Source organism: Triturus cristatus, chromosome 12 (assembly GCF_964204655.1).
Source record: "Triturus cristatus chromosome 12, aTriCri1.1, whole genome shotgun sequence".
Taxonomy (NCBI): Eukaryota; Metazoa; Chordata; class Amphibia; order Caudata; family Salamandridae; genus Triturus; species Triturus cristatus.
This window is the reverse complement of record NC_140595.1, coordinates 192533649-192822006: the sequence shown is the minus strand read 5'-3', so window position 1 is coordinate 192822006 and position 288358 is coordinate 192533649. Positions and strand designations below refer to the sequence as shown.

The window sequence follows — 288358 nt, the reverse complement described above, 5'->3', positions numbered from 1 at the left end:
ACTTATTTGGAGTTCATACATATACATGTTCCCACAGTGTGGTAGCATTTGGGTTAGTCCTTGGTTGTTGCTGATACCAATTTACGAGTGTCAAGTCATCCAGACCACCGTGGTGCCATGTATATGTACTTACTGATACGCCATTTCTGCCTAACAGTGGCTGATTTGAATGAGTCTGGCAGCTCAGACAATGACTGTGTACATGTAGTTTGGTGTTCACCTCCTTGTGTGACTTCTGCTATACAGACACATGTGTGTTGTGATCACAGAGTGCCACATTCACACATTCTAGACATGTCCATTGTGTAACGGGTTGTGATTCTCCAGGAGTCACAATGTATTTCTTTGGGGTTTCAAAAGTACTCACAGGTCTCTGAGTGTGGGGACACCTTCTGCATTGCATGTGGTATTTGGCCTTGGGTGCGACAATACTGTTTGGTTCACAGTGAACAAGAGGTGGCATGCCTTCATAGTCTTGCTGTGCTCAACTGATCCCAGACACTAGCTTCTCATGATCTTGTGATTTCAAGTTATTTGCTGTTGTGTCCTAATTTTCATTGTTTCCAAGTGGCATGGTGGGTCAACCAACTGGGGAGTGCAGGGCTTACATATGTGGGGAGTATTCTAGATGTTACTCATGATGCCTTTCCTGATATGCACTGTTGCCTATTTTGTTTGGACTCATGTGTCAGATGTATACAGGTGACTGATTTTTTCCTGTCTCTTCACCTTGCCCACAGCATCATCGGAGGACACCGAGGGAGACACTGGCACGGACGTGGAGGAGGGATTGAGCAGTGGTGCCACCACTGCAGAGGAGTCGGCAGACTCAAGTGGCACCGAGGGCGAGGGGAGTGAGGCGGAGGACCTGCCCAGTACCAACACTGACTACGAGGCTGACGGGTCCGAGGCTGAACTCCCTGAGGGGGCGGAGGCTCCTCCAACAGCTGGCAGCAGCACTCCATCCGTACCCGCCCCCTCCATTCACATCACCGCCCTCCCACTTGCTCAGGTCCCTTCTGTCCATGCTAGGCCACACCGTGTCTCCTTCGTGCCAGGCACCGCACCCCCTGCCCCTGTCCCCCTGCTGCCCTCACTGCCGAGTCTGTGGACATTCAGCGGCAGTTGCAAGTTGGGCAGACATCGATCCTGACTCTCCTCCATGGCCACACCAGACTGCTGACCCAGATGGTGTCGTACATGGAGGGCATGTTATCAGCGATGTCTGACCAACGGATGTTGCTGAGGTCCCTGGACTCGTCACTGACGGCAGTAGTGAGTCACCTGCAGCGCTGCGTCCCCCCCTACCCCTGCCCCATCCACAAGTCCCACACCCATGCCTGTCCCAAGCACACCAAGACATCCACACACACGCACCCCACCAGACACAAGCAGCACACCACCACGTAAGGGCAAGCGCACACCTCCTGACACGCACACTCAGGGGGAAGCAGGCACACCCACTGGGTCTGGGGCACACAGGCAGGCACGCAGCCACAGTCCTCGTCCACATGACTCACTCCCCAGTCCCTCCGATGTCACTCCCCTTGGCTCCCCTGCCCCAGATTCGGAGAAGTAGGCCTTCTTTGCTGGGCTGGGCCTCAGCCCCACTAGTTCACCTGGCCGGAAACGGTCAAGGCACTCCACGGGTAGGGGGGTTAAGTCCCCCAGCCTGTCCACCACCTCCCCCAGTAGCGCTGCAACCCATCCCCCTCCTTGGGGCCTGTTTTTTCTCCGGGTGCAGGGGAGTCGCTTGAAGAACTGGCAGAAGTGTGCAGCGCCGAGCTCACCTCCACCTTTGGCGCTGCCCCACTCCCTGTGGTGGAGTCGTCCGTCCCTGCACCCACCACACCTACCATTCCCCCTCCTGTCCCTGCGGTGCCTGGTCCTTCCCCACATGATGCCCCCCCCCAGTCGACGACACAGAGTCTTCTGATGTGCAGACAAGCTAGGGGAGACGCATGGCCATGTGTCCCCCCCAAGGACTGATGATATGGACTGGCCATTGGCCTTTGTGAATAGTCTCGTTTACACATTATTATTTTCATGCTGAATAAAGCATTTTCTATTTTCGTTAGAAAAGTCTTGCATTTCAGGTATTGATGTTGATGCTGATGCTACAGGAGCTGGGGTTGTGGGCATGTGTTATGTTTCAGGGAAATGTTGTAGTGTGCTGCTCATGGGGTGGAACCTGGTATCTGCGTGCCATCACAAGGTCTCTGCAAAGATTCTTTGTCGTGTATGCTCTTTGTGTTTGGAGACATTGTCCCAAGGAGTGTTCCTTCCTCTGTGGCACCTGAAATCTTCCCAGCAGAGAGTTGCACAATTGTTGTGTTGACCTGTGTCTACATTTCCTTTGTTGGTGATGGATCCCTTCAACTCTGGCCATGCCTTCTCAGCAATGTCTCCGGCTGCATCATCTGTGCCATCCTTGGTACTCACTGTACTTGTGTATAGAGTATTTTGCCATGCCTTCATGGAGAAATTGTCCCTTTTCCGCACAATGCATGTGTGTAATCCCAGCCTAGCACACATATGGTACTTGTTCTGCTGGGTATTTGAACACCTGACTCACAATTGTGGGCATTGTATCTGTGGGAACTCCACCCTATTCCTTCCATGACAGACAACATCTTGGTGGCTGGCCCAGCACCTGAACATTCCTACCAGTCCTGGGATGTGCGTGACAGTGTGTGTTCTCTTTGGCTCTCTTAGTTTAGTAGGCAGTGACATGACTATACAGTCTTGTGGCATGATCTCAGTGTGTGTATTGTGCTGCATCTGCCAGGGGTGGGTATGCATGTGTTATTTGTCCTCACACCCACATGTGGTGTGTCATGCAGTGGGGTAAAGACATCCATCCTCCTGGGAGTGGGACACTGCTGTCAGTGATGTGTTGTTATGGCACTATCATCATTGTCCAAAGTTAGGGATGCGTACATACACCCATGGAGTTGTGGTCATCTGATAATGATGTACACCCCCCCATGTCTCTGTCCACTGCTGGGAGTCCTCTGCACCCATCCCCATGTCTCTGTCCACTGCTGGTGTTGATATGCACCCACCCCCATGTCTCTGTCCACTGTTGGGAGTCCTCTGCACCCACCCCCATGTCTCTGTCCACTGCTTGGAGTCCTCTGCACCCACCCCCATGTCTCTGTCCACTGCTGGTGTTGATATGCTCCCACCCCCATGTCTCTGTCCACTGTTGGGAGTCCTCTGCACCCACCCCCATGTCTCTGTCCACTGCTGGGAGTCCTCTGCACCCACCCCCATGTCTCTGTCCACTGCTGGGAGTCCTCTGCACCCACCCCCATGTCTCTGTCCACTGCTGGTGTTGATATGCACCCACCCTCATGTCTCTGTCCACTGTTGGGAGTCCTCTGCACCCACCCCCATGTCTCTGTCCACTGCTGGGAGTCCTCTGCACCCACCCCCATGTCTCTGTCCACTGCTGGGAGTCCTCTGCACCCACCCCCATGTCTCTGTCCACTGCTGGTGTTGATATGCACCCACCCCCATGTCTCTGTCCACTGCTGGTGTTGATATGCACCCACCCCCATGTCTCTGTCCACTGCTGGGAGTCCTCTGCACCCACCCCCATGTCTCTGTCCACTTCTGGGAGTCCTCTGCACCCACCCCCATGTCTCTGTCCACTGCTGGGAGTCCTCTGCACCCACCCCATGTCTCCATCCACTGCTGGGAGTCCTCTGCACCCACCCCCATGTCTCTGTCCACTGCTGGGAGTCCTCAACACCCACCCCCATGTGTCTGTCCACTGCTGGGAGTGATGGGTACCCACCCCTCACATGTCCCTGTCCACTGCTGGTATTCCTCTGCACCCACCCCCATGTCTCTGTCCACTGCTGGGAGTCCTCTGCACCCACCCCCATGTCTGTGTCCACTGCTGGGAGTGATGGGCACCCACCCCTCACATGTCCCTGTCCACTGCTGGTATTCCTCTGAACCAACCCCCTTGTCTCTGTCCACTGCTGGGAGACCTCTGCACCCACCCACATGTCTCTGTCCACTGCTGGGAGTGATGGGCACCCACCCCTCACATGTCCCTGTCCACTGCTGATATTCCTCTGCATCCACCCCCATGTCTCTGTCCACTGCTGGGAGTCCTCTGCACCCACCCCCATGTCTATGTCCACTGCTGGGAGTCCTCCGCACCCACCCCCATGTCTCTGTCCACTGCTGGGAGTGATGGGCACCCACCCCTCACATGTCCCTGTCCACTGCTGGTATTCCTCTGCACCCACCCCCATGTCTCTGTCCACTGCTGGGAGTCCTCTGCACCCACCCCCATGTTTCTGTCCACTTCTGGGAGTCCTCTGCACTCACCCCCATGTCTCTGTCCACTGCTGGAGTTGATATGCACCCACCCCCATGTCTCTGTCCACTGCTGGGAGTCCTCTGCACCCACCCCCATGTCTGTGTCCACTGTTGGTATTCCTCTGCACCCACCCCCATGTCTCTGTCCACTGCTGAGAGTGATGGGCACCCACCCCTCACATGTCCCTATCCACTGCTGGTATTCCTATGCACCCACCCCCATGTGTGTGTCCACTGCTGGTATTCCTCTGCACCCACCCCATGTCTCTGTCCACTGCTGGGAGTGATGGGCACCCACCCCTCACATGTCCCTGTCCACTGCTGGTATTCCTCTGCACCCACCCCCATGTCTGTGTCCACTGCTGGTATTCCTCTGCACCCACCCCCATGTCCCTATCCACTGCTGGTATTCCTCTGCACCCACCCACCCACCCACTTGCGCCCTTGCTGTGGTACACTGCTGTCCTGGGCATACACCACCCCCAATTTACAGCTGATATGCTGCACCAAGCCGTACACCTACATCCATGGCGTGTGTACGCCTTGTATCCATCATATAATGGGGCTGTAGGGGTACGGGTGGTACGGCCCGTACCCATGCTCTGGGGGTGTGGGTACGGGCCGTACCACCATTGTGGTGGTGCCGTAGGGGTACGTGTGGTACGGCCCGTACCCATGCTCTGGGAGCGTGGGTACGGGCCGTACCACCATTGTGGCGGTGACGTAGGGGTACGCGTGGTACGGCCCGTACCCATGCTCTGGGGGCGTGGGTACGGGCTGTACCACCATTGTGCCGGTGACGTAGGGGTACGCGTGGTACGGCCCGTACCCACGCCCCCCAGAGCGTGGGTACGGGCCGTACCACCATTGTGGCGGTGACGTAGGGGTACGCGTGGTACGGCCCGTACCCATGCTCTGGGGGCATGGGTACGGGCCGTACCACCATTGTAGTGGTGACGGGTACAAGTCGACGTCCACTTCCGTTGTGGAGGTAGGTAGGGATTGGTGGACACGCCCTCCCCAGTGACCAGAGCCTGGAGGTCATTTCTGTGCAGGACATATGTATATTTGTAATTGGTTGGGGGTAATGTTTCCTGCCCCAGCACCCCCCCCCCCCATTGCCCCTGGGTGTTGTTCTGACCTTCTGCGGCATCTGCGTCGGTTTCTGAACACGAGGTCGTAGGCTATGAGGGCCGGGATGATGCGTAGGTTGGGGTCCATCGCTGTCCGTCGCGTACCGGTGCTCCTTCTTTGCGTCATCCTCAATTTCCCGGGAGTTTTTGGCTGCCGTAAAAAATAGCGGTGCGGAGTGCCGTAGGCACGGATCGTACTTGCTGGTCCGTAAAACGCTGCCTGACTCCGTCCGGACGTCGCGTACGCGCTGTCCAGATTCAGATTTGTAAGTATTTTTTTGCCGGTCGGTCTTATGTATGACTCGTACGGAAATGGTATTTCTGTGCGAATGGTACTTGCGAGTTTGTAAGGTGTTTTTCCCGGGTACGAGTCGGACGGAGAAAACGCTCCTTACGATCATTTGTACCCGGGTTTTACAGGATCGGAATCGGCACCTTAGTGTACGGGTTTCCAAAGTGCTGCCACAGGCTTTTGGTGGCCTAAAGCTTGCGTGCACATGAGCATGCACGCGCGCAGACGCCATCTACACTACTCCCGCTTCTCTTGATCGCGATCTCTTTCACTTTCGCGGGCCGCGTGTCCGTGTTACTTTCACGGACGCGCGGCCAATGCTTGTAATTTAGTGTTTGCAGTCTGCCTCCTCTCCTCTGTTGCGTCCTGCTCCCACCCCCGTTAATTGTCTATCCCCCTTCTGGCCATCCTCGTTGTTTGCACCCCATTCTCCCTCTTGTACCTGGGATTGCACACTGTTCACAACATGCACAAGGACACCGTGCGTGTCTGCATGAACTATTAGTGACTTCAAAAGCTTACTTTCCGCACGTGATTTTGGGCTCATCTTTAAGGTTGGAAATCGCGTGCGTGTGTCATGTAAGTGCTGCTGCCTGTGTCAGGTGAGTCACGGAAGCTTGTACAGTTGCCCACACTGCTGCTCCAGGTTGTGTCAGGAAAGGTTTCACTGCTGCCAGACATGTTCTCTGTGGAGGGATTTTTTAATTAATTTGAAGATGTATATAGCGCGGCATATCACTACGTGAGGGTCTCCAGGCGCTGTCTGGGCACGGAGAGATAAAGTGATTTGCCCAGAATCATAGGATTTTGAGCCAAAGTCGAGACGCGAACCCAGAACTCCAGCTTCCGAGTTGGCAGCTCTGGTCCCTGCGCCACATCCTCTCGGGATAGCAACGTTTCCTCCTCTGCCTTTATTTGTTTTGTGAGGTCAGCTTGCTCTGTGTAGAGAAGCGTGTACTGCTGCTGCTGCCCTTGAAGTACCTGTTCTGTACAATGGATTGAAGCTTCTCAAACATTTTCTCTACCCATAAGCCAGGCCTCTCCTGCTGTCAGTGTGTTTCTACGGTGTCCTGGACAGATGTCAGTGAGCGGGCCGACACTTTGTGCTCGTTAAAGGAAAATATAATGTGCCCCCTTCATTTCCCTCAGGTCGTTTCCCTAAGGGTCTTGGGGCAGTTCTCATTCCTTTATTTCACGTTTGTTTCATAGCTCACAGGCACTACATGCTACTGCAATACTCGTGGATTTGTGGATTTACACCAGCACTTGTGACTTATTTCGTGTTGCATTTTTTGGCTCTGAGTGATTTTCTCTTTTTTGTTGCTCTTGCGATGGCTTGTCCTGGCGTCACGCCTTGCTGAAAGTGAGTCTCCATTTTCTTTAAACACGCATTTCCAATGCAGTGGGTCTTGCATTTAAGCGAGTTTAAGCTATTGGCATTGTAAATGACAATGCCTCTTCTTTATGTTTTGAAAACGGAAACAAAAATAAAAGGCATTGTTATTTGCAATGTCAACAGCTCAAACTCGCGTAAATGTGAGACCTATTGCAGTGCAAATGCTTGTTATATTATATACTCTGATTTAGTAGTATTTGTGATTTCGTTATTCTTCTGACATGGATTCTATATTAGTGTATATATTCCCCTATATTTTTTATTTATTTATTGATCACTTTGTCCTGATGTATTGCATTTTATCATAATTGTATGAAGTCTTCCTTTTTAAAATAATAAAGATATCGAACACAAAAAGCAGTATTTATGTGATGTCATAGAATGTTAGTGGTAGATAAGCTTGCTGTCTGAGGGAGAGAATATCGTCCTGCTGTCACCTGTGTGTGGGCCTTGTGTGTGTGTGTGTGCGTGTGTGTATAGAATCACCTCCGTATTTCTTTCACTGCCTCTTATAGCTTACAAACAGGAGACGGCACCAGTCAGATTGTTCCACGAACATTTTTTATTTTATTTGCTTTATATTCCAAAGTGCTCCATGCTCATATTGTTCTGCCTATATATGTGTATATATCTATAAATATATATATTCACTGAAAAAAACTTAGGTTTCAGGGGCGTTATAGTTTGTTGGACATTTCACTTGAACAAAACCATAGAAATTCTCCCGTTATACTTAGTTCAGCTAACTATAACTCGTGCGCCCGCAATGCACTGCTGATGATGTCACATATTACATCACTCATGACATGGTCAGTGACATCACTCATGACATGTCATTTGAGATGTCATCAGTGATGTCAAGAGTGATGTCACTGACCATGTCATGAGTGATGTAATATGTGACGTCATCAGCAGTGCATTGCGGGCGCGCGAGTTATAGATAGCTGAACTAACTATAACGGGGGAATTTCTATGATTTGTACGAGTGAAATGTCCAACTAACTATAATGCCCCTGAAACCTATGTTTTTTTCAGTGAATATCTAAGGTTTTTAAATGCTCATTTCTAACTATAACGTGCCTGAAACCTATGTTTTTTTCAGTGAATATATATATATATTTATTATACTATGTATACATGTGAAAATGTCTCGGTCCGCCTGTTTGCCTCGGTGGCACAGAAAAAATGGGTGGAACTGACGTCAGCACGCCAACGAGGTCCTCTTATGGCTCCGATGACGTCATACAGTGTCGCGAGCGGAGCCGTGCTATTATGACGTCCTCGTCGACGTGGGAGAGCTAGGAAAGAATTTCCGTGGAATGCTGGTGCAGGGGATATTCACCTAAGTGTTCAGGCTTGTCCTTTGGGAGCAACTGTTTATGTTGCCACTCCAGAAACCGAAACCAGTGATCCGAGGGCAGAGGCCCTGCAGATAGCACAAGAGGTGGGGTGCCCAGTCGTGTGCACCGGCAGGGCAGCGAGGTGACAAGTACCACAACCCACAAAAAAGGTAACGAGGGCACTGAATAACACAGGATCTTCTTTTTGTATCTGGCAGGAACAACATAGTTAAAATGCCCTAGTAGCAAAATGTAGAATTAGGTCTACAACGGTCTTCAAGAGGACCTGCGATCCCGCTTCTGCCTCCCGTACCCTGGAGGCGGCACATGGGTCACGCGGTACGGTCATACTGCGGTGGGACGCACACTCGTTGACCTCTCATGGCACTGCTCCACACTTCAGGGAGGACGCTTTCCATTAGCTATGTTTTCTGATGACATGTCGTGCCGGCCCCGTCCAACAACAGAACTCTTTTAGATCCAAACAGACTCTTCCACTTTTTCATCGGAAGTGAAACCAGGCCACGCGGACACTTTCACAATACAACAGCTGGGAATGCACTTTTCGGTAAAAAAAACACATTCCTTCCTCCTAATTAATCAAATAAACGTCTCACTGAAGAACAGGGGCCAGCTTCAATCGGTAAACAGCCGTTACAACGACTTTTTTACTTTGCTATACCATTACAACGCATGCATTACCACGCATGCGTTGTACATCGCAAAGTCATTACTACACATTTTTTTAGAACGCATGGTCATTTACCACGCATGCCTTTACAACAAATTTTGTTGTAAAGGTATGTATGGTAAATGACCATGCGTTCTAAAAAACATGTAGACGATCCACGTTGTTGTAAGGAAACAGAGGCTGTTCTGTATCCTCACAGCGACGTGCACCGTCCCTCAGAGGCGACGTGAAGCAGAAACCACGAGGAGAGAGGAACCACGAGGAGTGAGAGGTAAAGGGGATTGGGCATGGGGTGTTTTTTTTCCTAGGGTTTAGGGTAGTGCAGTGGTGTTTGGGTAGTGTAGGGGGTCGTGCTGGGTGTAGTGTTTTAGGGCTTAGGGTAGTGCAGTGGTGTTTGGGTAGTGTAGGGGGTCATGCTGGGGTAGTGTTTTAGGGCTTAGGGTAGTGTAGTAGTGTAGGGGGTCGTGCTGGGGGTAGTGTTTTAGGGTTTAGGGTAGTGCAGTGGTGTTTTTGTAGTGTAGGGGGTCATGCTGGGTGTTGTGTTTTATGGTTTAGGGTAGTGCAGTGGTGTTTGGGTAGTGTAGGGGGTCATGCTGGGGTAGTGTTTTAGGGCTTAGGGTAGTGTAGTAGTGTAGGGGGTCGTGCTGGGTGTAGATTTAGGGTTTTGGGTAGTGCAGTGGTGTTTGGGTAGTGTAGGGAGTCGTGCTGGTGGTAGTATTTTAGGGTTTAGGGTGTTGCAGTGGTGTTTGTGTAGTGTAGGGGGTTGTGCTGGGGTAGTGTTTTAGGGTTTATGGTAGTGCAGTGGTGTTTGGGTAGTGTTTTAGGGTTTAGGTTAGTGCAGTGGTGTTTGTGTAGTGTAGGGGGTAGTGTTTTAGAGTTTAGGGTAGTGCAGTGGTGTTTGTGTAGTGTAGGGGGTCGTGCTGGGGTAGTGTTTTAGGGTTTAAGGCAGTGCAGTGGTGTTTGTGTAGTGAAGGGGGTCGTGCTGGGGGTAGTGTTTTAGGGTTTAGGGTAGTACAGTGGTGTTTGTGTTGTGTAGGGGGTTGTGCTGGGGGTAGATTTAGGGTTTAGGGTAGTGCAGTGGTTTTTGGGTAGTGTAGGGAGTCATGCTGGTGGTAGTGTTTTAGGGTTTAGGGTAGTGCAGTTATGTTTGGGTAGTGTAGGGTGTCGTGCTGGGGGTAGTGTTTTAGGGTTTAGGGTAGTGCAGTGGTGTTTGGGTAGTGGAGGTGGTAGTGTTTTAGGGTTTAGGGTAGTGCGCCCAACCAGCCACAATATCCGTGGACAAATGGGGTCCTGACTCATTTGAACGCTCCGCCAATTGAATAATTTGGGTCAAGGGCCCTACCACGTCCAAGACCTATCAATTCCTTTCTTGGGATCCCTCATATACTTGGAGAGAAAGGTACATAGCTTCTCATCAATTTCAGGCGTGTGTGCCATCTTCCCCTTAAGTGAGGGCCTGGGGCATTCTTCCCTCATCCTATACCTGACCTCCCTTTCAAGGGGTTGATGGATTTTCCCCACCACATACTCTGCCACTTTGGTGTCACTTGGTCCACTCTGCCGACCTAGGCTGGTAAATTTGGGTAGGCTTGAACATGTCCGAGTGGACCCCGTCCCCAACCCGGGACTGAGAGGAGTGGGACTCTGGATGCCAGGGACGCCCGAGTCCTTATCCTCATCGGAGGAGAAATCGTCCTCCGATGCACCCTCTCCCTGTAAGGGAAACCCGCTGTCGGGGTCTATAATAGTGGTGACAGCGTCGCAATTTTTTCCGGACTCCTCCTCCTCCCGGCAGAGTGCATGTTTTAGCGTTCGCGCATTCTTGAGGAAGGTCTCCGTAAGTTTATCAAATCCTTCCAAGTGCCCCGTGTTATGCTTAACGGCCCTTTTATTCCCCATCTGGGAGCTACTGGGACCCATGGAAGTACATTACCAATAAGGAAATTTCTGCTGTTCCTCAATATATGAAAAAAGAGGAAGAAGAGGAAGAGTCAAGGGGAAGGCTGGAACCAACTACATACAATGTGTGTTTAGAGTTGGTAATCCATTTGTTGGATAATAATGCCCTCACACACCCTTTCAGGTTTAATACTTCATCATATGGGCTGCTCCTCGTCGGGCCGGCGGTGCAATGCCTAACGGGCTCCCTTTGTAAGGGGCACTTTATCGGAGATCTTCAATCCAACTGCCGTATGGTGAAGTGCGGGTGTGGGGGCCTAAGTGGTGTAGACGTGACTAAGTGAAATAAAACAGGGTTAAGAGTGCCAGCTAGGAATTAATTTTATTCTGGGGGCCTCCTTCCCTGGTTAAAAACGTGAAGGTGTGGCACTCATCAGAGTGTAATGTCTCATGTGTGAGTGGCCTATGTAAAGATGGTCAACATGTTTCTCGCTAAGAGTTGTTACACTCGCGATTCTTCAGGACCTATGAAAAAAACTATCTACAACTAAAGAGAATGTAATGATAACAATGTTCTCAATTAGGTGGTATCAAGTGAGTCAGTAACTCCTATTTAAAATACCTGTCGGTGTCTGGTGTTACCTGTAGGGGGAAAAAGGCAGGTGATGCCAGTTAAAACAAAATACAGTCAACACATTGATACAGAAAAACAGCCAAAAACGTGACTCTTCAGTCGTTCTCACAGACAAATGGTGGTGGCTACTAATGCATCAAAGCGCATCAGAAACTGTTCATTAGTGGTGATTCCCCACGGTGAACTAAGGTGGCTATTCACCTGTGTGGAATGCGTAAAAATGCAGCAGGAAATAATGCCAGAAGACTCACTCTATTCAGTATTAATCCGAACTGCGACAGTACCCGGTGGGTGCACCATGAGCTACAATTCCTCATAAAGTAGGACTGTACACAGAACCAAGTAATGGTATGGGTAAAGCAAAAATAAGAAATGATATGGTAGAGAAAAGAGCGACAAAGTGTTGGCACAAAATCATAAAGGGTATCTGGCTGTGAACATAAAACTCATCTGAACATCCGTAGCCAAATTGAATAAAAGGGTTATACAATCGTTACAGAGATATGTCAAAAGGGCACTGATGGTGTGTGCAAAGGTCGATTTCCTATCAATTCAGGAGTGCGCCTTGTGTGTAACGGTGCGCTCTGAAAGAGGGATTTACTGTATTCGAGGGGGAGTTAGATAATGGATCCCTCGTGTACATGTGAAGCACAAAGTAATGACCGTGCAGCTATATCGAATATGAAGTGAGTCCCTGAATGAGAGGACCGAGGCAGGAGTGGACATGAAGGAACGTGGGAACGGAGGCCAGCGTGTCAAGCCCAATGTCGGGTAAAGGTGGCCTCTACGTCGTAGGAAACAGGCGGAATTGCCAAAGGGGCTCAGCGTATATACGCTACACATCCTCTCTAAAAATCGGGTAAAGGCAGGGTTCACAGTTTTAAAACTGAATTCGAGCGCTAGCAGGGCAATATTCCGGGGTGAGCACAGGATTACTCACGTTTACAGTAGCTCATGTCGTCCGGTTAGACCTACCCTCACCACCGAGTCTGGAAGGTGCCTTGTTCGACAGCGAGGGAGGACTTAAGTGCAAGAACTTAGTCATGTGACTACGGACGGAGGCGGTACATGCGCTTGTGTGGGTTGAGGATAGAAATGGCGGCCATCATGGGTTGGGAAAGAGAGTTGATAGATTGAACAGTGGTGTTAGTTACTGAGGCGGCCATTTTAAAAGGGGGACTGCAGCGTGACTGTTAAGGTCTAGGCATATGAAACTTAATGTAAGGATTATAACCCGGTATAAGGTTGTTCATTATGGAACCAGTTCTCATGATTATCAGAATCCCTCAGAAGGAGGGCAATTGAGATAGTGCATATAAGGTGTAGGACAGTATGCCAAACCGATGTGAGTGTGGTAGTAGGACTGTTAAGTCATCTAACATCGGGGGCAAACAATTGATGGAATATGAAATAATTCAGATTTTGATTGATCCCCAAGGGATATCGTCGTTCAGACCCCCAGTGTCAGAAGATAGGCGATGTATCCATCTCTGTTCTCTCGCGAACAGGTTTGGTTTAGTAAGGTGGGGGTTGGCTTCTAGAATAAGCCATTTGACTGAATCTGGTGAATGTCCCTTCTCAAGAAAATGTACACATAGTTTGATGTTATTTTTGTGGCAGCGAAAGCTGCTGCGGTGCTCAGAGATACGCAATTTAATAGGGCGAGTCGTCATCCCCACGTAGTAGAGATCACAGGGGCAAATCAGGAGATAAATGCAATTGGATGTGTTGCAATTTGTGTGGGACCTCAATTCCCAACCGAAGGTGGTATTAAGTGTGACAGTTTTATGTATAGATGTAAAAGTGCACGCACTACATGTCCCACAAGGATAGTGTCCTTTCACCGTGGGTAGTTGCCAGAGTGTATTCTGTACGGACTTAGTCTTGGGTTTCGGTCTAGTTTGTATAAGCATATCCTTGATGTTCTTGGATCGCTTATATGCAAAGCGTGGCACTTCAAGGTTCATGGTCCCTGTATTGAGAATGTCCCAGTGTTTTCTCAATACCCGGGTCAATTGTGTAGAGGCCGGTGTAAAGGTAGTGACACAGGTCAGTGCTTCGGGACCAATTTTATCAGTTCTATGCTCCAGGAGTCCTTCTCTATTGTTATTACGGGCACGTTTATTAGACAGAGTGATGCCCCTCTGTGGATAGTGTCTCTCTTTCAGGTTCCGGGCGAGGATTGCTGATTCACTTTTGTATGTGTCTAATGTGCTGCAATTTCTTCTGACTCTCAGGAATTGCCTGAAGGGTAAGTTTTCTTTGAGTGATCTAGGATGATGACTGTGGAAGTGTAACAGACTGTTCCGATCAGTCGCCTTCCTGTACATAGTGGTTGAGAAGTGGCCCTGTGTGAGCTTGATGGTTAGGTCTAAAAAGGCAATCTGTGAGGGGGATGCTGTTATGGTAAAGTTTAAGTAGAGATTGAGATTGTTAATCCATGTGAAGAACTCAGTGTAACTCACACAATCTCCTGTCCAAAAGATGAGAATGTCATCAATAAAGCGTTTCCATAGGCGAATATTGTGACAATATGGGTTAGTGTCATAGAAGATGTGTTCTCCCTCAAAAGATGCCATGTACAGACAGGCCACACTAGGAGCAAAGGTACTCCCCATGGAAGTACCTTGTGTCTGGTGATAGAGTTGGCCCCTGAATTCAAAAAAGTTTTCAGTTAGTGCCAATGTGGCACAGTCTGTAATGAAGGATGGAGGGGTAAGTGACTCCCAGGGGATTGTATTCAAAACTTCCTCAATAACTTCCAGAGTAGCCCTTTGAGGGATGTTTGTATAAAGGGCTTCAACATCTAGAGTAATGAGGAAGTTGACGTTGTCAGTGTCCTGAAACTGATCAAGCAGGCGTAATACATCAGTGGTGTCCTGTATGTATGATGGTGTACATTTCACCAAGGGTTGTAAGAAATGGTCGCAAAATTGCGAAAGAGGTTCGAGAATGGAGTCAATACCTGACACTATAGGGCGGCCTGGTACTGGTGTGACCCCCTTGTGGATTTTAGGTAAGATATAGAAGTAGGGGGTCTTGGGTTCCTTCTTAATGAGAAAAGAAGCCTCCTTCTCGCTGAGCCACCCTTGGCTTTCAGCTGAATCAACCAGACTGGTAATGGTTATTCTCAGGCGTTCTGTGGGATTCTTAGAAATGGAGGTGTAGTATTTCTTATCTCCCAGATGTCGTAAACATTCAATGTCATAGTCTGTTGTTCTCATTATGACAGTGGCCCCACCTTTATCGGCTTGTTTAATAGTAATGGTTGGATCATTGGCCAGTGTTTCAATAGCCAATCTCTCTTTATTACTGATGTTGTTGAAAAGTTTGTGTCCTGGAATTGTTTTCACTTCCTTGAGTACTGCCTGTTCATAGGTCAGGACTTCATTTGGTACCATCCCAACATGTGGGGTGAAAGTAGAAGGATTACGAAGACCCGAGTCGATATCGGGTATCTTCACTTTTCCTTCAAAGAAAAATCTGAGACGGATCTTTCGAAAAAATTGATGCAATTCACAAGTTTGCGTGAAAAGATCCTCTCTCGGGGTCGGGACAAAGCCTAGACCTTTTTGGAGGACATCATCTTCTATCTGTGTCAATTGTCTGGATGACAGATTAACAACTAAGTTTGTTTTCTGCTGCTGTGGCTCCTGGTCTCCATTCCCCGTTGGGGAGGTTCCTCCCAATGTACTCTTTTTCCTTCCTGTGAGGCCCCTCTTCTTCGCCCTCGCCCTCTGCCCCAACCTCTGCCTAAAAAAGGCTGGCTCATGCCTTGGGGTATAAATTGAGGTGGGCAGTGTGGACCAAATTGTGGGGGGCCTTGTTGGTACATAGGGTATTGCCAGTAGGCAGGTCCTTGATAGAGTGGTGGAGGATAGGTATTGTATCCTTGTCTACCCTTCTTCCCTCTGTATTGATTGGGTCTTGAGTATTCAATACTGGAGTCACTGTTGGTGGAAGACCCTCTTCTGGAAGAATTAGTATCAGTATCAGATGAATAGTTAGTGTTAGGTGGGACATAATCAGCTTTGAGATAAGGGTACACTTTCTCTTTCTCGAAGCGTTTAATGTCCTTTTGTAACTTCACAACTTTTTGTTTCATCAGGTACTCTTTGTGTTCGGCGATCTCATTGTTGAGTTCGGTTAATTTGGACTTGAAGCTGGAACCAGGAATATTTTGTTTCAAAGCGCTTTCTGCGGTTTGAATCCGTATGAGTAACTCATCTGCCAGTCTTTTGGTCGTGTTGACAATGAGGATGAGGAGATCCCTGGTACACTTCCAGGAGATCTGTGACCATTCAACTGGGACCCGCCACCACCAGATCTGGGTCACTGAACGCCCCAGGAATGCTTTTCACCAGCTTATTAACCTGATCCCTAGGAGAAGCCAGCGCCCTAGAAATAGTCAAAGAGAGGGCTAGGTCCACTGCTGGAGGGATTAGTTGGGGGGCCATTCCTCCTCCACTTCCTGGTAGGAGGAGTAAAAATGGTCTTCTGGAGAAGATATGATAGCAGAGGGTGTGAGCACAGAACAAATGCCCTTAAAATCCTTAAGGCAGCCCCCTCGCCGGTGCTCCAACAGCTGGGCTTTCCCCGAAACTGTTATAAGAATAGACTGAGGCGCAATTCCAATTACCACCACCAGGTGGCGCTGGTCACTAACGTGGCCGTGTGGGGAAATCACCGCGTAGCGGTGTCAAAATTAGGCGAGGGTTGGTCGGGAATCAAGCGGACACTAAAGGAGTGACCGGATTCCCAAACGAGCGTAAAGACCAGCGGGAGCGCTCGACGGAGCTGTCTCGCTCGGACCAGACACGCCTGACAGGATCTCACCACGCGCAGAGAGCACAGCGGGAGAAACCGCGAGGGGGAGAACGCCCTCGGGCAAGAACCTGCTGCGCAGGGAATATGAAACAATACCAAGGCAATCATGCTAATAACGTGCACAAGAAACCGCTATACAAACAGCAACAACGTCAGATTAAGCCAAGAATGTAAGGAATGCACTTAACTGACAAGCAGCGAAGCGGAAGGGACGTCACGATATTATATACAATGGACTGTGATATGATTGAACTATAGTTGCCTTGGAGACTACCCCCCTAATGGTTCATGGGTTGTGTAGTCTTTGTTTAATGATTGTTGTGTTACTTTTTCTTTGAAGTGCAATGCAAATAAAGTGAGGAAAGATATGCATAATCCTCGCCTCCGTCCTGTCATAGAATTCATTAAACTTTATTCGATCTGATTCAGAAACATAGATCATAAAAGTGTACATAAAAACAGTAAATCCTCTTTCCTAATACAATACAGTGAGAATTAATTAAAACCAGTAGGTAAAAACGGGTGTTACAAAGCCCGGTTCAGAGCAACTTCAGGTTAACAGAATCGTAAAGTTCAAAGTTTCGCAAGATCAATCTCATGTACGTCATGCAAAATATGCAATAAGGGGTCCAAGTAAGATGCAACGCTCCAACACCTGACCAGTCTGCACTATATCAAACTGCAGAGAAACTAAAAATAAAAAGTGTTTTGCACACTTCTGTCATTGGGCTATATGTGGGCTACATCTGGGTGATATTTGTGCTACATTTGGGATCTTTCTTCTCTGGTGGTCATCTTGGGAGACTTATTTGTTATGAAGTTTCCTAATTTCCTCATTTACTGCAGTCTCCTCAGTTGGAAATGGTTTCAGTTTTTTACTTTGATTCCATCAAGAAGGCATTCAGATGTGTCACACATTTGCCATAAATTCAGAATGCTAGCACTCTAGTTGTTCATAAGCTCACTGTAGTAAAGCTACTGCTCACCAGGGAGTTAACTGGAAGTATACTGCTGGTATTGAAAGTGATTGTTTCAGTCTGCATGTCAGAATTTGCTAATGAAATAGAAGAGGATTTGAGATCTCACTTAAAACATGCCCTAAATGTTCTTTCTGCAGCACTAACCATAATTTCTATGGCAAAATGAACCCCCTCAATTTTGTTCCTTTTTAAATTAAATGTTTTCAGTGTTAACAGTCTATTCCAATCAAGATGGCTTCAGGTGTGCCATAATTTTGTCATAAGTAAGGCTGTTAGGTCTCTAGTTGTTCTTTAGAACACTCTGGGAAGCTGCAGTAGAACACAAAGGCATCAACTGACAGGCTGCTCCTGTTGAACTATAACAGGAAGATATTGGAGATCTCACTTATAACATGTCCTAATTTTTCTTTCTACAGCACTAACCATACTTTCTCTGGCAAAATGGACCCCCTCATTGTGTTCCTTTTTAAATTAAATGTTTTAAGAGTTACCAGTTTATTCCAATCAAGATGGCTTCAGGTGTGCCATAATTTTGTCATAATTAAGACTGTTAGCGCTCTAGTTGTTCTTTAGAACACTCTGGGAAGCTGCAGTAGAACACAAAGGCATCAACTGACAGGCTGCTCCTGTTGAAATATAACAGGAAGATATTTGAGATCACACTTGAAACATGTCCTAATTTTTCTTTCTACAGCACTAACCATAATTTCCATGACAAAATGAACCCCCTCATTTTGTTCCTTTTTAAATTAAATGTTTTAAGTCTTACCAGTTTACTCCAATCAAGATGGCTTCAGGTGTGCCATACGTTTGTCATAAGTAAGGCTGTTAGCGCTCTAGTTGTTCTTTAGAACACTCTGGGAAGCTGCAGTAGAACACAAAGGCATCAACTCACAGGCTGCTCCTGTTGAAATATAACAGGAAGATATTTGAGATCTCACTTAAAACATGTCCTAATTTTTCTTTCTACAGCACTAACCATAATTTCTATGACAAAATGAACCCCCTCATTTTGTTCCTTTTTAAATTAGATGTTTTAAGAGTTACCAGTTTATTCCAATCAAAATGGCTTCAGGTGTGCCATAATTTTGTCATAAGTAAGACTGTTAGCGCTCTAGTTGTTCTTTAGAACACTCTGGGAAGCTGCAGCAGAACACAAAGGCATCAACTGACAGGCTGCTCCTGTTGAAATATAACAGGAAGATATTTGAGATCACACTTGAAACATGTCCTAATTTTCCTTTCTACAGCACTAACCATAATTTCTATGACAAAATGAACCCCATCATTTTGTTCCTTTTTAAATTAAATGTTTTAAGTGTTACCAGTTTATTCCAATCAAGATGGCTTCAGGTGTGCCATACTTTTGTCATAAGTAAGTCTGTTAGCGCTCTAGTTGTTCTTTAGAACACTCTGGGAAGCTGCAGTAGAACACAAAGGAATCAACTGACAATCTCTGCCCTTGTAGGATGTACATGATTTACTGAGAATGACAGACTTCCTTCTCACATGACTGAGAAAGATAATGTGAATTTACAGAAAATATGCTGTCATTTTAGCTTCAGTTTTCTCTCAAACATGATTCATGAGATCCCAGCAGAAGGTTTTTCACAGGGTAAAATCACCTTAGAACACACCACAATTCCTGAAATTAGTACAGTACCATCAACAAATGAATTCTAATGTAACCAAAGTCTGTTATCACCCTTTATAGTTCTCCTTTTGGTAACCCTCAAAATCTTCGATTCACTACAATGCATTTCAATGGGGTACTATCATGTATATTGTTCCCAAGATGGCTGCCAGCAATTCCAGGATGAAGTGATGACAGCCAATCAGATCTCACGATGAGATGTGTCGTTAGGCTCCGCCCAGATATTGAAACTTGTTCTTTTTCTAATTTCTCATGAACTACTGAACGGATGTACACCATTTAACAAAGAGGGATCTTTCTGAACCAAGGGCTACCTTTTCGCCACATTTCGTCCAATACTGTTCAGCAGTTCGGGCTGTAGCTGTGTCTAAAGTTTCCTATGGGAATTAACATAGAGAAAACGCGTTTTGGGACCCCCCTTTTTTCTCGGCCCCTGCTTGCCGAATCACCCCGAAACTTTTAAGATAGGAGCTGACCGGAGTGCCCCACAAGTTTTGAAAATTTCGCGAAGATTCGTCAACCGACGCCAAAGTTATTGGGAAAAGAATGTTACGATTTTCCTATGGATAATAGGTCTTAACTACAACTACCTACTGGCGACCGCCAGTAGGTAATATATATATATATATATATATATATATATTCATTGAAAAAACCATAGGTTTCAGGGGCGTTATAGTTAGCTGGACTTTTCACTCGTACAAAACCATTGAAATTCTCCCGTTATAGTTAGTTCAGCTAACTATAACTCCCGCGCCCGCAATGCACTGCTGATGACGTCACATATTACATCACTCATGACATGGTCAGTGACATCACTGATGACATCTCAAATGACATCACTGATGACATCATCCTTGTGATAGAGTGGCAGACCTCCTCTCCCCCTAATATAACCTTTGATACACACATTCAAAAATGTGCATTATGCATATTCAAAAACTCTGCTTATGCATGGGCACCCTCTCACATAAAACTCAGCACCCTGCCTTCAGGAATGATAAGGCCTGCCATAGGGGTGACTGATAGGTTTAAATGTGCAGTGATATGGATAGATATAGTGAACCTATATCTAAGTAAGGGGTGCATGCACCACGTTACACAGGCTGCTGTAGCTGACCTGTGGTGTCATTTTGAATGGTCTCCCAGGGGTGGCATAATACATTCTGCAGCCCCTGAAAGGCCTCTGGGGTACCTATGTCCTAGGTACATAGTATACCATATACTAGGGACTTATAAGGGTACCCCAGAATTCAATCTGGAGTAATCAATTTAGAGAGAAAGCACATAGACTGGGGTCCTGATTAGCAGGATCCCAATCAGACTAAGTCAAGAACAGTGAAACATCAGCACAAAGTGGGGGTAACTATAAGCAGCAGATCCTACTCTCCTACAGGAGGATCACTGTATCTCAGGGTTTCTTCAATCACTCTTAGTGTGGCTTCTTGTGGAATGTTAGTATATAATGCCTCCACATCGAGTGTTACCAGTAAAGCGATTTCCTCAGGTCCTCCGATGTTTTCAATGAGGTTGATGGTCTCCTTGGTGTGCTTGAACTAGTGGCCGTAGAAAATTATCACAATATTGACTCAGTGGCTTGAGGATGGAGTTCATCCCTGACACTATTGGTCTGCCGGGTTGGGGCATGATGTTTTTGTGGATCTTTGGTAAGATGTAGAAATATGGCGTCGTTGGTTTTATGTTCACTAGATAATCCGCTTCTTTCTTGGTGATCCAACCATTCGATAGTGCTTCCATCACTGAGATGTTGATTCTTCTTGTGAGAGAATCCGTGGGGCCTGTGTCTAATTTGTGGTAGTATTTTGTGTCAGCTAGTTGTCTAAGGCATTCATCGTTATAATCGTCGGTGTAAAGGATGACAATAGCTCTGCCTTTGTCTGCAGGTTTTATGGTGATTGCCGGATCATCGTTGAGGTCTTGAAGGGCTTTCCTTTCTTTTTTAGGTAAATTGTCATATGTTCTCTTGGGTTGTTGTTTGTTAATGTCATGTAAGACTGCTTTTTCATAGGTCAGTATCTCACTGGCAGTCATTGCTGTGGTGGGCGTGAATCTGGAGGGATTACGTAGGCCTGTGTCTGTAGTATCCGTATCCCTCCTGCTGGTATCCTGTGTTTGAGAAAATGATTTCAGACATAGCTTTCGAAAGAACGCGTTTAGTTCACCAGTGAGTCTTAACGAGTCTTCGTCCGGTGTTGCCAGTGATTAAACAATTAACGCCCCACCCGGAAGCAGGCTACTCCTATAAAAGGAGACAGGGCTTTCACTTCTTCACCGGCGGAGACAGCGAGAGGCACGCTGGTGACACAGCCCAGATGCACAGAGAGAACCATGAGTAATTAAGATGTAAGATCGGTCCTGGACAGATCCTGCACATGGCTGCATCCCCTCCTTTCATTTGAAAAACCAGCTGTGGGTTATACCTTAGAGCCTTAGGAAGCCCTCCAAAATGTCACATGTGGTTTTCTGTTTTCTTTTTCATTACAGCTCTCAAGTGACCCTCACTGATCTCATGGGATCTTACCCTACCTCCTAAGGGGTGAGATATATTATCTATGTATTTGTGCATATAAACACAGCGTCTCAAGGTTTGCCATCAATGGTGGGGCCCGACGGTATTAATTACCTAGATTTAAAAGGTTGACAAACTTACTGGATGATAGAACCTTTTCACTTTTGAATTTTGATTTTATTTATACGATTCACGTCTACTTGATAAGACCAAGGCATGTTTACAAATCAAAATACTGATACAGAGAACAACCCTGGCACCATTCTCTCAGCACTAATCATTGATCTTATATGTCTGTCTGTCTGTCACTTAGCTATACCTTCCCTTTTAACAATTTCTAGAATGACCACAACACCTTTAGCTCACGTATATATAACGCAACCGTTAGCAGTAATGATCACGCTACAAACTACAAGCACCTGGCCCTCCAATGGAGAACCCAGACCTTAGCAAAACTTCCATTGGTATAGATACCCTAATGGCAAACTGTATCTTTGTTTCTTGACTCTTGTCGTTTCAGAAGTTCTATTGCCTTCATTTATACGGGGGCACCAAAATTTTCGGGCCACTGTAGATACATCTTTCTTACTTGGTCCTGACGAAGTGCCCTGGATCTCCCCCTGAGACCACTAAAGCGTGAAACATGTTAACCAGAACATATGCTCACTAGGGACATATTGTTACTCAGCTACTAAGGGACATAATACCCCTTAAAGCAGCACCATACACTTTGGTGCCGATTCCGATCATGGAAAAACCGGGTACGAACCGTCGGTCGGAGGGTTTTCTCCGTCCGACTCGTACCCGGTTGTAAAACTTTACAAACATGGAAGTACGATTCGCACGGAAACACTATTTCCGTACGATTCGTACAAAACACCAACCGAGGAAAATAAACATCCAAATGACATCCGGAAAAGCGCCGAGGTGACGTCGGGACGCATGCAGCCTGCTTTCCACGAACCAGGAAGTACGATTCGCACCGACGTCATCCCGCACGGAGAATATTTTCCGGCAGCCAAAAACTGCCAGGAAATCAGGACGACGCGCACAAGGAGCACCTGTACGCGACGGACAGCCATGGACCCGAACCTACGTGTCATCCCGGCCCTCATAGCAGTCGACCTCCTCTACAGGTACCGACGCAGACGCCGCAGAAGGTCAGAACAACACCCAGGGGCAAAGGGGGGGGGGGGCAGGAAACAAAACCCCCACCCAAGTCACACAGCACACATGCCCTGGACATACCTGACCTCCAGGCCCTGGTCACTTCGAGGGGGTGGGGGCGTGTCCAGCAACGCCAGCGTCCGCCACAACGGAAGTGGGCGACGACACGAACCGGCAACACAACAATACAGGTACGTACCGTACCCACGCCTTAAGAGCGGTGGTACGAGTCGTACCACGCCCACACCCACGTCACCCCAACAATGGCGGTACGGTCGTACCCATGTGCCAAAGGCCTGGGTACGGGCCGCACAAGCATTCCACAGCGTGTGCACGGGTACGTACGGACCGTACCCCCACCCGTGTATGTATAGAGCGTACCCCCACCCCTACAGTGGATGTACGGACCGTACCTTCACCTGCGTATGTATGGAGCGTACCCCCACCCCAACAGTGTATGTACGGACCGTACCCCCACCCGCGTATGTATGGAGCGTACCCCCACCCCAACAGTGTATGTACGGACCGTACCCCCACCCGCGTATGTATGGAGCATACCCCCACCCCAACAGTGTATGTACGGACCGTACCCTCACCCGCGTATGTATGGAGCGTACCCCCACCCCAACAGTGGATGTACGGACCGTACCCTCACCCGCGTATGTATGGAGCGTACCCCCACCCCAACAGTGTATGTACGGACCGTACCCCCACCCGCGTATGTATGGAGCGTACCCCCACCCCAACAGTGGATGTACGGACCGTACCCTCACCCGTGTCTGTATGGAGCGTACCCCCACCCCAACAGTGTATGTACGGACCGTACCCCCACCCGCGTATGTATGGAGCGTACCCCCACCCCAACAGTGTATGTACGGACCGTACCCCCACCCGCGTATGTATGGAGCATACCCCCACCCCAACAGTGGATGTACGGACCATACCCTCACCCGCGTATGTATGGAGCGTACCCCCACCCCAACAGTGTATGTACGGACCGTACCCCCACCCGTGTATGTATGGAGCGTACATGGCCAGACGCAGGAGGGGTGGGTGCAGAGTCCTCCCAGCAGTGCCCAGACGCAGGAGGGGTGGGTGCCTATCACTCCCAGCAGTGCCCAGACACAGGAGGGGTGTGTGCAGAGTCCTCCCAGCAGTGCCCAGACGCAGGAGGGGTGGGTGCCTATCACTCCCAGCAGTGCCCAGACACAGGAGGGGTGTGTGCAGAGTCCTCCCAGCAGTGCCCAGAGGCAGGAGGGGTGGGTGCCTTTCACTCCCAGCAGTGCCCAGACACAGGAGGGGTGTGTGCAGAGTCCTCCCAGCAGTGCCCAGACACAGGAGGGGTGGGTGCAAAGTCCTCCCAGCAGTGCCCAGACACAGGAGGGGTGGGTGTAGAGTCCTCCCAGCAGTGCCCAGACACAGGAGGGGTGGGTGCAGAGTCCTCCCAGCAGTGCCCAGACACAGGAGGGGTGGGTGCTGTGTCCTCCCAGCAGTGCCTAGACGCAGGAGGGGTGGGTGCCTATCACTCCCAGCAGTGCCCAGACACAGGAGGGGTGTGTGCAGAGTCCTCCCAGCAGTGCCTAGAGGCAGGAGGGGTGGGTGCCTATCACTCCCAGCAGTGCCCAGACACAAGAGGGGTGGGTGTAGAGTCCTCCCAGCAGTGCCCAGACACAGGAGGGGTGGGTGCAGAGTCCTCCCAGCAGTGCCCAGACATAGGAGGGGTGGGTGTAGAGTCCTCCCAGCAGTGCCCAGACACAGGACGGGTGGGTGCAGAGTCCTCCCAGCAGTGCCCAGACACAGGAGGGGTGGGTGCAGAGTCCTCCCAGCAGTGCCCAGACGCAGGAGGGGTGGGTGCCTATCACTCCCAGCAGTGCCCAGACACAGGAGGGGTGGGTGCAGAGTCCTCCCAGCAGTGCCCAGACACAGGAGGGGTGGGTGTAGAGTCCTCCCAGCAGTGCCCAGACACAGGAGGGGTGTGTGCAGAGTCCTCCCAGCAGTGCCCAGACACAGGAGGGGTGTGTGCAGAGTCCTCCCAGCAGTGCCCAGACGCAGGAGGGGTGGGTGCCTATCACTCCCAGCAGTGCCCAGACACAGGTGGGGTGGGTGTAGAGTCCTCCCAGCAGTGCCCAGACACAGGAGGGGTGGGTGCAGAGCCCTCCCAGCAGTGCCCAGACACAGGAGGGGTGGGTGTAGAGTCCTCCCAGCAGTGCCCAGACACAGGAGCGGTGGGTGCAGAGTCCTCCCAGCAGTGCCCAGACACAGGAGGGGTGGGTGCAGAGTCCTCCCAGCAGTGCCCAGACGCAGGAGGGGTGGGTGCCTATCACTCCCAGCAGTGCCCAGACACAGGAGGGGTGGGTGCAGAGTCCTCCCAGCAGTGCCCAGACACAGGAGGGGTGGGTGTAGAATCCTCCCAGCAGTGCCCATGGAACGCAAAGGGTGGAGTACCCACAGATACAATGCCCACAAATGTCAGTCAGGTGCACAAAGACCCTGCAGTACATGTACCACATGTGTGCGAGGCTGGGAGTACACACATGCATAGCGCCTAAAAGAGAACATGTCCACATGAAGTCATGTCAACAGTCTACATACATACACAAGTACAGTGACCACCAAGGATGCCACGAATGATGCAGGTGGAGACATCGCTCAGCATGCATGTGCAAAGTTGAAGGAGTCCGTCACACACCCAGCTGATGTAGACACAGCTCAGCACCACATATTGGAAACACCCTGCAGGGAAGATGTCAGGTTACACAAAGGAAGGAACACACCTTGGGACGATGTCACCATGCAGTAACTGCTTACATGAACAAAGTAAATTAGCCAACGGCTTGTGATGGCACAGAGATACCAGGGTCCACCCTATGACCAGCACAAGACTACATTTCCCACACACCCAACACATTATCACCACCCAAAATCATGGAGCAGGTCCACCAACAGCAATACTAGATAAACAGTAGTGTTCCATGGAAAAAACAAATTGCTTTATTCAGCAGGATGTAAGTAATAATCATCATAAATGTCAATATATACAAGGCCCATAGGGCAGTCCATGACTCAAATCCGGATGGGGGACACAGTGGTACGTGTGTCCCCTAGCTTGCCTGCACAGTCAGACTCCTTTGTCTTCCACAGGGGGGGGCATCATGTTGGGGGGAAGGACCAGGCACCGCAGGGACAGGAGGGGCAAGGGTAGGTGTTGTGGGTGCAGGGACGGACGACTCCAACACAGGGGGTGGGGCAGCGCCAAAGGTGGATTGGAGCACGGCGCTGCACACTACTGCCAGGTCGCCCAGCGTCTCCCCTGCACCCGAAGGAACCACAGGCCCCAAGGAGGGGGGGGGGTCACAGGGATGGGTCGCAGCGCTACCCGGGGAGGGTGTGGACAGGGGGGGGGGACTCAACCACCCTGACCGGGGACTCCTTTGACCGCTTGCGGGGTGGTGTCACTGTGGGGCTCAGGGACAGAGCGGCCATGAAGGAGTCCTTGCTGGATTTGTGGCCAGGAGAGCTGAGGGGAGTGGATTTGGAGGGAGTGGATTTTGCAGAATGCGGACTCCCACTCTGGCTGCGTGTCTTACGTTTGCCCCCCGACCCAGTGGGTGTGCCTACTTCACCCTGTGTGTGCGTGCCAGGAGGTGTGCGCTTGTCTTTCCCTGCTGGTGTGGTGCCTGTGTCTGGTGGGGTGTGTGCATGCTGACGTCTGGGTGTACGTGGGACAGGCATGGGAGTGGGAAGTGTGGATGGGGCATGGGTAGGGGGTGGGACGAAGTGCTGCAGGAGATCCACTGCTGCAGTCAGTGTCGAGTCAATAGACCGCAGCAAGTTGCGTTGGTCAGCCTGCGATGCTGAAATGCCCTCCAAGTATGCCTCCATGTTGTTGAGCACTCGGCTGTGGCCATGGAGGACATTAAGCATCGCAGCCTGACCAACCTGCAACTGCCGCAGGATGTCCACAGACTCGGTATAGGCGGCAGCAGTGGAGACAGGGGCAGGGGGGGGCGGTGCCTGGCAGGAAGGAGACACGTGGTGACCTAGCACGCCGGGAAGTGACACGAGCATGTGGGAGGCCGGTGATGGCAATGGAGGGGGCGGGGAGAGATGTTGTGCTGCTGTCAGCTGTTGGAGCAGCCTCCGCCCCCTCGGAGAGCTCAGCCTCGGACCCGTCAGCTTCATATTCTGTGGTGGCAGTGGACAGATCCTCCGGCTCACTCCCCTCGGCCTCAGTTCCACTCGATGTGCCAGCTAAGATGTCACTGCTGGCACTGGTGCTCGGTCCCTCCGCATGGTCCGTGCCGGTGTCTCCATCCGTGTCCCCCGACGATGCTGTGGGCAAGGTGAATAAACAGGAATTAATCAGACACCTGTATACATATGTCACATGAGTCAAATCTACATAGGTTACAGTGCATAGCCTGAAAAGAAAGATGAGTAACATCTACAATACAAGGTACATATATAGGCCCTGCAACACACAGTTGGTTCACCCACCATGCCACTGAGAAACTATGGAGAGCATGACACATTTGCAAATGACATGATATGGATTTGGACAGAGGAGCCAGGCTCTGGGGACAATCCAGCACTGCATATGCACCACACAGCGTTGCCGTAACTAGGGATGAGCAGGGACCATCTCCATGAACTTGAGGCACATGCTGCAAAGGTAATACTTAAAGACATGCCCAACATGAATGGGTCACTGCACCTTGAGTGTATGTCCAGACAAACATCACACACTGGCCAGACCGAGCAATGAGATTTCAGGTGTCGACATGTAGGCCTTGCCCACACCAACCACCCCCTACATGATACAATTTGATGAGACACAGGAAGCACTTGCATCTCTTAGTCTGGGAGAAATACACATGGGCTGCCAGAAACCCATATTGGACCCAAAATACCCCATGTGCGCCTGTACAACGATCTCATGTACAAATGGCCATCATCAGATAATTGTAACAAGACACACAGGCACTGGCCACCGTAAGTATGAACGAGGAAAATTAGGTCAGGCTGTACAGTGGACACTTGTAGAACACGTTACGTAAATATACATGGTGCCAGGGGACAATGGCACATAGCACATCCTATGCTGTAGACACTGAGAGTGTCCACATACTGTGATGACACACATGATACCTAGCAAAATATGCCCCAGGGGACAGTAGTGGCCACAATATTCCATGGTCCTGAATGGTAATGACTGCAACACAGGCCACCATCCCTGCACTCTGCGTATCGCACACTCATGCACATCATGTCACAGGCCACAACATAGGACATGCTTGCTGTAAGGCATTACACTTCAGAAACATACTCCTATGTCTGGACTCAGCATCAGTGCCAATTGACATGGACCCCACAGGTACTGAACTGGACAGGGCACAGGCAAGGTCCCAAAACCTGTTACACACCACCCCCACACATGATGCTGCAAGCATTGGTCACGTGGATAAACTGCCAGCCCATATGACCTTGTGAAAGAGTGACTACACACAGACCAGGGAACACATGGCAAGGAGGGGAAGGGAGGAAGGACAGCACCGCTATACTGTGGGTGACAGGACCTGCACCGCACATTTAAACACTGGCAGTGTATCCATGCAACTGCGCACTTACAAATGCTGGTGACACACAACAAACACACATGTACCTACCCCCTTCCTGCTGCTGCTTCTCCCGTAAGCACCTGTCCATGTCAGGAAAGACCACCGCCAGCACACGCTTGTGGATGTGGGTCAGACGGCGACGCCCATGGTTCTTAGGGCCCACAGGTGAGTCCCCCAGCAGGACCCGTGCGATCCTCCGCGTCCAGCACCGGATATCCTGCCAGCGTTTTCTCACTTGGGCCAGGCGCCGCTTGCGACCATTCGTCCTCCTCACGGCACTGACGGCGTCCCTCCAGATCTGCTCCTTGGCAGAGGCGCCTACCTGTGGGGTTGAAAAAGTGAGACTACATCAATACACCTGCCACATGTCACAGAGACACACATTAGAACAATTTTGCTGGTTTCAACAAGGCATAGTATGCAGCCAAAGCATTGCACCTTTGTCATAGGGACATTTTTCTCTGTGTAAGGGCAAATGCACCACGTGCCATTGAAAGTACACAGGTGGCATGAGGGGTACGACACAATAAATGATCCAGACTCACACTGTGCATCAGAAGGTACACCAGGATTATGTGCAGCACCTCAAAGCAGTCACATGCCACAGGCCACTGACGCTACCTCAGCAGAGTACACAGACACACACAGGCACAGGACATTCACCTGCCATTGCCAAATGCAGCTACAAACCTCACTCTGCACATGTGCCACTAGACTGGGGGGGTTCACAGGTGTGGGGCTGGCTCTGCACGTCAGACACACAGCACTGCTCCCTGCTCACATCAGATGGGCAGGGTATATCCATCCCTCATGCAGCTGGGGTGCTACACTCCACATATGCACCCACCCACATGACAGGGGACTTACACACACACCGATGTCCAGGGTACGAACACATCATGTGGACACTCTCAGCACAGGTACACTGAACAAACACACATCTGTGGGTACAGTCACCTGTCACACTGGGGTGACCACAGAATCACATGAGGACTATAGAAGCAACATTCCCAGGAGGATTAGACAGGCAGAATGTGGCATGCACCATGCAGTGATTGTCACAGTAAACACAATGCAAGTGAGGACGGCAGACATGCACCACAGCATGCTCTGGCTGGGAGACATTAGGCATTCCCCCCCTGGGACCCACCCTACAGTACAATGCATGTGTGTCACACCTGGACACAATGCCAGAAGTCACAGTCACAAAAAAGGGACACAGTCTGTGCTAGTGGACTCAGCACTCACCTGAAACCCTGGTCGGCCATACAGCATGGGGTACTGTGGGAGGATGACATCCAGCAATACCACATTCTCCTCCAGGGTGAAAGGCTGGGCCCTCTCCACAGACCTTGACATGGTGGCAGGGAATCACGAGCAGCAGCAGTGTTGTGGAATCAAAAGATGTGCAGGCAAGTGCTCTCTCATGGGACATGGCTGCCTTATATCTGCCTTGCTGGCCTGTTTCATGCACAGGAGTACAGAGTGATTGGTCACTCACATTTGCATCCTATGTTTCCTCCAATCCATTTAAACCTACCCCTGGGAGGGGGTTAGATTTTTTTTGAATTCAGCATGATGTAATTTCAACAACAACTTTGCAACAAAGTAGATTATTTCAAACCGACTTTTGCAGGCCACCTCATTCAACAAATTCAAAGTTAAAACTCGGTCTCCATGGCAACCAGCATGCATCTCTGGCTTCATACTTGTCCCTCATGTGTCCCCTATGTAATTTGGAGATTCACACACAGGTACGGTGCGTTCCGGGGCCCTAGGGCACCCCAAATGCATAGCAACGGGCCGTACAGGCGTGTGTACGGTCCGTATCACTATGGGTATGCATACGCGAGCAAACCCATAGTGATAGTGAGCGTACACACGCGTGTACGCTCACTATCACTATGGTTTTGCTCGCGTATGCATACCCATAGTGATACGGACCGTACACACGCGTGTAAGCTCACTATCACTATGGGTTTGCTCGTGTATGCGTACCCATAGTGATACGGACCGTACACACGCTTGTACGCTCACTATCACTATGGGTTTGCTCGCGTATGCGTACCCATAGTGATACGGACCGTACACACGCCTGTACGCTCACTATCACTATGGGTTTGCTCGCGTATGCGTACCCATAGTGATACGGACCGTACACACGCGTGTACGCTCACTATCACTATGGGTTTGCTCGCGTATGCGTACCCACAGTGATACGGACCGTACACACGAGTGTACGCTCACTATCACTATGGGTTTGCTTGCGTATGCGTACCCACAGTGATACGGACCATACACACGCCTGTACGCTCACTATCACTATGGGTTTGCTCGCGTATGCGTACCCATAGCGATACAGACAGTACACACGCGTGTACGCTCACTATCACTATGGGTTTGCTCGCGTATGCGTACCCATAGTGATACGGACCGTACACACGCCTGTACGCTCACTATCACTATGGGTTTGCTCGCGTATGCGTACCCATAGTGGTACGGACCGTACACACGCCTGTACGCTCACTATCACTATGGGTTTGCTCGCGTATGCGTACCCATAGTGATACGGACCGTACACACGCGTGTACGCTCACTATCACTATGGGTAGGCCTACGGCAGCACTCCCATAGTGATAGGGAACGTACACACGCCCTCAGAGCGAATGTACGGTGCGTTTCACACATAACAGTGGTGATAGGCAGCACACAGAAAGGAATAGAGCTGACATACTTGTCCATGGATGGACATCAAGGCATTGTCTGTGCAGTACTACATGTGTGGGGCACAGGTGTGAAAGGCTGTGATGTGGCACATTACTCCTGAGTTGTGAAGGCAATAGATGTATGATGAGATGTGTACAGATGTTATGTGTGATGGTGCACTATGTGCCAGACATGCCCTTCACTCCTTTGACATGTGTGCATGTCGTACAGAACACTTGAGATAAGCGTCACTGGCATGGCACAGTCAACAACACACGCAAGTGTCCCCTGATGCCCGCTACAGGGGTTACCACACCTGACATGTGACTACCCACGTTGCACGATGTGACTATGTCATGTATGTGTGGTGTGTTCCCATTAGCTTGATGTTGGTGTTCCCTCAAATGCATCTGCAGTTGCTGCAACCAACATGTGTCTGTGTGTAGATAGCCATGGCACACTGTTACGCACACCAGGCCACATGTGGTATCGGATGTAAGGTGTGTATGTATGCATGGGACACGGAGTAGCGTAACAAGGACCTCTCTGCATACTCTCAATGTATGTGTGATCAGTCATGACATGTACACCTTCATGGCAAGGTGTGTGGGCTGTCCTAGTGTTATGTCATGTGACCTGTGGCTCTAGTGTTCCGCTACCTGTCTCTGCAATCAACATCCTACATCTGCTGATATGTTGATGTATGTCACTCCTGTATTGCGTCTGGCTGTTCACTTACACTGGGACACAGCTAGTCCCATGCCATGGGATGTTGAGGTTCACAATCCCCGTGTGTAGCTGGGTCTTGGTAGGACTGTCACCTGGCAGCCATACGTGTCCAGGGCATGTAGCACATACCTGACTCCGTATGTAGCATATGTGTATTGACAGATTAACATGTGCTCAGTACATATAAAAAAATTTTGTGGTGCACTCACTCTTCCTTGTCACTTCCAAATTACTGCAGAGCGTCGCCTCTTCCCCGACCAATTCCGGACTTGGCTGACATGCGGGAGAATTACTGTATACGCTGCTACCGCTTCCCCCAACCGTTGATTGAGGAGTTGACGGCAAGGCTGGCACCACACCTGCAACCGCTGCACAGGTATCCTACGGCACTGACACCCAAGCTGAAGGTAATGGCACCCCTACATTTTTTTGCCACGGGTACCTTTCAATATACCATAGCTCATGTTGGTGGCATGTCCCAGACCATGTTCAGCCGGTGAACAACCTTTACAACGCAACTTTTACACCGCACTACCATTACAACGAAACTATTACAACGCAAAATCTGTTACAACGCATGCCATTACAACGCATGCTATTACAACGAAATGCACTAGATGGCGTGCTAACATTAGAAATAGTGTAGTTTTACTATCCAAACACCTTCCCTACTGCAACGTGGACTGGAGTTAGAATAGTAAATTATACATTTCTAATGTCAGCACTCCATCTAGTGTACGTCGTTGTAAAAGCATGCGTTGTAAAGGCTGGCGTTGTAACAGATCTTGCGGTGTAAAAAATGCGTTGTAACGGCATGCGGTGTAAAAGCATGCGTTGTAACGTCATACATCCTGTTCAGCCGTGTGCTGCATGATTTTTTAGAGGCCATGTTGCTTCACCTGGATGAGTTTATCCATTTCCCAACTCCTGAACAGTTGACAGGTGTCAAGCGTGGATTCTATGCCCTGGGAGGGATGCCCCATGTCATTGGGTCCATAGATGGGACACATGTGGCTTTGGTACCACCACAGGCACAGGAGGTAGCGTACAGGAATCGCAAGCACTACCACTCCATCAATGCCCTTGTGGTGTGTCTGTCCAACATGGTGATTTCACATGTCTGTGCTCGTTTTCCAGGATCAGCACACGATGCCTACATCATGAGGCGTAGCAGGGTGCCTGAAATGATGACGCAGCTGCGCAACGAACGAGCATGTGTTGTTGGTGGGTACACTCTGTCTGTCCTGTATTTTGCGTAGACTTCCTGCCCGACTGCTTCTCCTGTCCTACTTTTGTCTATGTGGTTTCCATGTAGGGGACGCTGGCTATCCCAACATGCCATGGCTGATCACACCTCTCCGCAACCCCAGCACGCCGGCCCAGCTCCGCTACAACACCGCCCATGGCCGGACAAGGCGAGTGATAGAGAGGACATTTGGCCTCCTGAAGAGCCGATTCAGGTGCCTACACAAGACCGGCGGCGCCCTCCCATATGCCCCGTTGAAGGTCTGCAAAATCTTCATGGTCTGCTGCATGCTGCACAACATGGCAGTTGAGAAAGCTGTGCCACTCATCCTGGATCAAGATGATCAGGACCATCCACCCGTGGAGGACGAAGGACTTGGCAATGGGGCTAGTGATGTGGAGGATGTGGAGCCGCAAGAGGACATCCGGAGTCGGCTCATACGCGACTTCTTTGCTTAGTGGTGAGTACCAGTGTCTGAGTGTGCACGCATTGGTCCTTGTGTGGCATGTGTTGCAATGTGTGTGTCCATCTGCATGTATGCCACGTGAGTCAGAGGTGTGTGTGGATGTGTCACTCGAGTGATGGTGCCAGTGATGAGTGTATTTCCGCAGTCATACGTGTGACCTAGCATGTTGTCATCCTTATATGTGTCGAGTACATGCACATGCAAGTGGATGAGCTTTTTGTGGCTGACTTCTTGTGTCTCTCTCATCCCCAGGTACTTGCGCATGCCGTCTGCTGGTTGCATTGTTGTGGCACTGCTATTCCTCATGGACACGTCATCGTGTGCTGACTCAGCGTTACACGCACGGACAAGTTTGGAAGTCTCCTTAGGGTAAGGGATGCATCAGGGGTGTATTGGGTGTGGCAGTTGTTTACGATGTGTGCACACTGCCCCTGTCGATGTTTGGTTCCTCTGCAGACATGTCGCATCACCATGGGACACATGACATGTAGCTGGATTCACCTGAATAGATGGTCAGACTTGTTGACAGTCATCTGTAATGGGATAGTGGATTGTGATGAAGGCATCAATGTGTGTAACACTGCCCTCGGACACATACGGTTTGCATTGGCTTGACATGGTGTGGGACTTCCACATCACAGGATCAATGGTGTATGGCAGCCTCTCCGTGAGCAGCAGGGGGTGTTTAGCTGTTACCCGACACTTGTGTGCCAGTTCCATGGATATCAAGCATTTGTGGTGCAGAAGGGGGGTGCCAGTGTTGGACCCACATGTTACTCCACATGACCTGTGTATGTGTACTCCGAGTTGCCTCTGCATTCCGGAATACATGACTGATAAAGGTGTCCCTATGCCTCCAAGGTGCCTCTTCTCAGTCAATGCTGGTGTGTTGCCACGGTGCATACGGCATGTCTGGCATGGTTCTCAGTGATAGTGGCTATGTGTCTATGTGTAGAGTAGCAAGATGCAAGCTGTTTGTCTGGGATTAGACTCTGTATTGTGCATGATGTCCATGACTGTGTGGGTATTGTGACATGTGCCATCCCCATGCATCCAACGTTGGCCAGGCCACCATTCTCTGCATCCACCTGACTAAAGCTTGCAGGACATGGTTCTGCCACCTGTCTACACATACCTGGGTGCCCCCCAGGACACTCCACATGATTCCTCACCTCTGCGCATGACTGTTGCTGTACTCAATATGTCTGTCGGCACGGTTGTGCGGCCACCCCCTCAGCTGGTTGGGCCCATCACGGGTGTGTATGGTGCTCCATGTCTGTCTTGCCTAATACATTGTGACCCATGTGTGTCCTGTGCCAGACTCAGGCCCCAGGGTATGGATGGTTGAAGTCATATGAGAACTCAGGCATGGTTAGACTTTACAAGACACATGTAATGTAATAATGCAAAATGTAGGCATCATCTCTTGATCGTGTAAGTTTTTATTTGTGTTGGGGTACGTGTTGGGGGGGGTATGACAAGAGGGGCTTTCCGGGTGTGTGGAATCCAAAGTTCACTGGGGGAGTTGGTATCCTTGCCATTGGAAATCATCAGAGTCCATGCCACAGTGTTCGTCAACATTGGTCAGACAGTGACCAGCAAGTCCATGTGGCAGAGAATGTCATTTGCTGATGTGCTGCTGTTGGTCCAGTGGGCCAGGTGCCAGGCCAGGTGTCCTGGGAGATGGTGCTGTTGCGCCGACCCTCACGGTCTTTTCAGTGGACGACCCGCCCTCCTGCGGGAACCCTCAGAAGCAGGCCGTGACGATGCTTGGGATGCTCCGTCGGATGTATCCTCCTCCTCTTGATCCCTCCCTGTGGGTGGTGATGTTCTTCGCCTGGTGGCACAGGGAGGGTTGCCCATGTTGTCGGCTATCCGACGGAGTGAACGGTTAATTCCCATGAGCACCGTCACGAGCTCAGCCTGTCTGTCCTCCATCCGTCCTTGGTGTCGCTGTTGACAGGCATGTTGCTCCGCATGTTGCTGGGCCTGCTGGGTCTTGATCTCCTCGAGGGTCCCCTTCATCTCGTTGAGGGTGGACACAACCTGGCTCATGCCCGTGGTGTCCTGCCGGTATGTGTTCAGGATGTTTCTTACATGGGAATATACGGGTTCCGCAGCCAACTGGTCAGGCTTTCGCCTCCGCCATCCTCCACTCCCACCACCCCTGCCCACTTGCGCCTGGCCTGCCCTTGTTGGCACATCGGGTCTCCGGGACCCCTGAGGGGTGGCATTTGCGTTGTCGCCTGTCTCCTCCTGGGTGCCCGGTACACCGTGTCCCTCCTGGTCAGCCTGGCTGCGTTGTGGTGGTGGGGCAGGGATCCTGGGTGTCTCCTGGGATGTGGCAGGAGTGGGGGTGGTGGTTGGCCCAGTTGTACCTGACGCAGGTGCTGCAGGTGGTTGGACACCAGAGGGGCCAGGTTGGTCGGGGTCGTCCACAGAGTGGTGAGAGTCGTCGCTGCCGGTGGGATCGTCATCCCGCAGAGACAGGTCCTGTGAGTCTTCCCCCCCAGTGTTGGGGGGTGATCCACGACGTTGACCTGTGTGTGAGAGAGACAATGTTATTTTTGTTCCATGCAACATCCATGTTTCATTCGTTTCACAGTTGGCACATTTCCTCTGGGTATTTGGATATGTCTTGCATTCCACTCACAGTGCACTTGTGCATGGGTATGTCCCTTGGCCACAGCTTTTGAGACTTTACCTATGTGTGACACAGTGGAGTGACAGGTGTGGCGAGCCATGCATTGGCACCTTCCGTGTTGCCCTGTACGTGGGCAAATGGAGTTGTTCCACACACTTATATAATGCAGGTAGCTGGCGTTGTGCTCGTGCACAGGTTGACACATGGCCCAGTGTTTTGCCATGGAGAAGAGAGGGGGATTCAGGCACTGGCCACCCTTGTCTACATGCACGCAGTCCACCTGCGGACGAGCAGACATTCCCACACCACCCAAGGCTGAATTGGTTTCCCTGTGTCTCCCTTTCTCACTCCCTCTCTGTCCCCCTCTCCCTCCCTCCCTGTGTCAGCCTCCTCCCTCTGTCCGTCTCCCTGTGTCTCCCTCCCTCTCTCTCCCCCTCTCCCTCCCTCTGTGTGTCACCCTCTGTCACCTCAGCCCAGCTTCCTAGGCACACACTGTTTGCAGATCTTTGAATGGCCCTTGGCTTGTTCATGTGAGTTTGTTTCTGATCTCCAGGCACCCATTGGGTGTAGTGTCTGTGTCTGCGCTGCTGCTGTGGTGGTGTGTGCTGCCACTCTTTCACAGTGTGGGCTGTTCATTAGCTGCTGTCATGTGCAAAAAGTGCCTTCACCCCCATGTCTTCATGCAAGGCGTCCGCCATTTGCAGGCAAGTCTTTCCTGTGTGGGGACACACTGTTTGTCTGGCTGTGACCTAGGCCATATGGGCTGAGGGCATTGTTGTCTGCTTCTGAGTTGCACTATGTGATTTTTGAGGCCCACACTCCGGCATCCGGGTTACCGTGTCTTGTGTTGGTGTTTTCTGTGGCCTGTGACTTGGCATTGTCTAGCTGGGTGCATGGGGCATGGTGGAGCTAGTGGCATGTGCGTGTTTATGGAGTGTGGTTGAGTCATGCGATAGCTTTGGGGTGGTTGTGTGCATGATTGTGAGTTTGGTTGTGGATGACGTTACCCCCATGTGAGGTGAGTTGTTTGTGTACTCACCAGGCTCTCGGAGTCCTACTACTCCATCCACTGCCACCACCGGCAGCATGGCCATCACCTTCTCCTCCCAGGGATGGTATTGTACGCGTCTGCGTCTGTCTGACCAATGATCCAAAGAGGTGTGGCTCGACTCTGATGATTTCGTCGACAAGGACCTCCAACTCTCGGCTAGTGAACTTTGGATTCTTGGTAGTGGGCATGGTGAGGGGAGTGGGTGTGGATGGTTGTGGGGGGTGTGGGTGTGGATGGTTGTGGGTGTGTGGGTGTGGTTGTGCAGGTGTGTGTGTGAATGTGATGAGGGGGTGTTTGTGAAGGTGGTTGTGTGAAGGTGTGCAGGTGTAAGGTGTAGTGGAGGTTGTAGTATGGTGCAGTTGTTTCTCTGTGTGGTCTGGCAGCAGTGGGTCTGTTGCAAAGGATCATGGTTTGTGTGTGTTGGGCCTTTTTATTGGTCCATTGGTGGGTGTGGCTGTGTTTGAACTTTGGGTCGGTGTGTTATAAGGAGTGGTTGTGTTTTGGGCCTCTGTTTGGGAGTTTGGCAGTTGCAGGTCAGTGAATAGGCTGTATTTGTGCTTGTTGGACATGTTTTGTGGCTTTGTGTGATTCGAATGGAGTCTTCTTGTGTTGTTTTGCTTTGTCCTGGTTGTGTACGTGTGTTTTTAGCGTCTGTACGGTGCGTACATCGGCCATTTTGTTGTACAGTGCTGTCCTTGTCTCTGGCTTGGTACGACTCGTACATGCACGATGTTGGGTGAGGGTGCTGGTGTTGGGGCCTGGGGTGCGCTCCGTACTTAGACTGGTGGGGTGTGTGTTCGCTCCGTACATACACGGGTGGGGGTACGGTCCGTACATACACTGTTGGGGTGGGGGTGCGCTCCATACATATGCGGGTGGGGGTACGGTCCGTACATACACTGTTGGGGTGGGGGTACGCTCCATACATACGCGGGTGGGGGTACGGTCCGTACATACACTGTTGGGGTGGGGGTACGCTCCATACATACGCGGGTGGGGGTATGGTTCGTACATACACTGGTGTACATACACGGGTGGGGGTACGGTCCGTACATACACTGTTGGGGTGGGGGTACGCTCCATACATACGCGGGTGGGGGTACGGTCCATACATACACTGTTGGGGTGGGGGTACGCTCCATACATACGCGGGTGGGGGTACGGTTCGTACATACAATGGTGTACATACACGGGTGGGGGTACGGTCCGTACATACACTGTTGGGGTGGGGGACGCTCCATACATACGCGGGTGGGGGTACGGTCCATACATCCACTGTTGGGGTGGGGGTACGCTCCATACATACGCGGCTGGGGGTACGGTCCGTACATACACTGTTGGGGTGGGGGTACGCTCCATACATACGCGGCTGGGGGTACGGTCCGTACATCCACTGTTGGGGTGGGGGTACGCTCCATACATACGAGGCTGGGGGTACGGTCCGTACATCCACTGTTGGGGTGGGGGTACGCTCCATACATACACGGGTGGGGGTACGGGCCGTACGTACACGGGTGTATATACACGGGTGGGTGTACGGTCCGTACGTACGGGGGTGTACATGCACGGGTGGGGGTTCGGCGCGTACATACGAGGGCTGGGGGGTGGTTCGGCGCGTACATACGGGGGCTGGGGGGGGTGTTCAGCGCGTATTTGGGCACATGTCTCCATGGTTGCTATGGGAGTTCGGTGCGGACGGTGTTTTTTCCATACGGTTGTAACATCGGATGCACGGGATGGATCGTACTTGCGCGGTCGGACTTCACTTTTCACATTTGTACGGTAAATCGTCCGGGGACGTGTCGGACACATTTTCCGTCCCGAGGACGTGTGGGGAATTATTCCCAATGCGATTCGTATGGACTTTTTCCCATGCGAATCGTACTTGGCAGTTTGTACGGCACTTGTACGATTCGTACGGTAAAAAGACCGGATACGAGTCGTACGGGGAAATTTTTTCCAGGATCCGAATCGGCACCTTTGTGTTAATAATGAAAGAGGGATCACCTTAATAAAAATGAATCACTCTCCCTCCAGCCATTTTTTAATACACTGTCTAGGACATCGCTGCCACTAACACCCACGCACCCATACGGCTTCATCAAAAGATCTCTGAAAAAGAGACCCTTCGGGGGACCCGTAGGGCATTGCAGCGCCGGCCCGACGAGGAGCAAAAGCCCAATAATGAAGCATGACATCCTTCGGGGTGTGTGAGGGCATCAAGATGAGGACACACTGCCCCCCACATTTAGAGTAGCACACGACGAGAGTACCTCTTACTTCTTTCTCTCTCTACTTAGGAACGGTGACTCCCTTTTGGTATAAGTTTAACTTCGGGAGCACGGGTCACCGGACCTTTTGAATAGCTCCTAGAGACCCCCTCTTTTGATAAATAGGACTACATGTATGTATATACATATGTCTGTTAATAAAGTCTTATTAACATTATCATGTGGTGATTACTGACATAACACATGTGGTAGTTCAAAAGGGGGGGACACTTTGGGTGTGTGGTAAGTTGTAAAATGTATGCTTCCTCTTATTAATGAAGTTGCTTTGCTTTGTATTGTGATGTAATTAGAATTCCTAGTTTCTCTGTCTCCAGAGATCCAAATTCCTGTACTTCCCTATGTCAGACTTTGCCAGTTCTTTCGCTGGAGGAGTCGTGGGTGTCTCTACTCCTGAATAAATCTACTTTTAATCTTTTAATTGGTATTTCGCAAGTTTACTCCATTTGGACCTTCTTACATTTATTGGCGACGATTCTTTTGGTCCTTAGAAACCCATCGACCTATTATTTTCTACATTTTTACTTGTTGGATTCCTGCTCATCTGAAATACAAGAATTTCTAGAGTTTATGCATTGTTTTGGCATCGCTTCATGCTTCCTGTTTTGCATCCCCGCAAAGGATTCTATGCCTAGTTGATACCGAACATTTGGATTTTATTCAAACATCTAAACGCTCCTTTCAAGGTACTGTGCCATCATCTTTACTTCTCTACTAAAAAAAGAAATTAGTCGCACTTAAGGAATTGGCTATTTGCACTGTGGAAATACACCGATCAGATTACGTTATCTGCAACTTTAACTTGGCGTAATTTAAATTGGCACCTTCGCTTCAACTGTAAGCTACCTCTACGTCAGTTGTCACTTCTGCTGTTGCCTTTCTGTATTCTGCTGAACATAGCCTTGGATTCCTATGCGTGCTACATCGCATCTTTCAAGTGACATTCGGCAGCGCACGGCATCGTTCGTGCTTCTTTCTCTGAACTTTGCTGCTACTCCTTTGATGTACCCCTGCGACTCTAGAAACAACACGCAAACAGCGCACAGCGTTTACGTATTTTGTCACCACGTTACTCACGTTTCGACGGCCATCTTGAATTGATCGCCATGGCAACCCTGCACTCGTAACCTTGTGATTTTCTCCGGAGCGAAGATTGGATTTTTTCTTAAAAGCGCAACTCTCATACAAAGGTATTCTACAGCGATACGCACGCCAACTGTTCATCCTGTTCATCGCAGACTAAGTAAATAGAATTCTAACTAAAATACCTCGTGACTACTCGACGATACACGTGTCTATGGTGTATCCATGATCTTTCCGCCTCAAGCAATGCTATAATTTTTTTAATTTTGCACATATACGACATTTATAGCACTTATTTATTGTTTACTTTTATTGCTAGTTTATCTATTTATTTTAAGATGTCTTCTTCATCAAACAATGTAATGCAACCGCCCCCATTTTTGGAAAATGCTGGTAAATCCATCACTCCCTGGCACAAATGGTACTGAAATGTTGACAATTACTTGGAAGCTATTGATGCTTCCAAGTATTCTGCTTCGAAAAAACGAGCCCTCTTATTCAATCATCTAGGTAATGCTGGCCAGGAAGTGTTTGATAATTTACCTGTGGTTCCTGCTCCCTCTGGTGATGAAACTTGGAATGTATTTACTGAGGCACTTGCTAGAATGGGTAAACAATATGTTGATGAACCATCTGTTATGGTTGAGCGACATATGTTTTTTAAACGCAAGCAGGACCAAGATAAATCAATTGAGGACTATTTGGCGGTCTTGCGTGCTCTTGCTTCTAAATGCCAGTTTGGTAGCTATCTAGATACTGCATTACGTGACCAGCTTGTATTTAGTTGTTTTAACAAAAAGGTTCAAGAAAGAATCTTAACCTGTAAAAATCCATCACTTGATGAAGTAATGGATTTAGCACGAAGCATTGAGAGATCTGTTGTCTCTTCTAAGATTATCACACAAGATACTCACAAACATTCGGAAAATTCTAAAGTTACAGCATACACAACTGACAATGATGACATAAATGCCATTACCAGCAAACCGAAGGTAAACCGACCAATTGAAAAAAAAGGTACATGTTGCCGTTGTGGATCTAAATTTCATTTAGGAAATTACGCGACCTGTCCAGCACAGGGTAAAAGATGCAATACTTGTAAGAAAATAGGACATTTGTATACTGTATGCAAATCTTTTAAACCAAAAAACAAGGTTAATTTCCTCAATGTAGATGAAGATACGCTGAGTCAGGACATGAGTAATCTTCTATCTTCAATTGAAATTAATGTTTTACATAGTGATAACAAAAGGTGTAAAGGGCCTATTTGCAATGTTTCAATTGGTTCTATCGAAATTAATGTTATGGCAGATTCTGGATCTCCAATAACTATTTTAGACAAAAAAACTTTTGATAAATTTTGGTGTAAATCTATCCTTAAACCTACTGATGTGAATCCAAAAGCGTTTGGCGAGTATGACATTGTGATGTTTGGTTATTTTAGTGATTCCATCAAATGTAAAGACCGACTCATTTACACTAAGATTTATGTAGCACTCAACGGACGTGACATTCTTGGCTGGCAAGATCAAGCAAAGTTTGGCATGATTCTTAGACATGGTCATGCCGAACCTGTTATCTTAGGAGATCTTCCTGTTGTTACTACTCTACAAGAACCTACAAATTCATTACAACCTGAGTCTCAGGCGGACTCTGCTTTAATGAATCTTTGTTCTAAATACTCAAATGTATTTTCTGATAAGGTAGGGCTGTGCAAAGGTTTCAAACACACTATTAAACTTAAACAAAACGTTATTCAAGTTATTCAAAAGTGTAGGCCTATTCCTCTTTCTGCTCGAGATGATTTACAGAAACTCCTTCAAGAAATGTGTTCTCAAGATATTATCACACCTATAGAGTCTTCGGAATGGGTTTCTGCGGCTGTAGTTGCACGCAAGAGTTCAGGTGACATTCGTCTGTGTGCTGATCTTAATGTTCTGACCCATAACATTATCGTTGATTGCCATTCCTTGCCGAGAATCTAAGAGATGCTTGCCAAGTTGGGTGGCAGTAAGTTTTTCACCACGATTGATTTGCGTTCAGCTTATCATCAAATTTCCTTATCGGAAGAGTCACAGCATCTTACTACTTTTGTTACCCCATTTGGGGTTTACATGTACAAACGCTTGCAATTTGGATTAGCGTCCGCAGCAAGTGTGTACCAACGATTAATGGATCAGATGTTTGCCGGTTGCAGTGGAATCCAGGCATTCCAAGATGACATCTTAATTAATACTAAAACTCTAGCAGACCATTATATTCTTCTATAAGAGGTGTTACAGAAACTAGAAAAGTATGGTATAAATAAAAATAAATGTAAGTTCATAACACAGCAGGTAGACTACTTAGGTCACAACATATCTAACGAAGGCATAAAACCTAAATGATCTTATCTCAATGCAATAAAGAATGTGCCTAAGCCTCTTGACAAAGATTCCTTGAGGGCATTTTTAGGTTTAAGTGAGTATTATGCACGTTTTGTGCAAGGCTATGCTATTAATGTGCAACCTTTGAGGGACCTATTAATAAAGAATGCAAAGTATGTTTGGTCTGATGAGACCCAATGCTCATTTGACTCTGTCAAGAAATTAATTTGTGAGGCCCCGGTTATCAGACCCTTCACACATGGATCTACGTGCATTATAACCGTGGACGCCAGTTCTAAGGGTTTAGGAGCCGTTCTCAGTCAAATGATAGATGGGAAAGAATTTACTATGGCGTTTGCTTCCAGAACTTTAAGTGGTTCTGAGCTAAATTATAGTACCATCAAGCGTGAAGCCCTGGCATGCTCATGGGCGGTGGAAAAATTTAGGCTGTATATTTGGGGATCAAAATTTCAACTATATACCGATCACAAACCACTCATGTACATGTTAGGCGACAGTATTTCAAATAAAGCTTCCTCCAGGCTGATTAGACTACTTGCAAGGTTGCAGGAATTTAATTGCGAAATTAAGTACATTCCTGGTGGTAAAAATATAAGAGCGGACTGTCTTTCACCTTTACCTGTTGAGGATGATGATCTTGCTAAGGATCAGTCTAACAATGATGATTATGATTGCGTCTTTTCCATAACTGATGTAATGCAAGAGGTGAAACTTTCTGAAGAGGAATGGATCAAATGCTACAATGAGGACTTATGCTTAAAAAGAGTCAAAAGATTTTCGGTTCATTGATGGCCTTGTGATCGCAGTCTGTCCTTGCAAGAAAGGTCATTCTCTCAAGTGGCTCATGAATTATCTATTGTCAACAATATACTTGTTAGACAAGATAAATTTGTCCCACCAGAGGGTATTAGGGACAAAATAATTTCTCTTGCTCACCAAGGCCACTTAGGTATCTCTTGTACTGTTCATAAGATCAAAGAAACTTACTGGTGGCCTGGTATTGACAATCAAGTAAAATCTTATATTGACAAGTGTCCAGAGTATTTATGTTCTGACAAACATTGGCATTCTTCTACTTCTCCTTTATGTCCTGTTGATTGGCCAAAAGGTCCTTGGCAAAAGTTGGGCTTGGATTTCTCAGGTCCGTTCAATTTATTAGGGAGTGATACAAAAAAAATTGTTGTTGTAATTGATTATTTCTCTAAATAGCTTTATTTTGCGTTTGTGAAGAATTCTGATTCTTGTTCTGTTATTGCCTTTTTGCAACATGTATTTTTGATTGAAGGTTTGCCGAAAGAAATTGTCACTGACAATGGTACCCATTTTGTTTCCAATGAGTTTGAGAATTTTCTTGGTGAAAATATGATCAATCACACGCTTGCACCTTTATACAGCCCAGCGTCAAATGGTTTAGTTGAGTGTGCAAACAAAATGTTAAAGGAGGGTGTTCAAACTGCTATTGCTAACAAGTTAGATGTTTCAAGATATATCAGTCAAAAGGTGTAGAGTTATAATACTACTCCCCACTCGACTACAGATGTTTCACCCTATGTACTACTTAGAGGTAGAAAATCTATTTCTACTCTCAATCCTTCCTGGTTGACTGGTAACATTGATTATGCATCCAGTTTAGATTTACATAAAGTCAGAAAACATGTGGAACATAAGCAAGCCTGTTATAAAAAAAACTATGAGGGAAGAAAACATGTAAAAGAAGTTACTTTGTCTCCTGGTTATTTGACTGCTATTTGTAACAATCGTGAAAACAATGTTGCTTCTTCCTCATCTTTTTCACGGGATAGAGGGGACAATGTCACAAGCAGTTCTGATAGCTCTGTTTGTATTGATTGCAATGTCTCTTCCAATAATTTTAACTTTTCAAATGCTTCTGGTGACTGTAAGCAACTGAGAACTAGTTCTCGCAATAGAACTTTGCCTTTTCGTTCTGAAGAGTTTCTTTATTACTCCATGGTGGTAAACACCCAAAATATCGATTCCAAAATATAGACTGCCCAGAATATCGAAGTTAAAATACAGAGTGGACAGAATATCGACTTATCAAAATATAGATAGGTCAGAATATCGAAATTGCGGTACAAAATATCGATTTCCAAAATATAACTTTAAAAATATAGAATATCATAATATCCAATTTTAAAATATAGATTACCATAATATCGAAAAAATTGTGTTATGTATGGTAGCATATGTGTTAAAATGATGTATTATTTTTGTAATGTATGTTTAATTTATTTCAACAAATGAATGTTATGTAATTTAATTATTGCGTAATTTAATTCCGTAGCGGGTTGTGGGTTTATAGGGGAATAGGGTGGGAAGTAATTTAATTATGGTTAATTAAATGTTAATTATATTTATATGTTTTGATAATTAATTAATTGATAATTAATTATTAATTGGTAATTAATTTTTATTAATTGGTGATTAATTTATATTAATTGATTAATTGATAATTATGTTAATTGTATTTGTTATTATTAGGAGCGGGTTGTGGGTTTGTAGGGGAATTGGGTGGGAAGTAAATTAATTGTAATAAAGTAAATAATTATTTTTTTATTTATGTGTATTGATAATTAATTGATAATTAATTAATAATTGGTAATTAATTTGTATTAATGGGTAAATAATTTGTATGAATTGCTAAATAATTTTTATTATTTGCAAAATTATTTTTATTAATTGATTAATTGATAATAATGTTAATGGTATTTTTTATAATTGGGAGTGGGTTGTGAGTTTATAGGGGAATTGGGTGGGAAGTAAATTAATTGTAATAAAGTAAATATTTTTTTTTATTTATGTGTATTGATAATTGATAATTAATTTTTAATTGGCAATTAATTATTATTAATTGGTAATAAAGGTTTATCAATTGATAATTAATATTTTTAAATGGTAATTAATTGTTATTAATTGGTAATTATTTTTAATTAACTTTTTATCGGTATTGATAATTAATGTAATCTTATTTTAAATTTTAATCATTACTTTCCCTACTTTTGCACTCTCAGGAGTGGGAATAGTATTTTTTACCCTCCGCTATCCAACGCTTTCCCTACTGTTGCACTCACTGGAGTGGGAATAGTCATTTTTACCCCTACGCTATCCAACGCTTTCCCTACTGTTGCACTCACTGGAGTGGGAATAGTAATTTTTCCATTTGCGCTATCCAACGCTTTCCCTACTGTTGAACTCTCTGGAGTGGGAATAGTTAATTTTATCCTCCCGCTATCCAACGCTTTCCATACTGTTGCACTCTTTGGAGTGGGAATAGTAATTTGTACCCCTACGCTATCCAACGCTTTCCCTACTGTTGCACTCACTGGAGTGGGAATAGTATTTTTTACCCCTACGCTATCCAATGCTTTCCCTACTGTTGAACTCTCTGGAGTGGGAATAGTAATTGTTACCCTCCCGCTATCCAACAGTTTCCCTACTGGTGCACTCTCTGGAGTGGGAATAGTAATTTTTACCCCTACGCTATCCAACCCTTTCCCTGCTGTTGCACTCTCTGCAGTGGGAATAGTAATTGTTACCCTCCCGCTATCCAACACTTTCCCTACTGTTGCACTCTCTGGAGTGGGAATAGTAATTGTTACCCTCCCGCTCTCCAACGCTTTCCCTACTGTTGCACTCACTGGAGTGGGAATAGTAATTTTTACCCCTGCGCTATCCAACGCTTTCCCTAGTGTTGCACTCTCTGGAGTGGGAATAGTAATTGTTACCCTCCCGCTATCCAACGCTTTCCCTACTGTTGCACTCTCTGGAGTGGGAATAGTAATTTTTACCCCTACGCTATCCAACGCTTTCCCTACTGTTGCACTCACTGGAGTGGGAATAGTAATTTTTACCCCTACGCTATCCAACGTTTTCCCTACTGTTGCACTCACTGGAGTGGGAATAGTAATTTTTACCTCTACGCTATCCAACGCTTTCCCTACTGTTGCACTCACTGGAGTGGGAATAGTTATTTTTACGCTCTCACTTTCCAACAAAATCTCGACTTTTTTAAATTACTTATATTATGTTTACATTTTAAGTTTTTTTATATTATATTATGTATGTTTTATTTAATTGTTTTTAATATTTAATTAATTTTATATTATTTTTAATACATTTAAAAAATTCGATATTTTGGCTAACTATATTTTGACAGTCTATATTTTGGAATCGATATTTTAGTACTTACCTGTTTGTAGATAGGGAGTCGATATTCTGTCCCTCTATATTTTGGTGCCGATTTTTTGTGTAGTCGATATTTTGTCCCTCGATATTTAGTCACTGAACCCCAAACGGTCTTTCTTTAGCTTTTCTCTGTTATAAGATGGGGGGGGGAGGTAAGTTGTAAAATGTATGCTTCCTCTTATTAATGAAGTTGCTTTGCTTTGTGATGTAATTAGAATTCCTAGTTTCTTTGTCTCCAGAGATCCAAATTCCTGTACTTCCCTATGTCATACTTTGCCAGTTATTTCGCTGGAGCAGTGTGGGTATCTCTACTCCTGAATAAATCTACTTTTAATCTTTTACTTGGTATTACGCAAGTTTACTCCATCTGGACCTTCTTACAGGGTCCCAGAAGCCTGGATCTCAAAGGTGCTTTCTGCTGACATCAGCACCAAGATGTAGCATCCTTTTTCGTGCAGAACAAAAATCTGACCCTTACTGAATTCGTGTATTACTCCATCACACGGGTGAATTAATTCATGCCTCTGACCCGTGGCATCCCTAACTGTCTCTACCGACCTACTCTCTTTTTGAACTCATCCTCTCCTTACCTGCCGCTCTCTTTCTCGTTACTCTTTCTCTCATGGATATATTTCTCCCTCGTTCTCCCTCTCTCTTTGCCCCTCTCTTTTCATTCAAGTTGTGCTGAATGCAATCCTCTTAGAACTGACGAGAGGCGGCGTGCGGGCGCGCACACACACAACACCATCCTCTTCAGCGTAGTGTGAGGATCGGCAGAGCAGAGAAGCGGAGACAGGGCTGCCCCCTGCGCCCCAGGACCGCCGACCCCAGCCCCCGGGTAGGACGCAGTGACCGGCTGAGCGGACCAGTTCCCGCTCTGTGCTGCAGCAATGGCGTGTGCTGGAGAGAGCAGGTAGGGTTCACCTCGCAGAAGAGGGAGGCAGATGGAAAACACCAAGGCAGGAGGGAGGCGGGCTCGGCCATCTTTGCCATGGAAACTATAAGCAGCTTCCCCGGCGCTGCCCTCTGTGTATGTGCAGAATGGGGCGATTCCGCCCGCGCGAGGTATCACCACCACAGTCAAGTTATAAATAACTAACTCCCACTCATACGTCTCAATGCAGGTATTTGTTTTTTGGGGTGTGACCCCTCAGCATGATTCACCCTTTACACTCCGGTTATTGCCGCTCTACAGTAAGCATTGGCCCACCCTCAGGGGCTACAGTTGATGGCATTATGCTGCAGTGAGATGGTTTTTTTCGTTTCCTGCCTCTGGGGGTGGACACAGCGGAGTACATATGCCCTTGAAATGTCTGTAGCCTTGGCCAAGGGCCCAGAGTCTCTGCGCTGTACAGATATGAGGACGGCTACAAACTTCCCAAGCCGTGTGAGGTGGCATCAGCAAGCAGAGCACGCGCGCCGGGGACGGGCTCGCGGTTATCTCTCCGGTGATGAATGCCCTGCTTGTTCCTTGCGCTCTCGTTAAGCCTGGTGACACACGATCCCGTTTCCTGAGGCCGGCGGTTCGCTTTCTTTCTTTCAGCTTTTTTTCAAGTGTGTAAACTCCGAATAGTCGGGGGCGCTCTTTAGGTTGGCTGGCTGCTTTAATCCACGATAGATGGATGCCCGGCACAGCAGGAAGTGCTGAGTCTGCTGTGCCAACTCTCTTTTTCTACTGATGCGCTGGCGCTGTGCGCTCATGCATCACCGGCTCGTTTCAGCACCGTGGACAGCAGCGCCTGGCCCAGAGAAGATGGCAAAGGGGGCACAGGGGGCCTGGGCTCCTAGCACCGCAGCATCTAAGAGTGCCAGGGCAGGATTGGATTCTGTCGCCGGTGTCTGACAGGGCATGTCCCGTAGCGTCCAGGCAGTGCTCGCGCGCAGTGTTAGACACCGGGGCTGACGGTGGCTGATTTTAATTCGGTTCATTGTCCCAGCACTGATGTGCAGAAATAATGTTCTCAAAACAAGCACGATGAACTCCTGATCAAACATGATGTGCCCCGGAATGCGCCTTAAGTGGAAACCACATATCTTCTAGTAGGGGTGCCCAAGTAAGTATACACAGTTCTTGCACGTGTATACATATGTGACCCCTTGCACGTATAAGGTATGTATGCTTATGTGTCTCTGGCCATCTACACGCTTGATGTTCTGTGCCTATAGGTACTCATACAATATGTTCAGGGGTCTCTGGCAGTAAGCGGTCCGAAGTTATCGTAAGATGACAACCAACGCTTTACCAAAATTCCCCTGAATAAATTCACACGTGATTGTGCGTGTTCACCTATCCGCAGTTGTAGTACGTGTACGCATGTGAGTGTCTGTGTGCGTGCAGCCGCCCGCTTCACAGACATCAAATCGTTGACAACTTCCCACATTAGGCTCCCAGGTGGCGTCCTTCCTTGAGGAGCACACAAGAAGCAGAGGGAGGAGGGCGAACATTTTTTATTATACCTATTGCGTCACGTGGGGGGGCACGTTTCCCCCGCCCCATTTAAAACCTACATACAATATTAATTAGCTCTGGCCCACTCCTACTACTTCCATTTACACTGCTACGCAGATGACTCGCTGAGTTACGTTTGGGCCGCAGGGTGTCCGAACCAATAGGAAGCCTGCTGCCCATCGGCTTCAGAAGCATTGAGACTTGGAGGAAGGATAACAGCCTCACATTAAACGGTTCTAATCCAGAAATACTGGTGCTTGGCCGAGTAGGCCTGCTCAAGGACCTTGATACTATGTGCTCTGCTCCTGCATTTTTTTGCTAACTAGTGCTAAAAAAAGCACGAAACCTGGGAGTGTTTTGGAATGCGGACCTCAGCCTGAACTCACAAGATGGAGCAAAGCAGTACCTAAAACTTACTTCCACCAAATAAAACTCGCAAGAAAAACCCTTCCATTCACACGCACCCCTAACATCACTCCATGGGGTAGTGGGAGCATTGATCAACTCGAGACAGGACTGTGGAAACACGCACATCCACTGCCTGCCCACCCAATCAGAATACTTCAGAAGGTGCAAAGCTTGGCAGAGAAACGGGTGCACAGCCTGTAAAAAGTCTCAAAGGGGGAGTTTGTTTTCTCTGAACAAAAAACTATTCACCATGACACACAGGACGCATTTGCCCTGGACATGGGGGATATTTTGCATTTTCCCTGCCTGCGTCCACCCAGCATAGGCAGTGTCCATGGGCAGAGAAAATGGATGGCAGTTGTCCTGCCCTTAGTAGGGTGAGATGACCATCGCTGTGAGCTGGCAGCCCCTTAGCAGATGGGCAGCCAGGTCAAAGGTTCACACTGGTGAAGCCAGCGAAGGCTCAGCCAGTGTACAGCTGGCCTTTCTTCAACTCTAAATGATGTTGGAGAATTGTGAGTTTACGGGGTTCTGACAAACTCTAAGTGAGGCCCAAAATCAAGATTCTTTTTGTCATGTACAGATGCACTAAAGAAATGCCACAAAATAACATTTCAGCGTGCACTCCACAATGCATCCTATTCTCAGCAGAGAAGTGTCTCCTGGTCATCCCCATAACCAGATGCAAACACTGAGGTGACTGTGAAGGACACGAGATAGAAAATAGGAACTTACCTGGTGGAAGCGCTGCAGGCCTGTGCACACGTCAACGTAACAAAGCAGAGTAAGTGCTCCTTCTTTCAAAGTTCTGTAGAAGCCATCTTTCTTATATGATACCAAATGCTTGAAGCTTAAGACCCTGTTAAGTTGACATAAAAATCTCTGCACAAAATGGTTGTACGTTTCCATTTTGTCTTAAGTAAAACTGCTATTGTAACGCAAGGCTTGCACAAGAAGGATCCGAAAATAGAAAAGCTTAGCTACACAGATTTCAGCATATTGTATTGCGAAATGCTTCTGATACGTGTTATGGAAAAGTACCAACATAATACATTGCATTACAGTGGAAAGTCCCCAATGCTGCCTACTAAGACACGTGGTCAGCAACAGTGGATTTCGGACCATAGATGGTATGGCGTAGCTTAGGCAGTTGCCAATTGGTCAAAAGACCCATGCTTATCCATGATTAATTTGTGTTACGTATATTATGATGCTGCATCCTTTGTGGTTTGGGCCTATAAAAGTTGTCAGGAACGTCACATCATTGGACATTCAGTGACTTTGCTGTCTGTCTCCGTGCCGCACGTATTTGCATTGTTTGTTGGTCTCCAATAAATTGTGCCGTCTTTTGTGCTGACAGAGAATTGTATTTGTGGTATTATTTCGTATTTCAGCTCCTACAGTTCCATAATACCACAATCAATATATGTTTGAATAAAGACAAAGTGAACAATCTTGTGTGTTGTGTTCTTCTTTTACTGCTGGTCGATTGCCCAGCCAACACGTGTTTCATCTGGGGAGGTACCCAAAGGCTTCTACAGGGCTATGAGGCAAAGGCAGGAGGTGTCTAGATTCTCTGAGCCGGTAGCAAGTCCGTCCCGGCAATCTAACAGGAGTTTGATGAAATCCACCAGAGTAGAGGGTCCTGGATGCGGGACCCTTTAGTGGAGCCAAGAGTAAGCTTCACTCCAAACCGGTTATACTTTCGTCCCGGATGGGAGCTACTGAATACGAAGTGGGGAGAAGTCCGGAGTGGGGGACCCTCTGTGAATGCCCCTGGGGGCAATTCTGAAACAAGCGAGTATGCTGTCAAAGTCGACGACCGCAACAATTGGGACCGGACGAAACATGTGTTGGCTGGGCAATCGATCAACAGTAAAAGAAGAACACAACACACAAGATTGTTCACTTTGTCTTTATTCAAACAATTATTGATTGTGGTATTATGGAACTTTGAAAGAAGGAGCACTTACTCTGCTTTGTTACGTTGACGTGTGCACAGGCCTGCAGCAATCCGGTTAGACCTTGGTCCAAATTGGCGGGTTCAGGGTGTTTCCCCCTCCTGTTAGCACCGTCTCACACACCTTAACTCCTATTAATACACATATACCCTTTGCAGGCACCCTCTACAGACCACATTTGACCAAAACCCTGCCCTCTGCTTACCTGGTGGAAGCGTTGGCAGTCCCATGGTGTCTCCCATCACATTTGAAGGGGCCTTGAAAGAGAAAAATGAGTTGTAAACAACAAGGTGGGAGAACTGAACAGGAATAGAGAGGTAGGGATTACAGACCTCTCGAACTATCAAAATTAGACAAGCATTGGCAAAGCCAATGGGTCTCGCCTATGCAAGAGCTAATGGATTTGCCAATGTGTTTTAGCCAGGTTGTACACTAGCATGGCTGCTCTTCAGCATGGCTAAAAGTCAGTGGGTTAGCGGAGAGTGGCATGGAGTGTCGGTGATGAGTAGAGTGTTGTAGAGTGGAGTGGCAGAGAGTGTCGTGTATTGGAGTGACATAGTATGGCGCTGTGTACAGTGAGTGGGGTAGAGTGGACTGGTGTAGAGGGTTGCAGAGTATAGTGGTGTAGAGTGCAGTGTCATTGAATGCTGTGGTATTGCATACGTGTATCATAAAGGAGAGTGATCCAATTTAGGGCATGGGGGGCTGGGATCAATACATACTTTATCTCAAAGAGGTACCCCCTACACCATTAATCTGATGACATCTCACCTAGAAAAACCTTGCTATTGTTTCTCTAGCCGTCAATTATATGACACCTGACGATTTAAACAATCTCAACCAACGTACACTGAAATGATCATATCCACAACATTAACCATAATGCCAACAAAATAGATAAGGAATTGTGTTTGTCAGTAGATATTATTTTCAATGAAATACCTTACACTTGAAAAATGCAAAAAGTATACATATAACATTGTTGCCCACACATATTTTTGTGTGCAATATAAACAAACCAATTGAAAACAAACATGCATAAACTGAAATGTTACTTGACGATAATATGTAAACATGTGGTTAAAACAATCAAGGCAACATATGTAGTGTCCTGCAATTTAGAGTCTATTGGGTTGTAACCTATTTTAACCCTCTCCCGTACTGTCCAAAGCATACTGTTAGTCCCTTTCTGGTGGTATTGCATACAGCGGCGTACAATGCAACATCGTAGAATGCAGTGGCATAAATTAGAGTGGTGCATAGTAGAGTGCAGTGGCTCAGAGTGGAGTGGCAGAGGGTGGAGCGGCAGAGGGTGGAGTGGCGTAGAGTGGTGCAAAATGCAGTGGCATAGAGTGCAGAGGTGCAAAGTCGAGTGGCAAAGAGTTGTGTGATTTATAGGGCAGTGGCTCAGAGTCGAGTGAGTGGCATGTGGTGCAGAGTAGAGTATAGTGCCGCAGAGTGAAGTCGTGCAGAGTACAGTGGCGTAGAGTATAGTGGCAGAGAGTGCAGTGCTGCAGAGCAGAGTGTAGTAGTGTAGAACGGCGTAGAGATCATTGGTGTAGGGTACAGTGATGCAGAGTATAGTGCAGTAGCGCAGAGTACAGGGACATAGAGTGCAGTTGTGTGAAACGCAGTGGTTAAGAGTAGAGTGGCACAAAGTGGAGTAAAGTGCAGTGGTGTACAGTAGATTGTTTCAGAGTAAAGTGAAGTGGCGTAGAGTGGAGTGGTGTAGGGTAGACTGCAGTTGCGTAGAGTGGCATAGAGTGTAATGACGTAAAGTGGTGTAGAGTGCAGTGGTGCAGAGTAGATTGGAGTGGCGATCAGTGGATTGACGTAGAGTGCAGGGGCATAGAGTTGAGTGTCACAGAGTAAAATGCATTGGCGTAGAGTGTATTGGCATATAGTGCAGTGGCGTAGAGTGCAGTGTTGCAGTGTCTCCTAGAGTAGAGTGGCATAGAGTAAGGGAAATTGAGCAGAGTAGATTGGTGTGGCCTAGACTGTAGTTGTGTAGAGTAGAGCGGCAAAGAGTGCATTGGCATAGAGTCAAGTGGTACAGGGAATAGTAGAGAGGTGTAGTGTGAAGTGGCGTAGAGTGCTTGGTGTAGAGTGGGGTGGTGCAGAGTGCAGTGGCGTGAAGTGCTGCAGAGTAGAGTGCAGTGGTGTGGAATGCAGTGGTGCAGAGTGCCGTAGAGTGCAATGGTGCAGAGTGCAGTGGCAAGGTGTGAAGTTGAGAGGTGCAGTGTAGAGTGGATGGTGCATGGTGTACTAGCACACTGCCATTACAGACAACAGATTTCAATTGAAATGACCATTACACTTGCACAGACATACACTTTTACTAATAAAACTGTACAGTGCACAGACGAAAATGTGTGGACATTGCATCATCTCAGTGTAATGATTTGTTTTGATCATATTAAAGTATTTGTTTCCAACACATTTTAGAAATAACCAAAATGTGCTTCATTTGTGTTCCTAATTCTGATAGATTCTGAAATACTTACATGGTTCATTTAAATGTAGTTGTGTGTTAGAAAAAACTCTTTGCTACCTCCACAATCCAGCAAGACTGTCACATAAATCCTCTTACTTTGAGATCAGAGAAAGAAACGTAAACGAGTGCCCTCAGAAGACAGCGCCTGACATTTGACCTTGGTCTTTGAATGCAGAGCAAATGTGACGAGATAAGAACAAGATTTACAGGTCTGTTTACAGAAAGGGAGCACTCAGAACGATAAGAATGAGCCTGACATTTGGCCTTGGGCTTTGAATTTCCAGCAAACGTGCTGAGATAAGAACAAGATTTAAAGGCCTGTTTACAGAAGCCTAGGAAATGTGACGAGATAAGAACAAGATTTAAAGGCCTGTTTACAGAAGCCTAGCAAACGTGACAAGATAAGAACAAGATTTAAAAGCCTGTTTACAGAAAACAAGTCTGTGCAAGAATACTGTAAATACAGTTTTAGCAAAGGGAGAGACCAGCTGAACCTGGACAGCCTAAAGCAAATAAATCCAGCAAATGAAATGCAAGGAAATACAAGTTACAAACCACAAAGCCAATAGCAATCAACGGGTGGGGTGCATTTCTGGGTCAACTTTCCGAAAATTCCCAAGAAGTCTTTAGCAAATCAGACAGCTGTGCTGTGCGGTAGGCTGCGACTTAAAAAGGACTCATCTCCGGAGGAAAAGAAGGTGGAGCCTGGAGGAGAAAAGGGACATAGAACAACGGGGAGTGGAGGAGGATGGGAGAAGACGAGGGAGTCAAAGGAGACAGAGTGTAACAGGGCAGTGAAGTCACAGACAGAACAGAGAGGAACCAGAATTTAGTCCAAACAGAAGGGAGGCCTGAAGACAGTCTTCCCATGTTACTGCACCCCAAAAGAAGAGAGCTGATGGAAGGAGAAATAGCCGACCCAGAGGACAATGCTTGTTCCGAAGAGTGGTGAACTGCACCAACGGGCGCCTTCCATCCCACCACAGTCCAGTGGCCAACATGGGTGAATTTATGGCGCTGAGTTTCCCTTTCTCTTGCACTAGTACTAGGGTATTCTTTTTTTATACGGCATGTTTTGACTTCCTGCCATTAAGAGAAAGTTCACACAAACACCATCAATCTTTCACATGATGAACTGGCGGACGGGATAATAATATAGGGCAGGAGTCTCCGTTTGCCTTGTTTCTTCGCTACCCCCACAGCAATGCCCAGTAAGACCTATCCAACACTGGGAAAGGAGCCCTTTCAATGCATAGAATAATATCGGGGGTATTTGCCTTCCTCTACTTACACCAGAAAGGGTCACAACCATGTCTCTAAAAACGGATTGTTGCAAGCGGCTTTAGGATAAAAGGTGACGGGTTAAGAGTAAGAAATACCGCAGATACAGAATACTTACCGGGCTACTTATTTGTTTTCCCCGAGGTGCGTCGGAGGCAAGTCCACAAGGATCTAGAAGGAAGGAAAAGAGAAGATACCATTAATACTATTCCCATCAACTTAAGAGACCTAAAGTTAGTCCACCAGCCCTCCCATGGACAATATAAAAAAAATGTGCTTGTAATATCCAAATTAAAATCGCCATATGCAGAAACACTGCATCAAAGTCTCCGAAGCATTATTTCCGCCCATCCCTCCACAGTTACCGACATTTTTCACTGTCAATTTCCCTCCTCTGGAACAACCTGGCCAGTCCTAATGGCTGCTCCCTGTCACTGATGGTGTTCATGAAAACTCTGTTCTAACCACATGATTTCTGTTCCCCTCTTCTGACTTGATTCTGGTCCATTATGCCTCATTTATATGACTTAGTAATAATTTTCATATTTATCTTGCCTTTCGGGTCTGATGTACCTCACAAATGCTCTCTGACGTGGTCATTGTAACCTCAGCTGTCATCCAGGGCTTCTCTTTCCCTGTACTTGTTAAGTACTTTGTACCATGTAATATGCATTCTATATGACCTGTGTTGAACTGTCTAACTTGGCCTGAACTCTGTATACTCTGTCAGTCCTTACCAGGGCATAGCAAAAGCCATATCTTGCATCAGTATCTGTTTGTAGCTGCCCAAAGAGGTTTGTGTGCAATGTATGCCTTAAAACAAAATAAATCTAAACATATAGCTGTGTGTATACAAGTGCTTCTGCCTGTCTCTGTGGCCGTGCAGTACGTGTATATCTCCAAGCACCAGTTTATGTATGTGTACATGTGCTCTGGATAGTTTGTTCTGTTCGTGCACATGTATGTTACTACCACACTGGCAACTGATTCAACAAGGGTTTTGTCAAAATATATCAGACTCCCTCTTCATAATGGGATATCAGATGTACTCTCTGCTTACTTTCTTACTTCTAACAGGGTATCCAAAGATATTGGAGTAGATGCCTCACTCACTTATCAGAATCCAAAAAGAGTTTTTTAGACCGGGGTTATTCCATTGACATAGTGGAGACATCTGCCAGACAGGCAGAAGAGATTCCAAGAGAGTCATTATTTGAGAAAAAAGAGAAACAACAACATCAGAGAGAAGTGTTTGTATCCACATTCTCGACTAAATCGCAAGCTATAAAAAAGATCATCCTACGCCGATGGGATTTGTTACAATCAGAGCCTGATTTTAGAAATCTCTTTCAGAATCCTCCAATTTTTGCGTACAAGAGATCTAACAATCTTCGAGAATTACTTACAAAAAGATATTTGACAGGCTCAGAACAACACAAAGGCATGCAAAAGTGCCACAATTGTTCACACTGCAATAATGTTCTTACCGGCACATCCATATCACATCCATGGTCAGGGAAACCTATAGATTTGAGGTTTACTGCTAATTGTAACACTCAGAATGTTATTTATGTTATCCGTTGTCCGTATGCTTTATACTATGTAGGAAAAACAGAAAGAATGCTGAGGACACGTATAACAGAACATAAAAGCAGAATCAGAACAAGAGCATTGAACTCACCTTTACCCAGTCACTGAATAGCCGCACATCATTCCATAGCACAACTTAGATTTTCAGTATTAGAAGTTGTAGCACATCGGAACGATAGGGACATGTCTAAATACATCACACAAAGGGAAACCTTTTTGGATCAGGCACTTGGACACCATGACCCCCAAAGGGTTAAATGACAAATTGGAATTATATTGTTTCCTTTAGGGTTAGCCTTGTGAATTGACCCAGTGTTTTCAGTTGTTAATGAGTGTTTCAACTTCTCACGTTTTATGAGGTATTATCAGATAACAAAATCATTTTTTGTTCACCATTATCAGCACTTTAATCACTCTTCATTATTTCTTGTTGAAGCAGACGGGACACCTGTAGATTCTCAGTATGATGTAGATTAACATGTGGAATGATGTAAAAATGATGGACAGTTTGCTCTACAAACCGTTTTACACATATGACTGCTATATCTCCACTAGAGCTTTACTTACATTAGAATTTTGTTATATACTGTAATTGGATGAACGGTTGTATTCTTTCTGTTTGATTCTATTGGAAAATCGATCTAGCACATCTTTCATTAGCCACTACTGGCGGCACATAACTTCATCATGTTATGTAATTTATTTTCATCAATGGGGATATGTATATGGAGACGAATTATCAACCTCTAATTTTATTCAACTTGACAACAGACCATGCTTTAAAATATTCCATTCAAACAAGGATATTTTTGGAATATGTGCCCATCCTATCAGCTAATACATGATGTTGCAAGTACGATTGTCATCTCCTTCCATAACATGTCAGCATGATTATCACATAACATATAACCCAGTTAGCTGTGATTCTAATGTGTCTTAAGCCATTTATGTACCGAGATTTAGACAGTTTTGTAATTGCTTAGTAATTTTGAAGAATGACATTTTTTGAATTAATGTATTTAAGTATACTAGACGATTACGTCTTCTTCTTTTTCTTTTTTCTTTTCTTCCTTTGTATCACTCTGGTTGACTATGTTACTGGTAATCTTCATTTCACTTTACTAACCAGCAGACTTACATGGCAGCCATGTTACACTGCTCTAACGCTAGATGCGCAGGTCCTCTTTCTATGCTTATTGTTGCAGACGCCTGCCGAGAATTCCTCGACGTTCGCGGGAAATCTATGTCACACACCGATAACATTTCAGGCATCTTTCGGTTCGGCTGAACGTCATTTTGAAAGGCTTTACTCTTACTTCGACGGTTTGACAATGAGCAAGTCGAGAGCACATTAAGCATTATTCACTTTAAACTCCTCATGAACGAGCAACTGACAGATTGCCTTCTTTATCATACACGCAGATTCATTTTCAGTAATTGCTACTTGCTCACAGCTCGTTTTACCAACTGAGCAGCCAGAGCTCATACCATCATCATCATTATTTTATTATGTTTTGGCACTCCAAAGAGGTCCACATAAAACAAAATACACAAATACAGATACACATTCTCAAAGTAAAATTGACAACTACAACATTTTCCACTGGACAAGATAATCAGCGACACATACCTCCATATTTCATCAATAAATAGCTAAAAAACCTTTAAAAAAGTTAAAAATATTGAAGCAAACATTTCATTTGGAGGAAAATATAAGGCCTGCAAGAAGGAATTCACATTAAGAATACCCAATTGCAAGCATATTGATCTTAACCACTTCAAACGAAGTGGACGCAATGCGGGACATATAAACAATACATGGGAACGATCCTGAACAGACATATTACAAAAGTTACATGTGGGAGAGGACCCATACCATTTTTCCAAAAGAGTATTTAGGGGCAGCAAGTCCTGCCTTAGGAGGAACCAAAATCTTCGAACACCATGTGGTAGGTTCCAGGTGACATAGGGTTGGGCAAGCTTCATTGAGTATGTGTTAGCAAGGAGATCACCTCCCCTCTTTACTAGCATGGACTTCTTGTCCAACGTGAAGCAAAAAGCCCAAGAAGCCTGTTTCAAAAGCGATTTTAGCTGGGAAGAAGAAATAGTAAAAAGGGTACTCTCTTCCAATTCAAGAAGTGCCACAGCCTTTCTAAAATTCTTAACAATTTGGGAGTACTCTCTTAAGCTACCCAACAATTCCCCCTTGAGAAGGGATCTCAAAGTCCCCGTTTCTCCTCTAGCCAGGCTGGCAACCCATCGTACTAGAGCGGACAGGCCCTGCACCCAACTACTACAGAGGCCAAATTCAAGTCTACAGGCAGCCACAGAACAGGCGGGGTTGAGAGAAGTTATAGACCTTAATAATTTTCCTTCTACCGTCTGTAGAAAACCCCAGTGCTTTAAGTCAACCAGTTCCATTCCGTACAGGAGGGTTGAAGGAATTTTTGCCCTATAGACTTCCAGTAAACAGGCAAAATGTCTTCTCCCTGTGGCGGAATAAAGGGCGCTCAGACTTTTGCCTTGGGACAGGGCTTTACGGGAAATATTATCGATATGAGGCTTCTCACTCAGGTTGGCAGAAATTATTTTTCCTAAGAAGGTGTATGTCTTAACCACCTCCAATTTCTGACCACCGACTGACCAACCAAAATTCTCTGATTTAGATTTTTTCTTCCCTGTAATGCACATAATTTTTCTTTTTGTGGCATTTATCCTCATGTAGTGGTTCTCTGCAAAAAGATGTAAAGCCTGCAGACGGTTAGCTAATCCCCTAGGTGTTAAATCTAGGATAAGGATGTCGTCTGCATATAGGAGGCAGGAAATAGTAGATCCCCCCACTACCGGGGCTATGCCAACACAAGATGAAAGCGAAGCTGGAAGATCATCAATATACAGGCAGAAAAGCAATGGGGCCAATAGACATCCCTGTTTTAATCCATTAATGGAGGGAATAACCCGCGATAAACCCCTTTCTCCACCTTGTAACACTTGGCACCAAGTGTCCGTGTGTAAAGACCGCACCAGATCTAATAGAAGAGGGGGCATGCCCAAGTCAGATAGCTTTCTCCACAGCAAGGGACGATCAACTTTGTCGAATGCTGTGGAGAAATCAATGAAAGCCGCATACACTCCACCTCCCCGAACTCTTATATATTTGTCCGAAATAACCTGAAGGGCTGTGAGGTTATCCAATGTACCATGCCCCTTACGGAAGCCGGTTTGTTCAAGGGGTAATATCTGATTCGCATCAACCCAATCAATAATTAGCGATAGGAGACATTTGGAAAAGACTTTTCCAATGGCATCAAGAAGGGCTATCTGACGATAATTCATTGGCTTATCCCTATCGCCCTTTTTAAATAATGGAACCAATATGCTCCCCTTCCAAGAAGAGGGCACAGTTTTACTAATGAAGCAAGATCTAAATAATGGAAAAAGAATCTTGCTCCATAAAACAGGGTCCTGCTTCAATACCGATATGGGAAGTTCATCAGGCCCCATTGCTCCAGAGGAACGCATGTCCTTAATGGCCATTTCAATGATGTCCTCCGAAGGGGCATCAATAGACAACTCATCTTCTTTAGTAGTCCCCTTACATTCTACCCTTACGCCGTTCCCAGCATACAGGTTGGAAATGAAAGTGACCCATGACAATTCAGCAATGGGAATAGGGAGGGGACTAACTCTTACTCCACAACCCTCCCCAATGAGTGACCAGAATTGTCTAACTTTGCCATGAACTGCGGCCTCCCGTAGACTTATCCAGAGAGAATCTTCTTTTTCTTTTTTAAGTTTCTTCCTAATTCTGCTTCTCCTTTTTAACAAGTAAATTTTATTATTTATTTCAATAGATCTACACAAAAATTGCTCCCGCACTAATTTATTTATTTCCTTATTTAGGAGGGTAATCGGTCTAAAAACATAAATCTTTTTTACAGAAGAGCTAGACCTTTTGGCAACACGGATGACCTCCTTCATAAAATTCTCAAAGTGAATTATTTCAGAACCCTGCCAATCATTCAGTTCTAGAATTGTTTTACCTAGAATACACTCCAGGCCCTTCTTGGCTTTAAAATTCCAAAAACATCTTCCAGAGTCCTTATGAAAGTTAACTACATCACTGTTAAGGGACCATGAATCGGAATTAGGAGGTTGTAATGAGAGGCTTATAGTAATCACATTGTGGTCACTAAATGATGTCGGAGAGACCACCAGATCCTTCACTAAGGAGAAAATACAAAAGTCGGTGATTACATAGTCCAGAATTGACTCACTTTGGGAGGATCTATGAGTATATTTTGCAGGGACATCAGAGGGAAGCCTACCATTCACTATTAGCCCCTCCGCCGCTGAAAGTTCTTCTAGCAACAGCTTCCCTCTCTTATTAGTTTTAATTTTATTAGGGAAGAGAGATTGAGGAATAAGATAGGCTTCTTCTTTAGATTTGTTTCTAAATAGCTCTAAGCTAGAGTTAGAAACTTTACAATTAAAATCACCTACTAACAACACATAGGAGGGAGGTTCTAACTCTTTAATCTGTTTAATGTACGAAAAGACTTGCTTCAATAGAATATTAAAACATTCATCCGGGGGGATGTATGCGTTTATTATTACCAGAGGATTATTGATTCCCCGACTGGTTAAATTACAAAGGGTCACCGCCTGAAAGAGGTTGATTGGGTCAGCATAATGGGAAAAGTTCCACTTTAATCTATTGGACAGAAGGCACGCGATTCCCCCTTTTGCATGCCCTTTCTTCGAAGGAGAGGCCATTGCCTCAAGGGCAAAATAATCTCTCCCTGCACACAATCTACTAGCACACCAGGTCTCTTGGATGCAAATCACACTAGCGTTCAGAGAGAACAAATACTGTAATTTCTCGGGACTATTATTTATCCCGGCAGCGTTCCAAGAGAGAACTTTTAAATTACTGCTAAAGATGTTGATGGATTTACTAGACAAAGCACCGGGCAGCCAATTCCACAGCTGGATATCTTCTATTGGGTGAGTGTTCTGAATTAACGGGGCAGGCATTACATGCGTCACCAAACGTGTGCTTTTCGAAACCCAAATCTTTAAATCATCAAATGAGGGAGGGGGACCATCTTGGCCAGTGCCCTGCTGAGAGAGTCTATTATGAGGGAAATTATCTCTTCCAGAAGACAAAACAGGTAATACATCAATTCCCCTACACTGGAAGTGCTCAGCCTGTTGCAATATAAGATTTACTATTAAGTTTGGAATAGAACTTTACCCTGACGTAGGGTGCGGCAACTGTTCCTGATATGGAGACTAGATCAATATCGTTGGATTGGATTAACTTTAGACTCTCTATGTCTTTAAAATATTTAAGTAACCAAGCTCTATTTAAAGGCAGATTAGAGTCAAATAACGATAGAAAATCCACAGTCAATGTATCTACAAAAACTTCTGGTACTTTTATAGGCAGATGATGAGGCCATACAACACCATCACCTGAGGCATGAAAAGTAGGAGCAGAAGGATTAAGAGCCACAGATAGAATAGGGACTGACCTGGTCATCTCTGCTACGGGGGGAGGGATCATCAATCCTCCTACATCTAATAGGGGGCCTCCCACGGGAGAGATTGAACAATTGGAAGAAATTTTAATGCCTAATGCAGAGGGATTCAAATTATCGGAAGGATGAGTGGCCGCTTCCTGATTCAAGGACTCAATCACAGATTCTCCAGTGATAGGTTCATTGATATCAGGGACTTGGGAATCCTCAAAAATTATTTGTCTCTGCCTTTTCTTCCTGTATCTGCGGATTGGTTTCCTCTTTTTTCCTTTGTTCTTGCTTTGTTTTCCAGTTTTTTCTTTTTCTTCCCCCCCATCCCCTTCATTTCAGGCACAAAAATTGGAAATAGCTCTTTTTCAGATTTTGGAGCGGAGACATCAACACTTTCTTCTTCAATTTCGAGGTCAGAATTCCTTACACAGTTAGATACGGGAAGTGTGGGTACTAAAGATGGCTCATTTTTAAGAATAGCCACAGGTTTATTTTGAGCTGAATTAATATTTCCAGCTAGATGGTCACTACCCGACTCAGGCCCCTGCAATCCAACCTTAGGAACTAAGTCAGGAACCTTTTCCGGGAGCTTTAACAGTAAGACATTTAATATCTGAGTGACTGATTCCAAAATACAATCAGAGCTTCCCACAAATTTACCCAATAACTGTAAAATAGATGCCAGCAGATGTTCCAATGCAATCAGGGATTCAGAGATCGTTTTTTCCGATTTATCAAAACCTGAAGGACCCATGGGACCAATGCCAGATATATTAAGCAGTGGACTCTTTGAGATGTTATACTGTGAGGAAATATCTAGCGATTTTAAGGAGGGGGTACTGCTATAAAGCAGAAGACCAGATGGAGTAGCGCCGATCGGGGACTTAATAGCTTCAGATGATTTCAGAATACCATCATCTAGGTATCGCCCACAAAGCTCCATGTCAATACTCGACAACTGAGAGTCTCCCTTACCGTCCACCTTTGGCTGTAAACCTCCCATGGGATCATTGGATAAAAACACTTTATGGTTTGCAGACACATTATTTTGTTGCCCACCCTCAGAGTTAGAAGCAGAACACATAATGTCACCAGTCATTTCCGGGGGCGCTGGGCAAGATTCCTCAGTAATCAGGGAGCCCGAATATTCTTCATTCATCAAAGGAGGGACCTTCTTGAGCACCATAAGGGCTGTGCCAGATGGAGAAGCTATGTCAAAGGCTTTATTTGCAACATTTAACAATTCCTTATCCTTGGGTTTCTCCCACAGTTGCAGCAGCTGGCATTGACCCTTTAAATACAAATTACTGACAGCCTTGTTTCTAAGGGGGTTGGATCTTGTCTTCATGCAAGACCTTCCCCCCAATAGTCTCCCCGAACGTAACTTTTTAGCCGTCATCCTTATACGTGGAGAGCAGGGGGGACCGTAACCCCGATGAATACGATTAATAACAGTTAGAAAGATTGAATATTTGGAGGTAAGTTACGGTGAGTTCCTGGTCAGAGAGTCAATGTTTACACCGTCATAATATAACGCAAAATATGTAACACTAAGCAAATGCAGAAGTTCAATACAAATAAAATAAAAATATAAATGGGACACTGATTAGTAAAAGTGCTATGTGAATGCAAATCCGGTATTAACCAGTATTACTGGGACCATAAAGTGCAACGGCCCAACTACACGCCACGAAAGCGCAGTGTGTAGTATGCAACTAGCGCGGACCTAGTCAACGCTGTACAGCAAGATCGGATCTACAACGTGCAACAGGAAGCCGAATGTCCCAACAATAGCAAGTATAACAGTACCTTACAACAGTGTCCGTATCGCAGCGATTTCAGGGAGTGGGCCCTGCCCTGCCTCCTCCTGCCCCTGACGGCCCGCCCTTTGCCCGGGCTTAGCCCGGCGCCGCCCGCGCGCGTCCCGCGACGCGGGGCCTCTGCTCGCTCTTTATGCCTCCTGGCGCAATTGGCTATCGGCGTCTTCCGGCCACTAAGGATTCTGGGACACGTAGTCCCCCCACACTGCGGCCACAATGATTGTTACTGCTGCGGCGGCGGGAGGGACGATGGTTTAAGGTAGCCGGGTATCAGGGTCAAGCAGCTCAGCCCAGGGCGGGAACACAGGCGGAACACAAGCGGAGAGTTCGTTTCCGATTTGAAAACACCCCGGAGCTCATACCGAGAGGTGAGAGGCATTAACTAGAAACCACAGCGTTGTTTTGGGATATAGAAATTAACACCATCCATGACACTAAGTTTCATTCTGGTTAACCCTTGGGCAGGTCACACGTACAAGTTTTCCACTGGAGCGTAGCGCCACAGCTTGAAGTACAATCCACCTCACAGACTCGCCATTATAGTGGCAGGTGAGATCTTTATCAACACCTAGATATTAATTAACATATCCCAATAAGCACTTTATAATATAATCGGACTCTGTGTATTTCAGAGTAGACAAGGAACTCTGTTCTGAATATTACCATTTTTGTTAATTCCAACAAACGGAGGAATCAGTGTGCTACCAGACTTCTGGAGGTAAAGAACTCCGCATCCCAGCTAGTGAATGCTAATAGAAGTGATTATCACAACAACTAACTCCACCCAGACTAAAACCATACAATTCACCGGAGCGGTGGCGTAGTTATCTTGTCTATCCGCTTCTTCCTTTCCCCCATTTTTCTTTTGACTTCACTAACTCACCTGGACTCTGGAAATTTATTTCTGATAATACCACATTGGCTTTCCTTGGTTCTATCATTACAATTTTTACTCGATGTTTCATTCATTCGCTCTTCTCCCGGACACTGAGAGGCCAGCACAGTTATTACTTGTAAATGAGAATTCATACATGTGTGTATTTATTATGTATATGCTTATTTTAGATTTCCCCTGAAGAAGGGTGCTTAGATCACCCGAAATGCATTGGGAATGGTTTTCTCCATGATTGTCAAGCCATCTCATTATAATTTTTGAAGTTTCTCATCAAATATGAATTTCGCTTCAGAATAAAGAAGCACTGGATAACATTGAACTTCAGTTTCTCTTCGGATTTTTGGACTTACAGAATCAAATTTATGTTTATGATGACCAACAATTTAAGACTGATTAATTGTATTTAATATTGGCACCTCAATATGTGATAGACTCTTAGTTGAGTGTTTCAGGTAGTGCTTTACTTTGTCTAGGACATTTTGGCCCTAGTTTCTTTTCTCTTTCAGAACCGGTGGTAGGGTGGAACCACCTCAAAGAGAGCACACCAACAGTGATTATTTTTTGAGTACTGTGTTTATTTGATTAACATTGAATTCGAGTGCACCACAGCTGTTATCTTCCACGTTTTATTATCACTTACTTATCATGACATGCTTCATCATTGGGGCTTATCCACACCCTAGTAAGATGATACTACCAGGTCGGACTCAACCATAGATGGAAATGAGAGTTCTTGGATAAAGCAAAAGCGAAACAGCGTTTACAACATCACATCTGGGTGCTAACACAACACGGTCGTTACAACGACCTTGTTGTTAGTACGTGATACCTTTACATCGCAAGTCATTAGAACGACTTGCTGTAGGGGGCGCCAAGGTACTGGAAATTAATTCCAACACCTTCCCTACTGTTGCGCAAACTGGAGTAGGAATAGTAAATAATACTATTCCTAAGTCCAACGCGCCCCTTACAGCAAGTCGTTCTAATGACTTGAGATGTAAAGGTATTGCGTACAAACAACGATGTCCTTGTAACAACCGCGTTGTAAAAGCACAGATGTAATAGCATGCATTGTGACATGCTATATGCAAAGCAAAACTGGATATGCAGGGACCCAGAAAAGTGATATATTAAAAATACCTCGAGGTATACCCGTTTTATTTTATTGAACGGGTACCTGGGGTATGGATAAAACCGTGAATATTGAGGGTTCTATTGAAAGAAAATTATTCAATGATACCCTCCTTTTTACTGCCAACATGTTTTGGCCCTCGCTATTAGCCCAACCGGGTCTGGGGCCTACGTCAGGGCTGTCATGTCAATGTTCCTGCCTGTCTTGGTGCACGCACCTCATGCAAAAGCGTAGGCCTAATGCTCTCACCTGTCTCTTATCTAGATTTCTTTTGTCAAAGGATTTTCTGCAATATAAAACAAGAGAAACAAGCATTTACAATGCAATGGTCTCGGCCTTGGTAAAGTTAGAGCTATTGGCATTGCTCATGACATTATTTTTGTTTGTTTTTGTTTTTAAACATTTAAAGAAACGGCATTGTTATTTACAATGTCAATAGCTTAATCACTCTCAAATGCGAGACCTATTGCATTTGCACCCACACACAGAGCCACCTACACACACACTGATTAAGCTATTGACATTGTAAATAACACTGCCGTTTCTTTACATGATTTAAAAACAAAAACATAAACAAAAATGTCATGAGCAATGGCAATAGCTCTAACTTTAACAAGGCCGAGACTGTTGCATTGTAAATGCTTGTATACTTTGCTCACAGAAAAGCAAGATGGACTCAGCCCACAGACTATGGGGCTTAAGAACTGGCTACTGCCGAGTGGGTTCTAAGCTGGTTAGGTCATCATATTACAGTTGTTGCCTGGTGGATAAAGCATCTATGACTGGCTTTGCACTACAGAGCAATCTCTTCGAGGTTGTAGGCACCTTGATACCAGTCTCCAATCTGAAGCACAGAAGTAAACACCATGCAAGTATATGAAACGCGTCAGATCACCAGTCCAATGGGCTGTGGCTCTGTCTTGTGGAAAATATTTCCTCTGATCTAAAACCCTTGAGTCAGTAGCCAGGAGAGTTCAACTCTGACCCTTTGGCCAATTTAGCGGTGATCAACAATCACTTAGGTCACCAAATGAGATTACAGGAACTGGATCTCCCTTTAGGTACCAGAGATTTCAGCAGCCTGGGAAACGGAACTATATCCCTTGGCAGGTTACACCTCCCACACACCACCCCCCTCCCCACCTAGCCTAGCATGTTACACATGGCCCACTCAGACATCTGCAGAATACATTCAATACACGTTGCTTCTACAACTGTAGATTCTGGCCTCACATCTATCACCAGTCACGGGTATGCGCCACAGCTTGAGGTCCAATAACCACCATTATACTCACTCCAACCATAGCAGTAAGACTCTGCCCATATCCAGCTAATGTTTTCCGTACTGCACCCTAGCAGTCACTGCTCATCGTCCATAGCAAAAGGTGCTGCGCCACCCGCCCAGCAATTGCAACTCATTGGCCTAGGCCTCTCCAGTCATTGTTTTATCAATCTAAAACCAGCAATCTCAGTCCGTTAGCCAGTTACGCTCCCACTATTCCATCACTACTCAACAGTCAATCACCATGTCCCTCACAACAGCATAAAGTGTTCGTCCTCCATGCCCAGCAACCACGGTTCTCACAGTGGTCAGCCACCGCAGCCGACTCTTCCTGAACCGCCATTGTTTGTATCCATGTCTGTCACTCGCCTCAGCAGTCAGCATTAACCCTTGCAGTGGCCAAGCTTTCCTCACTAGTCACCGTCACCAGCTCAAGCCACCACAACTATCACACACCCAGCATAACACCAACCACTGTTATGTGCAGAGAGGCCGGATAGCCACCACCATTCTCCTCCGCCCCACCACTCAAACCTTAGGATTTCTCCCCCCCCCCCGCAGAAGCACCCCCTTACCGCACAGCCCCCTGCCAGCCGTGTTCCTAGCTTCAACTGTTACCGATCTGCCTGCCCTCGCTCGACCCTGTCACTGCTCTGTCCTCACCAATCAAGCCTTTTATTGTGCAATCACTAACAAACACACAAAAAAAGCAAAGGTCTATTTACAGAGCAGACTTGGACGTCTGATCTGGCAACCTCGGGACAGCGACAGGAATAACAAAAAAACATTAAAAAGAAGAAATAAATAGAATTGGAGCCATTTAGCTGCTGAAATAGAGGAACGAGGTGGAACACAAACTCGAGTACTTTCACCCATCGTCGCCCACAGTCGGTACTCATTTTTCTTGCAAACATCACAGAAGTGTTTACTCACAAACTTTCTCTGCTGCGCCATGCCTGGCACACCTCCGCCAATCCGGAACAGTTTCTTCTGCAACTGAGCGGTCTTAAGCGTTCTTGCCGAGTCTCTCGCCGGCACTTCACCACGACAGCAAACGCTGAAACATGCACTCAAAAAGCAAAACTAAAAGTTTCAGGAGCCCGAACTTACGGCGAAAGTCTCCAAGGAAAGGCGCTTCCAACTCCTGTTGCTCTCCCACTCGGCGGATTTCATTAGACAAGCAGAGGGCACCGGAAGACACCACCGCCTTTCTCCGAGGCAGAGCAGAAATGCCTCGGAGAAAGGCAGCGTCCTTTTCGGATTCGGGGGCGTGTTTTGCTGTTATCTCCTCCTTGAGACTTCTTGCAAAAAACACGCCCCCCCGATCCGAAAAGGACGGGGCCTGATCTGAATGACTGACCTCTTCTCCAATGGCTGGCCAGCATTCAAGAGGACAGCCAATGGAGAACAGGGGAGAAGAGGGGCGGGTTCAAGCCCCTCTTCTCCAAGTCATTAAATCTCTCGACTTCCGGTTCTGCCTTCGGCAGACCGGATGGTCCCGAGACCTAAAAAGGAGAGGAGACTTAGTTTCAATCATCTAACCTGACTTTGTTAATCATGTTCCCATTCTTGAATATGGTGGACCATGTTTGTGAAATACACAGATAGCATTAGGTATTACTTCTTGCGCTTATGCCATAATAATTTCCCTGAATAAATCGGTGCTATATTATTATTATGATTTCATATTCATCCTGGTGCACCCGAATGTTACTAGACATAATTACATAGCCAGTGAATTTTCAGGTTGAGGTGCTTATTCTAAATAGTGATCTAATGTCTAGATCCAGACCTTTCAGTGATGACATTGTGAGAGTGAATGTATGTGGGGTATATGTAACTGGAGAAAACCTCCCTTGTACAAACATACTGAGGCCTTCCTGATTATCGAGAATGAAGCGGATAACTAAAAGCTGTGCTTCTGGTCTTGCCATATGCTTCACACTGTGGTATTTTTTGTGCCTCATATGATTAGGAAAAACCTCCTGATAGGGATTGTTATAAGAATAGCACCCCCTTGAGTCTTCCGGTATTTCTGGAAGGAAGTGGAACATAAACTTAAGCCGTGCGGCTGTTCTTGCGGTATGCTTTAAAAAAATGTGGAGTTTTCTGTGCCTCCTGTGGTCAGGAAACAAATCTTGATGGGAAATGTGATAAGACTAGATCAGCCCCCGTGGGGATATGACCAACCATCACGTCAGGCTGCATGCTTTTGGGGGTGTGCCTCAGCACCCCAATATCATACACACGCACCGAGACTTACCTCCTCAAAGAGCAGGCTCCTCGGGAATACCTCAGTCCTGCCGCAACGTCCACCCCCGGTAACTTGATCTGCCGGTGGTGTGGCGTTTTTTAATGCGACTGCTCTCGCTTCCTGGTCGCGTCATCAACCTGAGACTACACGACGTTAGAGGCATGCCGGGAAATGTAGTCTTCACTGTTAGGCTGCATTTATCGATAATCTGTCATTGTTGCTTGTGTTATTGGTGAAAATTGGTTAGTGTTTATTTTTTTTGATCCCGTATACAAAACAAAGGGCATCGTTCAAACACAGGTTCCTGGTCTGTGCCATTTTTGGGGGTAATTTTGTTTTTTTTTATGTCGTGAGGTGTCTTTGCAGTAAAGTTTGTTGAAAACCGTCGGGACATAGCTAGTTCACTGCGTTCATGACTTTCACATCGGTTGTTTGGGTTACTCGTTTTTAACAAGCTGTATATGTGGCTAGGTGATTTTCCCATAGTTGTAGAAGTTTCTTATCGGGCATTGAATTTTAATTAAAATTTCTACGAGGTTATGATCTTAGAATTAAATTGTGGTGAATCACTAGTTTGGGATGAAAAACCTATGTTTAGGTCTATCTCTGTATGGCCAATGCTGTTTTCCATTTTTGCAATTCTCATTTAGATAGGTAAAAGGCCATTCTCATAGTGCTGTCTGAAACGGACTAGAAGACCGTAGAAATCAAAACTAAGAGAGTGAGGTCCACTGGTTTTCCTCATTTAACCCATTTGTGGTGCTGGATAAACGGTAAATACACCGTTGTTCCAGTTTCAGTAGCTGTTTTTCATTTGAGGTCGGAGGTAGTTTTTCTATCACTGTCCATGTAAAGTAGTTTTCTGTATGTTCTGAGGTGTGAAAGTGACACATCAGTTTAGTAATTGTCTTATTGCATCTGAATGTGCCTCTGTGTTTATGAATACAAATTTTTATTTTTCGTGTAGTCATGCCCACATGTCTTAATTGGTATTTGATTGTGATCACATAAAAAACATTGCTATTTTTGCAATTTGTGTGTGTTTTTTAGGACCCATGGTATGCTAAATCCCAAGTCTATTTCCTTCTTTAATCCTGGTTAGTGGGCAGATGTTGCAATTGCCACAGGGATAATGACCATTTATCTCCGATAGGTTCCACATGGTTCGTACTGTGCATTCTCCAGAAGTAGTTTGTTTGGGTCGGGTGTGTACCAGCATATCCCTGAGTGACTTTCCTCTCTTGAAGGCGAACATCAGGTGTTCTAGTCTTAGTGAAGCTGAATTCAACACCTTCCAATGTTTAAAATATTTGTTTTCATTGTGTTAGTTTCTGTGCTGTAGGTGGTGACACATACTAATCTGTTGTTTTCAGGTTCAGGTGAGTTTCTAAAAGTGATTCTCCAGGGTTGTTCATTGCCCTTCTCGTTACACTTCCTACTAGCCGCTTGGGATAGAACTTATTGTCCAATTTTTTGGCTAGGTTTTTTGCATGTTTCTCGTATGTCTATTTTTCCGTGCAATTGCTCCATAGTCTGAGGAACCGACCCGCTGGTAAATTATCTCCGAGGGCTTTTGGACGGAAGCTATCATACCGGAGTAGATTGTTAACATCCGTCGGTTTGTAGAACAATTCTGTTTTTAATCCATCTTTTTCAGGCCATATTTTTAGGTCCAGAAATGTCACGGATTCTTTGTTCATGGTCACGGTGAATTTTAGGAACTCATCTCTTGAATTCAATCATTCCACAAAGCCCATAGCTTCTATTTCAGAGCCTCTCCATATTCCGAAAATGTCGTTGATATATCTCTTTAGGTTTCTGGAGGGGGAACCATTGTTTACAATGCGCGCGTTACAATGAGTGTCGTTACAACTAATTTTTTACAATGCGAAATCCATTACAACGCATTTCATTACAACGCATTCCCCAAAGTAACGCCCCAGCAGAGTTAGAATAGTAATTTGCATTGTAATGGATTATGCGTTGAAATGGATTTCGCGTTGTAAAAGATTTGTTGTAATGGCACGCATTGTAATTGTGTGCGTTGTAGCGTGTCATATTCCCCTGGGTGCTTTTACAGGTGACAGAAACAAAAGCATGCAAATTATTAGAATTATTATTATTACTGCTAATAATAATACTATGTATTATTACATATACACTTAAAACACAAAAAAGCGCTTTCACAAAATTGTGCATGGCTTTGTGTGCCTATGTGTATGGGTTGCGTGGGTTTTCATACGAGGTAATCCTCCTCCTCTAAGGACGTGAGGTTTATTTTCGAGGGACTAATGCAGGAAATTCTCTGGTAGCTGGGCCAGGCTTCTGATAAGAAGGTAAAGGTTCCTCCTTGAGGCCTTTCCCCTGGTTTCTGGGCAGCGTGTGCTTAATGATCAGCACCAGTGGGGGTACTGTTGCTTATGGCTTGTGTCCAGAGCCTTGCATGATATTTCACTTCATTTGGATAACCAAATAACCACCTATGAACACTTGGCCCTCCAGCGGCCCACGCATTACTTACTCCAGGAAGCAGTTGTAGCTCTGGATCTTAAGATACCGTTTGACGTCAGTGATTAACATTAAAAACAATATCCAGTCAAAGCTACATCCTTAAAAAAATTCTTAAAGTGATATACATGAGTAGGCAGTTACATAAAAAATTCAGCAGAAACTGAGAGAGCGTGGCACTTTTTGAGCCAAGGTTTCACATTAAATAGACTAATGCACCTTCGTACAGGTCACTTTATTATTAACTATTCATAAACATTTTTTCTAGTTTTTTTCTTGGTCCAACCATTGAGCTTTTGTTGCTAGAAAGCCCTCGTCTCGATGGCTATAGACCTGATGTAATGTTTTGACTTCAGACGTTTTTGAGACAGAGCTGCATCGACACATCATATGAAGGTTGCTATGATACATTCTATTCTCTCTCCAGGTTTCACAGTAGTCCCAGGTGTAAGAGAGACAACTGAATGGGTTTGAGACCATGTAGCTGGAAAACTGCCAATATTCCACCACCCAGATAGAACCAGGGATCCCACTCAAGTTCCAATGGGTGGTTAGAGTTCTCTGAAGCCTTACTATCTGGTTAACAGGGCACTGGTGCTCTGGTGGTTGATGTTTGGGGCACTGGGCACAAAGCTAGGGATACCTGTGTCCCAGGTGGTCTGGTGGTCTCAGGAAGTAATGCTCAAGGGGAGGTCTGATACTGGAGTTGGGCTACCATCCAAAATGATTATTGCCCATGGATACCAGCCTTCACAGGCTTGTGCCTTAAAACTGTCTGTTTGCAGTCAGAGGTTTTAGTTGACTGGTGTTCTACTGGGCCAGAGGCGCCCGCTGGTTTGCCAGTTTGAAATGGTGTGATTGCCATTAAGGGTTAGGTGTCAACCACAATATCTTTGTAACCGTAAGGATACAGTGGTGGTTCTTGATTTTATGGAGTTAGTGCAACCGGTACCTAAGAAACGGTACTGTCTTATGACCCAGGGTGAAGAGGAAAATCTGTGTGTCCTTCTCAAGCGAGAAAATAAGGGATACAAGCTCCAACAAAGGAAGGTTTAGTACACAATAGGCCGATAAAGATGAAGGCACACCCCATTGGTAGTCCTGAGATGTTTCCCACAGTGTCTCTCGATCTTCAAGAAACTCAGATGGGTTTAGGTTGCTACTGGCCAGCAGAGGTTCAAAATGCTTTCAGCTCCTGGTGGCTCTCATCTTCACAACAACCTCCAGATAAGTGGGTCATTCTCTCCTCTTCTTTCACAGCATGTCATAGCAGCAATGTTTCTTTAAATTTTAGGGTTGGTCCTAGCTTTGAGGACAAACGGCCTCGTTCCCTACTAACACTTCTTGGGAGCTGGCTGATCCAATGAGGCTTTCTCTTGATGCAGTATACGTTTACTTGCTCAATGCGTCCAATGATTATCCTACTTTTTTAAACTGGAGAGACAATCAAGTTCAACCTAACTTTCAATATTTAACTCAGTGCCAACTCCAGTCAAATGTATCTTTGTTGGCACTCCTCTTATAATTTTTCAGGGCACAGAAGAGGGAAAGTGCCAAGTGGTCGGATTGAGATGTCCAGGAAGAGGCTAAGGTATTTCATGCTATATCTCTTCATTGCGAGAAGTCACCTCCCACGAAACAGGGGAAAGGGGAGATAGCTACTGTCACTGGCAGAGGTCTTGACCGGGCATGAAATGGTTATATCTTTCTCAAAGTACCCAGACCTCACATCCAAGGGCCCTCCGAGCAAGGGCGTAGAGTAGCAGCATGGAGGCTGTCGCATACATAGTGAACAATATTCACCTGAACCATTATGTGCCCTAGTAAACCACTGACCTTGCATATGGTCTTCCAGCCAAACAACATCCTGGGCAGAAAGCAAGGACCCCTGTTATGGTTAGTGGGATTAACAGAAATTTACCAAAAGAGAGCCGCTATGTGTCCTAACCACTAAATACAGGTAATGGGGCCGGGGTACAATTTCGTACACCCTTCAAAAGTACAGCATGGTGTTCTGCTGGTGGAGTGTCATCGGAAGTTGGAGTCCCACCAGTGGATTCTGGAAAGCCAGAAATAGTCAAACAAGCTAAGTGTGGCACAACTTTCCTAGTCAGGTGGGGTGTTTCAGTGCCTTCTATATTCTCCTCCCAGTTTATCTGTAAAGGGATAACTACTGCCCAGGATATTTCTTGTCATTTGAATGTGAAATCTTCCAGAAAAGTCTTTCTCCAATCTCGTGTGACTTTCCTGTCTGGTGCTTCACAGTGAAGTCCAGCCTTTGCAGGTAAATATACCAACGAAGAAGTTTGTGATCTTCACCCTACATTTTCATCCTTCAAGTAGAAACATAAAAATTAATTGAATAAGTTCTAGGGACATCAGAGAAAGATAAGGGGTACGTGGGCCAAAGTGGAAGGTATCTCTTATCACATTTCAGGATTCCAGCCTTTAAAACATCACTCAACTATAAACATATAAAATGGAAAATAAAATAAGACATACAAGAAGTAAATCAACAGGGTAACAAAACAACATTAATATGAATAGATAAAAGTATTATTTGGACCAACCTAGGGTTAAATTAAGTGAAACTCAGCAGCCAAACCCATATGCACCTCTTCATGTTAGATCTGCCACGATCTCGAGGGATGACAAAGTATGAGGAATTCACAATAGTCAGAGACTTAGACAATTAGCTGAAAATGTCCTTCAACTCACCAAGTGCCACAGGTGAAGTCTTGTGAACAGTGAAAGTGTACAGAAGATCACCAGGACTATCCTCCGCATCCTTGCGCTGTACATATGGCAGAGTGTCGGGTCCGGGGCCCAAGCAGCCCCTGAGTGCGGAGCTCTCGAAAGCCAACATGCACCCTAGATGGGGCATCCTCCGACATCCCTTGCTCGACTTCAAACAGTTTAACTCGATTAACACCTCACCGCTTCTCCTCTCAAGGGCTCATTCTCAGGACAGACATTGCTGCTGGCAAGATGGAGTTGGGAGCTGGGCATTGGGCAAACTTGCAAACAGCCCAGTTCTGGAGCGCTGGACCTAAGAACTGAGGCCCCTCGAACGTTTTATGTCGGAGAACGCTGTAAGGGCGCTTCGCGCTGGGCCTCCGAACTGAGGCCCCTCGAACGTTTTATGTCGGAGAACGCTGCAAGGGCGCCTCGCGCTGGGCCTCCGAACTGAGGCCCCTCGAACGTTTTATGTCGGAGAACGCTGCAAGAGCGCCTCGCGCAGGGGCACTGAACTGAGGCCCCTCGAACGTTCTCTGCTGGAGAATGCTGCAAGGGCGCCTCGCGCTGGGCCTCCGAACTGAGGCCCCTCGAACGTTCTCTGTCAGAGAACGCTGAAAGGGCGCCTCGCGCAGGGGCACTGAACTGAGGCCCCTCGAACGTTCTCTGCTGGAAAACGCTGCAAGGGCGCCTCGCGCAGGGGCACTGAACTGACGCCCCTCGAACGTTCTCTGTCAGAGAACGCTGCAAGGGCGCCTCGCGCTGGGACTCCGAACCGAGGCCCCTCGGACGTTCTCTGTTGAACGCTGCAAGGGCGCCTCGCGCTGGGGCGCCTAACTGAGGCACCTCGAAAGGGCGCCTCGCGCTGGGTCTCTGAAACGAGGCCCCTCGGACGTTCTCTGTTGGAGACCGCTGCAAGGGCGCCTCGCGCAGGGGCACTGAACTGACGCCCCTCGAACGTTCTCTGTCAGAGAACGCTGCAAGGGCGCCTCGCGCTGGGGCCTCGTGCTGGGGCTCTGAACTGAGGCCCCTCGGACGTTCTCTGTTGAACGCTGCAAGGGCGCCTCGCGCTGGGGCTCCTAACTGAGGCCCCTCGAAAGGGCGCCTCGCGCTGGGTCTCTGAAACGAGGCCCCTCGGACGTTCTCTGTTGGAGAACGCTGCAAGGACGCCTCGCGCTGGGGCTCTGGACTGAGGCCCGTCAAGGACACAGCTGCTCTCCAAGGGCCATCGTGCTCATTCTTTGGCATCAGCCTCAGGAAGGAAGGACTGACCTTCTTCCTGCCAGGCCGTCTGCAGCGGTTGACAGGGTGCTGAGCTAGGATCCCAATTCTGTCCACTAAAGTTTATAAAGGTAAAACACACGGTGGTACTTTTTCCAATTCAGTATTTATTTTTACACGTTTCAGACTCAACCTGTTGTGCTTTTTTGAAGGGATGTGTGAAATTCATGTTATTTGCTTTTGTATCGTTATGCAAAAATTCTGTTAAAAATGGCACAGAATTCCGTAAAATGAAAAACTGACATTTAGCGCTATATTTTAGCATAAAATGTGTATGCGAGCATACATTTCGCTCTAAAGAAAAAAACTGCAAAAACACTAGTGGCCTTGTACAACATCCACACGCACTCTAGTCCTTCACGTTGTTAGTTGTAACTGTGCAGGCATTTTGCCACTTCTGTCTTGCCACCAGCATGATGTTCCAAGAAAGGGTTAAGTGTTGCGCATTTGACTGCAGGGTATTTGCATTAAGGAGCCAGGGTATATAGAATGGAAATGCACAGGCAGCAGTGCCCCAGCTGTCTTATTGGGTCTCCCAGGCTGACGCTGTGCACAAAGGGCCTCTGCTTTGCGAAAGCACAGCTGAGTGGAGACACAAACACACCTGCCCTCTGGAGCACCACACATAAATATCAGTGTTTACACTGGCAAAGGCGAAGCACAGTTACACAGTAATCTTGCTGAACACAAGAAGAAGAATGCAACTTAAAGGTAAATGGCAGCAAATGTCTAGAAAACAAATGTGGGCCATATGTACAAAGTTTAGAGAATTGCGATTTCCTAATTGCAATTCTTTGTGAATCGCAGTTAGGAAATTGCAATTCCTGATGTCCAAAAATGTGCAAGCTAGAATTAATGATTCCTAATGGAGTTGCAATAGACCTTCCTCATTAATATAAATGAGGTGGGTCGCAATTTGCCGCCTATTAGGAATTGCAGCCATCACATGGAAGGTGGCCTGCTGGGGTCAGCAGACCACCATGTCTGTGATTGATTTATAATAAAGCTAACTTTAAAAAATAAATGCAGCCTGTTTTCCTTAAAGTAAAACAGGATGCCTTTCAAAAAACAAAAAAAATGAAACCTTTAAGTTTTATTTATTAAGAGCTGGAAGTGGTACCTTGGACCACTGCATGCTCTTAAAAAATATTTTTTCAACATTCACAAAGGGGAGGCCCCTTTCCATTTATGGCTGGTTACCACGACCCTTGAGGTGGCGGTAAAAGAATAAATGTTTTGCAACCGTAATTCAATCGCAACACATTCATACATAGTACTGCAATTATGTATTTGGAAGGGACGCCTTAAGGATGCCCCTTCCAAATACCGAATCACTAAACACAAAATGTGATTCGGTAACATGTTGCAGAATCTTAGTTTGTGTTTCGCGATTCGGTATTTGAATCTGGGCATTTCCAACCGCAAAAATGCTTTTGTACATATACCCCTTGAATCCCACAATTTGCCCTTTCTCTGAAGTTCACACATACTCAACACAAGAGTTAATCTGTGCCAAAAGCTACTATGAAATGCTTTTCCAGGGCTCCGTATATGTTAGCGCGCTGTAATGGTAAGAAACTGCTCATTTAATCAGCTCCTGTCCTTTTTAGGTCTGGCATTAGCAGAGACCTTTTGAGGTTACTAAAATGATATGTATAATACATGTACTAATATGTGCTTTCAACCAGCCTGCTTCATTCATTAACTTACATGTATAATATTTAATTCTATTGGCTTTCAGACAGTCCTCTTCAGCCATTGGTCTGTTGTTCTGTCATTCACATTTTTCTTCTACACACTATACAGCATGCAGTATCGGGCATTGGCCGACTTCAGCCACTGGCTAACTTGATTGTGAGTGACAACATTCTGTCCTTTCACAAGGATCACATCCACACACAAAGTAGCTCTTTTCAGTGCCAGGGACCAGTATGGCAATGTGTTCTTTTTGACACCAAAAATATTTTTGCTTTAAGCCATTGTTCGTTTGCATTGACGAGGGTCCATTAGCTTTCCAGTCAGCAGTTTTTGCAAAAACCATGACTACAAAACAAGCTTTGAGAAAGCCATAAAGCTGGCAGACCACGCAGACCTATCTACTTTTCAAATGCTTGTTGTTTAAAAGAGTGCTCATACCTTGAGCCACCAAACGTCAGCTGGCTGAATCTGCGATATTCCAGTGGTGAATGTTGGGCAGTGCTACGTTTGTAGAAATAAATAAAATAAGTACAGAGGTTCAAAGGGTTTGTTAAGAGCCCATTGCTGCTGAATGCAAGTACTTATCAAATACTATGGCCTCTTAGTCTTGATTTCACCTCATACCTCTTTCTTCCCCACCATACATTTCTGGTCTCTTTATCTCACTGAATGAGGGTTCTCGTCCTCAGAGAAGCTTTTTCTGACAACTATATAGCATACTATATGCATATACACACACATATATAGGACCATATTGGTGTGTACTGTGCTTTCTCCTCTTACTGACCATATGTATTTTTTGTGAGTTTGATAGTTAAATGCATCCTCATTCCTCAGAGGAGACTATTCGTTCCCTTCTGAGATACTAACATACTGCTTCTCTTTTCCTGTGGTTCGCGCCACTGACGCAGGACTTAATTCCTGCGGAGAAGGAGCTCTTTCAAACAACTTTCAGGGTTCACACTTTCACATGTTTCACCAGTTCACCTGCAGCGCGTCATGGAAGTTAAATTCATCTTATTCACATTTCAGCTATTTCTGCAGTCAAATACTTATTGACACACGCTTTAAATCAGCAGTTGTGTTTCATGCTTTTATTTCTTCAGATGAAATTTTTTTCTCTCAGCTGAGGATGTTTGCATGCTGTATATGCATTACTGCAGTGAAATGCCAAGTGAAGGATGGTGCATGCACTGGCTCAGACAACTGATATAGAATTCCCTTTCTGCTTATTGTATGCAAATATTGTTAAATATGGACTTCGAACCACCTTATAGCAATTCTGGTTAAGAAGCTATTGTGTCACCAGCCCATTAGAAACTGTTTTCCCCCATCACCATTGTTGCTGAAAAAAGAGAATAGTAGAAACATAACTCAAAAGAACAGATACGAGAACATGAACTCAAAGTTTAACATTGTGTAAATGAACCTAAAGAGTCACTTTTTATGAAAAAAGAGTAAAGCTTCCAATATTAAAAAATCGTACAAAACATAGTGTTTCAGCACCAAACCAGTCAAAAATAATTATTCACATTCATCAGGACACATAGTTATTAGAGCTGGTGACTGAAATCTCATGGTGTTGACATCTCTATTGCCTGTGAGTGGATGTACACTTTCTGCACATTTCTATTGGCTTTTATTTGTAAAAAAAACATAGGCTGTTTGGTGTAAGCAAACAAATACAAGCTATTACATATAGAAACAGCCTTTAGATCAAAATATAAAAAACAAATCTTTTTTCAACTACCATTGGAGAGCATGTTACACCCAAACCACAGTGGCATATTATCAGTGGAAATTGTTGGCAAATGACGTTCATCCCCGATGTAAAGCAATCTGTCTTTGTATAGCAGTAGTATATGTGGGTACTTGGTAAAAATGATATGTCGTACTAGGAGAAAAAACGTATATTTATTAAAAATCTTATATTTGCTAGCAAAACGTATATTTTTAGATACTGACAGTCTCATGTTCAGTCTCCTGTTCAGGGATGAAATGATTGCAGTTCCAAAATGCTCTTAAAGCTTTTATTTGAGTGATAATTTATTCTGAGACCGGGAGACTTATAGCTGATGTCTCAAAGGTGCTAGAGGGCCCTTGCTGCTATAGCAACTATTACACGACCCATGTGGGGACCCTTCATTATCTATACTGATGATGCTGTTTATGGCATTATCGCTGCTGCTGTCTGCGGCTTGTTCTTCTAAAACTAATATAACCTCTCTGGTGGCTGAACATGGAATGTTTCTGAAGCAGGAACACTGGTCTATATGAGGCTGGGAGATATGTCTACTTCAGGTGTCCATGGCCTGAGATTGTGAGTTCTTTTGCAATTTTAATTTTTCCACCCTGCCCCTCCAAATACATTCTGCCAGAATTGCTTTAATGGAATTAGAAGAATGGAAAAATGAAAGGTGGAGGAATGTAGAAAGGTGCTATATACAATTTGAAATAGAATATGTGAAATCGCATGTCCAGATTTATGGAACTTTTTCTAATAGCTGTGGCTTTTAGCCAATATTTTGAGATATTGTACTGGGAAACACATCATTTTGCCAATAATATATCAGAGGTTTCTTGGGGAGGTTGATCCTCTAACAACCTTGGGGAGGGTCTGCCTTGCCTAATTAGCACACCATGAAAGTCTTTCAAGATAACTGTTTCAGAATTAATGGCTTTTTAGCCAATTGATATCATATTGGGCGCTCAGTTGCACAGCATGTTTTAGGGGAAAACGTTCCTAACCCCCGGTGCCGGTATGTACTTGTTGCAACCTTCCCCAGTTTTCAGTATTTTGGGTAGACTTTTATGTCACACCTCTATGAAAAGTCACCAGCCGCTACTGACAATGACTTCCTTTAAGTAGTCTTTTTGACTCTCCCCTGCTCAAAACCCTGTCCTACGCCTCTGCTTTGCACCTGTAAATTCCTAATTGCGATTCACAGATTCAGGACTGCCAAAATGTTACGTTTGCACAGTGTACGTGCGAGTGCAAATAATCTGTCAGTATACGAGATTAGTCATATGTGCAAATTTAGGGTTGGGGCAAATCTATGGGCATTTCTAGGTTGGGCAAACACTTAGAAATATGTAGGTTTGTGACCATTCACATACCACTTGCGGGTAGCTTTCCATCCTGAATTACCATTTGAATTTGCTCATATCAGAAGCAAAAGTATGTTTTCTAGGCAGAAATGAGCAGGGGAACACCCCACATGTAAGCAGAATGTAGTGGTCGAGGCACATTGGAGTAATCCTGGAAATACTAAACTGTTGTAGATTTCCTGGAATACTCTTCACATGCTCTGTCAGGCCCTGAAAAGTCAGAAGGTCTAACCAAAAGTCACTGTTACCCTACCATAGCAATTATCTGCCTTTTTCAACGGCCCTTAATATTCCACTCATATTGTACTCCACTGCATTTCTCCGACTCCACTTCATGCAAAACTGATTGCAAGAATTTTCAGAAGTGGCTGCTAAGCATCAGTGACAGCAGCACAATGGCACAAGAACATGTCGGTGTCATTGTGCATCACAGATGACAAGCCGAACAGTTGCTGTCACTTGGTATCTTACCAAACATTATTTAACTAAGGCCGGAAGCTAAGTCGCCATCTTTTTCTGTAATAGTCCCAATGCAAGGTGAAGCATGCGATCCAAAGTTTCATGATAGAAATTGCACCACACTCCCATGGAAATCTGCACACGACACAGCCAAAACAGCCCCTTCCTCAAGGGACTTCTTGCAGGGTTAAGACCCAAGCAGGGGCCTTAGGTATGCAGATAGTCACTGGGAAAACACCAAGTAAATTGTATTTTCTACCCCTGTTTGAGCTAGAACTCTGCAAACTTGCAACCTTACCATGCTACTCACATTGCCGACTTTGCCCAATCTCACCCTCTGCCTTCCAGACCTCTTGTACATTATTTCTGGTCCTGGTCTGCAGTACTTTCCTGTCTGATATAACTTCCTCTGCTAATACCCAGTGGGACTACTGTGGCAATCACTGTTCCCCTTAGCCTTCTGACCCACTGCCAGGGGCATAACACATGCTCCTGCAGCCCCGTGGTGCAGGTGGCATCCTCCCTTCAGAGGCCCCCATTCAGCATGAGGCCTATAAATATTCGTGAGCCCCTTCCCACCTTCTGTAGGGAGGCCCCATCATTTTGCCCTATGCCACTGCCTGTTGTTTGACCTTGGACCTTGATCTGTGTTGTCAAAGCTATGCCATCAACATGCATCTTTTTGTGCAATAACTTGGCTTCTGGTCAGGTATGTTGTTTATATAATTGTACCAAGGGGCTGGTTAGGGTCCCCTATTTTTTCCAGTCATTGCACAAACCCCTGTTTTTACGTAGTCTCCCGGATCTAGTTAAACTTATCGAAGACATCAGGGGGAAACGTCCAGTAAATACTGCAAAATGCCGATTTGGGCGAGGAAAGCTTCAAAATCTAAGTGGTATCCCATGTTTAGGGCAAAACTCTTAATACATGGAATTTATCGCACCTAATAAAGTTTGAATATCGGGGTATCAAATTATATCAGGTGTGATAAATATTCCAATACCCCTCCAAGGCGCTCGCGGCCTAAGAAGAGATTACAAGAAGGGAAGTAAATACAAAGGGTGCAGAGGTATAAAAAAGGAGAGAGAGAATTAAGGGAAGTGGAAAGAAGCATTAGTAAAGTGAAAATACATTAAACAAATGGAAACAAATGATAGGTCAACGCCCAAGAGGGACATATTGATATACTCTATAGATTAACGCAGAGTGACAGAGAATGTCATTAATAGGTCACTGGATCAGTGGTCACCCAGCAGCATGTGATTTAAATGTATTACCATCTGGCAGCACGTCTGTTGACCTGGGGTCTATGCTAGCTGCTTCACTCCAGTCCCCGGGGCTCACATGGCTATTGACTCGGTGACAAAGGGCACCATCTAGTAACACTTAGCAGTGGATCACTGAAAAATGCACATAAAGCCTCGCCTAAAATCTGTGATATAAAACCGTGCCGCTAGGGGGAATCGCTGGCTGGAACTACCACTGGTGAAGAGTGACCAACCCCCAAATTCACATCACAAAATATAAAATGAATTCTCTCTATTTATCCTCCTGGAGGTTTTGTTGTTATGAACATATTCAAATTTGCAACAGCCAAACATTACTTTTTTTAAAATTATGTATAAAAAAAATCATTCCTCCACTTTGAAAATGTGTCTGTAAGATAGCAATATAGTGTCTTATGAGCTGTATCTCCCTCACAAGGAGCCTCAGATTCACCTGGTCCATCCAGCAATATAATTTTGTCATTGACGTCACTATACTAAAATGCCAGGGTTGTATGTCTTCCTTCAATATTGTGTCCTAGATGTTGTTTACAAAAACATTGTCCCATGGGTTGTAGATATTCTATTAAATTCAATGAGGTGATATTTTTGTGAACAATATTATTCAGGACACAATATTTTTGTTAGATGATACTTATTCCAGGGTATTGTGGGCCCATACCAATGCTAGACGTAGGAGAAATGCATCACTTAACCATAAGTTACATCACATGTTTGACCCCTTGTCTTGCCCATAACCCCTCGCCAGCCTTACATATATAGCTGATGGTGCAAGTCTGGACGAAAATATCGAGGTAGAGGACTGAATCCTCCTCACCCCAGTGAGAGTAAAAGTGACTTACCTTGTCTTTGCGGGGCGGGAGAAGCTCCGGTTGCTAGGACAAGCTTGCAGCACTGCTCTAGGGAAGAGAGTACGCCTTGTACTACGAGCAGCCAAACTTTGCTGAACAGGATCATGACTCAGGAGCGACCACGGAAAGCGCACTTGGAGCACCGCTGAACGCTTCCATAACACCGGAGGGGTAAGACTAGAACCCCCCCTTTTTTATCAGGACATACAGAACTACTATGACACCATACCTATGTGCTTCATCACGGCCCATTGTCCTGAATCGGCATTTCTTTGTGGATTTGCCCCATACCTTGATTGATTAACTTGGGGTTTGGCACATCTAATAAGATCCCCATTTTGGCTCTGTTATCAACACCATTTACAGCCCAGAGCCCTACTCTCTCTTTTTTATTAGGTCACATATCGTGTAGATGGCATCGTGTCATAGGGAACTAGCACCACCATTGGCAATACTCCCCACCCCACCACACATAGCATGCATGCTAATAAATAAACACACCACACATTTTCTGTTTGAGTAAAATTGCTGCAGGTTTATTACAGACACCGTTATGTAATATGGTGGATTATCTTACGGGCGATCCAAAGGCAGGCAACCATCTGGGCCGCCTGATGAGCCAAGCAGCACGGGGCCAAACCCCATCTGTGCTGCCCCTTCTGGTGATCCTCTTCCCGGATCACGTGACACATGGTCCCTTATTTCTCACGCCCCTTTCAGGGCGGAGGGTAGCAAGGCAAGCCCCCGGTTGTTCATGCCCACAACCGCCCGAAGGACTAACGGGGCGCCGACACGGTTTTCCAGGAACCTCCCATGAGGCTCCTGGGATTTGGCTCTTGCACCTTCTATGGTGCCGCGCAGAGGTACCCTTCTGTACCCCTTTGTTTCCAGATCGCCCTGTAACTCCGCCACATTTCTGGAGGTGGCCACCGTCGATCGGGTGCCTTGCCAGCGCACCCGGTTGACCCATGACCTCGTGTGCCGACTCAGCGTTGCAAATAGCTTGGGCGATGTGCTGCAACAGCCAAGCCCCTTCAGGCCATACCGGCAGTTAAGGGGACAAACGTACGCCCCACATGCCCCAAGCACTGCTGTGTGCAGTGTGCCGGGAGCTGCAGCTTACACACTACCCGCTGAAGGCACCTCGCGGCCGTAACCACCCCGCCGTGCTAGGCCGTTCTATTCAGCCACCAAGGGTGCACCATGCTGCCGGACAACAGCAGGCGCCTACCCCCCCCACCCCCCCGGATGCCGCCTGTCATAGTAAGCAACATTCTGCGACCGGATGGTTCATCCAACCGTGATGTGCGGGGAGAGTTAGGGTATCCCACACAAGGACAATGGGGCTGGACTCATCGTTGTAAGCGGCTCTGCAACCCGACATGAGGGACACATTTGGATGACGGCGTGTCCGGCGCACGAAAGAGGACGTCCAGATGGTGGGGGAGGCATATATACCCCTCCCCCTGTCCTCGCGCACAGGAAGTGACGCTCGCCTTGCGTGCCGCAACAAGGCTGGTGGGGGAAGACTCCTCCGTGAGTCCCTGCCCATAAGGGGGTGTGGGGTGCCCTTATGGCACTAGAGGGCTGCCCTCTTTAGTGGCCCCCTGCGGGGGCCTTGGGCAGCCGCATACATTTCTCATGACTCCATCTCCTTTTGAATAGTCTTCCCGCCCTCTCCCCCTAGACATATGACCAGGGCAAGCTTTACTTCGAATGAGCACCTCTGGCTGCAGGGGACTGCTCCCCACATGAAGGAGCCCCCTTCTACATTTCAGTCTACATGTTGCCTGTAACTCCAGACAGGCGTACACTCGAAGATGTAGCTCCAATATGGCACTGGCTGTGCGCGTCCCATGGACTGCAATGAGCATGCACCAGCCCACCCCGTATCAGCACATTGTTCTCCCTGCTTGGCCGTGCCCCCGTAGCCTACCACATGATTGACCATGATGATTCTACCCAGAGGCTCAACTAGAGTAAAATTTCGGGGGGGCTGATTCTTCCAGCAATATGCAGAGTGGAGATGTAGGGGCTCTAAGAAAGGGTGAAAACACAACAAAGCCTCATTAGCAAGTAAAAGGTCTTTTAAAGACGGGTGCGGCTGTGCATGTCCCCGGGAAGTTGTCTCAGCCCGGGCTGCCACATATGACAGGGGGGCTGAAGCCCTTTGAGCCCAATGGGTGTTGCGTGCCTGATTCTACCCTCTCCTATAATTTGAACCATTACCACTCGGTGAAGCCAGGCCCTGGGGCTATTGTCATTTATTACCATATTGCTCCCTTATTCCCCGACCTGGGGATTACTACACAGTTAATCTTACCTTCATGGAACGTCCAATATGGTGCTCCATTTCTCACTGCCTCACAGCATTAGCAGTGACACAGTGATTCGGAACACCTGTGAGAAACGTACACATGAGCACTTAAAACCCACATCTCCCCCTTTCCCACTCTCTCGAGTTGGCAGAGAGTGGGTAGGTCATTCGGTGCAACCTGGGCCGGACTAGCCATAGCGGGCACCGGGCGTTTCCCTGGTAGGCCGCTAGGGTGGGGGCTGGTTTTGGGCCCCTGGGGGCCATTTTTGTTACCAGGGATCGACAATATTGGCCCCCTGTAACAATACGGCCGAAACCGGCCCTCGCAAACTGCTCGGCTGCACTCTCCCTCAGCCCAGGGGGGGCCAGCTGAGCAGTTTGCCAGAGCCGGTTTCTGTTCCCAGTCCGGCCCTGGGTGCAACCGTCATGATAACGCATTGAGTAATTGATTATTGACTTGATCCACATGTCATACATTGCTGCTGAAACTCCAGGACTATTATGTCAATTTTTAACTCTTTATTTTCAGGATGCTAAATGAATGTTCTCTCTGTTTTTACTTGAGCAGGCCTGAGAGCCACCCAACTTGGGTGAATTATATTTTCCTCCTATCATAGTGTATGAAATGATCTGCCTGCATTTACCCTTAGATGTGTCACTCGTTTGTCACTAATGTTTTCTTTTCACTGCGCTATTTCCACTATACTGATAACAGCATATTGATGAGTCTGTCGCATGCTGAACCCTAATGAGAATATGTGTATGCAGGTCGGCATTTTATAAGGTACACCACATTCAGGTTTTAGTTGTGATTGGATTACTCTTGATCCTAACCTGTATTCCAACCACTTTGTAGATAAAACAATTTTCTGCGGTTCTGATAAATTATCATTTGATAATGTTTTGACAGACTAGGCAGGAAACATGTTGACCTCTGACTTCTTAGAGCTACCAGAGATCATTGTCTGTAAGGCTAGCCATTACTGTTTTTAACTAGACAAGTAGACTCACTCATTAATACTTGCTTTAGAGAACTACTTAGTCTATTTTTAACAACAGAGACCGCTCTGCAACGTTTCTGGGAACTGCACATCGCACTTTATTGACAGTCCCTGATGTGGTCGACCGATGAGCACGCAGCACTTTCAGCCCGGCCCCTGGTACGTAACACAGAGTCGGTCACGGAAGGGGTGAGACCGCTCTGCAACGTTTCTGGGAACTGCACATCACACTTTATTGACAGTCCCTGATTTGGTCGACCGGTGAGCACGCAGCACTTTCAGCCCGGCCCCTGGACGCCGGTACTTAACACAGAGTCGGTCACGCAAGGGGTGAGACCGCTCTGCAACGTTTCTGGGAACTGCACATTGCACTTTATTGACAGTCCCTGATTTGGTCGACCGGTGAGCACGCAGCACTTTCAGCCCGGCCCCTGGACGCCGGTACTTAACACAGAGTCAGCCACGCAACGCGGGACACGCGCGGACGGAGCACGGGCCAAGACCGGGCCAAGACGGACCCGTCTGAGCCTGTCAGAGTCCCACAGAGGCCGGGCTGGGGCACCCCTCCAAGTCGAGACGGATATACATGGACAAATATATGCGTAAGCATCCATAGAACAATATACCATTTACTACCACTTGCGGGGTTTAGGAAAAAGTATGGAAAATGACTAAAAGAAAGTTGGGCTACACAGTTACTGGGGTAAACTCTGATCCAAAATCAGCGGGACAAACATCATTGCTGACATACCTGACTGGTGCAATGGGGGCTATTGAAGAGCAAATTAATACAGTAGAGGAAACATTGACAAAAGGTACGAAAGGGACGAAAGGGAGGCGGGGCAGGCAAACGGAAGAGAATGGTCCACTGATTACATCTGTTATACACTCAAGTGACAGCCAGATTGTACAGGGTGTGCAAAATGGGTGCAGGCAAGAGATTTCTGAGTGTATAGATGTGAGTGATTTACAGGATGATTCCCAACCTCCCTTGAAGCGAAGTAAGAACCCAGATATGATCGAGGGCAATGCGCTCATGGAACCGGCAGGAAAGAGCCCTGTTAGTCGGTCTAAAAACTTGATATTAAAGAAAAGAAAAACCCCGGGCAAACAGTCCTCACTAAAACAACTTGCCCGTAAAAATATTGTTGGTACGGGTACACCTTCCCTGAGTACCCAAATCGAGGTTCAAACCATGTTATTGGAAAAAATATCAACGAGAATAGAAGAAGTGTATTGCCATATGGTTAGAGCCTTGGGGAATTTAACAGATAGAGTATCAAACTTGGAAGGGCACTTAAGCGGAATGAATAAAACTACCATTGGGGGGTGCACTTGCAAGGTAGCGATACACCAATGATCACACATACAGGGAGACAAATGAATGAGCCCATTAAAATGAATGTTAGACCTACCCTTAATAGTGATATTATCCATGTTGGAACTAGATTATCACCTGAAAGATCCATCCACCCCAGGAAAGACTCCCATTCCATAGACGGGGCAGACAGGTTGGAATCGGAGAAGATTAGACCAAATACTAAAATAGGGGCACTTCTAACTAGGCCGAGGTTAAATCCAGAGAGTACAGTGGGTGATCGCCTTGACTCACCAGCCGCAGCTACACCCTATATAGTAATCCTGGCCAACTTACCAATAATACGTACTTTAGAATCTGAAACATGGGAGGAACTCCGTAATAAGTCCCTGCACTGGCTAGGAAGACAATCTGGTCTTAACAATGCTTTGTTTGAACATTTTAAAATGGCAAGAAGGGTTAGGTGGTTGGGAAAGGAACGAAAAGCTTTGCATGGAGATTGTATAGTCCTGACATTTAGTGAACCTATGCTATTGCGCGCGATCCTTGCTAGGGTAGGAAATGCATCTTATAAACATAACGAAATCAATGTTCTACCTTTAGGGGCTTTCTACCCCCCCCAAATTATTCTCTTCCAAGCTTCCCGCTAGTACCCATGCAAGGGATTCTCATACTGACTTAATAAAGCCATGGTGTATCCCACTCCATTACCGTTATGACCTGTTAACCTCAATGGAAGATTTAGATTGACCAACAGTAAAGCAAGGGGGAGAGGATGGTCATAGTAAGGTGAATTTGACACCTACATTGGGCGAGATCTCGTATGTACAGGGTCATGCTATTGATACTGCGCACAAGGTAGAAAGAGAACACACGTTGTGCCCATATAAAAATGAAGAGGGAGGGGAAAGATATGAAAACTATGCCATGGCACAAGGCAATACTGGAAAAGGACCTAGTAAAATAAAAACATTAATCACGCAAGGGAACAGCCAAAGGAGAGATATGACCCGTACTGACCCAGGAGGAGGGCAGACAAAACTAAATACCACCAAACTTTGCAAAATACTAACGTGGTATATTGCGGGATTAACCACTAAATTAAAAGACCAACAGTGGCTAACTTTTATAGATTAATTTTCCTTAATCTGCCTCCAAGAAACCTGGGTAACTGGAGAACATCATATAAATGGCTTTCAAACTTTTAATACGCCAGCCACTATTAGTAACCAGGGGCGAAATAAAGGGGGCTTTTGTACTTATATCTCTAATGTGGCAGGTCTTACTAACGTGAAACTTGTAAACGCGTCTGACTACTATCAGATACTAACGATGGGCATAGGGGGAGAAGCGGTTGTAATGTTAATAAATTTCTATAACAATATTCCTAAAGTACAGATGAAGAATGTCTTTGCGGACATTTGCCAAATATTAAAAACTATAGATGGAAAAACGCCTGAGGATATGTTTATCTTATGGGTGGGTGATTTTAACTGCTTCTTATGCCAACATAGCCAGCAGGGGATCTGTGGCCTGGGCAACTACAAGGAAGAAATATTGACACACTTCTCACATACAGTTGTAGGGGACCTGTTAAATGATATAATTTTTCAATTCGATTTGGGATATGCAAACGAACTATGTCGACTGTTTGTACCTTTTGAGACTACTTTCAATGGTAGAGGATGTAATTCTATAATTGATTTTGTTATAATGTCAAAAAGATATTCGTGTATTATTTCCTCCTGTGAAACCCTCGATATTTTAATGAGTGACCATTACCCAATTCGATTAGATTTTAGTATGAAAGGCTTAACAACAACTATGAGTAATGATACCCATTATAATTACAATATTAATCTAGCTAGCACAAATGGGAACACATTGAATTGGGCAAAAGTGGATCCTGTGGCCTTTCTTAAACAATTAGTCAAAAGGTCATTAGATGACATTGAAATTTGTTTATCACAGACGAGGGATGACGTAGAAATTTTGAATGCTTTTGTTAAGATAACCAACAAGGCTTGGGATCTATTAAAGAAGGAGCAGCGGCAATGAGTGTATAAACCACAGGGTTGGTTTGACAGAGATTGCAGCAAGGCCCATTCTCATTTGAAAAATGTCCTTCATAGTAAAAATAGATGTAAGGAACAAGTAAGACAGGCAAGAGCTTCATACCGATTAGCCCTAAAAACCGTAAGATACAATTAAAAAAGGAAGCATGGCAGGCCCTGCATCAGGCATGCCTAAAGAAAGATACCATCGGTTTCTGGAAAGCGGTTAATGCACCCTTCTTTGTGAATAGGGAGACCGATATCATAGATCTAGCAATTACTGAGCAGAAATGGGTGGAATTCTTTGCGGGCCTCTATAATGATGAGACCATTTATTCTAATAAGATAGCTCCAGCCATAATGGGAATTGAAGAAAATGTGCAGCCAAGAATATTTACTCTTGATATTGATATTTCCATTGAGGAGGTTAGTAGGGCTATAACCGAGAGTGCTCCAGGGAAAGCACCGGGGCCGGATTGCGTCCCAGTGGACGTCTAAAAAACTAATATAGCGTTATGGGCCCCGCTTTTAACAAATGTTTTAAACAGCTGAAATCACCACAGGTTTATCCCTACCTGGACGGATGCAGTTGTGATCCCTATTTTTCAAAAAGGGGACAGAAATGATCCAAGCTGCTACCGCCCAATTTCTTTATGGGATGCTTTTATGAAAGTTGCAGGGAGGGTTATCTTAAATAAATTACAGACATGGGCTGAAGAAAAAGGTGTGTTATCGATTTATCAATATGGATTTTGCTCAGGTCTCAGTACGATTGAGCAGGGACTAAATTTATCATTAATTATTGCGAAATATACATTAGCAAAGGAGGGTAAACTTTTTTTTAACGTTTGTTGATTTAAGCTCCGCATTCGATTGCGTCAAACATGACAAGTTGTGAAACATCCTCAAAGACATGGACGTAGATCCACCCCTGCTATTGTTTATCAAGGAATTGTATAGGGGGGCAGGGGCGAGAGTGCAATATGGGAGACAGGGAGAGTGTTCAACTAAGTTTTGTATTTAAAAAGGGGTGAGACAAGGGTGAATACTTACCCCTATTCTTTTCTCACTATACATCAACAGCTTAGGACAAACTCTGATTGATCAAAGGCAAAACTATCCTATCATTCAGAATACCCCTGTCCCTATTTTATTGTATGCGGATGACGCAGTTATTATGGCGCAGACGCGGATAGGCTTACAAAGAACCGTGACCAACTTTGTTACATATATGAAAGAAAGGGGCTTAAAAGTTAATATCACAAAGACCTACACAATGAGCTGTGGAACTAAGAGGAGTAAAATATGTGACATTTTTATTGACAATAAAAAAATTGTAAGTACAGACAGATTTTCTTACCTGGGAATTAATTTTGACAGGAATGGGTCCTGGAAACCAGCTATTAAGGCAAGGAAACTTACCTTCTCAAGAGTAATAGGAGCAGGTATGAATTTCTCAAAGAAATTACGCTGTAGACCTGTCCCTGAGTTATTGGATATTTATAAATCTAAATGCATTTCAACTGCGACATATGGGGCAGGCATCTGGGGTATCGCAGAGCCACAAGATATTAAACTCTGTGAAAATGCTTTTATCCACTATGTGTTGGCAGTCCCTAGTTCTACTGCCACATATAACTGCCATAAGGAACTTGGCCTTACTTATATCACTGATATAATTAAAATGAATCTCCTCCTATTGTGGCATAAGGTATGGGCGTCCTTGGAAACAGGTTTTAACAGAGATGTAATTTTAGATGGCAATAAATTGGATAAGGTGGCTAGTATTCCATGGATTAGTTATATAAAAAGAATGTTGTATGAGATTGGCCATCCAGAATACTTTGACTCCCCAGCTTGTATGGAAACGATACCCAGAAAAATGATAAAAAGGTGCTATCTGAACCATTTAGCGGATAAGCAATGGTGTATAGAAAGAGAGAAACATACAGTAATGGAGAACCATCTGATGACAATTTGTCTAGGAATACGCCCGTATCTGGTACAGGTACAGAGTAGTTTCTGTCGTATGTTTTTAACTCGTTTTCGATGTGGTTCTTTTTTTAGGCTGATTACCTTCCCAGAAACTAATGATTGGTTAAAAATGTGCCTCTATGCCCGTGTGATGATATTTCAACACAATCGACTATGCACTGTACACTGTTTTGTAAATACTATATTTTACTGAGGAAAACGTTTTTAATATCAATTCTAAGAAGCTGGGGCCTAAGACAATGTAGAACTGCTTTCTTAAGGCTACAACTCTTAGAAAATGAACAAACTATTATGGCCATCTCTGCCTTTTTAAGAGCTGTGATTAGATACAGGAATACAATGTAAAGTTCTCTTTTAGAGTAATGTTACATTCATGGTTGTGGGAATATATATGTATTGTTTTAACATTCTGTATCATGGTGCAAATTGTGTTTTCCGTTATTTTATTGTGCTTTTATGATTTTACTGTATCAAAAATCGAATAAAGCGTATTTTGATTTGATTTGAACAACACTATCCCGACGCACCTACACCTCACAACACTCATCTGCACATCACAGTGCTACACCCCCACTTCACATAATGGTTTTGGAATAAAGGTTCTCCGATAAAGAGCCCCTTAATGGGTGCCCGTTAGGCATTGCAGTGCCAATTCGACAAGGAGCAAGCCCTAAGATGAAGAATGATACCCAACTGGGTGTGTGAGGGCCCAAGTTCCTAAAGGAGCAGACCCCTCGTCCGCTCCCTTAGATATCTGACCGACCTCACATACTCTCTCTCTTACTTCTCTTAAGGAACTGCATACTCATTTGATATACTTAAGACTAGAACTGGGGCTGTGGGGCTCTGGGGGATACGCCGCTTATGATGCTGCAGCACCATGGACACTTTATTATCATTCCTAAAGGGTGAAAGATGCGGCCACCAGTGAATAGGGAATAACCCAACCACGTTATAAGGAAGAGGGAGGAGCAGGGATTTGCCTGACAACTACTAGAGCCCTGACCTCAAGAGGATTATGTTGCTGCTGATTTCGTGACTGCAAGAGAGAGGAGGGTGTTCTGTTTGAGACTTGGATTCATGGTGTATTGCGTGATTGGAATGAGTGGGTAAGGAGGATGGAGCCAAGGATTTTCAGAGGCCCCCAAAGCGGACCATCTGCTAGAGTCTGGGTCACTTCCAGAGCTGCAGAATTTGTCATTTGCTGGATGGCCTACCCAGGAAGACCTCCACAAGACACAGGAGAAGTGCCCTACACTTATGGCACTTCGAAAGGAAGCCTAAGATCAGGTGAGCAAAACCGTGGTCGGAAAACACTATGTTGGCTGGGTGAATGGTCTACTTTATAGTGATCCGGTAAATCCTGAACCAGGAACTAGCAAGTGGCTAGTGGTTCCATTAGTGCACAGGAACCTCCTTGTGGCATTGCCCCATGAACTGTCCTTAGCAGGACACTCAATGTTTAGAAGAACCCAGCATGGGTGGACCCTCTGTTCTATTGGCCAGAGATGTACAGAGACATAGAGAGATTCTGTAGAACCTGCCCAGCTTGCCAGATGAATGATAAAACAGAAGGGAGGACTAAAGCACTGTAAGTGCCTCTACCAATTGTAGGTGTTCCATTTGATGAAGTGGAAATAGACATAGATGGTCCACCTCCACCAGGTACAATAAAACTGTACCTCTGAGGAGCATGACTACAAAGGTGGTAGCGAAAGTTCTCATAGGGATTTTTTCTTGGGTTGGATTTTCACGGACGGTAATTTCCAACCCGGGAACCAACTTCATCTCTCCTTCCTTAGTGAGATGTGGGAGCAAGCTGGTGTGACATATCACATCTCCACGGCATACCACTCGCAAATCAGTAGTTTGGTGGAGCAGTTTAACAAAACAATGAACAGCTTGATGGGAACTCTACCAGAGAACCTCATGAGGAAATGAGATCTTCTCCTGCCAAGCCTTTTGTTTGCCTACAGAGAGATTCCACAGATGGGAGTGGGGTTAAGTCCCTTTGAACTTCTGTATGGGCACCCACTGCGGGGTCCACTTGTTTTAGTCAGAGAAGGGTGGAGAGAAACCTCAGTTTACACAGAAGGATGTGGTGGACTATGTGATTGGCCTCAGGAAGTTGATGGTGCAATACATCAGCCAGGAATAGGAAAAACTTCAGGCTAACGAAGCACTGATGAAGGCATGGTACGATCAGAAAGCTACGCTGACTGCATATTAGGAAGGAGGTGTTGGTGCTAAAGCCTATTTGTCCAAGGGCATTGAAGGACAAATGGTGTGGGCCATACAAGATAGTTCAGAGAGTGCCTGAGGTAAACTACTTGGTGGACACAGGTGCCACAAGGTAACCCAACAGGGTGTTCAATATGAACAGGCTGAAGCATTACCGCCAGAGAGAATATGTAGTGAATATCTTGGGTATGGAAGAGGAAGTTGAGGAGGGCAGTTAGCCTCATCCTACTTGCTGCATAGTGACATGAAGGATGGCCCTGTGGAAGGGGTTCAGTTAGCCCTTAGTTATTACCTAAGCAGCAGAGAGAATGTAGAGAGGTGTTAGGATTGTTTGTCAACCTCTTCTCGCTGATTTCAGGTTGACACGTCTGTGTGCATGACATAGACACAGGAGACAGGTTGCCAGGGAAGGTCAAAATGTAGAGGATGTCAGGGAGGCATTAAGGTAGAAGTTACCAAGATGTTGGACCTGAGAGTCACTGAAAGATCTTGTAGTCCTTGGTCTAGTCCTGTGGTCCTAGTAACAAAGCAAGGGTCTACTGACTTGTGGTTCTGTGTGGACTACCGAGCCCTCAATGAAGCATCCACTCCCCAGAGCGGATGAGCTTGTGGATCTCTTAGGTGCTGCAAAGTACTTGGGAACCTTTGATCTGACCAGAGGATAATGGCATATTGCTTTGGCACCAAATGCTAAGAAGACAGCATTTTCTACATCTGAAGGGCTGTTTCAGTAAGTTTATGGTGATGCCCTTTGGGTTAAAGATCGCTCCTGCCACTTTTCAATCCCTGATGAACCATTTTTTTTGCAGGGTTGGAAGAGTTCTGTGTGGACTACCATGGATGATATTGCTCTGTTCAGCAGTTCATGGAAGGACCACCTGAGGCTCCTGCAACAGATGTTGGCAAGGGTACAGGAAGTGAAACTGACCATCAAGGCAACTCCGTGTCAGGTGGGGCAGCATCTGTAGTCTACGTTGGGCATGAGGTGGAGAACGGGAGGATTTGTCCGTTGGATGCTAAAATTCAGTCTGTTATGGGGTGGGAGGTACCTAATATCCAGACTGAAGTAAGGACCTTTTTAGGACTCACCGGCTATTACAGGAATTTTGTAGCTAACTATGAGATTATAGTTGCCTGACTGACTGCTTTGAGCTCTGGGAAGCAGCCCAGATAGATAATATGAACTGCAGAGTGTCAAAAAACATTTGAGGAACTGAAGAAGGCACTATGCACTGCAGCGGTATTGAAAGTGCCTATCTACAATCAGGCTTTCATAGTACAGATAGATGCCTCTAACATAAGGAGTTATAGCAGTGTTAGCTCAGCTGAATGACAAAGATATAGAGCGTCCAGTAGCCTTCATTAAATTACAGATTACTACCCAGAGAGCAGAACTGGGCACCTGTTGAGAAGGAGTGCCTTGCCTTGTGTAAGTTCCACCCATATTTGTTTTGCACGAAGTTTGTGGTGCAAACAGATCGTAAGCCACTGAATTGGTTGATGGCTATGAAGAGAGAGAATCCCTAGTTCTTGAGATGGTCTACTCCTTTGCCATGGTTAGACTTTGTAGTGGGGCACAGAGCCGAACTGAGCCAAGGGAATGCTGATGGACCCCCCAACCTCTCCAGGTTAGGAGTAGGTTCAAGGTGTTCTGATCTGGGAAGGGTGTCTGGGGGGACGCAAAAGTCCTCTGCATGTTTGAAGACGTGTACCCCTAGCCTGAGTACCCACCTGTACTGTTGTCTAGAACCCAAATGAAGATTTTTTGTCATAGGTAAACACGGATCATGCGTGTGCGCCATGACATAGGCCTGCCTCTCGAATTGTGATCTTGTTGGCCTGGGAGGGGCACCCAAAGTGCTATCCTCCTAGTGGGTAAAGGCTACAGCCTTCACCAAGGGTTAAGCAGCACAAGCGCGGTGGTGGCTATATACCGTGTAGTGATCAGTAGTAGTGAACAGGTGCTTTTTACCTTCTGTTACTTGAGTGAAGCCTACAAGCTCACTCACCTTTTTAAAATTTCTGCTGCTGTGTGCTTAACTCACCCTTGGCCTACATCAGGTAGATGTGGAGTGCTGTGCAGCGCAGGAGTAGTGACTCTGTGCTGTATGTATGTGTGACTTGGAACATTACAGAACAGGGTTAGAGCAATACTGTGCAGTAAATGTGTGGTTAGGGCATGTACTGAGTTTATGTATGCCTGCGGGCAATATATTACATGAGAGATGTAGTACTGTGCACTGTGTATTCCAAGGAAGCATGTCCTGGGTGTATGTGTGCTTGTGTGCAGTACAGTACATGAAGGGTGAAGTGTTGTGCAGCGTGCACATTTTGAGTGTGTGCGTTTTCAGATGGGAGACCCTGGTGCAATACAGTAAAGCTACAGTAATGAAAAGTGTGCGTAAACTGAGTATATGTATGCTGAATGTATATGTGTCTGTAATGGCACAATGCATAATGGTAACTCTGCTTGACAATAAGTGTGCTGTGAATATACACTGAGTGCAAGTGTGCCTGCAATGAAACATTACATGGAGGACCTCGGGTTCCATTTTAGAAAGCCCAAGCCTCTCTAGTGAAGACATGAGGAGTAGAGGAATCTCCTTCCAAACAGATTTGCGTACTGCTGCTTTCCTGTGAGCTGGGTAGGAAACACACTGGAGGAAGGGAGGAAGAGACTCCCTGTGTACACTTCAAAAGGGTATTCTTTGATTGAGTGATAGATCACAAGGAAGGGACCTGGACACATCACAGGAAGGAGATGGGGCTGATAAGCAAATCATAAAGATAGGGCCGGGAGCCCAGGATAAACCGTTTGATGCACAAATCACTGCAGGTTAGATAGACTTTCAAAGATTCTGTAATTTTGCGATTTGCAAAAGAATCACTAAATCAGGACTTTTGTAAAAAAAAAGCCATGATTTTTACAAAAGCCCCCGCAAAATCTTAAAAAAGCCCTTTTGCTTTAAACCTCCTTTTATTGGCCTGTCCTGCCCCGCTGGGCCAGTAAAAGGAGGCTTGGCAGGTGAGAGGTGTTTTCCTACTCTCTCTGCCTCCATTACAGAACAAAACAAAAGACTGCAGGAGACCAGGACTTAAAAGGCATGTTAATGTCTAGGACACCTTTGGCATTCTTTGGCCCCTACACCCCCACCGTGACATTTATCTGTGCTCAGACCCACTCCAGGTCACTACTCAACCACAGGGGCACCCATCACACACAATTAATGTGAACTACATGGAGCTCGAGGGGAGCTGTTACTTTTGGCCCCTCCGCCCTCCTCACACCTTAATTTAAGGTGGGAGGTGAGTGGAGGGGATTCAAATAACAGTTCCTCTCCAGCACCATGTATTTGATGCAGGAAACCAGGGCGGCAGGGTGCAGACAGAGAGAGTGCAACTTTAAAATTTAAATTGCTGCTCTCACTGGCACCAACTATTTGTCTTCCCTGCTCTGTGCAGTGCTGGTTTGCTGGCCCCACATCTGGGCCACAGTATTTTTGTGACAGGCATGTTTGGTGCGTGTTGCAAAAATGCCACAAATTTTACTTTTACGGGCTGCAAATTTTTTTATTATGAGGCTGCAAAATTTGCCAAAACATACTGCAAAATCCCGGGGGGGGGGGTATGCTTAGATAAAGGTGTGAACTCTGGCCACTCCCATGAACTGTGTTGTGGGTCTATCAACTTTGGAGTTTTTCCAGCTGTAACAGCAGAAGAAAAGGAAAAATGTACACTTCCTAAGAAGCAGAACACCCACATAAAACTTCAAAGACTCAGACTCTAAATCGCTTTTGGTGACTGTAAATGGACCATAAAGAGGGGAGGTTGAGACCCCAAAACTTGTCCTCTGCCAAGCAGCCGGACTAGCTTGTGAGAAGGGGATGCTCTGCAAGACTTCTGCCTGTGACCAATACTGCTAGTCTCTCTGCTGGGAGACAGTACATCACCCAGGGAAAAAAAATTGCCCTGGAGCACTAGCACCTGCCTGCTTGCCAAGACCAGTGAGCCCTTTGAGGAAGAGAAGAGCGTTGGAGAGAGAGAGGTCCAGAGGGGAGCTCTACCGAGGAGACTCCCTGAGTGAGGTGTGAGTGAATGACTGAGCAACGATCTGGTCTTTGCCCATGTGCAGCAGCGATTCAGGGACCCCCGTATGCAAGGAGATGGCCACCATGACCGGAGCCATGAAGTGAGTGTTGTGCGGGAAGCGACAGCCCTGCACTACCTCGTTCTAGTGACCCCATATGCTGGGGTGGGGGAGCACCTCGTTGAACTATTTGTAGCCAAAGCTTCAAGACTTGTGTCTGCTTTAATCAGAGACCCCGCATGCCAGGAGGGGCTGTCGTAGTGTGGGCGTGTGTACCAGATGAGTTTGCGCCTAGACTGGGAAGTACAGCGGCAATCCCACATGCCAGAAGGGTCTACTGATACCAATGCTGCTAGAAGTTCAGGTCGTTATCTCGACAGACGATTGAGGCTATGATTGGCGGGTCAAGCCCACACACCAAGATCTGCACCTGACTGTTTCCCTGGAGGACCGTGAAGACGTTGCCGTAGACGCTGCACTCTCGCTGGGCTTCATTTGGGAGCTGGAGTGTTGAATCCCTCCACCCCCTGTGAGAGGAAGAGTGACTTATGTCGTCTTTGCAGAGTGGGAGCAACTCCAATCGCTGGGACAAGCCGGCAGTGCTGCTTGAGGGAGAGAGCCTGCACCTACCGGGTTCTGCCGTGTGTCCTGCAAGCTGTTTGACTTTGCTGACCAAGACTTGTGAGCGCCCCTAGAAAGGGCACTCTCAGCACTGCTGATCGCTTCCATACCACCGGAGTGGGTAAGACTAGGACTCGGCCTTTGGGGTCCCGGGGGACTCGCTGCTGATGGTGCTGCAGCACTATAGACTCTTTTGACTAATTATTAAAGAGTCAAAGGCGAACTCTTGAGTACGGCCCATTAGTGAGCATTCCCTGGATGCAGCCACCAGTGAAAGGGGAATAACCCCAACCACGTTATAAGGAATAGGGTGGGACAGGGATTTGTTTGGCAACTACTAGAGCCACAACCTCACTTTAAGTTAAGAGTTGTGTTCACTCACGTGTATCTACTACTCCTCTGTGTCCCCCCAACCTCCCCCTCCGGCCCATGGGAGCCTATGACTGCTTGTCCACAGCTGGTACTGCGAGTCAGGTGCAGAAGGGGTACTTGGCCCAGTTTCTCAGGATCCATTGTAGGTCAAGACCCAGGATGCCAGGAGTAAACGGCCTCAACCACCACGGGTGGGTCCAGTAACCATTGTGTGCCCCCTTGTCCTCTGAAAGCAGTTTTGACAACCCCACACCATTACTGCCATGAACATAAACGAAGCCTTTGCCTCTTGGGTATTCCAGTAGAGTGCTAGGAGGAATTGTGAATTATTTGTTGTCTTAAATAACCATTTTGGTGGGCGTGGTTTACTTGAGATCCTGACATGCGCTATATGTGCAACACAAAATATTATTTGCAGCTTACACAGAAATATGATCAGTCGAGAGCAGCTTTGCCAAGCAGATTAGCTTGCTGTGGGTTCTTAATTTCTTTCAAAAATGTAAACATGCTAAAAACACCTGAGTGGGGGTACGTTTAAACGGAATTATACATTGTGGTTATAAAATTAGATATTTTACATTGCCCTATTAGATTCCTGCTTCCACCTCGATTAGAATATATTAGGGAAACATTTCCAAATGGGTCTTAAAGGAATTAAAATTGTAATTTCTGCAGCGCAGAGGGAGCAGGGGTGGAATGGAGATTTGGCAGTGTCTGTTGAGATATGGAGACGAAGGTGGGACGAGGCGCCCCCTGAGGTTAAAACAGTCATTACAAAAGCATGTTCCAGTTCTACGCCGTGAGGCCTAAAAAGCTCAGGTGGGTGGGCGCTATAGAGTCTGACTTTCGGCAGCGATAACTGTGCTATGCTGTCGGATTTGAGGCAGTTTCGCTTAATCTGGCGCAGACATGAGTTTTCGATAGGAATATGGAACCCTTCAGTTATCTGCGAAAATAGAACTGTCTAGCTGGATCGTACAGTTTTCTTGGTCATAGGTTTGGAGGACAGAAAGTGTGGGTTACTTGAATATATTTTGCTAGTAGTACTTTGAGGCCTGTCGACGTTTTTTGTGGCGCCCTGGTCAATATGTGGTGGAGGAGCCCCTGCCCTCCAGTCGCTGCCTCACAATCCTCCCCCCTACGTGACACATCTCTAGACTTTCACCCCTAAATTCCATATGTACACTACCTATAAATCCCTACCCCCTTCAAATGCAACCTGTCAGTAATAAATGAAATATAGGAAAGGGAGTGGGCCGCACAAGTTCTCTAAAATTGGCATTAATAAGGCATATATGCATAAGGCAACCAAAATATACAAATTACAGTTTTAAAACGCTTGGTATATATGAAGGAATTTGAAACTGGACGCTAAAAGTTAAGTCTGTGTCCTCAATACGAACTTAAGCTTGGTTCGTGAGAGCAGCGCAAGAATAGCATAGAATCATATATATGATCGATTGGTGGCCTTAACTGCAGCACTAGCGCACACACAGACACACACACACAGAGCCTATCGCTTGGCCTTTAGAAATAAAACCAATATTTGAAAAGTGTCAATCTTCCCAATATAATTTGATTTTTGTTTACTTATTTGTGAATCGAGAAAATATTGTATAATTTGTGTATTTGTTTGATGTTTGCTTTTTTATTTAGTTGTGTGTATTTGTTTGTGGTTTAAATCGTAGAAACTGCTTATGCCGGGGTCCCTGGCTTCCAGTAGTGCCTCTGTGGGGATCCACAGAAGTCAGAAGGTTGAGAACCGCTGGTCTGGAATGACCAGGAGCAGTGTTTAAGAGCTGCTAAGAGTCTCACAATTCATGCTGTTTCACTGCACATTCTCCCAAGCCTGGGCAGGATGGGTGTAGCAGCAGGATCTCTGCTAGTTCCAGGTCACTGATGCTAGATGAAAAGACAGCCAAGGGCAAGAGGACGGTGAAATATCCGACGCTCCCCCAGCTGTTCTCAGTTTGCAGTGCATCTCCAGCACGGAAGCTCTCAGAGCATTCACAGCCTGAGAGAGATGCACCACATCTCCAGCTGTGCACTGTCCCCAGTGCATCTCCAGCTCTGAAGCTTTAAGTGCATCCACTGCCCGTTAGAGATGCACCACATCTCCAGATGTGCCCTGTCTATAGTGCATCTCCGGCTCTGAAGCTTCTACATCCAGTGCCCATGAGAAATGCACCACATCTCCAGCTGTGCACTGTCTCGAGTTCATCTGCAGTTCTAAAACTTTCAGTGCATTTACAGCCTCTGAGAGCGATCCCCGTCTCCAGCTGTGCACTGCCCCCAGTGCACCTCCAGCTCGGAAGCTTTCAGTCATCCACTGCCCGTGAGAGATGCACCACATCTTCAGCTGTGCACTGTTTGCAGTGCATCTCCGGCTCTAAAGCTTTCAGTGCCTTCACATCCCCTGAAAGAGGTTCCACATCTCCAGCGGTGCACTGTCTCCTGTGCACCAATGGCTCTGAAGCCTTACGTGCATTCACAGCCTCTGAGAGAGGTACCACGTCTCCAGCTGGGCACTGTCTCCAGTGCACCAATGCCTCAGAAGCTCTCAGTGCATTCACAGTCTCTGAGAGCGGTTCCACGTCTCCAGCTGTTCTCTGTCTCCAGTGCACCAATGGCTCTAAAGCCTTAAGTGCATTCACAGCCTTTGAGAGAGGTACCACGTCTCCAGCTGGGCACTGTCTCCAGTGCACCAATGGCTCTGAAGCCTTAAGTGCATTCACAGCCTTTGAGAGAGGTACCACGTCTCCAGCTGGGCACTGTCTCCAGTGCACCAATGGCTCTGAAGCCTTAAGTGCATTCACAGCCTCTGAGAGAGGTACCACGTCTCCAGCTGGGCACTGTCTCCAGTGCACCAATGGCTCTGAAGCTCTCAGTGCATTCACAGTCTCTGAGAGCGGTTCCACGTCTCCAGCTGTTCTCTGTCTCCAGTGCACCAATGGCTCTAAAGCCTTCAGTGCATTCAGTCTCTGAGAGCGGTCCAGGTGTTCTCTGTTTCCAGTGCACCAATGGCTCTAAAGCCTTCAGTGCATTCAGTCTCTGAGAGCGGTCCAGGTGTTCTCTGTCTCCAGTGCACCAATGGCTCTGAAGCTTTCAGTGCATTCAGTCTCTGAGAGCGGTTCCACGTCTCCAGCTGTTCTCTGTCTCCAGTGCACCAATGGCTCTGAAGCCTTAAGTGCATTCACAGCCTCCGAGAGAGGTACCACATCTCCAGCTGGGCACTGTCTCCAGTGCACCAATGGCTCTGAAGCTTTCACTGCATTCACAGTCTCTGAGAGCGGTTCCACGTCTCCAGCTGTTCTCTGTCTCCAGTGCACCAATGGCTCTGAAGCTTTCAGTGCATTCACAGCCTGTGAGAGAGGTACCACATCTCTAGCTGTGCAGTGCCTCCAGTGCACCAATGGCTGTGAAGCTTTCAGTGCATTCACAGCCTCTGAGTGGCTCCACATCTCCAGATGTTCTCTGTCTCCAGTGCATCTCCAGCTCGAAAGCTTTCAGTGCATCCACTGTCCGTGAGAGATGTACCACATCTCTAGCTGTGCAGTGCCTCCAGTGCACCAATGGCTCTGAAGCTTTCAGTGCATTCACAGCCTCTGAGAGCGGCTCCACATTTCCAGCTGTTCTGTCTCCAGTGCATCTCCAGCTCGAAAGCTTTCAGTGCATCCACTGTCCGTGAGAGATGTACCACATCTCTAGCTGTGCAGTGCCTCCAGTGCAGCAATGGCTCTGAAGCTCTCAGTGCATTCACAGCCTCTGAGAGCAGCTCCACATCTCCAGCTGTTCTCTGTCTCCAGTGCATCTCCAGCTCGAAAGCTTTCAGTGCATTCACAGCCTCTGAGAGCGGTTCCACGTCTCCCGCTGTTCTCTGTCTCCAGTGCACCAATGGCTCTGAAGTTTTCAGTGCAATCACAGCCTCTGAGAGCGGCTCCATGTCTCCAGCTATTCTCTGTCTCCAGTGCATCTCCAGCTCGAAAGCTTTCAGTGCATCCACTGTCCGTGAGAGATGTACCACATCTCTAGCTGTGCAGTGTCTCCAGTGCACCAATGGCTCTGAAGCTTTCAGTGCATTCACAGCCTCTGAGAGAGGTACCACATCTCGGGCTGTGCAGTGCCGCAAGTGCACCAGCGGTTCTATAGCACGGCATATCACCCGAGAGGGTATCCAGACGCTGTCGCAGTCCATGGCAACGGGGAGATTAAATGGTTTGCCCAGAATCATAGGATGTTGCGCTGATGCCGGGACTCGAACCGGGACCCCCAGCTCCAAAGTTGGCACCTCTGCATGCTGCACCACATCCTCTCCCCTCTATAGGTTTCAGTGCATCCACAGCCTGTGCAACATTCATTACATCTCCTGCTGCACACTATATCCAGTGCAGCCACAGGTTTGATCAGTGTGTTGTATCTTAAGACTGGTTGACACAGGTAGCCAGGTAGAGTTTTGTAGTTTTCTTTATTGGAACACACTGTCTTTGGCTATACGCAACATTCAAGATTCCCGAATTTTCAAGAAAAAGCTGAAAACTTTCTTGTTCTAATTCTCTGAGCTATGATCATTTCAGATTTTGCGCCGGGACACTCTCTGGAGTAGCTGAGCGCGCTACAAATGAATGTAACAATAACAATAATAAGTTGCAGGTAACATCAGTCTTTATTCCAGTTGACAGCCTTCACTGCAGCCTCACCAGGAGCAGCCCCCCTGCTGCTCAGCCCATCTCCAACTGTCAACACCCATCCACACAGGCACCCAGGCATTCCATTCATCACAGTCACACCAACATTCCGATACCATCTCTCACTCTGGCTGAGCAGCTAGGAGGAAGCTAGGCTGGGTAACATGCATAAACAATATGAAGATATAACATTGTCCCCTTCCTATTAAATGAAAAATGAAAGTATGGGAAAACATGGGAATAACTATAAACAAGACAAGAAAATATACATACAGAGAAAAAGGTTCAAACTCAGGGACGCAAAACTAAATACAACTTCACAAGAGTAGGAACACTACGTACTGAAGGAAAAGTAAAAATATTGACAAGCAAGAATAAATCAATGGCAAGCAAATCCCATCCTCGTCGCCAAAATTTGTTCTATCTTAAGACAGGTTGAAACATGTAGTCATGTAGAGTTTTGTAGTTTTCTTTATAAGTTCCAAGTTGCAGGTAACATCAGTCTTTATTCCAGTTGACAGCCTTCACTCCAGCTCCACCAGGAGCAGCCTCCCTGCTGCTCAGCCCATCTCCAACTGTCACCACCCATCCACACAGGCACCCAGGCATTCCATTCATCACAGTCACACCAACATTCCGATACCATCACTCACTCTGGCTGAGCAGCTAGGAGAAAGCTAGGCTGGGTAACATGCATAAACAATATGAAGATATAACATTGTCCCCTTCCTATTAAATGAAAAATGAAAGTATGGGAAAACATGGGAATAACTATAAACAAGACAAGAAAATATACATACAGAGAAAAAGGTTCAAACTCAGGGACGCAAAACTAAATACAACTTCACAAGAGTAGGAACACTACGTACTGAAGGAAAAGTAAAAATATTGACAAGCAAGAATAAATCAATGGCAAGCAAATTCCATCCTCGTCGCCAAAATTTGTTCTATCTTAAGACAGGTTGAAACATGTAGTCATGTAGAGTTTTGTAGTTTTCTTTATAAGTTCCAAGTTGCAGGTAACATCAGTCTTTATTCCAGTTGACAGCCTTCACTCCAGCTCCACCAGGAGCAGCCTCCCTGCTGCTCAGCCCATCTCCAACTGTCACCACCCATCCACACAGGCACCCAGGCATTCCATTCATCACAGTCACACCAACATTCCGATACCATCACTCACTCTGGCTGAGCAGCTAGGAGAAAGCTAGGCTGGGTAACATGCATAAACAATATGAGGATATTTTATTGTCCCCTTCCTTTGAAATGAAAAATGAAAGTATGGGAAAACATGGGAATAACTATAAACAAGACAAGAAAATATACATACAGAGAAAAAGGTTCAAACTCAGGGAAGCAAAACTAAATACAACTTCACAAGAGTAGGAACACTACGTACTGATGGAAAAGTAAAATGATTGAAAAGCAAGAATAAATCCATGGAATGCAAAACCCATCCTTGTCGCCAAAATATGTTGTATCTTAAGACAAGTTGAAACAGGTAGCCAAGTAGAGTTTTGTAGTTTTCTTTATTAGTTCCAAGTTATAGGTAACATCAGTCTTTATTCCAGTTGACAGCCTTGTTAATGTTAATGTTAAGAATAATTTGTAAAGCGCACGTACACCGGTTGGTTTCATGGCGCTGTGATAGGTACCATCCGTTACCTGTGGAGGAGTCAGTTGTATGCTTGTGCAAATAGCCATGTTTTGAGTGACCTTCTGAATTACAGAAGGTCAGTGCAAGACCGGATCTCCAAGGGGAAGGAGTTCCACAGTCTAGGGGCATGGGCTGCAAATCTACAGCCTCCCAGCTGTTTCCGTTTGAACTTGGGGGTGGAAAGGAGCCAGAGATGAGCTGATCGAAGATTGCGAGATGGGGTGTGCTTAATTATCCGGTTATTTATGAATATGGGATTTTAACCATGCAAGGATTGGAAAGATCAGGCAGCCAGTTTTAAAAGCGCAGCGTTGGAGGATGGGGAGCCAGTGCAGTTTCCTCATAAGTGGTGTCGCCGGTTGCCACCTGGGTTGTTGAAGGATCAGTCTGGCGGCCTGATTCTGGACTATCTGTAGCCGTTTGAACAGGTACAGTGGCATGCCTAGGTAGACAGAGTTTGCATAGTCCATGTGCGACAGGACCTTGGGTATTACAACCTGGGTCAAGGCTTCCTTCGTGAGTAAACAGCGGATCTTCCTGATCTTTCGTAGTTGAAAGAAGCATTTAGATATCACTGACCCGACCTGCGTTTTAAGTGAGAGAGCACTGTTTAGGGTGAGTCCGAGTGGTTTTGCAGAGGAGGAGGGAATGGGCAGGGGCCCTACCTCTGTCGGCCAGTAGTGTGGTCCCCAGAACTTATGGCTGTCTCCAGTGAGGACTAGCTCCGTCTTGCCCGGATTTAGCTTAAGGTGGTTGGGATCCATCCACTGTTGGATGTGCCTTCACAGCAGCCCTACCAGGAGCAGCCTCCATGCTGCTCAGCCCATCTCCAACTGTCACGACACATCCACACATGCACCCAGGCATTCTATTCATCACAGTCACACCAACATTCCGGTACCATCTCTCACTCTGGTTGAGCAGCTAGGAGAAAGCTAGGCTGGGTAACATGCATACACTATATGAGGATATAACACAGTGCATCCTTGGCCAGTGAGATAGGCACTACATCTCTTGCTGCACACTGTATCCAGTGCATCTACGGCTTGGATCAGTGCATTCTTGGCCAGTGAGACAAACTATATCTCCTGCTGCACACTGTATCCAGTGCATCCACAGGTTTGATCAGTGCATCCTCGGCCAGTAAGATCCACTATATCTCCTGCTGAACACTGTATCCAGTGCATCCACAGGTTTGATCAGTGCATCCTCGGCCAGTAAGATCCACTATATCTCCTGCTGAACACTGTATCCAGTGCATCCACAGGTTTGATCAGGGCATCCTCGGCCAGTGAGATAGGCACTACATTTCCTGCTGCACACTGTATCCAGTGCATCCACAGGTTTGATCAGTGCATCCTCGGCCAGTAAGATCCACTATATCTCCTGCTGAACACTGTATCCAGTGCATCCACAGGTTTGATCAGTGCATCCTCGGCCAGTGAGATATGCACTACATCTCCTGCTGCACACTGTATCCAGTGCATCCACAGGTTTGATCAGTGCGTCCTCGGCCAGTAAGATCCACTATATATCCTGCTGAACACTGTGTCCAGTGCATCCACAGGTTTGATCAGTGCATCCTCGGCCAGTAAGATCCACTATATCTCCTGCTGAACACTGTATCCAGTGCATCCACAGGTTTGATCAGTGCATCCTCGGCCAGTAAGATCCACTATATCTCCTGCTGAACACTGTATCCAGTGCATCCACAGGTTTGATCAGGGCATCCTCGGCCAGTGAGATAGGCACTACATTTCCTGCTGCACACTGTATCCAGTGCATCCACAGGTTTGATCAGTGCATCCTCGGCCAGTAAGATCCACTATATCTCCTGCTGAACACTGTATCCAGTGCATCCACAGGTTTGATCAGTGCATCCTCGGCCAGTGAGATATGCACTACATCTCCTGCTGCACACTGTATCCAGTGCATCCACAGGTTTGATCAGTGCGTCCTCGGCCAGTAAGATCCACTATATATCCTGCTGAACACTGTGTCCAGTGCATCCACAGGTTTGATCAGTGCATCCTCGGCCAGTGAGATAGGCACTACATCTCCTGCTGCACACTGTATCCAGTGCATCCACAGGTTTGATCAGTACATCCTCGTCCAGTGAGATAGGCACTACATCTCCTGCTGCACACTGTATCCAGTGCATCCACAGGTTTGATCAGTACATCCTCGGCCAGTGAGATAGGCACTACATCTCCTGCTGCACACTGTATCCAGTGCATCCACAGGTTTGATCAGTACATCCTCGGCCAGTGAGATAGGCACTACATCTCCTGCTGCACACTGTATCCAGTGCATCTACAGGTTTGATCAGTGCATCCTCGGCCAGTGAGAGGCACTACATCTCTTGCTGCACACTGTATCCAGTGCATCCACAGATTTGATCAGTGCATCCTAGGCCAGTAAGAGGCACGATACCTCCTGCTGCACACTGTATCCAGTGCATCCACAGGTTTGATTATTGCATCCTCTGCCAGTAAGAGGCACAATATCTCCTGCTGCACACTGTATCCAGTGCATCCGCAGGTTTGATTATTACATCCTCGGCCAGTAAGAGGCACAATATCTTCTGCTGAACACTGTATCCAGTGCATCCACAGGTTTGATCAGTGCATCCTCGGCCAATAAGATGCACTATATCTCCTGCTGAAGACTGTATCCAGTGCATCCACAGGTTTGATCAGTGCATCCTCGGCCAGTAAGATGCACTATATCTCCTGCTGAACACTGTATCCAGTGCATCCACAGGTTTGATCAGTACATCCTCGGCCAGTGAGATAGGCACTACATCTCCTGCTGCACACTGTATCCAGTGCATCCACAGGTTTGATCAGTGCATCCTCGGCCAGTAAGATGCACTATATCTCCTGCTGAACACTGTATCCAGTGCATCCGCAGGTTTGATCAGTACATCCTCGGCCAGTGAGATAGGCACTATATCTCCTGCTGCACACTGTATCCAGTGCATCTACAGGTTTGATCAGTGCATCCTAGGCCAGTAAGAGGCACAATATCTCCTGTTGCACACTGTATCCAGTGCATCCACAGGTTTGATCAGTGCATCCTTGGCCAGTGAGATATGCACTACATCTCCTGCTGCACACTGTATCCAGTGCATCCACAGGTTTGATCAGTACATCCTCGGCCAGTGAGATAGGCACTACATCTCCTGCTGCACACTGTATCCAGTGCATCCACAGGTTTGATCAGTACATCCTCGGCCAGTGAGATAGGCACTACATCTCCTGCTGCACACTGTATCCAGTGCATCTACAGGTTTGATCAGTGCATCCTCGGCCAGTGAGAGGCACTACATCTCTTGCTGCACACTGTATCCAGTGCATCCACAGATTTGATCAGTGCATCCTAGGCCAGTAAGAGGCACGATACCTCCTGCTGCACACTGTATCCAGTGCATCCACAGGTTTGATTATTGCATCCTCTGCCAGTAAGAGGCACAATATCTCCTGCTGCACACTGTATCCAGTGCATCCGCAGGTTTGATTATTACATCCTCGGCCAGTAAGAGGCACAATATCTTCTGCTGAACACTGTATCCAGTGCATCCACAGGTTTGATCAGTGCATCCTCGGCCAGTAAGATGCACTATATCTCCTGCTGAAGACTGTATCCAGTGCATCCACAGGTTTGATCAGTGCATCCTCGGCCAGTAAGATGCACTATATCTCCTGCTGAACACTGTATCCAGTGCATCCACACGTTTGATCAGTACATCCTCGGCCAGTGAGATAGGCACTACATCTCCTGCTGCACACTGTATCCAGTGCATCCACAGGTTTGATCAGTGCATCCTCGGCCAGTAAGATGCACTATATCTCCTGCTGAACACTGTATCCAGTGCATCCGCAGGTTTGATCAGTACATCCTCGGCCAGTGAGATAGGCACTATATCTCCTGCTGCACACTGTATCCAGTGCATCTACAGGTTTGATCAGTGCATCCTAGGCCAGTAAGAGGCATAATATCTCCTGTTGCACACTGTATCCAGTGCATCCACAGGTTTGATCAGTGCATCCTCGGCCAGTGAGATATGCACTACATCTCCTGCTGCACACTGTATCCAGTGCATCCAGAGGTTTGATCAGTGCATCCTCGGCCAGTAAGATCCACTATATATCCTGCTGAACACTGTGTCCAGTGCATCCACAGGTTTGATCAGTGCATCCTCGGCCAGTGAGATAGGCAAAACATCTCCTGCTGCACACTGTATCCAGTGCATCCACAGGTTTGATCAGTACATCCTCGGCCAGTGAGATAGGCACTACATCTCCTGCTGCACACTGTATCCAGTGCATCCACAGGTTTGATCAGTACATCCTCGGCCAGTGAGATAGGCACTACATCTCCTGCTGCACACTGTATCCAGTGCATCTACAGGTTTGATCAGTGCATCCTCGGCCAGTGAGAGGCACTACATCTCTTGCTGCACACTGTATCCAGTGCATCCACAGATTTGATCAGTGCATCCTAGGCCAGTAAGAGGCACAATACCTCCTGCTGCACACTGTATCCAGTGCATCCACAGGTTTGATTATTGCATCCTCTGCCAGTAAGAGGCACAATATCTCCTGCTGCACACTGTATCCAGTGCATCCGCAGGTTTGATTATTACATCCTCGGCCAGTAAGAGGCACAATATCTTCTGCTGAACACTGTATCCAGTGCATCCACAGGTTTGATCAGTGCATCCTCGGCCAGTAAGATGCACTATATCTCCTGCTGAAGACTGTATCCAGTGCATCCACAGGTTTGATCAGTGCATCCTCTGCCAGTAAGATGCACTATATCTCCTGCTGAACACTGTATCCAGCGCATCCACAGGTTTGATCAGTACATCCTCGGCCAGTGAGATAGGCACTACATCTCCTGCTGCACACTGTATCCAGTGCATCCACAGGTTTGATCAGTGCATCCTCGGCCAGTAAGATGCACTATATCTCCTGCTGCACACTGTATCCAGTGCATCTACAGGTTTGATCAGTGCATCCTAGGCCAGTAAGAGGCACAATATCTCCTGTTGCACACTGTATCCAGTGCATCCGCAGGTTTGATCAGTGCATCCTCGGCCAGTGAGATATGCACTACATCTCCTGCTGCACACTGTATCCAGTGCATCCACAGGTTTGATCAGTGCATCCTCGGCCAGTAAGATCCACTATATATCCTGCTGAACACTGTGTCGAGTGCATCCACAGGTTTGATCAGTGCATCCTCGGCCAGTGAGATAGGCACTACATCTCCTGCTGCACACTGTATCCAGTGCATCCACAGGTTTGATCAGTACATCCTCGGCCAGTGAGATAGGCACTACATCTCCTGCTGCACACTGTATCCAGTGCATCCACAGGTTTGATCAGTACATCCTCGGCCAGTGAGATAGGCACTACATCTCCTGCTGCACACTGTATCCAGTGCATCCACAGGTTTGATCAGTACATCCTCGGCCAGTGAGATAGGCACTACATCTCCTGCTGCACACTGTATCCAGTGCATCTACAGGTTTGATCAGTGCATCCTCGGCCAGTGAGAGGCACTACATCTCTTGCTGCACACTGTATCCAGTGCATCCACAGATTTGATCAGTGCATCCTAGGCCAGTAAGAGGCACAATACCTCCTGCTGCACACTGTATCCAGTGCATCCACAGGTTTGATTATTGCATCCTCTGCCAGTAAGAGGCACAATATCTCCTGCTGCACACTGTATCCAGTGCATCCGCAGGTTTGATTATTACATCCTCGGCCAGTAAGAGGCACAATATGTTCTGCTGAACACTGTATCCAGTGCATCCACAGGTTTGATCAGTGCATCCTCGGCCAGTAAGATGCACTATATCTCCTGCTGAAGACTGTATCCAGTGCATCCACAGGTTTGATCAGTGCATCCTCTGCCAGTAAGATGCACTATATCTCCTGCTGAACACTGTATCCAGCGCATCCACAGGTTTGATCAGTACATCCTCGGCCAGTGAGATAGGCACTACATCTCCTGCTGCACACTGTATCCAGTGCATCCACAGGTTTGATCAGTGCATCCTCGGCCAGTAAGATGCACTATATCTCCTGCTGCACACTGTATCCAGTGCATCTACAGGTTTGATCAGTGCATCCTAGGCCAGTAAGAGGCACAATATCTCCTGTTGCACATTGTATCCAGTGCATCCACAGGTTTGATCAGTGCATCCTCGGCCAGTGAGATAGGCACTACATCTCTTGCTGCACAATGTATCCAGTGCATCCACAGGTTTGATTATTGCATCCTCGGCCAGTGAAATAGGCACTACATCTCTTGCTGCACAATGTATCCAGTGCATCTGCAGGTTTGATCAGTGCATCCTAGGCCAGTAAGAGCCACAATATCTCCTGCTGAACACTGTATCCAGCGCATCCACAGGTTTGATCAGTACATCCTCGGCCAGTGAGATAGGCACTACATCTCCTGCTGCACACTGTATCCAGTGCATCCACAGGTTTGATCAGTGCATCCTCGGCCAGTAAGATGCACTATATCTCCTGCTGCACACTGTATCCAGTGCATCTACAGGTTTGATCAGTGCATCCTAGGCCAGTAAGAGGCACAATATCTCCTGTTGCACACTGTATCCAGTGCATCCACAGGTTTGATCAGTGCATCCTCGGCCAGTGAGATATGCACTACATCTCCTGCTGCACACTGTATCCAGTGCATCCACAGGTTTGATCAGTGCATCCTCGGCCAGTAAGATCCACTATATATCCTGCTGAACACTGTGTCGAGTGCATCCACAGGTTTGATCAGTGCATCCTCGGCCAGTGAGATAGGCACTACATCTCCTGCTGCACACTGTATCCAGTGCATCCACAGGTTTGATCAGTACATCCTCGGCCAGTGAGATAGGCACTACATCTCCTGCTGCACACTGTATCCAGTGCATCCACAGGTTTGATCTGTACATCCTCGGCCAGTGAGATAGGCACTACATCTCCTGCTGCACACTGTATCCAGTGCATCCACAGGTTTGATCAGTACATCCTCGGCCAGTGAGATAGGCACTACATCTCCTGCTGCACACTGTATCCAGTGCATCTACAGGTTTGATCAGTGCATCCTCGGCCAGTGAGAGGCACTACATCTCTTGCTGCACACTGTATCCAGTGCATCCACAGATTTGATCAGTGCATCCTAGGCCAGTAAGAGGCACAATACCTCCTGCTGCACACTGTATCCAGTGCATCCACAGGTTTGATTATTGCATCCTTTGCCAGTAAGAGGCACAATATCTCCTGCTGCACACTGTATCCAGTGCATCCGCAGGTTTGATTATTACATCCTCGGCCAGTAAGAGGCACAATATCTTCTGCTGAACACTGTATCCAGTGCATCCACAGGTTTGATCAGTGCATCCTCGGCCAGTAAGATGCACTATATCTCCTGCTGAACACTGTATCCAGCGCATCCACAGGTTTGATTAGTACATCCTCGGCCAGTGAGATAGGCACTACATCTCCTGCTGCACACTGTATCCAGTGCATCCACAGGTTTGATCAGTGCATCCTCGGCCAGTAAGATGCACTATATCTCCTGCTGCACACTGTATCCAGTGCATCTACAGGTTTGATCAGTGCATCCTAGGCCAGTAAGAGGCACAATATCTCCTGTTGCACATTGTATCCAGTGCATCCACAGGTTTGATCAGTGCATCCTCGGCCAGTGAGATAGGCACTACATCTCTTGCTGCACAATGTATCCAGTGCATCCACAGGTTTGATTATTGCATCCTCGGCCAGTGAAATAGGCACTACATCTCTTGCTGCACAATGTATCCAGTGCATCTGCAGGTTTGATCAGTGCATCCTAGGCCAGTGAGATAGGCACTACATCTCTTGCTGCACAATGTATCCAGTGCATCCACAGGTTTGATCAGTGCATCCTAGGCCAGTAAGAGCCACAATATCTCCTGCTGCACACTGTATCCAGTGCATCCACAGGTTTGATTATTGCATCCTCGGCCAGTGAGAGAGGCCCCGCATCTCCAGATGTGATGTATTTACATTGCATCTCCATCTCTGCTTGCCTCACTGCCCCCACAGCCCGCCGCGCCGCTTCTTGATGTGTGTGTGTCTTCATCAGCTGCAGCCCCCGGGGCATTCCTCTGAAACGCCGGAGCAACATGTTTAATAAGTGATCTCAAGATTAACGGTCCGACGGATCCCTGCGCGGCTCAGCCATCACTTCCGCTTTTCATTACTCCACGCTGGCAGGAGGAGTTTGAGGAATGGGAATGCCACCGCCGGACAAGCATTTTACACTCTGTGACGTCTCTGGGGCGCGCACCCAAAGCTTCCGGTCTCACTCCCAGTCAACGTATCGCATGAGAAAAATATTTTGTCCACAACACCGACTTACCACTGCGTCGCAGACCTTTCATCTTACATGGCCCTTCTCTCTCGTAGTGGTAGAATGTTTATTTTATGATTAATTAAAACCTTTTACAGTATTGTGATCACAAGTAAACAAATATGTGTTATTCACAAATAAAACAGCATATACCATGGTCTAAAACAAATATAGCAGTGACGGACTGAAATCTTACAGTGCTGAAAAAAATGCTTAATGGAATGAAATATTAATTTATCAAAGCGTGCTGTACTACCCAAGGGTGTCTAGGCACGTAACTCTGAGCTAGCTGGTCAAGACTGATGATCCTTACAGTTTAAAAAGCCATGTTTTCAAGTTTTTCCTGATAGCGAGGAGATCCGTTTCCTTTTTTTTAAATAATGGCAGACGGTTCCAAAGACGAGAGGTGCTGCATATGAAGCTTCACGCTCCCCACTGAGCTCTATTTGCTCTTGGAATGATCACGTAAGAGGCTGATTCTGAACGAAGATCTCTGGGTGGAATGCACCAGCGAAGGATTAGCCTAAAAATTTCAGGTCCTTCCCCATGAAGAGTCCTGAAAGCAATACATAGAGCTTTGAAATGTATGCATTACTCAGTGGGTAACCAGTGAAGAAGCGTAAGAGCGGCTGATACTGATTCTTTTTTTGGTATGCCTAACAGTAGGCGTGCAGCCAAGTTCTGCAAAACCTGCCGCTTGTTAAGGCTCTTCTTTTTAATATTCACAAATAGTGCATTTGCGTAGTCTGTTTTTGAAAGTACCAATGCGGAGATTACCGTTTATTGCAAATCTTCAGGTATAAAAGGGAACATTTTTCTTAGTAGTTTCTTTAAAAGGAGGCAGAGGTAATTGCTTTAACATGCCCTTCAAAGGTCAGCTGGCTGTCAATAACGACTCCAAGGTTTTTTGCCTTCGTAAACGGAGAAGGAAGTTGGCCTAGTTGGGATGGCCGCCAATCTTGGGACCAAAAGGAACAATCATTTCCAAAGAGCAGTACCTTAGTTTTACCTGAGTTCACCTTTAGACATTTTTGGGACATCCATTTACCAATCTCCGGCATGCAGCTATGAAAACGCCTTGTTGTATCTGTAGGGTTTGTTTATAGTGAGACCACTAATCGGCTGTCATTTGCGTACGTGACTGCAGTGAACTCGAATGATCTGATAAGTTTGGCAAAGGGGCATTAGTTCCTTAGTTACAAATATAATGATGGCCCTGATATGGCAAAGTGCTTATGACTGATAAAGTGCTAGGGACGAGAGTATAGGGCAAGTAAGGTTTCTAACATATTTTTTACTTCTCAAGATTACAGAGTTCATATGCAGGACTCAATCCTTCCCATGCATAATGGCCAGGTGGCAGGCATCATCACCAGTCTGCAAGAGGTGGAGGGTCTATATTCCGGAAGGTTCAGTGTGTTGTCTGGCTGCCCTAAAAAACACTTGGTATGTACACAATGGCTGTGCGGCCTATTGCCTCACCAATGTGAAAGGGTAGCCAGACCAGTTGTAAGATCATTAATTTCCTGTTGACAGCCCGTCAAGCCTGGTTCGCCTCTATTAAGTTTGTTTGTATGAGGCGGATAGATTTGCCAATTTTGACCAACTCACTGGGCTTGATGATAGAAAACACAAGGTTGCTAGCCTTGTTCCAGGAGCAAATTCCATGTGCTTGAAAAAGAGGTTTTAACAAGATACGCAGAGCGTGGAAAAGTTCCAGGCAGCAGCGAAGTAGACGGTTAAAAGACTCGATCTTGCAGTCCCAAAGTCTGCAGCTAGCAGTTTTAGCGAATGAAGACCATTGAAGGTTTAGTTTCCTAATTTGTAGTCCTTTCAGTCTTGCAACCATTATTTAAGACACATTTTCTAGAGCTGGCAGTGAAGGTATGGCTGCGGAGTGAGGAGGTGCGGCTGCCGGTTAAGGTATAATTTTTCCAAAGCCCGTAATAGCCAAGAGTTCTTAAGTTTTCCCAGGTAGCATACTTTTGAAAGTGTCCTTGTCTGTTTAAAAAAAAAAAAATTAAGTGCTGCCTGCGAACGGTGAAGTTTATTGAACTCCATTTGGTCTATCTGGAGAGAGATGATTGATCTTTGGAGATAACTTGACCAAAGGCCCTTTCCTAATTTGAAAATATTCTAAAGGGCAGCTTTCAGTGAGTTGGATTGCGCTTTCATAATCCTATAATATTATTTTAGTAATGCCGCCATGCTGGCCCAATACCATTAAAGCTTTTTGGGAATTTTGGACCCAGGGGTTTGTCTTCCAGTGTGTGCTGGGTGGATGTTAGGCTGTAGTTTGTGAAAAGAGACCGTAGCAGGGTTGTACCACAGCCTTCCAAAGTGGGGTGTGTTGGTGCCATCCGTAGTTGACGCTCATTGAAATCACTGCATATTATGGCTTCATGGTTGGTGTACTCACAAAGCACGGCATCTAGGGATTCACACAATTTAATCAATCTGTCAGCTCGTCCTGATCCAAAGCATTTTAAGTAAATGTTGACCAGCAGTATTTTTGTCATCTGATCGTTTATGTTAATGCCTTCCAAAATGACCGGTTGGATCATTTAGTCACATGCGTCAATCTTTCTTAATTACAGATCTAAGCCCATGCTTGCGTATATTGAGAGGCCACCTGATGGTCACCCAAAAATATTTGTTTTTGTTGCGGCATGATGGACTTCATGGAATCCAGGGATTGTTGTGGGACTTGTTGCCCAGGTCTCCTGGAAGCATAGTTGGTCTGTTTTCTTTATGAACACGTTTTCAGATGGAGATGTGAGTAATTCAGACAACCCAGCCACATTCAATGATATTATGTTTATATATTGTGTTCTCTCTGGACCTTTCTGAGGTGGATGTTCACTCATGCTAGGAATAATTTCAGGTGTCACCCAAAAGGGTGGATGGCAGCCAGCCCCAGTCCTTTTCTTGTTTTTTCCCTTCAGGCTCCAGAGCAATTTTCCTGGCTGAGCCCTGTCTGCTAGTGTTAGAGGGTAACATTTGCAGCGTATTATAAGGCAAATTTAGTTGTGAATATCCTGTCTCTCTCAAGATGCTGTGGGGCCGGTCTTGTGTCCTTGGTGGCTGGCCCTGTACCTTCAGTAAGTTCAAGTATTTGGGTGTCTCAAGTTTCATGATCTCAATGCACCACTCCTCAAAAATAGATTTTTTTGTCAGAATTTGGGAGTGAACTTTTTGTGGTAGAATAGTGGATCCTCTTCCGTTTTTACTGTTTGCAAGGAGTTTGAATTTCGCCCCCAGGATGTCTTCCGTGGTTTTGCTTGCTAAGGCTGGGATGTTCCTAAAAAGATGCAGCACCGTAGATCTATTTAGGATATCATGTTGGTCCTCAGTAGGATAAAGCGGGGTGAAGGTCAGTTTTGTCGATGAAATATCATTTAGTCTTTTCATTGGTAGGCTTGCCTTTAATGTTGTCATCCGGAATTATTTCAGGCGTAGACCAAATGGGGCTGCTATTAGGGATCTTCACATTAGCTGGTTCTTGTGATTTTTTTGCGACACCATTGAGATTGTTAACTTAGTTTCAGAGCCTTGTCTGAGGTGAAAGTTTGCAGGCTGTGCGACCTCTGCCAAGGTTTGAGGCAGAGTATGTGAATCCGAAACCTCCTGAATGGATCTTGCAGGGAGCACTGATGCGGGCTGGCATGACAATGTGGATGAAGGATGTTGCGTGGTTTTCAAGAGTTCTTTTGCCTTTCCCTTGAAACCAGGTAGATACTTGCTGAGTTAGTATCCGATAAGTTTGCACAAGTTTGATACTCACTATTACGTGAGGTTTGCAGCTGTAGTTTCGCTGCTTTATTATTATTTTTTTAACTGTTTTTATTTTTGTTTTGAAGATTGAACATAACATCAAACAAATCATGAATACACAATACAAATTAAATGTCAGTCCACAGCATTCTTTAAGGGCAAATATAATAGCAACATTTCCTCTGAAGGTGAGCATGTAGATGGGCTCTAACGCAGTATGCCTACGAGTAGAGAGAGTCACATTTATGTTATTCACAGTTATCAACAGTAGGGTCAAACATTACCGTATTCAAGGCTCTTTCCCCGATCTTCCTGGTATCAGTCCCCTTCCCTCCTCTTACCCCTACTTCCAAACCATAGTATTTTATCCAAGGAGCCCATATCTTACGGAATTTCCGAGGGCAACCCCTAGCCCTGTATGTCACTTGTTCAGCAATCATATATAAATCAAGACTTGTCCTCCATTCATTGAGTGTAGGAAGTTGTTGGGCACCCCTGTATTTGGCTATATCCCACTTAGCTACCACCAACCCCAAGTTAGCCAATGTGAGTTTATGTCATGGGATGTCCACTTCCATAGGGATTCCTAGGAGAAGAAACTTGGGTTCCAACTCAAGTTGGACTTCCAGTATATTATTAAGCTCTCTCACAATCTTCCCCCAGTAGGTTTGAATCCTGTTGCACTACCAGAGGGTGTGTATGAATGTTCCGCCGCACTCCGTGTGGCATCTCAGACAATCTGGGTTTGCAGCTCTCCCTATTTTATGTAACCTTGCTCTATCAAAGTCCGATGTAAAATATTGTATTGAATGAGACGCAACCTTAGGTTAATTGCAACTTCACGTGGGTGCATGAGAGCGGCGTCCCAGTCAATGTCGTCCATTAAGCCAGTGGTTCTCTCCCATTTAGCTCGGAGCGGACCCAATTTGTCGGGCATGTTGTTGAGTAGTGTTTTATAGGTAACCGAAATGGCTTTGGCTGGAATCTCCTCTTGCAGGAGTCGACCTTCTAGCGGGGCATATTCCGGCAGTGTCTCCTTATCCAACCCCTCCGCTACCCATGCATGTTTCAATCGGAGATATGCATATGCTTGAGTATCATGGAGCTGGTACGTGGCTTGGAGTGTGTTGAATGAGGCCAATGTGCCTTGTTCTAAGACATCTCCTATTTTGGAAATGCGTATTAAGTCCCACTGCTTAAAGCCTCTCAGTTTTCCAATCTCGAATAATCTAGTTCCCTCCCATAGTGGGGTCTCTCTAGTAGGTTTTTTGTTCCATTTCATTTGCTGCTCAGCACTTTTCCACACCTCCAATGCCCTTTGGGTAGCTTATAACAACTGGCTACTTCCCTTGCCACCATAAATATAGTGTAAGTGCGTGCGCTCTCTAAATTGCATCCTTTCCAGCCTATAAGTCGGGTGGTCCCCGGGTGCGTGGATCCATTCATTGATTACAATGATATAGGATGCTCTATAGTACTCCCTAATATCTGGTAGGGCCAAACCCCCGTTATATGGGTTTCTTTGTAGTGTTTGAAGTGCAATGCGTGGATGGGCCCTGTCCCAGAGAAGCAGGCGTAGTTCACTGTCTATACTTCTAAACACAGATTCCTCCATCTCCTATCATCTTCCTGGAAGTTAAAAAGGACCTGTCTGATGTTGCTTTCCAAGCTAGCAGCTACGTCCTTGGTGATGTAGAGGCCAAGGTAGGTAAACCCCTCTGTCAACCATTGCAAACAGCTCAGGTAAATCTGGGGCCCCACCACCCCTCCCACTGGGTACAGGGTGGATTTACTCCAATTGATCTTATACCCAGCGTGACACCCATAGTCTTCAAAAATTTGCAGGATTTTGGGGAGTGTCTCAATCAGGGTTCATAACGTACAGTAGGATGTTGTCCGCATATAAAGATATGCGTTCTTCGTCCAGAAATCGGGATTAGTCTACAAAACCACCCAGCCCAGGGTAGGCTCTAATAACACAGGCCAAGGTTTCTAATATAAGGGCAAACAGTAAAGGGGAAAGGGGGCATCCCTGCCTAGTACCCCTTTGAATCGGCCAGGTCGTCGAGATAGGCCCATTGACCCAAACCTTAGCTTTGGGCGCAGTGTATAGAAGCGCCACCCAATACCTAAACTCCGGGCCAAATCCAAATTTCTCCACAGTGCATTTCATAAAAGGCCAGTGGATGGTATTGAACGCCTTCTCAGCGTCAAGGGAAAGGAGCAGATGGGCCTCCTCCCGGTCTCGAAAGGCATCCATCCAATTAGCCACACGTCCCAGGTTATAGCGTGTGGCTCGCTTTGGCATAAAGCCAGACTGGTCTCCCCACGTGATAACCGTTAAGAGACGCGTCGCAAGGATAGTGGCCAGGATCTTTGTTTCTATATTTAGTAACAAGATGGGGCGATTGGACCGACAATCGTCTGGGGGTTTCCCCACTTTGTGTATTACCACCACCGTGGCCGTTCTAAGGTCTGCTGAGAGAGTCCCATTGTCTTTGGACGCCCGAAACATCTTAAGTAAATGTGGAGCCAGTAGGTTACTCCCCCGGCAGCCCATTTGGGCCTGGGATTTCCCCCGACTTCAGGCGACTGATGGCCTCCATTACCTCTTCCAGGGTTATGTCATCCTCAAGCCTATCCCTCTCCTCCTGGGAGAGATGAGAATGCACGATTTCGCCAAGGTAATTGGTTATTTGTGTCTCATTCGCTTGTGATCGAGCTGCGTAGAGTGCGGTGTAATACCGGGCAAAAGCCCGCTATGTTTTGGGGTATGGTGTAAGTATGGCCTTGTTCCCTAATTGACATGACCCACCTCAACTCCATTTCCTCCCTGCCTATCCAAGCCAGCAGCTTACATGTCCTGTCCCCTGTCTCATATAGTCTGTTCTGGACTGCGAGCTGGTGGGCCCTTGCCTCTTGGGTGACCAGCACCTGGTATTCCCTTTTAGTAATAGCAATTTGGCGAAGGGTATGTTCACTCAACGTGGAGGTGCCACTTCCTTTAAGATTTACCAGCCTGCGTTCCATAGCCACAATCTCTTGGGTTTCCCGCCATTTTTTATGGGCAATAATATTGTGGGCTCTATCACGTAGCACCACTTTGAAAGCCTCCCATAAAATAACTGCCGACTGTACTGAGCCGTCGTTTTCCTTAAAATAGAGCTCAGTTTCCACCCTGAGTTCTTTGGCGACCGTTTTATCTTTCAAGGCCCCTGCATTCAGTCTCCAAGTCACTCCTTGACCTCCCCTTCTCCCTCCCACCCTTATTAAGAGCGGTGAGTGGTCTGAGATACCCCTAGCCAAATATTCCATCTCCTCTACCTGTTCAATCTCGCCTGCTGGAGCAAAGAGGTAATCCAGGATCAATAACCCAAGGGTATCTTGGAACTTCACCAGTGCTGTGGGTTCATGCGACCCGGGTCGTGTCTGCGTACGATCCACAGAGGGATCACTCACATCATTAAAGTCACCCCCGATGATATGTGTGGTGGTGCCAGACTGTAATAGGAGTTCCGTCAATTTATGAAGCGTACGCTGCTGGATACGTGGGTGAGCATAGATGATAATGAGTAACAATGTTTTATGATTTCAGAGGCCCTGGACTGCTACATATGAGCCATCTGGGTCCACCCATTGTCGAGTAACAAGGAAATGGAGTGATTTTTTGATGAGGATTGCCACTCCCCTCGAACCCCGGTTGAATCCAGCGTGTGCCAAGGGAGCGTAATGTCCCCTACCCAAGAACGAATAGTGCGAACCCATGAGATGCGTCTCCTGTAAAAATATATCTGGTTTGAGCCTTTTAAGGTAATTAGATACCAAACCACGTTTGATTTTGTTCCCTAACCCATTGACGTTCCATGTCATTACTGTGTAACCCCCTTAGCCATTATGAAGAAACTATTGAAGCATCCCACACCCACCCCACTCTCAGAGCAGCGCCCACATATTGTCCTCTCATCTCAATGTCGGTATTCATGTAAACTGATTGAACAAAACTTCCCCCCCATGAACATAGTCCAGAACATTTGATGGTGTCCAGTATACCCCCTCCCCACGCTCTGCAGGCACCCCCACCATCCCCGAATTCATCAACATGACAACACTGGTACGGGTAAACCACCGAGAGATCTGTAACCCCCCCCCAATTCACTCAATTATACGATAATTCAATAACAACACATTGTATTCTTCTCGTTGTCAGGTCAAAGGTACCAAATGTCTGCCAGGCCCCAGGAGTCTCTTAGTGTCACTAGGCAGCAGTCCAGCCCCAGTCCCTCATTCCTCTTCGCCATTGCTGGGAGGAGGTTGCAGTTGTTGTGTGTTTCCACCCGGAAGGCTCGGGCCCGGAGCCTCCAGCTGCTGAATGCTCTCCAGAAGAGGGTGTTCACTGCCCGCATCCACTGAATCTTCTCTCTCCGACTGGTCAGAGTTACCATTGTCACTTGATCTCTGAGAAGTTTGTGTCATGCATTCCTGGAAAGCGTCGTCATCTGATTCCGATATGCTGGCTTTATGTTCTCTAAGCCTCAGGGACCTCCCCGGTGTTCCCATTGTAGCAATCCGGTGTTTAAGCACTCTTCTCCGACGCTTTTCCTTAGGTCTTTCCTTACTGGAGCTTGGTCTCTTATCGACAGGCAGAGCAGCAGCTTGGGGCGAACCTCACCTCAGCCGAGGCCATTCTTCAATCCATGACCACGCCTCCTCCGGAGTCTGGAAGAACTGCGTCGTGCCTTGAAAGATAATTTTAAGTTTGGCTGGGAACAACAACATGTATGGGATCCCGAGGACACTTTAATGGGGTCAAAGGTGCGGTGTAGCTTTTGCACATCTCGAGAATAGTCCAGAAACACCATCACTCTTGTGTTTTCGTATTTAATCTCCTCCTTCTTCCATAGCTCCCTGAGTATTAGATACCTGTCCTGAAAGTTCAAGAAACAGGCTATCAATGGCCGACGCAGGTCGAGAACTGTACCTCCCGGGAGCTTCCTTAAGAAATGTCAGAAGAAAATGTCCCAGGTCAGAGCGCTCCACATTTTCCGGAAAGCCTATGAATCTCAGATTAATCCTACGGGCCCTATTTACGGCATCATCGACTCTCCAGACCACCTCCTTCACTGTATCTAAGAGTCCCGGCCATGTTGTTGGCCATGCCCCCGCTGCTTTATTATTAGGCTTTTTAGTCTCTTTCTTGATCTTTTAGAGAATATTTTGGTCCATTGGTTATTCTTACTTTTATCTTCGCCATGACTAATCTGTGCAGGGTTTGATGCTTTGGTTTTTGTGCAGCTTGTGGAATGTATTCATTGGTTTCCGATTTTTGGCCTTTTGAGTCAGCCCTGGGTGTGCCCTACCAGTCAAGAGAAGGGGTTTGACCGCTGATTCCTCTGAGGATTCCTTGTGGCCTGGCAGATAAGTTGTTTCTCCATACACTGGTGCTCCTAGAGCTGATGATGGATTCAGTGGTCGAAGTGGGCGGGATCGGCAGGGCATGGCATGCCCCTACTTCTTTAATTTCATAGTTTCCGTGCCCCTACTTTCTTATTTTAAACATGCATCCCGGACTGCAGAAATCGCCAAGGCTGATAGTTAAGGCTCAGCTTTTGGGGACGGGCGGAACGGGCAGAGAAGGAACAGACTGTCTTTCCTTCGTGCCCAGAGAAGACAAGGACAGTGTCCAGTTTTCCTGCCACTTACAGCTGCCCCTGCCTCTTTGTTTCCCCTCTTCCCTCTCTTTCTGTCTTGCTCCTCCTCATTCAGTGAAAACCGAGACTTCAAGAAACAGGTTTTACCTTCTCTTTCATCCTTTCGTTTATTTGCTCTCCTGTGAAATGGATCCAAAAAAGAAAAACATTTTTGCTGAAAACGTCTTCTTTTTCTGACATTTTTCAATTTCTAAGTGCAGCCTCGTGGTGGAGAGAAATAAAACATTCAAAATATGAAAAATAACTAACTAACTAAAGCAAGACAGAGTGGTTGCAAGGTGGCCAGATGGACTTATTCACACCTAAACAGTTTAGCGCCACTTTACAGTGTTTGCCAGTGTAGGGCAGTGCGACTGCACCGGGCGCTGACTTCGGGTGGGGGCGTTGTGTTTGCAAGTATAATATGGTTTTTAAAGCACTTGCTGCCTCCTTCCTGTCCTCCCACAATTTTCGGCAACAATAAAAATGTCATGATAACTCCCGTGATTAATGTTCTTAGTAGAGAGAGATGGTGTTTTGTCTAGTGGAAGTTTTGACTCATGGAAAGGAAGAGCAAAGGGTTAATGTGCCTGCTGCTAAGAACATGTACCATGCATATCACAAAGTGCACATAATGTAAATAGGTCAGTGGGTTACTGCTTTTGTCAGAGAGACCCTATTGTTACTTGCAGGTAATAAGTTAAAATCCTAACATAGAACAGTGAGCTATTAAGTGTCATGTAAGAGCTTCATGCAAACTGCAAGGTATAAATTAGAGCGTTATCATTTTTTCTCCAGGCTTTGATTATCCTAATGTTGCACATAAGGGTTCATTTGGGTAGAAATCAATTCTGATTATTAAAGAGAACCTCCAACCATGGTATTACGTTTTAAATTCTGAGTTTGTGTTTCTCCAGACCAAATACTATTAAACTATGCTGCCTACTAGTATGGTTGTCATGTGACTCCTACACCTTGTAGTCCTTTGTCTTATGTAACATCTCCTATACAGTGATTTACACATATATGATTGATTGTCTCTGTGCAATATGTGTGATGTAAAGTGCTCTGACACCCTACACTGGTATTAGTGATGCTGTAAATTTTCTGATACTTTATTATTTTGACATTTTTACATTTATTAGTACCAGTGGAACATACAACTGCAGCAGTGAGAAAGGTGACCAGTCAACCTTTGCAAAAGGCCCTCCACTTCACAGCAGCACAAGCCACATTTTTTGTAACTTTTGATCCGTTTGAGCTATAAACAATGTATTACTTAAAATCGTCAGATTATGCAGCAGATTATATATTATGGGGCAAATATGGCAGAGCCATAATTATGTGGAAAACATTTGCAAACTAGGATTTTTTGCCATTCATGTTTGAACTGCTCTTGTGGAAAAAGGAGAAGTGCTGATGACCGAAACTCCATGGCTGGGAGACAAATGGCTTGCAATGCCACTTTTAAGGATATTTGGGACATTCTGTGTCTGGAAACGTATCCCACTTTGTGAATGTATTTTAATGTCAATAACTCATATTAAACCTTAAATAAACATGTGTATGCATTGGTTAAATTAAATAACGTAATAAGCTGCAACCAGTTAGTGAAATGGGAAACAAATACTCAAAATTGGAATATTTTGCTCTTTCTACCACACCTCTGAATCCGCCCACTGACCCAATTTACGAGTTATTCCCGCCCTCTGATTCTCCGCCCACAGTTCCCCTACTTTTTCCCCCCAACTTCGACCACTGGATGGATTGCACCCAAAGTCCAGAGGCGTATTTGTGAGATGAAGCACGTTCAGTTTTTTCGATTGAGTACTTTTCAAGACATTTGAGGGCACGCTTTCACTCGGTAATCATTGAGGTTAAGACCTCGTGCAGAGTGCATAGCCTTTCAACTATAGGGTGGCATGCGCATGTGAACTTTCCCTCATCAGCTGTACGAGCGGTATGTTCCCCTTATTCTAGGGCATTAAGTTTGCCCTCCAGCCTAGTAATTGATGTGGCTAGAGCATGAATCAGTTTCAGTTGTAATTCTAATATCAGACTGCCAGGTCAGGGCATTTATGGTTGCAACCAAGGTGGAATTGATTGTTCCCACAAGGTTTCCCTGCTCAATGTTTGATTGGAAAGAGGGCTGATCAAATTTGCTGTGACTGTCGTGGCTCCCAGTTTGACAATAGATCTGAGGTGTTGGTGTTCATTGCTTGTGCTGTGGGATGATGTCATCACTCCTTCTGTAGATTTTGCTCATTCTGTCGATGCTCACTTGGGTACCATAGCGCAATGAATTATCTAAGATGAGGATTCCGAAGGACTCTGAGGTGCCCCCTCATCTGCCAAATTGCCCTCTGTGTTGCTATTTGGGTAAATGTTGGCCTCATGGGCCCTGGCGATGACCAGGAGCAGTGTTTAAGAGCTGCCAATAATGTCCTAATTCATGCTGTTTCACTGCACATTGGGGAGTGACCAGCGCCACTGTTTTGAAGGAAGACGTGGGGGCAACGGCCTCCACTTGCGGCACATAGACCGCGTTAGGAATGGATTCAGAGGGCCTGGTAGCGCTTCTAGGGTTGGGTCCCCTTTTTTGTTTTTTTAAGGGGAGGTCCGGCCACGGCCTCTACTGTAGGTTCCAGTTCCATGAGAGAACTATCTCATGACAGTTCAGTGATAGAGTTGTTCTCCCTCAGTTGACGGCAAGATGGAGTAAGTCTGCGACATGGGCTATGTGGGGGGAAGGAGTGTACTTCGTGGGTACTGGGATTTGTGTGTAGCCCGGAAGTTCCTGCTCTCGGCTGTGCTTTTGAAGCTATTTTTTTTCTTTAAAAAGAACTGTTTTGATTTTGTAGCACTTTTATTCTTTGTGCCTTGTTGAGAGAAGGCAAGCAATGGAAACATGCTTGTTTCCTATAATTGGGTTGCTAGGTTGCTGCTGCGTTGATGATTACTTGTTTTGATGTTGCTCAAGTTGTCGATGTTCATCTTGTGTGGGTCCTCAGCAGCGACGGTTTCACTTTAGGACTGAGTCTCTTTTAGGATTGGTAGACCTCTTAAAGCGCCTTGACCAGACAATCAGGCATTTTCCACAGATTCCCTTTGTTTTGCCATTGCGTAGGTGCGGTGCTGATGAAAAAGTCTGTGGGAGACTTTCCACCCGAGTATGAACGAGTTAGATGGTTTGCTTGCACCTTTAGTTATCCTTTGGGAGAGTTGATGCGCTGTATCAGGTTGCTGCACTTTTGAAGACATCCGTTGGTGTCCTTGCACTGGCTGTGTCCGAATTGCTGGGTGCTTGGGTTGGTTGAAAGGTATCAGAGCTGCCTGATTATTATGTAGGTGATGCGTTACTTGAAAAGCGCTCTAAAGCTTATCAGAGGCAGGAATACTGTGAGGGCCACCACTGCCAGTTATCCTTACAACGTATCACTACCCGCTCTAGTGCTTAGCTTCCATCCATTGCATAAAGGAGAGAGGAGGGGGTCACTGGGCCCAACAGTCTCTTGTTTAAGCAATCTCTGTATGTGAGAATGCTTTCGCCTTAGGGACCTATCCTTTGGAGCTTGTAGTTTGTGAGATGTGTTGATTGTAAAAGCCCAAAAATGTCCTGTCATCTTCTTGGGTCCTGTAGTCCTCCTCAGTATAGGATCCAGTATGGTCTAATATGACCAAATCAGGAAGGAAGGACCGCTGTCGTTGAAGGTCAAGCCCAGGCATGTGTATGCGAGTGGTAAGACCAACTGTGACCACAAGCCGCCCCTTAACCTAGACAGGCTGCCTTCGTAGTAGCAGGTCTTGCCTCTGCTGCGGTGTCTAATGCCGTACTCTCGCTACTTACGCATCCCAGTCCTGGGCAGTTGCCTCTGATTGGTGCTGGGCTCCACTAGTAAGCAAATTGATGGAACAGATTCTCAGAGAAGTCAATGGAGACAATAGAGCCAATGGAGGAGGTGGAGGAAAGCAGGTAGATGTGAAGCCCAAGCTTGTCTTTTTCTCTGTAAAGAGGCGCTCAGCTGCCTTCCTGCCTGCCAATTATGGAAGGACCGCCCCCGCCCCATCGCTGCCCATGCCGCCCTTTGAGCCCACTTATGGACTCGCTTCCGCCCAAGCTACCCGAAGCAGTGGGTGCCCGGGCTTCACACTGCTTGAGCACTGTCCACATGTCAAATAGTCTGACTTAATGACTATATATATATATATATATATATAAGAAAGCAAAGCGCCACAGCCCGGGTCCGGTAACGTGCATTTATTTTCAATTAGCGCAGGTAACAGCAAACATGATTCACCCGGACGCGTTTCAGCATATTGCCTTTATCAAAGGGTCTTAAATCACATGTGCAGTCTCTCAGCTGTTTTATATTGCCATAATGTCACGTGTCTGGATACTGCCACACTACAAATACCATAATCCTCTTTGGGTTGCAGAGAAATACAAGTAGTGTCCCTTTGTTGTTTTCAACTCCACAACCCTGCTAAGTTGTTCAGGTAAGTATGGAATGTCCAGGAAAGAGTTTGCACAAGAGTAGCCATTGCTGTGCCCCCACAATTTCAAATCTGCGCTAGGTCCGGAGCCTGCCAAGCGGAGGTGTGCGCCTCCCTCGGCTCCCTTTCAAATCCCTCTGCAACAATCGCCGGCAATCCTCAGGCTAGCAAAGGGTGAGCGGGTCATGCCCCCCTAATTGAACACTCCAAGAAAAGCACTGTCGTCGGGGGCCCCCAACCCTGCAGGGCGGCCATGGCTTAGCGGGAGACAGAGATTCCCGTAATTAAATCCAAGAAAGCAAAGCGCCACAGCCCGGGTCCGGTAACGTGCATTTATTTTCAATTCGCGCGGGTAACAACAAACATGATTCACCCTGACGCGTTTCAGCATATCGCCTTTATCAAAGGGTCTTAAATCACATGTGCAGTCTCTCAGCTGTTTTATATTGCCATAATGTCACGTGTTTGGATACTGCCACACTACAAATACCATAATCCTCTTTGGGTTGCAGAGAAATACAAGTAGTGTCCCTTTGTCGTTTTCAACTCCACAACCCTGCTAAGTTGTTCAGGTAAGTATGGAATGTCCAGGAAAGAGTTTGCACAAGAGTAGCCATTGCTGTGCCCCCACAATTTCAAATCTGCGCTAGGTACGGAACCTGCCAAGCGGAGGTGTGCGCCTCCCTCGGCTCCCTTTCACATCCCTCTGCAACAATCGCCGGCAATCCTCAGGCTAGCAAAGGGTGAGCGGGTCATGCCCCCCTAATTGAACACTCCAACAAAAGCACTGTCGTCGGGGGCCCCCAACCCTGCAGGGCGGCCGTGGCTTAGCGGGAGACAGAGATTCCCGTAATTAAATCCAAGAAAGCAAAGCGCCACAGCCCGGGTCCGGTAACGTGCATTTATTTTCAATTAGCGCGGGTAACAGCAAACATGATTCACCCTGACGCGTTTCAGCATATTGCCTTTATCAAAGGGTCTTAAATCACATGTGCAGTCTCTCAGCTGTTTTATATTGCCATCATGTCACGTGTCTGGATACTGCCACACTACAAATACCATAATCCTCTTTGGGTTGCAGAGAAATACAAGTAGTGTCCCTTTGTCGTTTTCAACTCCACAACCCTGCTAAGTTGTTCAGGTAAGTATGGAATGTCCAGGAAAGAGTTTGCACAAGAGTAGCCATTGCTGTGCCCCCACAATTTCAAATCTGCGCTAGGTCCGGAACCTGCCAAGCGGAGGTGTGCGCCTCCCTCGGCTCCCTTTCACATCCCTCTGCAACAATCACCGGCAATCCTCAGGCTAGCAAAGGGTGAGCGGGTCATGCCCCCCTAAATGAACACTCCAAGAAAAGCACTGTCGTCGGGGGCCCCCAACCCTGTAGGGAGGCCGTGGCTTAGCGGGAGACAGAGATTCCCGTAATTAAATCCAAGAAAGCAGAGCGCCACAGCCTGGGTCCGGTAACGTGCATTTATTTTTAATTAGCGCGGGTAACAGCAAACATGATTCACCCTGACGCGTTTCAGCATATTGCCTTTATCAAAGGGTCTTAAATCACATGTGCAGTCTCTCAGCTGTTTTATATTGCCATAATGTCACGTGTCTGGATACTGCCACACTACAAATACCATAATCCTCTTTGGGTTGCAGAGAAATACAAGTAGTGTCCCTTTGTCGTTTTCAACTCCACAACCCTGCTAAGTTGTTCAGGTAAGTATGGAATGTCCAGGAAAGAGTTTGCACAAGAGTAGCCATTGCTGTGCCCCCACAATTTCAAATCTGCGCTAGGTCCGGAACCTGCTAAGCGGAGGTGTGCGGCTCCCTCGGCTCCCTTTCACATCCCTCTGCAACAATCGGCGGCAATCCTCAGGCTAGCAAAGGGTGAGCGGGTCATGCCCCCCTAATTGATATATATATACGTTCTGTTCGTGTAAACCATGTGATCAAGACCGCTGTGTCGGTCGAAACGCGTCAGAACCGGATTGAAGTTTGCGTGGAAATAAACTAAGCTAAATACCTGTACCAGCGTATCTGTGTCCGTGTCTTGGAGCAACACCGGCTGGTGTTGCGAAAGGAGGAGTTGATATATATATATATATATATATATATATATATTTTATATATTTATATATATACACACACACACACACACATATATATACTCACTGAGAAAAAAAATAACGGTTAATGAAGCGTTAGAGTTAGGTGGAACTGTCAGTTAAAACATACCACTTTAAACAAACAAAACCCTGTAAATTCACCAGTTATATTTATCGCAAGTCGCTGTAAGTTGTGTTCTAAAGTAATTATAAATCACGCCCCCTCCATCCACTGCTAATTACCTCACATATTACATCACTCATGACATGTTCTACAACATCATGGATAACATCACTGCAACATCTGAAACAACATCATTGAATTTCAGTGGCTTTGTTTGTTTTAAACAATATCTTTTATCAAACTTGTGTTTATTTTATTTTTTTACCACAATTATCACAGTACATGGCAATGTAAAGAATCATACATCCCGTATACAGCAGTAATTGTTGCAGGGATTCTGCTTTTGCACAGAACTATGCGCAGGAGACCAGGACCTCAGAGAATTGTGGTGTACCAGAAAATCCTCCTCAGAACCCAGAACCCCTTATCCGACTAGCTTAGTATCTCATTCGTTAACCTAGATCTAGCTAGGTGGTCCCAATGTATAGACAAACCAGAACAAGCGACTTAGATATTTCTCAGGAGTGGTGGGAATCTGAAATACCTGTTCGTACTTATTTATTAGTCCACAACTGAATAATACAGACACGGTAAAGTTTAAAGAGTTTATTTTATAAACCTCGCGTCCTAAGATGCAGTACTTTGGCTAACACTAGCAGACTAACAATACAGATCAGAATCATGAGCATTATTACGATACCATATATAATGAAAGGAGCAATCATACTATTAATGACAGTGGTATACGGCCACACTCCTTTCACTATAATCTAATACATTATTATTATTAGACTATTAGAAGGTCTCATAGGCTAACAGGGGGAACCCCATACCGTATAGATCAGCTTAGTAGAATCACATCAAAGGATCAGCTCACACAGCATACATCAGCTCTTCTTGTTCGAATGAATGTAAAACCAAACTGCTCTGCAATATTAAAGACGCTCGTCCTTCAAACATTGGCAGCTGTATGCATGATATGTCTAACAAGTGGTACGATCAATCTAAACACAACACTCTGTACCTTCTAGTGACCCAGACGCGTTCTTTGCATGATGTACAGACCAAGGGCACATTTCACGGTTAAGAATGTATAACAACCGTTTGTTATTCTGTAGGGCAAAGACGAGTCAGCATTTTACAAAATGAATAACACATAACAACAGTGTCGTGTGCAGCGCAGCAGCAACAACAAGCTTGCTTGTTAACTATGACCTCGGTTATGCTAACTTAGTGTTGTAAATAAGGCGTGGCTTAGTCCATCTCACACCCCCCCATGATCGGAGCACTAACCAATAGGGATACATTTATCAAGAACGCAGAGTTCAAGTGACTTAGAACGGACTAAGGACATACAAGATAAGTGTAAAGTCCGATAATAATAAAAAAAATGTTCGTTTAAAAAATGAAAAAATATTGTGAGAAAAATATAAGCAAAAGTTTTGTAGAAAGTGAACAATTCTGGATGCAAGCTGCATTTACATTGTCAATCAGTCAATCCATGAAGGTATATGCACCGTAAGTTGCGACTGCTTCCAAGAGGAAATCATTGGAACATCCCGCAAAAGTATCAGCCATCCAGTTGAGCAAGTGAAAGGAACAGACATGTTCGTCAATTATCGGAGCATCCAGCACCATGATAGGACAACTGTCAGCTTCCTCAATATAACTCCTTTCAAGGAAATTAATAGCTGCCTCTCCGATATCCTAATTTCCACGGACTCCGTGTGCCGCACCCAAAGCCATAAACGCGACACCAGAACAGTCGAATTCATGAGCCACTAAGGGACACATTAGTTCATCAAAATCCGGGTCAGGCGACGCCAAGTTTGACAGGCACAAGTCCAGAGTCCATTGGAAGGGACAATCTAGGCAATGAAAAACAGTTTGCACACACGTAAAAGAGGGAAACCGGAAAGACAATCCATACTTGACGCTTAATACCGCCAGTGGTAAGGTGCCATAGAAATCAAGCATCCGGCTACGAAGATGGAGCAAGCGCAGCATTCTGTCTTGCAGCTCCCGGTGTGCAGCCATAGCGAAGAGCGCAAATCAACAAAAGGATCCCAGCCACCAGAGCGAGGAGCAAGGGGAACCCTCCGAAGACACTTGAAAAAATAGAATCTAAAAATGCGGGGATCACACCAAAAACAGTCTGGAAAGATGTCACGAGGCCGGAGCCCACAATTTTTAAAAAAATGAACAAGGCCAGTCGTAGACGAAGCATTAAAGATAGTTTGAATCAAAGTTCCAAAATGGAGGGGGAGGTCAGTATTTAAAAGAGCTTGTACCTCAGTGCGTGTGTTTGCAACATTAAGAAGAAATGTTTCACGGGATGAAGTTAACGCAACCTCCTTTTTAGACAAAAGAGCCCTTATTCTGCTCATCCTATTGAACTCCGCGTTCAAGGTTGGAATCGCTGGCCAGATGGATATATCGAGTCGGCCTTGCGGGGGTGGGAAAAGGACGTTATTACAGCAAACTACTTTTTGTGTCACAGTCACTATGTAAGGAATACCCACTAGCATCCCACAGCAAGCTTCACTATTTAAAAGCAAATAACTACCGTTGGCAAGCAGCTTAAAAGAAGACGTTATAACTGGCATTGGAATCCCCTTTAAGACACAAGCTAAATTAGGAGCGTGTATATTGCAAGCGCCATGTAATTGTATATGTCTGCAAACAACAGAGTGATCAGGAGCAGAACTGCATTCTTCACCTTTTAAGTAAACTTCCTTGCCATCTCTCACGCATCTGTAAGTGAACGGAAGTGACCAAACTTCATGCAGAAACGCATCACCAAGTTGTTCGTATCTGCCGATAGCATAATGTTTCATACATGAACTAAACTTAAACAAACTGAATGGTAAAGTTACTAATCCGTGTACTAACCACACGGCTGAATTTAATTCAGCTATAGAAAAAGGTAAGGGTTCTAATTTTTCAATGTGCAGCAATGCATAAGTTGCATCTTTCATGGACATGAACTGCTGCTTGTCAGTCAAATTAAATGGAAGGAACAACGATGAAATATTCATGTAGTCCCAAGGGACTTTCCCTTCCTTTAACGTTTGCAATGTCCATGCAAACTGCATAATTGAACGCAATTGATTTTGACCATGATACAAAACAGATACATCATCTTGTACAATGTCTACAACAGAAGAAACGATATTATCTAATGTATAAATTCTTGAAGACAACGTATTAATACTATTATCTATCACAGCCAATACTTTTACCATATTGGCCTGGTCAATAGCACGTAGTCTAGAAGCAGCCTCAATTTGCGACAACTTCCAAACTTTATTGTAAATAGCATAAGCCCATCGTTTAGATCTACCATTAACAGGACCCTTAATGAAATCATTCAAATTTTTTTTTTCATTTAAACGTGACAAATGAAGTTTAACTGAAGTTAAGGTGGAATGTTGCAGCCATGACTGACATAACTTACCTACAGAGTAGGTAGTCACCGTGTGTGAAGATGTGAAACGAGGGTCAACCCTAAGTTGTGTATACCCCGGGGTCAAATCCAGAAACCGACGTTGACAGGAATCTGAGCTTGTTTGCCATACTAGCCAACCCTCAGGATTCAATGTTGAAATATTGAAGGTGCCATTGGAAACAAGCGACTGCAACCCAGTAAGGGACAGATCTGAGTGATTTTCCCATCCAGGATAAGCACCCAGATCAGGGATCGAGGGGGAAATTAATTTTTTAGATATAGCCAATCCAAAACAGGTTGTCTGAAAAATAGATGAATTTAAAAATAAAATATGGTTAGGGATAAGACAGGCACGATGTAAATCTTCTATTCCTTGTACCTGCCACGGTTTAGTTCCCCAAACCGATTTAAGATCGATAGTAGCTTTCCATACGTCATAACCTCCAATAGCCAATTCCTCCATAAAGGATTTGGAATATAATAATTTTGTGTGTGTCAGTCTGACTTTAGAAGAGGGTTCTCCCGCTACCTTAAAGTAAAAAGACTCAGGGTTTGACACACTAAAATCCGAAAAATATGTGAATTTTTTCAATAAAGTTGCCGAGCTGCCAGGCATAGGGACAGGACAATGTTCCCATTGGGTGTAATTAACAAAATTTCTGAAAGTATTTGCTCTGTGTAGGAAATGTGTGCCATAATGTTGAAAACAATACTGCTCCTCATAGTTTGCAGTATTTAAATACAGATATTCAGCATCAAATGCAGCATAATATTTCAAATCAGAAAACAGTGCTTCTATTGCTTGTACATCCCAATCATCTGAGCGGATGTTTTGTTTAACTACATCACCCATAGTAACACGAAAAACAGTTGGCACATTAATAACTTCGGTGGGACCATGAATTTGAAAGTTCACCGCATCCCAAGCAATCCCATCACGTGCAGGCCAGGCGGTGATGTTCACAAACGTCTGTTCTCTTTTCATGATGTGTGATGAGGAATGGGGGGCCAAAGTTCCATCAATTAATTGAATTGTAGAACGTTCATTCAGGTAGTGTCCATTGATAAGTCTAAAAAACACTACCACAAAGCCAATTGTCATGAATAAAAAAATACAAATCAGCACCAACCAGATGTAAGTCCAAGGTGCAACCAAAAAATGTCTCTTGAACCAGGCAAAAAATATAGAGATTTTGGAAGGGACAGTGGAAGTCAATGATTCAGTTTCAAAGGAAGACTGGGACTGGGCAAGTGTTGTTGTATTTAAAAGGGGCAAAGCGACTTCTGTAGGATAAGCATACTCAGGATCAGTAGACAAACCACCAGCAGTAGGTGGCGGATCATTAACTGTGATCATCTCAATGGAAACTTCAGGCACGATGACAGAGGGCGGCACCACAACAGAGTTTCTCAGCATCGAAGGGCAGGAAACCGAAGGTGTCATACTATGGAGAATCGGCCACCCTGTGTAGCTTGACATTTTCAATTGAAATGTACCTTTTTTCTTTGCGACCAGGCAGTGGTGGTAAAACAACTGTACGTGTACCCAATACTCCAAGCACTGGGACTGGTGCACGATAAGAGGGGCCAAACTCCTTCTTGTTCTCCACCTTCTCACGGACCAGATCACCAACTCGAGGCTGCCAGCCGACTACCGGAATCAGGAGCGCTTCTTCTGATGCAGAGGGCACGTGTTCTTTTGCCAGAGTGTCTCTTGCTTCTTGTAGATTCTGCAATACAGCACAGTGGTCATCGAGGTCAAAAGGGGCGGCAGCCGCCGCCATGTCTAGACCATCAAGGTCCGGAACAAACATTCTCACTCCAAAGAGCATCATGTAAGGGGTCCTCCCACCCAGAGACCTTCTAGGGAGATTATTAAGTGCACGTTGGACGTCATACAAGTGGGCAAGCCAGTTCCGGCCTGTACCTAACACCTTGGCTGTCAACGATTGCTTTAGGTCACGGTTCATCCGTTCCACAACACTATTGCCCTCAGGCCGGTATGGAGACGAAAATTTGACTTGGACCCCCAAACTTCTCATAGCCTCTTTGTAAGCCTTAGAGGCGAACGCCGGGCCCTGATCAGAGTGAAGGGTACCACACGCAAAACTCCCTACAAAGACACGCAATGCTTTGATGACAGTCCTGGCATCAGCACTCCTTTGTGGCCACACCCACAGAAAACATGTGCACGAATCCACTGCAACCAAGATGTACTTGTACGCAGTATCAGAGGTAAAAGGACCGCAGTGATCTAAATAAACACACGCTAGTGGTTGATTTGATATATGCAGCTGCGTTGGAGGTGGACACGCAACAGAAGAAGGTTTGATCTGCTGGCAAATGTCACAATGAAGTACATAGGCCCGCGCTTGTTTATACAAACCGTACCACCAGTAACGTTGCTGCAAAAGAGAAACAGTCGCTGACACTCCAGCGTGCGCAGACGCAACACCTTCGTGAGCAGCTGTTTTCAGATTTGGTCTGCAGTCCGCGTTGGGAATCAATCTATCACCAACGTCGCTAATCCTCACTAACGGGACGTTATCAGGACTTAAGTGATAATGGTATCGAGAAGGGAAACCTCTAGGGTAGTTTTTCCCTGTCTCTGTTGCCGCAATAGCTGCTAAGATGTCTGCATCTATCTTTGATTTTGATCTTGTAACTGCTGCTACTAAATATGTTGCCACTGCTGTTTTAGCTGCCTCGTCAGCCAAACTGTTACCGACAGCATGGACACCAACTCGTTGGTGACCAAGAGTGTGAATTACATCCACAAGTGGCAAACTCCCTTTGAGTTCTGACACTCGAGCCCAAATTGTCTTATGCTTTACTGAGCAACCTTTTGAGTCACGAAAACCATTCATAATCCAAAAAAGTATATTGTCGTTGTAAGATTGAACACAGTAGTAAGAGTCACTCACTATAAGAGTAGTGACTCGGTGATCAGCAAACTCAAGTGCAAGCACCAGAGCACGTAGCTCCGCCAGTTGCGCGGTACAATCACCCAATGACTGCATATGCACTGCATCAGATTTGAACTCTCCATTCACGAAAGTACCGACTACAATTGCGCAAGCCGCTGAATAAGTGTGCCTTGATCCAGTTGCGGGTTGCGCCGACCCGTCAGTGTATATGACACAATGGTATTCCTCGATAGGGCGCAATGACTGTGGAGCTGGATGAACGAATTCATACTCCAAACTCTCTTGAGTCTGCAACGCTGCGTCAAAGATGTATTCGACGTCAGGCGAAGCTAAGGAGGTCGCCCATTGTATCCACCTCGGATGCAAAGCCTTAGAATTTGGTACACTAGCTTTAGTGACTGCTTCAAGGGCAGGAAACGGTGTTACCACCAGCATGCGCTTTCCTTGTGATAGCGCTCGTTCTTTCAGGATCGCCATCTGAACTGCTGTCAAAACTTTTTCAACAGTGGAAAATCGCAGCTCAGACGAAGTGTACAGATGAGATTTGTAAGCAATGGGGACTGTGTCACCCTCATTGAACGTTAAGTACGTGAAACCTTCCGCGCCTGGAACAATTCTAATGACCAGGTTGGTGTGATTGTCACGAGTTTTGAGATATTTAGCTGTAAGAAGATCAGTTTGCAAAGTATATAATGCCAACGAGTGCTCTGGCAGCCAGCAAGATCGGGTATAAGTTGGTTGTATCAAGGCATAAAGTGTCTTGATACGCTGGGCATAATCAGGAATGTAGGATCGACCGAAATTCAGAAAACCCAGCAAGGATTGTAATTTTTTCAGTGTCGTAGGGATACGAAGGTTTGCGCATTTCTCAAGGAACTGCGGTGCCAAGCCTCGACCTTCATTATTGAGTTCGTACCCCAAGAACAACACTGTAAATTCAGCAATGTGCGACTTCTTAAAGTTAAACTTGTAACCGAAGTCTGCAAACATAGTCACTATGTTATCCACACGAGCAAGGTGTCGAAGCAACTCGTCGTCTGTCAGATAGATGTCATCGACATACGAGTACGCTTCCGGGTCTACCATCTCTAAGAGAGAGACCACGCGAGCGGCAAAAACTCCAGGGCTGTTCTTATAGCCCATCGGGAGCCTCTTGAACAATTTTTGTTTACCACCCGAGGTAAATGCTGTCCACTCATAACTGAGAGGGGACAGATTATGGCAATAAAAGCCATTGGATAAGTCGAGCGTAGTTTTGAAACGTTTTCTCACAAGACTATCTACGAGAGCCGAACTATGAGTATTCTGTACCGCACACGTCCGGCAATGTGAGTTTAAATGCCGGTAATCCAAAACTAGGCGGTACGATCCGTCAGGCTTCGTTACAGTGAATAAAGGATTATTCATGGGTGACACACATGTCTCAATTACTCCTTGATATTCCAATTGCTCAAGGATTGACGCGACGTGAGGTCTAGCCTCGCGACGCATGGGATATTGGGGTTGTGGCTGGGGATCGGATCGCAATGGAATCTCATGATTGGGAGAACATTTGTCCCAGCCAACCTGATTACGATATAACGCAGGCGCAAGCACCTGCGCCCACTCCCCGGCCAACCTAGTAGACTCCTCCGTGGGCACTACGTGCCCAAAGGAAGGAAGTATAACTTCCTCTCCCCTAGGGGCGTCTAAAATGAAAGCCGGAGGCCAATCTTTCTCCGCCAAAAGAATATCATATGTGGTGGTAAGATTATCCCAAAAAACCGCTTTAATTTTGCGTTGTATGTCACCCTCAATATTAAGGACTATTTCAAATAATCTTTCTGGGGGGGCTACGCGAGTATCAGCAGTTTCGACTGTCACATAAATGTCAGTTGCTGTCGCCTCCAGAAATGGACGCAATGCTTCCCGCACTACTGTAACTTCCGCCGCGCTGTCTAGCAGCGTTAGTGCCCATGTCAGGTTCCGAAGCTGTGTCCTGACCATCTGAGGCATATCTCGCTGAGATAGCAGCAACTTTCTTTTTCTGAAACGGTGGACGTGGTCTGGCAGCGTCTTCCTGCTTGCCTTTACCGTCAGTCTGGTGGGGCTGGTCACGACCCTGTGTGCCCCGTCCTCTTCCACGCTCTCCACCACCAGAGTGCGAAGTCGATGTTTCCTGTGAAGAACGAGGAGAGCGTTGTTCAGAAACCTGAAACCTATCAGGTGACTTAATGCGAGTACGATCGCGCAAATCATAAGTGCGTTCACTATACGACTGAACTGGTGAGGCAGGACGAGAAACCTGTTTCTGCTTCTCTTGTTTTTTGGCTCGCCAACTTTGTTTAGGAAAGTTGGGCTTTTCGTCTTTTGTAGACGAACTCACCTTAGTTTGTTGTACTACATCAGGAATTTTGATGGTGGGCTTTACACCTAAGGCACTACGTCCAACCATCCTGTAGGCTTTCGCAATAATTTTTGCGAATTGCCGAGGCTTGTCTTCATCAGCCAGAAGCTCCAGCATATTGCCAACTTGGAACTGCATGGCATCTCCTTTGAGGTTGCCCATTACCATGGAACAAACCACATCGAAACTGTCGACAAGCCTCATTCCTAACTCAATAGCTGCCTCCGCACCATGACTTTCTTGAACTTTCTTGATAACGGAGGGTAGTACAGCCATAGACGGAGTGCCGTAGCACTTCGAATATGTCGCCGCAAAGATCTTGCCCCAATTGTCACAATCAACAAGCTCAGGGACCAGGTCTTTGGGCAAAGTAATGGTGAGTATCCTGTGTTTATCCACAGGTGTAGTGTTTGGAAACACGGCTTCTAATTGATCAAATTTTTCTGCAAGCCAGTAAGGAAATTCATCCTTACTGAGGGGGCGCTTGCCGACAACCGCGTTAACCATAACAGGGCTTATCACCACCGCGTGATGGTGATCCGCCCCGTGTCCAGCAACCGCAGGTGTTCCCACCTGAACTGTGCGTGACACATACTGCACTAAAGCCCTATGGACCGTAATCAGGGCAGTGTGTAGTGTTCGTAAATCACCCACGCCTATCGTCATGTAGCGTGGGTGAGGAGTATATCCGGCCAGTACCGGCCATGTAGCTCCCGCAATTGATAACGGGCCCATTCTCGCCGGTACGACCTCATGGGGGAGGGTGCCATTAAACCAAATTGTATGCTGCCAGGCAGTAATAGGAATTTCCAGAGTCCGATATGGGGCATAAGCCGCAGGTACAGCCGAGGCTGTATATTCGTGGAACAAATTATCGTCTGCATCTACCTCCGCAAAGGTCACCCATGAGTAAAACAACTCATACGGGTAGGTGGTATCAGCACTGACCACAAAGACTACGGACATCCCGTCATCAGGTACCCCATACGCCCTCAGATGAGTGCGCAGAGGAACCCGACTATGAGTGGGAATATTAACCGCCATAAGGACTCCTAAAAGAAGAACAACGATCTACTCAGTAGCACTTGGGCTCAAAAATTATAACCTTTTTAATTTTCAAGCTTGATAGAACCTTTAGTCTAAACCTAGGTAGGTTAAACCGTCACCCAAGTTTTCCGGAAACGAGAGCGAGGGTTGTTGTGGACTAAAATCAGCACTACTAAAGCGTCTCAGACGTTAAGACCAAACGTTAGGTGCGCCATGTTGCAGGGATTCTGCTTTTGCACAGAACTATGCGCAGGAGACCAGGACCTCAGAGAATTGTGGTGTACCAGAAAATCCTCCTCAGAACCCAGAACCCCTTATCCGACTAGCTTAGTATCTCATTCGTTAACCTAGATCTAGCTAGGTGGTCCCAATGTATAGACAAACCAGAACAAGCGACTTAGATATTTCTCAGGAGTGGTGGGAATCTGAAATACCTGTTCGTACTTATTTATTAGTCCACAACTGAATAATACAGACACGGTAAAGTTTAAAGAGTTTATTTTATAAACCTCGCGTCCTAAGATGCAGTACTTTGGCTAACACTAGCAGACTAACAATACAGATCAGAATCATGAGCATTATTACGATACCATATATAATGAAAGGAGCAATCATACTATTAATGACAGTGGTATACGGCCACACTCCTTTCACTATAATCGAATACATTATTATTATTAGACTATTAGAAGGTCTCATAGGCTAACAGGGGGGACCCCATACCGTATAGATCAGCTTAGTAGAATCACATCAAAGGATCAGCTCACACAGCATACATCAGCTCTTCTTGTTCGAATGAATGTAAAACCAAACTGCTCTGCAATATTAAAGACGCTCGTCCTTCAAACATTGGCAGCTGTATGCATGATATGTCTAACAAGTGGTACGATCAATCTAAACACAACACTCTGTACCTTCTAGTGACCCAGACGCGTTCTTTGCATGATGTACAGACCAAGGGCACATTTCACGGTTAAGAATGTATAACAACCGTTTGTTATTCTGTAGGGCAAAGACGAGTCAGCATTTTACAAAATGAATAACACATAACAACAGTGTCGTGTGCAGCGCAGCAGCAACAACAAGCTTGCTTGTTAACTATGATCTCGGTTATGCTAACTTAGTGTTGTAAATAGGGCGTGGCTTAGTCCATCTCACATAATAATGCTAGTTCCGTGTACAGAGTATTATGATTATTACGGGTCCCAAATGTTTCTAGGAGACATTACTGGTCCATTACTGAAATGGTATCGTTTAACTGATAGTTCCACCTAACTCTAACGCTTCTTTAACCATTAGTTTTTTTCCCCCAGTAAATATACGTGTGTGTGTATATATACATATATATATATATATATATATATATATATATATATATATATATCCACCAAAAAGAGTTGCCCCTGTGAGGTGTACCAACTTGGAAACATCAGCCTCGAAGATGACGAAAGCAGCATGTGAAAAGCTCCGCTTTTAATGATAAGGCTCAACGCGTTTCAGGATCGCTCCCTTTCTCACGAGCCAAAAGCAAGGACAGCAACAGCAACTCGGTGAGATCACCTGCATTAAATTATAGTTCCGCCCCAGTGGGCGTGTTCTCCTGCCTCTAGGGCATCTGGTATTTGCAGTCTCAAACCGTTGTATCCCCATGTGGGTATTGCTGTGAGCCCGGTATTCGCCGTCTTCCCATGTGGGCACAAGCAGTGAGTCCAGTCTGCTAATATTTATTCGTCACCTCGTGCTGTTTCCTTTCCTGTGGCCCAGAGCCAGGTCCTGCCCGGCTCAGCAGGTCCGTATGATACGGCGGGTCTCACCTCGCGGCGTAGGCTAGCCGCTAAACATCCACCAAAAAGAATTGCCCCTGTGAGGTGTACCAACTTGGAAACATCAGCCTCGAAGATGACGAAAGCAGCATGTGAAAAGCTCCGCTTTTATTGATAAGGCTCAACGCGTTTCAGGATCGCTCCCTTTCTCACGAGCCAAAAGCAAGGACAGCAACAGCAACTCGGTGAGATCACCTGCATTAAATTATAGTTCCGCCCCAGTGGGCGTGTTCTCCTGCCTCTAGGGCATCTGGTATTTGCAGTCTCAAACCGTTGTATCCCCATGTGGGTATTGCTGTGAGCCCGGTATTCGCCGTCTTCCCATGTGGGCACAAGCAGTGAGTCCAGTCTGCTAATATTTATTCGTCACCTCGTGCTGTTTCCTTTCCTGTGGCCCAGAGCCAGGTCCTGCCCGGCTCAGCAGGTCCGTATGATACGGCGGGTCTCACCTCGCGGCATAGGCTAGCCGCTAAACATCCACCAAAAAGAGTTGCCCCTGTGAGGTGTACCAACTTGGAAACATCAGCCTCGAAGATGACGAAAGCAGCATGTGAAAAGCTCCGCTTTTAATGATAAGGCTCAACGCGTTTCAGGATCGCTCCCTTTCTCACGAGCCAAAAGCAAGGACAGCAACAGCAACTCGGTGAGATCACCTGCATTAAATTATAGTTCCGCCCCAGTGGGCGTGTTCTCCTGCCTCTAGGGCATCTGGTATTTGCAGTCTCAAACCGTTGTATCCCCATGTGGGTATTGCTGTGAGCCCGGTATTCGCCGTCTTCCCATGTGGGCACAAGCAGTGAGTCCAGTCTGCTAATATTTATTCGTCACCTCGTGCTGTTTCCTTTCCTGTGGCCCAGAGCCAGGTCCTGCCCGGCTCAGCAGGTCCGTATGATACGGCGGGTCTCACCTCGCGGCGTAGGGTGAGACCCGCCGTATCATACGGACCTGCTGAGCCGGGCAGGACCTGGCTCTGGGCCACAGGAAAGGAAACAGCACGAGGTGACGAATAAATATTAGCAGACTGGACTCACTGCTTGTGCCCACATGGGAAGACGGCGAATACCGGGCTCACAGCAATACCCACATGGGGATACAACGGTTTGAGACTGCAAATACCAGATGCCCTAGAGGCAGGAGAACACGCCCACTGGGGCGGAACTATAATTTAATGCAGGTGATCTCACCGAGTTGCTGTTGCTGTCCTTGCTTTTGGCTCGTGAGAAAGGGAGCGATCCTGAAACGCGTTGAGCCTTATCATTAAAAGCGGAGCTTTTCACATGCTGCTTTCGTCATCTTCGAGGCTGATGTTTCCAAGTTGGTACACCTCACAGGGGCAACTCTTTTTGGTGGATGTTTAGCGGCTAGCCTACGCCGCGAGGTGAGACCCGCCGTATCATACGGACCTGCTGAGCCGGGCAGGACCTGGCTCTGGGCCACAGGAAAGGAAACAGCACGAGGTGACGAATAAATATTAGCAGACTGGACTCACTGCTTGTGCCCACATGGGAAGACGGCGAATACCGGGCTCACAGCAATACCCACATGGGGATACAACGGTTTGAGACTGCAAATACCAGATGCCCTAGAGGCAGGAGAACACGCCCACTGGGGCGGAACTATAATTTAATGCAGGTGATCTCACCGAGTTGCTGTTGCTGTCCTTGCTTTTGGCTCGTGAGAAAGGGAGCGATCCTGAAACGCGTTGAGCCTTATCATTAAAAGCGGAGCTTTTCACATGCTGCTTTCGTCATCTTCGAGGCTGATGTTTCCAAGTTGGTACACCTCACAGGGGCAACTCTTTTTGGTGGATGTTTAGCGGCTAGCCTACGCCGCGAGGTGAGACCCGCCGTATCATACGGACCTGCTGAGCCGGGCAGGACCTGGCTCTGGGCCACAGGAAAGGAAACAGCACGAGGTGACGAATAAATATTAGCAGACTGGACTCACTGCTTGTGCCCACATGGGAAGACGGCGAATACCGGGCTCACAGCAATACCCACATGGGGATACAACGGTTTGAGACTGCAAATACCAGATGCCCTAGAGGCAGGAGAACACGCCCACTGGGGCGGAACTATAATTTAATGCAGGTGATCTCACCGAGTTGCTGTTGCTGTCCTTGCTTTTGGCTCGTGAGAAAGGGAGCGATCCTGAAACGCGTTGAGCCTTATCATTAAAAGCGGAGCTTTTCACATGCTGCTTTCGTCATCTTCGAGGCTGATGTTTCCAAGTTGGTACACCTCACAGGGGCAACTCTTTTTGGTGGATATATATATATATATATATATATATATATATATATATATATATATATATATATATATATATATATATATATATATATATATATATATATATATATATATATATATATATATATATAGAGAGAGAGAGAGAGAGGGAGAGAATTTTATTTTTGAATGAAGTGGATTTTAGGTTTGACAGTGCAGACAGTCACTGATTTTATGTTGCATTAGAATGAGAATGCGCTGATGAAACTTTTTCCTCGCAGTGACCTACGAGTAGCTACTAGCTGTCTTGTTATTCTAAAAAACATAACACTATAAACCCATCACCCATTTACCATCGGCAGAGTGACTCCCACTCTGTTAGTGCTGCAATTAAAAGGGTCATAGATACACACATAGCCATTTGAGATTTGTTTCTTTCTTTCTGTGAGTCCAATAAAAGGACCCGTCGCCTGTGGCCTGGCCCCCCAGTTTGTGTGGCATTACACCAGTGTCATATCGTCCTCGGCGCTCTATGCCAGTTTGGAGCCAGTTACAGTACACATCCCTCGAGTTGGTAGTGCAACGTTTCCTGGATAGCATGCTGTTTGTTTGTCATACTTAAAAATCTTTTGCCAGACACCAGGTAAGAGCTCAGCATACTTGTCGGAAGATCGGTTTGGAAGGTGCTGGAGTGCAGTGCAAAGTGCCTAAGAGTTTAGGACTCTCAGAGATAGAGAGTCCTATCTCAGCAGGTCCCAAGACACTTTTTATGGACCGTCCTTCTGTTATGGGTTGCACTCATTAACCTCATCCTGAACTATATCAACATTTCTAGGCTCTTCTAAGGTAATTTAGGATGAGGTTTTGGCTTAGGTCTGTTTACAAGATTCTCTGGTGATTTACCTGTGTTTCACACACTCTCCTGATGAGTCCTCGGGATTTCTCCTGTGTTAAACCTGTGTTTTCCACATCTGTCTTCTGGCCTCCTCGAGCTTTCTGCTAAAGGGGCCTATCGTTCCTCTTTGTAAGACATGGTTAGCCCCCACTTTTTGCCTGGAAAATTATATGGTTTAGATTGAAAGTGCACAGGGTCCTTGCCAACCATGTCCCCTGTGCTAGAGCTCCTTCCCTTAAAACTGTACCACGATTGCCAACTTCAGACCCCCTGTAAGTTCCTAGTAAATGGTACGGGGGCATTGGGACTGAAGAGGGTTCCCTAGGGACCGCTCACCAAGGCCAAGCAAACTGCCACTGCAGTCTGCCTGCCTTGGTGCAGAGAAAATGTCAAAGCAGACATGGCAAACTGCCTGTGTGTCATGCCAAGCCACACTGCCTAAGGTATAGAGGTAAGTCACCCCTCTAGCACACCTTACAAGCCCTAAGGCAGGGTACACTATATCTCAGGTGTGGGCATATCTGCATGAGTAGATATGCCCCTACACTATTTAGGTCTACTCTTAATACTGCCAGTGAAGCCATAGCAAGTACATGGGCTGGAAACTTGACATTTCGAGTCCCCCAGCACCATGATGGCTTTACTGAACCCAGGAGTGTTTGGTACCAAACAATTCCTCTCAGTAAGCTCACACTGATGCCAGTGTGGGATTTATTAAAACATGTTCGCAGAGGCCTTCAGAGGTGCCCCCCCTGAAAACCTACCCACCCTGGTGTCGTCTCTGACTGGATTTAGGCAGCCTGTCACCACCAGGCATGTTTCTCGGACCCTGGGTCAAGAGCCCCTGCTCTCTGAATCCAGAAACAAAGCCCATCCTGGGCGGAGGTGTCACACATCCTCCCCCAGGATAAGCACAGTGCTCAAGAGGTAAGCTTCAAAGGTCTTGCTGCCTTTGTAATATGACCCCAGTCTCTGCTGCTAGCAGCAGGTGCCAGCTCCCGGTTCAAACCCCCACTTTTGGGGGAGAACCGTCAGGAAAACCTAAGTGAGAACAGCAAGTGTGCCCCCCTTTGCCATTTCCACCCCTCAGGTGCTGGAGACGTAGTGAAGCACATTTTTCAGTGTACACCACCTTGAAGAAGGTGGGACTTATTCAATCAGGGCTAGGTCTATGCCCCCTCTCATAGGAGGGTGGCATAATAGTGGGTGTAGACACCCCGGGTGAGAGACCCATTGGTCCCTAGCTGTCACTCCCTTGTAACGCACCTAAATCAAGTATTTAGATGCCACCCCATGACCCTGAAATCAGATTCCTGGTGACCTAAGAAGAGCCAGACATTACAGCATCGCACCAACGGAGAAGACTACAGACACCAACTGACTTAGCCCCAGCCCTACCGGCTTCTCTGAAGCCCTCGAAGATCCTGTGCCAAAAGACAACCCGTCCCGCAGCCCAGTGACCTCCCAAGCCTTGGGAGGACTGGCAGCCTTCGACAAAGATCAAGATCTCCTGTGGACAGCGGACCTGTCCAGAAGAAACCAACTTTAAAGAACAAAGATATCTGTCCTTAGGAACTGTAAAACCACCACCAGACCCACCTCTGCACCGACACCCAAGGCCTAAGTTTCAGTGGCCCACTGGTCCTGTGAATGTTCCCCAGTGCTTCTGAGCAAGAGTCCACCATGGGTTGACCCCTGCCAGACTCCACCTCTACACCTACAGCCTCAACGGAAAGACTCCCCCCAACCGTGACCTGCCCGGTAAGGCTTTTCCCACGCCTAAGGACACCCCTGCACCTGAAGCCCCTGGGTCTCTGGAGCGTGATCAACAGTGTCCCTACATTCCCTAGCCTCTCTCCTTACCTGGGGAGCTGTGGGTGTTCTTTGTCCGGCCTCCTGGCCTGAACCTGCAGCTTTTCTTCAAACCCGATCTCCCTCATTGGTTTGCATCGGCGCCCGACACTGTGTTGGCACTCTGCTTCCGGACACCTCTGTGCTGCTGATTGTGTAAGTTTGGTGCTGCCTTGTGCCCCCCCACCCCTGTGCTTACCTTTACCCCGGAGACTGGGTTACCAACTGTGTTACTCACCTGTGAGCAGCATCTCTTCGATTACCCCCTTTCTCCATTCGGTAACATTGGCGCCAGATTCTGGATTTGAAACCTGCGCCCAGCCACCCCTGTGCCGCTGGAGGTGCACATTTGCTAATTACCTGAACCTTGCCTGGTGCTGATTCTTCATCCTGAAAACCAAGACTGTAAGTGGTATACTTACCTGCAAAGCAGCATTCTTGTTTTCCTCACATAGGTTAACATTCTTGAACAAACAATTGCAAGGTGTCCAGTTTTTAAGTAAAAAGTATTTCTTATGAAAAACATACTTATCTTTTTACGTATTTTTTGGTCTTAAAATAAATCTTGAAAGAAGCTTCTTTTTATAAAATTGGTGGGGATCTCCTTTTTGATTTGTGTGTCATTTATTAATCACTGTGTGCATAACAAATGTTTTACACTTCTCTGTGTTAGGCCTAAGGCTGCTCTGCCACACTAACACAAATAGAGCATTTTGGGTTTACATTGAGCCCTGTACACCTCTGGGGGAATCTCTGGACTTTGCACCACGATATAGCAACTTTGTGGTATATCATATAAATAGCCAACTTCTTACACCCTTTCTTTCTGTTTTGGATGGCTTCGCATTTATCTCATTCTCCTTGCTCCACAGTTATGGCTATGATGATTACAAAGAGGCTGCCGACTGGTTATTGGACCACATAGACCGGAAGCCACGGATCGCTATTATCTGTGGATCAGGCCTGGGACCGCTGGCAAATACGCTGGAAGAGCAGACTGTCTTTCCATACGAGGATATCCCTCACTTCCCCAGGAGCACAGGTCTGTACCCACATTCACACTTTGCTATCACTGCTATCTGCACTGTTCCCTCACCAAAAATGTACTAACCCAAGCATGTTCTAAACTTGATTATGGCTTAGCTTCAGTGTTGTAGAGCTCAAAATCTTTTGGGGTTTTTCTTTAGATGTATTCATCAGGCCGAGGCTATTTTAGGGAGCTGGCAGCATCCTTAGTGGGTACTGTCATTCCTCTAATACCCCCTTCCTCCACATAGCCTTAAGTGCTGTTGTTTCCATGTGGTGCCTTTGTGTGTATTGCTTGTCTGTAGTAGACGATGGAGCAGTAAAGACTTACTCTACGAGGTAGTTAGGGGTTTTAGTTCAAGTAACTTATGACACATTTATTCAAACACAAGAAAAGTCACTCTCCAGTCTGTTGTTTGACTTTAGTGAGCAGTGTAGGTACTTCTGAGTGAAGGAACAGGTGACAGCAGCGACTAGACCATACCAGTTGAAGGCAGACTTGGAAGGGTGAATGTAGGCTCCGTGTGTCCTCCTGATCCTATAGGTAACAATGCCACACAGTGCCTATTAGTGCAGGGAACAGCTACATGTTCCCTTAGTAACTGAAGGGTGGCATTGATGGCCTGCGTAGGCAGAGCTTGGCTGGCTGCCGATGTGCAGAGGGTGCAATTGGCTAGGTGGATTGATTGATGCGAATGCTGAGGAAGGATGCGACCGTCTGGAAGAAAGAGTTGCTTTTGAGATAGCCTCCAAAGAGGTCCGTGAAGATGTTGCACTTGGTGTCTCTTGGGTAGCAGTCCCTGGAGGTCCCCTGCCAGATCCTGGATGCATGCTTTCCTGTAGACCTGGCAGCAAGTAAGGTAGAGGCCCGGCAGGATCCTGTAAGAGGAGTCTTGGCTTCCAGTCCTGATGGCGTTTGCCTTCAGAGGGTTAGGATGGTTTTCCCTTGCTTTAGTCCAGCTGATCATTCACTACGTCACCCACAAGAACGACTTTGTTTCCCATAGGTCTAGTAGGTGTTTAAGGAATAATCTAGAACCAATAGATAGCATAGCCCGGAGAGGCATGAACAACAGCCTGCTTTTACTCCTGCACATGTGTAGAGTTCAGTCGGGCTCTATGGGTTAGTGTTTCTCCATTTACATGATGTATGTTGCGCAACTTATGGCTCCTTCCAAAGGAGATGGGGTTTAATTCACCTAAGAGTGATTTCTTCAATGTGTAGTACAGTCAACACTCCCAATGTAACCTTGACAAATAAAGGAATTTGGAACACATTCATTTGGTGCCTGTGCTGATTTTGGAGGAGGATAATTGATGCACTTCCTGGACTGTCATGATTTCAGATGGAGGTGCTAAGTATATTTGGGGAATACTCTGCGTAGGTTTCTATACATTGTTCACAGCCCTACACATTCATGGGATTGACCGCTCCAATGTGCCCCCCCCCCAGTTTGCAGCCCCTTTGGTCCTTCCTATGAAGACAGGCAGCTACGCCTGCCACCTGGCTTTCCCTCCACTCAGGGGTACTGGGAGGAATAAGTGGCTTCATTACACAGAATTAAATTAGTTAAAATAGATCCATCTAACCCAAACGCAAATACAGGAGTCAAGATATGATCCCAAAACCATTGTACCACTTGGAAAGTTCAAGTTGGAATATTGTGATCTTAAACATGTCGTGGCAGTGCTCCAATTGTCTTTAGAGGGGTAGTTCTTGGTACACCGTAACCTTAGTCTTCAACCACTCAACAGATTTCCACAACTGGTGCTGGCTCAGTCATTTTCAACATTTACTTGGGTCATGGCAGCACAGTTAGCTTATGTTCCTGCCACTGTGTGTGGGGGGGGGGGGGGGTTACGGGGGGAGTCCTGTTATATTTTCCAACTGGGAATGTCATGTCTTAGCATGACTGGCACAGGCTTATGGAAGTTTGTCAAAACAAGAAAGAGTATGTAGTTCCTAAAGAGAGTCTTAAGCAGGTGAGAGAGCCAAAATAACTATTACTACGGAGGTAGTCCAACTGATATTACAAGGGGATAGGGAAATTCCCTTGTTTGGAACTAGGGCCCTCACACACCCAGCCAGCTAGGTGTCATGCTTCATCATTGGGCCTGCTCCACGTCGGGTCGGCGCTGCAATACCCGACGGGCACCCAATGTGGGGCTCTTTGGCGGAGATCTTTTGTTCCACGCCGTATGGTGTAGTGGGGGTGAGGGGCCCAATGTGAGTAGATGTGGTGAATAAGTGTGTGCAGTGATTAAAAAAGGTAAGGGAATCCAATAAGAGACCTTTATTCAAATAGGTTCCCTGCCTCATTAAAATGAAGGTCGAGTGGCGTATATGTGACTGTGATAAAAAAAAAAAGAAAAAAAAATATATATATATATATATATATATTTATATTTACGCTCTACTCGTAATTATACAGGTCAACATGTTTCTTGCCTTGCTCGTCGGGAGGATCGAATGGCAATTCTTCAGGACCAAATAACATACATCTGCACATCATGGCGAGGTGGAAGCACCTACCTCCCAAATAATCAAACTGTGGGAGAAGTGACCACAATGATGGAGGACGACCTACAATTGTAGGAGTCATACCTCAGCAGTTGCCGGCGGGTCATAGGACACCTATCATGTAGTGTCCTTGCTCGTCAGGAGGATCGAATGGCAATTCTTCAGGACCAAATAACATACATCTGCACATCATGGCGAGGTGGAAGCACCTACCTCCCAAATAATCAAACTGTGGGAGAAGTGACCACAATGATGGAGGACGACCTTGCTCGTCAGGAGGATCGAATGGCAATTCTTCAGGACCAAATAACATACATCTGCACATCATGGCGAGGTGGAAGCACCTACCTCCCAAATAATCAAACTGTGGGAGAAGTGACCACAATGATGGAGGACGACCTTGCTCGTCAGGAGGATCGAATGGCAATTCTTCAGGACCAAATAACATACATCTGCACATCATGGCGAGGTGGAAGCACCTACCTCCCAAATAATCAAATTGTGGGAGAAGTGACCACAATGATGGAGGACGGCCTACAATTGTAGGAGTCATACCTCAGCAGTTGCCGGCGGGTCATAGGACACCTATCATGTAGTGTCCTGATCAGAAAGGGATCCTACTGTGAGACCTACCCCACCGCCGGTGGAACCGGATGGCTGAAATGGAAGTTTGTAACATATCACTTGAGGTGGGGGTTGGGAAGAGGAGGAGCGAGGAGAATGTAGGGCAGAAAGCCTGCGCTGAAGGAAAACTATGTAGAAGGAGTAGCCTGGGCAGGAATAGACCTCGTAATAAGAGAAAATGAATAAATAGAGAACAAACTAGTATACCTCATAGCTGCTATTGCCCTTGAGAGTACAGTCAGGAGTAAGGGAATGTAACATGGAGAATCTTCACTGGTGGCCAGACCAAGACTTTTTCAGTGGTCTTGAAGCAAATGTTTTGATTTGAAATGTAAATGTTATTGTAATGTAGTTTTCTAAAACGTTAATCACAAATAACAAAGACATGAAACACTGTAAAAAAAAATTATATTAGGAATAAAGTGCCCCCTGATGTACATTCTAAGGACATTGCAAGTCACTGAGGAATTCCATAACCAAAGAGAGGAACGAGGCCGAAGGCCGTGTTTCTTCATAAATTTATACCTGTTCGATATTTGTGGCAAACAGATATTAGAAACAGTTCAATATGTCAGGTTTTTTTTTAAAGGCGAGCCGCAGGATCGATGGTTCCTAGAAGTGAGGGCCCTTCGAAGGCCCAGGTGTGATGACCACAGGGACGGTAACTGGAGCCGGCAGGGGTTGAGGGAAGTCCTGCAGCAGTGTTCGACTTGGAACTTCAATGAATGGCAGTGCATATAAGGAGGGAAAGCCCAACACAGTGAGCATGCCAGCTCCCGTTTCGACTGTCATGGACCTTTTCAAGAGACCTACCTGTGAGCCTGAGCATGTAGCCCCAGGCCAGGAGGGTCAGACCCCACCGCTACCATCGGAGAATGATGACAGGAGTTACTGGAGATACTTGCTTGGCAACAGAACAGACTGCGACTAGGAGAGATGCCCCAGATCTACCTATGAGCAAAAGGGCGCCCAGAAGCATCCTACCGAAGGAAGTCGTACATGCTCTCCTTACCTCAAAGACACTGGACCTCATGTTACCAACAGGGAGAGTCGGGGGCTCTGGAGGGAACCCAAGAGTGCCGCTACCTCGGGGTTGGGATGGGACGGGCATTAAAAGACTTGTTCAGAGTTCCAGAATCGTATAGGAGCATTGGAAGTGAGGGTGTCAACATTGGTGGCTTAGGTGGCTGCTAATAAGAGCCAGACAGTAGCCACGAGGCCCAATTGACAGATATCCAGTGGAAGTTAGAAGACTTCGAGAACCAGCTGCATCGCAATAACCCGAGAGTTTTGGGAGTGGGGTAGGGCAAGGGGAATGCCGCAAGGAAATTTATAGTGAAACTTTTCAGGAGTGCTTTCCTGGAGCTAGAAGGGTGAAACTGGGAGCAGGAGATACAAAGGGCACACAGATTCCCATTAACGATGAAACAATTGAACTCAGGCTCAGGGAAACCAAGGTGTTTTTCTGTTTTTATTTGTGGGAACTTCTTTCTCTGGCAGGTGGGGTTTGAGAGAGCAGGCCCGGACTCTATGTCTACTGTTGATGGATGCTCCTTTTTCGTGAAATCAGACTTTTTTCATGTTACGGTTGAAAGATGCTGGAGGCTGAGGCAACTGATTAAATCATTTCAGGATAAGGGGGCACAGGCTTTCTTAATAAACCCAGCCAGACTCAAGATATTTATGAACAATAGTACATATTTGTTTACATCTGAGGTTACAGCCAAAGAGCTTTTAGAGAATATGAATTGGAATTTGGGTGATACACGACATAAATGTGACAAAGGAAGTGGGCCAGGACTCTGTTCTAAAGCCTGGGTAGTAGGCATATCATTGGCTTGCTCTTAAATGCCACTCTATTGCATAACGTTTTCTTTTTTATTCTCACTCCTCTGAACGTTTCCTTTCTTCTCGTTTTGCCTATTAGTTTGGGAAAGGTTAACAATGCTTATACAGCTGTGAATAATGTGGTGTGAACGCTAAGCTTTGGGCGGTGGTTGGAGGGTGTGCAAACCATCAATAGTCCAACAAGGGTCTGAATGCTTCACTAGAGTGGATGGAGGTGGAGGGAGAGGGGAGGTGGGGGTGCCTAGGAGGATGTGGGTTGGGTGGGTATGTGTCATGGGGGAGGGCATGGGTGGTTTAAGGGCAGGAAAAGAAGCACAGACGTCAGGCACAGGAAGGGATGTGCAATGGTGGAAGATCAGAATTTTCAAAAGACAAAGACATTTATCTGGGTCACTGAAAAAAGAGAGAGATAGCATAATCATCGTTGGAATGAGAGTGGTATACAAATAATCAGAGTAAATGATGCAAAATAGGTACCTGCATATTTCTACAGCTAATGTGTGGGTTAAATGATTATGTCAAGGGGGGGGGGGTCGTGGCAGGGTTTATAGTCATGAGGGCAGATATCATCTGCATACAAGAGACTCATATCACATGGCAGAAAAGAGGTTTGCTGAAAACTATGGGCTATACTTTCCTGGCTTGTACAGCTCAGGGGTCAGCCACCAGTGGGGTGGCACATCCTAGCCAGAAACAATAGGTTTGTGGTGAAACTCACGCAATGGCTGGAGAGCAAACGCGTGGCAGTCGGTGGACTTAGCTAGCAGAACTGATGTGGCAATTTATTTAGATATTAATACACAGTGTGCTAATGGTCAAAATAAGAGCCGCATGAACTCGTTTGTATTCACCAAGGGATTAAGATTTTTTTTATAGGGGAATGAATTGCATAAGGTGGAAGGGAACTCAGAGAAGACTGCTGTATCTGATGTCTATGCTTTTTGAGGCATTATCAATAGTTTATTTTATTATACATAACTAGTCTTGGTATCAATGTGTTGCTGTATGAATTTTCATGACTTATGGCTCCAGTAAAAAAATCGTAATGAAAAAAACAAATGAAAATTGTTCAAAATAAATTTGGAGTCCTGCATGCGATATGGATGCATTATTAAGCCAGGTGATTCTTTATTGCCAGTTGTTGTAGTATGGAATGTAGAGTAGTGATAATCGTGATACCTTTGAATCGTACACAAAATATAGAGGACAAAAATATTTCAGTAAAATATGTACTTCCAACAGTAGCAGCCTGATTCAGGCCTCAATAGAAATCAAAGGGAGAAATACATTCTCCTGTTTATGTTTTTTAAATATCCCACTTTACTCTTTTAAAATGTTGGCATGTATGCTAGAGTAACATTCTGAATTTCTGACCTAAGTGTGGCACATCTGAATGCCATCTTGATTGAATCGGAGTAGAAAACTGAAAGCATTTTCTGTTGCGAATACTGCACTAAAAGAGGAAATTCGGGAGCTTCAGGACAAAAAAGTCTCCAAAGATGGCCAGAGAAAAAAGAGCTCAAATGTAGCCCAAATACCACCCAAACATAGCACAATGACAGAAGTGTGGTTTTTTTTCCGTGCAATTTTAAACAGCGCGGACATGACAGAAAAGTATTAGAGTGACTTACACAAGAACACAATTATCTTGGTTAAGGCACAGGGAGATTAAGTGATTTGCCCAGAATCACAGCATGTTGCAACAATGCTCAAACTCAATACCGAAACTCGAACCTGGTTTCCCGGTTACAAAGTCAGCAGCTCTGAGCATAACACCACATCCTCTCCCCTAAGTGCAACAAATTATCAAGGGATCAATTGGATAAAAGTAAAGTTAGTAAATAATTTACAATTGCTTTGTCACTATTTGAGAACTCAAAAAATGTGTCCCCATTTTAGTTTTTTAGAGCCCTAACCATATTTTCTATAGGGAAAACCGCCCTCATTTTTATCATTTCTAAAGGAAATGCTCTAGGTTTTAGTTTTCACTCCATCAAGATGGCCTCACGTGTGCCACGCTTTTGTAATAAGTACAGAATGTTTGCAATATAGTTGTTCATTAGAACACTATGGGGAGGCAGAGGATTGGTGCACAGACACCGCCCAATAGAGGGCAGGGAGAAGGGGTGAGTGGCAGCAAGTTGACCACGTTGGGCAGTAGCGGGGCAGTGGCAGCACAAAGGATCATGGAGGGCAGGGCAAAGTGGGGCAGGGGCAGCAAACCAAACCATGCAGAACAGGCAAGAGAAGCTGTGGCAAAACAACAAACCATTGAGAGCAGAAAGGAGAGGCAGTGGCAGTACAACCATACATGCCGGCGGACTCAATGCTATCCATGCCATTGGAGTCAAGATAGCTAGGCTGATGAGGGGTGAAACCCCTCAACCGGTCCCAGGATGCTTGTTTTCAGTCCAGAGAGGAACGGGCCTGGCAGTTCGGGCCGGACTGTTCCCCGCAGCAGACTTGACTACAGCAACGCTCTCTATACCGGAATCAATAAGAAACCCCTTCGCAAACTCCATACTGTCCAGAACGCCGCAGCCAGACGGATCCTTGACATCCCCCGTCGCAGTCACATTACCCAACACCTGCGCGATCTCTACTGGCTTCTAGTCGAAAGAAGAATAACCTTCAAACTCCTCACCCATGCATACAAGGCCCTTCACAACACCGGACCCGCATACCAGAACAGTCGCCTCTCCTTCCACACACCCAAAAGACACCTGCGTTCAGCCAAGCTCTCTCTGACCACCGTCACTCGTTTCAACAAGACTAAAATGGGAGGAAAGTCCTTCGCCTTCCTTGCACCCAAATCCTGGAACACCATACCCATCCACCTCCGGCAATCTTTCACATTGCCCCAGTTCAGGAAGGACCTCAAGACCTGGCTCTTCGGATGACCCCGGCACACTACGAATAGCCCTTCCTTCCCCCCAACGCCTTGAGACCCTCATGGGGTAGTAGTTGCGCTTTACCATCCCTGATTGATCAATTGGTTCTATACATGAGTATGTCATGTGGAATACTTTAAATATGCAATACTCCACTCCCTTCAGTAGCATTAATTACATTGAATATTTTCGAGTGCTGACTATGCATAAATAAGACACACTCCGACAATATCTCAGATGGGATCAAGATTACACTTCTCCAAGGACAGCAGGTAGTCTATAAGGGCATACATACTGACAATGTAGGGAAGGTGGGAGAGGGCCTGCGGCAGCAAGCTGACCACGTAGGTCTGGTGGGAGGGGCGGTGGTAGAACAAAAGATCATGCATGACAGGCAGGAGAGTTAATGGTAGCACAACGGCCATGGAGGGCAAGGGAGAGGTGGCAGGGACATGCATAAAGTACCATGGAGGGCAGAAAGGACAGGTAGGAGCTAGACACAGACAACAAAGGGCATGGGATGGGGCTTCATAAAAATGTTGGTTCAAAACTTTAATATTGTCACTGACATATTCACCTAAATGTTACGTTACTTTAACGTTTGTTTTTTCCATGAATTTCTAAGGCTTTTTAAAAAATATATTATTTTTTCTTATCACACTTTACTATAACGTTACTTTAACCTTTGATTTTTTTCCAGTACAACGTTAAAAAAAACATTTATATATATATAGGTAAAATCTTTATTCGGCTTGTAAAAAGCATAAAAGAACACAGCATAAAATCCAGCAGTGAATAATAATTATAACACAACAATTAAAACCATAAAATATATCAAATACCAATATTTGATATTCTAGACAGAGGGTTTGACATAAAGTGACATGTGCATTTGGGGTATTATTCCCTACCATATTCCTCAATCTAACTGTAGCCAGTATAAATGTATGTACCATGTGAAAATAAATTCAGATTGTAATAGTTGCAGGCAATACAGAGCTAGTCTACACTTTTTTAATACTCTAGACCTGAGCAATGGGATGAGATATTGTTTCCTGGGCACAGCATACAATTGAAAGAAAAAGAAAAAAAGGTTTAGCATAGATTGGTTAGATCTCAAATTACACAGACATAACTCAAGTCCTGAGTCACTATTTATATATGTGGAATAAGAAACTAAAAGGTGCGCTATGTTCAATCTAAATCTAAGCAGATAAAAACACTGATGGTGATGCTGTAAGGAGTACAGATAAGGCTCCATAGGATCTGATGTTACTATCAATTGATGGGCAGACACTCTTTTTAATAAGCCCTTAAAATGTCCTTCTGCGTCCCTGCTTAGAGAGAAATTCAGGGCTTCAGATGTTTTTTGGGTACAAATGTGATATAATTTGGACTTTAAAAGCTTTCAGGCTTCTCAAACAGGATGAATTGTTTCTCAATATTTTTCAGCCACAGTATGTGGGAAGCATAATCAAGCCGTAGGAAGTCAGTGATTATATCCTGGGTCAAGAGAGTTTCTTGCTTGGACCAGATGGAGAGCCGCAGTATGAGTGGTGTTATCTTGACATGGTCCTCTAGATACCGTAGATCCAGTTTAGCACGGCAAGCATAACTAGATACATTGGTGGGAACAGATATTAATCTCCTCAGAAACGCATTCTTGCTGGTCTGCAGATGAGAGATGTTGGTATACCCCCAACATACCTTAAACCTCTTAGGTTCAACCCCTTTGCACTTTTGCTAAGGTAGGTTACCACCAAACTTATTAGACTCTTATTACTCGATTTTTAACAATATATACAAAACTTTATACAAAAAGTAACATAATAAACATCACACTGAGATGTCCTTTTTTCAATAACTGAAAATATTTTATAACATGAAATCATTCATTTGCTTTTCATAAACATACATTTCTTGAAGTACTGTGACGAATCCAGAAATTCATTCATTTTTCAAGTTGCCCAATGCATTTCGGGCCTGAATTGGCCCTTCTTTGGGGGCCTTGGTTTTCTATAAATTAATATAGATAACATAATTTTAAAGTATTAAGTTCATTTTTAAAACGAACAGAAAATTTATGAAGCATCAGTACATACAGTGAAATACATAGAACCGATTTTGCTCAAGTCAGGGTTAAAATCATAAATGCATTGCGTAACAACAAGGTTTGTGAGATGAAATAAATAAAATGAAAGTGCCAGTGCTTATACCAAATACCCATCACCAACATGTGACTTTCGCTCTTATACTCACAGCTGAAACCTGAATCGCGTGCTAACCAGGTCTACAAATGAAAAACCATAAACACCTTAGCTTACACTCCCTGAGTGTTATTGGTATATTCAAACAGAAAACATAGATCCTGTACCTCTAGGGACGAATCCTTCTCTGTGGAAAACATCGCAGTAACAAAAGAGTTTATACTGTAAACAAACAAACTGATGTAAGAAATGCTCCTCTACAGGCTCCGAAATCTTAAAAAACCTACTCCGCCCAAACCTTTCTCACACCTCATCGGAGACCAAAGATCACCATATACAGGAAATGCTGTTGCTCGAACGTTAAACCAGCTGAATATTGCTTGCCGCTGCTCCCGATGTTTAAACCCCGTGAAACCTGGACACTGATGACTCGCGTAAACATGAACAACGGACTCACAACCACACCACTAATACAGCTGCCATCTTAGAGGTACTTCTCAACGTGGAACTACTGTCGATTACTAAACAATTTCAGAACAAAGTAAATGAAACCGGTCGACCTACCAAAACTGTTTGGTGAACGTGAAAAAATAAAAGAAAAAAAGAGAGCTCCAAATTTTTTTTTAACCACATAACCTATTGTTGCGTTAAAACTGAATACATATATGGATGTTTGCATAACCTAGTGTTAGTACCATAACACATCTTAAAACGATGTTACATTTATAAGAAACATGAATAATCAATTTTATCATTCATACCCTTCGGAACTAGTGTATCCAGACGTCTTATCCAAAATGTTTCCCTATTGAGCAAGGATCTAGTATGATCCATATCTACATGTTGAACAACTCTCTCTATGACTGAGAACTGTAGTTGAGCTATACTGTGCCTCGCCTCCATCCAATGTGTGGCTAAACTTCTGTTTTTATTCTGGGTCCTAATTGTACTTTTGTGCTCAGATATACGTATTTTCAGCTTACGTTCTGTCTTTCCTACGTATAACTTACCACAAGGGCATTTTATGTCATAGATGAACCTGTTAGAATTGCAATCTGAATCATGAAACAATGTCACAGCCTCTCCTGTTTGTAGATGATGTAAAATATTTCCAGTGATCAAGTTGTTGCAGTGTACACAGTTAGAGCACTTTTTCATTCCTTTATGTTCCTTCACTTCCTTTTTCGACGGGACCATCAGTAATTCCTTTAAATCTTTTGACCTCATAAATGCAAACAAAGGTTTCTCTTTGAAAATGTCCTTGAAATCTGTTTCATTTTGAAGAAGTTCCCAACGTTTATTAATTATTTTTTTAATCTTTTGAGAGCTTGTAGAAAATTTGGAAGCAAACACTTGTCTTAATGTACTTTGTTTTGATTTGTGTTTCAACAAATTACTACGATCAAACTTAGAGATGCGTTCTCTTGCATGGTCCACAATCTCTTCAGGATAACCTCTTGCTAAATATCTCTGTTATTGAAGGTTTAGATGGTCTTTTAAGTCACTTTCTTCAGAACATATTCTTTTAATACGTAAAAAACGGAGAATATGTCAGGTTTTGTTTGAAACTTTTAGGATGAAAACTCCGAAAGAGAAGTGCATTGTGAACGCCAGTCTCCTTTCGATGAACTTCCGTTTTAATCTTCATGCCTTCTATCATAATGGAAACATCCAAAAATGATATCTTAGTATCACTAATAGTGTGTGTAAACTGGATATGTTCATCACACCTATTCAATTGATCAATTTTATTTTCAAGTGCCTTCTTGCTGTTAGTCCACAGCATAAAGATGTTGTCAATGTACCTGCAGTATAGAAGGAAATTATGTCTCCACTCATAATCATTGTAAATAAAATCTGATTCGAATTTCGCCATAAATGTATTGGCGTAGGCAGGCGCCCCAGCAGAACCCATAGAAGTGCCTTTCTGTTGTAAGAAAAATTGGTCGTTCCATTGAAAATAACTATGATGCAAACAAAAATGCAAGAACTCAAGGATGAAAACTTTGTCTGCTCTGATAAAGGTTTGACTCAGCAGTGCCCATTCTACAGCTTCCATACCAGCTGCATGAGGAATTAATGTGTACAGGGACTTAACATCCACTGTACATAAAAGAGTGTCTTTTGTCAATTTTACAGAGTCCAGCTTTAGCAAACATTCTTTGGTATCCTTGATGTTGGTATACCCCCATATTCCTGCACCATAAGTACTGACGCACAACAACGTGCCTTATTGATATTAACCATCATATCCAGGGGCTTAGAGCCTACCTTCCCCACGAACTTAAGAGGTGCTTCTATCGTTATTTCAAACTTGGTTTTTTTGGCCTTCATAAGATGTGTTCAAGTACATTTACAGTCAAAAGGAAGCCCCAGGTACGCAAAGGAAGGAAAACATAAGAGTTTAGTGCCACTAATAAGATGGGGTTTCAAGTTGTTCGGAGCGCGCCCACAGACCATATTATGTGACTTTGCAATATTAGTCACTCATGAACTAAACACATCTATTCAACAACCTCTGGAGACCTATTCCTGTTCTCGATAATAGGACACAATCATCCGCATATAGCAGTGCAGGAATTCTTCTAGATCGCACCCTGGGCACATCTGCCTCCACAGGTGATAAACGTATGTCAAGGTCATTATTATATAAGCAAAAAATAAAGGGGGCCAGTACGCAACCCTGTCTTACCCATCGTTTATTTCTATTTGAGGGAGGTGGGGCTACATTCACCATTAGTCCCATACCTAATGCAACCCATCACATCTTTGTGTAGTTTGACTAGGAATTGAACCAATGGAGCCTTCATTCCCATGACTGGCATTTCCCCCCAGAGCTGCCTTCTGTTGTCAAAAGCTGAACTAGGGTCCATAACGCTAAGTGCAAACATCCCATCTTTGCCATCGTGTATTTGCTCATAATTAGATGTAAATTCAGGCACTGATCAACAGTCTCGAAACCCTTCCTGAAACCATACTGAACTGTGGAGAAGATACCTTTTTCAGTAATCTAAATCTCAAACTGGCCCAGTAGGATCCTACCAAGTATTTTGGCTGTTGAATCAATTAAAGAGAAGGGTCGATAGCACCGGGCATCAGCTCTGTCACCCTTCTTGAAGATTGGTACTATAATTGAGTTCAACCATGTCTTGGGTGGACCTGCGATCACTGCACTCCTTAGTACATTAACAATTAGGGATGGCCATAAATCATGCCATTACCTTTAGCACAAGTGCCAGGCCTGGTGTCTCACTTCAACCCATGCTCAGAACCAACTCCACCTATAGAGCGAGCTCCAAGTCCTGTAGCATTATAAGAGGAGTCATCTGTCCTAACTCCAGTGATTTGTAACTACGTGCTGTCACTCCATGAGGCTCTACTGCCACTTGACTGCATTCCCTGTCTTGTCCTAGCCTGTCTAATCCGTTCTAAGCCTTCTTTCTGCCTCCAGTCCCTATTCTCTGACGTTCTGCCACTCACATCTGTCAGCCTTGAAAGCTATTAAACTTTTCTATTAAACCCTGGCAAAAACAGCCAGAAACCTTGGTACAAGCTTAACTCATTAAAGAGGCCATGGTTAGATGTGCTTTTGGGAAGAGCCAAAGCATAGCGCCAAATAGATCTTTCAATACTCTTGGTGCATTGTTTTAGGAGACCTCAACTGTCACTGTTGTATTTACTGTGGAACCACTTTCATAAAATATTCTTCAACAAGGATGGCAGACTGAAACTATCATAATCTTTTTTAAATTTGGAGAGCGCTCTTTTGTTTTAAAAGTAAAATTTTGGTTAATGTCCCAACTGTTATCACCACAAAAAGCTAGTAAGATAATCAATTAAAATGCTGTTTATCAGAAAAAAAACATTCCATAATACATTACAATCATCACAAATCCATCTCCATAACAAGACATCGGCTAAGATTGTAGCCTATAAGCAGTATCTGATTAGAAATAAAAAACTTACTTGATTGTCATTAATATGTGGCTGGTCCACATCCCTAGTGTTCATAAGCAAGAAAAGATCTCCTGTACCCTCCCTGTACACATAGGTGAATGGGAGGAAAATTCACAGGGCTTTCATGAGCCTCACATCAGCCTTTGATTAAGTTAATAGTGAGAAGCTCTGGTCTGAGCTGGGGTCCCTGGGGTTGGATCAAGCCCTAGTGGCTTTCATGAGAAACCTCCACGATGAGCTTAGTGGGGTGGTCAGATACGGTTCCAACAGCGAGTGCACCCAGCCGTTCAAACTCAAAAGGGGTGTCTGACTGGGGTGTATTCTTGCTTCCTTTTTATTCATCATGTACATTAATCGGCTGGAGGAGGTCCTGATTAATATTGATGCAAAAACAACAATTGATGGACAGAATGCAGAACAATGTCCTATATTCACCCTAGTACAGAGATCTGGGCCTAAATGCATTGCTTTTTTGCTCACCATGACATTCCAGTTTGGACACTACCATATGCAAATCAGTCTTGACCCTGCACCCAATGGGAACAGTCCAGCCCAAACTGCCAGCCAGGTCCTCCCTGGACTGGAAACAAGCATCCTAGGACCGGTTTCAGGCTTTCAGCTCTCATCAGCCAGGATAGCTTGACTCCAGTGACTTGGAGAGCACTGGACCCAGGTCTGGGCATACCCGTCCCACTCGGGGTGACAAATGCAAAAACAACAATTGATGGACAGAAGGCAGAACAATGTCATACATTCACCCCAGTACAGAGATCTGGGCCTAAATCCATTGTTTTTTTGCTCACCATGCCATTCCAGTTTGGACCCAGCCATATGCAAATCGGTCTTGACCCTGCACCCAATGGGAACAGTCCAGCCTGAACTGCCAGGCCAGGTCCTCCCTGGACTTGGAACTCGCCCTAAGTGTGCCGGGTATGCCCAGACGTGGGTCCCGGGCTCACTGTGCCACTGGAATCAAGCTATCCTGGCTGATGAGGGGTGAAACCCTGAAACCGGTCCTAGGATGCTTGTTTCCGGTCCAGGAAGGACCTGGCTTGGCAGTTCGGGCTGGTCTGTTCCCATGAGGCACAGGGTCAAGACTGATTTGCATATGGCCATGTCTAAACTGGGGTGGCATGGTGAGCAAATGAATGATGGCTTTAACCCAGATCTCTTGACTGGGGTGAATGTCTTGATTTGAGCTGTATTTTGTCCATCAACTGTGTGTCTACCGATTAATATTGAGGCAGATGTCCCGAAGGATGTCCGAAAATGAATCCCAGTCCTTCTCCATGTGGACGATGCAGTTTTAATTGCCCACACAGCCAAGATCCTGCAATGTCTGTTAGATTCTTTTATTACCTTTATGTAAAATGTGGATCTCTCCACTAATTTTAAAAAAATAAGTTTTTATGGTAGCTGGCCCCAAAAAAGAATTCCTGCAACCTCCATACGCAGGGCCAAGTTTTAGCCAGGGTGGATGATTTCTCTTATCTGGGTCTTCTTTTGAACTCTGGCCTTAGCTGGACCCCTGTGATAAAGAAGTACGGGAATATTCTGCAAAGAGCCATCTCTGGTGTGCACAATTTTGCCAGGCGAATCAGGCACAAGCCCCCAAAACTTGTCTTAGAGGTCTATAAGGCTAAGTGCATCCCGATGGCCACTTTTAGGTGTGATATCTGGGGGTATGCTAACATTGATTCCATCTAGGTAATTGAAAACCGGTTTTAACAATCTCCTGCCATTACTCCAAGGTACTCCCACTGAAATTGTCCTTGTGGAACTGGGTTTGGACTTTATCTCTGACTTCATTCGTATTTGTCCATTGCTCCCATATGGTGCTCTGTTTGGTATGAAGAGGATCTTCACCTAAACAGACTTATCCTCCAGGACTGTTTGCCAATAGACAAATCCACCCAGATCCCGTGGATTTCATACATAAAGAATTTTTTCTACGAACTGGGCTGTTAAGCTCTTTTTCTCAATCCCACGGGTATTGCAAAAAATACTTAATATGGGTTAAGCAGGCCTTTGCCCAGAGAGTGGCTGCCGAGAGGGAGAACTCTGCCTTAGGAAAACAGTCATTCTGAAGCTAAATACTAGTTAAATCAGCCTTGGGAATGGAGCCGTACCTTTTTCTGGACATGTCCAGTTATCTTGGCATCTCTTAACTTTCCTGAGACTGAATATTTTTGATCAGTTGTTATTTCCAAAGGGTGTTTGGTTTTCTCAATCAACTTTACCCCCTTGTACTTGTGACCATGCCTCCATTTGCACTTCTATGCATATAGTTTTCCTTTGTCCAAAGTCCTCTGCCCTGCGACATGAATTTATGAGACGTATCCTAGCTGCACAGAGATTTAGGCAAATTAGACCAGCCTTTTTATATCTCCAGTTCTTGGCCACTCCCAAACTGTGCTTCTTTGTTTCCCACTTTCTATCTCAGGTTTTACATGCATCCCGCTAGTATTGCACTTTGTTTTGTTGTGATTGTTGTTCATATATATTTATGCATTGATTTGAGAGTTTATTATTTTAAGTCTGTTTGTTTTATCATGGATACATTTTTCACTGTACGCTTGTATGATTTTCTCAGAAAATCAAATACACTTTTAATTAATGAAAGAATCTCCTATACCTACACCAAAACATTTGTCAATAGGAGTGGTAGTAGTGATTTCTGTTCCTAAAATTAGGTAAGCCCAATGTAAGGGCCAAGAATTTTCTCCAACGCTAGTGAAAAGCAGAAACGAGTAATGACAGTATTAGTTCATGGAGTGGGGGGTAATTGATCCGGAGCCTTAGCAGACCTGTAACAATTTGAGACAAAGGAAAACCATGGGCCCATGGCGATGGATCGCTGCAGGGAGCAGATGCTTTTTCCTCGCATCTAAAGATTTGCCTTTTACGTAACACAGGGAAAGGATTTTATTATATTCCTAACCCTAATACTGATACTTAACGCCCTGAGGAAGCCCCTGGCCAGATGGCTAGTGTAAGGGGGCGAAAGACATGTTGGCTGTAAAATGGTTTTCCTTTGTCTCAACGCACTACGAAATAAATTGGAATTGGTTCCAGAGAACAAGTGATCTTTCTTACTCGTTCTGGCACATCGACAAGTAATGACAGTATTAGCCAGAGTCAGATGAAGATCACCGAACAATGAAGTTGCCTTGTGTACTTTCTAAGGAAAGTAAACAAGTCATGTGAGGAACACAGCATCAGGTTTTGGCTGGTCTGCTTCTGAAAGGCAATACCTCCCACCCCCTGGCAAATATTACTGATCAATTAGCTCATACTTTGCCGATGACACACAACAACCAGCTTCTATATGTGAAGATGAGGGACGTGGCCCTCCCTTGTTTTCACATCTTGACAGGTCCTGATGAACCTGCGCTTTCTAATAGATGATAGTGGAGTAAGACGCAAGAATAATAGTTAGGTAAAGTAAGGGTAAAGGGTAGAGGGTGGGAAGGGAAGGGAATACCAATTACTGGGGATATGGGAATTTTACACTAAGATTAGGTCAGTGAGAATCATTGCCACCGGCTGAGTCGTGCATCAAGAGGATAGAGGGGTGATACTCCAGCAAGAAAAATAGTGATGGTGCATATATGGGGTTCCTTTTTAGGTTGAAGCCTACCAAACAGTGCAGCCGCCTGGTTTGCAAAGACTTTTTGGAGACATTCTTAAAGCTTCTCTGGGAATGTATTCCACTCATTGCTCACCACTGGCTTTGTGGTTTGTAACTTATACTTGCTTGCTTGCTTTATTTTTCTGTCTTTATTTGTTTTAGGCTGTCCATCAGGTCTTTGTCCCTCTCATGGAGCATACCCTATTTACTATATTCTTGCACAAGTGCTTGCTTTCTGTAAACAGGCCTTTACATTTTGGTCTTAACTGGTCACATTTCCTGTGCATTCAAATACAGAGGTCAAATGTCAAGCTCTGTCTCCTGAGGGAGCTTGATGTTTACTTTACTTTCTCTGTCTGAAAATTGGGAGGATTTAAGTGTCAATCATGATGGGAACTGGGGGTATGTTGGAGGAAGGCTGTACAATGTTATTTTTTTCTAGCAAACAACAACATTTAAATGTCTGAAAATCAACTGTGCAAATATTTCAGAATATATCAGAATTAGGAAAGCACTAATGAAGCAAATTTTGTTTGTAACTTTAAAGTATGGTGGAAATATACATTTTAATATAATCAAAACAAATCAATACACTAGGTGATGCCATTTCCACATATTATGGTTTGTGTGCTGTATAGGATTGTAAGTAAAACTGTATGTCTGTGCAAATGTAATGGTCATTTCATTTGAAAATGTGTTGTCTATAATGGTGGTGCACTACCACGCCCTCTACTCCATGACACTCTACTTCCCTCTACGCTATGCCACTCTGCTCTACGCCACTCTACGTAACACCACTCCGCGACACTCTACAACACTCCACTGCACTATATGCCACTCATCTCTATTCCCCTCTGTGCAACTCTTCTCCACTCTACACCACTCCACTCCACCCCACTCTACTCTACTCCACTCAATGCCACTTCTCTCAACACCACTCCACTCTATGCCACTCTACTCCACTCCACTCTGTGCCACTATGCCATTTCACGCTTGGCCACTTTACGCCACTCCATAACACTCAAATTTATGACACTGGTTTACTCTGCACAACTATTATTACTACATATTATAAAACAAAACCCTTTCAGGCATAGAGTGACACATAAATTATGCAAAAAAGAAGCAGAGAACTCTGGGTAGTTCTCAAGTTTATGTGGAAAGCAGCTCCTGTATAGAGGGCTCTCAACACCAGCGACACTCTACATTTGCTCACCTCAAATGTCTGCTTTTCTATCGAAGTCTTTAAGGATAGGATTAGCACAGTGCGATCCACGCCGAGATAGAAAGGGACAAAATATTTTGCCATTTCTACAGCAAAGTCTTTAAGCATAGGATTAGCACAATGCTATCCATGTTAAGCTGTAAAATGGCCAAAGCCTTTTTCCACTCCAGGCGCAGTACAGCTTTGGATCAGTAAAATACCATCCAAGCCAACCTGAAATGAATAAAAGCAACCCCCTGACACGTGTTCCGCTCTCATTAGAGCTCTTCAGAGAGGTATAGCTTTGCCTAGACACAAGGGAGCACTCAGTACAAGTCAAAACAAAACACTTTCAGGCATGGAGTGACGCATAAATTATGCAAAAAAGAAGCAGAGAACTCAGGGTAGTTCTCATGTTTAGGTGGAAAGCAGCTCCTGTATCGATCACCCTTAACACCAGCGACACTCTAAATTTACTCACCTCAAATGTCTGCTTTTCTATCATTTTACAGCTCGGCATGGATAGCACTGTGCTAAACCTATGCTTAAAGACTTTGCTGTAGAAATGGCAAAAGGCTGTCCCTTTCTAACACGGAGTGGATGGCACTGTGCTAATCCTATGCTTAAAGACTTTGATAGAAAAGTGGACATTTGAGGTGAGCAAATTTAGAGTGTCGCTGGTGTTGAGGGTACTCTATACAGGAGCTGCTTTCCACCTAAACTATAGAACTAGCCAGAGTTGTCTGCTTCGTTTTTGCGTGTATATATATATATATTACCTACTGGCGGTCGCCAGTAGGTAGTTATAGTTAGGACCACGTTTCCATAGGAAAACCTCAACATTCTATTTTGAATAACTTTGGCGCCGGTCGACGAATCCTCGCGAATTTCTCAAAATAGGTGGGGCGCTACGCTCCGCTCCTACCCTGAAAGTCTCGGGGGGATTCGTCAAGCGGGGGCTGAGATAAAAGGGGGGTCCCAAAACGCGTTTTTCCCATGCATTTTTCCATAGGACCTTTAGAACGAGCTACAGCCCGAACGGCTGAACAGAATTACTAGAAATTTGGCAGAGAGGTAGTCCCTAGGTCAAGGAAGTGCCTTTTGTAGGTTTGGTGTAAATCTGTTCAGTAGATTCTGAGAAAATAGCCTTTAAATCAATATATATATCTGAGCCCGCTTACGGTACGCTTACCGTACGCTTACGGTAAGCGTACGGTGGCGTGCGCGAGCGCGATTCTGATTGGCTCTTAGATCTTAGTAAACATTCGAATCGGCAGAAACCAGGAAGCGGCGTCCGCCATTTTGTCTACCGCACTGAGTGTTATGTATCAAACATGATGGCCAAAAACATGTTATGGGGATGTTTTGACAACTCCCTCTCACATAGTCATGTTGAGGGAGTCCCCAAACATCCCCCAAGAGCAAAAACGGCATTATTTTTTTTTCGGCAATTTCGCGGGGTACGCTTACCGTACGCTTACCGTAAGCGTACGGTAAAAAAATAAAAATAAAAAAAACACTATCCACACTTTCTCCACCCCTTGTGCAAATGGTGGCCGAAGGCCACCATTTGTGCATGGCTTATCAGAGCACAGAAATTTCCCAAAAAATTTCAACAGATTACCTATCACAAGGAAGCGCATAATATGTCCTCCATGTGCGCACGGTGCGCGAAGCGCATCGTGCGTACATGGCCCATCTAGCGTAACGTGGGCACGGCACTAACTGCGTAAAGTGGGTGCGCGGTGCGCGAAGCGCACCGCGTGCTCACTGTGCGCGCACGGTGCGCGAAGCGCACCGTGCGCGCACGGAACGAACTGCGTTAAGTGGGCGCGCACGCCACGAATGGCGTAAAGTCACTTAGCATTTAAAAAACCGTACAAATTCACTGAAAAAACCATAGGTTTCACACACGTTATAGTTAGGAATTAGCATTTAAAAAACCTTGCAAATTCACTGAAAAAACCATAGGTTTCACACATGTTATAGTTAGCGGAAATTTTACTGATAAAAAACCAATGAAATTGCCCCGTTATAGTTAGTGCTGGCAACTATAACTCACGCGACCGCAATCTTCTGCTGATGACATATGTGTCTTTATGAAAAAAAAATATTTGTAATATATGTATAGCTAAAAATGTATGGAAGAAGACATGGGCAAATAAGTGTCTAAATACAGTATTAGCATCAGCAGAGGATTGCGGTCGCGTGAGTTATAGTTGCCAGCACTAACTATAACGGGGCAATTTCATTGGTTTTTTATCAGTAAAATTTCCGCTAACTATAACATGTGTGAAACCTATGGTTTTTTCAGTGAATATATATATATATATATACACACACACACACACACACGCACACACCCACACACACACACACACACATATATATATGGCAGGAACTCCTCTCGTAGTGCAATTGCCGCGTCGAAGAACAGGAGCCCGGACCACAATTTCGTGCGATTCAATGTAGTTTATTGGCAGCTCAACTACAAACTGCAGCCATGATGCGTTTCGAGCCCGTAGGCTCTTGATCACATGACATATATATATACATTCACACATATATAAAATACACAGTGGATCTGCCTCTGAATGCATACTACATCCGTCCCAAACTCACTGTCTTCCCTCTTTCAGTGTCCGGACATGCCGGGAGGCTGGTTTTTGGAACGCTCAGCGGAAAGGCCTGTGTCTGCATGCAAGGTCGCTTCCACTTCTACGAGGGACACTCAAGCAGCACTGTGAGTCCACCATAAGGACCCAGAAACGCAATGGGGTGTAGATTACCTACTCTGGTTCCTAACATGTTCTATACTTGTATCCCATTAACACAGAGTATGAAAACCACAAATGTATTTGGGTTCTGATCGTTCACGTCACCGCTTGCCATCATACCTCACACCGAATTGTGCACGCAGTACACCACAACTGCATCCAAACCACTACATCAATGTGACTACTAGAGAGAAAACAGCAGTATTATTAAAACTAAGTACAAATGCATTACATTTAATTTCAGGGTACTACATTTTAGAGTAACGGGTAACAGTTGATTGAATGATAATAACTACAGTAAAAAGGTTATGGTTAAATAATAAATGTAATTTAACATATTTTAACTTAAATCAATTTAAAAAATGAGTTTAAACTGATTTAATTTAAGCTATTAAAAAGTAATTCAATTTAAATTGGTTAGGGATTGTGGTTAAATTTATATTTATGAAGATTATTTTTACATTTATATATTTAAAAATAGAGAAAGGATTATTGTTAGTTTTAGGGTTACGTTGAATATAATATTTTACTTAAATTAACCTTAAATTAAGGAATTAGGTCATTATGTGGGTTAGGCTACGTGTAATTTTTTATTATATAATTTAACTTAGATTAAGGGTTAGTATTAGTATCAGGTTTGAGTTAGGGATAATAATTTCATTTATTTTGAATTAATGTACATGATTTAAGTGTTAGGGTAAGAATTGTGGATTAGTAATGGGAAAAGACAGCTTAATTTCATGACAATTTATTAAAGGATACGTTTAGTATTATTGTTACGTTAAGGGTGTTCATTTAATTTATTTTCATTTCATTTATATTAAGTTAGGGTTTAGCTAAGACAAATATTTGATTTAAATGTATTAAGGTATACTGTTATGGTTGGCTTACGATTTATATTACGTTTATTAATTACATTTAATTTAGGGATGGGGATACAATTCAGGTTAGAATTAGGTTAATGAAATAATCAATATATAAATTATTCAAAATATTTTTTCTTTGAGTACAAATATTGGTACACTTGTAAGGTGGGGTAGCGAGGTACAAGTTGTTATGAAACACTTTAAAACTTTCCTTAATGATATAGTGACTGTTGACATAATGGCATAATTGTAGTTTTATCTTTGGGTAGTGAACCTTGAGCAAATAACATACAACTGTGCAGGAAGGCTGGACTCCATTCTAAGCTGAGTGGAGTGGCAAGAGGTAATGAGGGACCAGTGATCGGATTTCCTCTTGATTATCTTTTTTCTGTTACAGGGTCGAAATTACTTTGCTCAATACCTCAGTACACCTAGAACTAACCTGCAAGTAGGGACTGGAGACACAGATGCCTTAACAGAGGTGATGAGGGAGGGGCATACAATGAACCTGATACTGTCCACTTACTCTGTGACTCTATAAAATGGGCCAGTAATCGCCACTCTCAGAGAAGATCTCTGGCTGATCCCAGGTTTGTGTAACCAAGTGCTCTACACACAGATCTTAGATGCTCTCATTTGGATAGTATACTCTCATTTTACGCTAATTTTAGTACAAAAAATAAATTTCTTGCAGCTTTTTTTTGTGTATATTGAATACAATCATTTTAAAGTCATAGGATGCTTGTTAGACCCTTGTGTGTTTGAGTTCTGTACTGTGTTTAATATATTTAAATAGTGGAAGCCTTCCTCTTGTCCCCACACCTGACGCTACGCATAGGACCACTGGAGTATGGCTCTTGCGTGTTTCGAGACTCTCAGTGTAACATGCAAGAGCTCCTGGGCTCAGATCGACAGACGAAAACCTATCAGGCTGCAGAACTGATTATCAGGGATTGTTACACTCACAGGGTACTTGGGATGCTGCACACAAACGAGGAACTGTAGCTCTTGCTATCTGGTATTCCTAGAATCTTGAACACTGCTACTCCTATGAAGTCTGCACAGTGGAATACTCATGACCTCCCTTTTCTTCTACCCGGTGGACCGTAGAGAGCACCTAGCAGTTTATGGATGATACCACATGTGCTTCCCTCTGCACAGGGTGTTGGCTGCTAAGAATGCCCTGGAGAGACAATGCTTCATAGCTTCTTTGAGACTCAAGTGGTAGTTATGGATTAGTGGTAGCAGGACCTAGCACATGGGAGGAGGTGTAAAGGTAGTTACCAAATTTAATATTAAACAAGCATAACCAAAACTCATCAGCATTGTATCTGTGGTATGAATGATTGCGGTATGGCTTTCAGCTGTTTCACCAGCTTATCTTACAGCAGATGTTAGAAGTTTGGTTAGGAGAAGCAGCCAGAGGAGAGCAAAGGAGAATTGGTTTTAGGTGTTGGCAATGCAGGGGAGACTTTGCTGTAGCCTAGAGACAATTTTTATAGGACTATAGAGGCCATGGGACAGCAATGGGCTAGGTACACTGCCCTTCTCTGGATGACACTCATTTCAGTACTACAAAGGCACCAGTGTTGTACCTCAGTGGTAAGTAAATTAATGTCAGATAAAGAAACAAAAGGCAGAGTGCATTGAAGGCTCCATTACCTTCGATACAGTCATGTTTTTGTTTATATTTGAACATTCATTATAGCCCATCTTTAGTTTCTATGGCCTATGATCGAGAAGGAAATGAAGAACTATAATGAAGGCTTCCTCTCCACCTGGCCTTGTTATGAGATTTAAACAAAAAGAGAACTGTATTGACAGCAATGGAGACTTCGGTATAACCCACCCATCAATACTATGAAGCAATAAGAAAACAGTACTTGATTTTAGGGGCACTTATGAGACGCCACCGCAGGATAGGGTGTGTCATGGCTATGTGAGGGAGTATCAGGTATAGGAACAAGGAGTTCACAGGTGAATTAAGGGATGAAAGGCAGGCAGAGAAAGGAGGAACACACAAGGGAAGGAGAAGTGAGACTGGGGTCAAGGAGCACAAATAGGAACAGAGCAAGACACAGGGGAGGAAGCCTGCAGGAGTGGATATTCAATTCTTTGGCCCCTCATTCACTTCAAAGTAAGCACTCCATTGAAGGTAGAAAGATACACCATAACAGCCAATAGTATCTGATTAAGAGGAGGAATACTACTCTTGGCTGAGCCAAGCTGTGACTGACAAAGTCTCAAACCAATGGCTGAAGTAAGCTGGTACAAAAACACTAACAAATTAAAGAGGATGTGCATAAAGCCCCCTCTAAACATATTGTAGCTAACTAACAGTCTTCTTGAGAGCTGCACTGACAGAGGCCGAAAAAAGAGTTTCCAAACCTATACTTGAACATCATGAGGTGGAAATCCTCATCCTTTAAGGAACATGGAATGCGATTTTTGCACAGGACTGGGTGTGAAACATGCACAATCTCTTGCAGTAGCTGTCAGGACTGGCCCAATAGAACAGTCAGGATAGAAATTGCAAGACCTGGCCAATGCTCTAGAGGGCAGCCTAACTCCTGTTCAGTAGGGTAAGGGATATCTTACCTGATATTCTTTCACCTGTGTTTAAGAGAGGTGTCCTTGTGTTTCTTCTTTTCTTTCTGTGGCTCCACTTGATCTCTTCTACGGAGGTGTGCTCCATTGACTTGGCCCTTAGGCATAAATGCAGACAACAGCCTCTTGTGTAGTCAGACGGTCTTTTTTGCTGTGCTGGTGTCTGTTGTCAAGGTAGGCAGGCAGTCAGAATTAGCACAATGTTTCACAGGAGGGACACTAAAATTGTCCCAACTGGGGAGGAACAATACCTGTTGTTAAAGGGTGCCGGGTCCACAGTCTAGAACTTGAGGCGCTTCTTGGACAACAGAAAGGGAGGTATGTAGAAGCAACAGTATAAGGCTTCTGCTGTTGCAGATCCCAACCATGTCCTCCTGGGGTATCCCTGGGGATTGGAGACCACTTCCCCTCGTGACAGGTTGAATCTGGAGGAAATTATTTAGAAATGCAGGTAGGAGGTCGAACTACTCACTAAGCAAGACGGGAGGTAGCTCTGTGAGTATCAGGGGTGTTGGCCACTGTTAGCTCTTGAGCAGTTGGAAGCAATCAAGGACAACCCTGTTTCCAAGGCTGTATGTGCCTTTTCCTCTGAGGATGCTGTGTTCGAAGGTCATTGGAGAGGCGTGCATGATAGACCAGTCTAATTGCAGGTCAGTGCTTGAAAGACTTTTCCCACCCCGAAATTTCCTGAATTTCATTGGCCTCTATCATTAGAACAGCAATGATGCATGGTGCACAGATGTGGTGCAAATGCCCACGTCACTGAGTCTCTCCTCGCTGACCCAGAACAGAGCTCCGGTGTGACTGGTGCTAGTAGCTGCACTGCATATGCTAGGCTGAGGCATGTCTTCTCTTGCAGGTCGCCTTCCCCATCCGGGTGTTCTTCCTCCTCGGGGTGGAGACTCTAATTGTTACCAACGCAGCTGGGGGGCTGAATGACAAGTATAACGTGGGGGACATCATGTTCATAAAGGACCACATCAGCATGCCAGGCCTGGCGGGGCAGAACCCACTCCGGGGCCCAAACGATGAACGGTAAGTCCTTTCCTCACTTGGTTTTGTTCATCTTTCAACTTAACTCTCTCCTTTCCTCCGTCAAATTTTTTTTTCCTCCATCTCCCTTGATTCTTATAGACTTTCTTACCTACCTTACTTCTTTCCAGCAGGGCTTCTTGCCACCCTTTCTCTCTTTATATGTCCCTTCTTCCTTTCTTTAATTTCATTGTTTCTACTTCTATTTTTACCTGCCTCCTTCTCTACATACCTCCTATATTTATTCTCATCTCCAAGTCCTTCATTCTCTTTCAACTTCTTGCCTCCATTACATCATCCCTTCTTCTCTGCCTTCCATCTCCTTCCCTTCCTTCTTCCTTCCATCTCACCTTCATCCTTCACTTCTTTCTTTTCTTCCATTTCTCTTCCACGCCACTTGACAATCTAACCCTTTTGTTCTCACTCCCTGTGCATCCATCAATGCCGTCACACACCCGCTCCTGTTCCACACGTCTTCAGATAAAAACATTGCAATACTATAACCTTATAGCCCACTGCAGAGGGCTATACCAGTTGTTAAAGTCCATAAACCCAAGTTATAGGCCTGTGCCTATAACGAGCTAGAGTGCCTTTGATAGCAGGTACAGCCCAAGGCAGAAGGGCTATAAGCCTATTAGAACATTTTACCCACTAAGGGTAGAATATCTAAAGTTAAAAAGGGAGAAACAGAAAGCCAAACACTGCAATGTTGGGGCAGAAGGCTTATACAGCTATTATAAGCCTGAAGCTACCCTCAATTGAGCTCTAAGCATTCAAATATTCTAAAAATGAATATTCCTTTCTAAATTGCCCGTTGCTGCCAATTTGGAGGGTAACTCCATTTACCAGATGGATCCAGAATGTTGCACACAAAAAAACAACTCAAATTCCAGTTATGTTTCAGCTCCCCACCTTCTAACAGTAGGCAAAATCCCTGAGTGGTAAAAGGCACAACAATGGGAAACAACATTTGTTACTCAGTAGCGAAACACATTATTCCTCATTTATGAGTGCAACATTTGTAATGGCCTGGTTTTGCCACATCCCTTGTCAATCTTTGTTGCATATGTACTTATGGGTGCAGAAATAAAACTCAGGGAGTCTTGCATCACTTATAATTATGCCCAAAGTCTGAAAGGCCTATTGACTTTGGCTCAGAAACCACTACACCAGAGGCCTGATAAAATCACCATGGTTAGTGCAAACAACATACTCCCTCTGTAGGCCTCCTTAAGATGTGCTACTGTCACTCTACATGAGTCCTTATTGTTCCCTCAGAGGTAATACTGCTTGACTCTCTCCTAATGAGAAAATTGAGGATTTATTGAGAGGCACTGATCGGGCACATAAGAATGCTGACCCACGCCGCGAGATTTAAAGCAGATGCTACTTGGTCCAGCTAACCTCAGCTGGAAGAATGGCCTCCTCAGATCTTTAATACAAATACGTGTATCATAGACAGTTATTTTATGACATCAGTAAAGGAGCCCAGATGACATGGATATTAAGAGTGGATCGAAGGACAAAAACAGGTAAATATGGTGGCAACATCACATTTGCCAGATAGAACTTGTACTTTCTCTTCTACTTGTCCATCTCCTCCTAACTCCATTGTCTTTGGACGCTTCCAGTGCCTTATGCAACTAAAATATCTCACTTTCTTCCCACGGTTGACTAAGAAAGTGACATTTAACACATCACCATATCTAAAATGGCCTCTCTGCCCAAATTAGCTTAGGCTTCTGAAGCTCTATGTGCCACACATTGGACCCAAAAGCTGTTGCTTGCATGAGATTACTGAGACCTGCCTCAAACTAGATAGTAATCCAACTCTGGTCAATGTTCTTGCCTCTATGTGTAAGATTCTTTCTTCAGCTAGGACTCACAGGGTGAGGAGAGAGGGTTGTTGGGCTCGGGGGAATTGGTGGTGTTAAACTTCACAATATGTAACAAATTAAAATTCATGTCTGTGTTTGAAATTTTCACTCTGCAATATTGGTGTTTTTACTCTTTGTTTTAGGAAATGTTCCATTCTTCAACCTACTTTACTTACATGTAATGGATACTATGATTTTCTCCTTTTTGTTGTTTGGAAGGGAGATGTGTTATAATCTTTCCCTCCCTCATTATTTCTCTTTCTCCTCTCCCTCTTCTTCACTGTTTCTGTTTCCCCCGCACACCTCCAGCAGTGGTGTGCTCTGTTTAGAATCTTAGAGTGGAGCTCAACTTAGAATATTGGTAATGTCTCCTGTCAGTGGGGAGTTTGAAGACATGGTGTATGCATCAATATACCCTATTTGATTAATTGTCTTTTCAACAATGGCGACGATGGATCTCCCCGCCCCCTGTCTGTGCTCCGTGGAGGCAGTGCCGTCTCTCCCTGCCTTTGTCCTATGTCAGTACAAGAGGCATGTGCCTGCTTTCGCTTGACACAATCAGACGAAGCGTGTACCTTCGTTCTCTCTCTGCCTTCATATTGATGCCAACTGAAGTGGTGGGTGCCAGTTTCACCGTGTTGCACCCGCCCCAACATTTTCGCTTTTGCATCCGTGAGGAGTCTTATCATTGCCTGTGATCAAGGCTACGCAGGCGTCTAGCCCTTTATATTTATCAGGAGAGGAGATGGGTGGGTTTTGTTTCTTTTTCTCTGCTTCAGCATATCAACCTGGTCCTATAGTTAAGGTTTGGAACTTAACCAATTAATGTTCTTCTTTCTCGTAACAGGAATTAACTTCCACAGGAGAACAGTATATAAAGGTTATAAATGACTGGGAGCAATATTTTGCTCTATAGAAACTTCCTCTGCAGTGGTTGTAGTAATGTTGGCGGGGTTGGGGTTGTGATAATATTCAGTGCGAAAATTGTTCTTTATTGTATTATTGTTTCATACCTATACTGTTGAAGTGTTATAGAATTTATTACTACTTTCAGGGATGGCTGCTTCTAGTTTGAATCAGCCTCCGCCATTTCTGAGTGAGATTGGGAAACCAGAATTACCCTGGTAAAGATGGATCAGAATGTTCAATTCTTATTTGATTGCCATAGAAGGAGAACATGTTTCTTCAATATGTAAACAGCATATATTGTCACATAATTTAGGGGTGCAAGGCAGAAAGGTACATGAGGACATTGTAGACCATGTGTCTGATGAAACTATTGGAGAAGATAACGATTTGGAAGTTTTCCAAACCACTTAGGATAAGTTAGAAAGCCGCTTTAAAGAAACAACCAATATGGTGTTAGAAAGGCACACATTTTTTAACACATCAAAATGGAAAAATTAAAAAGGTACTACATATATTGCACTTTTGAAAGGTCTTTCAGCCACATTTGAATTTGACACACTTACTTATTCTCTAATAAGGGACAAATTAGTAAGGTGTGCCTTACTAATTGGTCCCTTATTAGAGAATCAGTAAGTATGCCTAATTCAAATGTGGCTGAAAGACCTTTCAAAACTGCAATATTAATACAGGAGTGAAACAAGGGTGTGTACTCACATCTATCCTGTTCTCACTCTATATTATTGATGTTGTTGATCGTCTTAACAAGTGTAGTCATCACTCCCTGAAGCTACCGTGCTACTTTTCGCGGACAATACCATTCTGGTCTCACAAACGCTGAGGAGTCTCCAAAATTTACTAGACAGCTTCAACACGTATTGTATTGGAAAGGGACTGGAAATATATACCAGAAAGACAAAATACGTGGCTATAAAACCTCATAGGACTTTTAGGAGAAACATCACAGTTGGCCAATAGAACTTGGAGCTGCATCACACTTTAATTATTTGGGTATAACACTTCATTCCAGGCTATTGGGGAATCCCCAAATAAATGAAGCAAAAATGGTTCTAGCACGTCATAAGGGCAATTTCTAATAGATACAATACGTCCACAACTAAAACGATTACACCGGCCCTAGAGTTTTACACACATAAAGCTCAGGCAGCAGCTTTATACGGGGCTGAGTTGTGGGGCATATATAACATAAAACAGCTTGCCCTTAGCGAGAACAAATTTATAAGAGGACTTTTAGATTTACCAGCAGTGATACCATTAATACCAATGTACCATGATCTAAACTTTAGGCAGATGGAACATGTTGGAATTTTGAGGCATACGCTACTGGATACAGTAATCGATACAGGAACCGGCTCATTACAGAGATGTGTAATAATCAAAGAAGAGGGAAAGAGAAGCTATGGTCCATCCGGCTTCCAATGGTTAGTTATAAATCATGGGTGGGAGAGAGAATGGACCACTTGTCCTGTGTGACCAGGGTCTTTCGGTAGTGTCCGTCATTAAAAAACCCTCATACAAGTACACAGGTCGATGGCGGTATATTTTCATTCTCCGCCTTTTGTGTACTGTTTCAGCGTCATCATTGGGTCTTTTTCTTTGTAAAATGCTGACCTCCGCCTGGAGGGAGACCCGCTGGTACTGTCAGTAGGGGTCAGAAATAGAGGTGAAGATGTGCTCGTGGTCTTGTGAAATGATTAAAATCCCTATGCCACTTGTAACCTCAATGATTTATTAGGGAGGCAGTGAATTGGGAGATTAAAATGAGGTGTCGTGCGTTTCTTAGAACGAGTTACTTATCTTACGCACTGTTTAGGGTCAACATGTTTCAGCCCTCTGTGTATTCTCGGGGCTTTCGTCAGGACCGAAGTTAAATAGGCAGAGCCCCTTAGGCTCTGCAGAGAGAGGTGTGCTCACCACTCTAGAGTTATCAGGTCAGACCAGTAGTATCTGTACCTTATAGGCGTTTAATTGAAAAACTTCATGGAGTCACCGGGGGGCCTCAGAATACCGATTATTTTCAGTTACCCCCAGTGATTCACTTGTGCTGGCTCTCACCACGGTGCTCCGAATGACGCCTAATTCTGAGGCCCCCCGGTGACTCCATGAAGTTTTTCAATTAAAGATCCAAGAAACATCTAAAGCAAATACATTGGGAATATGTTTGGAACACTCTACACAGCATTCCAAGCTTAGGTAGCTTGACAGTGAAATTTCTTGCTGTTATGCCAAGCCTAGATTTAGAGGAATTCCTAGATACTATCCAACCTCATCTGGCAAAAATACCTTATTTGAAATTTTGCTATGATATTTTGAAAAATTAAAGTCTACACTACAAAATGGAAGGTATCTAACAAATCTGATGATGAATGTACTTGCACTCTATGCACTTTAGAACATACAGAAAGTGTTGCATACATTTTGTTTTTTTTGCACAGCCTATGATAAGATCAGAAAGAAATGGATTCACCCACTTTGCCAAAACGGAGCTTTAGGAAGTATCAAGAGGCTTTAAGAGTCCTGAAATGTGGCACAACACTTTACATAATTTTCATTCTGAGTAGATATTTGCAAGCAGATAGATTGGCACGAGAACAAAAAGGGTTTGAAATTGTAATAATAATCTGTTATTTATTGGTTTTAACTGAATTATGAACTATATTGACACCGGTTGATTGTTACAATAATCATTGCACGTACTGTACTGTTTCTTTGGCTAAAATGCACATTTTATGCAAACGTTTAATGGTTTTTAACATAATAAAATATTGACCAGTAAGGTGAGCCAACGATCAGAAGGTACAAGAGAAACGTTTATCATTGAATTCTAGTCTTTCTGAGGCCATCAATATCGCAAAAATTATTGAACAGACAGCCTTATGTATTAAAGAGATGAAAGTAACTTCTGACCCACAGAAAGATAATGGAGAAGTTCATGAGGTTGAGGATGAGTGCAAAGTAAAGGATGTACAATTACAACACAACCAACCTAAAAATAGTGGTAAATGGAAATGTTTTGGATGTGGTAAAAGAAATCATTTAGCTAAAAACCCAAAATGTGTGGCAAGGGGAGTAATTTGCAGGGACTGCAATAAAAGAGGCCACTTTGCTAAAGTGTGTAAGGAAGTAGGAAACAAAGTACATTTTATCAAATCAGATGAGTGAGCAGGGAGATAAGAAATATTTTTCAAGTGAGTTCTTCTGAAAATGATGTGAAATGTGTGTACCCCACTGGTGACATATTGTTGGATGGAGTAAAGGTGAAGGGTTTTGCAGATCCGAGTCTCCCCATACACTCCTATTGACAGCAAACCATAAAATGCTCATATTCCTTCAAATAAAGATGATGTCAAATTATTTTTGGGTTTGGCAGATTACATGTCCAGATTTGTAAAAAGAAAATGTGTTGACCAAGTCCAACCCATGAAGGCATTATTAAAGAATGATACCATCTTTGAATGGAATGTGGAACAGAAAAAACTCATTTGAAAAAAATCAAAAATGCCATTACTCATGACTCAAGACTGTTGACCGCTGATGCTAGTAATAAGGGTTTAGGAGCTACACTGTGCTGTGTAAATTGAGGGTGGGGCTGAAAGAATTATTGCTTTTGCCTCAAGGACATTAAAAGGTGGTGAATTTAACTACTCCACTGTGGAAAAAGAGCCATTAGCCTGCTTCTGGGCGGTAAACTATTTAAAATTCTATTTATGGGGTCTACCACTGCACGTAAGAGCTGATCATAAACCTTTAGTTTCAGTATTCTCAACAAAGGATGTGGAAAAAGCAACTCCACATATATCCAAATGGATTTTAGGGGAAACATCCAGAAAAACAAGGCCAGACTCACGAGTTCCGGAAGCCCGCAAGCCGAACAACAACTTGCCCTAACAACGACTTTAGCTTAACCACGCATGTGCGTGGTTAAGGCAAAGTCGGTCTAGTGTTTGATGGGCGGGAGAGAGGAGTGTTAGAAAGCGAACAGGACAGGTAAGAGGGGTTTCAGGGTAGTTTTCCGGGGGTGGAGGGGTACGGAGTAGTTTTTAGGGGGTGGGTGGTTCGGGTTAGTTTTTAGGGGTGGAGGGGTTAGGGGTACATTTTAGGGGTGGTGTGGTTCAGGGGGTGAGGGGGTCGGAGTAGTTTTTTTGGGGGTGGGGTAATTTTTAGGGGGTGGGGGTTTGGAGTAGTTTTTAGAGGGTGGGTGGGTTTGGAGTAGTTTTTAGGGGGTGAGGGGTGTATTTAGGGTTCATGGGGAGGAGGATGGGGGTGGTAACCCTAGCCATGGTTAGCCGTTTACCATGCATGCCTTTACAACGAAAATTCGTGGTAAAGGAATGCGTGGTAAAGCAATTTGTATTTAAGACGCAGTCGTTGTAGAGACTGCATTGTAAAGGTAGGCAGGGTAGAGGAACTCGTTGTTCCGACATACAACCGGATTTTAGGGTTATAAGGATTTCATTTCAAAATGGAATATGTTCCAGGAGTGAAGAATTTTGCAACAGATTTCTTATCTAGGATGCCCATACAACAAAAGAATGGGGACATACCAGACCACTGTAACCCTTTATTATCCATTTCTGTTTCAGCCATCATGAAAGAGGAATGGTTGAATTAAATGTCAACGGGTAAAGTACTGACTTCAGTTAAAGAGAATATAGTAGAGGGATGGCCAGAAAGATGCAATGTTTTACCTACCGATTTACAACCTTTTCGAATATAAGAAATGTTTTTTCTTTAAAAGGCGGTCTTACCCTCAGACTGGGAAAACGTGTACATCCTTCTGGACTGAGGGAACATATTGTTGACTTAGCCCATGAAGGTCACCTAGGGAGGAGGAGCTTGACCATTGTTAAAAAGACGATGAATCTAATAAGGTAAGAGAAAACAGCTTTATTCAAGATGCATACTCCATGTCTCCTAGCTGACAGGAGATGTTACCAACATTCTAAGTTGAGCTCCACTCTTAGATTCTAATTGGAGCTCACCACTGCTGGACGTGTGCGGGGGAAGAGAAACAGGGAAGGAGATGGAGAGGAGAAGGAGGAATAATGAGGGAGTGAAAGATTATAACAGCCATATTACTGGCTTTTTGATAGTGCCCAAATACAAATGGCATGACCAAGTAGGACTTTGTCGGCCAGGTAGCGCTTTAGAGTACCATCACTGGCTGCAGCCGGCCTTGACGGGGATGCGTAGTTGCCATGGGAAGGATGCACGGTTGCTTTAGAGATTATGGATGGCCTTTTGCATGACTCATGGTGGTGTAGAGTGAGACCTTGGTTGGATGCGGTTTAGTGCTGTGCGTAATGCTCCTTAAGGTGTCTGTGAGAAAGCAACCCAACCCCCCCCGGACCCTTGACTTACCTCCCGCTCCGCGTCCATGGTCTCCATTCTTCCTGGGTGCTGATGATGACGACGGGGGCTGGGAAAGGAAGCAGACAGTAAGAATGGACTGTCATTCAATTCTGCAAGACGAAGACACATCAACCCAGCGGTCGGGCCAATCACGAAGCAAGGGTGTGCGACAAAAGGCCCAATCAGAAATCAGAGAAGGAGGAGAAAAGGAGACGAAGAAACAGACGAAGGGCAACAAGGAGGAAGACACCGCCAAGGAGGAAGATGCCACCAAGGATTAAGACGCCATCAAGGAGGTCACCATTGGGGAAACCGCTGCAGAGAGGAAGACCGCCAACAGAGACGTCGCCGAGAATGACATTACCAAGGAGGAAGACACCGCCACCAAGGACGCCGAAGCCCAGGGAATTCCGGACATCCGGTGTGAAGAATTGTGGTCCCTGGAGGAAGCGCAGGAGCCGCTGCAACTCTGGAGAGTTGCAGCAAGAGGCGGTACGTGATACAGGAAAAAGGTGAAGGTTGGGAGGTCGGGTAGTAGGTTGGAGCAGTGGGTTGAGTGACAGAGTCTTGCACCCTCACTTCTAAAAGGCCCCGAGCTCCAGCTAAAATCTTCTTTAATTTTTTCAATCACACCTTTCCACCCCTTTGTGTCACCCCCCCCCTTAAAGAGCACAACAGCGAACGTAAGGAAACTGATAAATAGATCATAAAGAGAACCTGAAAACAGGATATATGCCTACGACCTATAATATATATATATATATATATATATATATATATATTCACTGAAAAAACCATAGGTTACACACACGTTATAGTTAGGAATTAGCATTTAAAAAACCTTGCAAATTCACTGAAAAAAACCATAGGTTTCACACATGTTATAGCTGGACATTTCATTCGTGAAAAACCAATGAAATTCCCCCGTTATAGTTAGTGCAGACAACTATAACTCACGCGACCGCAATCCTCTGCTGATGACGTCAGATATTACATCACTGTATTTAGACACTTATTTACCCATGTCTTCTTCCATTAATTTTTAGCTATACATATATTACAAATATTTTTTTTTCAGAAAGACACATATGTCATCAGTGATGTAATATCTGACGTCATCAGCAGAGGATTGCGGTCGCGTGAGTTATAGTTGTCTGCACTAACTATAACGGGGGAATTTCATTGGTTTTTCACGAATGAAATGTCCAGCTATAACATGTGTGAAACCTATGGTTTTTTTCAGTGAATTTGCAAGGTTTTTTAAATGCTAATTCCTAACTATAACGTGTGTGTAACCTATGGTTTTTTCAGTGAATTTGTACGGTTTTTTAAATGCTAAGTTTTTTTTTTTATGCATTTTTTGCCGTGCGCGTACGGTAAGCTGACGCTACGCGCTCCGTACGTCATAAGTACGGTGCGCTTACGTGATACGTACGTGATGTACGTACGCATGCGTACTTTTTCGGCAACGCGTACACGCATGCGCGTTGCGCGGAACCAACGTCGCGGTTACGCGGGTGCGTGTAATGCGCATGCGCGAGTGCGTCATACGTACGCGCCCCGTAAGCGCTCCGTAAGCGTTACGTTTGCGCATGTGTACTTGTTTACGAGCGCGTACCGTAAGCTTACGGAGCGCGCACGGTAGGTCATGTGACCCACAAAGAACACTTTTCATTGGTTTAAACTACTTTCAGTTCCAGAAACTTCCAACACCACACCCATTCCCCTCATTACTGCTTGAGATCCCCTAGGAGAAGGAGCTGGATTGACATTGAGATACAATGGCAGAACAGCAGACCTCTTCTGAGAGTGAGGCTAGCAGCACCACCATCATCCAGAGAAGGAGGAAACAAAAGAATTCTTTTGTATGGGAGTATTTTACTTTTCCAGAGGGGCAGAAAAAGGTCAATGCTCCATTGGTCACTTGCACACTTTGTGACCGTGTTTTATCTAGAGGAAATCCAAGGAAGAAGTATTCCTTTGGAAATCACTCTATGATGAGACACCTTAGGGATAAACATCCCAGGACCTTTGCTCGACATACTGGACAAAACTCTTCAGTAAGTCACCAGAGCCCAACCTCAGAAGCTCAGCCGAGTACATCATCGGCAGCTCAGCTGAGCCCTTCCTCTGAGGTGGGAGCATCACCTTCTTCTGCTCCTGTGGACATTAACCCTCGATTTCGGAGGGTTTCGATGAGGTGTACAACATGTTGTGGTCTTATTGTTTTTGGGGAGACCAGTGTTTCCCTTATTAACAATAAGATAGACCAGCATGTTTGTAGACGCTCATAATATTCCCATTCTTTCTTTCCTCTATCCCTGTATTAACCCAACGGCTCTTTTAAGAGCCAACCTTACCTCACAATTTTTTTTTTTTTTAAGCTTTCTTTTTCAATCTTTTTTTTTTGCCGTGCGCGCACGGTACGCGTAATCGTTACGCAAAGTTCGCAGAATTTTCCGTTTACGCCGTGCGCGTACGCTACGCGCACCCCGCGATTTTTTGAAAAAAAATTTAAATACATTTTTGCCCTTGGGGGTCCAAGGCTAGGGGGTCAGGAACTGTCCAGCCTGCCCCCTTTTCACGTTATCCACCTTTGGTTTTAACCCCTCCTCACAGTGCGAGAGATAAAATGGCGGCCGACACTTCCTGGTTTCGACCGATTCGAATGTTTACAACCAATCAGAATCGCGCTCGTGCACGGCGGCGTGCGCGTACGGTAAGCTTACGGTACGCGCTCGGAGCGCGCCTATAGATATATATATTGATTTACATGCTATTTTCTCAGGAAATACTAAACAGATTTACACAAGACCTTCAAAAGGCACATCCCTGACCTGAGGGCTACCTCTCTACCAAAATTCAAGTAATTCTGTTCAGCCGTTCGGGCTGTAGCTCGGACTAAAGGTCCTATGGAAAAATGCATGGGGAAAACGCATTTTGGGACCCCCCCTTTTTCTCAGTCCCCGCTTGACGAATCCCCCCGAGACTTTCAGGGAAGGAGCGGAGCGGAGCGCCCCACCTATTTTGAGAATTTCGCAAGGATTCGTCAATCGGCGCCAAAGTTATTCAAAATAGAATGTTGCGGATTTCCTATGGCAACGCGGTCCTAACTATAACTATCTACTGGCGACCGCCAGTAGATACTATATATATATATATATATTTAAAAACCTTTATTGTCTGCAACCAGCTTTTGAAATTCGAACATCACCATTACTGCATACTCCGTAAAATAGTCCCCGTGGACTTCTCATGTGAATCGTCAGCTGCTGTGTTCATTCCCGCAACGTAACAAAGTTTAGAGGTGGATTCCTACAAGGCGGAAAAAATTAAGCTCGAGGATAATTAAACTACATGTACCAGCATGCTAAGAACTATGCTCACATGAGAAGTCCACGGGGACTGTTTTACGGAGCATGCAGTAATGGTGATGTTATGAGTTTTCAGCATACAGCGGAGCAGTTATTCTTTGAAGAAGGAGCATTTGTCAGCTCCGAAACGAGTTGGATTTTGTTTATCTTAAGTCTTCGAATTTCCAATGCTGGTTGCAGACAATACAGGTTTTTGAATCGTCAGTTGCTGTGTTCATTCCCGCAACGTGACAAAGTTTAGAGGTGGATTCGTACACGGCTGTCACGGCCGTGGGGAATGAACCACCAAACTACGGGGCCAGAGGCTGTGGAATCTATTCCTACCTTGCACGGCGCAGCTGAAAAAGGAAAGCGACCAACAGTTTGAATTCGGAGCCCCACATGGGATTATATGGACATTACAAACTCTGCTGGTATGCTGATTCCACATGGAAAAAAATAAGCTCGAGAATAATTAAACTACATGTACCAGCATGCTAAGAACTATGCTCACATGAGAAGTCCACGGGGACTATTTTACGGAGCATGCAGTAATGGGGATCTTACGAGTTTTCAGCATACAGCGGAGCCGTTATCCTTTGAAGAAGGAGCATTTGTCAGCTCCGAAACGCGTTGGATTTTGTTTATCTTAAGTCTTCGAATTTCCAATGCTGGTTGCAGACAATAAAGGTAGTAGGCACCTCGCGCTTCTCCTGCCAAACCGCTGCATGCTGGGTGTTGGAGTCCTCCATGAAAGCCCATTGAGTAATGGTGCTTTTCCAACATCAGGTGATGTCCCACTCTTTGTTGGCGGGTGGGACCCACACCGCCGCAGTTGCCTGACGGGGCCAAAGCCTTTTCAAGTCCCCCTTCTCAGGCACTAAAATAATGCCTCCTCTCTCCCCATGTACCTGTAACATCCAAATGGAAATAACTAGTACCGAGGGGGCTCCATGCTGCAGGTTCTTGCACAACCAGAAGTGCAGGACGCCCGTGGGGCTACGGACCGAGAGGGCGTGTCGCGGACCAGCTTCTGCTTTGCTGGCTGAATACGAAGACCAAGTTCTCTCCCAAGTAAGGACAGAATGCGACACAGCTCTGGGGTAAACTTGAAAGGCTTTATTGGATGTATTGCGCTCGGCATAAAAAGTCCTTGAATTGCTTGGCAGACGTGTTTCAGCCTCCAAATGGCTTTCATCAGTAACCGTTCCAAGTGTCTTTTTTTCTTTTTTTTTTCCCCTTTGGGTCAGCTGTTGTGATGTTTTAACTGCGACCACTCCCAGTCAGGTGGTCACTTGCCCCTCCTCCGCCTCTAATATACAAGGCACCTTGTGCTTCTCCTGCCAAACTGCTGCATGTTGGGTGTTCTTTTCCCTTTCGTCTGCTCCTTCACTTTGGCACCGTTTCCTCCACTTGGGTGAGGTGAAAGTGTATCATTAGATATCATCATAACCATACTTACCGCTCCTTTTCTTTGTTGTTCTACCCCTCTGCAAGCCTCTCGGGACCCCCTTCAGGGTATAGAAGTACCTAAAAGAGGGGGCGCTAGAGGGCGCACGGCGACATGGCCGCCTTCTGAGACGGCTCCGCCGGTCAAGCCAAAAATGCGGATATAACCATCGTGAGTGGGCTTGCAACTGCCCGCAACTGAAGAAATTAAGGATCGGAACCACTCGGCTCCGCAATATGAGCGGCGAGAGGCGGTGAACGTACCCCTAAACTCCACAAATTGAGTTTATCTGCCAGGAGCGAGCGGAGATACGGCGCGAACAAGATGGCGGCGCCCAGTGGAATTTAATGAGTCGAAGAGCGGAGACAGCGATGCATTAGCGCCCTGATCGCACTGTGCCTGGGAGGCAGATAAATACACTGCGCTGCTGGATTGGCCGGTGGCGTACCTGTTATTTATATGCGGCGTCGGGGGCTCCATCCCGTCCAATGGTCTGACACTGGGATCAGACAAAAAGGCGGCATACAATAAGGCGGAGGGAGCGGACCGGCTGTGAAGCCGGCGGAATACTGCTGGTCTGTGGCTGGTCCGGCGTGATGTCGGCCCGCGATACAGTGGCGAGCGGTGTCCTCGCGGGGAGGGCACATGCTGGGCTGAGTGTGATGTGAGGTGCGCTGTGCCTTCTACTCACGAGACACCTTCGTGCACCGCTGGAGAGATCGAGACCACCCCCCCACTGCCCTACACGCGCTGGAGTGGAGAGCAGTACGGCCGGACCCAGGCGAGACTCCGGGAGGGGCTTCTGAGGCACTTCTTGGGCCTGGCTGGCCATGTTCCTGTGCCCTATGGCCCGAAGGTACGGTGGCTGAGGGCGCGGCTCGGGGGCAAAACGTCGGTGGTGCAATATTGGAGGATCAATTGCTGACTGTCCGCGTGTGTGCCCCCTGACGGGATCGCTGCGCAGCTGTATAGTCTCACTTAAAAGTGGAGTGAGAGTGTCGTGGCCTGTCGCGCGCTTCCTCTACTGTAGGCCAGAACAAGCTCAGAGGCTGCGTCAGCGGGTTGGTGGCGGAGGACGGCGCATGCTGGGCCGGTGGTCGCATCCGGAGCGGTGAGCTGGGTTCCTTGATCTCTACGCTGGGCTGTGCTGCGGAATCAGCTGGTATTCAGGTCGTGGGATCTTCATAACGTGAACATGGGAAAAGCGGACAGGATGCAGACTAAACTCCCATTTGAGGCGAAAAAACAAACCAAAGGTGCGACAGCGACGCCGGACGCCGAATCTCAATCTGATCCTGAGGTACCTACGGGTATGGAGGGGGTCTTACAGGCCATACAGCGCAGCTTGCAGGACATAAATGGCAAACTAGACACGATTACCTTGCGGGTGGACAATATGGCGGCCAAGCTTGACAAGCACGGAGAGCGCCTTGTCGAAGCGGAAACTCGCATCGCGGCGGTGGAGGATGAATCTCATGATACGACCCGAAAATGCACGGAGATGGAGAGGCTACTGGAAGATATCAAAACGAAAGCGGAGGATTTAGAAGCGAGGTCCAGACGCAATAATGTGCGAATCGCGGGGGTTCCGGAATCAACAAATACGGGTCGCATGGAAACCTATGTTGAGGAACTAATCCGCAATGTCTTTGGCACGGAAAACCTTTCTACCATGTTTGTGATTGAACGTGCGCACAGATCTCTTGCTCCGCGGCCGAAGCCTGGGGCCACTCCGCGACCGATACTTGCCCGTGTCCTTAGTTACAGAGACCGCGACAGCATCCTGAGGCTGGCGCGTGAGAAACAGCAGATAAACTACCAGGGAAACGCTCTGGAGTTCTACCCAGACTTCACTATGTCGGTGCAGCTGGCGCGGAGAGAGTTCAACCCGGTCAAATAGAAACTGCGTGAATTAAAAATTGAATACGCCATGCTGTATTCGGCGCGGCTCAGAGTGATGCATGAGGGCCGAGCTACCATTCTTCAGACGCCGAAAGCAGCGCAGGACTTCCTTAAGAAAATCAATGCTAGGCGCAAAGAGCTGCGGCAGTTGGAGCAAGATAAAGACCAGGGCTAGCTGTGGACATATGGTGGGATCTGTCTCGAACATATGACATCATGATCTGGTAATATCTAAATATGCTTATTATTGCGGGGCCAGACTGTTGATGCCCTGGGCGACTCGGCGGCCACAGGGACGCAGGGTATGGAAGACACTGGCGAACTATGGCAGGTGGCCATGCCCTTAGACAGGCTGGAATGGCGCTGAACTCCTGAACTATTAGGGCGATATCTGTAAACTATACGCAAGGGGTGGCCTGGGGAGGCAGTGCTGCTGCCGTGTTGAATGTCGCCCTTGGGCTCAGCGGGTTGGCTTCAGAAGAGACAGTAAGAGGAGGTGCGGAGGGCTGTCTGACGGGGCCACCTGGCTGCTACTTCTGTGCTCTGGGTGGTGGTTGGACGGGCATCTTCGCCTCTGAGCGTGCGGGTGGGTCCTCGACAGGCTGTGACACTGGGTTTGAACTGGATGTCGGGGTTTGGGTGGCGGACGTGCATTCTGACCCTCTGGTCGGGATGGCATGGCTACCGCTATGATCTGTTTGAAACTTGCGAACACATGAGGGCATTGTCGCTGTGTTGTAGACTGCGCAGTATGTGGAGTCGATCGTAGGTCATTTAGATACCCTTGAGATTGCGGGTTGGGGTGAGTCTGCAACATATACATATGCTTGACCACATCCATTACGATGGATGGAGTTGTGTGCTCTCGGTGGACCCCCTATGCGGGTGCTCCCCAATTTCAGCTGAGTTATGTTTCTAATTTGTTATGGGATATGTCTTTGGCATGGTTGGGATGCTGAAGTGGGTGGGGGGTGGGTGAAAGGGGGTTGGGGAATGTTCTACAGGCTTGGGTACTTGAGAAACATCGCTGAGTCCCAGAACCACTTTCAGATACATATAACCGTGTTGATGTGCTTATTTCTGAGCTGCGGTGCAGACTGCAAACGTTCTAAATCCATAGAGCTAGCCGGCTGCTGATGACGGATGTGAAGACACGACCCAAACACTTAAACCTGTTAACCTGGAATATCAGAGGTCTTAATAATCCCCCAAAAATCAGGCAGGTCTTTGCATATCTAGACTGATTGATCTAGAGGATTGATATTGCCCTCCTGCAGGAAACACACCTTACACCACCCTCTAGGACACAGTTGGGGCGCAGGTGGGCGGAGAGTACACGTTGTTCCTCATATTCCTCATATGCTAGAGGGGTTATTATACTGGTTAAAAAGGGAGTGCAATTTAGTATAGACGCCGCTATTGCAGACGAAATTGGGCGATCGGTTCTAATCACAGGAACAATACGGGGGCAGAGAATTGCCATACTCAATACATATGGTCCGAACACTGATGACCCCGATTTCTACCACAAGATATGGCGCACACTTAGTGAATTGCCTGACATACCGGTAATTTTGGGGGGTGATTTCAATATTGCAATGCACACACTGGACAGGTCAGGTGCAACGAATGAGCCTCATGAAGTGTGTAAAGTGCGAGATATCATGATTGATAGGCGTCTTTTGGATATCTGGCGAACCCGAAACCCTACATGTATGGAAGCCACACACGTATCAGCTGCACATGGTAGCTGGTCACGTATTGACTACTGGCTGGGCTCTGAGGAGATACTGCAGTGGGCGGAATCCATAAGACACATCCCCAGAACACTGTCGGACCACAACCCGGTATTCTTGTCCTTAGCTCTGCCACACTACAGGCCACCTCCATATAGCTGGAGGTTTAATGCCAAAGCTCTATTAGATACGATGTATACGGAGACTATAAGCCAAGCCATTAAGGAGTATTTTGATTTTAATGCACCCTCTACGGATGACCCTGGCTTGCTATGGGAAGCATTTAAGGCCACGATTCGGGGTGTCTGCATAGGCACTACTGCGGGCATACTCAAAGATATAAGACAGCAGCTCACTACCCGTGAAAGTAAACCACAGGCCCTGGAACATGAGTATGAGCGTACACGTGATATGAAACTGCTGGGAGAAATTAGGACTGTACTATCGGAATATCAAACCTATGCAGAGGATGAAATCAAATACATAGGTAGGCGGCAAGAAGCGAGAAATTATGGTGAGAGCGGTAGGCCTGGCAAAAGTCTGGCAGTGAAAATATGTTCCGGCCGGGCGCCACAGGCAGTTCGGGCGGTCAGGGATGATAAGGGAGGGCTGAGGTATGATACGCACGGCATACTAAAAGAATTCATGAGCACGTATGAAGCGTTATATGCTTCGCAATCTACAGCATCGCCTGAAGAGATAAGGGATTATCTAGCTGATGTCGCGATTGCATGGCTGTCGGATGCGCAGAGAGAATACTTGTCCATGCCTATTACTGAGGAGGAGGTGACGGAAGTCATTAAATCCCTGCCAAACGGAAAAGCACCGGGATCTGATGGGTTCACGTGTGAATTTTATAAGACATTTGCAGATCAATTGGCACCTCACTTGGTGGAGATGTACAGAGATGCCCACGAAAAGCAGAGGCTGCCGCCGACATTACGAGAAGCCATGATTATAACCCTATTGAAACCAAATAAAGATCCTGAATGCTGTGACTCGTATTGGCCATTGTCCCTAATCAATGTAGATACCAAGATACTGGCCAAGCTCATGGCCACGCGGTTGCAACCGCTAATGACCAAATTGATATTACCGGACCAATCAGGGTTTATCCCATCTAGGTCCACAGCTCATAACACTAGAACACTATTTGCTTTATCGCACTATTTAACTCCCAATACTAAAGCAGCAGCTGTACTTCTGAATGCTGCAAAAGCATTTGACTCCATTGAATGGCCCTATTTACATACGATTCTACAGCGAATGGGATTTCCTCCGGTTTTCCTTCAGGGGATACAATTATTATACACGGCGCCAACGGCACGTATTAGGGTTAACAAATACGTATCTCAACCAATACGTATCTCGAGGGGGACGAGGCAGGGATGCCCGCTATCGCCCCTGCTATTTGCGATAGCGTTAGAGCCATTAGCGTGTAAAATTAGACAAAAACACCACTACTCTGCGCTTCAATGCCCGCAAAGACCCCTACATATCTCGTTGTATGCAGACGACATGATGCTATACGTGCGTGACCCAGAGCATAATTTAAATCCATTACTGAGGGAAAATATCAAGTTTGGGCAGCATTCGGGCCTCAAAATAAACTGGTCTAAGTCCCTGATCATGCCGCTAACAGACACCACCAGCCCATGCGCTCGGGAATACCCATTAGAGTGGCAATCAGAACCTGTAAAATACTTGGGCGTCTGGTATCACCGTGATCCTGAAATTGTAATCCGTACGAATTACGGAAGAGTAATTGGGGCACTAGACGAAAAGATAGGGCGTTGGATTCAATTGCCGTTATCCCTGGCAGACCGCTTAGCCATAGTAAAGATGGTTATCCTAACTAAATTACTGTATTTATTCAATAATATTCCGATCCAGCCTCCGCCAGAAGTTTTTCGCAGGATCTCCACTATGGTTCTTCGCTTGATCTGGGAGGGTAAACAAGCCCGGATCGAAATGCGCGCTCTCACACTGCCGTATTCGCAGGGAGGGTTTAGGGTCCCAGACTTTTTCCTTTATTATCTATGTGCACAGGCGCAATACGCACATGTTTGGTATCATCCAATCCCATATCTTACACATGCGGCGATCGAAGAAGGTGACGCACACCCGACTCCACTGAGGGCTATCTTAACCCACCAGAGGCCCCCGCTGCACAACCGCGATATCAATACTATTGATACGACAAATAACGCTTGGCGAACTATGGGTAGAAAGGCAAGTAAGTTCCCACTGTACGCTCCGGCGTTGCCAATACACTTTCACCCTGAGCTATCTGTCACCCAGGAAGAAGTGGGTATGGGATTGCTTAGGCAGGTGGGCTTTGATACCATGGGAGATTTATACGAAAATGGGGTCTTCAAACCACTTGTAGAGTTGTCATTTATTCGTAATCAAACGCTACTATTCCAATTCACGTATCACCGGCTACAGGGAGCGCTGAAGACGTTATACCCGACACACCCTGCGGAGCCACCGCAGCTGACCGCTTTACAGTTACTGATCACGACCCCCACTGCTAAGCGACTGGTTTCCAGACTATATGCAACACTGCAGGAGGACATAGCGGGCAATACACATAAAGCGATGGGCAAATGAAGTAGTGACCTAGGAGATCCGCTAACAGTGGAAGAATGGACAACTGCTTGCTCTCTTACTGGTGTGTTGACACCAAATGGAAATCTGCGTATGCTACACTACAAATACCTCCATCAATCCTATTACACTCCAGCAAGGCTTTGTAGATATGGTCTGCGGACAGACTACAAATGTTGTCGCTGTAATGCGGAGGTTGCAGATTTCATACATCTGGCATGATATTGCGATGCAGTGGCTGGGTACTGGGCAAAAGTGATACAGATGGTGGGGACAATGGTGGGTGTAAATATTGCATGCACTATTCGTACATGTCTGCTGGGACTGCTGCCTGAAATACGGGCAAATAAGCGAAAGTTCTGTGTGGTTGCATTGCTCCTGGCCAAGAGAAGACTGTAGTTGTGCTGGGGCGGCAAGAGAGCTCCACAGATTAAGCAATGGATTCAGGACCTGACGTATTGCAAAGAAACCTTGCAAACTTATGAGGAGGAACTACCAATGGGGTCTAAGCCTAGAGACTACTGGCAATATTTGGTTCAATACTTACAAACGTACCAGGTTGACTAACTATGATTAAAAGTTTGCACTGTACATGATGTGATTTCCAGTAACATGGTTAAATTATCAACAATGGATGAAGGATGTTGTTGTACCATGGCCTGTAAGTTGCCTATATGTTGACTCTGTATGTTTTCTATTGTTAAAATATGCTAATAATTTTTTTTTTTTTAAACCAATCACAAAAAAAAAAAAAAAAGTACCTAAAAGAAACCAGAAAAGAAGAAACATGAAGAAACGTCTGCTTATTTTACGAATTCCTAACAATGTACATTGTGATCTTATTTCGGAACAACAACCACCTGTAAATATCAAGTCTTCAATCAGAATAAAAACACCCCATTATTAAACCAATATGGCCCCCTCACTTCTGTTTCCGCCCGTCCCTCCCACAGTAGCATGGGCCTTGCGTGCATAGTGTTGCTCCGGTTAGAGCATGCAAGACTACTAGAAGAGAGAGAGAGTGTGTGCCGTAGTAAGGAAGGACTAGAAAGCAAACCAGGGATAAAGGCCTGCTTGCAAGGACAGTGTATGTGCATCTTAAAATCAATAAACATTTGTTGAATCAAAAAGAAAAGGTAAATACCTACATTACAAAATTATTCAAACAGAATCAAGGCCCAAATGAACAATTACTGAGGAAGGGTATGACAACAAGACAGTTGTTATATTTATGTATCTCCACACTTTCCTTTGGGGCTCGTGGACAGGCTGTGCTCCTTGTTCTCGAGCCCAGCGTTCCATACTACTTTTACATTATTAATTTAAACTGGCATTTCATACATGATGCGTTTATGTGTACACAGTGCATGCCAAAGTTTGAAGTTATCCACTTAAAGTGGCAACGGTAATCCTGGGTCCCACCTGCAGGCATTTATTTTGTCTAATCCAGTTAAAGCGGCAACGGCAATTCTGGGCCCCACTTTTAAACTCCTTACACTGTTCACAGCTGGGAAGCATTGTTTACGCTGCGGTGACACACACACGCCTTATTGTGTGTCAAATCTGCAGGTTATATTGGCTCTTGTCCACACATATTGGGCAACTCTACGTTTCGGTGATACACACACCTTATTCAATCAATGGACTGGGAGGATGGTGTGACTGCTTTGAAAATTATCTGATTGCACTCAATGGTTCTAAGTTTTCTACAGTTCATAAAAAGGCTTTGCTGTTAGGCGCAGTGGGGAAGGAGACAACATATTTTTAAGTATCTCCCTGCTTCAGGAGAGGAAGTTGATGATGTATATAAGGATGCCATGATTAGACTATGCATTAGATTTGCGAAGCAAGAGAATGTGGTCATGCATAGACACAAATTTTACACCCAACCCCAAAACCCCAAAAGCCAAATGAAACTGTTGATGAATTTGTCTCAAGATTAAGAGAATTGTCTACTAAATGTCAATTTGGTCCAATGCAAGATGATATGATTAGGGATCAATTAATAGTACAGTGCAATAGCAAGAAAGCTCAAGAGAGGTTATAGGCAGCTAGCAATCCCACCTTAAAAGAAGCAATTACTATAGCCAAAGTGGTAGAACAATCATAGAAGTGTATGAGAGATTTAAAAATTATTCAACAAGACAAGAACTTGGAAGTTGCCCTGTTACAATCCCAAGAGGAAGAGGTGAATTCCATACGGGGTAAACAGCTCAAACGGTGTAAGGGAACGGCCTCTGCAGAAAAGTCTAATTTATGTAAATCTTACAATCCAATTACCTCTTCTCAGAAAAATAGTGCTCGCGTGTGCCATAGGTGTGGTAGTACATTCCATTTAGCAGACTCCAAAAATTGTTTTGCATTAGGCAAGGAGTGCCTTAAGTGTGGTAAAAAGGGACATTATGCTCAAATGTGTAAGACTACTAGCAGGAAAGTTGCAGTGATAGATGAGGATGATGAAAATGATGTCTCAGTTATGGTAATCAAGGACGATGAGGAAGGTCCTATGGATAAAGGGAGAGGTTTGACTCGTCCTAAGGCTGATTTTGTTATCAATGGACAACTTTCGTCATTGATGGTGGATACTGGTTCACTTTACACCATTATTCCCAAGGTGATTTATGATTCGGTCTACAAAAATGCCAATTTGATATCTTCTGATGTCATCTTGAAGGGCTACCAGGGTGCCAATATTGGTGTTTTGGGGTATTTTGAGGCACGCATTACTTGTAAGAGCAGAGCTGCTGAAGGCAAGATCTATGTAGCAAGCACCTGAGGGCCCGGCTATTTTAGGGTGGCTTCAACAATATGACCTCAATATCAGAGTAGATCTCAGGCCTGAACAACCTGTAATGTGGATAGATGATGATGCTGTTCATGATATTTTACAAACACATGGGAAAGTTTTTGACACTGCTTTGGGGGAGGCTGTGGGATTTCAACATGAGACAAAACTTAAAAAAGATGCAATGCCCATCAAACATGTTGCTAGGTGGATACCTTTAGCTGCAAGACCTCAAGTCAAAGACCTAATTAAGGAAATGCTGGATGAGGACATTATAGAACCAGTAGAGGCTGCAGAGTGGTTATCTCCAGTGGTTATTACACAGAAACAAGATGGCTCCCTTCGTTTTTGTGTGGATTTGAGGAGCCTGAACAAAGCTGTCATCATGGATAGTTTTCCACTTCCAAACATCAACGAGATTATGTTGAGTATGGCGGGAGGCAAACTATTCTCTAAATTGGACTTACGCAGCACGTACGATCAAATTAAACTTCACCCAAACTCCAAGAAGTACACCTCACGCATAACAAATGATAGTACATATCAATTTAAAAGACTTCTGTTTGGGCTGTGCTCTGCCGCCAGTGCTCATGACTGAGATCCTGAAGGGCATTGATCGAAATGTTGTTTTTCAGGATGACATTTTGATTTACGGTATGGACGTCAAAGATCACAATTTAATACTGGACCAAGTTTTGTCCTGTCTGTCTTCGGATGGTTTGACACTAGGAAAGAACAAGTGTGGTTTTGCGGTTGATGAAGTTGACTACCTTGGCTATCGTGTCACCAAAGAGGCATTCGTCCTAAACATGATCTGGTCAGTGCTATAGTGAATGTAAAAGTTCCTAATGATAGAGACAAACTAAGGTCTTTCATGGGCACGGTCGAATACTATGCTAAATTTGTTAAAAACTTTGCACATAAAGTGGAACCTTTGAGGGAAATGTTGAGAAAGGGGAGAAAGTTTTTGTGGGGTGTTGATCAGCAAAAAGCTTTTGATTTGGTGAAAGATAATATTGTTAATGCTGATCTTTTGACAGGTTTCCTCCCACATTTACCTACTGTATTGACAGTGGATGCCAGTGTGGTGGGCATTGGTGCTGTGCTCACACAAAAACACGCAGGACAAGAAAAGACAATTACCTTTGAATCTTGCTCGCTGACTGATACTGAGAGAAACTACTCAGTTATCGAGCGTGGGGCGTTGGCGGCTGCATGGGCTACCAGATACTTCAGTGTCTTTTTGTGGGGAATTACTTTCACGCCCAGGACAGATCATAAACCTTTGTTAAAAATGTGAGGCCCGAATGGCATAAAGACCTGTTCCGGCAGACTTGCTCATTTGGCTGTCAATCTACAAGATTTTGTATGTAAAATTGAGTATGTACCTGGGTGGCGTAACAATGTTGCTGATTGCTTGTCCAGACTGCCTGATGTTAAAACTGTTTGCGATGAACTCTTCACAGAAAGTGTTGTTGCCAGTTTGGAAGATCTCACTGAAGATCTAGGTAGGGCCATTTCCAGAGAGGAGTGGGTGGAAGGCATGCGTAATGACAACATTCTGGCTGGTGTAGTCAGGATGGCCAGAGAAGGTGTATCCAGAGAGAGCACTGTGTCACTTGGTCTTAGAGCCTTCGTACAATTGCAAGACCAAATCTCCACACTGGGGGATCATGTTGTATTGAGGGGTGAGAAGTACATTCCTCCTGAGTCACTGAGGACTCGGGTGATTGCTTTGGCTCACAAGGGTCATCTAGGCCAAACTTTGACTGCCAGACGGCTCGAAGATAGATTTTGGTGGCCAGGAATGGATGGTCAAGTGAAGGAGTGTGAGCCGTGTAGGGAGTCTGAGAAGTGGCTGCGTGTGGGGTTAGACAAACCTATTTCACCTCAACTTATTGTGGGTGAGGAGGGCGTTTGGCAAAAGGTTTGTATGGACTTCATTGGTCATTTTAATGAACTACATAACTTTGAGAGATTTGCATTGGTCCTTGTGGATTCTGCCTCTAGGTGGGTGGAGGTTGCTTTTATGAGGAACATTAATACGGAATCCACCATCAAAGTCCTCAGTGAGGTATTTCGTAAGGAAGGTGTACCAGCATTCCTTCTTTCAGATAATGGCACACAACTCACATCAAAGGAAATGAAGCATTACTTTGAGAGTATTGGTTTAAAACATTTACATGCGTCTTTGTACAATCCCCAGGGAAATGGGTTATGCCAAAGAGTGAACAGACTGGTAAAAGGCACGATGCAGTTGGCTTTGACGGCAAATTCTTCAGTACAACATGAAATAAAAGAAATGCTGTGGGCCTACCACACCACGGTGCATCAAGGGATGACAAAATCTTCTTTTGAACTGATGAGGGGTGGACTAGTTGGTACAAAGATGGACCTACTTGGTTACTAAAGCGTCACTTGGATATTTTTCCTACTGCGTGTCGTGTAGACATCGTCAAGAGTAACAGACGTGTGTCCTGGTGACCAGGTAAAGGTCAAACCTGGTGGTGTATACCGAGGGTTTAACAAATTCAGAAGGCCCTTACGTGTGAAGTCTGTTGGTGAAAGTTTTGTCAAGCTACAGAATCGTCAAACTTGGTACCTCAGAAGGGTAGCATTATACCAGAAGCAAGGTAAACCTTAATCTCAGGTAGTGCATTCCTCAGTGGATGTCCTTCCTCATAGTGGTGATGGCAGGCCCATTTGAAAACACAGGTTTCCTGCGTATTTCAAAGATTTTGTGTGACTATTTTCTGTTTTATGCTCTACTGTAGGTAGGGAGTGGGTTCGTGTTCTTTGCCTTCATTTAAATATATATTATCTTTAGCTTAATTTTATATATGTATTTCCTTTATTCTTCTGTTCAGTGTTTTTACTTATACCACTGTTATGTCATTTTGCCACCTTTTCCTTCCGTTGTTGGAAGGAAGGGGGAGGTGTTATATTTATGTCTCTCCACACTTTCCATTGGGGCTCGCAGGGCTGCCTGGGCTCGTGGACGGGCTGTGCTCCTTGTTCTCGAGCCCAGTGTTCCATGATGAGCCGTTAGAGGGAGACGGCTTTCCCCGGCTGTGCTGGTCGGGTTTCCTCCTGCTCGTATCAACATTAAAGATACTACCGATTACAGAAGCCTTCGCTTCCTTTATTATTTCAACAGTATTGTTTTTTTAAAGGAGATATAAACAGGTTTTTGATTTTTTAATTTGTCTGACGCGATTTTTAATATCTAAAAATGAAGAAAAAAAACAGATGATAATATTTGTCGCTATTAGGATTACAAAGATACGAGCAACAGAAAAAGTTGAGGTTATGGGTTTAACTGCACAGAGAGTTTTGTCTATGTTCAAACTAGTAATATGGTTACTATTTGCAGTACCTTTAGATTTTGCACTTCTCGCAAATAAAAGAGGAATGGTGTGGAGAAACCGCCTTACTGTACCTTTTTGCACATATCTGTGCACTGTGTTACTGTCAGGTTGTCAGCAGCACAAGAAACAAACAACGCCACTAACCTTTTCACCGTGGCCAGCGGAAACGATGATAGTCGAAAATTCCCCCAATTCTCCTGAACGCAACCCCCAACAGAGGAAGAGAACACTGCTGCGGGAGGTCGTGCCCCGGGGAAAAGGGAAAGGGATAAAATAACAAACTGTGTTGCAGTTGCCCTCCTACCTCCCTGGTCTGGTCTAGGAGTCCGAATGGCACCCTTGTAGGTTTTGACACAGGAGCCCTGCAGCTACTCTTTCTAATAAACCTGAGTGACAGCGTAGCTCCACTGGAAACAGGGTAAAGGTAACTTAGCCTCAAAGTTAGTTATGCAGTGAAGCAATTCCTACTGTTCGATATTCACAGTAAGAACACTTTCAGTCGCACTGCACAAGTGTAGTAAATATTAAACACAGCCAGAGAGATTCAAAAAGTGTCTACCCCTGCTATCCGACACCACGGTATTGCGGAGTAAATGAGCAAGGAGCAAAACGAGATCCAGCACACAGTCCCAATGCAATTTGCCACAAGACTACGCTGGACTTACTTCACGGTAAATAATAGAAAAGAAGTTAATACTGTGGAAGCAAACAAAAACCACTCCGGTATCTCAATTGTGGTGCCCTGACCGCTGTACCGAACTGGGTGTCAAGAGGGGCTGATAATGTCTCAGCAATACGAAAGGAAACAAAGTTGCGGTACGGAAGGAAGCGCTCTGGCGCTCCTTCCACGAATACCCGCGGGGCTCTAAAAGAAAATAAAATGTCGCTGCAATGAAGGAAGCGCTCCGGCGCTCCTACCAAGATACCTGCTAGATACTGCACGTCAGATGAGCCGTGCCTGAAAACGGGAACCGGGTCAACTTCCCAATGGGCGCTTCCAGAAAGGAATCCTCGGGGTCTCAGGAAAACGCTGGATGATTCTTCTAGCTGAAATCTGGCGGGGAAACACCATCCGCCATCTTCAAATGCTCTGGAATGGATTGTCAAGCACTTTCCTCACGAGGAGGAGGTGCTTAATTAGGGGCTATTCTTAACCTCATTCTGACATGCCCCACTGCCTGCTGGGAGATGTAGTGCCGCGGGCTACTGCTCCACTTACGCCCGGGTACTCGCATGCCAAGAAAGCGTGTATGTGCCTGTCTGGCGGTCTCCCGACGGGTGAACGCTACAGTTACTAGCACATTTTCACTGGTGGCAACATATCACACATTTATCGCAATTTATTATCCTTTAATTGGGCCACTCCTACAGTGGTACAGCACCAAAGACCATGTAGGGAAAATGTTTGTTAATCAGGTGACTGCACATTACTCTTGTTTGCGCACAGCTCTGACTGAACAATGACGTGTACTAATTATTTGATGTGGGAAGGATTCTAATACACAAATCCATTATAGGGATACTCCTTCCCTCCTTTAGAAATGCCGCTTTTTCACATTTCTAAATCTACTAGTACCACGTTGCATTTGCCCTGGTCTCTTCTAGAAGCTGTGCTGAGGATTTAGTCTCTTGGGTTGTGAATGGGCTGTACACATATAGTGAATGGTAGTGGTTTAAATTTTGAATAAGAATTCTGTCCACAATGGTGGCAACATGTGTATGCAGATAAGGATTTACATATTTCTATATATTTGGGGATGATTAATTTTCTTTTTTGCACCAGAGGAAGTGATCATTGGTGCCGAAACATGTCAGATGAATAATCATATTCATGTATCAGCCCATTAATAATTATTCGATTGAATGCAAGCTTGAATGAAAACTGAATGTGTGCTGATTTTTGTCAGAATTGAAATGAGGAATCCTAAAAGCAGATTGAACGATTATTGTGTTTCAAAGTAATACTTTTTGAACTAAATATTATCAAAACATGATCTTTGTGCTGTGTCATGGTGTGTGAAATATTTACGTGGTATCTTGTTTTGAGATGTAATTAAGTGGCCCTGGCTCCAAAAAGAAGGGCTATTCATTGGACTGTCATAGACAAGCTGAAATAGACACATTATATATATATATATATATATATATATATATATATATATATATATATATATATATCACGCAAATCTCTCTCCTCACAGAAAGAAATTAAATGAGCCGCACTCACCACGGTAAGAGAAAGATTTCAATAATTCATTTTGCAATGCTGGCAGTTCTAATGCATTTCGGTCACGTTTGACCTTTTTCAAAGATAAGCCAGGACATCATAGAAATCACAAAACGCACCAACCAAGTGATTGCTGATTTTATAGTTCTTGCCCCCTGGTGGACGCCTCGATGGGTTGAAATCTAGCATGATGGTACTTGTGGTTCATTTTGGTTTACAAACGGATTTGACCTCCAGTAGGTGATGCCGATCAACTTGCTTTTGATTACCGTGGCTCCGTTGCATGTCCTTTTAAACATGCAGGAGTCCTGACCAAAGGACAGTCCTTGGCGGCACCATATGCCCTGTTTTTGCTACCGCAAAGTCACAAACAAGGTCCGATTTTGGGCATATTACCTGGCGCTCTTTGTAGGCGGTGCGTTGCTCACGGCAGGACCAAGCCGTTGAAACATCACGCAAATCTCTCTCCTCACAGAAAGAAATGAAATGAGCCGCACTCACCACGGTAAGAGAAAGATTTCAATAATTCATTTTGCAATGCTGGCAGTTCTAATGCATTTCGGTCACGTTTGACCTTTTTCAAAGATAAGCCAGGCCATCATAGAAATCACAAAACGCACCAACCAAGTGATTGCTGATTTTATAGTTCTTGCCCCCTGGTGGACGCTTTGATGGGTTGAAATCTAGCATGATGGTACTTGTGGTTCATTTTGGTTTACAAACGGATTTGACCTCCAGTAGGTGATGCCGATTAACTTGTTTTTGATTACCGTGGCTCCGTTGCATGTCCATTTAAACATGCAGGAGTCCTGACCAAAGTCCAGTCCTTGGCGGCGCCATATGCCCTGTTTTTGCTACCGCAAAGTCACAAACAAGGTCCGATTTCGGGCATATTACCTGGCGCTCTTTGTAGGCGGTGCGTTGCTCACGGCAGGACCAAGCCGTTGAAACATCACGCAAATCTCTCTCCTCACAGAAAGAAATGAATTAATTTTCTTTTTTGCACCAGAGGAAGTGATCATTGGTGCCGAAACATGTCAGATGAATAATCATATTCATGTATCAGCCCATTAATCATTATTCGATTGAATGCAAGCTTGAATGAAAACTGAATGTGTGCTGATTTTTGTCAGAATTGAAATGAGGAATCCTAAAAGCAGATTGAACGATTATTGTGTTTCAAAGTAATACTTTTTGAACTAAATATTATCAAAACATGATCTTTGTGCTGTGTCATGGTGTGTGAAATATTTACGTGGTATCTTGTTTTGAGATGTAATTAAGTGGCCCTGGCTCCAAAAAGAAGGGCTATTCATTGGACTGTCATAGACAAGCTGAAATAGACACATTATATATATATATATATTCCATCAAAGCATCCAAGCATTTAGGGGCACACTCTCAACAGACTGTACCATCCAGCATTCACATATTGACAATATCCTGCAATGCTGCTCTGATACCTTTCACCGACCTGACGCGTTTCGAGGCTTCCTGCCTCTTTCTCGAAGGTCATATGCATTTGAAAAACACAGGTGGTTCTCATTTCAATATTAGCGCTAAGTGCGCGCAATGCAGGTTGGACTTCGTAGTCCTGGACTAAGTAGTCACTGAGAACAAATCCTGTAGTAGTTTCAAAATTTAAAAGCATTTTCTTTACCCTAAGTGGGCTCCGGAGCAGCAGGCAGGAATAATTCGTCACAGTCTGTTGTGCCGCAAAGGGGGGTCTCGGACAGTTCCGACCCACGGCCTTCCTTTCTCTCTGGAATGTTGCTGCCCCCCACGGTAGGATTGACCGTGTAGTAATATTCCATCAAATCATCCAAGCATTTAGGGGCGCACTCTCAACAGACTGTACCATCCGGCATTCACATATTGACAATATCCTGCAATGCTGCTCTGATACCTTTCACCGACCTGACGCGTTTCGAGGCTTCCTGCCTCTTTCGCGAAGGTCATATGCATTTTACCCCCCTTTGCGGCACAACAGACTGTGCCGCAAAAAACCGTACAAATTCACTGAAAAAACCATAGGTTTCACACACGTTATAGTTAGGAATTAGCATTTAAAAAACCTTGCAAATTCACTGAAAAAACCATAGGTTTCACACATGTTATAGTTAGCGGAAATTTTACTGATAAAAAACCAATGAAATTCCCCCGTTATAGTTAGTGCAGGCAACTATAACTCACGCGACCGCAATCCTCTGCTGATGCTAATACTGTATTTAGACACTTATTTGCCCATGTCTTCTTCCATTAAATTTTAGCTATACATATATTACAAAAACATTTTTTTCATAAAGACACATATGTCATCAGCAGAGGATTGCGGTCGCGTGAGTTATAGTTGCCTGCACTAACTATAACGGGGGAATTTCATTGGTTTTCCATCACTGTTAATCCATGATACATTGCTGTACTTTTGTCATCTCTGAATAAGCTCCTTAGATTGCTAGGAATGTTGTTCTTATTCCTGTTAACGTGCCTTCCATTGAGAATCTTGCTTGATATCGCATTAACGTGCATTACATAATGAATGTTAGTTACATTCCAAGAAATCTTCTTCCATTAACTACCCTTTATGGAAATATTTCCTGCAGGTTTGGGGTGAGGTTCCCATGTGTTTCGGATGCCTACGACAAAGACCTCCGCAGCATAGCCATGCAGTGCGCTGAAGACCTGGGATACCAGGACTTTATTCGTGAAGGCGTGTACTGCATGGTGGGTGGACCCTCGTATGAGACCATCGCTGAATGCTGCATGTTAAAGGCACTAGGAGCTGATGCTGTGGGTGAGTGTTAAAAACTCCTTTAAACACCACATTTTATTAGGTCATCTCAGGGTTTGGGAGTTCACTTAACGTCGTGGTTTAGCAGTATTTGGCTTGGCCTCTTTTAACAATTAATGTGTAGGGGCAGTTCCCTTGGGCTTACAGGACATTGCTGTCCTACAAAAATGAGATCAGTGCAAGCTAAGCGTCTTTCAGATCACTCTGCTATGCAGGCATGTGCTCAAAGGCGGCCATTTTAAAGAGCTGCTCAATGTCCTTGATTGTTCCCAAAACCCTTGGTGGGATGTAGCTATCAATAGTGCAGTAGGTGCCGTGGCACCTCAGCCCAGTGGTCTTAGCGGACATATGAACTTCCACTTCCATCCAACGTTCTATTTTAAAATCCAGCCATCAGACTTGTGCTTTTTTCTTGCCAGCACTAGGATTTGTGCTCACTAACACTCCTTTTGCAATCACAACACTGCAAATCAAAGTCTTCTTTTGGGATGGAAAGCATGACACACGCTTTAGGTAAAAACTGAAGTATTTACAATAAACAACGTAGCGCAATTAACACAGATTACAGTTAGTACACACAACCAAAACAGGATTATTGCCAAGGAACGGCTGTCTAGGAACCTTGCTCACCATTATCGTGACTTTGAGACGGTATAGGACCCTGTGTAACAATATCACTGCCCCCCCCCCCCCCATTCTCCCCTCAAAGCTTATCCTGTCCAATCAGATTAAAGGTGCTGAACCTGTTCACCTATTATGGGAGTGACGGAAAAAACAACTGATAGAACTGTTAATCTAGGAACAGTTCACAACTTTGAGATAATATTCGGAAAGTTTTGACTTTATTGTAATCAAAGTAAAGAGATTTCTTTTGGGAAGGGAGGGGCAGAGTGAGGGCGGTGCCTTTTTTACAAGGTTCTCCAGTGGGCATGGCCAATCTGGTGAAACTATTTAATTGGTTGCTTGCTCACTTGAATATCAATCACTAAGTTTGTGTGAAAACCTAAGAAGAATTACAATTTTTAAACTTTTTTTAGCATAATCCAATTGAATAAATTCTATTAATCCGTTCATTGATCTGAGGAGAGGACAACATAGTACCAACGTGTTTGAGAAGTAACCTTATGCTTCTGTGCAGTAGAACAGAGAGGTTAGCTCCAAAGAGCAGCTGGGGTGTGCAGTCTTCTGCATGAAGATATGCGGGTGTCTGGTGTATACATTATAAATAGAAATGAAAAAAGCATACTGGTTGTTAACAAAATGGCTTCTGAAGATGCTTGGTGCATGGTGGGGGTTTAGATCTTTCCCCGAAACTATTCTGGAGTTACAGATGGAAAGCTAATGATGTACATTTTTTGGAAGGGGGCATGACTATGTATCTGTTGTAATAATGGAGGAGAGGAGTTGGCCTAACGGCTAGGGCGGTCGACCTCGAATCTGGGGAACTGGGTTCGAGTCTTGGCAATGATGCTGAACATCCTGCGATTCTGGGCAAATCACTTAATCTCCCCGTGCCTAATAAAAATGAATGTGTGTCCTCATGTAACGTAACTGGTGCTATGTAAAGCGCTCTGATACCCGATTCGGGTCAAGTTTGCACTATATAAAACTCTGCAAAAAAAAATATATAATAATAACTAAAAGGTCCAAATCACCACCCTGGGAAAAACCTTTCAGCGTGCAGGGGACACTAGTAATGCTGCTTTTGAAGATAGACCCCCACTTTGGGGATCTTCAGGAATAATATAATCCAGTGGTTCTAAATCTTTTGATTTTTGTGGACCACCATTGAATCATTACTCCAGGCTGGGGACCTGGCCTAACCAATCTCTACGATTTGAACCTCCAAACAGTACACAAAAATAAAGCAACAGGTAAATAGCCAACAAATACACGAAGTGTAAAGTATTAAAATCACAGGCAAATAAACATAAAAGCAAATCAAAGTTGTAATTTTGATGGGAATGTTGGAGCTTTTCAAAATGTTAAAAGATAAAGCAATATGCTATACTCCAGCTTATCACATTGTCTTTTTGCTCCTAATACTTGTGCTCTTTTTTTAATTGAATACCAGTTTTCCAATTATCTAAACTAGGTCATGTTTGCTGTAATAGCAGTGCACCCACGAATCAATGCTACGGCTACCAGTTTAAATTTTTTGCCTCTATTTTCAAATCCCTTGACATTTACAGACCATTTTAAACTGTTACCTTTTCTGTATATATACATTGTTTATCTGTTATTATTTCATTCTGTAAGTAGTCACAGACACCCGAGTCGGCTTGGTGGACCCCAAGTTAAGAACTGCTGACATAAGAACTAGAGTTCTGCTGTGCTGGCACAGCATTGCATACTAGGCTCTGGCTATTTTTCTGCCACAGCCCCGTCTGCCTTATAAGTGGGAGCTGCTATAGGGAAAATGTCTGCAGAAATTTGCTTAAAAGTCTAGATTTCGTTGCCAGTCCCTGCCACAATAGCGGTTTGAGAGCCAGGCTGCTCAAGCCTAATGAACTGATTTAGAGTTTCGCAGATGTAACACTCTGTCACAAACACTACATATTCTGTCTCCCGTGTTACAAGTGCCAGAGGATATGCAATATCCCACATGCCAAACAAATTCAGGTTCTTAAATGCGGCCCTTGGTCTACAAGCATGGGAAACAGTTAAAGCCCTCTTTTTAAAATTAGCAACCCGGTTTCTAAACCCTGCCTCGAACCCTTACAGCCCAGCGCATTAAAAATGTCCTCTGCAAAGAAAGTGAATAACGTTCAGTAACCTTGTCAGTTAACCTTGTTGCAATGCCTTATTTTTATTTTGTCACTTCGTTTTTATTTATTTATTAAGAGTTTTATATTGTGTGAACAAGACCCTTTCGGGTGACAGAGCGCTTTACAGAATGTGTACAAAAACATGGGATAGAACAAGAAGAACAATATGTTCATGCGTACATGGTAAGCAGAGAGATAAGAACACATAGTCCAGCATAAGTCCAGGCCTACGCATATTGCAATATGTACCAGAACAGTGGGTGGATGGTAGTGAGATGCAGGAAAGAGAGTGGTGCGGATCTCCGTGGAAAGGGCGAAGGCGTGACAAGAAGCAACAAACAAACAGCTGGGAACAGTCACTCATGAGGAGAGGTAGGTGTGTCCTCAGTGTGAAAGGAATTTGTTGGATAGTAATATTTTTACTACTTTTCTGAAGATGGATGTGAATGCGTTGCATCTGATCTTGGTAGAGAGAGAGTTCCAAATTCTTGGGGCAATACCGGAAATGAATCTTTTGTAGGTGTTCTTTTTCTTTACTTTTTGTGGCGTAACAGCACCCTCCCTGGAGGACTTCAGAAAGAAACTCAAGACCTCACTTTTGGATTGACATATGGCACCATTAGCGCCCAGATACCCCTATGGGTGATAGTGCTGCACTATATAAATGTTGACCGATTGATTGATTGATAAAGTAGTAAGGAGCTTGTGATTCTGGAAGATCCTTTTTCCACGCAATAGGGTCAGTTTCTGAATCAAGAATGAGGGGGTATTGTGGTGCAGCGCTTTATGAGTCATACAAGCACGTTTGATATTAATCCTAGCATAGTAGGGTAGCAATTTCATTGATTATAGGTCGGGTGATTTGATCACCTTTGTTTTATCCAGTGATAAGCCTGGCTGCTGCTTTCAGTGTAGCCTTCAGTGGTGCAAGTGAGGTTTTAAGGAGGCCCACCAGGGTAGTAGTACCGTAGTCTAATTTTGATAACACAAGAGCATGTACTGCTGTTTTGAGGTCTGCCACATGGAGGAAAGGTTTTAGTTTCCTAAGAATATGCAACTGATGGTTAGCTCCTCTAGTGACAGCACTGATGCGTTTTTTCATGGAGAGGGGTTTGTCCAAGGTTATACCTATGGATTTAGCAGAGTCAATGATGTGTGGGGTACAATTCAAGGCAGTGAGAAGAGGGAGCCAGTCTTTGATATTAGGGGTGGTGGTGGGTGGTGAGATCAGTAAGGATTCTGCTTTGACAGCATTGAGTTTGAGGTTGTTACGAGGCAGCCAATGTTTTTGTTTTTGTCAAGGTGTTGTTGAGGATACTGATGTAGCCAGGGGATGGTGAGTTTCATGTAAAGTTGGGTGTCGTCCACATACATGTGGTAGGAGATATGGGTTTGTTTGAGGATTTCAGTTAGGGGCTCCATACATAGGTTAAACAATGTTGGGAGAGAATAAAGCCTTGGCATATGCCCGGCACTGGAGACTGATCGGATAGAGCATGATCGATTAGGATGCCCTGAGATCTGTTGTATAGGAAAGAGGAGAACCATTTCAGCACGGTCCCAGAGAGACCCATCCTGTGTTCTAGAAGGTTAAAAGGGAACCATGATTGACAGTGTCAAACCCTGCTGACAGGTCCGGTAGTATTAGAAGACAAGATTCATTCCGGTCGAGTGAGCGTAGGGAATCGACAATTTAAGCCATGGCAGTTTTTGGTGCTATGACCCGATAGGAAACGTTATAACAAGGACCACCCTATATGCCCACCTGGACAGGAGTAAGTATTATATATATGTACAGAGTGCCATGGGAATCATTCAGTAGGTAGGAATCACATATTCAGTAAGTGATCCCCTCACTTAATGTATGACTACTACATATAGAGAAGATTTCTCAGTTAGAACACAAACAAGATCTGTCAAGGGTGTCTTTTGCTGATATATATTCTCTCAACAGATCTCAGTACTCATCCGTGTACTCATTATATACAAAGTGTAAACGATGCAGTGCTCAAGTGAATGTGACAGTACATAAAAGCGAACAGAAGACACTGTAGAATCCCGGCCCATCCAATAATTTACAACAACAAAAATATATGTTAGCGATTATTGCACATTCACATTCATAATCATCATAATAGAAAAGTGAGCCAGGAATGAGGTGTTGACGTTTCAACCCAAGTTGAATAAAAGGGTCTCCTCAAAACTAAGTTGTTTGGCTTAGGACCACTGATTATCTATAACTTCTCATAAAAGCACGCAATTTGTAATCCATAACAACATCAATTGTTAGGTGAAGACAGGGGCTCAGTAGGTCCGCCCCGTTCTCAATCTCAATGGGTATCTCTTGTTGATGATGATATCCTGTGGTGTTGAATCGGTAGGGACAAGAACTTCCTACATCTAAGCGGAATCGCTCATATCTGCCGGCAAAGTCAATTGAAATTCAAAAATCGATTTTCTGAGAGAGAGCAGGTTCTGGTGTTGGGGGAAGCTTGGCATTAGGAGTCTCCTTCCAACCAATTTGGAGTTCGATTTTTGGATCTTTAATTGACTTTGCTGGCAGATATGAGCGATTTCTCACAAGCAAATGGGGGGGGGGTGATGATGGGGGAGCTTAGGACAAGTGAGCAACTCTACCCAAGAAATTTTCATGCATCATTGTCCATGTCTGTTTGAAAAACTTTATTCGGTAAGGAAATTACATACCATAAAAGCGTTTACATATCAAATACATTAACAATTATGCACCTATCATTTTAGCAAAAATGAATTAATTTGGCCTGACTAAGTGGCGGTAAGTGCGAAAAAAGCAATTAAGAGAAATGTTTTGGCAATAATTAAAAAATGGTAAAATACAATAAAAATGTTTAAACGATACAGGGCGGGAAAGGAACAAACAAGCCCCCCGCTAGCAATTTTAGGGTGCATAGGGGGGCTATCCCAGTTCATCGTAGGGTATGTTTGGGTGACTTGTGAAAACCATCTGTCATTGTCCATGTCTTTCACACTAACATACAAGTACAAAAGATTTTAAAAGTCTTTCCATACAATTACCATCTGGGTAGATCTTCTTTGATACCTAAATTGACATCCGCTGTTTTTGTTGGTCTGTTTTGACATATCCAGCATGTCCAGTCTTGCAACTAGCTTCTGCAAGGCGATTATGCCTTTGCATTGTCCTCCGACTTTTAAAGGCCGGAGGGAGTGGAAAACTGGGATACTTGCCAAATTCAGACAATTACGCCTATGAGTTTTGGCAACTATGTAAGCGTTTACTTTGGCAGTTTTGGTTTCGCTCAATAGGAAGTTAAGTTTCAAAAAACGTAAGTGTAGGCTCTGCAGTTGATGCTGGCTGTTTTGAAGAATGTTGTAAATCTATGATTGTTTGATTATTGCTTAGAGAAAACTGAAAAATATATTTTTTTTAATTTCTAAAAACGTTGCTTTACTGAAACTGTCCTATTTATGTTTAATTCGAAATAAGCATGATATTAATAATTAAATGCAGAAACCTTAACATGCGTTAATTTGTTTCCTTTATTTCGTCCATTCTTTCCTTCCTCATGCTCTCCCTTTATTTCTCCATCAATAAATCTTCCTCCTTATCTTCTCTTTCTTTCTTGCTTTCTTTCAATCTTTTCCTGTTTTCACCTCTCCCCCTCCCTTCCTTTTTCCATTCTCCATCACCCTTTGGCCCCACTTTCACTGTGATGTATTTCTCTGTCCCTTCACATCTGGGTCTTACATTTCATTTCTCTTGTTGTCATACTCCTTGCTATTTCTTCTCCATATCTCTCTACTCATTATCTTTCCGTATTATTTTCTTTCCTCCAATTATCTCCCTCTACTTGTTTCTGTCATCTTTCTCTGCTCTCCCTCACCGCTGTTTTCCCACCACCTTCCCCTATACCTTGTCTCTAGGTATGAGCACTGTGGCAGAGGTCCTGGTGGCCCGGCACTGTGGGCTTCGTGTTTTTGGGCTCTCCCTCGTTACTAACAAAGTTGTGCTGAGCTACGAGAGCCAAGAAAGAGCCAACCACGAGGAAGTGTTGCAGACCTCCTTGCTGAGAGCCCGGGCCCTACAGGAGCTTGTTACTCGTCTTGTGGGCAAGATGGCCTAGTTTTGGTCTCGACGGGAACCCATCCTTCTGCGTCTGCCAGTGATGGATTACCTCCAGCCTCTCAGCCTCCCTGAGCCTTCTTCCCTTCCCTTGGGACTCAAACCCACAATGTTCTCCATTTCAGCACCTCCATTCTCCCCTACCCCTATGGACTGGGACCCACCACCCTCTTTCTCAGAAAATTGTAGAGACTTTGTCACATCACCATAGGGACTGACCCGCCCCCCTTTCTCAATCTCGGAGGGTCTTCGAATTTCCATCACTTTTCCATCACTCCTGACCGCTTTCTGGGGCCAAGAAGACCGCCCTGCCTCTCTAGGTCAGCATCTCCCAGTATCTGTCTCCACCTCCCAGGATACAGACCAATGTGCATCTCTCTAGGTCTTCATTTTGGAGCTTCTATTCTCCACCTCCTGGGACCCAAGTCCCGCCCACCGACTTTGATTCCCAGTTCTCCAGGCCTCCACCCTTACTTGCAGCACCTGAGGCTCACTAACCTCTCCATCTCAGATATACTGTCCACAGGCAATGGTGCCAGCCTTGCATAGGCCTTGTTTCACTCAGTGTCCAATGGAGATCTGCACAGGAAGGTCCGGGGAAACTATCAGGAGAGTTTAAGCAGGGGCGTAGCTTCAGGCGGGGTGTGGGGTGGGATACTCCCCATTACTTACTGTCAGTTCAGTGGGGTGACATGCCCCAGGTGGCTGCCTGGCAGGGTGACTGTTCAACTATTGCAGGGTACGGCAAGGGGCTCAGGGCAGGGATCTGGCTGTTCATGGACAAGCCCCTGGCACATTGACCCCATGTAATTCACCTCAGATTGTAGTATTCACAGACAAAACATAGGTTATGTGCCTGATGGGGTTTCCTCTGTCTCGCACAGAAGTAGCTTTACCCGGGCGACAGAATAAAACAGACAGACTTGTCTGAGCCCGACCTAAGGACTCACCCATCCTGCACTGTTCTTCCTACGTTCAGTCGGATCTTCCGCATCCCTGAATCCCTGCCGCTTCCAAGCATGCCAAGCAGGGTGCTCGGCCTGCCTGTTGGTGCCTGGGGATGTGGGTGCGGCTGCTGCTCTCTTCCTACAGAAAAACTTATATTAATGTTGTTTGTATGTGTGCGAGTGTGTGTGCACTAGTGAGTGCACGAGTGTGGGCATCTGCCTATGTGGACGCATGAGTGTGTGCACGATTGTGCATGTGTGCTTGCCAGCCTGTGTACGCACATGAGCGTGTGTGCATATGTGAGTACGCACACATGAAATTGCGTGTGTGCAGGAGTGTGTGCAGGGTTGGACTGTCCTGTAACAACCAGGCAGTGCCCGATGGGCTGGTCTGACAGGTCAGTATGTGGGCAGGCTTTTTTGAGGACCGGTTTTTTAAGAGCTGCTGGGGCGGTTTTTACTGTTGTTTTCCCCGATATTAAAACAAACATTGCCTGCAGCAAGCTCAAATTCACACAGCCTTCTATACCATGCAGAACACTTAAACAGTGTGTTTTAAAAGTTCAAAACTGCTCCAATTTGCAAACATGGGCCCCTTTTCAGCTATCTAAATCATTAATGGGGGGGGGGGGGCTCTTTTATTTTGGAGCTCAGGCTATTTTCTGTCCCAGTCCGACACTGTGAGTGTGCACTTGGGTTTGTGTACATTACAGTGTGCTCATGAGTGTGTGTGCACAAGTGTGTATGGACATGATATTTTGTACTTGTGTACATGAGTGTTTGTGAACTTGACTATGTGTGTGTGTAGAAATCTGTCTTTGAATCTCAAAAGCTTCACTTAGCCTTTCAAGCTTCTGAGGTCATCAAAATGAGTATTGCTGAGTTGGGGTAAATGTGTGCTTTTGCAATTACATGATTTATGTGTGCAAAGAATGTGTGCACGTGAGAGTCAGTGCACGAGTGTGCGCATGTGCATCTGTGCACATGATTGTGTTTATGCCTGTACCAGCGTGTGTATGTGCACCTGAGTGTGTGCAGAAATCTGTGTTCCAATCTCAGCAGCTTCAATCAGCCTCTCATCCTTCTTAGGTCGATAAAATGGGTTCCGTTAAGTTGGGTTACCATAATCATCTTTTATTCTGTGCCAGGAGACCCCCAGTGGTTGAGGCGTGCTTTTGCAAACTCATTATGTGAGTATGCAAAGAGTGTCTGCATGTGAATGTCAGTGCACATGAGACTGTGTGTGCACGAGTTCGGCGGTCTTGGTAGGATCTGTTCAATAAGTCTATTGTAGACTGCCTGAACCGCCGCTTACAGCTTATTCCGCCGACCAATGAAGGGAAACAACGACGGCATTCAATTATGACATTGTGATTGAATAACATCATACGTGCCAATATGGCAATGCCGCAGTATCACCTCCCCAGCTAATTGTGCAAGAACAATCCCATGCTTCCATTGACCAGGTACTGACCAATAAGAACATGTGTATAATGCTTTAAAGGCACAAATCACTGTGCATGTTTAATGATTTTAAATGCACGTAAAAAGGCATAAATGGCGAAACGCATCTGCAAAAATAAAATCACATATATATATATATATATATATATATATATATATATATATATATATATTACCTACTGGCGGTCGCCAGTAGGTAGTTATAGTTAGGACCACGTTTCCATAGGAAATCCGCAACATTCTATTTTGAATAACTTTGGCGCCGGTCGACGGATCCTCGCGAATTTTTCAAAATAGGTGGGGTGCTACGCTCCGCTCCTACCCTGAAAGTCTCGGGGGGATTCGTCAAGCGGGGGCTGAGATAAAAGGGGGGTCCCAAAACGCGTTTTTCCCATGCATTTTTCCATAGGACCTTTAGACAGGGCTACAGCCCGAACGGCTGAACAGAATTACTAGAAATTTGGCAGAGAGGTAGTCCTCCGGTCAAGGAAGTGCCTTTTGTAGGTTTGGTGTAAATCTGTTCAGTAGATTCTGAGAAAATAGCCTTTAAATCACTATATATATCTGAGCCAGCTTACGGTGCGCTTACGGTACGCTTACCGTACGCGTACGGTGGCGTGCGCGAGCGCGATTCTGATTGGCTTTTAGATCTTAGTAAACATTCGAATCGGCCGAAACCAGGAAGCGGCGGCCGCCATTTTCTCTCTCGCACTGAGAGTGATGTTTCAAATATAAAGCCCAAAAACATGTAAAGGGGCTGTTTAGACAGCTCCCACACACATAGCCATGTTGAGGGAGTCCCCAAAGATCCCCCAAGGCCAAAAACTGAATTTTTATTTTTTCGGTAATTTCGCCGATTACGCTTACCGTACGCGTACGGTAAAAAATTATTTTAAAAAAAAAATTATCCACACTCTCCCCACCCCGTGTGCAATTGGTGCCCGAAGGGCACCATCTGTGCCTGGCTTATTAGAGATGAGATAAACTAAAATTTTTAAAAAAATAATAATAAAAAAAAAAGTATCCACACTCTCTCCACCCCGTGTGCAAATGGTGCCCGAAGGGCACCATTTGTGCATGGCTTATAACATATACGAAAAATTAAAATATTACCTTTCAAAACGAAGTGCATCATATGTCCTCCATGTGCGCACGGTGCGCGAAGTGCATCGTGCGTACATGGCCCATCTAGCGTAATGTGGGCACGCGGTGCGCGTAGCGCACCGCGTGCCCACCGTGCGTGCACGGCACTAACTGCGTAAAGTGGGCGCGCGGTGCGCGAAGCGCACCGTGCGCGCACGGAACGAACTGCGTTAAGTGGGCGCACACGCCACGAATGGCGTAAAGTAACTTAGCATTTAAAAAACCGTACAAATTCACTGAAAAAACCATAGGTTTCACACACGTTATAGTTAGGAATTAGCATTTAAAAAACCTTGCAAATTCACTGAAAAAACCATAGGTTTCACACATGTTATAGTTAGCGGAAATTTTACTGATAAAAAACCAATGAAATTCCCCCGTTATAGTTAGTGCAGGCAACTATAACTCACGCGACCGCAATCTTCTGCTGATGACATATGTGTCTTTATGAAAAAAAAATATTTGTAATATATGTATAGCTAAAAATGTATGGAAGAAGACATAGGCAAATAAGTGTCTAAATACAGTATTAGCATCAGCAGAGGATTGCGGTCGCGTGAGTTATAGTTGCCTGCACTAACTATAACGGGGGAATTTCATTGGTTTTTTATCAGTAAAATTTCCGCTAACTATAACATGTGTGAAACCTATGGTGTTTTCAGTGAATATATATATATATACACACACACTTTTTGCAAAGACATTTTACTTTTAGCCAATGTTTATTTTATATTGATGAGGGCCTGGAAACTCCCCAATAGTAAAGTTTTACAAAAACCATGAATAAATAAAACAAGCATTACAAATGCCAATAGGCTGGCACTCAACATTAGCCCTATTGGCTTTGCCAGTGCTTGTTTCTTCTCTCTACAGGTGCAGCCTCCACCACCTGTCCGCACATGGGACGTCAATACTCTCCCAAATGCTGGGGCCCCATTTGCCAAAGTTCCTCGACTCCTGGCAAGGTACATCTGGGTTCACAGGCCTCACCTGAGGTTGGTAAGGATCCCACTCTCATCTGAAAAGGATGAGGGGGCATACCACTTGCTGTCTTACTCTCCCACCCCCAGCCATTGTGACCAGTAGTTAACAACTGATCACAGTGTACAGCAATGGCCACCGTCACCACGGCTGCCTGGTGGCGCTTTTTGCCCTCTTTCTGCAGAGTGCCCAGATAATGGATGCCAGACTACATTGTACTCCTCCGCAAACACAAGGTTTGCCTGTTTGCAACATCTGGCTGGGACTTACCAGACTGATCCCTTCTATGCCTTCCCCAAACTTCAGTTTGAAAGTAGGGGTATTACCCTACTTTGGAGTCATTCTATATTTGGTGTGATGATACACTCGCAACTGGCCAACCAGCGTGCACTTCCTGGTGGTCACTGTCTAGGGACATTCACTCCTGACGTATTTTCTTTGAATTCTGGGAAATGTTGCCTTGTTTATCGCATTATTAATCAAGACTACATATCCCAGAATTCAAATGGAAAAACTGGACTGTAGAAGCACATCATGCATGGACCTGAGAAACTTGTCAGCCATCGTAGGGACACTTGAATTGAGCAATGGGCACAATTTGATGGTCGACAGTGCACCCATGATCATTTTGGATAGACTGGCGGATCCTCTGAGCATGAAGTCCTCGTTTTATGTTGTCTCCAGAAGCTGTATTTTAAACTCCTCTCCGCCCTTTTCTCTCTCTCTTTCTATCCTCGCACCTTGCCTGCTCCAACTTCCTTTCTCTTCAGTTATCGTTCTCTCTTCCCACCCCACTACTTCTCTCCCACCCTTCCTATAATCGCTTTATTTCTCGGCCTCTCTTAATCTCTGTCGTCTCTTTCTGTATCTCTATTTTTCTCTTCTTCTCGGTCTTGTCAACTCTCTCACTCTGTTGCAAACTATATAATGCCGCGCGTGGTGCATGTGGAGCATGTGACCAGCACATACATGCCCAGTGCGAAAAAACACATTTTCCTTACTCGATGGCTTTCTATCGCACCCTCTCTTAATCTAATGTATAACTCATATTGTCTACCTCTTCCTCTGTATCTCTCTTCCTGTGTCAACCGCATCCTGCTGCTTGTCACATGCTCTCCCTTTCCCTGTCATTCTGCTCCCCCCCCCCCCCCCCCTTCGAGAGCACACTTCTCAGTATTCAGTCCAGTGTGCAGAGGCTGGGATGTTTTAGCCAGGTGCACGCAGAAGCACAGCAAGGGTGTGCCACGGGCCCTAATGCAAGTGTGAAACACGGGCCTCCTTGCACCAGTTTGGATTTGGAAGTAAAATGCAGTGATATGTGAGAGGCCACACCCCTGGTCTCTGGTATCACTGCACCTGCAGCACTAATCCAAGCTTCGCCCTGGTCGCCCACTGCGATGGAGCCGGAATGTTCAAACTAACAAATGAGTTTGTAACCAATAAAGAATAAAAAATCTGAGCCTATGTATTTTTGGAAGGGGGAAGTAGGTGGGAGCGTTGGAGTAAATACGATTAATAGCTGGGGTACTGGCTTCCACCAGCATTTTCTTTCTCGTGGCTTCAGTGTTTTTTTGGACTCTGTTTTTTTCCTCCTTGCAGGGTTTTCCACAAATGCTTCTGATTTCTTGATACATCTGATAATCAAGAGCGATAGAAACCAGTGATGCCTTAGAACATGGACCATCTGCCCTGCTGTAAAAATGCAATGGAAAGGCTCTCCAGCTTTGAATCTTTCGTAGATTCACATTCTTAAATAATTGCCCGTCGTCAGGAAGGGAACCCTGATGACGCGGAATGGTTCTAGCATGTGAATCTATGAGAAGCACTAATGCTCAAGAACCCGAAGTTACAGGTAAGTAGCGTGTTCTCTTGTTTAAAAAACAGCTCTTAATACCACCATTTTAGCATTCTTAGTGCCAGATGTATGACCGTTTTTTGCGGTCGTTTGCGACCGCAAAATAGGCCTTGCCCATGTACAAACCCTATTTTGCGAGTAGGTAACCTATTCCTGACACGCAAAATAGGGTTTATGACTCACTATTAGGAAAGGGCGCGCCAAGTGCGTCCCTTCGTAATATCGAGTCCCAATGGTATGTACCATTGTTTTGAGACAGCAATTGCGGTCGCAAAACACTTGCAGTTTACCACCTACTTCAAGTAGGTGGTAAGCCACTCGCAAAAGGGAAGAGGTCCCCAGGGTACACCTTCCCCTTTGTGACTAACATTCAAAATATTTTTTAAGAGCAGGCAGTGGTCCCATGGACCACTGTCTAATCCTAAAAAATGAAACAGGAACGTTTCATTTTTCTTTTTTTAAATGCATCCCGAGTTTATTTAGGGAAAATGGACTGCATTTTTTTTTAAAACTGCTTTATTAAACAAGCACTGGCATAGCCAATAGGTCTCGCTTTGGGACCTTATAAGTATTTACTTATGCAACTGTTGCATGGCTAAACACTTATAAGGTCCCCAAAGCGAGACCTATTGGCTATGCCACTGCTTGTTTTGTAAAACGACCGATTCCCATTGCAGCGCGCCCAGCCCTCTGCATATGCTCTCTGTGCTGCAGCTGTCATCTCGGTAGCTCGTCTGCCAAAAGGCTGCTTCGGACGGCCTTAATTGCATTTGCTACTCAGGTAGGGCTCTGTGGCGGCCGTCTTAGAAGCGCCCTGAATGGGGAGGTGATGTGATATGCTGTATTTAGGCACACAAAGAAAAGACATTCAGAAGCAGCCCTTGAACCAGGGAGGCCTGCACAGAATTAGACCAAAGCCATGATTCGGAGGGGCCCTGCACTGTACCGTATATCATGTACTCAAATCCCAGCACGCCTCTCAAACATGAGGGGCCCTTCAGGAAAGTGTGGCTGCTCATTTTGGAGGTTTCTGCTGTACCAGGTGACAGCTTATTTACAAGCCCCGTCACTTTTCATCACATAAAAAGTAACACTTGCGGTTTAAGGGGCTTGTTAATAACCCTGAGTTTTGAAAATAAATGTGCATTTCATGTGACTTGCTCAAAGCAAGGCGTCTGTTCATCGATGGAAGAAGACATGGGTGAAAGTGCTTCTACAATTTACGATATAAACAAATCATGCCCAGATTTACTACACATTTGCAAAGGCACTTACGTGAGACAAAGTTTTGCTCTATGACTTAACGGGGCACAAACTGCAGCAGAGTCCAAGCAGCATGTTTATGTAGCTTTAAACAAGCAGGAAGTGGGATAAGGGAGGGGGTAGGGGAGAGAGGCACGCAGGCTGGCAAATGGTGAGCACTTTCGCGGCCGCTTTGATGTTCTCAGTGGCCGCGCGGCTCACTGAGAACATCAAAGCGGCCGCGAAATGATCACGCAGGCTGCCAAATGGTGCGCGCGCCTGGCGCACATGCACTGTGTTTGGAGGCCCTGGTTTGCACTTCCAAATCCCCCATTTACTAAAGCTCTCGCCAGAGCAGCGCTAAAGCGCTGGCTCAGGCGAGACCTAAAAAGCAGTCACAGGCATGGTAGTCTGCATACCCCAGCAGGCCACCATCCCTGGGAGTGCTAGCCATTCCTAATGGGATCGCAAATTGCACCTGCTTCATGAATATTAATGAGGCAGGCAATCTGCGACCCCATTAGGAATCGTAAACAATGTCTGAGACACTGTTGTACATTACATTTTGCAAATTGCAATTTGCAAATTGTAAGGTTCGTAATTCTGGCCCTTATTTCTTAAGCACTGTAAAGAACAGTTGCTACTAGTCTATTACCCAATCTCTTGGTACGCCTTGATCTCTGTAGGGTGCAAGGCCTGGATGAGAGATCGGCAGGATTTGAAATTATAATCGGCATTTCATAAAACATGTCAGGAAAAGAGCCGCTTTGCTGGCAATGTCTATATAGTGAGTCAATTTTACAATCTTAAAGTGTCCGTTTCTACTCAGAAAGGCCAGGGACCTTTCGGAGAAGAAAGCTTCACAATTCTCATTTTCTCCCTCATCTTATTTTTAGTTGTAGCCCTGGTTTCTACAATGGCAGTACTCACTGAACACTCTTGGCGCCTTACTATATAGGTTCATTTGCATAACACTCCAGTCTACGCAGAGCGTAAACAACTATTCACATCTCCAGGGCCCTCCACAAAGCATATGTACTCTCTCGGGGGAAAATGCACAGTGACTCAATTATCACATAGCCCTGTGTGACACACACAAACACACACACAAGCACATTCTGGATTTTTCTAGGATAGCTTGATATAATCATAAACATATCAATCAGATATAAGTAATTTAGCCAAAGCGTGGAGATCGAAGCAAGGAACAGACTCACCGATCTTTTGAATATGTTTATTGTTAGCTAACGGCTGCTATTTGAGTAATATCCTATATGGGAGACAGCAAAATGGGTGGCTGTCAATAAGAAAGCACACGCTTCTAGAATTGATGATGTACTAAACTATTGTTAATTGTAAAACCAGTAAAAAACAAACGTAAATTACACACACTAAAATTGTTGAACTCTCTGCTTCCACAACCCAGTTACGTCCTCAACTTTATGTGGTAGAACAATATTTGGTGAGGTGGCAAAAAGTACTTACGAGCAGATATGAGCCAGTCCTTTCTAAGTCACAACGTCATCCTAACTAATACCTAAAATTGTGTTCCAGAAAGCATGACCCTTCTGTCATGACTGTGGACTAATGTCGTGGTCAAGTCCCACACCAAGGTAGAGAAGCTGGACCCAGCCAGAACGATAAATTCACCCTACAGTGGTGACTCACAGAGCGTGACCCAATTACTGCTTATATAAGGAATTAGCAGGTCCAGGCTCTGGAGACACCTCTTCATCTTTTGTGTCTCGTGTGTGCTGTGCACAGACTCTAAAGATGGTGGTCTAAGAACATCAGCCCACCCATGGCTCCGTCAGGCCTTGTGCCAGATTACTCTACCCTTGGTCCATCCATCCTCCAGGAATAGGCCCGTTGGCGGTTAGAGTCCTGCCAAGAGGAAGACCTTCTCTGCTCCCTTCCACTCATGCCAAGGCAAAGGCCCCCCTCAGAACTGCCCCACCACGGACAGGGTCCCATGGCCTCCTTGCCATCGTCTCTGTGACTGAAGTTAAAGCGAACCTCTGGACACGTACAGACCTTCCACGCACACATCCATCCATACGAGCCACTTCCCTGCATCAGTGGCGGCCGATTCTATTGGCAGTGGAGGGAGGGAGGGGCCGTGCGCAAGGGGGTGAAAACAAATAAATAAAACTTACCTCATGCTGCTTCTGCTGCCTCGCACTTCCAAGCTCCTCTGCTTCCTGGTCCCAGAAGACACTGGGACAGCAGCAGACTCCCCCATCCAATCCGTGCTCCTCTCATGCTCCATGCATGAGAGCAGCGCAGGGATTGGCCTGAGCAGTCTGCTTTCACCTCTGCTCATGTCTGTGCTGTTGGAGCAACCTAAATATGCATATCTGCTTGGCCAATCTAAGACGGTGTGGGGATAGGCGGGGCGGGGAGAGCGATGTGCAGTGCACTACTAACTGTGCATGTCTGTGTGGCGGGCCCTTTTCGGCCGGCCAAGCAGACATGCCCAGTTAGGTTTCTCCAACCTGGCTGTATAGAAATAGCACAGACGCCTTGACCTGAACGGAGGTTAAAGCAAACAGCTAAAAACCAATCCCTGCGCTGCTCTCATGCAGCATCAGAGGAGCACGGATTGGATGGGACCAGGAAGCCGAACCAGAGGAGCTTGGAGGCGCGAGGCGGCAGAAGCAGCATGAGGTAAGTTGTATTTTCTTTCACCCCCTCCGCGCGCACCCCCTTGCCCAAGCCGCTCCCTAACCACTGTCAATAGACACCGGCCGCCACTGCCCCGCAGGCGCACCCCAGTCACAATGCTGCAGGCCCTGTCAGGTGTACAGGACGCCGCTCCAGGCGCGCCTAATTACCTCATCCTTCTCCTGTGCCGAGCAGCTGCGGTTACCCGGGGCTCGGCAAACTGCGCACTTCTTGCTATTATTGTCAGCGCTCTGTACGCACTGCACAGTCTCGTGTGGAAGATAAGGCCGCCGGTACGTCTTTCTGCCTGTCAAGGAAGGGAGAACATCATTACGAGGTAAAAGAGGCACATTTTCCCCACCTAAAGGGTGTGAGACAAAATCTCATTTACCATCACAGCCAATGTACCCCAATTCCGAGTAAGGAGGCCCAACTTTCTACAACTATGTGCGCCATTTTGCAAAGGTGAAGTAAAATGTGTGGGGACTTCAGTGTGGGCATCAATAAGTCATTTCACAAAATCTTCACTGAAAGCAACTCTGCCTCTACAAGATTTAAGGTAGCAAAGGGGATCCTGAAATCCTAGAGTTCTTTATCGTTTCTTTAATCTTTGACGTACATAGAGCCCAGTTTACAATATCCCAAGTCCATCTTCCAAGAAACTCTAGCCCTCCTTCCCAGTCGGGGACACATTTGGGGGCAGATTTACAAGCCCCTTGCGCCACTTTTGCGTCAGTTTTCCCCTGTTAAAAGTGACGCAGAAGTGGCGCAAGGGGCTTGTAAATCTTCCCTTTGGTGTGTAGATTGAGAACCCTCAATAACAAGGGGTCCGCTAATTAGCAAGTGTGCACGCAATCCTCCCTTCCGGGTTTTGGACGTCAGAATGCTATCTGGCCCACATATGATCTTCGAATTAACACTCGTGCAAAGAACGGTCGCTCAATTAGCGCCCCGCTAACAATCCCGATTCAAGTACAAACCGGAGGTTGAGCGAAGATCGGGATTTGCATTCTGACTAGGAATTAATATCCAAAAAGGACAAGTATGGGGTATCATCTCAGATCTTGTCCCGATATAACAACTACACTGGGCTGAAAAACACAGGAACATATTTTAGAAGCTGGGAAGTCATGTTTTTTAAACACTAGAATATACATTTTGAAATGTTCTTCTCAAACCACCAAATTCTTCCCAACTAATGCTAATAGCAAATCCCAGGGTGATAAGCTGACTTTTTTAAAGCAACTTTGCATATCAATAGGTTTGTAGTTAGTAGGGGGCATATGTATCAAAATCCCTATTTGCGAATCTCAAACTGCGAAATTTTGCGATTTCCATTTTGAGATTCGCAAATCGCGATGTATATCAAAAATCGCTAACGATTTGCGAGTTCTTAAATATTGCTAAAAATTCTCAGACACTCGTTTTGCGATTCTTTAATTGCGAAATTCGCAAATTAAGAAATCGCAAAAAACGTGAATCTGCAATACAGGTGCAGCCTGATGACAATACACCCAGGAAGTGGGAGTGATTTGCTGCACCTGATTGCCTGAGCTACAGTCAGAGGCTGTTTTGAGAGTGAGAGGAGTTAGCACAGCAGAGGAACATCCACAATAGAGTCCCAGAAACAACATGAGGGCAAGGAGGGAGAAAAAAGGAAGAGGAAGCACAAATTTAGTGACAAGGAGCAGGAGGTGCTCATTGAGGAGATGGTGTGCAGCCATGAGCTCCTCTTCGTAAAAAAAGGCACTCCGGGTCCCTGAGTCCAGGAAAAGGAAGATCTGGCTGGACATCCAGCAAAAAGTAAATGCTGTCGGTGTGACCCATCGCACGGTGGAAGAATTACAAAAAAGATGGTATGACATGCGGCAAAGGTCGAAGGAGAGGGTGGCAGCCAGGCTGAAGGAGGCCACAAAACCGGGGGAGGAGCATCCACAGCAACAGACCCAACACCCCATGAGGAGCTGGTAGAGTCAACCTTCCTGCCTGAGAGCGTCAGTGGTGTGGCTGACATCGACAGCTCCGACCCTGCAACCAGCAGCCAAGGTAATATGCATGCAAAATATAGCTGCACACATCCCCATCCCATGCACACAGTCAGGAATGCACCAAACCCAAACTACACATGTCACTCCGGTCCACTTCTTACAGCACACCCAGCAATGCATCATGGGAGACGTAGTCAGATGCATGATAGTGTGTCCATGAGACATAGCAAATTAAATGCAACATGTCCCTTTGCCGGGAATGATTACTGTTCCCCCGGCAAAGCTGGTTACAAGGCGGCAATGGAGTAAATTACGGCTGGAGGACTTACATCGTGTCCTCGCCGAGGAGCCTTTAGAACCTCCGATGCTGGTTGACTCGGGTTACGAGAAGTTCTGCTCCTGGATCTCCAAGGCGCTTGACGCCCTTATCCCAATTACCGCTTGTAAAGTCAGCTCCAGGGACTCCAGTCCGTGGTACGATGGCGCCTTACGTACTCTCAAGGGTAGTTGTAGGCGAGCAGAGAGGGCTTGGCGGAAGGCGTACGATAGCGGGAAGAAAGCTATTTATCTCGCCTCCGTCAAAGTATACCATCGGGCTGTTTGCCAAGCTCGGGCAGCTTACTACACTACTGAATTCGGCAACAGCTCCAACCCCTCTAAAACCATCTTTAAAGTGATGAAGGATCTTTTGGCAAAGCGTGCCTGTATTACGACGACTGGTTCCACCACTCACTGTGAGGCTCTCGCTCGTTTTTTTTTGGAAAAGGTCCAAAACATCTATCGGACGTTCCCTTGTACAGGGCCTCCGGTTGAGCCCCCGATCAACATCTATGGTGTTCCCACCTTGCACGTGCTGCCCCCGCTGACATCAGAGGGGTTTGACCTCCTGGCTCTGCAGGTCAAATCAGGGTCCCCCGCTGATCCGCTTACAGCGACTCTTTTTAGAGAGCAGTCGTTTGTGGGACGGGCCGTGGTTCACTCCTTGATTAACATCTCATTGGAATCAAGCACGGTACCCGCTAGCTGGAAGCGGGCAGTGGTTTCTCCCATTTTGAAGAAGCCGTCCCTGGATCCAGATAAACCTGAAAACTACCGGCCCATCTCCTTACTTCCGTGGCCGACCAAAGTGTTGGAGGCCCATGTCAACAAAGTTCTTTCTGCTCACCTTATCCATGCTAACATCTTGGATCCCACCCAGAATGGGTTCCGTGCTGGACACAGCACGGAGACCGCCCTCCTCTCCATGGGTGAACACCTTCGCACGGTGATGGATGCGGGACAGACAGCAGCGCTCGTCTTATTGGACTTGAGCGCCGCGTTTGATACTGTTTCGCATCCTATCCTGTTGCATCGCCTGGAGGAGATTGGGCTGGGTGGACCTGCCCTCCAGTGGTTCCGGTCTTTTCTAGACGATCGTTTCTTTAGCGTTGCCGTCCCACCGTTCCAGTCCCAATTCCATCCTTTGAAACAGGGGGTGCCGCAAGGATCCTCGCTGAGCCCCACGTTGTTTAATCTCTACGTGAGACCGCTGGCTGAGGTCGTCAAGCAATGGGGCATGACTATGGCCTCATATGCTGACGACACTCAGCTAGCGGTTACGATCAGCGGGGATGCGGACCGGGATGCCCCCAGGTTTCAGAGTGGACTTAGGGCGGTGGCGAGCTGGATGAAGAACAACTGTCTCCAGCTCAACGCCAAGAAAACAGAGATCATGATCGTAGGCAAGAGATCGGAGCTATGGGGGGACAGGTGGTGGCCTATGGAGCTGGGGCCGGCCCCCCTTCCGGTCACGGAATTAAAGAACTTAGGAGTATGGATGGATCCCTCCCTCAGCTACGTTGGCCACACGAAGAAAATCGCGGCCTGTTGCTTTGGTATCTTACGGTCGCTTCGCCCTGTTTTGAAGTTCTTTGACCATCGCACCAGGCAGCTGATAGTCCAGGCTACAGTGTTATCTCGCCTGGACTATGCCAGCTCTCTTCTGGTAGGGTCCAATGTGGCTGAGGTTACCCGCCTCCAACGTGTCCAGAGCGCTGCGGCGAGAGCTATTGTTGGCCTACCCCGTACTTGTTCTGCCTCCAGCACATTGAGATCACTGCACTGGCTGCCTATCAGGGCCAGAATTCAGTTTAAAGTGCTGTGTATGGCGTTCAAGATTCTGAGGGGGGTAGGTCCCCCTATTCTTGCGGACCTTTTGTCTTGGTATGTGCCTACTCGGCCCCTGAGATCCATGGGTCATGCACTCACTGTGATTCCCCGATACAGGCTGTGTCGGGTCGGTGGCCGTTCTTTCCGGGTCAGAGCAGCCGAGCTCTGGAACTCCCTTCCTGTAGAGTTGCGACTGCTAGATGATCTTTTAGTCTTTCGTAAAGCCTTAAAAACCTTTTTGTTTTAATACATTCACTTTCCTCCTTTCTGTTGTGTTTCCTGTGGTGTTGCATTTTTACCTGCCATGCGCCTGGACGCCCCTTAGCTGGGGCAGCAGTGCGCATTACAAATGTATGTAACATAACATAACATAACATGTGAATCAGTGAAAAGGGGAAAAGAGTGTCAGAAGTTAGCCAATGCAAATTTTAAACACTTTATTGAGTGCAAAATGCAGACATTGTCACAAACTCATGAATTCCCCTTTACATCCGCAGCACAATCCAGGACACTGGAAGATAGTGTAGAGGGCGAGGATTTTGGAAATCTTGAGTACAAGGCTGATGATGGGGACTCATGCGACGACGCAGAGTCCACAGCAATCACATGCAGGAAGCGCACAATTGTGCCCTCACTGCCCCCATTGGAGGATGACACAGAAGCCACATGGGAGGAGAATGAACAAGCAGAGCTAAGGCAGGGTGTCTCACACATGTGTGGACAGCACACACCCCAACTGAGGGAGCCAGCAACTGAAACACGCAGGTCAAGGGCCAGGACCAGCACTGCCACAGTAGAAGATCCCACAGTCTTCGCAGGTCTGGAGAACAGCATGCTGCAGGTACAGCGCCTGCAACAAAAATCATTGCAGTCAATAAATAGGCAGCGCTGCACATTAAATAAAAATCAGCGCTACATGGGGGAAGGCTTCATGGTCATGGCAGGTGCCATACCTGACCTGTGTGTGACATTGAACCGTGACCAAGAAGCCAGGGCCTGGGCTGCCCAACGTGCTAACGCCCGTGTGCACAGCTACACCAAGGCGGTGAACCGCCTGTGCACCACCACAAGCAACTTGACCCGTCGCAGCATAAGGATGCAAGTAGAAATGCCACACTGCTGCCACAACATCGTAAGAGGCCTGGCGCAGGTCACCAGTGCTGTAGAACAGATGCAGACGGCAAACACAGGTGGCACAGCACTCATGGTCTCAGGGGAGAGTGAGGAAACATCGAGCAGGAGTAGCTGCACACCAACGTTGCCAGATACAAGAAGGCGCAGTGGCAGACAGGGTGCAGCACCTAGGTACCCAACAGAGGGCACTCAGCCAGGAGAATGGCCAGCAGCAGTCCGTCACCGAAGGAGGTGAACTGTACACTAAAAGAGTCGCGCAAATGGGTGATGCAACCCATTCATACAAAGTCCACTGAATTTTAGGACTACCTGCACTGTGGACATGTGCTGTGGACAGCAACAGTCATTGTGTTTGTCAGACTGTGTGACACACTTTCATCCTGCTGGTTAAGGTATGAATAAACATAGAACTGATTAAAATAATTATGTTGCCTCATGTCATCCTTAGTGACCTAGAAGTAGTTAAGTGTGATCTCAGCACGTCTCTGATGTCCGGCAGCTGCCCCAACTCCAGATGCTGGTCTGCCAGGGGGACCTGGGCCATCATCGTCCGACGTATCTGTATCAGTAACTTCAATTGGGATGCCTTTTTTCATTGCTATGTTGTGGAGCATTGCACAGCTCGCCACGATTTTGCAGCAGGTCTGAGGGCTGTATTGGAGCGCTCCTCCGCTTTTATGCAGGCACCGGAACCGGCTCTTCAGGATCCCAAATGTACGCTCTATGACACAGCGCGTAGATCTGTGTGCCCTGTTGAATCTCCTCTCCCTTGCATTGGCTGGATTCAGATACGGGGTCAGGATGAAGTCCCGCACTGCATAGGCATTGTCACCTGCAGAGATAGAAAGAATAGCTGAGTCACTGTCCCCCCCCTCACAAGATGTACTGTATGGATGGATGTGTGCCATGCATTTACCTAGCAGGTAGCCCTCGCCAAACTCGCCAGCATTCAGACGTCTGTGTATCCCACTATGTCTAAAGATGAAAGAGTCGTGAGTACTGCCTGGGAATTTAGCTACAATGTCATTGATGATATGTTTGGCATTGCACACGACCTGTATATTCAGGGAATGGTAGGATTTACGATTTCTGTAGACATAATCATTTGTGGATGGGGGGTGAGGGCCACATGGGTCCCATCTATGCAGCCAATACGTCGGGGAAACGTGCAATCTGGTAGAAGTCCAGTTTTGATAGCTGTAATGCCTGTTGTGTGCTGGGGAAGTGTATGTGATGTGGTAGCCTCTCTAGCATTGCATCTAAGAGGGCATGGAAGAAGCGCGACAGGGCACTCTGTGAGACCCCACCTGCCACTGCTATCACCCCTTGAAAACTCCCTGAGGCCATGAGGTGCAGGGAGCACAGGACCTGCACATGGGTGGGAATTGTTTGGGTCTTGCGTGTTGGGTGTTCCAGATAGGGTTTCAGCTCCTTAATCAGGTCTAAAATGGTCTTTGGGTCCAGCCTGTACTTCTCATGGATCTCCTCATCAGTCTGCTGGAACAGGGTGACGCGCAATCTGAAGATCCGTTCTTGTCGCATTCTCCTCTGTGCTACAGCCCGAATTCGCAGCCTCCTGGCTATTACATATAGTGCTGCCATTGTGGAAGAACCTGAAGCATTGTGGGCTGGTTTAAGTAGCTTGCACCTGGTTACCACCTGCATGTACTTGGTGTTAATTGCAATTTGCAAAAATGCAAATTGTCATTTTTCACAATTTGCGATTTTTTTTTTCATACATGTCTTTGCGATTTCTTTACCTGCGAATTCGCAAATAGCGATTTTCGCAAGATGAAAAATCGCTGTTTGAGAATTTGCACAGAAGTTCGCAGAATTCTTGCCTCGCAACTTAAGAAATCGCAAAATTAGTGATTTCTTAATATTGCGATGCGAAAATGTCTTATACATCACATTTAGCGATTTTTGTATTCGCAAACGCAGGTTTTTTGCGATTCGCAGCGTTTGCGACAACAAAATCATTTCATACATATGCCCCTAGGTGTTCACCATACAACGAACTCCTGGAAGACTATGAACTTCTTTGTCTTCCACTTTGGATAAAAAGATACATTCAGCAGCTCTAATAAATTATTTTGGAATGAAGACCAGGATTGGCGCAATGCTTTATTATTAGACATGGTAAAAAGATCAATGCCTAAGAACCTACTATTTTCACTCAATGGCCCTCCTTAACACCATTGGCCCTGAATAATATGGGGCTTATTTTGTGAACACATTTCTTTGTTTAATTATTTAGTTATTTCTTTCAGGTACACCTCTATCGCAACTGAAATATAATTAATTCACAAACAAAACATTTGATCCGTGGATAGTCCTTTGCGTAGGATGATAACACTAAACAATATGGATGTACCTACTCTAGGTTTCTTTCAGACATAGGGAGGGCTGCATCGTCAATTAGGTTCGTTCAGAATCGTACTGTGTTGTTCAAAGAAACCTGACAACTAATTATTGCACATCGTAGACAAATCTAACAAGCTAAGAGAGCTGAAGATCACTGCAGCTACTGACAAAGTAAAAGCCTTTGCTATGGTTAATTAGCACTTCAAGGCAACCCCAGTTGACCCATTTCATTTGTTATATATCATTTTTAATTTTACCCAGTTATGCTAAACATTAGGCATTTTTTTTGAAGAATTTCCCTGACTTCCATATCTCTTTTATGTCGAAGACACATAACTGTACCTGTGCGTTAATAGCAAATCCATTTTCTCGAGTGCTACTTCCTGTCCATCAAAGAGTGGCTGGCTCTGAGCCTCTGATCACCCAACAGCGCAAACAAGAACCGCCAGTTCCTGTGGAGCATGTGGTCTACCATGTGCTTTAATTTGTAGAATTGAATTAAAGCTAGATGGTAATGTAAGGTTGGCTACTTCCCAGCAGACACAATATATCTGTTGTGTCGGTTTGTCCGATACAGATCTGCCTCTGACAGAATTATCACCACCATGTTATAATGTGGAGGTGATAATATCTCCGATAGATATCAAGACAATGAAGTAGTTACCATATCAGCCTGGAATTTACAATATAGCGAATTCCTAACTCGGGTCTTTGATCTGTTACTCTCTGTGGATGAACAACACCATGACTGATCTCTTTTAGTTGTGTATTCACTTTTGTCTTTCTGCCAAATCTTGCCTTACACACTGCACCCAAGATCACCGACATAGGTCTAACCACAAGCAATGCCCTTTACCGCATGCACTCTGCAAGGGCACTCAGTAACCTGATGCATATCAGAGTGCTTCATGGCACCCATCTGTGGAGTGAAGGAGACGCTGTATAAATAGCAGTGCTAAAGGTTGGCATACAATGCACTATTCCACACATGTGCCATACGTTCATCACCAAACGAGAGCGACACTTTGTATCTCAGGATGCTCCCTACAACATCCTGCTCAGTAACTAAATGATTTTTAGATAGAATCAGTTGAACAGCATCTATTCTAAGTTAGGGAGCTCCTAGAGGCCATTAGGTCAGGTGTACACTCAGTGAGTGGTAGGCCAATTGAAAGTCTGCCTGTGGCAGAGCAAGGGCTCCATGGGTCTCTACTGCAAGCTAAGGACATGGGAAGTCATAACTGAGGAGCAGTGGGCTCCTCACTGTCCTGGACCCAGGTGAGACTGTTCCTGCTGCACTAACAATAGCTACACCCCTTATGTCTTCTTCTCAGCCACCATTTTCACATGTACTAAATTTACATGACCACAGTGAACATTCTGTCATCTGCCTCATTGCACAAGCCACAGAGAGGAATCCAAGGCACGGGTTCATGCTGTGGGTCTTACTTCTGCCCCCACAATGTTCATGAATACAGACAGGGTCAGCTTGAGTGAGACCTGATCAAGTGTTTCTGTCCCTGGGCGAAATGCAGTGATCAACTGCAAATGCCTGTAGGATATTGGAGACATCTGGCAAGCCATGGGAAAATGCCTGCTACACCACTCCTTGACAACTCTCGGCGTTCAGCTACATTTAGCTTTAATTACCCTGCAATTTCAAAATGTTTCTAACCCCAGAAGCCTTAAGAGTTTTCTTAGATAAATTAGTCCCACCAAAACCTTACTAATTTCTTCTGACTCCTGCCCTGTCACTGTGGTCTTGAACAGAAATGTAGTTTTCCCTGATGAAATCCATTTGAGAAAAGCAAATTTAATTAACGCAGAGTATCTGAAAGCAAGGAATTACAATGAGAGAGATTGCAACGTATGCTGTTATTAGGGGTAAACACAGAGGCCAATAGTTTTGTGGCTGCTGTTGGGTTAGACATAAAGTCATAGCAGATAGAGTTATCCTCTCTGGCACAATGAATATGAGAGCTCCTAAGGCCTTGATGATGATCCTGTTTCACTTGCTCCCACCACTTACTGGTGCCAGTGACTTTAGTGATGCAGCTGGGTCCTAATACAACTTGCAGGGTGACGATGGTCAGAACCTCAACAGCTCCCTCAAAGTGTGCGATGACACCTTTAGACCTGGGTAGGTTTCTTGTGCATATTTTTGCCATGGTTTAAGAGATCCTTTCCAGCAAAGCTTCATGGTCCGTTCAAGCTCTTCAGGTCTGGGTATTATGTACTTCCTGTCTCCCCGGAAATGCTATCCTAGTAGAGCAGCAGCATTCTGACCTTCATTAGTTCTAAGCTGGTCAACATATTCATAACTGAGCCAGGCCCTGAAACCAAGGCTAGCTCTTCTGGGATGTCCTCATCTAAAACCAAAGCTGCTAAGTTGGTACATTCACTGCCCTTGAGAAGATGTCTTCATCCAGGAAGGAATTCGGCCTGGCTGTGTGAAGAACCATTACCCTAGCTGTAGTCAAGAAATGACCCACTTATTAAACGTTGAGGTCCCTCCTCCTTCTACAGCCCCATACGCCACAACACGTGGTTTCCTCCTTGTAACACCAGTGGAAGTTAAAGAATCAACTTCAGCCTCTGCCAGGCAGACGCCCAAACATTTGCAAGCAGGGCAGTTTGAAGGGTTTCCTCGAAGAATAGACCACCATGACCTCCAATCCTTAGGGTCCTTAAAACTCAAGTAGGTTATCAGCGCATCTTAAACAAATGGAACATTCACTAGCATTTCAAGATGGAGGGGGTCAATTTTTCATCTGTTTTTCAGATTACATTAGAGTTTATCGTCAAGATGGACTGAACAGACTTCTACTTTCGTGCCAGAAATCATACTGAGGTCCTCATGGCCCGGTAATAAGACTTGGTAATACTGTGCCCAGTATTACTGATACCAGGTGGTATTACCGCTCCTTTACTGGGCCATTACAAGTTTTAACATCTAGAATGGTGAAAAACATGCGATAATCAGTGTTACTGTACCAATTTCTACATGTTTACCCCGTTTTGTTTGCATAGATATTTGCCCGAAAATACACCGCTGCAATCCTGTTTTGGTCAAATATTGGAGTTTTTAGCAGTACTGGCCCACTTGACATAAAAGCCTGAGTGTCGACCCTTTCTCTAATTATAACTCAATTCCAAATGACTTGCCTTCTTTCAAGAGTTTTGTATGCCCCATGGCCTTTCACCAAGTTCCTACTCAGAGTAGCATCCTTCTTGCAGACATGGGAATGTGCCTAACTGTCTACTAGCCTTTCTCACAAAGCCCCCTTTCCAGTATTCCAGAAGGCAGCCCTCTCAATGCCAACCTTGAACAGAAATTATATTTCTGGAGGCAAATAATGAACTGTGTTAAGTTTGGCCAACAATGCAGGAATGGCTTCACCGTGTTGTCTGTGTTTTTGAATGCAAGCTTTCACTGCTTAGAAATAGGTTAAAATATGTGTTTCAAAGATCTAAACACCGTGGGATCGAGGGGCTTCAACAGTGCTGAGTTAGTAATAAACTTGGAATATACAACGCAGACCTATGAGAACTACCCTGGCACCACCATTACACTAGAAGAGGAAGCTTTTCATTTTTTAAAATATTGATATCTAACTACGATTTTCACGAAATGACAGAAAGTACCAGAAGACAGTCAATTAGTGCCAAGGTTTTGCCTGGGAAAGGACTTTTGTGAAATTTAGCACTAAGTTCATGCTGGAGAAAGGTGCCAGAGTGAGTCAATTTGAGATGGAAACACGCTGTAAGATTTTCCCACTGCCTTCCAAGGTTCCACACCAGGACAGGAGTAAAGTGAAACGCACTTCAACCATGGTGTCAATCCGTGAAACTGACAATGATGGGACACGTCTTTAGACTGCCACCAATGGGACAGTAGATGAGACAGGCAATAACAGCCCAGATGCAAAGGCCCCAAACAAAAGAGGTGACAAGTGAGAGTGTCAACAAGAGTGGCAGTGAGAGAGTGGCCCTCCTGAAGATGGTGGCTCTACCCCGTTTACTGTATTTCTTTGGGGCCCTACCGGTCTGGATCCCAGGAGCAATGTTTAGAGACCAGGACTCGCTGATCTTCTTGTTTCATTGGGGGACGCACACTGAAGGGTGGCGTTAGGGCTGGCAGTCCTGGACCTCGAAACATATTACCTTGCAGCACAGCTTAATTGGCTGAATCAGTGGCTGGCAGCTGGGAGGAACCCGGATAGGGCACAGCACCCATTTGCACTGGCAGCTTCGGTACTAACAAAGATACTGATGCGGGTGCAACGGAGAACTACGGGAGATACAACTGAAACTAAGGTGATAGCTAGGTGCTGGACCAGATATTTACAACGTGTGAATTGTAGAACTTCCTACCCTCCGACCTGCCCATTGATCTTGCTCCGACACTTTCAGCACGGGGGAACTGGACGGGCTTGGAGGCTTGGGAGGAGGCGGGAGTGAGGACAATAGGAGATCTCTTTCAGGACTCTGAGTTGCTTCCCTTTAAAGAATTTAGGGCAGAGTATGACTTACCTCGAGGTCACTTCTTACTACAGAGAGCTCTACCTATGGGAATGAGGAAGCACTTGGGGGGTGGGGTCTGTAGAACCCCGGGCGCTGGACTGCTGCCGATATGTTGCTCTATCAGCAGGAAAGATCAAAACAGTCTCCTGTCTATACAGAGCAATACGCTGCGACATCCAGAAACCACTGGAAGGGTTGTGATTACAGTGGGAGGAGGACTTGAGAAGCCCAATCCGGAGGCAGACTGGGAGACTATAATAGAGAGGACATCGTGATGACTAGGAATGTGCGGTTCAACGTAATAAACTACTATGTCCTGCACAGGGTGCGAATCAGGTGATATTTTTTAGCAGAAACGGCAGCCTGCCCCAGATGTGTGGAAAGGGATTCGCACGTACTGTATATGTTCTGGGACTGCCCCACATTGAGCGCATTCTGGGAAGGGATACTACACATAATAGAAACTATCACAGAAAAAGATTTCCCACACACAGGTCACTGTTTGCTAGGCTGGTTCCCACAGTCAGCAAAGAAAAAAACGACGGGGAATTTCCAAGACCATGCATTCCTACTGGCCAAACGAGAGATCACCAGGAACTGGAGGTCGACAGAAGGGCCGAGTGTGGGAACCTGGAAGAGGGACTTTGATAAATGGGCAAGCATGGAAGGGAGGGTCCATTTAACAGAGACAAGATGGGGCAAAGGCACATTGGACAAAGCAAGGGCATGGGGGCGACTGGTTGACAAGCTCACAGCGTTTGGGCAGGAAATGGATAGGTCAACCCCCTTGCGATGTCCATCACCAGAACAGGGGAGGGGGAGACCCAGACCTGACGGAGCAAGAGCGAACCTCATACCCAAACCTAATCCCCTTCATAGATGACCACACAATATTGAAAAGTGACAGACTATGTCATACCCACATGTCCATCAGAGCATCACCTAGAATCAGTTGCAACTCGAGGGACGGAGGGTCGAGGACATTGAAGCAATACCAAGAAGTTGTTACAGGGAAGTCAAGAAAAGATCTCCTTTGGGCAACTTAGTACACCAAGGCAGACACACCCATGCAGACAAATATATCACCAGATCATAACACCACCACCATCAAAGGCCAAGTGCTCACAATTATAAAAATATTTTATTAAAAGTAACCAAACATATGGTCTTAAAAACAGTGCATTATCATACAATATTAAAATAAGTTAAAAACATTCTGACATATATTGCACAAAAATGATTGTAGGGAGAACCTGCAAGAAAAATAATTTCTAATCCTCAATAAAGGCCATAAATTAGATCAAGATCATTTGTTCAGCATATAGTTTATATACAGAGAGCTTTAGTAGTAAAAGTGACAAATGTCTCCACAATCTACAGTATGCCTTTACACAGTTGCGTCGACGCGTTTCGGCGTGTATCGCTGCTTTCATAAGAGAGATCAATCTTTTACGGAGGCTTGTGTTACCCCGCAAGGAGGCTGTATCGGCTTGGAAAAGACCGCAACCATATCTTCCAACTGGCTGGTTCCCATTGAGCCTGGCAATTTGAAGGAAACCCGGTAAACATTTAGCCTGACTACACCACAGCGATCCAGTGACAATGGGAAACATTTTTTGCAGTGAAGAAGCATTTCCAACAACTCAATGTGAAATATGCTTTGCTCTACCTGGCAAAATAAGAGTGACGAACAGGGGAACTTACACTTCTTCACCTTTGCAAAAGTGGTTTGGGACTGGTTGGAACGAAACAGACATGAGGTGCCGGAGGCTCAGGAGCAGAGTCAGCGTGAGGACTGGCAGGACAGCAAAAAGAAATGGTGCCAGTGGCGGCACCCAGGGCAACCCTTGCAAAGGACCAGGCACAGTTGCAAAGAGCCAAAGAGGTGGAAGAACTCCAATGGAGCCCGCCATGGATCACTGGTAATAAGTAGGCCCGTAGGTGGGGACTCAGGTGACTCTGGAGAAAACACAGGAATATCAGAAGAGGACACAGAGTACATTGAGCTACCTGTGGTTCCCCTGATGACGGCATAGGACTTAGGGTAAACAATGAGTCTGATGGACTTGGGAGCCCTGTGACTATTTGGATTGGGGAGTGTCAGGGGACAATTTAGCCTGCAGGACCAGGTCCTATTTACTAATCATGGTCCTATCCTGCAAATGTTGTTGATCTTTATCCTACATGGGGATGGGTGACAGGCATCATGGGCATTGAGGGGGTGGTTAGCTGTGAACTTGCTACATGTGATGCAAGGGTGGGTAAGTGTGATGGGGGGGTTACAACAACAGCACAACAGCAGTTTGGTATCATCATCATGGGAGTCGGATAGACCCAATGGCCAGAAAATAAGGGGGTCCTGATATGACAAGTCTTCAGGATGCACTGGGCGATGGGTTAGTCCCCCTCAAAATCCTTTACTGGAACGTAAATGGGCTGGGTAATAAACTAAAACAAGGACTAATCATGAAATATCTGCCATGGCAATCACCAGATTTAATCCTACTCCAGAAAACCCACTTGGTGGGTACTAACTTTGCCTTTCTGGAGGGGGAACGGCCAAGGAGCCGAGTATGGCGGATGCGTGAGCTCCGAGCTCAGCGCCGGCCTGATATTTATCAGCACTGTCCTTGCTGCCGGAGACCGGGGAGCACCTGCAATCGGTGCGCTGCGGTTCTGAGACGCCGGGGGCTGGTTTGGTCGCTTGGGTGACTCCATGGACTGTTGCGAAGGTCCGGAGCATGGATTGCCGGCCCTGGGGAGAGGCAGCCAAGATGACAGGCCGCGAGTAGCTGCTGCTGGGAGACAAGCGGAGCCTGCTCCTGTCCGCGGCCCGCACTCTGGGTACATGTCAGCGGTTGCAGCCCTAGAGCGGGAGGTGTGAGGCGAAGGTGCATCGGCAGCCCCCAGCAGAGACACCGGCACCGCCGAGGCTGGACGTGCGCACTCTGGTGCGGCTACACCACGTGTGGGGCCTAGTCGGGGCTCGAGCATTTGGCGGCTGTGTGTCCCTTAAGGCTTGGGACTGGGGAACGCCTACAACCGGAGCCTAGGAGTGCAGAGATACCGAGTGCTGGACCTAATTCCTAGGCAGCTCCTCGAACTGCTGCGGGAGCTTGGGGCCCTGGTCTCGGGCTGCTGGGAGAGGATGACAAGATGTCGGGCCGTGAGTGACTTCCACCGGATGGTGGAGGCCCTGTCCTTGCTGCGACTCGTGCTTAGAGGGTAGACTTGCAGTCACGGGCATACCACTGACGGCATGTGTCTGCGGGGGAACACCGCTTTCCAGTGACACTGCCGGCGCCGCCAGTGAGAGGTGTGCGCCCCTTGGTGCAGTTGACCTGTGTGTAGAGCCTGGTCGGGGCTTGTGCGCCTAGCGGGTGTGTGGCACACTGGCTCCAGCATTGGAAGGTGCCCATAATGCTCGTGTGAGGGGAGGGCCCCCCCTGCGAGCTTGAAGAACTGCGTGGACACCGGCTGGGCCCTGTGAGGCGAACGTGCTGGTTGCCACAGAGGCCAGGGCTTCTCTCCTGTAGGCTGGTGATCTGCCGGAGCCCGACCTGGTGCACATGACTGGGTGAAGAAGAGGAAGCGACCACTTAGTCTGTGTGTCTGGCCTGTTTGGGGCGACTGCAGAGAGCTGGGGCTACTAATCGGGGCCCATATCGGGCCTCAAGGACTGGTGTGCAGGTGTGGCCCCCCTGGCTCCTTTGTTGGGATAGCGCCTGGTGATCTTGCCGGCTGCGCTGAAGCGGCACACATTGGAGTCCTCACCGGTTCTAGAGATCGGGCCGCTGGTGGGTGCGTGTGGCCTGTAGGGTACACCCTGGATGAGTGCCTGGAACTTGGGAGGCCTTGTCGGTGACTCTTAGCTGTGGTGACTGCCCAGGCCCGCCTGACTCCTCTGCTTGCCTCTTGGGTTATGGGGGTCATATTGCCCACACAGTGCGATGATTATTGCCCCTGAGTGAGGGAGCCACTTCCTGGCGTGATAGTGAGTACCCTTTATTAAACAGTGCTTGGCTCCCAGTCAGTGGTGGATTGGCACAATGGACAAACCCCGAGGTCGACAGGCTGGAGCCACGCAAGACCCGGACGACAGTGCCCAGACATAGTCACACACTGTTGTGGACGTCCCGATACAGCAGCATTTGGGCAAGATCTTGGAGGCCATAGCAGACCAGAAAGCCACCCTCCACCAGCAGGACATCAGCACAGTGGTGGTGGGGCTAGGTATTTTGCGGGAGGAACACAAGAAGCTCTCCGAGAGGGTGAAGGGAGCCGAAGTCAGCATCTCTGAGTTCGCCCCTGCCTTGGAACAGCTGGTGGGGGCCCTCACAGACAGAGTGGGTGTCCTGGAAAGGCAAGCTGAGGACGTGGAGGGGCGCAACCGGCAGAATATTTTTTGGATCTTAGGCTTGCCGGAAGGAATTGAGGGCAACGATATGGTGGCCTATCTGGAGCAATGGCTGCGCTCTGAGGTGGTGCCTGAGGGCCTGTCGCCCTTCAACGCACTTGAGAGGGCCCACAGAGTCCCGGCCAGGCCTCTGTCACCTGGGCGCCACCCGCGGCGGGTGTTGGCCCGCTTGCGCCACTTCCGGGACAGAGATCTCCTACAACAGAAGGCATGCACAGAAGGTCCCTACATAGTTGGCAACAGTAAAGTCTCCCTTTTTCGGGACTACACCTTGGAGGCGCAAAGGAAGCGGGCCTCCTTTCTGGAAGTTAAAAGGTCCCTGAGGGAGGAGGTCCTGCAGTATTCCCTGATGTTCCCGGCCCGATTGAGGATTGTGCTGGATGGCGCCACCCACTTCTGTGGGAACCCAGGTGAGGCCTGGGACTGGATTGAGTCTTATAAGACAGAGGCCCTGGAGCTGACTCGAGGAAACCAGTAAAGCCTGGGAAGCGCTCCCGGAGGGGAGCTCCCAAGAAACCGACCTCTTCCCAAACTGAAAGGGAGAGGGCTGAAGCTCTGCAGGCAGTAGCAGCAATGATGCAGGGCAGGAGCTCTGCCCCTGGGACGGCAGCCCACTCATTGAATGACACCGGGGAAGTTGACTCTGACTCGTCCCGCAGTGACAGTGTGCAGATGCTGGTGGTGACGCCACATACAGCCGACAAAGTTATCTGAGGCAAACCTGGCTCTATATCGGCTTGCACGTTTGGGGAGTTGCCGATTTGCTGATGGTGGTCTTCCATCCTGGTTTGTCAGAACTTGTGGGGCCGGCGTGACCAGGACGGCTTGCGTGCCAATCCTATATTGTCTTCTGCTTTTACTGTCCACCCCCCTTGAGCACCTTAATAGAGTAAGGCCTGACTAAGGGTCATGTTCCACATACTGTTTGAACGACAGACTGTTGTCTGGCTGTCCTGAGCTTGGGGAGTTGTTCAAGATGAGGGTTCCTTAGTTGTTGTTTTTATTGTTTGTTTGATTGCTTGCAGTGGAGGGTGGTGGCGCCTGCATATGTACTGGGACATGGGCAGAGGGGGAGTTCCCCTTATGTCATCCTGGGGAGGGTTCCTGTGGAAATGATGGGCACACATGACACTTTGAGGTTCCTCACATGGAACATCGATGGTATGGGAACGATAACCAAACTTCATAACATTTACTCCTACCTTTGGCGCAGCGATGTGCACATAGCCTGTCTCCAGGAGACACATCTTAATAAAGAGGAAGCTGGGAGAGTGCAGAAACAGTGGCGGGGCAGGTCTTTGCTCTCACCTTCTCGGCCTTTGCAGGGTCCCTTTCCCACCTGACCGTATATATCTGGATACGGATGGGAAGTACGTCCTGCTAGCTGACCGACTGGCGGGACGGGAGGTGATCCTAGGCGGTGTTTAAGCTCCTAACCAAGACCAGGTTGGTTTTCTGGAGTCCTTCTCTGCCTCTTTAGCGCAATATTTAATGGGTTCTCCCATACTGGGGGGAGATTTTAATTGTGTGGCGGACGTTACTATTAATCGCTCGCACCCTCCCATGCCGGGGACCCAGCCTCATCGTACTGCATTGGGCTTCCAGAACTGGATGTCCCATTGGGGCTTAGAAGACACTTGGAGACTGCAACACACAAGGGGTAGGGAGTACAATTGTTTTTTTCTTTTTTCCCACCGGTGCATAGTGTCCGTACCAGGCTTGATATGTTCCTATGCTCTCCGGCGTTTAATGGTTCCATATCTCACACAGAGTACTTGGGGCGTACCCTGTCGGACCATAGCCCATTACTCATGCTGCATCAACCGCTGGGTCGGTGCCTCCGATCCCTACATGGAAACTGAATCTGCTCCTACTTGATGATGTCCCCTTCCTGTCCTCCCTGGAAGACTTAGTTGACAATTATTTCCTTATTAATGCCAACACAGCCTCATCTCCGCAGGTAAAGTGGTAGGCGTTTAAGGTTGTGGTGCAAGGTCATTGTATGGCTCAGGCACGGGGCACACAGGGAGATTAAGCTCGAGCTGCTAGATTTGGAAGGGACTATCCGTAGACTGGATAATTTGCAAGGTGGTGATGACGCGGCCTTACCGTCCATATGTGAAGCGAGGGTGCGATACCACGAAGCTTTGGGGGGATAAATAATTATCAGGAATATCTAGATAGGGTGCAAAGAGAGGAAGGGAGGGCGGGCGACTGTTGGCTCATTTAATTATCCCCACCTGTAGCACCTCTTATAACCTCCGTAGGCTCTATTCTGTGCTCTACCATGCGGATGCTCCGGCTTGCGGTTTTATCGGTCGACTTAGAGAAAGCATTTGACACTGTGAGCTGGGAGTTCCTATTTGAGGTGATGCATAGCATGGGCTTGGGTGATGACTGGGTGCGGTGGGTACAACTCCTTTTTGTCTCCCCCACTGCAAGGGTCAAGACAGGACGAGCCATATCTAGACCTTACAATATCTCCTGTGGCTCCCGGCAGGGCTGTCCTCTCTCTCCCCTCCTGTTTGCTCTGCCCGTCGAGCCGCTGGCGGAGCGGTTTCGACTGAGGGGATATGGGATAGGTTTGACTCTGGGCGGGCGTTGCCACCATGTTTCTTGTGGTTTCTTGTTTTCCTAGACTCCATGTTAACCTCCTGTGGAGACCTTTTCGGCCCGAGTGTATGTGCTACAAACACGGGAGCTTTTCAGTCGGATCCTTTTTCCCCACAACGCATGAATGCTTTTGCCGCTGCACGGTCGACGGCTCTGAAATTTAGGTAAACCCCGTTGATAGCCTGTCTACCTATCTTCATTCCCACCAGTTTTCTTGTGAGATGATTTTGGGTCGCTAAACATTGAAGTGAGTGTTGTATTCCCTATCTTCTGATCATGACAGATTCTCCTTGTTAGTTTTAATTATTCTTTTATTATTTATCTTGTTCTCACCCCTGTTTCACCATTTTTCCAATCTTTAAGGTTTATGTATTCATGTGTATTTTTTCCTTTTTTCTTTTTTATCCTGTTTTTAGAGAGCCATACCAAAGAGGTTCTTCATTAGCATACATTTGCCTTTTTCTTCCTTGATTATCACTTTTCACGTACACAGGTAAACGCATTTATATTAATATATTTTTCTGTAGTTTTCTTTTTGGCTTTTGATTCTGTATTCTTTCATTATTAGACTGTTTTCTTTGTGTCCGATTATGGATCGCTTGTAGAAAACCTTAAACGGGTTTTTCTGTTTTACTGGTCTGTATTCACATTCTGTTTCTTTTCTTTGTCAACATCTTCCCTCTCTGTTTTCCTAGGTGTGAATAATTCTGCATGTTTGTATATTCGTTGTTTTCAGCATTATAGCTTTCAAAATATAATAGAAAATTTATATCCGAACAGTAACGTGTTTCCTCCTTAGGGACTATGGCACTCAGTTTGTAAATTTGTCTGTTTGTTTAAAAATATTATTCTATTTTTATTGGTTTTTTCCTTTATTTCCATTTTTCATTATTTTTTCTTATTCTTATAGGTCCCAGCCTGTGTGGGGGTTTGTCTGTTACGCCCTGAGGAAGGTGGTGCTCCTGGTTAGGAGTGGTTTCACCGAAACGCGCGTCGGCGTTGTTCGTTGGGCCTGCCATTCCCGCCCCTGAGACTTTCTATTTAGCTTGATTAATAGCTCATTTTTACCATCTTGACCTATTATCAAATTTCCTTGTGATCAACTTGTTGGGAATGGTCCCTTGAAAGGTTGTTTGGCCTTTGTTGCATGATTTTTGTGATGATGTATGAATGCGAGCTGTTTGAAGTTGAGTGTATGCCTGTTTGATTGAAAATCGTTCCCCTACTCCATACCTTCTTTCTTCTCCCCCTGCCTGGGAACCTGTTTTTTGGCTTATCTCTGCACTATATTTCTGTTCTTTGAACAGCTTTTTAGTATGTCTTATATGTTATTGACTTTTTGCAAAAGAACATAAACGAGTCATCAAATGCTCATATTAATATGTTTCTAAATAAAAAGGAAACTATTTTCTATCCATTGTGATCGTTTTGTGCTTTGCTGCACTTGTATTGTTCCTTTTTCATTTTTGTAACTCTGTTACAATATTCTTTTTTCCTTTTTTCTTCTCCATGAGTGCCATACCCTTTAGGAGTCAAATTTATGATACTTAGTACTTTTCAAACATAGGGGTAGAGTTTCTTGTGTTTTTTGCTTGGCTGTTTATTCCCCTACATCTCTACCCACATTGTGTTGTTTGGGGGTGCCCCTTGTTCTTTGGATACGATTTCCCGGCCCTGTGCCGTGGGGTGTCTTTTGTTTTGTTGTTATCTTTTTGGTTTGTTTGTATATTTGTATTTGGTTCCAATACACCTAGGATCTCCTTCTTTGTGTATCTGTGTTTCTCTTATCTTTATCTTTTTCCTTTTTTTGTTATCGCTCTGATCCTTTTTCTTCTTTTCTTTTCTTTTTTCGTTCTTTTTCTATTTCTATTTTTGTATTCTTCCTCATTTGGACACATTGAGCCAGTGTGGTTTGTTTAATTCTGGTTTACTTTTCCTATGGATAGCATCAAAACATTCGGTTTTTCCGATGAAGACTTTGCCCGCCTTTTAGGTCAGACTACTGATGGTGACCGTCCTTTTGCTTTGTCAAAAGGCCTTAATGACGATTGGTTGAAACTATTGGATTTAAAAAAGAAGACTAAGCGGACCGACTCACATGCAAACTTTATGCTAGAGTATCTGAGGGCAGGAACAATCCCTATCGGCCTTCGGGTGAGAAACATACCGGGCCTCTTTGTTGACATCAGAAAGTTTTTGGAGAAATGGGCTCTTATTTCAAACAGATGCTCTAGGGATTGGATGATCCTCATTATAGAAACAGCCAGAGAGGTCATCCAACTCCTTAATAAAGAGATTCGGGAGCTAGAGGAAAAATTAAAACAGTCCAATCCCATTGACGAGTGCAAAAAGAGACTTGAAGATATTACCGCTGAACTTGACTCCTTTAGTGAATATCTCCTAAAAAGAAAGACGGATAAACTGCGAAAGGACATCAGGAACTTCTCTCAAGAACGCATCTATCCGTTTCTGGGAGAAAATTTCTACACCTACAACAACGAGGGCAAACCCAATGTAAATCACCCCAATTGGGGCAGTAAACGGGTTATCACCTTTTCGGACACAACAGACTCGGACAGTGAGGGATCTCCCTACAGTAATCCCCCACAGGGGCACTTCTCTGAGCGGTCTGTCGCAGAGAACCGTTTTTTAGGGAATCGCCGGGGCAATTATCGTCCAAGGTTTCAAAATCGTTTTCAAAACAGGTCCCAGAGCTTCCAACAGAGGGGCCAGTACCAGGACCCAGCACAACCTCAGAGATACATACAAACCCGTCAACAGCAGTATTGGAGAACCTAAACACTATCCCTATTTTTAATCTATCATCCCAAACCATGGACCATACTGTTGTTTCACTCCTTTCGAAGGGCTTATCATTCGTCCCATCAACAAGATTAAACAAATTCGAGTTACTTCGAGATATACATGCCTTCTTTCGCAAAGTTAGGCTAAAAAAGTTCTTTCTGAATAAGGACTCAAGTGATTCCAATGATAATCGCTCGGGTCTAAAACCCCCCTCGAATTTTACCCCGGGGTTGGAAATGCTGGGCTCGGAAGTTCAATTATTTGAGAAAGCTGTTATCAGCAAGATTGAAAAATCTATTAAGTTCGTTCCTGCTCCCTGTTTTAACACCTCCAAAGATGAGAATTCTACCCTCCTGTCCTTGAAAAACGACAGTAGTCTCACCATAAAACCGTGCGACAAGGGTGGCGGCATTGTTCTTTTTGATACTAAAAGATATAAGGAGAAGATGCTCGAACTACTAAGCTCTGCTAGACACTACTGCAAAATCGCTCTCAACCCTGAATCGAGAATCAAGAAACGTATCCTACAGGAGGTAGAACAAGGGATAGAAAGAGGTGACATCTGTACGTCGGAAGCTCTCTTCCTCACACCTACCTACACCCGCATTCCCATTATCTATGGCCTACCAAAGACCCACAAGAACCAGCTTGATCCCCCACTGAGACCAATTGTGTCTACGATTGGTTCAGCAACGGAGCCGCTCTCGAAGTATCTTGACAGGTTTCTCCAGCCCTTGGTGGGCAGTCTGCCGTCATATGTCAAAGACACGGGACATTTTATCTCCAAAATTGAAGGTCTAGACTACAACTGTGAATATGAATTCCTTGTTACCCTGGATGTGGAATCCTTATATTCTAACATCCCCCAGGTTGAGGCAGCCAAAGTAGTCAGCAACATCATCCAATCTGACCCCTCATTGTTAAACAAAACTTTTTTGGTTAAAACTCTTGAAATTGTTTTGGAAGAAAACTTCTTTGAGTTTGACGGGCAGCTATACCAACAGGTTAAAGGTGTTAGCATGGGGGCGGCATGCGCACCAAGCATTGCCTGCCTGTACATGGGGAACTTTGAGAGACTCAACATCTTAAATGAGGTCGCGCCATTTTTTGAAAATGTGCGACACTGGTCGCGGTTCATTGATGATGTCTTTTTTATTTGGGCTGGCGACCAAGACTCCCTGGAGGTATATATCGAATGGCTTAACGCGGCAGACTGCAACATCAAGTTCACTGCCCATTTTAGCACTATGAGACTTGAGTTTCTGGATGTTTGGGTGGAACACCATGATTCCAAACTGGCGGTGTCTCTCTACACCAAACCGACCGCCAGAAACACCCTCTTGCATTTTGAAAGCTTCCACCCTAGGAGCCAGAAAGATGGGATTCCTTTCAGTCAGTTTCTGCGTCTTCGCAGAAACTGTACTTCCATCAAGGACTATCTCGCCAATGCTGAAAGCATGAAACAAAAGTTCATTGACAGGGGGTATCCTCCAAGACTTGTTAGGAACGCCATGAAACGGGCTCGTTTCTATAACAGGGATTCTATGTTCCAGAGCAAAAACCATGAACCTATGGACAAACTTGTTTGTGTTACCAAACATTCCACATTCAACAATAAGATTAGACAGATCATTAATTCGGAGTGGCATCTCCTGAATCTAGGCGAACAACCAGCAGCCATGCCCAAACCGGTTTTTGCTTTTCGCAGGAACAAGAATCTTAGGAACCATCTTATTAGAGCTAAGATCCCTAGTCAGGGAACATGGCTGCAACGGTCTATTGAGGGAACCACACCTGTAAGAGGAAACCACAAATGCGGCACTTGCCATGCCTGTGCCAATGCCATTGTAGGCACCTCTTTCTACACGAATGGCTTCACTGCTGGCCTCAAAGGTATTACCAACTGCCGAACATCGAACTGTGTTTATGCAATCCAGTGCCCCTGTCCATTGACCTATGTTGGCGAAACCTCGAGAGAGGTCAGAGTGCGCATTGGCGAACATAAGTCCAGCATCAGACGTCTTAAACATTCTGCCCCTCTAGTAGGACATTGGGCGGAGAAGATGCACACTGAGGAAGATCTACGGTGGACGATACTGGAAAAAGTACAAGCCCAAAAGGGCACGAATCCAGAAGACCTACGTAAAAAACGTGAGGTTTTTTGGATTTTTGTTCTTGATACTAAGACCAGGGGGCTTAATGAATCCTTACCATGGGAGAATGCTATAATTTAAGAACCTTTTTGTGGTCCTTTTTGTAACTGTTTGCATTACCTGTATTTTTGAACATCTGAGCTTATATTGGAATATGCACATTTCTCTTTATGTATATACATAATTCTTTCTTATCTTTGTTATCTTTTAGTCTCTTTTTTATGTTTATTTATTTTACCTAGACTACTTTTCGAGTACTCGTTCTCGAAGTTTTTCTATTTAGTATCCATACGCCACTTCTCTCTTTTTTCGTCTTAGTCTCATCTTTTTTATTTTTTGAGCATCTTTTACCTTGGATACCGTGTCGGTTTTGTTGCTGTTATTTCGCTATTTTGGGCACTTACCGTGGTCTTTGTTCAGCCCCGCTTATTGGTTTACCCATTAATTCCGACAAAGCTAGTTGGTTGATAGTTTTTTGTGCCTCGCCAGTTGATTGGCTGATCAGCTGGGAAGGAGTCTGACTCGTAGAGCTTAAATATCTGCTCTCCAATAGGATCTCCTCTTGTGCGATTATTTCTGCGAAAAGCTTTTGCCGCTTTGACCGCCGTTACCAAGAACGCTGACATTGAATATATCATTCAGGTAAACTGTTTAAGTCCGCGTATACAACGCTTTTGCTTTTATTTTTGCTGGTTGTGTGCCTATATTTTAGGCGTGTCACTTTCATTATTATCTTTCTATTTTTTCTTTATCTCTTTACTTTTCAGCATTCCGAGCTCTAGATTCTTCATATTAAAAGAATCTCAACAAATCCGTTTACGTTTTTGACAGCTTCAGTATGCTCTAGGAAAGGTCCGTTTGGACCCAGGTGAGCATATCTTTTTTCATTGGGTATCCCCCTGTATGATAGCGGCCTTTTATTGGTATTATTGCAGTCTTTGCCCACTCAGTCTTTTGACTGAATATCCAGCTATGCCTTCTTAGCCTGCATGTACATTACTTCTCTCTATGACCCTCATAACCTGACCGCTTTCTTTTCTTGTGGTTTCTTGTTTTCCTAGACTCCATGTTAACCTCCTGTGGAGACCTTTTCGGCCCGAGTGTATGTGCTACAAACACGGGAGCTTTTCAGTCGGATCCTTTTTCCCCACAACGCATGAATGCTTTTGCCGCTGCACGGTCGACGGCTCTGAAATTTAGGTAAACCCCGTTGATAGCCTGTCTACCTATCTTCATTCCCACCAGTTTTCTTGTGAGATGATTTTGGGTCGCTAAACATTGAAGTGAGTGTTGTATTCCCTATCTTCTGATCATGACAGATTCTCCTTGTTAGTTTTAATTATTCTTTTATTATTTATCTTGTTCTCACCCCTGTTTCACCATTTTTCCAATCTTTAAGGTTTATGTATTCATGTGTATTTTTTCCTTTTTTCTTTTTTATCCTGTTTTTAGAGAGCCATACCAAAGAGGTTCTTCATTAGCATACATTTGCCTTTTTCTTCCTTGATTATCACTTTTCACGTACACAGGTAAACGCATTTATATTAATATATTTTTCTGTAGTTTTCTTTTTGGCTTTTGATTCTGTATTCTTTCATTATTAGACTGTTTTCTTTGTGTCCGATTATGGATCGCTTGTAGAAAACCTTAAACGGGTTTTTCTGTTTTACTGGTCTGTATTCACATTCTGTTTCTTTTCTTTGTCAACATCTTCCCTCTCTGTTTTCCTAGGTGTGAATAATTCTGCATGTTTGTATATTCGTTGTTTTCAGCATTATAGCTTTCAAAATATAATAGAAAATTTATATCCGAACAGTAACGTGTTTCCTCCTTAGGGACTATGGCACTCAGTTTGTAAATTTGTCTGTTTGTTTAAAAATATTATTCTATTTTTATTGGTTTTTTCCTTTATTTCCATTTTTCATTATTTTTTCTTATCCTTATAGGTCCCAGCCTGTGTGGGGGTTTGTCTGTTACGCCCTGAGGAAGGTGGTGCTCCTGGTTAGGAGTGGTTTCACCGAAACGCACGTCGGCGTTGTTCGTTGGGCCTGCCATTCCCGCCCCTGAGACTTTCTATTTAGCTTGATTAATAGCTCATTTTTACCATCTTGACCTATTATCAAATTTCCTTGTGATCACCTTGTTGGGAATGGTCCCTTGAAAGGTTGTTTGGCCTTTGTTGCATGATTTTTGTGATGATGTATGAATGCGAGCTGTTTGAAGTTGAGTGTATGCCTGTTTGATTGAAAATCGTTCCCCTACTCCATACCTTCTTTCTTCTCCCCCTGCCTGGGAACCTGTTTTTTGGCTTATCTCTGCACTATATTTCTGTTCTTTGAACAGCTTTTTAGTATGTCTTATATGTTATTGACTTTTTGCAAAAGAACATAAACGAGTCATCAAATGCTCATATTAATATGTTTCTAAATAAAAAGGAAACTATTTTCTATCCATTGTGATCGTTTTGTGCTTTGCTGCACTTGTATTGTTCCTTTTTCATTTTTGTAACTCTGTTACAATATTCTTTTTTCCTTTTTTCTTCTCCATGAGTGCCATACCCTTTAGGAGTCAAATTTATGATACTTAGTACTTTTCAAACATAGGGGTAGAGTTTCTTGTGTTTTTTGCGTTGCCACCATATCTCTCTGTATGCAGATGACCTATTGATGTACCTCACGAAAGCGGTTGGGAGGGCCGCCACGGCTGCGCAGATCTTAGACAACTTTGGTGTCCTCTCAGGTCTTAAAGTTAATAAAATGAAGACCTATTTTTTCCCAAAAGCCGGGCCTTCACCCAGACCGGAAGCGCTGCCGCCTGACACCCTTTGGGCTCCACGTACATTTAAATACTTGTGCATACACATTTTCCATGACCTGGATGATCTTAAGGACGGGAATTTGGGTAAAACGTTACATTCCCATCGCTCTTGTGAGCAGTTTTGGAACTCGCTGCAACTACCCATCATGGCCCTAATTACTCTGTCCAAAATGGTTAAGTTGCTCTGGCTGCTTTACTTTTTTGCGAATCTCCCAGTCCTGATGCCGAGAAGTTGGTTTAGACCTTTGCACGCCCTCCTGCGGAAACTGGTTTGGGGCGATGGCCACCTGCGAGTGTCCCTGCAAATCCTACAGCGCCCTGTGTCAGAGGGTGGACATTGGGTGCCCACCTTTGAATTTTATATGTTGGCCGCCCAACTGCAATGGTTAGCGCAATGGGTGGAGGGAGTGAATGATGAGGGAACGTGCCGAACAGATCCGGTATCGAGCCAGGGACTTGTGATGGCAAAACTCCTATTACCGGCTACATCCATCCCTTCATGTTCTCTTCTGCAGTACACGGCCTTCCAGACGTGGAGACGGTGCATTGGCAGCAGGCAACACTCTGTGAAGTACTCCCCCTTGATTCCCTTGGTGGGTCTCCTGCACGGGGACCCCAATTGGTGTTCACGGACGCCCAGCTGGCCAGCTGGTCTGGTGCTGGACTGGAGACTGTTGGGGATTGCTATTTCAATAACGCTCTGATCCCCTTTACAGACTTGACGGAGGATAGTGGACCCCCCGGCCAATTCCTGCACTATGAAGCGTTAATGCGCACCTTTACAAAACTATGGGACCCTGGCAGGTAGGAGCCCGTTACGCACCCTGTCCTTCATGTGCTACTCACTCTTGGCATGGCGGGACACCTCGTTAAGTGGTTCTATGCCGCTCTGGTGGAAGCCTCCACTGGCCCGCTCAATAAGTTACGGGTGCGATGCGATCCGATGGGGGTAGGGTGCTTACTGATTCGGAGTGGCGGAAAGTTCTGCGATATCCTGGGAAAGTCTCCCAGAACACCCGACTGAAATATATACAATTTAACTATACACACATGACCTATATGATGCCACATCGGCTCAACGTGACATATGGTGGGGAAGTGAGACTAAGCCCCAGGTGTACACATCCAGATGCTGACTTTGTCCATATGACTTGGGATTGCCAGCGGTTATGCCCCTATTGGGAGGCGGTGCTGGTTAAGATCAAACGTGTGCTTGGTAGGGAGTTGCCCTTAACAATCCAGATGTGCCTGCTAGGTCTCTTCCCCAGACCGCCTAAAGGGAAAGTCAGGATTCGCTTGATAGATTTTGCGCTAGGTTAGCTAAACGCAGGATCGCAATGGAGTGGAAATCTGTGAGGGGCCCACAGGTCTCGGCATAGGATAGCGATGTCATTGCATGGACAGGAGCGGAGGGCAGGCCACTGGTGTGTGAGGAGGCTAGAGGGATGAGAAATGTCCCAATGGCCCAACAGTGGAGGGAAGCAGTAGCTGTATGGGAGAGGCCTGCAGGGTCGAGAAGTGACGAGGGAGAACCAGATTGTTTGTCACAAGCAGATCGTGAGACCCAAGAGCTTGGGCCAGGGCCGCTATGGCTGCTGAGGCCTTATGTTTGGTGATGGTATAGATCGACCTAGACCGCATCCTCGCATGACTGATGCTACCGAGGTAGAAGAGCACCGGCGAGGGGGGAATCCCCTGCACCAGCCCAGTTCTCTTTTCTTTGTGGGTTTGAACTGCCCTCAACCCCACTAGATATTAGCATACTAATGTGTTCACATCACTCCTCTGCACTAGTTAGTCGTTGTTTGTTTATTTTGTGTTTTTTCCTTTTTTCTTATCTCATTTGTTATTAGCTTGGCTATATATACTGTCAATGGCTAGTTACAATGCAACTTATGAACAAACCTGTATAGGATGAACTGGTGTTGAACGACCCTCTATATCATTAGTGAGATCATTTTGTATGGGTGGAAAAAGCACCCTTGATTGTAGACAGAGATAGTTGTATTATGTTTTGTCTCCCTTTTTCTTTATTGCTTTAGGTTTCTTCCCTTTCTCCTGAATGTATTCTACTGGTCAGTTTCTATAATATGCCAATAAAAATATATTTGAAAAACAAAACCTCTGCCTTTCTGGATGGGGCAAATACAAGACACTGATTCAGGGGAGTGAGGATAATGGCACAACCTTCCCTGCCACTCCAACACCCTGAACATGGCCGGACCCCCAAACCTTTTGAGTGGCGGTGCAGGGTAACTGGCAGGGGGCCACTGATAACTCCCCCAGGGCCTCAATCTGCAGGACTGGCAAAATTACGCAACTGGATTACTTAGGTGCCAGATGCATTGTTAGTGGTGGGAGGTGATTTCAACTTGGTCCTCCAAGGGGAGTTTGACAGAGTGGTGAAGGCTGAGGGGCATTCAAGGCAGGACACTCAGTTGCAAACCTTCCTGGATGCTTTGGGCCTGGTATACCCCTGGCGACTCACACCCTGAGATGCAACAATATTCCTATGTATCCAACCAGAAAAAATCTGTATCCCGGCTAGAATATTTCCTGGTCCCAGCAGGACAATTGGGCAATACTGAGACACAGGATACCTCCAGAGGGGTATTTCAGACCACTCGCCCTTGAGCACGTCTGTTTCACCAAAAGCTCGGAACCAAGGCAGAATGGAAATTAGACCCCTTGGAATCGATCAACTGGGGGACGAGACAATTTATACAGGAAGCTACAGGCGAATACTTTAGGGAAAATGTGGGAACCATATCCCCAGAAGTCACACTATGGGAAGCATACAAAACATCAGTGAGAGAGCAAATTATGTCACATACCTTCAGGAAACTGACAGAACAGGAATGCAGGTAATGAAAGAAGAGATTAACTGCATGGCACGCGCAGCTCGTGGACACCCCAGATGCAGCCCTGGTTTCTCGGGACGATAAAATAAGGCAGGAATATAGGATTCTAGTGCTACAAGAGTCAGGAGCCTTATATAGGGCCAAGCAATACAAACTATATGAGGTGGGGAATAAGGCTGGGAAACTTCTTGCCCGGCTTGCGCAGAAGGAGGAAAACCAGGGATGAATGCAGCAGGTTTCCACAGAGGAGGGGTCACAATGGCGAAGTCTGGTAAGGAAATTAAACAGGCTTTTGCAAGCTCTGTGAGGAACTGATATACACCACGAACCAAATGGCAAAGGGGAGTGAGTTGACCTCCTTCATTAGAGACCTCCCTGTCCCCACCTTAGGAAGTGAGGTGAGGAAATTCCTGGAGGGGGATATACAAGAAGGGGAAATAGTGGAAGCTCTGTCACAAATCAAGAGCGGGAAGGCACCAGGCTCAAACGGCCTCCCACCTGAACAGTAAAATGGTAAAGCACATCCTTGCCATGCTTCATGAAACCAGAGGTAAGGATGAGTTGCCTAGGGACCTTAGACAAGGTGATAACTCTCTTCCATAAACTCAGGAAACTGCCAGATCAGTCAACTTCATACAGGCCGATCTCCCTTCTAAAAATCGAGACAAAGGTGATAAGGTGGTAAAGATCGCTCAAACAGGTAAGTTACACCATCATGGCTGCCAATTAATTGGGCTGAGTTCACTATTGATCAACCAGGAGCAACCTAGGGAGACTCTTTGGGTGTCTGACGTGGGGAAAGAGGTGGAGGAACCAACAGTGCTGTTGGCACTAGACTGAAAAAGTGTTTGATGCGATACAATGGCCCTATCTGATGGCATTGCTGAAGTAGATGGGTTTCGGTCCCTCATTTCGGACCTGGGTGCGAGGCTGTCCCATCTTCCCCTTGTTATTTGTGGTGGTCATAGAGCCGGTGGCCTCCTGGATTCGACAGGATGCCCTGATTCGGAGATTATGATGGGCCATGCCTCGGAGGATGACATTTCACACTATACAGATGACATCCTGTTATATTTAGCGGATCCGGAGATGTCAATCACAGCAATCTTCGAGATCCTAAAATAAAAAATGTTTCAGGGGCGTGGCCGAGCTGAGCACCAAGATGGCTGCTCGACTGTGAAGCTCCAGAGCCGCCACGGAGCATCAGCAGCAAAGCTCTGCTCCACCAGAGCTGTGACCACGAGGACTGGAGATGCTCTCTGGATCACGGAGCATCCCGGTGCCGCATGGCAGGGAGCTAGAGGATCCTGCGGAAGCGCGGCAGCCCTCGCTGCCAGGGACCTGACGCGGGCCTCGGAAGTTCCGCGGCGTCAGGGGCCACGAGTGAGCCTGAGAACAGGGTCTCAGGCGGGCTGAGCGGCCACGCTGTAATTGAGGCTGAGGCGGCAGTGGGCCTGAACACATGCAGCAGAAATATGCTGCGCTCCACGTGCGGGAGCGCTGCTTAATGAAAGGGCTGTAGCGGTGAGTGCCTCTTAATTGCTTTTGTCGACCTAGCACTGCTGCTTCCATCCTGTATGGGCCAATTGATGCCCCGGGGAGAGGATATCTGGCACAGGACGCTCTCGTCTGCCAGCATGGGACTGAGTTCTTTATTTGATCATCATTGTGCCATACACCGCCCGCGTGAAGCGCGGTCTCCACCTCTACCTACTGCGAGGCTGGTGCACTGTGCTGGGAGTCTGGTGCCCCAGGGGATGGTGAACTTAAAGGGACGGCGCAGTGGGCGGACGCTATGGTGAGCTTGCGGTGTTCACTTACGGGTGTGCAAACCTGCTGCAGCTTGGTGACTGGGCTATTCCATTGGCATCATTGAACAGTTGGTGTGATATCGCTGGCCCGGTCCTGCACCACATAATATGTATCTTATGTCGCGCTGCGGGTCCATCCCCTTCCCCCCCCGTTCTCTGGGACGCAGCCTTCCCCTGCTCCGCAACGCAATGGTGCGTGGTGACTCTAAACAGCACCAGCTCTCCTTTGATGCCGCTAAGACGACCCAGCACGAGGAGAATGGTGGTTCACCACATAGAGACCGATGGCATTGCAGCCATTATGGCAGAACTGCAAACTGTCTTTAAAGCTATTGACGCAAGATTTGATACTTTGGCAGTCCGCCTAGATGATATGCATGGCCGCATCGAACAACACGAGACCCGTATAAAGGCTACTGAACAACTCTTATCTGAGCTGGAGTATGGCCACCCTGCTATTATTAAGAGGTTGGAGCGAACCGAATGACTCTTCAAAACGGTTGCCTCCAAGGCGGAAGATTTGGAGGCACGGTCGTGCCGAAACAACGTTCGCATAGCCGGGGTGGCTGAAACTACCAACACTGGTCCTATGGATGGCTATGTGGAGCGGCTCTTGGCAGATTTCTTTGGCAGAGATGCCTTTTCCTCAACATTTGCAGTTGAAAGCGCACATAGAGCACTAGCGTCAAGATCAGCTCCTAGCACTCCTCCACGTTTGATTATAGCCCGGCTGTTGAATTACCATGACCGTGACACCGCTCTACGCCTGGCTTGTGAAAAGAGACCCATTCAACATCAAGGCATATCGCTATCCTTTTTTCTGGATTTTACCCCTCTTGTACCAGAGGCCCGTCGCAACTTCAAGGACATAAGACAAATACTATAGAAGGCAAATGTCCCATATGCAGTGACGTACCCCGCGAAGCTATGAGTTACCCTCAACGGAAAAACTCACATATTTGACTCTCCTGCTGATGCAGTGGAATTCTGGAAGCAGCACAAGCCCCACCAGCCGGAGGGCAGCCATTTCCACGCACCTTCCCTCTGTAGACCCGTGACTGTTGTTAGGCCTACTGCCGGACACTATGATTGCTTGCTATGTATGGAACTAATCCATCTCCGTACCCTTTCATCACTGTACCTTGATTTAGCTGGCTGTGCATAACCTTTTTCTTTTCAGAAGTCTACAACTTGATGGCGGCGGTCTATTTGAGCGTTGCCTCCCCCCATGGAGATCTCCTACTGTTTATTGGAGATATAATGGGATTCACCGGATAATGGTTGGATTACTATCCGAAGTAGGTGAGGGATGGTTGGGTTTGGGTTGGTATATGTTACACGTTTTATAACTGTTTTCTACAGGAGAACGAATGTTTTATGGTTCACTTTGGCATCTTCCTACACAACGTTACATGTCCATGTTCACATTCTTGGTCCAAATAACACCACTGGTCAAAAGTCCTAAGGTGATGGAGCTGAAGTGCATGCCTTGGACTGTGAGAGGCCTTGCTAATCCTCGTAAGGGAAGGCAAATGGTATCATACCTTACTTGACATACAGTCCAGGTGTCGTTTCTGCAGGAGACCCACCATGCCCCCAACTCTACCAATCGGTTTGCCTCCAACTGGGGCGAAAACTGCTTTTTCACTAGCTACAGAAAAGAACCACAGGAGTATAACCCATAAACCAAGCTGAGATCTGGGTAGGTACAGTATAAATACAACAATATCTCAGCCGGATTCATTAAGACTGATTATATGTGTATGTACAAGACATTACAACAAAAGAACAAAGGGCGAGAGACTTCAAGATATTTGTTAAACGTGCCCTTGGGCATCATATATTTTTAGAAGACTAAAAATTACACAACAGTTGTAACAGCACTGTTAGGCATAAATGCGAAGGCAACCCAAAAGAAAAGTGCACATAGTGCTCGTGACAGGAAGTGACGGCGCAAGTGACAACGTGAAAAAAACACACACCACAGCGCAAGGCGCAAGAGAACCGTGATGTAAATTATATACAAGATATATACAGGATAAAAAGGTTCACACAGAAATTATTTCAGATAAATAGATAGTCATTTTCAATGTTTAGGAGAACCAAAGTTCAAGGAACGCCTGAAGCGTTTTGGCTGGTGGGCAAGGGTCGACGGCGTTTCGATCCTGTTAAATTAGGATCATCTTCAGGACCGGGTGGCCTATTTGATGAGTGCTGTATGAAGAGAGGGAAGTATCAGAGAGGCTGGGGGAAGAGAAACAGGGGGAGGAGTGGAAGAATTAAAAACTAGAGGGAGGAGAGGTATGCCTACCTGATGCACGTAAAGAATTAGTGCTAGCGCAAAAAGGGACTCGCTGTAATAATCGAATCAATATTCGTTAGGGCGTCAGAAATGAACATCCAAGCGAAATCTGAGGAGAGAGACAAGGTGTCGTAAGTGAAAGAGCGGGAAAGGGGGAGGGGGGGGGTTTGCAGAGGGTACGAGGGGCGGGAAAGGGGAAACAAAAACCAAACGGGAAACGGAGAACACTCACCGGCTGGAGGCGGAAAACGGGGGAAGGGAGGAGTTAGTTGTAGGGACAAGACCCTGATCGGCTCTGTCAAGGTTCGAGAGGATACCTATTCAAAGGGGGGTAGCGAACAAGGTGATTAGAGAACCTCTATATAGAGGCGGAGGCTACCAAAGCAACTGCGGTTTTGGCGGTCGGGGCTTACCTTGAAGCGAAGGGGTGATTTCGATTCTCGAATAAATCCAAGGCTTGTGAATCACCGGGATGCCACGATCGTGTGCAAGATGCAGCCGGTGTCTAACAGGGAAACGTGGGACTGGCCATGAAATTAGTAATTATGGAATGAGGGCAAAGTTTAGGCAATTCGTAAACTAAAACAACTAAGAAGAAAAAACCATTGAAGGGCTGTAAGCATGGCAAGCTACATGATTATAAGGGGACAATTGACATTCATACATAAATTAAACAGTATTTGAAAACCATGTAGAAATACAGGAATACAATATGTAAGGTATCATATTGGGACACATAGTGTTTTGGCTCACGGCTAAGCGCATATCGGGTGTACTAGGGAACTGAGAGTTGATCGGCTCGTGGTTGATATAAATGACAGGTACATCACAAACAAGCAAGGGTACATCAGATAAAGGTGCAAAGGGTATCAAGTTGAGAATTGAATGGTGCTATTCCACTCATCAATAGTGTTCAAACCCTGGTTGACGGAGTTGCAGCGTGTTATCCATTTGCACTCACTTTTATTCAATAGAGATTGTAGATTGCCACCTCGAAGTGGAAGGCGAGGTTGGCCAATTACTTGCCATTTTATGTCAAGTTCATTGTGATTCATCTCAAGATAGTGAGTTACCAGGGGGGCTGTAACGATTTTACAGTGTATCCTGCTTTTATGTTGAATAATTCTTTGCTTAACCATCTGTGTTGTCTGACCAATGTAGATAAGATTACACGGGCATTCAATGGCGTAAATCACATTCTGGGAGCGACAGTTGGTGAATGTATTTAGGGTGTGTGATTTGTTGTTGTATCTGAATTCCTTGGTGTTGGAGGTAAGTTCACAGACACTGCATGTCTGGCATTTGTGATGGCCGAGCACAGGTGGTAAACCCCAAAACGGCAGTGATGGTATTGGATTTGAAGGAGTTGGTAGGCCAAGTGGTGGCAAAGTGAGCAAGGGACTCACGTCTGAGCATACCCTGCCAACTTATGGCGAACAAAGCAAAACCAAAGGAAATGATGGACGGAGTGTTGAACATTGCAAGCACTCACCCCCAGTCAACTGATCTGGGTTTAATCCATCACCGTTCTTTAGCCCACTCTGCCACCCCAGTTCAGACATGGCCATATGCAAATCAGTCTGACCCTGTGCCTCATGGGAACAGTCCAGCCCGAACTGCCAAGCCATGTCTTCCCTGGACCGGAAACAAGCTTCCTAGGACCGGTTTCTGGCATTTCAGCCGTCTTCAGCCAGGCTTGCTTGAATCCAGTGGCAAAGTGAGCAAGGGACTCACGTCTAATCATACCCTGCCAACTTATGGCGAACAAAGCAAAACCAAAGGAAATGATGGACGGAGTGTTGAACATTGCAAGCACTCACCCCCAGTCAACTGATCTGGGCTTAATCCATCACCGTTCTTTAGCCCACTCTGCCACCCCAGTTCAGACATGGCCATATGCAAATCAGTCTGACCCTGTGCCTCATGGGAACAGTCCAGCCCGAACTGCCAAGCCATGTCTTCCCTGGACCGGAAACAAGCTTCCTAGGACCGGTTTCTGGCATTTCAGCCGTCTTCAGCCATGGCTTGCATGAATCCAGTGGCAAAGTGAGCAAGGGACTCACGTCTGAGCATACCCTGCCAACTTATGGCGAACAAAGCAAAACCGAAAGAAATGATGGACGGAGTGTTGAACATTGCAAGCACTCCCCCCCCCAGTCAACTGATCTGGGTTTAATCCATCACCGTTCTTTAGCCCACTCTGCCACTCCAGTTCGGACATGGCCATATGCAAATCCGTCTGACCCTGTGCCTCATGGGAACAGTCCAGCCCGAACTACCAAGCCATGTCTTCCCTGGACCGGAAACAAGCTTCCTAGGACCGGTTTCTGGCATTTCAGCCGTCTTCAGCCAGGCTTGCTTGAATCCAGTGGCAAAGTGAGCAAGGGACTCACATCTGAGCATACCCTGCCAACTTATGGCGAACAAAGCAAAACCAAAGAAAATGATGGACGGAGTGTTGAACATTGCAAGCACTCACCCCCAGTCAACTGATCTGGGTTTAATCCATCACCATTCTTTAGCCCACTCTGCCACCCCAGTTCAGACATGGCCATATGCAAATCAGTCTGGCCCTGTGCCTCATGGGAACAGTCCAGCCCGAACTGCCAAGCCATGTCTTCCCATTATGATTATGATGGATTAAACCCAGATCAGTTGACTGGGGGTGAGTGCTTGCAATGTTCAACACTCCGTCCATCATTTCCTTTGGTTTTTGTGATGTCTTGTACATACACATATAATCAGTCTTAATGAATCCGGCTGAGATATTGTTGTATTTATACTTTTCACTAGCTACAGCACATACTCTAGGAAAACAATCATACTTATCCATAAAACTGTACCATTTCAGGCAAACAAAATGGTCGCGAACCCAAAAGGTTGATACCTGCTTGTGGCCAGTACCCTCAGGCGAAGCACATACTCCTAATCAACATTTATGCCCCAAACACAGACACACCAGAGTTTTTCACCAATATTGCTACACATATCTCTTGACCCTGTTGATTCCATCATAATGGGGTGTGACTTTAACCTTACACTGAAACCGGCCCTTGACACTATGGGCTTGGGACAAGCCACTAAACCACATTCTCTTCAAGCACTCAACACCTTACTGCATTCCTCACTTCTGACGGATGACGGCGTACCCTACACCCCTCTGACAAAGGATTTTCTTTTTACTCTGCTCCCCATGGGGCATCGTCCCGTATAGACCATTGGTATCTGTCTCCCAGGCTATTGATAAATGCGCTTTCGGTGGAACATCTCCCTGCACCCTCTTGGATCATTCGCCGGTGCTGCTGACGCTCTCTATCCCTAGCGTTACAAATCCGTCTATACCCTGGTGGTTCCCAGTGGAGGCCCTACTTGACAATGTGTTCAAGAATGACATCGGAGACTCTATAGTCAAATACTTTCAATTGAATGTGGGCTCCGTACCCCATTATGACACACTTTGGGAATTCATAAAAGTATATATACAGGGCATATGTATCGCCAAGCAGGCTGGGGTGCTGCGGTGTATCTGCCGGGATCTTGAGACCACAGAGGGGGCGTTAAGAGATCTTGATGAGCGGGCTCTGATCGAGGATTCTCTCCCTTCATTACATCAACGGGCAAAGCTTCTAGCCGAATTCCAGGACCTTTCTGCACGCGAGGTTAACTATCTTGGCAAGTACACGCGTGTGAGAGTTTACGGTGAGGGCGAGAGGCCGGGCCAGGCCGGACATTGGCCAAGCTTCTCCTCCTTAGGCATCAATCCTCTTTCATTACGCAACTGCAGCTTGTCGCTCACGTGCGGCACTGATATCGCCTCCACCCTCCTCTCTTACTACTCACGTTTATATACCACCCGTTCCCTGCCTCTGATGAGGCTCTCACCAATTACCTTGCTGGGGTGGCGATGGTCTGGCTTGAAGACTGTCAACGCCAGTTTTTAGTGTCACCTATCACAGCAGAGGAATTGTCACAGGCTATTGACCAGCTCAATGGAACCCGTGCTTCCGGCACTGATGGCCTAACTGGAATCTTTTATAAAACATATGTCATTGTTAATCCCTCGTCTGTTGGAGGTGTATGCTGAGTCTCTTGAACAAAGACGACTGCCCCTATCAATGCCAGAGGCTGTCATTACTCTTCTCCTTGAACTGGGCAAACCCTCCCACCGATGCACCTCGTATCGCCCTTGTCGCTGCTAAATCAGGATTAATTTTTGTTAGCTAAAGTTCTGGCAACACGTCTATCGATATTAATGGACCAAATCATTTCCCCGGCTTCGTTCAGAACCGATCGACAACTGTAAGCCTTCGCACAGTCTTCGCAATCATCAATCAAATCGATCCCAATCTTCCTGCTGCAGCTGTACTACTTGACGCTGAAAAAGCGCTTAATTCACTGCAGTGGTCCTTTTTCTTTGCTACACTATGGAAGCTGGGTATCCTCAAGGGTTTCTCTGATCTCATATGCATACTTTATACAGACCCACTGGCCAGGCTCCGTGTAAATGGTGAGCTCACTGGTTAATCCACTTTTTCATGGGGTACCAGACAAGGATGTCCTCTATCGCGGTTACTGTTTATTATAGCTATGGACCCCTTTGTGCGCCATCTACAGGAACATCATTTACAACGCAGGTTGAGATTCACCACGGCCCCCTTTTGGCTTGTATGCAGACGATAGTCTGTTGTTTATCAGGGACCCTGCTGTTAATCTTCCTCCTATTCTCCGCAAGATTGTGCGATTTGGGACTTTCCCTGGGTTCTTTATAAATTGGAACAAATCTGAAATATTTCCACTAACAGATGCTACGGCTCAATTCACTCAAGACTTCCCCTTAATCTGGTGTGATGAGCCCCCCGCTATCTGGGTGTTTTCTCGCATCGCACTGCATCAGAGGTCATCCGCCTCGACTATGGGCCCGCTATCGACCGGCTGTCAACTCAAATAGATGGATGGATCAAACTCCCGCTTTCTATTGCTGGCAGGATTGCCATAATAAAAATGGTAGTATTACCCTGTTTTCTACATGTCTTCCCTAACATCCCTATCCCACTTACCTCCAACTTTTTCGATGCGCTTCGGGACATGCTCACAAGATTGGTTTGGGCCAGCGATCACGAGCGTATCAAGTGCCAGACAACGATGCCCTTTCAGCGCTGGTAATTTGGCGTTCTGGACTTCTATTTATATTATTTAGTGGCGCAGATGCGCTTTGCGTATTATTGGTATCACCCGTAGGCGAAACTGCAGTATCTAAAACCTGAGTGGTCGCAGGCTACTCCCTGTTTGCGTTCTACCATTATTCCACATGGCCTCTCCAAAACACCCACAGAAATACAGACACTTCAAGCCACGTATTGGGCCTGGGAGAGTCTGTGCCACTATTTGAACACTGAACTCCTATACTCCCCGCACTTGCCACTCCCTGACAACCCATGGTTATCCCCTACCATGGAAACACTAATCAAAAGGACTCTTATTCAATATGGGTTACACACTATGGGGGATCTGTTCCACAACGCCCAGCTGCATTCAGCCATCGACCTAGCAAGGGGGCAAGATATGCCCTACATGGATAAGTTCCTCTTGCATAGAACACGTACATCCATGTACACCGCACTTCATTCCTCCACAGCGGAGCCCGCTGAAATTTTTGCTGTTATCTCTTGTCATTACATCTGCCAATGGTACTCATTTGGTTTCCCGCTTATATAACTTGGCCCAGATGGTACAACCACCAGTGAGGATGGGAGTGTGCGCAGCGTGGGAGGAGGATCTAGGACACACACTATCGGATGAGACATGGACATTCTGTTGCGAAAAGACCCGCTTTATCTCCGGTAATCATAGACATAAGCTTCTTCATTTTAAATACCTACATAGAGCATAGCATATACTACACCCAAATTGATTGCAAAGATGGACTCTACTAAATCTTATACCTGCCCTAGGTGCTCGATAGAACAAACCGGTTTCTCTCACTTGGCATAGAACTGCGTGCCAATACTGAGGTACTGGGACGAGTTTTTTTTGGCACCTTGCTTTACTGATTGACTCCGACTTAAGCCCTTCCCCGCTGCTCGCTTTATTGGGATACGTTAAACCAGTGGGTGCTGGGGTTCGTCGTTTTACCGCCATTGCTTTGCTTCTTGCCAAGAGGCAGATTTTCAAACACTAGGATGCCTCCACAGTCCCCACAATCAAGGCCTGATACGGGATTTGATATACTGTGAGACCACTAGTGATATCTATGCTACAATGCAGCCACCCTCTTCCAGACCCAAAAATATTTGGGAACCACTCCGCTATTTGTTGCTACATCCAGAGGAGACGGAGTGAGGTGGGACTGACAGGGACCGATATGTGGGTCTGAAAGTCCTAACCGCTGGGCATTATGGAGTATGGGCATAGATATGCATTGCAACATCTACATTGTCTGGTATGATTTTGTTACTCCATTATGTCTCGTTTTTTTCCTGACATTGAAACGCCTGATTGGTTCCTACCTCTTTCATCCTGCTGGACTCCATATAATACTGGTCATACTATCAATAGTAATGATGCTGTACATACCTCAGTGTGCTACTATCAATACTCCTGTATGATTCTCTCTCTCTTGTCAACATTTACATAATGTGTTTTCTCCTGTGTATCATTTGTTGAAAATTACAATAAAAATAATTTTAAAAAAAGATTAAAAATGTTTCAAGATTCAAACTTTATTTATGAAGATTCAGATCTATAATGAGATCCACTTAAAATTAGACAATCACAAATATTCAATACATGTTTAACAAACTGTGAAAATATTTAAAACACATTAATTTATTAACATGGTCTAAATAATAAACAATTTGCCTCTTTTGTCGTATGTACGTGCTTTTTCAAAAATAGAGATTTCAGAATAAGACATCGGTTAGTTTTCAGAGTAAAGCAGATAAATAAAACATGATCCAGATTTACCCCCAATTTCTTACGTAAATCACATAGTCTCCATTCAAGTGGTACACCAAACCATGCACCAGTAACTATTTTTATGGGTAAAATGTTCATACACAACAACATATAAAAACGGCAGACTCCATGATTTCAATCCCAAGTTAAATGTGGTTGAGGTTGCGCTTCAATGCTTGAGGAAACAACAACATTCATCTTATTTTTCCCCTACAGGCTGACATATCTAAACTCCTAGAATTCCTCCTTATCGGAGTTTTCAAAAAATATTTAAGATGGACACAAGACATCTTCTTGAAATCAATCTCTCTCAAATTAAAGTGAATTAGTGCTTGTTTAAAATTTTTAAGAAAAGTGTTCACTTTCTTACTCTGGCCGAAAACTAGAATGTAAATAATCTATTAAAGTACACTCATTGCTATGAAAAAGCACAGTACCCCAAAGTAAGATAGCAGCCAACCCCATTACATAAGAACTTAGCAAGCCCATCTCAAGACACAGCCCTTCAATCAGTGCCAGAGAATTTAAATTACAAATTTGCCAAAAATGTTTACCCTTTATTTTATGAATAAAATTCCAGCATTTCGTATCTAATATTTAAATAGCATATAACAGTGAAGGTGGAATTTTGCATGATAAGCCAGAAGTAAAGAGTAAAGTGTTGCAGAACCAAATTTTTGGGGAAAGCCCACAATCGCCCCCAAGCAGGACATGAAACCTTGAGATCCTAAGGATTTTCGGGAGATACTCGGCATCCATATTAACTGAAAGAAGTCCATTGCCTAAATTTTTCTGTGCCATGCAGAACTCTTTTTAAGAGGCACCAGACCACTTATTTAAAGAAAGTGGAGGCGGACACTAGGCTACTGCTTTGGGATGAAGGGACACAATGAATAGTGCTGTCTGCATTGACTAGGAAACCCACAGAGGGGGGCATAGCACTGCCAGATCTGCGTTTCTACTGTTGGGCGTCCCAACTTACGGTGGTTAATGACTGGTCATTTGCTGACAGCATAATATCTGATTATCCATGGTGCAGAAGATCCTCCAGAGTTGGAAGGTAGTAACTAAAGATAGATGGGGGAACTTAGCTGAAGGCACTTAGAGATAAAAAATAATTGTGAGGTGTGCAGAAGAAGTGGAGAAGACCTCTCTGAGTTGTAATTAATTAGCACAGGAGATCCAGGGGTGCAGGGCATAAGACAACATCCGACGTTTGCCAGCAGCGGTGCCTCCACGAGGGCGGAGGAGCATCGCACCTCCACTGTAGAGCAGGAAACATGAAAAATAAAATAGATTAATTAACATTTTATTTGTCCATGCTGGTAGCAGCCAAGTCTGCGGGCGGGGCAGAAGCAGGAAAGAATAGTGTGCATTTCAGTTTAATGGGCGCATGTCACTCTGGTCAGCTGTCTTGCGACGGCCAGCCTGACATGCGCACATTAAACACTCCAACCCGAGCTGTCTTAGCTGGGTGTAGAGAATGCCCAGGCCCCCAGCGCTTCAAGGAGTGTCAAACCAGTTCGCTCCAGCCAATCCTGGTGCTTCTTTTATGCTGCCTGAGCAGGATGAGAGCAGGGCCAGGATTTTATAGAGGGGCGTTGCTGGCTGTAGCTCTAGGAGCCTGTGGTGCAGTGATGAAGAGGAGCGTCGAGTACGAGGCAACAGGTAAGTTTATCTTTTTTCTTTATATATTTGTTTAACTCACTGACAGGCACTGTGGGAAACTTGCAGTACCTTCAGTCTCGGCTCCAGAGCTCTCCACCGTGGCCTGTTATAAACACTATTTAAAACAGACAACAACTGAGAGCTTTGGCGCTGAGCCTAAGGAAAGTGCTGGTTTTATTAGTGCCTGTCTATGGGTTAATATTTGCTTGCTGCCTCACCTGTTCTAAATGCCACTGGCCGCCACTGAATATGGACAACAACTTCTCAGAGCTGAAGCAGACTTTCTCAGGAGAGCAGCATAGAGCTGAGGACACAGTGAATCTCAGCTTGAGTGCATGCAAGAGTTTAACCCAGAGGGCAAAACATGGACTGCTAGGGTTGGAGGTAGCCTTCAATCAGCAAACAGCAGCTGGCCCACCATTTGAGAAGGCAGGTCGTATTCAACCAGTTGAAAGTCAGTGACCTCACTTTAACAACACAATGGAGTGGAGCCACATATTAAGGCATATGACCAGAGCATCATTTGTACCAATGTTTGCTGGTGATGGGCACCAGCTGCCTTTTTTGCTAACCAGAACTTATTTTTCATCATCAGACTTGCAACCAGAGCAAGTAAGAGAGATAGAAAAGGGAGAAAGGAGGAAGAGAAAAACAGAAAAACAGTGACAAAGGGAGAAGGCAGGAAGGAAAAAGACTTGCAAGGGCGAGTTTGTGAAGCAGTGAACTTACCTAATCACTCGATCGCACAACACGAAACCTCTGTCCTTTCTGAGACAGTAATTGAAAGACAGAAGCAGTTGATGAAACATAGAAGACTGATAGAGGACAGGGAAGAAAGACTTGAAATACAAAACAGGAATAACAGGAAAATCAGAGGAAGGTTTAAGGGCGTGAGTTAGAGTTTGGTGGACAGGGTACTTTATCCGTTAAACTCCCAGTCCACCTGCTTTATTTTGATTTGAGTGGGGTGTCTGTTTTCTGATGACGGTGCACCTCCTGGCTCCACTGTCCAAAAAACTTACTTCGATGGCTCGACAGAGATGGGGTCGTCAGAGTAGGAGCATAAAACCATCTTCCCTATTTTACGTGGATGGTCTGATGTCCTCTTTGCTGTCCATCACCACTAGGCAAAGCCTGGTGATCACAAACAAAAAAATCTGATCCCTACACCTTGAGAGAAAACTCCCAGAGTGTGGAGGCCAAACATTTTTCTTTTTCCAAATCAAACTCACACCTTTGGGAGTTTTGTATCTGAAAAACAAAAATGTTCGGTGTGCGGCCATCTAAAAGATGGCAGCCATGCACCAAACATCTGTGCGCTCACATAAGCTGCCATGACAGTGAAACTCATGTGGCCACAAAGAGATCACTGGGAACTCAAAAAATGGCTGTCTTCTGTCCATCAGGGTGGTGGGCATAATGTCCTCTGCCACCCCGACAGACAGAGTAATGTCCACAAAGGGATAAGTCAGCTCCAAACTCTTTATCACCAACAGGGAGAGGAATATGCGAATGAGACAGGAAGGCTGAAAACATCAGGAGATGCCAGCCACGATCTTGAGGAGCCGTTGATCCATCCAAGAAGCTCAGGAAAAGAGAATGGGAGCTGCCAACGTCGCAAGTGGAAAAGTAGGGAACCTGAGGCCAGTGAAGGAGAGGAAGCAGATGAGCATGAACGTAGGATTGGCGGGTGACCCTAACTTACCGGTGAGGTTCAGTTATTCCCGCCACAGTGCAGGAGGGTCAGTGGTGACGCCAGGTGGGTGACACAAAAAGGGATAAAACGCATTAAAAAAGTGGAGGATGAGGCAGAAAGTAGGGCACCCTTAAGTGAACACAGCACCCAAACTAAAGGGGGAAGTAAAGAGAGCATATAAAGACAGCTAAGGTCACAAAGTACGGCAATGAAAGATACTTTTAGATATTAAAACGTTTCTACATATACAGAGTGACGGCTCCTCCGCTAAGGTGGATGAGCGTCATCCCACTGCTTCGCAGCAGTGAAGTAAAGAAAACATAAAAAGATAATAACTCGCTTTATCATTTTATGTTTCCTTCTGCTGCAGCTTTGCGTTTGGGGCGGGGCTGCTCCGACAGCAGGGGAGAAATGTTTTGCCCACTCCTAAGTGCACATGACTGTTTGGCCGGCCCACGGGCCAGTGAAACATTCATGCGCACTCTACAGCCTGTGTGGAGAACATTTTCTGGCTGAGCGCTGATCCAAGGTGCTCAGACAAATCACAATGCTGATTTGCAGCATTGTGATTACCTATCAGGAGTCTGAGACCCGGGTGCTTCCAGCTGCAAACGGAGTCCGCAAGAAGAGGACATAAGAGAGGCGACGGCTGGCCATCACAGTTTTGTGTTTTTTTGTTTTGTTTTAATTTTTTTCGCCCACCCATTTGCCCCTGCCCCACCACCCTGGTCCGGTAGCAGCCGCTAGTGCTTATACAAGCAGATCCCTGGGTGTGGGATACTGCATAGTTGGGGTAGGAATAGGGAAATATCTTAGAAAGACAGTGAAAAGACATAACAGTGAACACTTAGAGGCAGATCTCACAATTTGCTTTCAGAGAGCAGGACTAGGTCTATGATTAAATGTCTACTAATGAAGAGAGAAAGAGAAGAGTGATGGGCCATATAGAGAGAAATAGAGAGATGCTGAAAGAAGGCAAAGGTCCTATTTAGAGGTTGGTGGACAGGCTGCAGTGTCACAAATGTGGCAGATTTCCCGTCCACCATATTACAAGTGTATTAAAACTTATGGTACTTGTAATAAAGCAGATGGGAAATCTAACACTTTTTGACGGAATATCTTGTCCGTCGGAATCTAAATAAGGCCCCAAGTTTCTTTTTTTTACACTTATCCACATACTGGGAGGATGGACAGGGAAGTCCTACAGGCATCTGAAGAAGAGAAGAGGAACTAGTCTCTGACCAACAAAAGGAATGCTAGAAACCAAGCAATGCTCTACTTTCGCTCTTGTAAAAACTGAAAATAACTGTAATGTTTTAAAACGCCCTTTGACCTGACACACTGCTGTAATAAGCTACTCTCCACATCACGGAGTGGTACAGATACAGTAAGTACAGAGTGGTGGAAGAAAGTGGCATGATGTGGAATCAAAACTAGGCAGCCTTGGTATTCCTCCTTCCTGGCATTTAGCCACACAGGTGGTGGGCTCCTAAGAAAAGCTTTAGGACCCCCGCACTTATATTTCAAATTAAGCCCTGGATAGGACATATTTGCCTGGAAGTTCAACCTATGTGAGCAAGGCTTGACTTTGTGGAGTGATAAGAGTGCACTTGGCGTGACAGAACTGGCTGTGAACAAAATGCAAGTCAGAGGATTTTTTAAGATGACTCTGCTTGATAAATGTTTTTGTCAGCCCAGCACTTTGTCTAGTGCCAGGAATAGTAGCATCCATATTTCATGCAGAAGGCAATCATCAGAAATTGGGCTTTTCAATTTTGCGCGATGTTGCATCTGGAAGATGACTGCCACCTGGGACACCACTTCATTGGCAGAGATGGAGGCTAAAGGCCTTGACAGTGTCACTATTTTTTGCATGCTCTCCAAGCACTCCCACTGGACATAGAGCTGACACTTTCCCGCTTAATCACGGAGACATGAAGATGATACATGGGTGTCAGGTGAATCGTAAGTGAAACTCATGGATGGTGATTGGTTGCTAAGAGCTACAGGCAAACTAGAAATATGCTCACAGGAGTGCTCCCCATACACTTGAAAATGTCAGTTTGGGGGGCCTTTTGCAGTAATTTTGCACAGTCACTAGGTGGCGCCCTTTGGCTGCTACTGTATCTAATCCCAAGGAAGAGCTGGTTTTGGTGACTCCACTGCAACTGCACATATGATGGCTTCTCTGACTCCTGGACAAGGCGCAAAGTCAAGGGAGTTGGGAGCAAGAACGTATGATGCCAGTATCACGTGGAGTAACAGGGATAGTTAAGAACAGTGTAAAATGTGCAGATTGAGGTAAAGTATTAACAGAATAGAAATGTAGGCATGAAAATGTAAATGAAGGGTCAGCAATCAATTCCAGTTTCTGTTGTTGAATGCATTCTCCCTAAGTATACCCCAATAATGTTGGAGGATTACCACTGCCCGCTTGTCATGCTGTAAGGACATTGACGTTTGATGGTGGCTGAATCTGTAGTTTTTTACCGTACCCCTTATAATGTGTCCACTGACTCCCTCAAGAACAAATCTGCTTAGTCCCTTAAAACTTGTGTCCTTTATTTACTACTGAATGTAGTTGTGGGTTGTGAAATCTGAGTTCCTAAAGTTTAGTACCCCAGGAGAGCTTCCTGTAGAGCCAGTCATTTGTCAGGGTGCACCAAATGCCAACCACAGGGTCCTCCAAACCCCTTAAGACACCCAAGAATTAAACTTGATCGGTCAGTTTATTTTGCAGCCCAGCGGTATCCTTCAACTGGTGGGTCGGAATCCAGTTTACTTGTGGTCGGTGCACTAGTATTATTGGCAGCAGTGTGCAAAACACACGGTGATAGTTTGTGCAAGATGCTGCAAAATAATTGAAGGGTGGAATGTGAGAAGGTAGGGAAGGGCTGGCTGTTAGTCAAACAGAGGGGTGCAACTGCCACAAGGATGAAAGAGTTTGAGGTAGTGGTAGCGAAGCCCATCCCAAGCCATCCTCCCCCCCCCCCCCCCCCCGACAGCTCCAACATTTCAGTGTTCGCAAGGAGCTTTTGTGGCACTACACTACTGATAGTGACATGCTTACCTAGCTGAGCACATCTGAGCTTACATGTAACATGCAAGGGTTGACTGAAGAGGATACAGCAGTAGCTCCACCATGATGCCTTCCTCCAAGTGGCCATGAGGCGACTACATAATGAAATGATGTGGCAGAGCTTGCTGCAGACAGTGTTTATTTTGTTATTAGTGAGATCAACAGTAAAACCTGTCTCAGCAAACCATAAAACAGACTCACAAACAGCCTAAAAACCGACACACACTCTGACCTGTGAGACCAGCCCATCGGCAACTGCCTGATTGCCATACAGGCCAATCCGACCCAGGTGCAAGTTCGGAGTGGGATATAGGGTAACCAGGCAGTGCCCGATGGGCTGGTCTGACAGATTAGTGTGGAGGTCAGTTTTTTTTAGCAGTTTGTGGGCCTGTTTTATGGTCTTTTGAGGTGGGTTTTACTGTTGATTTTCCTAATAATAAAACAAAATTGTTACAATTTCAATTTACTCAAATATAATTTTGTATTTAATTATTTTTTTAGTTATTTATATTTTTTAATACATTCTTTATTAAATACTTTTTTATTAAAATACTTTTAAATAATTACACTTATCTTTTTGGTAGCATAATTTTTATTCACTCAAAATAATTTCTTTTAGTACAATTATTTGTACATGTACTTGAATATTAGCATACATACAAATATATTTTAATAATTTTTATTTTTTTATACATTTTATATGTTAATATTTAAAAAAATGATTATATTATGTCTCCTGTATCAGAAAGTTGAGCACTAAGAAATGCGTAATATGTATGGCAATGTCCCAGATCAAAAGGCACCTGTAATTGTACAATGGCTTCAACATGATTAATGGGACAGATGCAATATAGGATACTGTAAATTGTCTTGCTCTTGATTTTGAAAATGCTCAATAAAAAGAACTTTGACAAAAAAAGCTTCGTTTTTACCTTTCTGTATTTGTATTAATATATATATTTCACATTTTGTATGTTTTGTTACATAACAAAATATATTGTAACATTTTTCTATGTTTTTTATTAATTTACGAACATTAACAATAAACGTACATTTATTTGTTCCATTGTTTCCTATAGGACGTAATTCTTTTTTAATGTCCATTTTTCCACCATTTGTTTTACCGTTTGCTTAACTTTTAGGTGTTTATTCGTCATTTTGGGCTGTCCATGTACTTTGCAATCAGGGTTTCCTTTTCCTGCTCTCCTGTTCAGCTAAGAATAATTTACAATCACTTTTGAAAGGGTTAGTGTTTGGAGGGCTGTTAAGAGCTGTTAGAGTAGAATTTGTTAGTTAATGTAATTTTAGTATGTTAGTTGTTAGTGTAATCTGTGCTATTATTGTAGTTTTAGAATACGTTTATACATTATGTATGAGCCTTTTATGAATGTATAAGTGATATTGAGAATTTTGATCATTCTGTGTTTTACATGCATAGATCCCTTTTTGGTTATTAAACTCAACTAGGGTTTTGTTGAACAGACTTCCACTTGAGTCAGGGTCAATTCTTGCAACATGCCGGACTGGCGGAGGAGGCTAAGCACACATGGTCAACTTATCTAGCAGTCCCACCACCCTCCCACCTGCTCAAGATCTTCTTCACATGCGGCAGGAGGAGACACTTAATAACACTATTACACAAGGCTATGCTCTCAGACACAAAAGAAGGTCATCAACGAGCCCTGACAGCCTGGAATCTAGACCTAGAAGCCCCGGTAGGAGATAACGACTGGAAACGATCCTGTGAGTTAACACACACTGTCTCTAGTAATGCTCGCTTTTGACTCATTCACTACTACTTTTTACAGCAAACGTATTTAACGCCAGTACACCTTCATAAGATCCGTCTCGCCTGGATACATGCCCACGGTGCAATTCCGGTGGAGTGGACTTTCTACACCTGGCATGGAATTGCAGTGCAGTTTACTCCTTCTGGCACTCCGTAACCGAGGACCTGAAACAGGCAACTCACTTACATATCGAATTGACATCCCATTGTTGCCTATTGGGGCTGATCAAGCTCCCATGGAAACGTAAGACGACTTATACATTTAGTCAGTTGGAAATGGTCTTTGCCCGACGCAGAGTGGCCATCACATGGCACTCTACACGTTCTCCAACACTTGAAATGTGATATAAAGATGTAGCGGAGTAGGGTCTAGCGGAGGAAGCACACATATGGCAAGTAGGAGGGACGACAAGCTAGAGGACGCCATAAGCATCTAGCGATCACTGACAGACAGCCTATTTGCACCTCCCGACGACGAAGAGTCGGACACGGAATCGGACCTAGGGGTGGGAGAGACCACCGATGATAGTACGGAGAGGGTACATGGGGGGGAACCATTCCAACAACCTGGATTAGATGGCTGAAACGACTTGACAAGTGGATAATCCCTAGGAAGGGTCAGGGGTAAGAGGGAGGGGCACAGAAATCGGTTGCTAAAGTATCTTGCAATGTCATGCACTTCCTATATCCATATTTTTATTCATCATTATGATAACTGACGTGTTGCTTGATTCAAAACTGCCAGTTGTTCTTTTTTTTGTTTATGAATAAAAGTGAAAAAGAAAGTTTACAAAAACTACGGTTTTGTTGGTTTTTATATCATAACTATTTATTATTTACTTTTTTATGTATCCTTCTAAATAAGTATGGCTTGCACATTTATTTTAGTTTTCAGATTGATATTTAAAGATTGCTTTATTATTATTATAAATCTTTATAAACTATTTGTTTTTGTTGTTTGGGAATGTGTAAATTGTGTTGTTTAGTGTGGTGATTTTAAAGTAGGACCCTTTCAATTAAATCTTTATATCGTAGGACTTGGCTGTTAGCAAATATTAACACTTTGCATGCTAAAATTTGGCGCATATCCTTAGCCTGTTTCAATATTTCTGGCTTCATTTGGTTTAGGGATTGCGCCATTCATAGCAGCATAACTTTTTTGAGGATTTCTAAAATGAGCACAGTGCAAGGTGGCTTAGTGTAAGTGTTTCCTTGAAAGGAATTGCGCTACCATCCCAAAGTGTTAGGTATTTGCTTCTTGGGACATAGTCATTTTGTAGACATTCCACCATGGGATTATGATACTTAGGTTACCATCTACGTCCTGATCAGTGCAGGCTACTAATCCAAGTATCGTCAAAGTAATCTATGAATAGGATTATTTTGATTTCACCCTTTTGATAATAGTGGGATTCATTTAGAATGTCATGATGGCTTGTGACTTTTGTTACAAGGAGGTATGCTAAAGCTACATGTTTTTAAATCTCATCTGTGGAGTCGACATTAGTTGCTGTTGAAATGTGTGGGATACTAACTAAGCCAGACTGACTTTAAAGTAGTGTTTTCGCTTTCTTTATTTCAGTTTCATACGTATTTCTCAACAACAATCCCTTCTTTATTCTTCGTTATAGGGTCTTCAATTCCGGTCCACCGTAGAAGAGATATCCCCCTTAAAAAAATATATATATATAATGCAGAGACCACAGGTAAGTATTAATGCGGTAGGAGTCTCAGTTTGCTATGGAGGGGATTTGTGAGGGCACACCACAGGAAGCCTAACACATCACCAGGTGAAAAATAATTATATATTCAGACACGTATTTGTACTATCTTAAACCCCGGCTTCCTCCCCGTTGAGGGTTTGGCCTCTTCCACACCCTGTCCATCTGAGTCTCTCAATACCATCTAGGAGACAGTTGTGTACCTGGGCCGGCCACGCTCCTCCAGTAGCGTGGCGGGGCTGTTTGTGAGAAAAGTGGTCTCAGGGATTCGCCCCTCTGGTCTCGGATTCTTCACAGGCCATCTCAGCCTTCTCTGCTCTGTTCAAGACAGTATTGTCTCTGTCCCACAGCATCTTCCCTCCTCTCTCTACTTAACTCTTGCACCTTCCAGCTCCTTCGTTGGACTCCAGCCATGCCCTCAGTCCAGATTGTTCCTTATACATCACAATCCAGCCCACAAACTGATTTGTTTCTAGATTTTTAAAGGGTTCCGGATTGTCAGAAAGACCGGAAGATATTTTGTTATGTATGCTTTCATTCTACCATGAGAACAAACTTGTTGACTCCGTGGTTTCTTTCTGGTTCCATTTTTCACTCTGTAAACAAAGAAGGTTTGATTTACTTTTGGCAGCACCAGACTTGGGAAGCCAAGGTATATCGGCCCAGTCGTCTTCTTTCCTGAGGTCAGAAGGGTCTTAAACTTGACACATCCCCCTTAGGATTTTCCTGTTTGGGAAAAAGTTGGAGTCTGGATAAAAAATCAGCATTTGAATTGTCAGTTCCCCTATGATGTTGTACCTCAGATTGGAAGGGTTGTAACGTTAAAAACCAATCTTAAGACTCTAGGGTTGTTGCCTTTGTTGCGGCTCATCTAGGTTAATGGTGCATGGTGCCCTCCTAATAGCCAAACATTCTTTCTCTATAGCCCAATACTTTTGTTCCCTAATAAAGAGTTTTCGGCTTATAAAGAGAATGGGGACCTCTACTCCATTCTTTGTTGATTTGGTACAAGACTGCTCCGATACCTATTTCTGAGGTATCAGTTTGTAAGATGAATGTTTTATGAAAATCTGGAGATGATATGATTGGGTTTTAGTGAGGGCTGTTTTCAGCAGTTGAAAAGCTTCTTGGACTTCCTGTGTGGGACTGTGGAAGTAATTTTTTTTCTTTCTTTTTCAATAGGTCAGTCCTGCTATTTCTGAGTATCGGGTGTGAATCTTCTATAATATCCTACAGGACCTAGAAATACTCGTACTTCCCTTTGGTTTTTAGTAGGGGTGTTTCCAGAATAGCTTTTACTTTTTCTAATTGGGGTTCTATCATTCCATTCACCAGTACGTAACCAAGATATTTTACTTTGTTATACCCTATTCTGGATTTCTTGGCATTAATGTGAAGGTTAGCTTTACTTAACTCTTGTAGGATATTACAACAGTGTATCAAATGCTGGTCCCAAATACTGCTAAAGCTGACTATATCGTCATGGTAGGCGGATGAATAGGGTTTATGGTTATGCAGTACTTTGTTCATCAACCTTTGAAACGTTGCAAGAGCTCCGTGTAGTCCAAAAAGTAGGACAGTAAATTCATATACTCCTGCCGAGGTAGAAATGCTGTTTTCTTTTGGTTCTCCTTCTGGAAAGGCACTGGCAGTATCCCTTGGTGAGATCTATTGTTGACATATATTTGGCTTCCCCAAGCTTTTCAATAAGTTCATCTGTTCATGGCAATGGATAGGCATTGAACTTAGATATGGCATTAACTGCCCTTAAATCAATTAAGAATCTGATTGACCCGTCAGGCTTTGGTACAAGTAATATAGGTGAGGACCAACTACTCTGAGATGGCTTTATGACCAGCATTTTCAGCATATTTTCTATTTTTGTCTAAATGGCCTCTCTGCAGGCAGCGGGGATTCTGTGACATTTTCGTTTAACTACCACCCCATTCTCTGTTGGAATGTTGTGTTCATTTATCTGAGTTCAGCCTGGAAGGTCTGAGAATATGTTAGAAAAGGATTGAAGAACCCCCTGAAGGGAATCTTTTTGTTCTGGGGATAAGGTTTCATTTATGACTAGTTCTCTAAGGGTGTTTTGTCCTGTGAACGTGGATGGCACAACATGAACGTCTTTAGGTAAAGGACCGTACCATTTTTTTTGAAGATTGATAAGATACTTCTGTTGTTTTTGAGGGGAGATTTGTAAGCGATAAGTAGTATTTCCCAATTTGGTTACAACTTTATAAGGCCGCTTCTATTATGATTTAATCTTATGAGATGAGGTAGGCATAAGGACTAATACCCAATCATTTACTTGTAAATGTTGCCACTTTTTCCCTCTGTTATAAAAGTGTTTTTGGTTGGTTTGACTTCTTTTAAGGTTGGTTTGTGCCAGCTCACGAAGTTTACCAATTTTAGATCTAAATTGTCTGGCGTATTCTTCCCCTAGATCCTTTTCCCACACCACCTTTGTCATTTCTAAAAGTGAACGCATCTTTATCCCATATAAGAGTTCAATGGATGAACAGCCTAGACTACTTTGGACCTGTCCCTGGATTACAAAAAGGACAAGTGGCAATAACTGATCTCAATTCTTCCCTTCACTCCCAAGCATCTTCTTTAAAGTTAGTTTCAAGGTTTCAATATACCTTTACACTAAACCGTCAGTTTGGTATACTGATGTTTTAATATGAGTACGTTGCAGGGTATTACATATTTGTTCATAAATTGGGACACAAAATGTGTCCCCTGATCAGTAATGATGTCTTTAGGAATCCCCAGACCAATAAATAATTCAATTAGAGAATCAACTATGTTTTTGGTAGTGGGGGTCCTCAAGGGAAAGGCTTCCGGATAGCGAGTGGCATAGTCTACAATTACTAAGACGTATTGGTTCCCCTTACTTGACTTGCGAAGTTGTCCTATAAGGTCCATCCAATACGTTCAAATGTCAGCCCTATAATAGGAAGAGGATGTAAGGGGGATCGGGGAGGTTTGTAGGGTTTTCTTTTGTTGACAGACTATACATTCTTGGCGATACCTTTTTATATTCAGATATATTCCGGGCCAGTAAAGGTGTCTGTTCTCGGCACGCCCAATTCGTACATCTCCCTGTGTTTATCTTGGAGCGTGACCTGGTCTGTGGGCTATAGAGGGCCATGTGCAGCGGTGTCAGAGCCACCCAGTCATGTTCAGGCGCAGTACGCACAATAAATTAAGTCCAGTAGAGCCCAAATTGGGCTTGCTCACAATTATAGTAGAGCTCCATGTCTGGGGCCCCCAGGAGACCCTAGGTTGTTTACCGGGCCAGGGGAGAATGACCAGGTCCGAGCGCAGCCTGCGCCTAAAATCAGCATTGAGGGGTAGCGGAAGGTTAACAAAGACGTACAAAAGCTTTGGGAGTACCACCATCTTTGCTATGGCTAGTCGCCACGCAATGGACAGTGGAAATCCCGTCCAGCGGCCCAAGCAGCTTTCGAACCAATCAATGAGTCTTCAATAATTATATCGCCCAAGCTCCTCAATGTCCCGGCTAAGCCTGATTCCTAAATATTTCACAGGGGTCTCCGCCCAACTAAGTGGGTACTCTGATTGATTGGACCTGGCCGGTAGCCATGGTCTTCGGGATGATAACCGACTTCCCACAATTAATGGTAATGCCCGATAGGCCCCCAAATCTAATGATTACCATGATCAGGGGGTCCAGGTTCTCAGCCGGGCACTTGACATACAGGGTCACATCATCCGCATACAGCGATACTAGAAAAACTCTCGGGATGAATGCCAGACCGCGGTGCGCGTGATGTTGCCTCAGACAAGCAGCCAGAGGCTCCATGGCAATGGCAACAAGCATTTACAATGCAATGGTCTCGGCATTGTTAAAGTTAGAGCTATTGGCATTGCTCATGACATTATTTTTGTTTATGTTTTTGTTTTTAAAACATTTAAAGAAACGGCATTGTTATTTACAATGTCAATAGCTTAATCTCTCTCAAATGCGAGACCTATTGCATTTGCACCAACACACAGAGCCACACACAAAGCCACCCACACACACAGAGCCACCCACACACACACAGCCACCTACACACACAGAGCCACTCACATAGAGCAACCTACACACAGAGTTACCCCCACACAGAGCCACCCACACAGAGCCACCCACACACAGCCTCCCACCCACACACACAGAGCCTCCCACCCACACACACAGAGCCAGTTATGGGGCTCTTTGTGCTATTATTGCAAGCTCTTCGATAAAAAGAATTAAAAAAAAAAGATATCTACTATCATTAGCATACAGGGCAACGATTTATGAGGAGGCTTTTGGGGTGCAAGGTAGCTCCACAAGGGGATGTCTCCTTATATGAAATAAGTCCAGAGGGCATCAATTGCAGAAATATGCAGGGCAGCCACCTTGTATACGCCATGTAGCTTTATTAACATGTAGAGGATAATACAGGATTTGGAACTTAAAGATTTTTTTGGTCCCAATGTTCTTGCCTCTACCAAGTATTAAGGACAGTCTTATTTTTATTGTGTGGCATCCAATAAGTGTAACGATTTTAAACAACTGAATCAATAAAGTTGTTCACCCAGTCATGCTTTGTAATAAAGAATTTCAACATGCAACCTTAAGCTTCCTGGATTCTTGCTTTCCTCTATCTCATTTTGTCATGGAGGGAAGCACGAGGTGGTAATGCCTCAAGTACTTACTGGTAATTTATTTACTCCGAGCCCTGCTTCCTCACTTTCATCCATTTCCCTTCTTCCCACCCAGTCCATTCTGGGGCAACTGGTAAAGTGGCATCTTATGCCTTGGTATTAACAGGACAAGATAAGGGGGTGACTTTATTATGCCAAACTATGCTGGGATTGTGTCTATGGAGGCATACCTGCCTCATTCTGTAATAGATGGGAGCAAGACAGTATAATACATTTAGCCAAGGCTTTAAGTGAGATGAAAAACCTGACTTGTGATGATGCCAGAAGGCAAGTGGCGCAGAGATGAGAACAAGTCTTTAAATTCCAATTATTCACATTGCTCACTTGACAGCACCCCCAATCAACAACACATAATGTCAGGGCAGGGTGCCCGAGTCCCAGTTGGTACCAATAATACGCCTAACGCCTCGTCTTTGGTAGTAAGCGCTATATAAATGCAGGTGAAACACAGGTAAGGCTGCGGTCACAGAGATGCAACAGTAGGCCCACCCCTCGCTCACCTGTAAGGCAGTGGCCTTCTGTAGCAGCTGCTCCTTGGCCGCTCCGTAGTCCGACAGCTTCTACCGCAGCTCGGCGTGCATGGGCTCCGCCAGCAATACCTCGCTGAGACAGATGTCATGCTGGCTGAGCAAGGTCAGTTTGTCCTGCCGGTAGAAATTGGCGAGGCCCCGGTTAAGCCTCCTGCTGCCGGGTCGGACCTTTACTGATGTCACGTCGCCTAGGCCACCGGATTTAAACCTATTATAGAACGTTTTGGATAAAAAAAAAATGTAATAATAGTTGCTGTCTGCTCTTTTCTCAGTCTAATTATTCCTGCATGCACTCGGTAATTTAGAGGGGCGGCCCCTGAGGTTGTTGGTTTCTTTGTGTGTTTTGCTTTTTCCTTTCCATTTTAACCACAATACACACGTTTTTCGTCGTGGCCGGTTTTCTTCTTTCATAAATAAGCAGGCAAGGTGGCACTTGGGAGGCTAAACTCAGGCGAGGTGGTTGATGGGGTACATATAAGATGCACATGGTACTGGCAGCGGACTGCCTTCGGCTACCTCTCAGCGTTATCCTGACAACGCGAAAACGTGTGACAAACGGGGGGTGGTCCAGGAAGAACCCAATCCAGAGTGCCGCGAGAGAGTGAGAGGGGGCGGCTGCGGGGGAAAAAACTTAATGGAAAGAAAACTGCCCGGGGAGGTTCCGGAGCGCCCTGCAGCTGCACTTTATTTCCACACACCCATTAGGCGGCCGCTTGATAGTGATTTGCAGGTATTTTCTCTTGCTACGTTCAACGGAGTTTCGTAAATAAAAAAAACGGCAACAGCAGTATTATTATTTACAAAAAGAGAATATGCTAACTCAATAGGGTGGAAAGGTGCATAGCTAGCTATGCCTCTTCTCCCCTTTCATGCCCTCCGTTTTGCCACTCACCTATCTCCTCTCACCGTCTGAGGCCTCCCTCCTGTATCCCGTTGCTTTCCCGGATCCTCGGACTCGGCTTCCTCTCGTAACCAGGAAGAGTGGGGAGCATTCTGCGCATGCGTAGAGTCAGCGACAGAACAACTGACGGTTAAAGACATAGAAGACAGCAAAACAACAGGTGAAAAAGAGGGCAGACTATTCCGAAGTCAGTTTAACGTTGAAAAAGCCCGCCTTCATTCAGTGACGTAAAACAGCCAATTGGCAGAAAAAGTTAGTCAGTGGTGCTGAAATATAGGGGAGAGCCCCAGCACGGACCAGACATGAAGTTCGTATATAAGGAGGAGCACCCGTTCGAGAAGCGGCGGTCCGAGGACGAGAAGATCCGAAAGAAGTATCCCGACCGTGTGCCAGTAAGAATTGGGGCAGGGGAAGGGGCATCGAGTGTGACCAGACACCCGCTCTGAAAAGACACCACTGCCTTTCTCCGAGGTCAAGAAGAAATGCCTCGGAGAAAGGCAGCGTCGTTTTCGGATTCGGGGGCGTGTTTTGCTTTTCTCTCCTCTAGCCATTGGCTGGAGGAGATAATTAGATTTGTTGCAAAAAACACGCCCCCGAATCCGAAAAGGACGGGGCCTGTTCGGAGTGACTGACCTCTTCTCCAATGGCTGGCCAGCATTCAAGAGGCCAGCCAATGGAGAACAGGGGAGAAGAGGGGCCGGTTCAAGCCCCTCTTCTCCAAGTCATTAAATCTCGGATCGAGACTGCGCAAGCGCAGCCTTCGAGCCGAGACCTAAAAAGGAGGTGAGATAATGGGCAGCCCTGTCTCGTACAACGATCTACTGAAATAAGGGAGGATATCATCCCATTGATCTGAAGCCTCACCTTCGGTGACGAGTAGAGCAGGGTGACCAGTTATTTTTAATTTGGGGCTAACGCCCAGACAAGAGAGGAGCACAAAGAGGTAGGGCTACTCCAAGGTGTCAAAGGAATTGGTGGCATCCAGGAAGATCGCAGCCATGGGGAGGAAGGGCTCCACTTCTTGCATGGTCGCTAAGAAGGTTAGTAGGTTGAGATGTAGCCCTACCAGGGACAAATCCGCACTGATCAGGGCGCAGCACCGTGGGCAGCAGCGGGAGTAGTCGAGTCGCGATCATCTGAGCAAGAATGTTATTGTCCAGGTTGATCATTGATAGTGATCGATATGAATTGCACAGCAGCGGGTCTTTGTCTGGTTTGAGAATCGTGATGATAAGAGCTTCCCGAATAGAGGGGGGTGTTACCCCCCCCCTTCCAGGGATTCCTCATACATGTTGAAAAGGTGTGGCGCTAGCAGCAAAGCGAATTCCTTATAAAAAAGAGGCCGTCAATCCATCCAGTTCCAAGGCTTTATCCCCTGGCTAGTCTCTGATCACAACTATCACCTCCTGATCATATAACGGCTCATCCAGATATCTATGGTGGCCGTCTTCCAGCTAGAGTAGCTGGATCGATTAACGAAAGGGGATCAGATCAGGATGGGGGTTGGATTGTCTCACCTCGTAGAGTGAGGACTTAAAGAATAACATTTCCGCTTGGATGGCTTCCTGACCAATCGCCATCTGATTATCGGTACTGCGCAGCTCGCATTTATAGTCGTTGGCCCATGGTTTTTTAAGGAGACCAGCCAATGTTTTCTCGGCACGGTCTCCCTCTCCGTACCTTCTAGCACGAGCTTCCTTCCTTAGGTAGTGTGTTTCCCTTTAGCTGCTTCTTCAAATTCAGCCATTTTACCTCTAATGGTCCCAAGGATCCCCGATTTACTAGTGGTGAAGGCGAAAAACAATATTTAATCTCGAAACTCTTGGGGTACCAAGAGTTGTAGTTCATCACCAGGCTGGCCAATTCTATATAATAGCCCTTTTTTTCTTAATAAACTGGGGAAAAGTAGCTTTTGGGTTGTTTTCATTTATGTGGGCTTTATTCCAAACGCTTTGTAAGGAGGCATCGTTTATCTGGGAGTGTGTGAAATTTGTATCTAATATCCATGGTTCTTGTGTAAGCCACGACGTCTGGAACTTAAGATTGCTCTGACTCTCTGGAGCTGCCTTATACTGTCTATTAAGGAATATATCTAAGAACTCAGGATTATCGATATCTAATATAAGATCTTCTGGGAGATTAGGTAATACTGCTACCAGTACGTTTAAGACTTGTCCTGTTTTATCGTCACAGAGAGGTTGGCCATGGGATATGTCTTCACATCGACATGTACGAATCCAATATGAACCACTTGTCCTGGTATAAGTTGTAACCCTTGGACTAAGCCTTCCTTAACTACCGATTGGCGGCAACCTGCATCTAGTAGCACGATAACCGACCAGGTGTTGTCTTTAACACTTACATAAAAACAATGTTCTAGTTCTTGTGTATACAGAATGGACCGTGGGGCATAACTGATATCCATCTGTTATTCTGTAGGTTTTATTACTTGGACAAACTCTAGCGATATGTCCACAATCTCCATACTCAAAACATTGTGTTCTGTTTTTTTCTGTTTTATTTTTATCGGTCTCTCCATGGGTCTTCCCGGATTCCTGCTCAGTCTTTCCTTGATTATGTGAAAAGGAACGATGGCCTTTCTCCATGTCGCAGCCACAAAAACGGGGTTGTGCCATGGAGAAGGTAGTGGCCATCTCTACGGCGTGTTCTACCCTAAGGTTATGATGTTGCCTTAACCATCTTTGAGTGGGGACTGGAAGTGCTTCTAGGTATTGCTTCAATAGGATGAGGTTCATGATTTCTTTGGGATTTAGCCATTTCTCAGCAGCTATCTTTAGTTTAAAATATAAAGTTTTAGGATTGTCTCTGGGTCTCCTCTTACTTTTCTAAACTTCAACCTAGATGATTCGGCATCCATACCCACATGATCTAAAATAACCCTTTTAATTTCTTCAAATTAAGTATTTCCGTGGGGATTGGCTATTTGATAAGCCGCCTGGGCTTCACCCGTCAAGAGGGTAGCTAAAAAGAAAGGCCACTTTTCTAAGAACCATCCACATGACTGAGTGCCCCTTTCAAAATTCAATAGAAATGCATCAGGCTCCTCCCGTAAAACGTACTTTTGTAGGGCAATGTAATGTCCTGGATGAGAGATCTCCCGGTTCTCTTGAATGCGAGAGGTTAGTTGAAACAGATCCTACGCAATCTTGTGTACAATCTCTACCTGTGATTTCATAGCGTCACTCAACATTCCTCTATCTGTTTCCACAAAAAACAACTGTCTTTATAAAGCCCATTCATGTTTTTTCTGTCCCTGTACTAGTTGTTGTGTGACATTCTCCATTTAGCTTTTCAGTAGAGGGATGCGCGCATTCTCCACCACGTGTTGAAATGTGCAGGATAGTAACTTAGCCAGACTCGCTTTAAAGTATTGTTTTTGCTCTCTTTATTTCCGTCTCATAAGTATTTCTCAACAATTTGTGGAGTAATCCCTTCTTTTTTCTTCTTTATAGGGTCTTCGATCCTGGCCCACTGTAGGGGAGATATGCCACTCAAAAAAAAAAATTGAGACCACAGGTAAGTATTGTTGCCTCGGGAGTCTCAGATTGCCATGGAGGGGATTTGTGAGGAGACACCACAACACAAGGAAGCCTAACCCGTCCCCATGTGAAAATATTAAATAAAAAAAATGTCAGTCGTGTATTTGCACTATCTTAAAACACAGTTTCCTCCCAGTCGAGGGTTTCGCCTCTTCCCTGCCCTATTGTTCTGTGTGTACCTCTGCCGTCTAGGAAATGGTCACGTACCTGGGTCAGCGACGCTCCTCCAGGAGTGTGGCAAGGCTATTCGTTAGAAAAGCGGTCTCTGGGACTCGCCCCTCGGGGTTCGCATTCCTCAAAGCTCGTGTGAGCCTTCTCAGCTCCGTTCAAGACGGCGTTCTCTCCGGTCCACAACGCCTTCTCTCCTCGGCCCGCTTGACTCTCGCGCCTTCCAGCTCCTTCGTTGGATCCTCAGTCCGGGTTTTCCCTTGTCCATCACAGTCCTGCCAACGCACTGAGCCTTTTCTCTATTTTAAAGGGCTCTTGATTGTCAGAAGGACCGGGAGATATGTTGTTATTTATGCTTTAGTCGTACAAGAACAAACTTGTTGACCCCGTGGTTTCTCCCTGGTTCCATTTTTCGCCCTGTAAACAAAGAAGGTTCGGCCGCACCATACTCGGGAAACCAAGGTATATCGGCCCAGTCGTCTTCTTCCCTGAGGTCGGAAGGGTCTTGAACCTGACAGTTGCATACTCTACACGCTGTGGATTTTTGGAGGTGCTGCCACGTGCTCTGGCTAAAATGGTAATCCCACCCCTGGATTGCATTGTGTGGATGAGTATTCAGTATAATAGAAATAATTGCAAGTTCAACATGTGTGATGTTTTGTGGGTTATAGTTGTTTGTTGTTTTAGGTGTTAGCATATCATTGTAAGTTGCACTTTGTTAGGTAACGGTGCATACACCAATGGAAATTGTGTGTTTTGGTGTTGACTATGTATTGTGCATATTTGACTAGACGGTTAAAGGCATGACCTAAAGGTGCCTTCCATCATCCTTGTGTTGCAGTGTGTAAAGGTGAGTAAATTGTTGTTAGTAGCATACATTATAATTCTTCTGTCATTATTGTGCTTGTCATATAGAGAGAAGGTGTCAGTTTTATGTATGGTAGTAAATGTTGAGGTATGCCTATTTCTTCATATTTTGTAGGTGCTACTCGTGTTTTCGTAGTGGTGGCGAGGGTTTATTTCAGACGAGTCCCCCTTGAAACATGCAAATACAATAACAGATTACATAAAATACCACAATAAATATACATCTTGGTAAAATATAAAAACAATCAGCACATCAATTTGAAATCAATTTATCACATATATAAAACATTATATTAGCCTTATGATTCCATCCTTAGTCTGTATCTTAAGCGCCAGGCCGAATATACAAATTTAGACACCGCAAAAAACGATCAGTTCGTTAGTGCCTGTTTTTAAAATCCTTATTGGAATACATGTTGTATTATAGTCAGATTTCAATAGGTAAGAACAATCAATTTTCTCATAATGTGGTGGTAGGCGACGCAAAAGAACAGCAGGTGGGACTCAGTTTCAGCATGAGCTTTACAAATAGGACAAATATTCGATCTTTTGGAGGGTATACATTTTTTACTTCAAAAGCAATTAATTAGTGAAATTCTGAACCTAAATTTCAAATACAGGGTTCTTGCTTCAGGCGGTTCAGTTTTGTTCAGGAAGGCACCCCGTATACTTTTACAAACAATAAACTCCACAGTCAAGCCCCCTCATCTTGACTGTTGACACCACCTTTCTAGTACAATAAACCATTGTCTTAGTTTTACTAATTTCACTGTTTCTTTAGAGATGGATTCTGGTTTGTCCCATATCTCCAAGTTCAATGTGTAAAACCAGAACTTTACATAGTTGAAGCAGGGTAAATAACAATCAATATTTCACGCAAGTGAATACGTTACTATATGGTTCTAGTTGATTACTTATCCAATATTTCACCCAATATAGTAATGGTTTTAAATTTGCCATGTGTTCTATAGTCTCTAAACCTAAACCCGGGCGTAAAGGAGTCATAGGAGCACTTTGTGGCATATTAAGCAATATTCTCGCAAATGTATTTTCTTCTCGAACGAGGTTACTTGAATTGCAATTACCCCACACCTCTGCTCCATGCAGCGCTGCCCACAATCTTTTAGCTGGATGTATTTCTAATACCAGTGATACTGGTTAATATGTGGAGGATTTTTACAGTTATAGAACAGAAAAACTCTGTATTGTATGGTCAGATGGCTCTTAGTAACCTGCGGGACCCAAGACCATGGTTGGACAACCTGACCCCTAGATAATACGAATTCTTCACTATCTCCAGCAGAGTATCCCCCAATTTCACTTTACCTATAAATGACCTATGTGGATGTAATACCATGAATTTGGTCTTACTGTAGTTATTTCCGATCCGTGTTGTCTGCAAAACATGGAAAATCTGCCAAGCAATGTTTGAAGACCCATAGGTTTTAAAAAAGAAATTCAAACGTTGTCATCTGCGAAGAGCAACATTGGGATTTTTTTGATCAGCCAATTTAGGGATCCGATGTTGCAATCATAGAGGGTGACAACCATCCCATTAATATATAGGGTGAATAGCGTTGTTGCAAGCACGCAGCCTTGATGGACCCCTCTCGGTCTTTATTTTGTCCATCAGCTCAACTTTCCTCCTCACCTAAATTGGACATAATTGTCACTGTATTAGCGTAATGTTCTTTCCAGTAATTTGGTCGAAACTTTCATATTCCGTAATACCTCCCACAGTTTAACTTGGTCTACCAGGTCAAAAGCTGCCCTTAAGTCTACAAATACTTTGAGATGCTCATGTTTCAAATGGATAGTTTTCCAAAGCAATACAAAACAAAAACCTGGTCAAGAGTGCTTATATGTGATGTAAACCCAGCCTGAAGGTGAGCTAAAACTTGTCACTGCTGCATCCAGTCCTGGACTTTGGACAATACGTGGCTCCTATATATTTGTGCACATTGTCAATCAGACTGGTAAGCCTATAATTCCCTGGCTTATCCTTGTTCCCTTTTTTATAGATCAATATAATTTCTGCCCCTTTCCAGGACTCAGGAATGTCAGCGCAAGCTCAGATTGTATTTGAAAGTATGCTCGCATATGAACCCCATATAAAGAGCTCCATTTGGTAAAGATCCCCAAGGGATCTTGTTCAGATCACCGAGTTTACAGGTTATCAGGATCTCAATAGCTTCTACTTTATCATCGAGGGAAAAACGAAATGGGATGTTAAATTTAGGATCAATCAGGGTGTTAACATCTATATGACCCACCAAAATAATGTGATTTTTTTATTTATTAATTAAATTTATAAGGCGCAACAGCTACCCAAAAAGGGTTTCCCGGCGCCTGGACAGACTGGGTGCAAGATAAAGTGACGGTGAATTGAGATTATTGGTTGAATAACCAGGTCTTCAAAGATCTGCGGAAGCGAGTATAAATAGTTTCTTTGCGGATAGCGAGGGGAAGAGCATTCCAGAGGGACGGGCCAAGATATGCAAAGGATCTTCCACCCATCCTAGCGAGTTTGAACCTGGGCACTGTACATTTTTCAAGAGTTGCAGATCGAAGATGACGAGTGGGAGCATAAGGGCAAACAAGAGATTGCAGATATTGTGGTGCCGAACCCATTTTGATCTTGAACATGTAGCTCAGGGCTTTGAACTTTATACGGTTCTCTACCCTGAGCCAATGTAAGTCACAGAGATAGCTAGAAATGGGAGTGGCTCTGAGAACCCTGCAAAGTAGTCTAGCTGCAGAGTTCTGTACCAGCTGCAGTCTACGGGTCACTACCTTGTTGGCGCCTAAAAAAAGGACGTTTCCATAGTCTAGCCGTGAAGTGATAAGGGCATGGAGGACTGTTTTCTGGGTGGCATCTGGCAACATCCAGATGATCTTCCTAAGCCATTTTAGGATGGTAAAGCACACGGCTGTGACCTTGACTGCTTGATGGTGCATGGTCAAAGAGTCGTCAATGGCCACGCCCAAGTTACGGACATGGCTGGAAGGCCGCGGGAGGGCACCCATGTCAGCAGGCCAATGTAACGGGCCCCAGAGATCTTTCTTTTTACCAAGGATCAAGACCTCGGTTTTGTCACCGTTTAGTTTAAGGTGGTTGTGATTCATCCATGTTGCAATTTTCCCAAGACCCAGCTGAAGGCGAGATGTTGTGCAGGGATCAGTATTAGAGAGACAAAAAATGATCTGAGAGTCAGCGTAGGTAAAAAGAGTCAGGCCATTCTGTTCGGCTATGTCAGCTAGGGGCCTGGCATATAAGTTGAAAAGCAACAGACTAAGTATGGAGCCCTGGGGTACCCCATAGGGTGATGAGTGGCTGTTGGAACTGTCAGTAGCAGAGAATATCTGAAAAGTACGGCCGACTAAAAAAGAGGTGATCCAATCTAAGGCTGAGCCACGGATGCCCAGAGACTTTAGTGTATTGATTAGTATAGGGTGGGAAATTGTGTTGAACGCCGCGCTGAGGTCTAACAGTATGAGCGCGATGGTATCTCCGACATCAAGGTGATAGCGTAGCCTCTCTGTCACCCCTAGCAGAGTAGTTTCTGTAGAGAAACCAGCTCTGAACCCGGGATTCTCCACCTTAAACCAAAAATCGATACAAGGTGATGGACTAATCGGTTTGCACTTCACTATCCTTCTGCTATCGTATCAGGAACGTTGTGCACAACACTCCGGCACCTGTCACCTTTTGGTGCCTCTGGGCACAGATTCCCACCTTGGCCTGAATAAAGATCAGAGAAATATAGATCCCAAACCTGTGGCTGTATATGAAACTCCTCATTCCTGGTAGTTTTTGAACTGTCATATGTGAGGCTATCCCAGAATGACCTACTATCTTTGTTTCTTGATGTGTCAACTAAATCCTTCCCAAATTCTTCCTCCCTTCTCTGTTTTTTTGCTTGCATCTTGAGCAAGCTTGTACTCTTTTCTTCCTTCAGGTGTGCATGTCCTATTATCACTCCTAACTGTTAATATCAGCTTTGCCGCAGCTTGCCTACCGTTTTTGAGATGCTAGAGCATTTTTTTTCACTCTGTATGGCTCTATCCTCATTTTGTTATAAAAACTTATAAAAAAAGTTTTTGCCAGAGATTCAAACAAGGTGTGATGGACATCTG

General features: G+C 45.5%; 1 protein-coding gene across 1 annotated transcript; it reads left to right on the top strand.

The window, feature by feature from the left end:
- The first annotated feature begins 48039 nt into the window (after positions 1-48039).
- Positions 48040-214860, top strand: LOC146773037 (purine nucleoside phosphorylase-like). Its single transcript, XM_085637905.1, has 6 exons — positions 48040-48218; positions 148749-148918; positions 170425-170528; positions 174895-175070; positions 205258-205448; positions 212135-214860. Exons 1-6 carry the CDS (start codon positions 48196-48198, stop codon positions 212332-212334), a joined length of 864 nt encoding a protein of 287 aa, XP_085494031.1. The 5' UTR covers positions 48040-48195; the 3' UTR covers positions 212335-214860.
- Positions 214861-288358: the final 73498 nt, after the last annotated feature.

Bases quoted from the DNA above. Each gene is read 5' to 3' on its own strand.
- LOC146773037 (XM_085637905.1), top strand. From the start codon at position 48,196: ATGGCGTGTGCTGGAGAGAGCAG. The intron at 175,071-205,257 runs GTAAGTCCTTTC...TATTTCCTGCAG, and splicing joins CGGGGCCCAAACGATGAACG to GTTTGGGGTGAGGTTCCCAT. The intron at 205,449-212,134 runs GTGAGTGTTAAA...CCTTGTCTCTAG, and splicing joins ACTAGGAGCTGATGCTGTGG to GTATGAGCACTGTGGCAGAG.